Source organism: Equus caballus, chromosome 19 (genome assembly GCF_041296265.1).
Source record: "Equus caballus isolate H_3958 breed thoroughbred chromosome 19, TB-T2T, whole genome shotgun sequence".
Taxonomy (NCBI): domain Eukaryota; kingdom Metazoa; phylum Chordata; class Mammalia; order Perissodactyla; family Equidae; genus Equus; species Equus caballus.
Genome location: NC_091702.1, coordinates 17,510,324 through 17,798,681, shown reverse-complemented (window position 1 = coordinate 17,798,681; position 288,358 = coordinate 17,510,324). Strand labels below are relative to the sequence as shown.

At 37.4% G+C, this 288,358-nt stretch overlaps 3 protein-coding genes and 1 non-coding gene across 18 annotated transcripts in view; all 4 read left to right on the top strand.

Annotated features, from left to right (window-relative positions):
* Window positions 1-409, top strand: part of LOC102147684 (ral guanine nucleotide dissociation stimulator) — a 3,985-nt gene extending 3,576 nt beyond the window's left edge. Inside the window, exon 6 of the mRNA XM_023623261.2 lies at window positions 106-409. Coding sequence (XP_023479029.2) covers window positions 106-269 — 164 coding nt within the window. The 3' untranslated portion in view covers window positions 270-409. The remainder of the gene's footprint in view (window positions 1-105) is intronic.
* Window positions 410-17,070: 16,661 nt separating this feature from the next.
* Window positions 17,071-68,880, top strand: LOC100629757 (uncharacterized). Its single transcript, XR_011428743.1, has 9 exons — window positions 17,071-17,235; window positions 28,973-29,103; window positions 31,254-31,352; window positions 33,224-33,369; window positions 35,624-35,811; window positions 36,575-36,772; window positions 40,352-40,502; window positions 50,729-50,875; window positions 68,065-68,880. It is a non-coding gene; the product is annotated as an uncharacterized protein (transcript).
* Window positions 68,881-73,858: 4,978 nt separating this feature from the next.
* On the top strand, window positions 73,859-105,812 carry SERPINI2 (serpin family I member 2). Of its 2 annotated transcripts, XM_070242543.1 has the most exons (10): window positions 73,996-74,013; window positions 74,209-74,281; window positions 76,079-76,333; window positions 81,012-81,242; window positions 82,664-82,858; window positions 82,938-83,130; window positions 93,776-93,873; window positions 97,755-97,841; window positions 100,902-100,991; window positions 105,552-105,812. In XM_070242543.1, exons 3-10 carry the CDS (start codon window positions 76,087-76,089, stop codon window positions 105,626-105,628), a joined length of 1,218 nt encoding a protein of 405 aa, XP_070098644.1. In that variant the 5' UTR covers window positions 73,996-74,013; window positions 74,209-74,281; window positions 76,079-76,086; the 3' UTR covers window positions 105,629-105,812. The 2 variants fall into 2 exon arrangements, with proteins under 2 accessions (XP_023478941.2, XP_070098644.1); XM_023623173.2 differs by lacking the exon at window positions 74,209-74,281 and having other exon boundaries at window positions 73,859-74,013.
* Window positions 105,813-119,480: 13,668 nt separating this feature from the next.
* On the top strand, window positions 119,481-259,509 carry ZBBX (zinc finger B-box domain containing). 14 transcript variants are annotated; one of them, XM_070242533.1, is made up of 24 exons: window positions 119,481-119,591; window positions 127,578-127,762; window positions 149,277-149,430; window positions 150,829-150,943; window positions 151,274-151,354; window positions 156,337-156,453; window positions 159,885-159,998; window positions 162,376-162,466; window positions 168,755-168,803; window positions 169,601-169,710; window positions 176,714-176,809; window positions 199,861-200,016; window positions 204,884-205,058; window positions 212,467-212,587; window positions 219,062-219,171; window positions 219,556-219,656; window positions 220,832-220,911; window positions 222,561-222,700; window positions 227,872-228,179; window positions 231,603-231,756; window positions 232,521-232,637; window positions 245,920-246,177; window positions 255,929-256,067; window positions 257,828-259,509. In XM_070242533.1, exons 6-24 carry the CDS (start codon window positions 156,386-156,388, stop codon window positions 257,952-257,954), a joined length of 2,514 nt encoding a protein of 837 aa, XP_070098634.1. In that variant the 5' UTR covers window positions 119,481-119,591; window positions 127,578-127,762; window positions 149,277-149,430; window positions 150,829-150,943; window positions 151,274-151,354; window positions 156,337-156,385; the 3' UTR covers window positions 257,955-259,509. The 14 variants fall into 14 exon arrangements, with proteins under 14 accessions (XP_070098634.1, XP_023479021.2, XP_070098635.1 ...); XM_023623251.2 differs by lacking the exons at window positions 119,481-119,591; window positions 127,578-127,762; window positions 150,829-150,943 and having other exon boundaries at window positions 149,342-149,430; XM_070242535.1 differs by lacking the exons at window positions 119,481-119,591; window positions 127,578-127,762; window positions 150,829-150,943 and having other exon boundaries at window positions 149,354-149,430; window positions 227,875-228,179.
* Window positions 259,510-288,358: the final 28,849 nt, after the last annotated feature.

Sequence of the window (288,358 nt, the reverse complement as noted above, 5' to 3'; positions counted from 1 at the left end):
GGTGCTTGGACTGAGACTGCTGGATTGGCGGCAGAGGGTCCCTTTCTTTGGAATGACTTGGGCGGGCAGTCATGTTGGTGGCGTTTTCTCTTCTTCCATCTCCAGCTGCAGCTCCACCGAAAGACGCGGAAGACCCTGAAGATCCGGCACCGTCTCTCCCTCTCGGGCCCAGCCCAGCTCAGAGCCGCACAGGCATCTTGCGAGCCACAGCCGGCTCAAGACCTTCAGCAAGCACTGGCAGCATCCCAGCCACTACCCTCAGCTCCTGAGCTGCAGCCCCAGAGAATCCTCGCCTTCCCCTAGCCATGGCGTGGGTTTTAAAGTTTTGCTCTTGGCTTTTCTTTACTTAACCTTTCCCTGTATTTTATCTCGTCAGTTCAATAAAGTTTAGTTCTTGGGTTCTTTTCAATTGTTCGCTGAAGTGGCGTGAAGCAGACTCACAATGTCACACGAACGTCATCCGCATCTAGTACCCGCCCATTTTTGTCCAAGAGAAACCCTGTCCCTGGGAAGCAGTCAGTCTCCCTTCCTCCCACCGCAAGTCCCTGGTAGCCACTGAGTTTCCTTCTGTCGGACTCCGTGCGTTTCCCTCCTCCGGAGTTTGCATGGAAGTGCCAGCCTTCCAGAGGTGGCCTCCTGTGCCTGGCTGGGTCTGGTCTGAGGTGAGTGACTCCGGATGTTTGAAATTGAGATAGCGGTTTTCATTAAGAAGAAAATTCCCCGGGAGTTCAAAGATTCTGTGTCAAAAGGATGCCCAGCTTTTCCTAGAATGATGTAGATTTCTCTAATCTTATGGCTTTATCATTCAAAATAACAGTTTATCAATTCTATTTTTATTTATAACTCATTGAAATACATTTGAAAGTCTTACTTCTTGTAGAATTATATTTTTGAGGATAAGCATATTCTGGAATGTTTCCTGAATGTTTTCAAGAAAAATAATTTAGTAATGATTAAGAACCAGAATGAGTTGCTTAGTAAGATAATCTTTCCAAGGAAACCCAATTTATTTTATTAATATATATTCTTGGTGTTAGAAGGATTAGTAATGCTGTGTATCTGGTAAGGACTGATTAGGTTATTTTAAATTTGTCAAAGTGTTTGTAGATGAAGAGGTTACCCTATACTATGCATGAAGCATAAGTATTTCTGCAAGATGTTTGAAAAAGTCTCAGAAAATTTATTTGTCGATTATATGAGATCTGCAATTGCGTGAATAATCATGAACAAGTGAGGCAACTTTTTCCTGGGAGTGCTGACTTCTTACACTTGTTCTAGCTAACCTCTTCATCAATGACTGGATAAAGACATAGTTATTAAGTGAGCCACAACCTCTGAGAAATTCAAAAACTGTTTATTCAACATCTACTATGTCCCACGTGATGCGTGGACAAATGAGGGAGGAATTGTTAATATAATTGAATTAGGATTCAAAAGGATATTGTCATCCTGAAACTTTGGCTCAAAATAGGAAAAATCCTAGTCTTAGCTTAAGGCATCAGATTTTTGAAGGTAGGACAGTAGATATCTGGCTTGATTATTCATGGGAATAAGATTCAGAGTTTTGCTTGATAGGACCTCAGGATAAGTGAAATGCATGATGGAGTGGCTTAATCAGCTGATGCAAAAATAGCCTGCTTAAAGAAGTCACAGCAATGGTAACAGTGGTTTGAACACACATGGAATATTGACTCAATTCTGAGAACCTTGCTTAAATCAAGTCCTTGAGGATCCTAAGGTGTTCATCTTATATCTTGATAAGTTGAGAGATACTGGCTTAAGTTGAACTTGCAGTAATTGATGTGTAAATATATTGTCTTAAATTATCATAACCAGTAGGACTGAAAAAATAAAATGTTTATGTTGAGAGGAGTGAAAAGAGAAAGGGAGAAAAGGAGTGTAAGTGATTGCTTTTCTTTCAGAGGAGAGTGTCATTGGTTAATATGTGCTATGTATGCACACACACAGCTATTATTTGGTGTTATGGAGAAAACCATAACCTAGGAAGAGTTAAAGGAAGCTGTCTCTGAGGAATGGGACTTAGGGTTGAGAGGAATGGGTTGGGAACAAAGCCCTTCAATGCTATTGGATTTTATACCATGGACAGATCCTGCTATGGGTTTTAAAAGTAAACAAGGTCTGGATGACCATTCTCCTCTGGAGAGAAAGTAGAAACAAAGGCAGAGTGAGAGAATCAAGAGGCTGCCCTGGAGTGGGATCTGAAAACTGATATTACGGTGAGTGAGGGAACTGGGATTATTACTCTGGAGAAAAGTGTAAGAAGAGGCTTATGCAGATGTAGGAGAAGAGGGTGGAATGGAATCAACGGGTAGGAGAGCATGTCTTTGCCTGCACATAATAATTACTGTGGGAATTCCTGTTCTGTGGATTCCCGGGATCTGGACATATGTATGGGAGGTGTGTGTGTCCATGTGCCCAACAAAATTATGTGGAAAATTTTGTACTTATATGGGTATTGCATGGAGGGGGAGGGGATAGACCATCATTTTCAATAGTATTTTTTTTTTTGAAATAGCATATCATTTAAAATGAGTTAAGAATGAAAGGTTTGCCTGCCTTATGGAGTAATAAATGCTCATTGAAATTAAACAGATACCATTTTTTAATAGATAATTTAGAAATAGTTCTTGAATTGGATAAGATAGACTAGTTTATTTGAAATAAACTTTTCTGCTCTTAGGTTCTAATATTTACACGATGTAAAAATTATAAGATAAATTTAATAATAAAAGGGTGATTCTTGAACAAATTACATGTTGGTCATCATGTTAAATGCTTGACGTGGGCTCTCATTCAATCCTCACAACATCGGACGAGGAAGGTACTACATCAAAAACTCAGAGAGACAAAGAAACTTGCTAGAGGTCACCCTCCAGTAAGAGACAGGGCCAAGATGAGAACCCAAGATGTCTGGCCCTAGAGTTTGCCTGGTAGACCCTTTCAGAGGGGTTTTTCACTGTCTTCGTTTTGCCTCTTTCCCTTTCACTGGTCTTTGTTAAGTGTCTACTATGGCTGATAGTAGCAATACTTGGACCTGCAAAGCTGCTCTTTCTGTTTTCTTCTGTGTTTGTCTCATTCCCTCTGCATGTTATTTTTGTGTCTTGATTGTCTGTGCTTTCATAAGATTCTAATATCTGTGATTTATTTGAACTTGATTTCATTTACCATCAAATCTTTTATTTCACATACATATATATCTATATAATGCATATATACATACATATAATACATCTATATATAGAAAGAGAGAGAGAGAGAGAGATTGAAAGAGAAATGCTGTTAGTTTTCTATTGCTACTGTGACAGAAATCCGCAAACTTAGTAGCTTGAAACAGCACAAATATGTTTTGTTTGCTGTAGGTTAGAATTCCGGCACACGGCTTCATGGGCTAAAATCAAGGTGCTGGCAGGTCTGTCTTACTTTCTGGAAGCTCTGGAGGAGAATCTGGTTCCTTACCTTTCCAGTTTCCTTGGCTTGGGGGCCCCTTCCTCCACCTTCAAAGCCAGCAACGCTGGGCAGAGTTCTTACATCCTGTCACTCTGATCTCCCTCGTGATGACACTGGACTCACTCAAGTCATCCAGGATAATCTCTCCCTCTCAAAGTCTTTAATTTATCACGTTTGCAAAATTCCTGTTGCCATGCAAGGTAACATATTCACACACTCCAGGGATAGGACATGGATGTCTTTGGGGACCGTTATTCTGCCTACCACAAGCACCTACTAAATGCCAAGCACTTTGCCTGGAATTGAGACAAATCATGATCCCTTCCCTAGAAGCCATTACAGTGAGGAGATATTTGAATGGATAAGGGAAGTTAAAAAAGAGAAATCTGTGTTTTGATAGAAGTGTGAACAGTTATAGTAGCACTATGGAGGAAACAACTGCCTGGGGTCAAGGATGAGCTAGAAAGAAATTTGGCTAAAAAATTAGAGTTATTCTTGACGTATTCATGTGACTTTTTCCCTTTTCACCCAGGTTTTGAGACTTTGGGATATCCAGCACCAGCTGTCCATCCAGAGGATAGCTTGTTCTTTCCCCAAAAGTCAGGACGTGAGATGCCTCTTCCACTTTGATGAAGCCCGCGGACGACTTTTCATCTCATTTAATAACCAGCTGGCATTGTTAGCAATGAAAAGTGAAGCAAGCAAGAGGGTGAAAAGCCACCAGAAAGAAGTCACTTGTGTTCTTTACAATTCAGTCTTGAAGCAGGTAATGATGCTTTTCTGTCACTCTCCTAACGCGTCCCCACGTCCAGAGGCTCATTTCCTTAATTCACTCTAAAGTAACTGAGGACAAATATGGAAAAAGAAATGTGGAAAAGCAATGACTTAATATCCATGTGCTTTTTTGCAATAATGTGTGTTCAGGTGGATTTGAAGAGTGATTTTATTTGCAGCCAGCGACCACAGCAGTGCCGACAGCATTAGAAGGAATTACAATATCCCAGCTAAAACAAACACAACATGTAATGTAATTGAACTTATCTTTGTTGCCCACTCGTTTGGGTCTAGATGCCAAATGCAAGTGAACCTGGTTGTAAAATTCCCTTTTATGAACACCATCCTCCTGGATCCCTCTGGAAAGCTCTGAAATATGCATGAAATGTAATTAGCAGAGATCCATTTTGCCAGCATATTTTACACCAGTGGCTCACAGTGGCAGCCTGGAATGTATTCATAATAAAATGATTCAGCTAAATGTGGTGCCACTTGGTATGCAGCGCCAGTGTTGTTTGTCTCCCCGCCACTCTAATGATGCTCTGCAGCCTTTGCTTATGGGAGCGCTACCTGCATGGCAATGAAGAAGCATGACTCCTCTGGAGCTGAGACGCCACACAGACCACAGGCCATCTGAGAGGACAGGGTGGGTCAGCCTGTGGGTATCATGGAGGGAGTGGGCATCGGGGGGGGGGGGGTTAGTCTGCTGCAATGATCACCTCCAGCTTGATGGTAACAGCACAGTGGGAGCTGAGCAGACAGCCAGTATCCAGCTTGTGGCCAATTAAACAGTAACTCCAACCCATTCTTTCTTTCCCTTCTGCAGAAGCTTCTGCATTCACGCAGAAATGAGTGGTTCAGATTTTATGCAAGGGGTGGAAACCCTTTGTTAGTAATGAGCAGTGTGTCATGTCACTACTTCAAATACTCTGTTTTCTGGTTATTCTAGGAGATAAAAATCCTTTACAAAACAGTCCATTTTGAATTCCATATGTGGGAAACACTCCCTCATAAATGTTTTACTGAACTTTATGGAGGCAGCCAGTTAATTCGGCTCCCTTGTGGCTACTGAGAGATGTATTTGTTTCCGGGAGAACATTTTGCTAATTGAGATCTGCAAGTTAAAAAGCTGGGTTTGTGCGTGTATGTTAAGATCCTATGTTGCCTGGCCATAAGATGAGCAATATTCCATGAGGAATTCAAGAAATGGGACACAAAGAAGATCTGGTATTTTCCACTTGGGACATGAAGATAAAGCCAAGATAACACAAATATATGCAAATTATAGGCAACAATAGAGTATGTACATATGGTACATGATATAGGGAGAATCACCATACAACCGAGTTGAGTATTCACAGCTCTACTTATTTTTGCTGTTAATAGCATAAATAATTAAAAGCATTAATATGTATATAAAGCACATGGAGATTGTATCGCATACATGTTTCCTAACAATTGGCTGCTAAGCTACAGAGAAGCGCTTTAACATTGTGTTACATTTATAATTACAAAAATGCATTGCAGTCAAGTACAAAGAAAACAATATCACCCATAGTCCCATCAGCTGGTGATAATTTGTCATTTCAGAGTAATTAGAAAAAGCAAATGGAACAGTTTTGAACAAGTACCAGGTGCCAGGAATGAGGAATCAAAGATTCATACACTGTACTTTCTTCATCCCAGTAGCTCAGGAAGACTCGCGTCTCTAAGGTCAGGTCCAGGGTGTCTTCCTGACGCTCATTGCTAGGCAGGTGCTCAGTGCAGGACTGCGGGATGAAAGAAGGGGAGGCAGACACATCACAACTCAGAAGGAAACAATGGAATACAGTAGAATGAAGTAGAGGTGAGAGCAAAGGGCTGTCTATGGAAAGTGATCAATTGCGTCGGGGTTGGGGTGGGGGACATTTCAGCAAGGCCCTGAAAGCTAGAGTGAGTCTCTAAAAGGAGAAGGGAGTGGTTCTAGACAGAAGAGACAGCGAAGAGGCTGGAGCACTCACAGGGCATTTACGCGGAGTGTGTTTATGCTGGGGGGCTAGTTCGGGAGTTCTTCACAAAGGATGTGGGAATTGAGCGCGTACAGGGAGCTTAGAGCCAGACTGTGAAGGTCATTCACTGAATGCAACAGTCTGGTCTTGGAAAAACAGAACACAGACTTGAGGTTAAAGCAGTAATTCCCACAGCATGGTCTCAGACCCCTGGGGGACTCAGATCCTTTCAGGGAATCTGTGAGATCAAAACTATTTTCATCATAATATTAATTTGTTGTTTGCTTTTTTCTCTCTCATTGTCTCATGAGTGTACAATGGAGTTTTCCAGAGGCTACATGATGAGCCATGATGACGTTGCTCTGATGGCTAAAGAAATGTGTGCTTTTGTATTTTAACAATTTCTCAGTTTCATTTCTAATATGGCAAATACCTATGTGTGTCTGTCTATCCATCTTTCTATCTCTACATTTTTCTCCCACATAAAATGAAAGCTTTTCGAATTCTTCAATAATTTTTAAGAGTGCAAAGGGATGCCTAGATGCTGGGTTATAGACCAGAATTCAAATGTTGGGCAGATTACCTAATGTGTCTAAGCTTCAGTTTTTTGCCTTTCAAAATGTGTGTGTCTGTGGGCGAGACATAATCATGGTAACAGCACATACCTCTCCAGCGTTACCTGGCCACGGCCTGCCTCTTGGAAGCAGTCCGTCCTCCCCAGTTGCCAGCCCTCGCGAGGGTCCCCCAGCCTCCCCAGCTCTCAAGTCAAATGGTGATGCTTTATGACACCTCTTTCTTGCTAACTTCTTGGTATTCCTTAATCTTTATTTTAACCAGGGGTTATGTGAATGCAGATGTTAGGAAGAGTTAGACAGGAGGGCATCCTGAACCGGACTTTGTCCCTAGCCCCGCTCTTCCTCAGGAACGCCCCTTGAGAAGAGGAAGCTGTTTATTCTGCCCCTTCTCTTCTCAGACATTGCAGTTCCTGCTCACAAACGTGCAGGCCTCCTCTTTGGTCTTCTCAGCTCCCTGAAGTCCACAGGCACATCTCCAGGCACACTTACCTCTCTTCTCTCTGACTATGGGTCACATTTCTAGCTTTTTTTCAGTTAAACGCCTAACTAAACTCTCGTTTTTTCTCTCCTCCTATGTTTTTGGTGTAAGAGAAAGATCCTTGTCTTCCACTTCTGTATTTTCCCACAACTCCTAACACTTTTCTGAACGCCAAATGGGTGTTCATTGCTAAATGTGGTCAATTATTGCCATTTCTTACTCCAAGTTCGAAAGGAACCCAGGCTTTCCCGGTCCACTGGCACTTGCTCTTTGGTTACCTGGTTTGGTGTCTTTTTTTAAGACTTTCTCTTTGTTTGAATTTAATGAAAGTGTTCCCATCTATTGTTGTCATTTCAACATGTTGCCAACACTTTATTATTATTTCACTCTATTTGGACACCAGTGGGGACCTAACATAATTCCTATATGACAACAACTTGGCACATTTCTCTGACTTTTCTTTGTCTTCCTGTCTTTTGGTACCTTGCATCCTAATCTAAGAAAGTGATAGTAAGCCATGTAAAGCCTTTTAAAAGGAACCATATGCTTTATTTCTCCCAGCAGAGCTTGCCTCACAGCTAGCTAGCGACAGAACAAGTTGGAACAGGATGAAGGAGTCCCTGGAATGCGTAATTTTGAACGAATCAAAGTAGCTCGATATCTTGGAGGCAGTTCTAATGAACTGTCTTTGCATTGAGTTCTTAAATGAAACTTTTCCTAAAAACCCATGAATGTTACGAGATTTTTAAAACAGTATTTGTAGGTATCATATAAACTGGAATAGAGAAAATTTCTGAGTTATCACTATGGCTCTCATCCTAATGATGTGAGTTTATGCGTTTGTGTAAAATAGTTAATGTTTCAGTTTGTTTTGACTCTAGGACACATTTATAGTCAGGCTAGATATTTAAGCATCATCAAATTTTGACAGAGAATGATATTGACTATTTCTGTTATTGAAGTAACAATTTTTTGTAAAATATTGCATGATTATAAGAAGTTAATGCAGTAAAGATCAAATAAGGAGCTCAATATTGCTGAAATATCCACATGTTCTAAATATCTCTCTGTGTATAGACTATTTTATATAAATACGGTTCTGTGAACTACTTTTTTACTCTATAATGTATTGGAATATATTTCCTTGTACCTAAATGTAGGCCTACTTCATCATTTTTAAAAGGGAGCACGGTATCCCATTGTATGTATGCATCATGATTTACTGACCCATTTGCCTTGATGAGAATTTTGCCATTATGAATTTTTTGTGCATAAACATATTCACGCTCGTGACTTTTATTTCTCTAGAGTAAAATCTTAGGAATGAATTTCTACAATTTCTAAAATAGATGCATATTAGATAATTTAATACACAAATTGCCTCCCAGAATTGTACCATTTCCCTGATCTCTGGGAGTAAACATATGAATCCCATACATGGTTACGTGTAGAGACGTGCCAGACAGTAGTAGCTACCTGGCTGCCTCCTGCAGGACTCCTGAGATCCTTGGTGGGGACCCCATAAACCAGCATGAGATGTTGGCTTTGAAAATTTGAAGGCTATACCTTCTTCAGTTTATTCAGAGTGATACTGCTCCTTGAGGAACAATTCTCCCACTATCACAGGAAATACAATGCCAAATCATTCATTAAAAATGAGGCTTGGGTATAATTTTATAGTGACAGTGCATCTCTTATCATTTTCTCTGAACACCATTTTTTGGGAATTGAGATATTTGAGAATCTAACCAATTCAATTAGAAGTTTCCTTGGTGATTGTAAAGTCTGAGCAAAGGGGAGTGGACAAGCTTGAGAGAAATGTTATCTCCACCTTACAAGACATTCGACCTCTTTAGTGCTTGTATTTAGGGCAAAATCAATGAGTTTCTCTTTTGAACAGAACTGGATAAGCACTAATGAAACCTTTCTCTTTGCCTGACTTATTGCTGTGCTCCAAGTGACCTCCGTCTGTTAACATAGCTTTTCTTCACTGGCCGGCTTAAGGTTTTACTTGTTTACATGTCAGTCCTGAGTCTGTGAGCTGTGGTCACTTGATGGAGACATGGGAAACACCCTAATCTTAAGGTTACACCAAAACATGTACACACACACGCACATACATGCATGCACACGCACAAACATACACACGTGTTTGTTTAAATGTGATTAGCTTGAAAGGAATAACACATTTACAAGTTATAAAGCTCAAAAGGACAAAAGTGCATACAGTGAAAATTTCCTCCTATCCCTGTCTCTGTCTATTCAATTTCCTTGCCTGGAGGCAACTGGTTTCCTGAGTTCCACGAACACCCTTTAAGGGCTTTTCTATTCATACATAAGTAAATACGTATACTCATTTTTAAATAGATACATAATAATTCTTAATATTTAAGAATATGTATCATTTTAAACGCTTTTTACACAAATGGTAGCACATTGTATGCATGGAGACGCTGCTCTTTTTTACAGGCCCGGCCCCAAGAGATTATTGTTTTTTTAAGAGCACTTTCAGGCTCACAACAAAATTGAAAAGAAGATACAGAAATATTTCATATCCCCCATCCCCCTGCATACATAACCTTCCTCGTTAGCCACATCCCCCACCAGAGTGGTACATTTGTTACAATTGATGAACCTATATTGACACGTTCTTATCACCCAAAGTCCACATTAGGGTTCACTTTTAGTTTTGTATGTTCTGTGAATTTGGACAAACCTATAACGACATGTATCCACCATTATAGCATCATATAGAGTAATCTCACTGCCCTAAAAATCCTCTGTGTTTCACTTTTTCATCCTACTCTCCTCCCCTAACCCTTGGCAACCATGAATATTTTTACCATCTACGTAGTTTTGCCTTTTCAAGACTGTTATATACCACAATTAAATATACACAACTATGTGCTGGGGGAAATAAAAAGAAAAACGAATGTTATAAAGTTGGAATCATTTCAGATTGCCTTCTATTGCTCTGTAATATGCATTTACATTTCCTCTGTGTATTTTAGCGGCTTGATAGCCTTTTTTTCAGCACTGAATAATATTTCGTTGTATAGATGCACTACAATTTATTTATCCATCACCTACTGAAGGACATCTTGGTTGCTTCCAAGTTTTGACAATTATGAATAAAGCTGCTATAAACGTGTGTGTGCAAGCTTTTGTGTGGACATCAGTTTTCAGATCCTTTGGTAAATATCAAGCAGTGTGGTTGCTGGATTGTATGGTAAAAGTATGTTTAGTTTTGTAAGGAATTGTCAGTTGCCTTCTAAAGTGGCTGTACCATTTTGTTTTCCCACCAGCAATAAATGAGTGTTCCTGCTGCTCCACATCCTTCTCAGCATTCGGTATGTTAGTGTTCCAGAATTAGGCTGTTCTCATAGATGTGTAGTGATATCTCATTATTGTTTTACTTTGCATTTCCTTGATGATATTATGTGGAGCATCTTTTCAGATGCTTATTTGCCATTTATTTATCTTCTTTGTTGAGATGTCTGTTAAGATCTTTGGCTAATTTTTCAGTTGGATTGTTTGTCTCAAAGGCATGCTTCATTTCTCTTGCATTTCTGTTTTTGATCTCTAGCATTTCTTTTTGGTTCTTTGTAAGGATTTCCATCTCTCTGCTTATGCTACCTATCTGTTCTCACATGCTGTCTACTTTACCCATTAAACACTTTAACGTATTAATCATAGCTGTTTTAAATTCCCTATCTGATAATTCCAACATCCCTGCTGTGTCTGAGTCTGATGCTTGCTCTATTTCTTCAAACTGTGTTTTTTGCCTTTTAGTATGTCTTGTTATTTTGTCTTGATAGCCGGACATGCTGTACTGGGTTAAAGGAACCGCTGTAGATGGCCTTTAGTAATCTGGTTGTGAGGTTTGGGAGGAGGGAAAGCATTGTAGAGTTCCAGATTAGGTCTCAGTCTTTAGTGAATCTGTGCCTCTGGACTGTGAACTTCACATATGCTTTTCAGTTGTCCCTCACCCTTAGGTGGAACAGGAAGGCTAGATCCAACTAGAATTTGGTATTTCCCTTCCCCAGGTCAGTTAGGCTCTGATAAAACCCCAGGAGGTTAGGTTCTGGTTAAATAGTTTCTTGTGAGGGCAGACCTTTTTAAAAACAGAGTACTCTGATGAATTTCAAAATAGTTTCTTTTTCTCTGCCTCTGCCAGAAGAATGAGGGGATTTTTCTCCAATGTCTACAGTGAGGACTGGGTTGATATCCTCAAAATAAAACTCATAAAGTTATGGGAGGCCCCCATGACTGATTCCCTTGGGGTTTTTAACTCTCAGACTTAGCCACTTTGAACCTCCAGCAACGTGTCAATTACAGTTCTGGTTTTCCTATCTTGGCTCTGTTTCCTGTGGAGTGTTCAGATCATGAGTTTCTGTTCTGGTAACTGTGATTTCTTCTATTTGCCTGTTCATCTCTCCAATTTTGGGGGCAGCAATTTGCCCTGTGACCTCCTTTCTCTTACTGAAGTGCTGTTGAATTTTCAGTTTGTTCAGCTTTTTACTTATTCTTAGGATGGGGTGCCAATTTCTAAGCATGCAGAACCAGGAACTGGAAGTCCAATGCAGTCTCAAATATTTTTTGAAGTAGTTTTTTCTTGGCTATTTTTTTAGAATGAGGGAGGTGGTGAGGTTATAGAGTCAGAGTTCCCAACGTTTTGCATTGAGAAAGTGATTTAATTTTTATAAGCAATAGTTTTCTTATCTGTACAATAGAATTTATAATACCTCCCTTGTATATTTTCTGTAAAGCACAAAGGATATTGTATATGAAGACACACACAACAAAGCAAGAGTAAAAGCTAAATAAATATTAGCCAAAAAAGAGGAAGTGATATTTTTGTGACTTTGTCTCTTAGTTTTTGTGAGTGCCTGATGATTTTTGGAATGTTTTACATCCCTGTACCATGACCACAGGTGGTCAGAGCTTGGAGCCCCTTGCCTCTCTCACACTGCCTAAGCCTTGCTGGCCTCCTTGTTTTTGTTCTTGAACATGCTAAGGACACTCTGCCTCAGGACTTTTGCATTGCTGTTTCCTTTGCTTGGAAATCTCTCCACCCGCGTATCTGCATGGCTCCCTCCTTCATTTCAGTCATGTTTTTCCTCAAGTCAGTCCTCAGGGAGGACCCACTCTCAATGATCCCTACCTTCTTCTCAGTTACCATTTTTCTCGGTAATGCTTATCACCACTAAACATTTTTGTGTGTGTGTGTATATATAACTCATAAAATTGTGGAGAGAGATATATACGCTTTTTTCTCATCTGGTTGCATCTCTTCCCCAACTAAATATAAGGGCAGGAAGTTTTCACTGCTGTATCCCCACTGCCAAGATCCTGTACCTTGCATATTGTAGGTGTTCAATAAATTCAAGGCATGAATTTGAAAGAGTGAATCACAAATTAATCTAAGAAGAGGTAATATCCTATAAACAAGTTTTATAAATGGAGATGGCTGCTTCAACATATTTGAATCCTTTGTCCGGACTAGTGCTCTGAGATATTGTCATTCTCCTCACCTCCCTACTTGCTGAGATGTAACTTCTAGAGATTTGATACAAAATGGAACAAAAAGAAGTAATCTGCTTTATATTATGGGACCATAAACAGCACAGACTAAAAATATAAAATATAAACAGCAATTAAATCAAATGTCCCAATCCTTTGATAGCCAGTGACATCCGCTGCTATAATTTTTGATTCCTCTTCTTGCCTGGACCAAAGACTTGGGATGCATACAAAAGACAAGTAAAATGTCTACTGTTGTTAGAACAGCAAGAACACAATTAGAGGACATAGATACAGCCTCCCATCTCTTAGAACTGTCTGATTGGCTGTGACAGCTTCAGATGAGAGAGACAAAAAGACCCATATACTCCTAAACAGCTATTAACTTAGGTACATAAGGTGGAGTGTGCTCCTGTCTGAACAACGATCTGCGCGTGAGGCCCATTTGCACCGGAGTGTAGTCATGAGGAGAGTGTCATTTCTGCTCTGCAGACTGTTGGGACCCTGTCCTCAGCTAAAGTCTCATCTGCTAAGAGGCAGCTAGGAATGAACTTAAAATTTAAAGGGATCTGTTATCAAAATGTGACACATAAATATGATGCCAATATGTGTTCCTGCGCTTTGTTATCAATAAAAACAACTTGCTAAAAATAAAGTCCCACCGTCAGGTAGTCAACTCACTTCCTCTGCCAATTGATGTTAAATGCACCCCTCCCTCACTAAATGCTGCAGTCTTCTCGCCTGCCTTGTTATCCTTGTATTCTCATATTGTCATAGTGACAGCAGATTCTGGTTAATACTTCCTGTATGTTTGTGACATAGTCAGTCCTTGTTTCTCAACACATTGTTTTCCCGAAGACTGTGCCTTAAGGCAGATTGGCATAAAATGAAATCCGACTGGCTATACACTGTTGTCATTATTGATTCAGATTTCATGAGAAATTGTTAAATGATCAGAGAAAGGTGCTGAAAACTGATGAATAGTATGTTGGCGCTCAGCCAGGCAGGCAGAGGAGGGAGAGTGCAGAGCAGCAAAGAGTGAAGGTTACCGATTCCTGGTTGAATGTCTACATCAGACGCAAGTGGCAGGTGATTAGATGCTGTATCCTGTGGGTTATGCCAGTCTTGAACAAGTAAGCAAACCTTGCCTGTGAACATGGCCTTATTTTATTTTTTGGTTTCTATCAGGAAATGCCCATCTTTCACTACTGAAATGCCTGGCATATAATAGGCACTTGATAAATGTTTTTTGAATAGAAATCATTAAAATCTTTCACAACCTTTAACCTTTTCTTAAAAGACCATTATCAAAATTTTCACCCTTGCTTGGAAAATTATATGTTTTCATGGCTTTGACATTAATGAATACAATCCAAATTCCTCAGCAATTATGTAACAAATTCATGAGTATGATATAATTTGAAATTTCAATGTGCATCTAAAAATCTGGTTTCTAAAACTGTAATTGTCTACATTCACTGTCATAGTTGGGAGAGAGCAAGATGTTGAATATTTTTCTTTAATTGATTTGGATATAAGTGATGTGAGCCCAAATAAGATGTCAGATAAATAAAGCTTAAATAGACTAGTAATACTGGCTGTTTCGGCTTATTTATTGTATTCCATGCACCGAACTAAGCACTTTACAAATACTAGCTTAATTAAACCTCTTAAGAATGGTGTGAGGTAGTTACTATGATTCTCTCTGGTTTAGGAAATTGAAGCTTAGAGAGTTTAAGCAATGAGCTCAAGGTAGGATGACTGACATTCAAACTCAGGCGTCCTGGCTCCGACCCAGTGCTCTTCACCACCATGCATAGCGCACAAACCACAGCAAATAGAAACACAGGCTGTTACATGGAATGATAATTAAAGTCTTAGGTCACACTATGGCAAAGATTCAGGTCATTTGTCCTAGAGATTACACTATCACTTAACAACAATAAAATGTTTAAGCTACTTTTTATTTCACTGAGAGAAAATGTGTAGCATAAATATAGTTTTACATCATTTAGGAAATCGTCTGATTCAGAGTGGGAGTATCAGCGAAAAAAGACCTATAGAGCTCACACGCTCATGATCCAGTCTTCGCTGAGAAAAAAAATGTTGCTAAATGGTGGCCCCTTTTGCCAATCCCTCCTCTCTTTTTTCCCTCCAGAACTGCTGTCTTAGGTGAGCGTCTCTTACCTGGACTATTACAGCAGCCTCCAAATGGTCTTTCTACAACCCGTTTGTTCTCCACACTGCTGTCAGAGATCTCTTCACAAACCAACCAACACAAAGCACTACATCACTCTCCTCCTTATCAAGAACAGTGAGATTGCTCTTAATTTTACTTTGAGTCATACACTCCACTGACAATCCACTGAAAGCTATGGACACTTTCCCAGTAAAAAGAACTTTATACACATTACTCCTTATTCTCTGACATTGCTCACTAGGGATTTCAAATATCTGTTGTCAGCTTGCTTCCTCACCTGATGGCCCAGCATTTTCCCCATCATCTGCACTCTGGCTCGATCAAACTTCTTATTGCTCCTCATAAGGAACGTTGGCATATTCTTCCATTCTCTCTTTAGGCACACTCTTAATTATCTGGGATGCTATGCTGGAATAGAGGAAGACATCTTGAGGTATCTGTAATAGACAGCCCAGCATTCAAACCTTGTCATATAAGCTTGGGAATGGTATTTAGCTGATTAGAATCTCAGTTTCATCCCTGGTAAAATGAGGGTGGTAACATCACTTATTTTACAGCGTTTTTATAAAGGTCAAATGAGGTAGAGAGTGCAGAGGGCTTGGCACTCAATAAATACACGTTCGTATCGTCAATTCAGATTGACCCTCCTCACCTGCTATCCCCATCCCCCACCCCAGGGAGTGGATTTGGGGTTTCCCTCTCTGCGCCCCACAGCACCCAGGAGCCATATGTCTACACTTGTAGCATTTATCTCTTTCTTGTCTGTTTCTCCATCTAGACCAGTAGTTCTTAACCCAGGCTGCACACAAATAACCTGGGGAGCTCTTTAAAAAATGTCCTTGCTTGGTCCATTTAAGTCAAAGTCTCTGGCGTGGTATGCAGTCATGATTTTTAAAGTCCCCCCAGGTGATTTTAATGTACAAGCCTAGACTATAGACTTCTTGAGGGCAGGGACTGACCAGTAAAGTCCCACTGCCATCAGGGAGCTGGGCACAGAGTGGGTGTTCAGTGAATGCCTGTAGAGTGAATGAATGCATGCATGCATGCTGGCCAGCTCTGACTGCCTTCTGAATATATCTTTGATAAACTTCAACCCGTTTAGTTATGAAAATGTGATACTCGAATTTAACATATTCCTAATAAATTTACATTTATACAATGCTAATCAATACCTAAGCAGATAAATATATGCTTTAAGTTTTTTAAAAATTTAGATGTTGCTTCAGGCAACTATCTACACATTTGTATGTTTAGTCTTTTTTTCTTTCATTTTTTGGGTCCCAAAGTCATATTGGCAAGTTTGTTTTAATCTATAAATCTCTTAAAGGGTGCCTAAATACCTAGAGCTGAAATTAGCTGAAATGTTTACCTGCCACTGTAAAATTTCTCTCTGTCAGACTGCTGTATGTAACGCTATCCCTTCCAGCATTGTTCAGTTGCCTTCCTCTTGGAATGGCTGTGCAGATTTATATTTAACCTTCCTGTGCTCTTTGTTTTTAGTGACCCAGCAATAATTGTATTTAGTTGTAAGAATACACACAATACCTTGAGAAAGGAGGAAGAAAGGGACTAATGGCATTAAAAGCAGTGGCTTTAGCAATTTGTTGAAATTAACTTTTTCCCGTAATGGCTGCTAGGGCTCTCTTTTCTGAATGCTAAATGGAAGCTGATATACAATAAAATGTTTCTTTTCATACAGAAAATAGTGTCAGAGCACCATGACTAATAAAATCAGCTTTCTCATCTAAATGTGAAAGATTTATGAGTTTATTTTCAGTAGGATTCGGTTTTAGGATGGTCTCTGGACACTAAGCTCAATGGTGGGTAAAGGGATAAGATTCCTATCTTTTCTGATAAAAAGAATCATGACTTCATTACTTCAGCTCTGGCCTAGAAATTGAAATGTTATCAGCTTAACAAAAAGAATGAACATACATTACAAAAAAGTCTCAAGCTGTTGGGGGATCTCAAGAGTGGAAATGCATAGTTAGATATTTTTATTGAAATAAAAATGGTGGATTCTGGGACTACATTGAATTTCTTTGCAATGTTATTTTCTCTTAGGTAATCAGCTCTGATGTGGGGTTGACTGTTTCCTTCTGGATGATAGACACTGGGCAGAAAATCAAACAATTTGCTGGTTGCCATGGCAACGCAGAAATCAGCACCATGGCCCTGGATGCAAATGAGACATGGCTTTTGACTGGCAGCACAGATGGGACCGTAAAGGTGCGAACACAGTGATGGTTTTCCATCCACAGATGCGGGGGCTGAAATATCGTGCAAAGAGACACAGCCATAGCTAATTCGTTTTTGCCTTTTTGGCCTTGGACGAAGAGAGATGAGACCAGAAAAGAAGAGCCAAATAACCCAAACAATCTAATAACAAAGCCGTTAGGAAAATAAACTTATGTGGAAAAATGAATAAATGATATTTCTGAATAAATTATTCAGAATAGAAACACAGTTTGGCTTGCTTATTTCAGCAAGCCTTTTCCAGTGTTCTGGAGAGAGGACTACTTTGGGGAATAAGAGGCCTGAATAATTTTCATGTGCTTCAGCTAATGTTTCTAGTTTGCTTTTTTGTCAGTTTATAAAATGAGAAATCAGGGCAAAAAAGTAAACTTTTAAAAATGGCATTGATGCAAATTTTTCATAAAATGAATATTTTAAAACTAACCCATTTTGTAACTTGCACTTTTGTATGAGGGAAATTGACACAGTGAGAAAGGATAGTAGGAAGAACAGTCATAATCTTATTTATTATCCATCCTAAACTAACACTATTTTATGCCCCTAGTTTTCTTACTTTGTAACTATTATTAATTTCTTCTGGAAGGAAGGTGCTATTTCACTTTGCAAAAATGATCAAATTTCCATGCAAAGCTGGATACTTGCAATCTGAAATCATGCCCACCAGTAAATCTTTTCTGCTCCTCTCAGCTCCAAGAATACTGACAGCCTTTGACTGGAGATGGCTTGTAACACTCTGAGGCAACAGAAGGCAGTTTCCTGAATAAGCTTTGAATGGTTCTCAGACTTCTGTCATAACTGGAGTCAGAAGGGTATTAATTAGATGTACCTTCCTTGGTGGGATGTATGATGCGTTTAGGTAGGCTGCAGGGGAAGGTAATGGAAAATTATCTGGCTATGTGGGCAGCACATCTTGCAAGTTGGGGGCAAGTTTCAGGGGGATGCCAGGTTGGCAACAGTCAGTGTGAAGGAGGTGCTACGGCAGGTTGCAGTGCGAATCTCTGGAAATCAGCAAAACTTGGCTTCTGGGAAGGTTGATGGCATGAGTTATGGCCTAGGAGCTTGGGTTTAAGTAAAGTAATCAAGTTCAAGGGAGAACTGGAAAGATGCATGAAGGTTATGGGATAATCCCCATCCCGATAGTCAAGGTGGAATAAAACAGGAATAACTGGAACTGGAGTACAAATTAGACAGTGGCTGAGGCATAAGGAACAAGTCAGTGTCCCACTTACCTGTCCTGGGGTATGAGACTAAAATGGAAAATTAAGCCAGTGGGTTATGTTCCCTTCACTTCTATCTTGGAAAGTAACTGTTATAGAGTCAGGGTAGGGCAGAATTTGTAGATGGTTGCTAAAACGAGCCCAACTAAGGGACTTAGTAAGATCTGGGGACAGTCAGATCTTTAAAATACCCATTTGTGGGTATTATCTTAGGTGGGTTTGGTAAGAGCCATGTTTAGAGGAAAAGAAAGTGGCATGGATAAAGAAATGTGTACCCCTCAAAGTCTCAGCTCAAGCTTTGTCATCTTAGAAGTTAATGCGAATTTAGTAGTATAATCACAGCTTTTGAAGGTACATTTATCTTTATCATAATAGCACAACAGAATTCTGAAATTTGGCAACCTCTATGTAGGATGCATAATCAGAGTTGAGCTACTCTGGCCATATTCTTTGAAGAAACAAGAATGAACGACATCTTCCAATCTCATTTATAATTTAGAATCCAAAACCAGTACCTATCTAATCAAAGATTTAAAAGTATCATCTTATTTGTCACGGTTTTGAAGTGTCTGTTTTCAAATGAACTAATGTTTTGAATAATTAATGTTTTCACACAATAAAACTTAAAATATAGAAGATATACAGTGAAAAGAAGGTCTCCTTCTCACCCCTGTTCCTGAATCCTCCCTTATGGCTACCACTGTTACCGGTTTCTTGTGCATCCTTCTGGCCTGTGAGCACCATTTGTTTCTCAATGGCAGCCCACTATCCATGCTTTTCTGCATTTTGTATTTTTCTGTCTTGGACATTGATTCATATAAATGCATATAATAATAATAATGTTAGCTAACTTTTATTGCATGCTTATTGTGAACCAGTCACTGTCCTAAGCACTTTATATACAAACACACACACACACACACACACATACATCTATATCGTTGTCACTATTATTATCCCAGTTTTACAGATGCGGAAACTGAAGTCCAGGGAGCTAAAGCAACTTGCTTAAGTTTCCATAGCTGGTTGAGTTGTAACAGAAGTTAGGAACATGGAGATTATTCATTCTTCTTAATGGCTACATGTATGCTACTATATAGATATTTCATGTTCCGATTGTTCAGTTTTGTTAATGAGCAATTTGGTTGATTCAGATCTTTAGCTTTCATAAACAATGTTTTAAGGCTAGCCTTCAAAATACGTCATTTCATACATGAGTGTCTCTGTGAGAAGATTTTCTAGAGGTTGAATTTTTGAGTCAAAGGGTATATTCATTTTAATTTTGAATGCCAACTTGCCCTCTGGGCATGATGTCCCAACAATGTTTCGAAGCAGGGCTTAGTTTTAACTGCTTGTGACCTAATGATGTTCTCTCCTAAAGTGCATCCATCAGATCTGTGTCCTCCCCCACTGCCCGAGGTTAACTAGAACTGCCTGTGCCTTTGTAGGATTCAGTCTGGCACCCACAATCAACAAGAGGTTTTATTGGCTGACAATGGGAAACCTAGTACATGATGACTGTTTCAGGCTCTGTAGTAAATGTTTAAAATTTCAAGCATCCCTGAGGAGTAAGGTATCTGTCATAAACAAGGAAACTGAAATTCAGAGACACACTTAGAGAAAGAACCAGGATTTTGACAGACTCCAAATATGGCTCTTCATGATTTTACATTGCCTCCTTCTTAAAAATATGCACTAGTTTACAGCCTTTGATTCAACTATTATTAGAACAGACTGATAGGATTACAAGTATATTAATAAATATAATGGCTAAATTTAAATGGTGAGAGGATTTTCTTTAACTATTACATATCCCAAGTGAATCAACCCTAGTCTAGAATATAAACACAAAATTTTAATCCTATTACATCATGTTGTTTTACTCCTTGAAGAAGACACTTTCTTTTCTTGTCTCAAAAATGAGTTTGATTTTTTCTTCAAGGTATGAGACTTCAATGGATGCTGTCACCACACACTCAGTGTTGGGCAGGAGGGAGCTGTGGATATTTCACAGATCCTGGTTCTTAAGAAGACAATACTGGTTATAGGGTGGGAGAGGTATGATATCCTTCATGCAAAACTGTAGCAAGGTAAAAGGAGAAGGTTTTTATTTGGATCAAAATCTAAAAGAAAAGAGAACATAGAGATCTAGACTGATTCTGAGTCAATTTGCTGGTGACCTAGGTGGGTGAAACTCTAGTTGGAACTGACTGAATGCTTAGTGAATAAAATATTATAAGATCATATAGCTTGAGTGGCTTTGGGAAGCGTTCTAAGGCTTTCTCTGGCTTTGGGAATCTGTCTTTTTATTTAACCATTCCAGACAGGAGCATAATACCACTTTTTGAGTGTTAACTCCAAAAGTTTCCCAAATTTTATAGTCAATAAATTCTTAACGTGAAAATTACATTCCTTCAACTGTAAAGGAAGCTCATTCCTTCTTCTCTTGTTACTTATATTAAATTGCAGCACAAAAGGGAAATAGCCTACTGAATTCTGTGTTGGCACTTCCTTCATATCAGTGCAGAAGAGGGCCTTTCACAGCCCACTTACGGCTCTTGAGGAGCAATTCTTCCATTTCATTACAAGGAAAATTACTTTTCTTTCCTTTTTTCCTGAGAGAACTAAGGGATCATAAACAGGGCCTTTTCCACAGTATTGTATATGCACTAAGAAAATTAACTTGTGGTATGTTTTGAAAATATATTGTCCATAAATTCAACAATTCACAAAATATTGCTCTAATAGGTAATTTGCCAAACATCATTCACTATAGAATTATGATCTTAGTGGTTTGAAGCTAGGATTATACCTAGAAAACTAGCAGTATATATTTGGGGACTTTTATGAATTATAGGAAAGGCTTTTCTTCTAATGCAAATGTGCATATAGAGACTAGAAAACACAGTGCCACACACAGCTTAGTTTTCAGGGGTGCTTTGACTCTAAGGAAAGAAAGTATAGACCAGATTACTCTACTTGATATTAAGAACGAATTCAATCATCCTCACCTTTGAAAGACAAGGCTTCTTCACATCCCTGGGAGTGATCGTGACCTGTTAACAACTCCTAACCACTCCAGTAGACAAGGCCTAATGATCTCCATACTTAGGCCATGGCAACAAATAGGTTTAATTCTCTAATATCATGGCACGGTAGATGTGTGGTATATAGCTGATCTAATTTAAATTTTAAACATAACAAAAAAGAATTGTAAAAATTAATCAGTGTAGGTCAAAACTTTGGAGATATCATTTTCTTAATTACATGTTTTAGATATCCATAGTTATCCATAGTTTCTACTAGCATCACATACATGGTTTTTTAAAATTACTTATGGTGGAAAATTGTTAAAGATTAGATATCTAGAGTCATCTAAAAGTAGTTTAAAGGAATACTAGGTGTTCTGATCTATATTGGTGGGCGGTCACTTTCTATAAACTTGTTGGGGGAAGCTTTGGGAAGACTAAAATGAGAGGAGGAAGAGATATCATTCTTCCCATCTTCCTCCATGTTTTCCATCTTCCACAAGGTTGTCAGGACTTGGATCCCTTAGTTGGAAGTGAAAGTTGAATGAATACATTCTCAATTATGTTATTTCAGTTTTATTTTGGTGGATTTAAAGGTTATCATTCCTAAGTTAGAGGCCTTATGTAAGGATGGATGTGGCAGGATTGTTCCAGGGCCTTTTTTACCAGGAGGCATTTAACGAGAGGCAACAGGACAGGGCAACTGTTAAGTTATAGCTGGGGAAAGATGCCCTGTTCAGCCAACTCCTTAATAGATCAGTGATTAGAGAAGAAATAACTGGAAGATTGACAGTCAGCTCATTAAGCTTTCTTTAAAACCCAGAGTGAGGCTGTTTAAGTCACCCTGTATCTCTAAAGAGATTAGCTTGATAATTTTGCCTTGGATGGAATAGAAATTACATTTATTGAGTGAGGTACCTAAATATGCCATCCGATTTATTTTATTTATGGTGCTTTGTAGCATTAGGCACTTTACATACGTTATCTAACTTAATTCTTAGCTGCATCTTGGAAGGTAAGCATTATTTTGTAGATATTGCAAATCTTCAGCTGTTATCTCTCTAAGCTCACTTATCCATTTGTTTGCTGGACGCTTCTGACTGCAATCTCAAATTCAACATATTCTAAACTGAATTTATTATTTATTCCCCTCACAAAAAACTCCTTCTTCTCGTAGAATTGAGGCTTCAGTTAACAGCTAGAGACCCAGACATCCACCTCGGTTTTTCTTTCTCACTCAAGTTCACAACCAAGTAGTCACTACGTCTTGTCTGTTTTATATTCTAAATATTTCTCAAACCTCTCCCCCTTCCTACTATAACTGTGTAATTCAGAGCATCATTTCTATCTGGCGTAATACCACAGCCTTTTAATTTGTCCTTTCCTCTAGTAATGCCCCTCCTTTGCCTCTTACATAGATTCCGCACATTTTAGTTACATGATTTCTTTCTACAATGCATTCTATCATGTTACTTCCTTGTTTAACACCTTTCGGAGTGTCTACAAAATAAATCTAAGCTCCTTCTGGCCTGGGCCTATTCTTAGTTTCTCCATTCTCACCCATTCTTGTGTACATTCTAAACTCAAGTAGCAACCTGCTGTCGGGGTGTTCTCATGCAAACATGCTGTTTCACACTCCCATTCCTTTATTTCCTCCCCTTGTCTAGAAATCGCTCTGCAAACATTTTTCATGTGGCTAATGTTTATTCCTATTTCAAGTCTCATTCATACATCTTCTCCACCAGGACATCTCTCTATACTCTTTACTCTCTTTACTCCTCAGATGGAATATGTGTGTGTATACACACACACACACACACACACACACACATATATATTTACACTAAACAAATATCGCTGAGCACCTGATAAGAATATGTATATATAGTACATATATACATATAGAGTCTGGTGCTTTTTAGATGCTCAATGATATTTCTTGAATGACTTCAGTAATGTTTATTGAATACACAGGAAATCTAAGGATTAGAGAGATTTATTACCCATGGTCGCACTGCAAATAAGAGGCAAACAGTACAGATATTCAAATTTATTCTAGCTTCACAATAAACCAGGCAGCTAAGCATTATCAATCCTTTTTTACAAGGGAGGAAACAAAGCTTGAAGAGGTTGGGTAGCTTGGCGAAGGTTACAAAGCTAGTAGGCAGCTGAGCTAGAATTCTATGCCAAAGTCCATGCTCTTTCCACCGTTCCTGAGTCATTAAATTATGGCAGAACAACTATATCCTTTTAAACAAATAATTTGACTGAGGAGGTTGATTATGTCACTCAAAGCCAGTGAATCATTTTTGTGCATTTGAAGAAACACATAAAAAATGTGTTATCAACCTAACAATACCTCAAAGTTTTAGCTTACCCTTATTTTTTCCGTTTCCTTCCCACAAATATTTTTAAACTGCACCTAGATGGAAAGCACCAAGTTAGGAACTATGACAGACTGAGTGTGAAGAAGGCTGATGGCTGCTCTCAAGGGCGTCACATTCTAACTGGGGAGTCCATACATTCCAGGCAGGATATGGTCAATGCCACCATGAAGTGGGCCTCGGCCAAACCTGAATTAGAAAGCCCATGATGGATATTTAGAAATACGATCATTCATATCTACAGAATATTTCTGTCAGAAAAAAGAAGAACTTCTAGCAACATGTTTCTTAATTGGAGCAAAATATACTTAGAGACAAAGTGGTGAACTGACATAGGGTCAGTTAAACAACACTTGGTTAAATGCCTTGTTTACACTGGTAAAATTAAATGAATAAATGATCATTATCTTTGCGTTTGTTTAAAGTAGTCATGTAATATGTATAGTTCTAGTAAAACCAAATAAATGATCATAACAGTTTAAGATTTTATCCTGCCCTAAAATTCTATGATTCTATACTTACAACTCTCTGTAAAAATAGACTCAAACTCTTAGTTTCCCTCACTTTATTTCTCTCCTTTCCATTAAAGGAGAAACCTCTGTTTGTGAAAGTTTTATCTCTGTAAATTATCTAGACTTATACAAATACTAAAAAAGAGAATCACATAATTTCACATAATTCTGAAACTATTATTGATAGTAGCATCCTTCACAGAGCTCTGTAAAAAGTACGTGCTCAAAATAGCTGCTGATTTAATTTGATTTCTCAAAGTATTTTTAAGTGAAATGAGATTAGGGATTTGAAGTTCCTCAACAATAAAACTTCCCTATCACAAGATATTAAATTCTTAATAATTGCCTTCTAAGGAACTGTAATCCTATATGACTCAGTTGGTTTCTATTATTAGGATAAGAATCAAAGTGAAAATTTCTAAAGTTGTAACTTATTCTAAATAACCATCTTGGAGGTCAGGAGCGGGTGGGTATGATTGAAATTCACAAATTACCCTCAAACCTAATTTTGTGATGGTTTCAGTGTCCAAATTTGACTCCAAAGTTTTAGGATAAAGAATAAAATGATTTATATTGAGCTCATTCTCTGCCTTTGAGGTACCCCTTTAAGCCTAAAAGGCAATGAATCAAACAAGGATAGGTTCTTATGATAATTGGACTAACCACACATGAACATTTAACCTCTGAGGGAACAAATAGTTGTGTTCTTTTGTTCTCTCCATGGTGTTTTCTACATGATAAGTTTTGGTGAATGTTATTTTCCTATCTCATTCATCCTAAAAGAGGTTCTCTAAAAAAAAATTTTTTTTGTATTTTTTGGCACTTGACAGGTAAACTAATTTTATTCTTACAGAATTGGTCATCATATCTAAATTCTGAATTAGAGACAGGATCATCTTCACAAGATGACGCGATGACTCAGTAGCAGCTCTTTTAGGATTTCAAATGTGAGATGTGGAATGGAACTAGTAAACTCCTTCAATATCAGAAAGAAAAATCTCTCAGATTACTAAAAGGGCCTTAAAATTGGCTCATTCTGCACTTTAATTTTACTCTTGGCAAAAGTGCAAACTTAGAAAAAGTTGTCTTTGAAATGGACAAAATAAGAAATACAGTGTGGATTCTGAAGGCATTTTAAGGATAACTGTCATCTCAAATGAAAATTTCAGGTTAGGTTTTAAGGGAAAGCTGTCAGCTAATTAGTTTCTCAACATTTTGACACACAAGGTCAAATATCAGAAGGGCTATTTTTCACACCACCTTATGAAAGGCATTTTGCGCCTTTGGGTGGTACTCTCTACATATGTCTAGTTAATATGGGCATCTTGGTGAAAAGACATTTAACATTGAATTTTGGCTGAGAGATAATAGAAAAGATATAGGATTAATCTCTTACTTCTCACTCCCACCCAACAGTCTCCCTTCCCAAAGGGCAGTCTCGTCAAGCAAACTTACCATTAGGTAAAGAGAAAATTTAAAATATACACATGTAAAGCTATTATGAGATTAACTACAATTTCAGAATTGCAAATTACTTTATATTATCTTTCTAAGCCTGATATTAATATTATTAAAAGAACACTAATATTAAAATTATTGATATTTTAAAAAACAGAATAATTCACACTTTGATTCAGCAAATATTTATTTAATGGCTATTATGTGCTAGATACTATTCTAGACACTACTGATGAAGAAGAGATAAAACAAAGTCCTTGCTCTCCTAGAGTTTATTATGATAGAAGAGATAGGAAATAGACAAACAAATATAGATCACAATATCACATGATGAAAATGTAATAAAGAAAAACTATGTAGAGTGAGAGATGAGAGACTCAAGGGAGAGTCTTCAGCTAAGGTGACAGGAAGGCTTACTTGAGGAGGTGACATTTGAGTGGAGAACTTTTTACTCATTCATTTGACAAATATTTATTGAATATTTGATATGTGAAGGTCACTATGCTTGCTACTGTGGGGTTGCAGAATAAGACAAGATATCTGTTTTCTGAGAATTTACAATCTAACAGAAGAGCAGAGACTAAATAATGTTTACTAAGCATTATAAGTAAAATTTGAATGATGTAAGAGGTCAGAAGAGGAAATATTTCTTTCAACTCTAGTTGAAGGAAACCTACCAGACTAGGACGGGCCTTAGAGAATAGGTGCGTGGGTAGCTAGATGTGAATATGTCTGTGAAAGAAACTGCACAGAGGGATGGAAGAGCATGCCATGAATGAAGACAAAGCAGCTGGAAACGTGAAGGGTGCTCAGACACCAGTAAGACTATTGTTTGTGTTGAACAAGAAGGTGTGCTTTAAAAACGTAGCCCCTGAATACCCCTAACAGTTGCAAACAGCTCCTGCAACAAAGAAATTTGTTCGAAACCTCATATCCTATCTTTAAAATCAGATGAATTTTGCATTCTATTGCATTAATTCATCTATCCTTATGTTAATATAAAATATTTTTGCTCAAACTCTTTGAGTAAAATTAACACTCAGGAAGGTGCACCATATTTACCCTGTGGCTTCCCATAGTCCTGTCAAATATTTAGTTGAACATTCACATTTTACTTTGAAAAGCAAGGATAGAAGAATAGAGAGCAATAATTCTAAAAAAGTAGATTGGCCTCAAGTATTGTTAAGCCTTGAAGAATAGGCCCACACATTTGAATTTTGTCATGTGGATATGGAAAATTAGGAAATGCTTTTGAATAGGGCATTAGCTTCTCTCTGATCATGTTGTTTTCTCTTCCTAGAGTACCTTCTTCTTCCAAATCCTGCACATCTCGTATGGTCCAGCTTAAATCTGACCCCTGAACTCAGCCTTCTGTGATTTCTACACTTGGACTTCCACAGCAGTTGATCAGTACTTCCTTGGCACTTACCGCATTTCATTGTGCATTTTAGTCATTTTGTGCTCATGGTTTTACCCCCTGCAGCACCAAGAATGGGGACGTCCATGTAGAAAACAGAAATGCTCATCTAATGAATGCATATTAAGAGACCCAGAATGGAATGATTAATCTAATAGCAGGATGAAGACTGTACCAGAAGTGGGTGGACTAGAAACAGTGAAATTGGTTAAGAGATTGTTACAATTGTTCAACTGTGAGATAATGAGCGCGGAACTAGGAAGATGTCATTGGCCGTCAAAAATATAAAGGACGGAATGAATATGTAACATATCATAGAAGTAGAATCTAAGTATTGGATTTGACTAGGGGAGAGAAAGACATGTAGGAGGCTGGAATGCTGGTCTATCAACCAAATTAGGGAATTTAAGGAGGTCTGGTGTGGAGGGAAGGTGGCAAATTTGGATTTTTGATATGTTGCTGATGGGAGCCTTAAATGGAACTGTTAACTGTCAAGAGAGAACTATTCAGCACTGGAAAAAGTTATGAATGAAGATAAATTTAAGATCCCTTTGTGTAGGAGTGAGATTGGAACCTCCAGGGGTATACCAAATCCTTGAACAAGCCCTTTTGAGGAGAGAGGATGGAGTGGAAGAATGACAGTAAGAAATATCCATATTCATATGCGGGAGAGAAGGAAGGGAAGAGAAAAAGGAGGACAGAGAATGAAACAGCAGGGAGGCAGGAAAGAAGTAGGACCTACTGGAAACAAAAGTTTCCAGGAGGAGAAAGCCACATTCATCAGAGTGAGGAGTTACGTTGATGGGGCAATTTAGAGACGTTCAGAGTGGTGGGAATAGAAGAAAAACTTCAGTGAGGTGAAGAGAGAATGAGGGTGAAGACACCACACCTGTGGTTACAAATGCTCGTTGAGATGTGTGTGGCCCTAGAAAGAGGGACAGGCTTAGCATAGGCTGGTAGCCAGAGCTCAGGTCACAATTTAATTTTTACACTCCTCCCTTCCCCACCAGGCCCCAGGCATTTCATTCTCTGCCCATCCTGGCCTACCCTCAATTCGCCAGAGCAGTGCCTTAAGATTCTGACATTTTAAAATTATTATTTCTGTTCAAAATGTATCTGTCCTGTGTACCATTTCTATGGAGCAACATTTTCCAAGTGTGTTCCACAAATGGTAGTCTTCAAGACGCTGACTGAGAAGGGACTCTGTGGTCAAGTAAGTCTGAGAAATGCCACAGGGAATGGAAACATTTTAAATGTCCTGGATGCTTTGATGATAAGAAGCCTTATTACTTTTGTTCAAACTACCAAATATTTTGTGTTCACAGACCCATCCTCTTTTTTATTGCTACTGTCACAAAGCAATTAGTGGTTCCATGTTATCCATATGGGGAAACTTTGCTTTAGGGTCTTGGTGATGGATAATTAATCTGATAAATGCATACATGTTTGGTGTTAATGATTGTGAAAGGATAATTAACCTTCTAATACTTCATAATTTGCCAGCGAATTCAATGAGAGAATCCAAAACAAAGTTCAATGTGGGAAGTTCAGTATTATGGATGACAAGTGGGCATAAAATTTGGGGTAGTGCAGTCTTTTAGACCTCTCAAATTACATCCCCAAGTGGATGATGGCTACTCGATATCTATATCACTTTTAGATTCACAGCTAAATTCTATGTCTTTTTTACCAGGGCTATTACTGTATTTCGACTTCAGAGCTTCAATCAGTTTTTGATCCAGCCTGAAGAATGGAAAGGAGGAATACAACCCCGAGATGATATTTCGTGTCCTGCATTTCTACCTCCACAAACTCTTGCTACAGGTTAATTGAATATTCATTTGACAATCAGTGCTGAGAGTTTGGTTTCTTTTGCCTCACTCACTTTTAAGAAGCCTTTTCTCTACTGCAAAGTGAACATATTTCTTGAAGGAATCCTTGCACTGAAAGCTACTCTTGGTTCTTCTTTCTAGGCCAATACACTAGTGGTTATGCCCATCGGCTCCCGAGCCTGGCTACCTGGCTTGAGATCCTGGTTCCACCACTTGCCACTGCATGATACTGATCAAGTTATTTAACATCTAAATCATAATTTTTTTCTGACTAATAATAGTATAAGAATATCTTGGTTTACAGCTAAGATTGAATAAGATAATCTGTGTAAGGGCTTAACACAGTGCTCGGCACACAGTAAGCTCATTGGTTAAATGTTAGCTTTTATTTTTAGTGTCCTTTTTCCAGGAGTAGCTTCAGAACTGTTGGGTACAAATCAACTTCTGTGGCACTCAGATGTGTCATCATGGGAACATATTAACTCTTTGGCACAATTTAGTCTAACTAATGTTGGTTAAAGACTGGCTTCACAAAATGTCTACAAATCCAAGCTCTTAAAAGAGGCCATGGGTATGCTTTGATGTGACATATTAAAGAGGATCAGAAATTGTTGTCTCATTTCCAGCCAAAGAAAACAATTTATAAAGACAGATTGCACCATGAAATTATCAAGTCCATGTTTTGACAGCCTACATTTTTTTATAGAACCAAAAATGTCATCAATTAAGAGGAATGAAAACTCAGAGGAAAAGAACCGAGACATCTATGAAGTGTTACAATGTGAGGTTTACTGCTCTGTCTACACTTAAAGTTCCATTGTTTTTAGAACTGACATGATTACTTTCCGGTAGGGCAACTCTGCAATTGAATTTGCTATAAGCTGCTGGAAGTCTATCCCTGCAGGGGGTATCTGCACACATACTGAAGTGTGATGGAGACAAGTAAACTATCAGGCTGTATAGTTGTTATTGTGCGTGTCATAAAATACCATTGTAATTGGTGAATAGATCATCTCTTCATTCATTCTCATCCCATCGGTCCTATGGGAAAATGTTTGATCAAGTACTTTGCAAGGAAAGCATTTCAAAATCGTAGGAAAAGATGAATACGCCCATGGACAGCTAATCCATGGAAATCCATCATCCTTGGCCAATGTGTGAGTTACATGGGTTCCTCTCTCCAGGACGATACAGAGTTTAGCATGTGTTATTCTCTTCTTTCTTTAAATCCCAAGAAAGACACCATGTGTACATCCCACTCAGACTCAGCTCTTCTCTTTTGCTCTCCACTTCACACTGACGCTCTGCTCAGCAGGAAGCTGTTCTCACTGAGCTGCTGAGGGCAGAGGTCTGGGCACGCATTGCTCCTCCCCAGGACAGGCTTGGCCAGACTTAGCCTCCCTATTTTGGCTTTTCTATGTTCTCTGAGAGCAATTAGGAAGAACTTTCTCTAGGGAGAATTTTAGGATTGGAGAAAGCAGCATTCAGTAAAGAATACAGGAGGGAGGAAATGAAAAGGACACACACACACACACGTAAAAGAAGAGATGTGGGAAACAGAAACCTAGAATTTGATCGACTTGCCCTCTCTCAACAATAAAAAAGTATGATAATTATTATTAACACTTTTTCGTGCTTATAATATGCTAGGTACTATTCTAAGTACTTTTCATTCTTCATAACAATCCTCTGAAACAAACACAATTCTTAATTCAGGTTTATAGGTGCAGAAATGGTGGCGTCCTGTACAGTTAAATAACTTGCCAAAGGTCACATAGCTAGGAGGTGGCGGGACCAAGATTCAGACTCAAGTTGTTTAATTGCAAAGCCCTTATTCTGAGTGCTTTATTACTATAAAAGGAAAAGATATGACAGCAAATTTCTATCACACTATGCACAGGTATGTTGCGAGGATTGTAAGTTCTAAAGCTTAATAAAAATACTAGTTATTATTATTCATTCATGTCTCCAAAAATGTATACAGTGCCTACTATGTGCCAGAGTCCATGTAAGATATCATGATAATGCTATTTTCTCATATTTTTGCTTGCATTGCTCATATTTTGTAACTTTTTGCTCTTTGCTCTTGCTCACATTTTCTAACTTTTTGGCAATTTGTGTTCTCCATCTTGGCTCATATAGGCAGTTATGGTGGAGAAATTGTTCTGTGGAACAATAGCACAGAAAGTGCTTCCTAGGTCCTTCATCCTGATTACCAGAGGCTGCTAGACTCAAAATCGGGTGAGTGCAAGTTTGAAAGTAAAATAATGTGGCTGAGTCGAAGCACAGTAGGCTGGTTGTGGCTGCATATAGCTGATGCTGCTTGCTCCTAAATTATAGATCATTGGCTATAAGCGCAAGGGACTAGTGATAACAGTGTCTTATCAAAGTGACTAAAAAGAACCCTGAGATTCACTTGGCTTAGCAGATTTTCCGTGGCCTACCATTTCTTCTCTTTGTGCTACATTGGCGTTTCTGAATTACTGACAAGAGGGAGCAGCCCTTTCATCTTTATCCTGTTTAGTTTTTGCCAATAAAACTCGCCAAATTGCCTTTGAGTGAACCTTGGGTACCCCCAGGTAGGAAAATGGGAACACGTGTTCACTTGATAGGCTGTTCAGGCTCAATCTAGGACTTGTATTAAATATTACACCACCCGGAAATCTCAAATTATTTCTTGCCTTAGAAACCTGTGAGGAGCATTAGATGGGAGTGGATTGTATTTTATGAGAGTTTAGCAGAGCATATGAATATTTTATACTTAAGCAAAATGTCCTGACACTTGCCTGTCACATTTTTATGTTAGTTCCCTTAGATGCTAAAGGTTTTTCCTTAGACTAATTTATTTGGGTAATGAATATGTCATTCCTCATGGCCCAGCGAGATTCTGTTGTCTCAATTGGATAAACTCACAGAGTCTGACTTGGATCTTAGGAGAGGACTGGTCATCAGATAAAGCTTTCTTGTGAAAAGCTGAAGGAGTAATTTGTGAAGAGTAAGAAAGCCAACTTAAGAGATTTTGGGCTTACTTGGTTGTAGGCACAAAGCTCTGACCTGCTGTATGTATAAAGAGCTCACCATCATGCTTCATCGGAACCCTCCAGGGAGAGGGTGGAATTCTGCCTCCTCTTCTACACTGGCCTTCGGGACAGCGCCATCTTGTTCTTATAGCAAACCTAACAGTGGCAACAATTAAATACACAGAGGGTTAGATAAGAAGGAAAAGCAGACACTGGCAAATTTCTGAAGATGTAAGAGGCATTGCTATAAATTTCTTGCTCTGAAATTTTGAAGGTACCTGTGTATAGATTTTTCATAACTATGTGCAGACTATTCATAAATTTTGAGGTGAACATCTCCAGTTTTTATTAGTGTGATCTGGAGATGGTATCATTAGATAATCGAAGTGTCGTTAGGAATATCCTTTCCAGGGTAGCTCACTGACAAATAATATTGCTAAAAAATGATCGTTAGGGGCTGGCGCAGTGGCGTAGTGGCCTGAAGCATGTCGCCATCCTGGGTGCAGAACTACACACCTCTTGTCAAGCCACGCTGCAGCAGCGTTCCACATACAAAATAGAGGAAGATTGGTACAGATATTAGTTCAGGGATAATCTTCCTCAAGCAAAAAGAAGAAGATTGGCAACAGATGTTGGCTCAGGGCCAATCTTCCTCACCAAAATTAAAAAAAAGACCATTAAATATATTTAAATAGTCATTATATCTAGTGTTCATTAAATTATTTGCAAGATTAATATTAATGATTAATAAGCTGAAAATGCTGTGATATTAGAATCACATTTGTCTTGAACATAACAGGATCTGTAAGATGTTAGCAGTGACTAGGAAATGAAGTCCCTGTTAATACATATCAAGGGAAAACACAGTGAGCGTGTACGGAATATGCCAAAACAAACATGGAATCAAACAATCCTTCAAGTTGGGGTTGAGGAAGTGAATAGCAGAAAGCTCAATGGATGTTAACTGTAAACCTATTGTGAGACTTGATGGAGTCATCCAAGACCATGATGGAGGCAGGCCTGTTGTTTTTTGTAAGCATTCGTTTGAAAAGCAGATGTTTCTTTTCATTAAGACGCCTGTTTCCATCACAGAATCAGAGGCTCCAAAGCTTTTGGGGGCCGGGAGAAGCCACCCCACCCACCCCACAGCAGACCAGGCTTTGAGACTGACACCAACCGCAATAATGCCGTCATGAGGCTTTGCTTCCTTGAAGCAAGAAAAAACATTGCAGAGACAGGTAAAATACTTATTTATATTTTGACTCTAGATTGCTTTGATACATTGTAAAATGTTGCAAAAGGGAGCAATGAAGAGAGTTCAGTCTAATCCTATCTAGGTCTTGTAGAGTTTGACTGCATCTAGCTAGCAGTCAGGACTGGATCATGGGACGCCATGGGCCAGGGCAAATGAGCTTAGGGCTTAGGAGGGTGGGTCTAGAAGCAGGAGCCAGGCTAGATCAACAATTTATATAGTGCTGCCTATGTCCAGACCAGAGTGAGAAAAACTTGGGCAAACTCTTGGCCATGGGCAACAATTGGAGTTGGTGTTCCAGCCATGGCAGAAAGAGGTTTGATAGGGCAGAGGGCACAGCAAGAAATATGCTCCAAATACATGAGCCAAAGCTTAGGTCTACATGTGGCAGAAGGGGACACTCTGAGACTGACTGCACCGGCTGCTGTATCAAATGAAGTAGGAAAAAATAGCGAGAAACTTGGAGATGGGGCGCAATGGCAAAATTTGAAATAACTGCTGATCCCAGGTCAAGAGAGCTGCCTACTCTTTGTCTTAATTGTTTTTTGGGGATGGGGGGAGTGTGGGAAGTAATGCTTTGGGTTCCTTACCAGATGTGCATACTTTCCAGAGTAAGCCAAAGTCCTGGTTAGAGCTTCTGCTGAGATGTATGTTAACACTGGTGCTACCATATGAATTACTGTAGATGTTTGATATTATATATGACATAACCATTTAATTAATTTTCCCTCTGTTTTTAATGACTACGTTAACATGGCATCAATGAAGCCTGAGTCTTCTCAAAATAAAAATCTGCTTTTGAGAATAATGCATATTTTTGAAATTTCATCTAAAAAAAGAATTGTAGTTTAGAAGTGATTTTTCTTAATATTGGGAATCTAGACATACATGTGTTAAATGTTTGAAAAAAGAAACAGACATATCTAATCCATGCTTTCCATATTCACTTTCCCATATTCAATTTGCAGGTGGAAAATCTGCCTGATTTTCATATAAAAATATTCAACATTAAAAATCGATAAAGGTATACTCTTATAGAGTTATAGAAACATTGTGGAATATTTAGAGTAGACTTTGGAAGGGTTAGTTTCTAAAACTTTCTATTTTCTAGAACTTACTTATCCTCACAATATGAACTATTATCCTGAAATTACTCTTATTTCCTCAACACTAATTCTTCTTAATGTTATCAGGATTCCCAAATTGCTCCCACTGAAGCGGCTCCATGCCATTATTTCTGCCTTAAACAGATATGATTGTTAATCAGCAGTCCATTTGTGAAGCAAATTGGAAGTCATCTACAGATTTATCAAATAATAATAGGAACTTTACCACAGAAGAATAATTTAGGGAAAGTGCTTCCACAAAGCTGGTAAAAATGCAAAATGAAAAGGTTAGTTCTAGGCCTATGAACCAAAAAAGTGTTCCATAAGGGATAAAATGAATTCCTGATGAAAATTTTTAAAGTGAGCTCATAAATAGAATTGGAAGCATGCTGTTGGATAGAGAAATCAATAGTTATGCTGTGCTAACTATATATGTGCATCCACATCTGTGCGTAAGGAGTCTTACTTCTTGGGTATATATATATATATGTTCAATGAATCATTAAGAAAAATGGGTTTTATGTGTAATAAGAATATCATCATAATGTTGCAATTAATAGTTTATAATTTCATTTAAAGGAACAAATTAATTCTATCTAACTTTAAAAACCCAAATAATAACAAAATAGTGAATGAAGGAAAGAGAACTAAATTTAATAGAACATTTTACGTATCCTATTTAATAATCCACATAAACCAGTGAGGTTATCATAGGGTTACCGCCATTTTTCTTTTCTTTTTTTTTGAGGAAGACCAGCTCTGAGTTAACATCTGCTGCCAATCCTCCTCTTTTTGTTGAGGAAGACTGGCCCTGAGCTAACATCCATGCCCATCTTCCTCTACTTTATACGTGGGACTCCTACCACAGCATGGCTTGCCAAGTGGTACCATGTCCGCACCTGGGATCCAAACCAGTGAACCCCAGGCCGCCCAAGCAGAACATGCGCACTTAACCGCTGAGCCACCAGGCCGGCCCCTGTCTCCATTTTATATTTGAGAGAATTAAAGTGCTGGAATTGATCTCAAGGCTACCCATCTTTCCACCATCCAGATGCTTTCCACCGGGAAGACCACTGAGCTTGTTTCTCACGTTTTTGTCACCGTTTCCTAATTAAGTGTTCCTTTACATGTTAGGAGGAGTTAACTTGGTATCATGTGGAGGATCTGGGTATGTCAGATTCTGGGATACATTTAAGAAGCAACTTCTGGCTGAATTTTTAGCTCATAGTGGAGTTGGACCCATTATCATGTCTATTGATAAGTTGAATCAATACCTCGCCACAGGAGATCTTGATGGATGGTTGAAAATCTGGAATATAGAGGTAAATTGAAGAAATCCTCACATGACCTTTATTACTTATGATGACCTTTTGTTGCAGATAACTATGAATCCAGTCTTGTCTGTTTCCTAGATAAAGGAAGAAATATTTAGTCTGAATATTTTAAAGGAAACATTTACATGTGCAGTGACACTTCTTTTAAATAATTTATGGGAAACAGATTTTCTCAACATTAAAAATCTTCTGTTAACATATAGTCAAATCAATCACCCAATTTAGGAATGCAATGTTGTCAGTAAGTTACTGCAACGTTGTTTGAGCATAGATAATTAGGATATACCTTATTTGAAATGCTACCGTAAACGTAATTTAAATAGAGTACTAGCCTTTCATCTAACATTACTGTCATCATGAGTTACTTTGTGATTTTTGTGTCACTGGTTACCTGCTCAATTTTCTACTAGTGTTGTAAAATTGTATAATGCATGACTGCCCATACATGATAAAGTTCATCTCTATCAAATAACTGACTTTATTGTTCGTCCTTCTGCTTTCCATCCCTCTCTCTCTCCTTCCTTTCCACTTCTCAAGTTAGTCACATCTGTTAGAAACCCTTTTTTGAACATTAATACCATTCTTCTAACCTCTGTTCTCATGAACTATTCTTTTGCATTTGGATCACAGATTATTGCTCCCAAATTTACCCTTTTTCATTTCCGTATCTGACTTTTTAAAAAAAGTGTTATATTACTGCAATAATTTAATATCTGCACTTTTTAGAATTCTTGCATTTCTTTTCATTCAGGAGTACTGTCTTAATTCCAGTAAGCACAAAATCACACAGGCCCCAGCTCTGATAAGATCGTTCCAACCTCATGAAGACCAGATCAGCTCCTTGGAGCTGTGTGAGCTGGGCGGCCGGTCACTGATTATCTGCTCCTCTGCAGACTGCAGCGTCTGCGTGACCGATGTCTGTGGTGCTCCCGTCTGGATCTTTGGTCAGGTAGAAATATTGCTTCTTTATTATTCTAGTATTTACTTGACATTTAGTATGAACTTGGACTGATTTCCATTTGAATCTCATCAGCTGTTAATGCTCATTAGTCATGAAAGAACTGACTTCCATTTCTGGAACTGTCGCTCCAGGCATCTTTTGTCCTGTTTACCATGAAGCATGGCAGTTCCATCAAGTGGAGGACACCAGCGACATGGAAAGACAGTGGCTCTGTGCAGCTCAACATAGCCCAGGATTTCTGAGAACAATTTCTCCTCTAAAATAAGTGTATTCCTTCAATTTAAAAATTTAGTAAAAATACAATGTGGATAAGATAGCCATGTTATTATTAAACAGGTAGATGACCATGGCTGTCAAGTAATAATCGAAGAGAAAATTTTAGAAAAAACAAACTTCCTTGTTCATCGTCTGGTTTCCTCCTGCCAAAACAGTAATAGCTGACATTCGCTGAGGGTTTTTTGTGTGCTTGGGGCACTGTTCTGAGGTGTCTCCATCAATTATCACCTGTAATCTTCATGATTGCCCATTCCATGAGGGAGGAACTCTCATTATTTCCATTTTACAGAGATGAGGAAACAGAGGCACAGAGAGTTTAAATAAATTGCTTGAGCTCACAGAAACTAAGAAATAGTAGTTTGGCTTTTAACTCAACCTAGCTCATTTCAGAGCTCATGCTTTTAACCCCTTCCTGCCATGAAACTTAGCTCTGATTTATTTCTGCCTATGAAAAAAAGATGGGAGCGGGGATATGGAAGAAAGAAACTGTTTATTATCTCACATTTCTGTTGTTTCATCTGTTTGTTTTCATGGGAACTCTGCTTCCAGTCCCTTTGTGCTTTTGGGTACAAAATATTGGTTTGATCTGTTACGAACAGCATTGTTCAGACATGGTGGTGTGAAGTTCCATGGACACCTCAATTTCTATCAGTCCACTTGATTCTATGCAGCAACCGCAAGTGTCTCTCTAGTGCCGTGAGAACACGGTACCTCTCTTCATGTTGCAAGACAAAGTCTGCTGTTGCTCTCTTTGTGAAATCTGTTTGATGATGTCAGCCTGTGCTGAAAGAATTTTGTACAACCCTTTGGGATGTGAAGGGTGATGGTAAATCAGGAAATAATCTGAGGAGGTGGACGCACGTTTGGCCGGGTGATGTGGGAGTCTCAGTGTAACACTCAGATCTGTGTACTCTCTTCTGCTCTGTAAATAAGGCAAGCGCTAGACTTTTCTCAGGAAAAACAACCTCTCAGTGGGAACTCTAACGAGTGTGTGGGTAGGTGTGTGGTGAGTGAGACAGAGTGGGGCACAGCTGGCATTCTGAGTACAAAAGGATTTGGAAAGCTTTTTCTGGCAGTTGGAGAAGTGAATGCAATGTCGACATTGCTACATGGCCACATCTCCTGTGCTCTACTGAGATGAAGCGGAGGTGAGAGTGACAAGTAAAGAAATAAGGTGTCATCAAGCAGATGATGCCTGGAGTATAAAAAGTCCCGTAGCCAAATAAGGAGAGTTGAAGCAAAAATAAGACTGTTCTAGGTGTGGGTACCGTATAAACTGTGCCCACCAAACACAATCCGTATTTAAATTTTATTTGAATTAAGTACATGCTAGTAAAACTATTCATTTTTATGCCTTTGATATTTTTCTTTAGTTGTTTTGTAAAATCCTTTGTATTTTGAAGGACTTCTGCCCCAAAAAGCCTGCATGAAAACGGTTTGGTTTTTTTCCTTCCGTCCAAGACAGAGAAAGAGCCACCAGAGCTAGAGCAGTGATAGAGAAGCAAGGCTCCAAAGCTGGGGCAGCTGGGTTTTCTAGTCCCTTCTGCTTGAGATTTTCAATTTTTTTAAGGACTCACTGTTATCAAGCTGTCTTGAATATGGATGTGATAGTCCCAAGGGGTACAGGCGACTAAGGTAGAGGAGGAAAGGGGGAAGTGGAGGAGGAAGGGTGGGAAGAGAAAAATGAGCAGACACTAGAAAATAGCAACAGTGAATGTCCTCAGAATGTGTATGAAGAGACAGCCTTTCAAAGCACAATAGGGAGGCAGATGGAAATACTTAGATAAGAAGGAGAAGAGACCCAATTAGCAAATTTAACTAGGATCAGAGCAATCTTTACTGAACAAGCTTGATTTGTACAGCATAGTGACTTTTGCCCTGCATTTGAATGAGACATTTGTCTTTTAGTTGAATTAATTCTGGTCTACCAGTTATAAAAAAAGGAGGAAAGCAATAATGTATTTTAATTTCTTATGTTAAGACAATTTTCTAATCACATGCTGTCTGATTAAAGTATTTAAAATTTAATTCAATGTGATTCGATATATTTTATGAAATAGTTTTTTTTAAATAACTGTGAATCATTTTTCAACATAGCTATTGTTGTGAGGTTGGTTTTCAAGTTAGACTTTTAAAAATGTGGTGTTGTATGTCTGTTTCTAGAGTTGGAGAAATAGGGGTGGAGATGATTTATCCCAGGAAACTGTCAGATGATTGTGGTATGAAAAGAAATTAGATGACACACGCACTTCTTCAGTGCCCCTGTCAAGCCACTGACTACAGTTGTACGGGGCAGAGTTTGTGTATTCGCACCTCCCCTCCTCCTCATCTGGGGGCCAGTGACTTGGTGCCTACTCACCTAGTGTCAGACATTAAGAGATTCCGTAGAAGATCCTGATTTCTTGCTTGTCTTGAAAAAGAACATATGTCATCCGTGAGAGTAACTGTAACATGAGTCCTCTCTAACTCATTGTGGGCCCCACTTTCCTTATTGCCCCTGACCACTGAGGCTGAATTCCATTTGCTGTTTATCATCTTATACAAGGTTCCGTTCACTCATTGACAGTATCTTCCTGGCCCCTGCAGCCATTGCCATTTTACTTTACAAACCCTTCTGAAGAGGCTATCAGTTTGTAGGCCAGTCAGCTATCCTGGGGATACCTAATGTCCCCCCATATCACATGACACATCCCCTCATATCCACTGTGTTCCCTGGTGCATTCCTGTGTACACCATGTGACTTCATATAACATCAGGAAATTGGTTGTATATTTGAAATATAAAATACATTGTCAATAGGAGCTTTTGATAGATGGATACGTATTAAGAATTGTAGCCAGGATCTGTGAAAACTGTTATATAACATATATTATATGGGAAAAAGTGCTCAATAATTTGTCTGGCTTTTGAGAGTTTTTTGGGGAAATAAGATGCAAAGAAAGTAGTATGAAAAATTAACTCTGATAATTCTTCAACAAAAGATTTGTTTTTCTTTTTGGTAAATAAACATATTGTTATTCAGGATTTTGAATTGGGAGTGTCAATTTTTTTGTAGTTCATTATCATCTTTTCAAAGAATTTTCATTTGTTTCTTATGACACATCACTGTCTACCTTTATTAAAGTTATGGGTATATGTCTCATGTCCTTTATGAGACTGTAAGTTCCTCGAGGACAGGAGCTGTATCTTATTCATTTTTTTGTGTCCCCAGGACTTCAGTTAGTAATATAGCATATAAATATTCAAGGAAAATAAATTTCATAAAAATAAAACAAATCTCTGTTTTTTCAGGCAAAGCATTGGCAAACTGAAAACTGTTTTTCCCTTCCTAAAAGAGATCCTAATTCAATGGAGAGTGAGACTCAAGAAGAAAGCATAAGGGAAACTCCTTTCCTTTCTAAGGAGGAATCATGTGTAGACCCAACAGAACATTCTCCACTTGGTAAGAAAAATGAAGATGACTCAGCATACAAGTAAGCAATTTTAAGCGTTACCCACATGTCAACTGGAGTCTAGACAAGACCTAGGTAAGATTGTCCCAAACTTTCTTTTGTGCACTGTGGAATGTCCAATGACTACCTTGAGATTTCTCTAAAATTTTGGAAATTGGTAGGCGTGTGTGTGGCAGAGGGAGAATTTGTGTCCTCAGCATTATACCTGGTTCTTATTTCTTGCCTCCACTGAATTCTTGATTTCTATTCAGTGTCTTCTAGTCTTTTATTTCTGCTCTATCATCAACCCAATTATGGAAATTAGCTCCTTTCCTCAAAAACAATGTCAGCGTGTATGCCTGTATGTATGTATCTAGCTGTCTCAGAATGTATGTCAGATTTTACTCCTGGTTTTGGTAAGGTGCACAGGGGTTTATATGATAGAGGTGCAATGAGCTTAACTTTGACTATTAGACACGACTCTCCTTTTAACACTTCTAGCTTTCCCTTCACGTTGTTCATACGTTTCTTCTCTTCCCACCACTCAGCTAGATTCCATTCTTACATTCCTCTTATTCTCTAATGCCAGGAAGTTTTAGTTATTTCTTTTGTTTCCTATACTCTTGCTAACCCTTGCTTTCATAATTTCATCTTCTATATTAAACAACTTTTTTTTGAGAGGATGATTTTATTCGTTGTATTTTCTTCAATACAAATGGATTTCTTTTTACCATGTGTATGTATTACTTTTTTAGTTTATAGAAAAATTGTAGAGAAAGTAGAGAGATCATACATGCCCCCCCCCCACCACCACACACAGTGTCTTTCTTTAGTGGGGCACATTCGTTACATCTCATGAAACAATACCGATAATTTATTATTAACTAAAGTCGATAGTTTGCATTAAGGGGGTCCAGTTGAGGGTTCTTTGATGACCCCAGTCAGGGACCGCTGCATTGCATGTTTCCAAATTAATGCACTCTTTGGCCAATCTCTTGTGGCTCAACCCAAGCAGCTGGTGACTTTGGTAATACACATCACAATGTTTTCCTGTTATAGTCCCCTCACACTGGCAGCCTCCCCTCTTGCACAATTCCTCTTGGGTTAACTTCTGTTTGGCCAATAGGAAGCTCACACACCCTAGCCACACCAACTCCTCCCTGGTGACCTCCTCTGCCCCTGCTCACTCGGGGAGCTCCAGCCACACCTTTCTGCCTGTAGGCTTTCTCAGGTACTGAGTCACTGGTCTACTGCATTCCTTTAATGGTTACCCCAGAGAGGATGCGTTGAACTCTTTGACCGGTGTTTGTGAATGGAGGCTAGACCTGCAGAGGAAGTGTCCCTCCTCTCCCGTGGGAGTGGGACTCTAGGCATACCTACAGCTCTCTCCTCTGCTATCTTGTCGTGTCTTAGGTCTGTTCATATTCATATCCTAGAGTGGTGGTTGGCCTGGACGCTCCCAGGCAGGTTTGGGAGCTACCTCCCTGGCTTGCAGAAGGAATCTGGCACCTCACTTTGGAGTGTGGGGATACTTTTTACCTCCTAATGAATTAATTGTTTTGCTTTCAGACGTTTTGGACCTCTGACAGGGAGACAGAAGAAAATCTTCTCCACTAAACCTCCTGTTAGACTAAGTTATACTTTGGTATTTGCTCTTCCATGCCCTCGAATTATGGCTTGCTGAAATGTCAGGTGATGTTTTACTTTCAGGCAGAAGGATCTTTTCAGTTGGGAAACGCAGCGTGACCAATCCTGTGCAATAATAGAATGCTGGGAATGGAAAGACTTTAGACACGACAAAATGCCCCCACCCCACCACCCAACTCAATTTTACAAATCAGCAAATAAGGGTACCCTAGGGTAACACAGATAGATCATTGTTTCTCTTCCTGTTACATCTAGAAGAGTGAAGGCAAGTGTTACAGATTCCTGTTTAAGAGTATTTCAGCCAATATACTAATTTGCCATTCCTTATGACAAACTCACTTATTTTTTTTTTATCAGCCCTTCCTTAGATTTAAAAATTGGCAATTTGAACTGCTTACTTCTTTCCTGACTTCTCTCTCACCTTATTTCATGGCCTGTTGTTCCTTGACTCTTTATTTGTATTATGAAAATTAGTGCTGATATGTAGGTTCTTAAATTCACAGGTTTCTCTTAAAGTGAGAGCTTTGTATTCTGCCTGATTAACAAGAGCGCAGCAGAGTGATCTTCTCGCCTTGACTATAAGTTTCTGTAGGTCTTGGGAGAAATTTCCAGCAGTAAGAAGCAAAGTTGTCTCTATCGTACTGCACCTTCTCACATGACACTACATCAAAAGTACCCATGATCTTTAAAATTTCTGCCTTTATCTAGTTCAGACACTGAATTGAAATAATTTTAAGACTTTACAGTAATGAGATAGTACAGAATAATGTCATTTTGGAATTACTGAACTAATTGAAAGAAAAAGGTTAAAACCACATCGTCAGATTTGAGTTGGCGGGTAGGTACATCCCACACTTCTCCCAGGATCATGGCCAGGAATCCTGCATGGAAAACATCCAAGGGCACTATCATTGTCAGCTGTAAAATGTCCGTCGTGGCCTCCATCCAGTACTGAAGAGATTACAGATCATTTTCTCCCTGGAAGAATATTCCTCTGAAGAACGTGCCCTATTCCTGATCAGATTAGATAATCCAAGGAGGGAATCGTGCCAGTTCTTGTCCATATGCAAAAATATAAAAGAAAATTAAATATCTGAAAGAATTTAGAGAGACAACAGAGGAGAAGCACTTTTGGTGAGTGTGTATGCAGGTGGGTATATGTTTAGATGGAGGAGGAAAAACGATGAGAAAGATGGAGAAGAGAAAAGAAAAAATCAATAGAAAAGGGAAGAAGCAGGAAAAAGGAAGGAAAATCTTAAATGATTTAAAGCTATGTTCTCATTCTCTTTCCAGGATAAAAACCTTGGCATATGTTATCTTCTGGCTTATACATAAATACCAGGTTTCCATAATACTTAAGGTCTTTTATAATATTATGTGTGAGAAGTCGGTAGGTGGTAAAATGTCATCTTTATTTCAGTCCTGGGGAGATAAAGATGAATATAGAATTTAAAAGAGTAACAGGAAGTCCTACTACTAAGTTAACCATTCATACAGAGAAATAGATTTTTCCCTTCCTTAGGTTCTAGAAAACTCAAATTACCATTAGAAAATGAAAAAAACAAGAGGTAAATGAACGGATAAAATAGGGAGCAAAAACCACAGCAGACTTGCGTTTTCTTAATTTATAGCAATATCTGGTTTCTGGACTCAACCAAATATTCTAATCTAAAAAAACTATATATATGAATAATTTAGACAACATAACCTTATAATATTTCTTTATTTCAAGAATAATGCATGTTTATTAGGGGAAAATTTGGAAGTTACAAATAAGCAAGGAGAAAACGATGAAAAATCACCTGTAGCAAAACTATTAACAACATGTAGGCATTTCATTTCCAGGCTTGTTCCAGGTGTACTTAGACAAATAAACAAATGTCGACTCTATAAAATTAAGGACTTGGTATACATAGTTTAGAACCTATTTTATGACTCCTAGGAATCTATTATGTAGCTTTTTAACCATTCTCTTCTTTTTTTTTTGCTGAGGAAGATTTGCCCTGAGCTAATATCCACTGCCAATCTTCCTCTTTTTGTATGTGAGCTGCCACCAGACCATGGCCTCTGACAGATGAGTGGTGTAGGTCTGAGCCTGAGAATCAAACCTGGTCTGCCGAAGAGGAGCATGCAAACTTAACCACTAGACCACCAGAGCTGGCCCAACTATTCTCTTCTTTTCAAGCATTTAGACTGTTTACAGATTTTAACTGGGCAAATATTTCTTTAAATACTTCCATGCACATGTGTTAGAGTACCCAGCTGAATTCTTTGTTAGAATAAATTCTTTGAAATGGAGTTGCTGAGTCAAAAAGTTTAAAGGTCTTTGGGTCTGCTTTCTAAATTGCTATCCCAACACGTGGGTCGCCCCACCGGCAGTGTATGGAAATGGCTGCCTCTGAACCAACAGAGGATGTTGTCATTGTCTTAAAACTGTTGCCATGTTACCTCATCATTGTTTGAAATTTGATTCTTTTATTTGTGAGAGTGAACATTTTTTCCCCGTGTTTATTAACCCTTAATAATTCAATAATGAACTTGAAAGAGGCATTGGAAGTCTACTAGGCTAATTCCTAATTCATCCTTAAGAGAAGCACATCCCAGCCTCTTCTTGAATAATTCCTGTGGGATGCACTCGCCATCTTACACATAGCCTTCTCTCTTATTGAACCACTGTTCATTACAGAATGACTCTAATGTTAAGTCAAATATATCCATTTGTAGAACTCTCATCGATCTTCATTCTTATTCTGGGGCAACAAAGGGCAAGTCTACTCCACTTTCTATTATCTGACACATTTCCCTTTGGCTATCTTTTAAAAAATTGCTTACGGGGAAATTGTTGATTATTAGAAACCAGGATAAAAGAATCAGATGGGAAATGAAACAGAAATTTCCATTAGTTTCTCAGTAAGTTTATACAAGGCAGAAGGCACACTTAAAATTAATGTTTCCTTCTCTAGACCTGAGAAATTATTATGATGTTCTAAATTCTATATTATTGTTGGGAGAGAACTGATATTTAGTATTATTTATATGCTGTTGATTACCTAATTATTCTGCCAGGAGATCTTATGTGAGAAACTCAATTAGAAAATTTAAAGACAGCCATAAGGAAAAATATACAAAACATTAAAATCTCATTTTAGATCAGGTCTTATCTGACATAAAATGCTTGAAGGATTGACACTCTACTTTTGCCACCAATCTGTGGCAATAGCTATCCTATGCCTGTGTACGACAAATGAAAACAAATGAAAGTCTACCCAATTGTTGAAATTTAAGTCTTAAAAATACTAGTACAGCAAATTATTATTTTTGGAAGTGCCACATCTCCTTACGTTCTGTCTGATCATTCTGATAGTTCCCAGGGTGTTAGAGCTGACTGTAGAGGGTTTGGAGCTCCCTACTTTGAGAGGAAAATATGATATCATTCTTGCTTCAAGGGATAGTAGCCAGTTCTTATTGAGCTCTCACCATTTCCCAGGCACTATTCTAAGGACTTCATGTGTTTGACTCATTTAATTGTCACCATAATCCTTGGAGAGAGCTACAGTTATGATCCCCATTTCATGACTAGGAAAGCAAGGTAGAAAAGAGTTAGGTGATTTGCCTGATGTCAGCTCTCCAGCAGGAGGTGAACCAGGAATACCAGCGCATGCGCTCTGGCTCCAGAGTTAGTGCACTCTGCGCTCCTCTATACTGTCTGCCCAACAAGCACCAGGTGACGATATTGAAAAGTTATCGGTCTCTGAGGCAAGCGACCAGATATTTTGTTAAGTACCTACTATGTGTAAGCCACTACTCTAGGCACTTTCACTTTCCTTTAGTGCCTACTAGGGTCTTTGGGGATGTGTCATACATCGTTCCTCCCTTCTACATCCAGAACCAAGAGAGGGGAGATCAGTTAGAGCCTGTCCTCATAGAACTGAGGGCAGGGCTGCCAGAGCCCATAGTAGGGCCCCCTCCTGTTCGACCATATAAGACATTTTTGTAAAAAGTTTTAAACTCTGTCTATGCCCTGTATTACATTCTTCTTCTTCATCTCCATCATTAGGAATATTGGAATTTTGGGAATTTTCACCTCTTTCCAGTTCCCTGTACATTTTCACAGTAACCACTTCCCCAGATACCAAATGTCTATGAAAAGGAAGCAATAGGCCAGCCTCTGAAGATGAAGATGATTCCACAGGCTAGTTGATCATAGAACTGCCCTTTGTCTTGGAGCTTTATCAGTATAGCGCTACTTGTCGTCGTCCAAGGAGCGCAATTTGTGGGGATTCCCAGGAGATTCTCTCCTACCCTCTGCCTACCTTTTTCCCTCTATGGATTACACTCTTGAGTGGAGATAGGCAAAGTCTTTTGTTTTATACAGAAGATATTCAATTTAAATACCACTGGATGAGAGAGCCAGAAAGCAAATGGTCTACAAGCAAGAAAGAGTTCAGGGTGTTTGGGGAAATATCAAGGTCTGGTGTTAACTAGTCCAAAGACAGACTTCCTTTCTTACAGGCCTGCCTCAGCCTTTTGCACTTCAGTTTATATCAATAATGCTTTCCTGGGAAAAAAATGTACTCTACCCTACTAACTATAAGGCCTAACTGTACCATGCTCTACCTTTCCTGTATCTGGCACCAACTTCTTGTTACCGATTCTGTTACTGTCTTAAAATGACTCCCTAAGGATACCATCATTCTTGTCTTCAAAGCCCAGATGGTGGCTAAATACTATGTTTTTATTCATAGGAAATGACATATTGTGAGGGAGGCCATTCCAGTGTGATTTGGGGAAAAGCTGCCATGTGCCCTCAGTCTTTTCAATGGCAAAGACTTTCTAGAACAAGAAAAATCTATAATTCCAAATAATTTATATAGATTCTCCCTCCAATCAAGGAAGTAGAGCTTAACTGCAAGGAAGTAGAGGAGTTAAGTGTGGGCTGTGCTTGGAAACTTGCTTCCAGAGAGCAGTGCATAGAAAGGAAGGAGAAAGTAACTTTTCAGTGCAGAAACTTGGCAGCACAACCTCGGCCAGATGATAAGGTGAACATCAGCAGCGACAAGTCAGGTCGATAGCACGTACCCTTGATAAGCTGTAATGAGAACAGCACTTCGTCTCAGTTGTCTTCCTCCCAACGATCCATAACCCCCGTCTAACCAGAAGAAAATGTCAGACAAACCCACATTGAGGGACATTCTGCAAAAAATCTGACAAGTGTTCCTCAAAGCTGTCAAGGTCATGAAAAACAAAGAAAGGCTGAGAAACTGTCATAGACCAGAGGAAACTAAGGAGTCAAAAAACTAAATGTAATGTAGTATCGTGGGACAGAAAAAGGACAATAGGTAAAAACTAGGAAAATCCTAATAAAATACTGAGTTTAATTAATAGTAATATTGATTACCAATATTGATTTCTTAATTGTGACAAATGGTAATATAAGATGATAACAATAGGGAAAATAGGGTCAGGGATATACCGGAACTCTGTACTACCTTCGCAACTTTTCTGTAGATCCGAAACTATTCTAAAATGAAAAGTTTATGTATAAAAAAGCAATCAATAAATTTCTACTTAAAGCTATATAAATAGAATCCAATATTAACTTTGAGCTACATAGACAATTTTACTTGCATTGATATCTTAAGCTTTTTTGAGTTTGGGAGATACAGTCAAAATAGATCAGAGGAAAAGGAAGCAGAGAAATTAACATGTATTGAATGCTATTATTTATTAGATGCATCACTGAAAGTTCGTCCGTCTTATTTCCTTTAAAACCACAGTAAGAATCTCACTATGTAGAGGGAGCAGGAAATTGAGGCTGAATGTATAGGAAACCCCTCAAGGTTCTACAGCTACTCAGTATGTAGCAGACTTGGGAATAAAAATTAGACCCTGGAGAGCTGTAATCGTAAGGGCAAAGAAAAGAGGCAGAAGGGAGGAGAGGGCAGGCCCCACGGCTCTCAGTGATTTCGTGAAAATGGCCTGATGCTCCCAAGAGAATAGTAACATTCTTTTGGCAACACAACATGTAGGTGGGTATTAAAGTTGAAGTCTATGACAGTGAATGTTAAGTATATTTGAGACCATTTCCTGACTGGAATTATATACAGCTATATAATGGTTTCATTCCCTATGTCATATTGATAAAGACTTTTTCCGTGGATTCAAGCTACTCTACTGTTTCCTTACACATTCATCTGACAAGTGTCAGAAATACTGAACTTTTTTGCCTTTTGGATCCAGGCCTAACATTGGATAACAGAGTTTTTGATACATGCCACTGATTAGCCCATTTAATTTACAGACTGGGCAAGGATAGTGTTTGTTTTTGTGACGTTTTCTTTGGCTTTGTTTTTTCTCTGAACTTCCGATTATTGTGGGGATAGGATCTTTGCTTAATTAGGCTCCTGATCTCTCTGGCTTCATTCTTTTTTACCATCACCTGGCCAGCAGGCATTATATTCAAAGAGATGGCTTGATTCTGTAAACAGTCGCTACTTAGGTCCATAGGTTGCAGACTTCCTTGTCAAAATAAGATATGTATTTATAGCCAGAAAGTGTCTGTTCATCCTTTGTGGTTAATATTTTATTTCATCATGAATTATTTTCTTCTAGTGTCCAACCATCTGAGGTCATAAATTTAGGTAGAAATATAAGAAAAGAAATATCTACAAGAAAAAAACATATAATTTTTACAATGGTGAAGTTATGCAAAAATCCTCCAGTAAGTGATCACTGTTAATATGTTTTTTTAGTGTTATTATTTTGGTATTATTTTGGATTGGTATGAATAGGACAAATAGCTACTCTGTGTGCCAGGAACATTGGTATTCCGTAATAAACGTGAGGGTAAGATCCTGTGCTCTCCATTTAACAAAGGAGGAAACTGAGGCTCAGAGACTTTATGTGACTTGTCCAAGGCTGCACAGCATACGACTGGCGGAACTGTAAGGTCTAAGCCAGAAAACACATGTAAGGTGCTCCCTGTAGTTCCCAAAATACAGTTGGCCCGGGATGTTAATTCTTTCCCCTAAGTGTTTAAGAGACGAAATCAAATAAAATCTATTTTTACTCTCAGGAAACCTGAAGCCACACAGAACAATGTATTAATTTAGTTTTTGACCAACCAGAAAAGGAACTATTAAAAAAGTAATTGAAACGAAAGAATCGTTATCATACTGAAGTGTGTTATTTAGAAGTGAGGTGAGAATCATTTCCGAAGCTCTATCATATAATGACCATATTTCACTCACTACAAATCTTTTTTCCACTTATGTCCAAGGGGAAGCTGAAGTTTTGTAAAGTAGATATGTTAATTTTAGAGTTTCTATTGAAATTTTGATGTCAAAAGGTATATTATTATTTATTAACATTCAAAGCACATTTACAAACTAATTGACTCCATTAAGGTTTTTGTCTGGATTACATGAGATATTATATGCAAAGCACTTAGAATAGTGTCTGGCATATTATAGAAACTCAATATAATTTTATTAGTAATGTTATTATTATTATATGTTGGAGCATGACCTTGGGAGTGACACAAACTTGAACTTAAATCCAAGGTCTGCCACTTACCAGCTATGTAAACTAAGGCAAGTTATTAAAGCATCCTGGGCTTCACTTTCCATTTGTCAAAAGGGCACTTTACAAATCATGAAGATTTCTCCTTTGATTTGACGTAACACATTGGTTCTCAAAGTGTGTTCCCTGGCCCAGCAGCATCAGCATCACCTGGAACTTATTAGAAATGTAAATTCTGGGGCCCCATCCTGACCCTACTAAACCAGTAACAGGGGTGGTGCATAGCCCTTTATGCTTTAACAAGACTTCCAGGCGATTCTGAGGCCTGCTGAAGTTTGAGAACCACTGACAGAGCAGGTGACTTCTGCCACAGAAGCTACTGAATATGTTTTAGTTTATTTTTCCTGGATACTGAGCCATCATGAAGACAAAAGCACAGTTCCTACCTTCACAGAGCTAACAATCAAACAAACATAAAATCACATCTTAATTAAGCTTTTGTAGATTTCTAGTCCATTTTCCACTTGCCCCATGAAGCAAAAGAAAACTTTTTTATTTTGCCCAAGGATTTGTTTTTAAGGGCATGATTACAAGAGCTTTCCTTTCCCTCATCTCCTGTGTGCCTAATAAATACAACAACACAGCTCTGGTTTACATTGTAGCAAAATGAAAAAGTACCTACAAATTCAAAATTTTAGAGATATGGTTAAATCCTAAAAAAATAGATTCCATCTCACAAAGGAGACAATTTTCTTGCAGATAAAAGAGAAAGTGGAGCTTTTCCAAAACTGCAGAATACTCATTTTCAAGGGAAAATAGCAAAAGAATGCAAAATAAAAAATAAATGAACGGGGAGTCTTGAGTTCCTTTTGGTCCCTTTGATAAAAGGACCACGGATTTATCTTGAGCAGCTGTGTTTATAGGGTTTGCTGATCACGGCAGCTGTACCAGCCGAGTAACAGGAAGGTTACATTTTAAAAAGTTAACTTGGAAATGTGCTAGCTCCTTCTGAGGAATTAATGATATTGTACTTTTTTCCCCTCCTCCCTTAAAACCTGCTGTTGGGAAGGCACATTTAGGTCATTAAGCATCGGAGCCCTGAAAGAGCTGCCAGAAGCGAATAAACCACCTTTTCTTCTAGACCCTGAGACATACTTTAGGGGAGAGCCAGAGGAGGGGTGTCCGCCCATGCCAGAGCCTCCATCACTTTCTGGAAGTAAGTCCTTGGCCATCATACACTTCCATCATCTCTCCCCATGAAACTCAACCAATTAATAACGAAGTAGAAAAGCATGAAAGGAACACACGTTTCCTTGTAGGTTGCAGTGAAATGAAGTGTGGTTTGACTGTTAAGATTTATAGCTCAGCTGCTGATCTCTGCTCTCAGAGAGGAGAGCCAACAGGCTGGAACACATAAAAAGGGTATTTTTATTGTCACTTTTCTGAGATCAGAATGCCATGAATATGTATTATGAGTCTGCCATGGATGAGACCCCCACCCCCCAAATAATCGTAATTTTCAAAACTGATGCCAAAGAAAGAGACATCATAAGACTGCCTTAGAACAGAGTCTCTGACAATCTGGTTTTGTTCTTTTCATGTGAAACACTATAAATAGAGGCTACTTAAAGGGTATTGTCTTAGAGACTTCCAGCTGCAGCGCTGGGAGAATATGATGAGAGGACGAGAGAACTTAACTTAGAGAATATACGTGAACGATCTCTGAAGGTTTGGAAATAAGATGTGCAAAAGAATGCCCTATTTTTCAGACTTTTATAGGCTTCTGAGTTTTTAAGAATTTGAAGAATAATTTCTGTACAAAATTCCCGCAAAGTCGGGCCCTGTGGGAGCTCGGCGGCACAGCCCGGTTGTCAGTGAGGCACTCAGAGAGCATATGGGCCCTGCAGGGAACTCATTTAAAATAATTAATGAAAAGTGCAAGTGCTCGGCTTGTAGCAATCAAAAGATCAGAACTGCACCCGAACTGTTCGAGGTCTGTGGTTCCTCAGCTTTTCAAATCCGCTGAGACAGGAGTTCAAGATCCTCCTTGAGAAACAGTAGCCCTTGTAGTAGGGAGGCCTTTCTTCCTGTCCACTCTTGAGGATGTTTAAGTCTCTCGTCTTTGCTGGGTTCTTTATGGAATGGGAGAACAGCTGGTCAACCTTTCTTTTTGAAATTTCACTTGTGAGCAAGGTACAGCTGTCATTTCCCATCACAATAGTTTTCAGTCTAATTATTATCAGCTTCCTTTGCCATTTCTCAGAATTTCTCTTTTCTAACTTTATATTCATTTTATTTGCTTTCATAAGGGTCATCTATGGGTTCTGCTCATTTCTTTTAAAAACACAAATCCATAAACTTTAGCACCGTAAACAACCATTAGTGCACCTGAGAAGGCTTTCGGTCTATCATCCTATTGTTTCTTCCCCAGGACGATTCATCTTTAAGAATAAATATGGGGAGTAATTATCTTGTCCTCTAGAGTCACAGACGGAAGAGAATCTGGCAAACAGACAGCAAGAAAAGATCCAGAGAGCCAGGACAAAGTGTAAAGACAGTCCAGACTCAGAACATGCCCACAGGAAGAAACCGAGATGGAGCAAGGAGTCAGAATGGAGGCAGGAGGAATAGGTGGCAGGGAGTATGCAGCAAGCAGAAGAGTCAACACTGAGGGCAGCAGACACCTCTCCTCAGCTGTGTGAGCCCCTGCTTGTACATTCTGCAGCAGGAGAATTCTCCTTCATCCACAGATGAATTCTCCTTATGGACAGAGAGGATGTGTGTGGGGAGGTGGGGGTGGATGGCTGGATGGAAAAACCTAAAATACCTAAAAGACTCATACATTTTCAAAGAGAATTTTTTCTCCTAAAGTTCTTCACATAAAATCTTCCTGTAATTTCCATACAGTTCTTAAAAGATCTTCTCTCTTTTGCTTTTTTATTTTCTTCTTCAGCTTTTCTTCTTTTGCTCCCTTTTAAATATTTCCACTCACTTGCCTTCTCTGCAAATGAAAATAGTTCTTTCTTTTAAAAGTTTCACCAACTTATGAGAGAGACAGATGTAAACTATTGAAGACAACAGAATGCATGACACATGACACCCCAGATGAGGTTCTATGGAAGCACCAAAGAAGAAGTCAGATTAATTCTGCCTGGAGCATAGGAAGGAATGCCGAGTGGAGGTCACTTCTGAACTGAAATTTAGGATGAGGAGGAATTCAAAGGGTGAGGGAGAAGAAAAGTAAGTCAAGATCAAGGAAATAATGTGAGGAAAGATACATCAGGGATGAAGTAGGGCAGAAGTCCAAGTGATTCCAGTTGGCTGCCATGGGTGACTTCAGATGGTGAGGTGTTCATTGAGTTTGACCCACGCGAGTAGAGGTGAACCAGAGTGAATTGAGTTTGGAGTGTGGTGAGTTTGCTATTTAGAAATAAAGATCTGGGGGATGGGAGAGGATTGTAACCTGCTCTGCATAATATCCTAGAATCTTCAGCTAGCAGATACTGAAATAATGTTTGCTCATTGAAGTATTTAAATGCTTACCCTGTGCTAGCCCCTGTGCAGGATGCTGGAGACACAGAGTTAACATGTAGGAGCCCAGCCATCAAGGATCTTGAAGTCTAGTTGGGGAGAGAGACAGATAAGCAAGCAAATAATTATGTTTTAAAACAAGGGGTATGATAGAGATAAGCACTGGGTACTGTGGGACCACAAGGCTATTCATAGGTGTTTTTTCAGGAAAACCGGATTATGCCTGAGTTGGATATTAAAAGTTGAGTTTATATTATCAGGTAAGAAAAAAAAGAGGATGCTGTTTCTGGCAAAGGAGTAGGATATGCAAATATAAGGTGGTAGGAGTAACATAGTATGCTAAGGGAGCTATGTGTAGTTCCAAATGGCTGGGCTCTAGAACGGGCAAGATGAGAATTAAGGCTGAATACATAAATGGGGGCCAGATCATGGAGCACCCAGTATACTACGCAAATGATCTTGGCATTTATTGTACCACATGGGGAGCCAGTGGAATGTTTTAATCAAGTATTCTGAATTATCCCACTTTATCTCCTCCATTAATTCTTCCATCTCTTTGTATTATTCTTTTAGTGATTACTCTAGAGGTTACAGTACTCTTTCCTGTGCTCTTTATTCCTTCTTATAATATTGGGCTTCCTTCTGCTATCATTTTCCTTCAGTCTGAAGAACTTCCTGCAGTATTTCTTATTATGTAGGTCTGTTGGTGAATAATTTTTCCCACTTTTATGTGTCTGGAAAATGCATTTTGACCTTGGAAGAATATTTTCGCTGGGTTTAAAACTCTAGATGGTAGATTTTTTTTCGTTTCTTTCAACTCTTTAAAGATAACTTCCCATTGTTTCTTTGCTTCCATAGTTTCTGTTTAAAATTCAGCTCTTAATATTATTGTTGCTTTGGCTACTTTAGAGATTGTTCTCTCTATCCTTGGTATTTAGCAGTTTTATCATCAGGAGTATAAATATGCTTTTCTCTGTATTTATCCTGCTTGGGGCTGAATTCTTGAATCTATCGTCTTTCTTCAGTTTTTGACAATTCTCAGCCATTATCGTTTCAAATTTTGTTTCTTTCCAATTGCCACTCTCCTGTCCTCCTGGGACTGCGTTACACATATGTTAGACTTTCATCATACAGCAAATGTTTCTTATGTTCTTCTCTTTTTTCCATTTTATTTTCCTCTCTGGGCTTCATTTTGGATGTTTTATGTTGACTTGTCTTCACATTCATGAATCCTGCCTTTTGCCAGTCTGCATTTAAACCCATGTAATCAGTTCCCAACATCAGATTTGATATATATTTCTCAGTTCTGTAATGCCATTTGCATCTCTTTTATGTAGATTCTAATTCTCAGTTGAAATTACTCATGTTTTCATCCATTTTGTCCAAATATTCTCTCTGTTCTCTTTAACATATTTATAACGGTAATGTTAAAGTCCTGGTCTGCTAACATCACTATCCAGATGATCCTTGGGTCTGCTTCTAGTGCTTATTTTTTCCTCTTGGTTATTGATCACACTTTTCTTCTTCTTTGCAAATCCTGTAATTTTTGTACAATTTTTTGTCATGTGACAGAAATTATGTATAAAAGATCTATAGATAGTGAAATAATGTTATTTTCTCCCAGAGATAATTTTCCCTTTTCTTAGTTCAGCAGACAGCATGAGAGGCTGATCATGTTAATTCGATTAGGAATCGAGCTTGGTCAGTGCTGGGTTACAGCTTTAGTTAGACTTCGTCTACTTCTGATTTCAAACGTCTGTTTGTTTCAGGTCTCTCTCTCTAGTGGGATATTGTCCCCTAGGTACTGAAAGACTGCAGGAAACATTACTCTGACTCTTCAGTCCAATCCCGTCTCCACGGCAGCCAGCACACAGAATATGTCCTGTGAGGAACACTGGTCATATTTATGGGATGTCTCTAGGTTCCAATACATCATACTAACCCACCCAGTCATCAAAAACTCTTCTGTTTTTATTTTCCCTTAGAAGAGTCTCTCTCTTTCTATGGCAAGCCCATTTCTTGGCAATGTCTAGACATGATAAATCCCCAGAGAGAAGAAAATCTTTGGCAGTCTCAGTTCATCTAAGAAGGGCTCTACCATCCCTGGAATTTTAATTTGATGATTGTCGCTTCCACAGCCCTCTGATGGCTTTATTATTTCTGTAATTTACCTGTTTTTCCTTCCCCAATCTGGTGCAGTGGGAAGGCTGACCAGCCATTACCTATTAAATCTTACCCAGAAACAAAATTCCTGTTGAAATGTTTAAAACAGGAAAGTGACATGACCGTATTTACATTTTAGAAAGCTTTCTAGACGCTGTGTGTGGATGCATTATAATGGGGCTGGACTGCAGGTGGCGTGTCACAGTAGTGGGGAGATGTTTGCAGCCAGCTACCTGCTTTTGAGTCCTCACTTTGCCTTCTACTAGTTGTTTATATCTGGATAATCTACATAAGCTACAAGTTTCAGTTTTCTCATCTTTAAAATGGGGCTAATGATTCCTGTTTCATGGAGATCGGTGGGTTAATTTTAGCACAATGACTAGCACATGCTAAGCATTCATTAAATGGTGTCTATTATTATTTTGAAGATAAGGAGATCCTAAAAAGGAAGTAACTCATTTGAGAAATGTTAAGGAGATAGAATTTAAAGGATTATCTACCCTGATAAGAGGTAAAGACATGTGTGACTATCAGGTTTCAAGCCTGGATAACTATGTCAAAGAAAGAGATTATCATTGAGAGAGGAAAAACGGGAGAAGATGTTCAGAATTAGTTTTCAGGATGTGTTGAGATGGAGGTGCCTGTGCATCTACTAAGAAAAGCTAACACTTTTCCAAGATTGTAGTAGGAAGAAAGACAAGAGTGGTAACTGTAGAGTAACTATAGTCAAGACAGGCATGCTTAGGATTAATCTTATTTTTAAACCCACTTTTTTTCTTCTGACTGTAGATGTAATATATGGGAATTATAGAAAATTTACTAGTAAGAAGAGAACTCCAAAGATTATAGAAATAGCAGATCTAAAGTGCAGCCACTACTCCCAGGCCTGAGATGGAGAGACAAAGGAAGATGCCCACCCTAGTTAGGGCTGAGACATGACCGTGTTGGAGAGGGCTTCCCCATGTCTCACTGGATGGCAAGGTGGCAGAGCTGCTGCGGGTGGAATTTGCTGGAAATCTGCCTTCAGGTGTACCAGGAGAAGTCATCTACAGGGAGGCGCTGTGTCTCAGAACTCACTGGAAAGCCATCAGGGGAGTACAAGGGAGTCTGTTCACAGGGAGGAGTCACGCTGGTGGTCCTCTGCTTGCCTCTTGGGCTGTTATAGAAAGCCATTGACGGGATGATGCTGGACTGGTGGCATTCTGCTGCAAAGCTGCCTGAGAGGGTGACAAGGGAACTGCTGGCTCTGGGCTCTGAAGAAGCCATACCTGCACCGCAGGAGCCTGGAGCTGGAGAAGCCACTGTAGGAGCTTGGTACTGGAGAGGTCAAGCTGTAGGAGCCTCCTGCTGGAGAATCTGAGCTGCGGCAGACCTTGAGAGGAGCACCGCCAACCTGGAAGAGAAATCCTTCCTTCTCCAGTGTCCCTCTAGTGCCCTCTAGTGACAGAGCTGAACATCACACCAGCTGGCAAAGGAGACATACTTGCAGGGCTCCAGTCCATTACCACAGAGCAGGGAGTGAGGAGTGGATTTGGAGCTGAGGGGTAATTATTGATAACAGGCATATTATCATCTTGCCTGGCTCTTCATGCTTATTTCTCCACTCCTGGTCCTTTACACTATTTCATAACCTTTGAAATCACAGTCATTATTCCTACTAAGTTTTAAGGTATTAATGGTTATGCTTGTCTTTTGAGAGAATTGCCATTTATTGAGGGAATAAAACTTGGAAGACTCAAAGCAATAATGGTATAAAAGTGACATTTTAAGCATAAACCTGGCTTCAAACCAAGGCTCTACCACTTTCTAGCTGTATGACCTTGAGCAGGTCAATTACACTCTCTGTGTTTAAAATGGGGCTTCACCCACGAAAACTGGGCTTCCTATTAGTTACCATGCTCATAATGTCGCTGTGAACATCGAATGAAATAACCCATGGGAAGCCTTTAGCACAGGCCCTGACACATGCTAAGAGTTGGATATATTTTCTTTATTGATAATATTTTGTTTTTATTCCACTAAGCAGCTCTATGATAGGGGAATAATTATTACCCCTATTTTTTTGTACAAAGAATCTGTGGCATAGACCCTGCGGCATAGACAAAAAGAGTTTGAACAATTTGTCTAGTCTCACATAGTAAAAGGTGGACCCTAGATGAGAAGTGTCCATGTCATTAATATTTCTCGGCACAGCCTTCCTTGTTCAAAGAGCGTTCAAATCATATTCCCTAGGCAGCCTATTCTTACGCTGATTTCTAAAACCAGCCATTTTACTATAATATTACCTATTTTTATCACTTTCATTTAATATTGTTCATCTCCTTTTCAGGAGGATGCCGCTGAATTTAAAAATTGTTATTATAAAAGACCACTTTAAAAAATCTCAATTACCAATATATCCCCCCTCCACGCTATCATTACAGAGTCTGCCTTTAGTTTGCCTTGCATTTTACACCTCTCCCTGCAATCTCCATAATTACAATGTGTGGAAGCTTATTTGGCAATTGTGTGATGAGAGGCAGTTTGCCAACTTGCTCTCAATGTTCTAAACTATAACTTTGGACCTTGGGACAGTTTTCAAACACTTCATAATCCCCAGTGACTTTTTAGTCTTGCCTACTGGGTTTTTAATGTCCTTTTGTATTTTCTTTCTTTCCCTTTCAAGTTGAAACATCTTTCACACTCTCTCTTTAGCTCCCAGGTTTTTCCCCAAGGGTTCACAAACAGCTTGAAACCCCTCTTTGATATGTCTTATTCAAAAACCTGGGAACCACTTGGAAGTGTCTCTGGGTCCGGTTTTGCCAATCAATTCCCTAGAAGCCATTCACATTATAGCTGTAAAATCTTTAAAACTCCCAGTGTAGAGAAAATCCTGCATGAGGGTTACCTCACGTGAATTGTTTCGTTGTTGTTCTGTCAAAGACAAAATGCACGGGACAATTAAAGAGAGGATTTTATTTAGGCGATTGCAATAGGCAGAATATTCATTAAAGAGGAACATCTCAAAGAAAAGGAGGGAGGCCTGACCTGTTATGGAGGCAGGTCAATCAATTTCTAAGTCGTCTTAGACTCCTGAGGAAGGGTAGAGAGGGTCTTACCTCAGAACAGGAGAGAGCAGAGTGGCCTCTTGCTGTTACCTGTTTCTGGAACACGAAAGGGTGGGGGAATTTCTTCCCTGTCTCTGCTTTCCTGGAGCACAGGGCTCAGGTAAAGTTCAACACTGTAAGTGCCCCCACTTTTCTTCAAAACAAATGACTATTGCTCATCACTGAGCAACACAGAGGTGATCAGAAACCTCCGAGTGGGACAAAGCAGGGTCTGAGAAGCAGTCTCTCAGGGATTCTTGTTGGCATTGCTCTTGCAAAACCAGTTGAGCCATATGTTGTGAAGTGGTGGCAAAGGTTAGTCATTTTGGAATCCTGAAGATCCTGAGAGAAAAAGACGGCAGCGAGCCAGCAGCGTCTGGAGTGTGATCGGGGCTGTCAGGTTTTAGTCAATGTGAGAAGAACTGGAAAAGTCATCTTGGAGGATTATAGTCAGATATTGAAGGAAACCAAAAGAATTGAAAATTTGATGAGTTGACAATTTGTGCAAAGTAACATCTCCATTTTAGTTTGCAGGTAGGTACCAAAAAACTGGTGTTTCCAAAGAAGGGGAGGAAGTCAGTTAAAAGTTAAAACTCTACCAGATGAGACAGGGTTTGCATATCCATTGGTAACCTGCAATTTACAAAGAGGGGCAAAAGAGTTCAAAAATGGTGAACTCAGCCAGAATCTGATTGCCAGGAAGGGTACACTAGAGACAATGCCTGGTTTTCCATTGAAACAGAAAGTTTCTCACTATAATTCTTAAACTGCAGGTGAAAAATATACACCTAATTTTTAGTAAAATCTAGTTTAGATTAAATCTTTGCTTTAGAATATATTCTTTTTTTTTTCATAAAGATTGGCACCTGAGCTAACAATTGTTGCCAATCTTCTTTTTTTTTTTCCTTCTTCTTCTCCCCAAAGCCCCCGAGTACATAGTTGCATATTCTAGTTGTGAGTGCCTCTGGTTGTGCTGTGTGGGATGCCACCTCAGCATGGCCTGATGAGCGGTGCCGTGTCCGCACCCAGGATCTGAACTGGTGAAACCCTGGGCCGCCGAAGCAGAGTGCACGAACTTAACCACTCAGCCATGGGGACGGCCCCTAGAGTATATTCTTAAATCTGGTACCAGTAAAGAAAAAGAGTCACTGATGTTATGGAAATCTTCTTACTTGAACAAATAATTAAAACACAAAAATAAAGCATTTATAGATATATTCATTTCAAGTAAGAAATGAGAGATTGCTATACATAATTCACTTCAGGAAACTTTAGATAACTACAGATCCAGAATGAGCACAAAACTTAGAGACTTCTTAAAGTCGAAATCCTTCCTATTATTTTGTGTCTTTGATTACATGATACCACCAAATCATCTTAGTGAAAGTCACACACACATCCACCAAAATTTAAGTTCTATAAAACAGAAGTCATTAATAGGAAAAAGCCCCAATTTTTAAAAGGTCTGACTGATGTTCCACATCATATGTCATCAGGGAAATGCAGGGTAAAACAATGAGATGTCACTACACATTTATTAGAATGACCAAAATCCAGACCACTGACAACACCAAGCGCTGGTGAGGATGTGGAGCAACAGGCACGCTCTCATTCATTGCTGGTGGGAATGCAAAACATACAGCCACTTTGGAAGCCAGGTGGGCGATTTCTTACAAAACTAAAGGTACTCTTGCTATACAGTCCAGCAATCACACTCCTTGGTAGTTACCCAAAGGAATTGAAAACTTATGTCCCCACAAATGCTTGCACACACAAGTTGATAGCAGCTTGATTCATAATTACCAAAACTTGGAAGCAACCACAACGTCCTTCAGTAGGTGAATGGATAAACTCTCGTGCATCCAGAGAATAAAATATTATTCACTACTAAAATGAAATGAGCTATCAAGCCATGAAAAGATGTGGAGGAAGCTTAAATACATATTGCTAAGTGAAAGAAGACAATTTGAAAAGGTACACATTGTATGATTCCAACCATATGACATTCTAGAAAAGGCAAAACTATGGAGAGAGTAAAAAGATCAGTGGTTGCCAGGAAAGAGGGTGAAGAGATGACTAGGAGGAGCACAGAGGCTTTTTTAGGGCAGTGAAAATTCTGTATCATATTATAATGAGGGATATACGACATTATCCTTTTGTCCAAACCCATGAAATGTACAACACCAAGACTGTACAGTTTAGGTAAAATATGAATGGAATGAAATGATACATGACTTTGGATGATTATGATGTATTGATGTAGGTTCATCCTTGGTAAAAAAAAATGTACCATTCTAGTGAGTGATGTTAATAATGGGATAGGATATGCATCTGTGGGGTCAGGAGATATATGAAATCTCTGTATCTTTCTTTCAATTTTGTCATAAACTTAAAACTGCTTTAAAAAAAGTCTATATAAAAAAGGATCAATGGTTCCCGAACCACGATCATTTGGAGTCATTTGAAGACTATTAAAGCATTTCAATCAATCCTTGCCACTCTGCCAATGACCTATTGCTTTCTTACCTGATTGTTACTTGATGATGGCTGAAACTGAATGACAGCTTGGCAATATTGATCTAGAGTCTAGATTTAGGAGTTAGAACTTTGATGTCAAAACTTTGGCAGTGGATAATAGCATGGGCATCACTTGGGAGTATGTTAGAAATGCAGCATCACCCAACCCAACTCAGATCTATTGAATTAGAATCTGCATTTTAACAAGATTTCTCCGTGACTCTTAGGCACATTAAAGTTTGAGAAGCACTCATCTAGAGGACTTAGAATAAGATGGAGGATGTGAATTTGAGAGAAGTTTTCAGAATACTGTGGTCTCTGACACACTGGTGTCAGACTGACAGCAGCTGGTCCTTGTAGTGCTGTATTTAAATAGTCACCGATTCCAATCTTTCCAGGATGGCTATGTGAGGTTTGCCACTGTAGTTCAGCTGATAGACAGTTAGTCACCTATCGGGGGTAAGGGAAGGATCAGAGCAACGTTATTAAAATCACTGAATCATTTTATCATAGGTTCATGACCATCGCATCTTTCATTTTCATCACTTTAAAACACCTTTTGATTATCATTATAACAAACCTTGTCAGGCAGCCAACCATAAAATGAGATAATGAATGTATAAATGTCATATTTTCCCAGGTAGAAAGTAGTGAATGTAAATAGTTACCATTAACACTAAAGGTTGATTTTTAAGAGGATGGGTTGTGTTAGGTTGATGGATATACAGATATATGACATAGAGAACCATGCTTCTAGCACCGCTCCAGAGCCATCAGTTCTCTGGAATGAGGAATTCAAGTGTGATGAATGAGGCCACCCCTTTGCATGCCCGGAGGTATATTCATTCATTTGTTCATTTACTCAACAAATATATTTTTAGGCATCTTCCATGTACTAGATATAATCCTGGGTGTTAGGAATATATGGGATATAGAGGCAGATGGAGGCAGTCTTTGCTCTCATTGAACTTATCACCTAGGGGAGAGAGAGATAATCAACAAGTAACTAAATATTGGAAGATAAGTTTGGATAGTGATATTAATAAGAAGTATGAAGAAAATTACCAGCCCCAGTGGTCTAGTGGATAAGATCCAGTGGTCTAGTGGATAAGACTCAGTGCTCTCACCTCCACTCCCCAGGTTTTTTTCCCAGTCAGGGAACCATACCACCCATCAGTTATCACACTGTGCAACTGCCTGTTGCTATGATAGTGAAAGCTATGCCACTGGTATTTCAAATACCAGCAGGGTCACCCATGGAGGACAGGTTTCAGTAGAGCTTCCAGACTAAGACAGACTGGGAAGAAGAACCTGGCCAGCCACTTCCAAAAAGACTGGCCCTATGAATAACAGTGGAGCATTGTCTGATATAGCGCCTGAAGGTGAGAAGATGGCAGGGTCACCAGGAGTCAGAATTGACTGGATGGCACTGACAACAAATGAAGAAAATAAAGCAAGATAATTGGATAGGGTGTGACTAGGGGGAGCATCAGTGAAAGTCTTTCTGATTCTTCAGCTGAATCCTGAAAGAAGAGAGGAAACAGTTCCACAAAGAATTGGGGGCAGAATATTCCAAGGACAGAGGACAGAAGGGTAAAGCTACTGAGGTGGGAGCAAGGTTGACATGTTCCAAGGACAGAAAGGTCAGTGTTACTGGAGTGAGAGAGATGGACACTGGTACCAGATGAGGTTGGAAGGAGGTTGGGAATCAGGTCATGTGGGGACATGTAGCCTGGGCAAGGAATGTGGGTTTATTTTAAGTGTGAAGGGAAGCCTTTAGAGGATTTAAAGAAGGGATGTGACCTGATGAATCCATATACATTGGCTGTTACTAACCCTTCTAAGTGAACTAGTCTCCATGATTCTATGTAAATTGTTGGGCCCGGAAGGCAAGAAGTTTGAGGCTTGAGGTCCCACATAACACCTATGCGGGAACTTGAGGGTGCCTTAAGATAAGCTGTTCATTTGAATAACAATAAATTTTCTTACAAGGAGCATCCAACAGATTCCAGTAACAAACCACAGGAACCTTCACAAACGAGCCTGTTTATCTCAATAAGAACACTTCACCCTTCACGATTGTTCTGTGGTAAGCAATGTCTTTATGGCCAGTGTATCAGTCAGGGTTCAGGGAAGCAGAACCAACAGGATCATATATAGAAATTTATGACAAGGAATTGGCTTATGGGATTGAGGGAGCCAGCTGAGCAAGTCCAAAAATGAGTAGGGCTGAGTCAGGAAGGAAACATCAGGGCAGGCTGGGCACAGGATAGAGCTGTTGTCCACAGGCAGTCAGCAGAGGAAGAGAATGGAACTCCATGGGCACAGGCAGAAACTCATCCAGTGATGGAACCTAGTTCCTCTCTTAGGGAAGCCTCAGCCTTGCCTTGAAGGCCTTCTAACTGATGAAGTCTGCTTCACGCAGATTATCCAGAATAATCTCCCTTAAAGTTTATTGATTAGGGACTTTAATTGCATCTGCAAAATTCCATCAAAGCAACACAAATTAGTGTTTGATTGAATAACTGGGGACTTTAGCCTCGCCAAGTTAATATGTCAAGAAAACAAGTCATCACAGCAAGGTTAAAGACATTCTTTTATAATCTTAAACAAGTTAAATAAATGGTTAATGGTTTCTTATACACATCAAAACCTATTACAGACTCACTCACATCATCATATGAAAACATTATGCCATTAACCTAGCAGATGCAGTTACTCTGAATAGTGAGAGGAATTGATTACCATCATCCATTTAGAAGGTATTAGGTTAATGACATCGTTTTTGCCATATAAAAGAGATTGCCAATAAAGCCAATGAAGGTTAAGTTTTATGGGGCTCAACTGCAAAGACCCTTGTGAGTATGAGGAGTTGCTGGGAGTTTTAGAGTGTTCTAGATGAAGAGCGGAAGCCAGCTTGTAAGGACGAGTCATTTCTGGGTAGATATTTCAGGTACTTTTCCTGAAAGGATCTCAGAAGAAAAGAACCCAACTCTACAAAGCTCCAGTAATCTGTTGAGATTTATTTTCTTATTCTAAATAAATAGCCATTTTTATGAATAATTTTGTATTTGTAATTTTATATTCTTTTTCTTAAAGATAGCTCCCCAAACGGAAAGTTTCAGGCCCAGGAAACAGGGATCTACTCCTGCCTATGAATTTTTTATCATCTGATTTTTAACTCAAAAAAAAAAATTATCCCAGTAAGATTGTCTCTCTCAAGATCTACAAGGGTCTATCAGTTAGTTACTGGTTTAATTGTCCTGAAACCCAGCCAATTGTGATGAAAATGCCTCGTTTAGTTGAGAGACAAATCTCAGTAAATCAGCAAGAGTTCATTTCAGAGGCTTTCACAACGGACTCAGGAGAGCTCTAAGGCATTCCGAATGCCTTGTGATTCTGAAGTGATAATCTGCAGGCATATGGGACAGGATCAACTGCTGATGGACAGAAATCCACATTTTCTTGTACTTAGGGTGTTAGGCAAATGGAAGGTGGTTTCATTTGTAGCTTTGCTTACGAGATAGTTCCAGGTTTATTCATTTTTGTCTTCTTGCTAAAAAAATAGAGTGTATTCACACTGGTCAAATATTAGAACATATAAAAAATTATTCAGTGAGAAGTCTCTTTCCCTTCCATGACACTGATCTGTCCAGTTCCCACTATCTTATAGGTCTAGGAAACACTATTAGGAGTTTCTGTCTATCCTTTGAGGGGTTTGGTGGGCATTTATGATTTTAGATTTCAACCTCTCCTTTCTTTTGGTTTCGGTTTGTATGGTACACTTTTCCAATCCATCTATTTCAAATTTTCAGAATCATTTCAGTTCAGATGTGTGTTGGATTTTGCTTTTGATCCAACTAAAAAATCCTTTTTTTGAATCATGAAATTGGACGCTTCTAAATTTATTGATATGTTAGATATTTTGGTTTTGTATTTCTCACACTCTTATGCTATCTATTGTTTATATACTTTTTAAAGTTTTCACTGGATCTATATTATTTGTTTTTATTTGAGGGGTGTAATATATTTGTTCTAGTGGTATATTTATAGTTATAGTTTCATATACTTCTTGTAGTCCTTTATTTTTCCAGGACGGTGACTATTAGATCTATGTTGAATGATGGTAAAATGACCATTTCTTCATTCCCCTCCCCCTCTTCCACCACACAGTTTTGTTCAATAATATAGTCTTTGTGTTTACTTTTATTTTCTTAAATTTACTTATACTACTGTTACTTGACTTGTCGGTTTAAGTCCCTTTTCTCTTCACCGTTACTGATTTGTTGTGAGATGAAGATTCTTCTCCCAGTATACTCTCCCAATTTTTCGGAATGTCTCATTTCTACGTGGTCAGGCATGTGGCATTTACCTCCTATTTTATCATCCTAAACTTCACATTGTTTTAATCTCACTTCTACATTTAAATATATTCAGTGCTCACCCCCAAATCTTTTCCAAATTTTCCTCAGTCATTTCTCAGTTTATTTTGTAGTCATGTCCTCCAAAAGGACTCTTGGGAACAATAGTCCTTAAAGTTCCCTGCATGATGAAACTGTCTGTAATTTTTAGATTTGAGGCACAGTGTGAATGTTCTTTCCTTGATTATTTTGTTGGTATTGCTCTGCTGTCTTCTGGCATGGATCATTGCTATGAAGATATCTAATGCCAGATCTATGATTGTCTCCTTCTAAGTGACTTGATTGATTTGTCCGGCTGCCAAAAGTTTCTCTTTATCTTTAAAGTCTAATAACTTTGCCAGGATATGCTTTGGTTTTGGCTATCCTGAGTCTGTTATTCCTGGCACATAGTATGTCTGTCTGTATATATCAGACTGTCTCTTATTTGAGGAAAGCTTTTACATGGTACCTTTAAGTATTTGTTCTGCTTTTGTTTTCTTTCTTAAGGACTCGCCATTTATATGTTTGTTGGATCTACTTTTTTCGATATCTATCATTTTCCCAGCTAATTCGTTCTTTTTTAAATTTTCACCTTATTCTATTTAGTTTTCTCACTTGTATACTCTGCTTTTTGTTATGTTACCACACAGTCTGTTCTCACTTGTGATATTTTTCCTGAGTTCTGCCAGTTCAGTTTCATTGCTTCCTGTTGTGTCTTCATCTCTTTCCTAAATTCTTTTACTTCTGCCCTGTGACCTTCCTTTATAGGGGCAAATGCTCTTTCAAGTTTTAAAATTTAATTTGTGGCAAAATGCTTGGTAACAATATTTATCTGGCCAATGGCAAAATTTCTCAGATGACAGTCTACATATTGATTAGTTTTGAAGCTCTCTTTAAAATTTTTGTCTTTAATTTTGTTTGTAATACCTTTGTGTCCATGCTATGCCAGTTTTTAAAATTTCCTCTTTTAATTACCTAGTTTTAATAAGTTGGGTTTTCTTAGATTAGAAACTTGTAGCAGCTTCCTGGGTGAGAGCTTGTGATGTGGATTCGGGATGGCCTTCAATTTTTATAACCAACAGGCACAGTCTGCTTTTAGCGAAAAATGGCTCAGGTGTGTGATTTTGCCTCATCTGTTTCTCAGAACCAAAGGAGGCTGGGGAGAGCTTCTGCTTCCAGCCTTGTTCACCTCTGTTGACGTCCATAGATATAAATGAAAGATAAAACGTTTGTACTCTAGGGTGAGCCCTACACCTTCAGTGTCTTTTTTTCGAGCACTTTCTGAGATGCTGCTGCCGGCCTCCTCCCACTCTCCAACTCATCACTTTATCTTGTGTAACTTCAGCCCAGTCTCAGCTGTTTGGCTGCCCTTCATATTTTGTAGGCTGCAGGTTACATCTGTCTTTGGGTTTTGGTGGAAGTAGAATTTGTTTACGAAATTATTTCCCCTCATTTTCCTGGTTCTTCTTGTATAGCACCCAAGAGAAAAGGGGAGAGATATTGATTTATATAGTCATGTTTGTATGGGACGTGGAGAGTTTTTGTTTTTGTTTTCAAATCCAGATATATAAAGAGGCCACTATACTGTGTGGTTGTTCAATGTTGACTTAGTTTCTTTATTTCATCTACCTGGGCTTGGCATTTGAAGTGCTCCTCAGTCCAGCTCCAACCTCATTCTACTTTCCTCTCCTTCATATATTTTACACTTCTGTTAAATTCTACTGAATTATTCAGAGTATCTGAATGGTAGCTGTTGTTTCTCCATATTTTTATTCACTTTGTTGTCTCAAGTTGATGTTTCCTTTCTCCCTTGCCAACTCTCTCTCACCTCCATCATCCTTATTATCAGCTAAAATCCTATCTGGACTTCAAGATCCACCTCAAATAGCATCTAATTCTTAAAGTTTTTCCTCTGATCTCTTCCTATTGTTATAATCTTTTATACATTTAACCACAGTTTACATTATTCATATTCTCTTAGAACTGTCTCTTATTGTATACAATATTTTTACTTGAACACTGCTCCTACTTGCTACCAGCTGGAAGAAAGCCCGTGACTTAGTCATATTTATGCCCCATTTTTGCCTGAGCACAGACCATCGTGCATAATATACATTCAATAAACATTTGTTGAAATGATAAAATTAAGCAAAAGGCCAAAATTATTTTCTTGAATTCATGGTGCAGTTTCATCCCACTTCTCACTGATGCACAACATAACCACTCATGGTGATAATTTGGCTCTTTTTTTCTGAAGCCACAGGTCCCTGCAGATCAAAGCGTCTTATGAGGCTGTGATGGCAGGAGCACTTGTTTAGTTGTGCAGACAGTCAGGCTGTGTTTTGATTATTTTAATGGTCTTATTTCAATACAGAATAATTTGTTCTTGGCTTTTTATGAGTCCTTGATAGCTGTAAGTAGATTAAAAAACAAAAATGGAAAACACCAGCTTCTTTCATCTTCTACTGTTAAATGGTGGATCTCTGTTATTATATAAATACATTAATAGAACAAACTGTCAAAATTTAACTTCTGCATTTAAATTGAAGTAAAAGGAATAGCAGAAGCTTAATCTCCAAATATATTATTTTTAGAAACATATAAAGTTTTAGATGAAGTGAAACTTGAGAATTTTCTCCCCATTATTTCATTTAATTGGGTCTCTCACCAAGTATAATTTACATGTCATTTTCTTTATAATTTTGTAGCTTTGAAAGCTGTATTTGATGAGAAAAACCTGTTCCCAAAAGAAGTTTTGGATCTTGAATGAAGAGCCAAGCAATTATGTCAAAAAAGAAGCAGTGAAGTAAAGATAAAAAGAAATAAGAAGCAATTATAATTGAAAGAAAAATAAATATTCCATTGTCACATAAAGTATGTATATAAAATGCAGAGAAGGAATCAAGAATTCTTCCCCTTTCTTTTACTTTATATTTGAACTTCAGGAAGTTTTGTTTGTAGATAATATTTTAATGCTGCTTTTATCCATCACCATTCACTTTCTCCACATTCTTCTTTTATTTATTTTTTCTTTGAGGAAGATTAGCCCTGAGCTAACATCTGCTGCCAATCCTCCTCTTTTTGCTGAGGAAGATTGGCCCTGAGCTAACATCCATGCCTGCCTTCCTCTACTTTATATGTGGGACGACTACCACAGCATGGCTTGCCAAGTGGTGCCATGTCCACACCTGGGATCCGAATCGGCGAACCCTGGGCTGCCGAAATGGAACGTGTGAACTTAACCGCTGGGCCACCGGGCAGGCCCCTCTCCGTATTCTTAATAAAAGGAAGATTGGACTAAAAAAGGAGCAATATCAATTGGTATTATCTATTCTCAAGCATTTTTATATAAAAAAAATATACAAATCCACAACAAAATATTCTAATCAGTTACACTTCTTGTTGCTTCCATAGATAAATATTTTGGTTAATTTTTATTGTAAAACTTGTATTGAGATTAAACATGAAAAGTACTGACAGTGAATATCTACAAACTTCACTAATAAAACTGTTGCTACTTATTTAAACTTTCTAGTTTTTTCTGAAAAATGATTTTGATAATGCAATTAGACCATGTCAATTGTAGCTGTTGCTATGACTGCTTATTGACTTCTAGCCATTCTTCTATGCACTTATTGAGATATTAGTGCATATATTCTACTTCTACACTTTGCCGTCCTGTACCCTAAAATCAAGTGGCATAGCACAACCGAAGAGGTAATAGCTTTGAAAAAAATCAAAGGGCCTGGGATTGTATAAGACACTCACTCAATGTGGAAGGTCAAGTGGGAAACGTCTGGTTCTGAAACACACTGCCTTGCTTTTTTGATCCACTTTTCTTTACAAAATATCATGATCCACCAGGCAACCAGTATTCTCATGTTGCTTTAGCTATTGTGTTCTGCAGGAATAATTAATAAATTCATTCATGTAACTTTAGTTATTTACTATACATTTGTATTTTAAAGAATCCTTTCAAAAATATTTGTATTTTACAAAGAATTTTGCACTAAAACATGCAAGTAAAGGAAATAATTAACAATATATAGGGGCCTACTCTGTCCAGTAACTGCAAATGTCTATTGTGTTTAAATCTCACAATAATTGTACGTCTATTTTAAGGTTAAAATCTGAGATTTGGCTTCACTAGAAGAGGGCTCAATTATTGATGGCAGTGATGGGATTGGAGCCTGCGTCTGTTTTACTCCAAAGACTATGGTTTTTGCCTTTCATCATTCTGTTCAGTCAGTTCTTATTAGTATAAAGTCAATGGAATGAATTCTAACATTCAAATTTCCAGCATCAGTGGAGCAAATGTCTTAGTTTGGTGGAGAGCATGGCAGAGGAAAGGTTTTTAGAAGACACTTGCCTATTCCATCCACGTTTAAGTGCATCCTGAGTCAGGCATTTTGGCTTCTACATATATGCTTTTCCTTCTCATTGAATGACAATCACATATAAGAAAGATGTGGGAGAAAAATATATTTGAAAAAATCAATCAACATATGTTGGAGAACATTGTCAGAGTGGTAAAGGCCCTGGGAACCACGTTCAAGAGGAACAAGTAGAGAAATGGGGAGGTTTGGATTAAGAAAGAGAGTTCATGGGAGATACAAGATATTCTCAAATATTTCAAACCTGCAATGAAGAAAAAGAGAAGAAGTAGAGTTGATGAGCACAGTTTTAAGAAGACAGTTTTAGAATTGCTCCCTAATACCTGGTATGACATGACAAGGTTTCCCATGTTCCTTTTCCTTCCCATCTTCACTTATCCTGGTGCAGAGATGTTGGCAGCAGTCCTGCTGCACAGCTATGAAGAGAAGAAGGAGGAGCTGAGAGAAGACCCACCAGAGAGATGCTTACTGGACCCAAACTTATGGGAGGGGTTAGTGGGAGGAGGAATTAGAGGGGGATTCTGGGAAGGCAGAGGGGCTGAGGTGGGAAGATGACCAGCATGGGTGGGAGATTGGTTATGTTAAGAAAATAAGTATTGAATAAACAAATGACTAAATCAGTAAATATATTGAGGATAATGAGAGCCAGGTATCTCACTGGTGAAGAAGTTACTTATAAAATTTGCAAAGGGGAAAACTAGAAAGAACCCTGAGATTTTAGATTGCAGTTAGGGATATCAGTGTGAACTCATGGTTTTGAATAGATAGATGGATAGATAGATAGACAGATAGATATAATGGAATGTTTAGAGTAATAGAAAATTATGTTTGCAGCTTTCTCTCAAATGATTTAGAAAATACTAATTATATTGTATGTGTATATATATATGCACACACACAAATATACCATATATATATCTACACACACATATATAATATACATTATATGTTTGTGTGTGTATATACATATGCATATAGATAGAGAGAAAGGAGAAGAGAAGGAGGGAAAGAGAGATTAGGTAAATAGAGCACACATATGTGGTGAAATGTTAACAATTGGGGAAAATGAGAGAGAAGGAGAGAGGGACATGGTAGTTCTTTGTATTATATCAGCAACTTTTCTGTAAATTTTGAAGTATTTCAAAGTAAATTATTTTTAAAAATTGAAAAAGATTGCCTTGGGACAAAGGATTCCTTGAGACGTTCAAGCAGAGGCTGAGTAACTCTCTCACAGGATTACTGCCGAGAATTCTTGTACTGGTTGGGAGGTTTGATTGGACAATCCATCTTTCAAACTTACAGCATATGATTTATGAATCATAGATTGGTGACAGTACAATGGAGTGAAACTTGAACCACATTTCCAGAAGTTTAAAGAAATATTAAGATGTTAAAGGATGTAATATGAGTACCAAATATTTTGTGAAGGCTCTTTCTCCCATCCATCCATCCATCCATCCATCCATCCAATTATTGAAAGCATATGCAAGAGACTATTTCAGACACCAGGTAGACACATATAAATGGAATATACTTCCTCTGCTATCTGCTTTCTGGAGTGAAGGCACACAAAATGCAGTGGTTTATTAAGCAAAGACTGAATGAGCCCACTAGTTTTTCTGGTATAATTTGGAAATTGGTTTACTAGACATATTTTACTTTTTTTCCCCCTGGAGATGACTTCATTTGAAGTGTTTAGTCTGAAATAGTCTGGTTCATATAGACAGACTTTCTCTCTATAGTGTACTAAGTGTATGTGTGACCCTAATCCCATCCTTAATCAACTTCAGGGCCTCTTCTGTGAAAGGAATTAAGAGGGGCTGCCTCACAAGTATTTTTAATGAGAATAAAGTTTTTAAAGGTTTGAAAGTCTCTTTTAATGTTACTGTTTCTAATAATTTGGAACAGGAACACACATAAAAGGAAAAAAATAAAAAGATGTTTAGTTGTCATGTCTTACTCTTATATTTTACAGCATCCAATTGTGCTAGGCAGGTGGCAGGGTCTCACCTATCAAATGTTAATAGAACTGAAGACTTTATAAGCTGGTTCTGAAATTAACATTTAAGTTCAATTATTTAAAGCTCATTTTTCTACAGTGAAAGGAAATTGTCACATTAAAATAAGATGTGCCATACTTTTCAATAGGCTATTTTATTTGCAACATGTGGATTTACACTAAATATAATTTAACCAGTTCTCTTTTCAGGACATTTTCCTTTTATCACTCTAAATATATGGAGCAAACTGACAGAGGAAAAAATGCCTGAAGTTAATCTATGCTCAAATGGAAGAATTAACTTTTAAGTCCTTTATTAATAAGAGCATTTGCTTGTATGTTTTTAAAGTTTGGAATTGAATACATTTTTACTCTAAAAAAACTGTAAAATGCTAAGAAAGATAATGAGATTGAACCTGTAACCCCTTGCTATTATTTTTGTATGTATTCCCAGGTTTATTTTTTACAGTGAGGGTAGTGATGGTGCTCAAGTTTATACAAAGACACTTTGGCTCTTGCTAATGAATAATTTTTTTCCTGATGCTCTAGGGGCAAAATAGAGGTTTAGAAGGAACAGATTTGTGAAAATATTTAAGAAGTTTGCAGTAATATTTCATGGACAATTGTGGTATCTTTATTGTCTACTAAAAGAGCTTAAATCAGGGAGGAGAAATTCATGGCCATTGCTTTTTACTCCCCAAGAGACTGGAAAATGTACATTCTGCTTGACCTGCTCTAACATAAGGTCCTTACAGAACAACTTCATTAAATGATCTTACTAAGACAGAGTGTCTGTCTGTCACTGGAAAGAAAAGTAATGGCTTCTTCCTGGGTAAATCACATTATGATCTGAGTAATGTACAGACATAATAATTTGGTAGCCAAGGGCACTTGTGATGGATGTTTGCTGGTCTCACTACATGGGTAGGAAAACATTGATTGAGTGATAGTCTTGGATGTTCAGATTTATTATTTATGAATTGCAGAGTACAACAAGAATGATAGTGTTCTTGTGTTACGGAACTTTATTTTTGGAAAATTATCTCTCACAATGTTAAGTTAAAAGCTGGAATACAGATTGCTTATGCTAGAGTAAGTAACGTTAGAATATAATCCAAGATTTAGAAAACATTTAGAAATGATTACTTAGATGGGCAATTAAGAATTTTAGTAAATAAAATTATGACCTATACAGTCATTAGGCTTCTCCGGTCTGTCATTAAGCTATAGTCCTATTAGGACACTGAAAGAGGTCCTTGAAAAAGTTTTTTGTAAATGAATTCCTTTTAAAGGTATCTACATTCACTTTATTTCTTTTTCATGAATTTAGCAGAAATAATATTACACTTAGTGATCAATAGCGAATATTTGTTTAATTGTAACTGGACTAAATTTTCCATTTATCTTCTGAGAGACCACTGATGAAAATACAAAGTGTTTAATATCTGATTGACATTGAGGTGATTGATTTGAACTAGAAGAATGATATCAAAACCCATTCAGTTGTGCATCCATCTTTTTATTAATGAGCTGTTTGTAGAGCAAACTCACGTAGAATTTTAAAAGCACTTAAAAGTAACACCGTTTATTATTAAATTACCTATGTTTAATAGTAGTATGTTGATATAATTTGGTAATAATCTTAATCTCATCTTTTTGTTCAACATAAAGAATATATTTCTTCTATACCACTCTTTTTCCTAAGCATTCAAATGGGCCTTGTAACCACAGGAAACTCCTCTGACGATTGTATAATTTGATGAATTGTTGAGAACTCTGTAAACTCATCAGTAATTTGTCTCCACGTTCTTGAATTGATTTAGCTTTATTCTCTTTCTCACAGGCATTCTGAAATACTTGTCATGGAGGACACTAGTAATCTGTGGGAGTCCTGTGAGGAAAAAAAAGATAATTATTAGCAAATTTACATGTGCTGGCACATTCTTCCAAATTCTGTTTCTACTTGTTATGAAAGAAGTGGAGTAATGGATGAAATAATAGTATAAACTTAATGATTTTTAAAAATGCTATTATTGTTTTCTCTCTCAATTCTTGCATATTTCATCACTGATCATTAGCCTGCTCATGTCAGTCCTTTTATACAAACACAGTGAACACCTGCTTTGGTTTTAGAGGAATTAACTGAGCAATGTTCAAGATAAATAGTGTTGGCCTTGACTGATCAGGTGTTCCATGGACAAGTGTTTCCCAGCAGGCACATTTTAGTTATAACATTACAGTGAATAGTCAGAAGTCAATTTTGGGTAAGTACCTTAAAATTAAATAGCTTACGAATGAAGTATGTATGCAATAACATTGACTGCGAATGTGTAATAGAGTAGAGGAATGGCATTTCAATTCACTTTGGTACAGATATTACTTAAATTTATCAAATTAGCACATTGCTTTTATTCTCCTTAAAAGATTTCACTATAAATTTGAAGGTCAAATTCTTATAGGACTATTCATCAGGTTGTTTAGTTCACCAGTACTTTGTGCTTTTTGATGAGAGACGATCCAAAACTCGATGAGGTAAGTGAACTTTTAAAACCAACTTTTTGTGTGACCGTGTAATTTATTAAATGCCTAGAAATTTTCTTGGAGAAATGAACGCTCAAAGAATGTAAATTTTAATTGTTAAGATTGTCAGTAATAATGAGAGGATAACTCCAGGATTCTATTATAAGGGAAAAATTACATCTTTCGTAATATTGTTTATTATTCTAGTATAAACTAAGTACATAAAGATATGCCTAATGAATTGCCACTGGCTGACTTAAAAGGTACTAATAACATTTTGACTATTTCTATATCTACAAACTGATATTTTGGCCAGAAATCTTCTGAGATATTGACAATATTGGAAAAATGATACACAGAAATTTATTTTGCATGTAAAACTTCTCTTACTCACTGCCTTTTCCTGTTGTTGCCCTGCCACTCACAACTTCAAGTACTAATTTATTCCTTGACAAAACACTTGCTTGACAGCATACATCTATATTTGCAGTTTACCAAAACATTATTTTCTAAAATTGTTTTTGGATTGCATTTTAAGGTCTTTTTCCTTTGTAAATTGTATGTCTAAACAAAGAGAGTTTAACTATATATGTTAGAAAGCAACTGGAAATATCTAAATAATGACTCCGCAGCTTAGTTTTGGAGAAAACTTGACTATTAGTAATCTTTGTAGATAATAGTGATTCTCAGTGACTCTTAAGCCGTTATGGGTCATGGTGACCCTCCTAATGGTCTGCAAAACACTCTAGAAATAGACTTCATTTCTTTAAGGCTAACACCACATTATTCTGGTTCTTTCATCTTTACCCCCAATAAAGGGTTACTTCCTTGTAACCTATTAAACTAGGAATTATTAAGGGTTACTAAAATGTATTATTTGTAAGGTAAAATTAGTGTTACTAAAATTTATGAGGCTTCAGAGTCAGTGTTCCATCAAATCTGTGGTAATGTTGCAAAACTCATTCTGCTCAAGATGTAATCACATGGTCAAATTGTCTGCAATTTTAGTGGAGAGCACTTTAACAAGGTGTCATTAGTGTTGTGTGAATTGGTTGTAGTTTTCAGCTGCAGCTTTCTTGTATTTGTTAATTTATTTGCCAAATTATTCTTCGATTTTTAAAAAAATTGCTTTCTTCTTTTGTTATTATTGTACCATTTATGTTTGATTGCAATTTTGTTTCTTTACTATTTTTCCTGAGTTTTTTTTTCTCTCCTCTCTTTGGAAAAGTACAAGGTATGTTTTGGGTCTTTTCACCCTACAGACGTGGGATTCCATTAAGTGTGAGGGTCCCAGCTGTAAAAGTTAGCCAAATAACTCAATTGATACAATATGTTAACTTCCTAATATTATAGGTCCAGAATCACACTGGAGTGTGTCCATTTTTTATCCCATTTCTCCTTTTGATCTATAAACCATTCTCAAGTAGTTCGGACAGAGGATTCCCTTGATATCAAAGTTACAAGTATCCAATTTAAAATGGTGGGAAAAGATAGGAAAAACTATCCTAAAGCTATTTAGAGATAATATTCTGATTGATAATGTTCTAGACTTATAATCTCTCTTTTGATTTTAAGAAACTGCCATATATTTTGGACTGATTCTTGAAGGAATATAAAAAATACCATTAGCACATGGCCTATTTCTCCTAAGAGGTGATGCTTAATCTGAAAACTGGCATTAGAATCTTCTTGCAGTAGTTTGTTCTAATAAGGCAGAAGGTTCTAGTAGGTAGAAAGTTTTCTGTTGAGCTTAATATGGTAAACTGGTTATTTTGAAAACTAATAAATTTTGACTTAAACAATGCACAGAGGTCAAAATGGATAAGATCTTGTTGTGGAGTCTTCTCTTGACTTTTTCTGGAAGTGAAGCCTCAAGACCCTTGGCTCAAAGAAATGCCGAATTTGCCGTGGATCTTTATCAAGCTATTTGTTTCTCTCATAAGAACAACGTTATATTTTCCCCCCTTGGAGCAAATTTGGTTCTTGGAATGATACAACTGGGAGCAAAAGGAAAAGCACGACAACAGATAAGACAAACTTTAAAATTCCAGGAAACCTCAACTGGTGAGATTCTTACATGTGGCTTTTTATACTAGATAAGATCTGATCAAATTTATTTTTAAAATATTAGATTCTCAGGATCATAGAACATTAATAAATGAAAAATATGGAAAGTATACAATTATAATAAAATTGAGAATTATAAGTATAAATAATATTCATTCATATTTATAATTGTTTCCTAATGAAAATGTTACCAAAATAATTTATTAAGAAATTAATTATATACAGATATAAAATTTTGAGTATGTCTGTATATTTTCTTCTGGTCTATTTTAGCCAGTGTTAATTGTGATTATGTTCTGTGTGTATGCATATATATACATATTCATATATATATACACACACATAAATATTCTTCCACTGTCACTTACTATGTTGTGATCATTTTCTCATATCATGCAACCACGTCAGAATATAATTTTTAACTGTTTCATTTTATTGCCTGTTATAGAAATACCATTACTTACTTAATTAACCTTCTTCATTAGGTTGTTTCCGACACTTCTCATAAAAATACTTCAGTAAGCACCCTCACCCAGAAATCTTTGTGTGCATCTCTCATTATTTTGTTAGTCCTTTAAAATTAGTTTTCTAATTAAAATTTAAATTTTTCACTTAAATGAGACCAAGAAAAAGCATTAATTTATACATTTTAAAAGCTTATTTGGTTAATAGTTTTTAAAGAAAATTTGGGGGGAAAAAACAACATTTATAGAACCCATCAAGAAGGCTTTCTGTGTGTGAGTCATATTGTTGTTTTCGAGTCTTCCGAAGGCCTGAGACACCGTGCAGAAGCGTCAGTGCTGACACCCCATTTGAAGGACTGGTCGTTCATCTACCTGGCTATCCTGGTCTTCAATTTCCATAATGATTTTAATTTCAAACTTTTATAGTGCTGTCAGATAATGGGTCCTAAACATCAGAGGAGACATCCAGACTTTTGATTTAGGAATTTAGTCCCTATAACTGTAACTAATTTCGGTATGTTTACTTCAGCGTGGACTAGTTATATTTAGGAAAATCTTTTTCTGAAAAATTTTAAATAAAGGTAATTTTACATAGAAAAGAAGTTGGTGATAGTGAAGTTAATTGTAAGAGTTTTCCTTTGCGAATAATGTAAGATGAAGCCACTGTGTTCCAGATTTCGTCTTGTCTATATCAGTTTCAGCAAATCCCACTACACAATCCCCAAGTCATTTAAATCACATATTACTGCTTTGAAAATTAGTAGAACATTTGTGAATATATGTAAAGTTGATTCCATGATACACTAGCAAAATTAGAGCTGTCAAAATCTAAATTACTTTAAATGGATATATCTTATAGAGAAACACAGAAGTCTTAACAACTCTGGATATGAATCTAATCATAATAAGGATGACACTATCAAACGTATATATAGTGTGTCAGTCACTGTTTTATGTTGCTATACATTCTCTCGTTTAATTTCACAATGATTTTGTGAGGCAGATATAACCCTGCTGTACAGACGAGGACTCCACCACAAAGAAAGTAACTTGTCCAGAACTAATTCCAAAAATGATTTGGTGAGGATTATACATCATAAGAGCAAGGATGAAAATTTTTATATTTTCTTTGGAAGAGTATATATGGACAGTTAAAGATTAACATTTTAACAGATATAACAAGATCTGCTAACTTAATTTCTACTATACTTTGTTAAAGGAGAGAGAGAGGGCCCAAATGTTGGATAACACTCAAAAAAAAAATAGAAGGACCAGCCAGAAAGAGAGAAAATATGAAAAATGAACTCTGGAAAATAAAAAACAAGAGGAAAATTAGGGAACAAAGAAAAAGGAGACATAGAGTTTAGGAGGAGAATAGAGTGAAAGGGTGAGAGAAGATGGAGAAAAGGCCCAGTGGTCTGGAGAGGGCAGACCAACGTGGCAGTAAGCATCGAACAAAGGGTGTGATTGGTCAGGAGGGAGTGCCCGGCGGAGCTGTACTGGGACCCAAGACAAAAAAGAAAAGTCATTTCTAATGATCCTGTCTTTACTTAAAGTTTTTATATTTTGTTCATCATGAATTTCTTTGTGCTGATACTGATTTTTTAAAAAATATATTGCAGTAAAATATTATTTGATTACTGAATTTGTTGGCATCTCCTTAAATTTTATGCCCAAAGTGAGTGTCTCATTGACTCGTCTTAGTCCTGGTCCTGCCTTCAATTCCTACTGATTATCAAAAGGTACTATTTGTTGAATCAGTCTGTAGTTTACTTTTCCTGCTACCAATCTGTTTCACGTTGAAACCTGGCTTGTTCTACAGATGTGCACACAGTTCCTGGCATCTTACCCTCACTGGGACTCTCAGGGTCCTCAGTCTCCGTTTCCCCGTTGTCAAGACATCTACTCAAAATTTACCTTCTCCAGTTTACTGAGCATCTGATAACGCTCCATTTATTTTGCCTCTAATAATGCTGCTTACTAATCAAAGACTAACTTGACAGTGCTCCTTTTTCCAGGTGGATTATGGAAAGAGAATCAAGTATGAATTCCTGTCTCAGTTCTGCAACCAAATGACCTTGTAATTAGTACCTCTCAAGTTCCTGCATCTCTCTGGATTTCAGATTTCTCACTTTGAAAAAATGACTTTGGGTTAGATGATTCATATGGACCTTTTAGCCAAAATAATCTATAACCCCATGACTGCCTTTGTTTTCTTCTTTGGATCTCTCACATTGCACACACAGTTGGCCTATGTACTCTTAATAGCAGGAGAAGTAAACAAGTACTGAATTCTAGAACATTTTCTGGAGGTCTGATACGATCAAACTGAAAGTTGGATTCACCCCATGACCTGTAGTTTTCTACGGCTCTGTTTTAGGACATGAAATAAACATTCTCATTGTGCTTATTGGAAGCCATGTATTTCTGCTCTTTTTGATGTGTGCTAAAAGAGGTTATTAATCTGTAAATTCAATCAAATTTATAGAGCAGATAACTATATTCTCCTCCAAAATTTTGCTCCTTGGTGACATTTCCTCACTGACTTCTGAGTCCAGTGATTTATCAAAGGGCAGCTGACTGTTTGTCACCCAGGCTTAAACCTTAAGTACGTGACATAAATCTATTTGCTCTTGAAAATGAGTTGGAATTTTTTTTCTCCCTGTCTCTTTTGTTCCCCCATGTCTTTAAAGATGTTCATAAATTACAAACTTCTGAAAATTGGTTCCAAATTCTGCCACTTCGTTTCCGACCTTACCTAATTCTTTTGGAGAAGTTCTCATGCCTTCACTCAGAAAGTCTTCTCTGTAGCCTCCCAGCTAATGAAATATTTCTCTCAGCTTCAAATAGCAAGAAAGTATTGCATCTGAAATCATTGCATAAACAAGTAGATTAACTTTCTTCCCTTCCTCATGTAAGGAATTCCAGGACTATAAAGAATTACTGAAATTCTTCAGATCCAATCACATCTTCCATATGTTTTTGCACCTAGAGTTTACGTGTATGTTTAAATCTCATGAATGAAGAATCATGGAGTTTGAAATAGAATGCAATCTATTTTCCAGAGTATCTCTATGGTTGTGTGGGTTGCACCTGCACAAGAACACTAGGATAAGGAGACTGAAATGTAGCCTCCACTCAGCTGGACAAGACATGAGGCCATGAGACTGCAGCCTTTCCAGTGAGGGCAACTGTTCTTATTTTCACAGAGATGCCCTATGGACCACTAGCTCTCTGATAAAGTGTTTACACACACACACGTCCACACACACATACCCCTTATTTCCAATAGATACCTCCTAGCAAATTCCTCTCAGTAATCTTTTTTTCTCTTGATTCAGTGGACATTTCCCAATAACGAACCACTTAGTGATTGAGTTCCAGGGTTAAGCCAAGAGGAAATGACAAATACTGATACCCTTTGGTAACGAGTAGGTTGCCACTCAGCAAAGATCAGAGCTGAATTCTCTCATAGGCACGTACACTTTCCTGACAACTCTGTGGTCAGAATGATCCAATGATAAATAAATAATAGGCCAATGGAGATTCTTAGCTGACTCTCACAGACTCATTTGGTTGGTGGTTATAGTAGGAATGGTTAAAGGTTTTTATTGTCCATGTAGACAGCCAAAGTAGATAGCTTTATGAACCTGAAGAAATGGGCAATTCTGAATCTTACACATCTCTAAAGATGATTATAAGGGTTACCTCGTAAATTTCAAATTTGGACAGCTGCAGTTGCTCAAAAGAGAGCAATTCTTTCTTAAGCTGAAATAAAAGTAATATTGAAAAGGATTGCTCATCGCTGTCTTACCCTCCGTCCACATTCATTAGCATGCCCTTTTCATAAATAGCTCAGGTTATGCAAACAATGAGATTCTAAAGATAAATTTCCAACAACTAAGAGTGAACTAAATTTGATTACAAAGAGGGAGTTTCCTTCAGCCTGTTTAATTGCATAGCCTTGTTTTTGACAAATTTCAAATTTACGTGTACATTCTTTTTACCTATTTAAGAGCAGATTTCTCTACAAAATGCATATTCTACAAGAGATAAATGCTTAAAATATTTATACTAACTTAGAAAGGATCGTTAGTTATACGTAAGGGTACAAAAAATGGTGATATGAATCAGAGCGCTTAGAAGCAAAGCTGAAAAGCTGTCGTTTTTATGTTGTTCAATATGTCAGTATATATTATAATTTTTTTTAGGAGAAGAATTTTCTGAGCTGAAGTCACTTTTCTCTGCCATCTCAGAGAAAAAGCAAGAATTTACATTTAATCTTGCCAATGCCCTCTACCTTCAAGAAGGATTCACTGTGAAAGAACAGTATCTCCATGGCAACGAGGAATTTTTTCAGAGTGCCATAAAACTGGTGGATTTTCAGGATGCAAAGGCTTGTGCAGAGACAATAAGTACCTGGGTAGAAAGCAAAACAGATGGTAAAGTTTCCCATTTTCATAAAATCATTATTTGCCATTGTATTCATGGTTTTTAATATCCTAGAGTAAAGAATGGTTGAATATTTTCCTATTAAACTGCGTCTCAGAGGGATAAAATCTCCTATTTTGCTTCCTTGTTATTCAAATTCACACTAAATTGTAAAACTGAGAGGAATTGTAAGCTGCTTTGAAAAGTACACAGATTCATTTTATTTTTGAGAGATACCTATTCGTAGAATTCTTAATGGAAGAATTTTAATAACAATTTTTATTTAAGCATAGGCTTTTTAAGTATGGCAGCAGGAATCATATTTTTGGCCAGGTAAAAATTAGATCTGTCAGTCCCAAATGCCTTCTTTCCCACATTTCCTGTGAATTATTAACACATCTTAGTTGGATGTATTAATGTTTAATAACTAATGTTGATAGTCCTATCATAGACATGGTAATCTGAGCTTTAATTTAAAAGCAGTCTAGCAAAAGTTCCAAAGGGACTAGAGAGTGACAGTAAAAAGAACACAAGCTTAAAAAGTCATCCAGATCTGAGTTCAACTTCTAACAAGTTCTAAGCTATATCCCCATTTAAAATGAAGGTACTATTGAAACGTTTCTGGAGTACTGAAGATTTCGTAATAATGTACGTAAATGACAAGCATATATTGGGTCTTCAATTAACAGTAGTTTGTTTCTTTGTTCATTCAGCCTTGTACAAAAAATTGTGATGACGTAAGACACGACTATATTCTTTATGGGAAGCCTCATATTGGGAAGCATAAGTTGAAAATGTGAGATGGGTGCTATGAGCAGCGTTCACAGCACAGTCCTGTAAACAAAAGGAGAACATCCCTAGGCAGATCCAGGGCATTCAATTATGCTTTTATCTCATAACTTTGAAATACCCATTGGACATAGAAATAGGAGTCTGGTTGTTTAGAAGAGGAACATCATACCAGAAATTTCATTCTTGTCCCTTCCCAATGGTCAGTGGCTGCAGCCTCAAGAGTAGCAAGTTTAAATGTACCATTCACTTAATTCTGATTGAGCTGCTAGAGAACATTGAAATAAAATTTGAAAAATACCAATAGATATACGAGAGGAGATAGTTAGTTTTTGTTCTTTCTGTCTTAAAAACGATTTACACAAAAAAATCTCACTAAAGAGAGTTCATTACTAGTTCTGTCCAGATTTGCCTAAGACAATCCTGTATCTCCTGTTTTCTAGTGAAATCCTGTTTGTACCCATTTCTAAGTGAAATATTTAATAGGGCTCCCCTTTACTCTCAAAACTGCCGTGTCTGATGATAAAGCACCCTGTTTATAACTGATCTGCAGAAGAAATTTTTGTTTTAATTCTATTTAAAGCAGTTCCACTGAACCATTATTGTATAATTTTTTCTGCCTCCTCCTCCGCCACCTTCGCAGGAAAAATTAAAGACATGTTTTCAGGAGAAGAATTTGGCCCTCTGACTCGGCTTGTCTTGGTGAATGCTGTTTATTTCAAGGGGGATTGGAAACAGAAATTCAGAAAAGAGGACACACAACTGATGAATTTCACTAAGAAAGATGGAACAGCCATCAAAATTCCAATGATGAAGGCTCTTCTGAGAACAAAATATGGTAATATGAGAAATCACACTCTAAAGCATGACTTTGGGAATTGCCAAGTATATTTAATATTTTATTTTCTCTGTCGCAGGTTATTTTTCTGAATCCTCCATAAACTACCAGGTTTTGGAGTTACCTTATAAAGGCGACGAGTTTAGTTTAATCATCATACTTCCTGCAGAAGACGTGAACATAGAAGAAATGGAAAAGCTAATTACTGCCCGTCATATCCTGAAATTGTTCTCTGAGATGCAAGAAGAGGAAGTGGAAATAAGCCTTCCTAGGTTGGTAATGTCATTTTATTATTCTGGTTCTTATGTTTTCACTTATGGAGGACTTTGAATAGCTGGCTGGAAGATAACAAATGCTTGAACGGGCTATTGACAAAAATGGAGAGAAAAATGCATTTGGAAGCATTACTCCACTTGATAGATACGTAAGACAGGTCTGAACTGTGCTGCAATGGTTTGCTATGAGGAGGACTGAATTTAAATACTCAATATTCTCTAAAAGAGATGAAGAAATGTAAGTCTTCACACTAAAATTCTGGGACTGAAAGGAATTATCATTGTTTATATTACACAAACTTATCTTTCTCTAATTTTTTTCTCATTGACATTTAAGACATTTATATGTTTAAAGAAAATAAAACCCCCAAACAACTTATAATTCTGTACAATTAAAAATATGTTAAATAACCTTTGAAAGATGGTGCTTTAACAGTCATGGAATCATAAACAGAATCCTATGGTCAGTTTTAGATAGTTAATACAAAATGAAATTGCAAAGGCTTTTCTCGGGAAACATAATTATGAAGACTAATTCCTTAATATCGTGCTTCCGGGAGGCGAGAAACTTCAGAGCGTAAGGCATGCCCAACAACTCAATGCATACTCTAGTTGAACTTTTAAAAAGAGACAGATGTCTAATAGATTATCTTCTGTCCTTTCATTTCTAAATTTCTGTTCAAACTCGTCAAGGCCTGAATGGTCTGTGCCCCCATCTTCTGGGCCCTTGGTCTCTTGAAGCTCTTGACTTTTCCTCTCTTTTCCACTTAGCCCAGATCCAGGCAGTCATTTCAATCATACTCTCACCAAACATTTCTGATGTTTTTGTCACCTTGTCTAAATTCTCTCCCCAACTGTCTTCAATCCTGAGTCTACTCAAAAAGCTACTCCTGCTCCTCAGCTGCTGGCTTTCTTAAGCAAAAACTCATACAGCAGTCACTTCTGGCCTCACGGAGGCTGGAGCTTGAGACTCTTCGTTTATCTTCAAGAAATTTCTTTTCTAATACCCACATCACACCAAAACTTTACCTCTATTCTTCAGACACTACTTTATGTTGATCTCTCTTACTCTCAACATATGCCTCAACTTCCTCTTCCTTGAAAACATGTCATCAAGCAAACTCACCTCTCTACCCTTCACCTCAAAATTTGCATAAATCCTTTGCTAATATTCTCTTCCTCTTCCTTCCTTGACATCCTGGAGAAAGAAGTATTCTATGCTTTTCTCACCCTAACGCTGGCTCTTGATCTGAATATAATTAACCATCCTTTCTTCTCAAAAATCCTTCTTTCTTTAATCGCTGTGGCACTACTCACTTCTATTTCTTTTTCTCTCTCTCTGTAAAATTTTCCTGCTCCCTGACTTACGCTTTTTTTCTTTCTGTTCCCAAATAATGGTTACCAGAATTTCCTCTTCAGAATTTTCCTTTTCTTACTCTCCTTTGTTTGTCCCTTATTATTCATGTCTCTAAAATCTGAATCTCTCCCCTAACTTCTTTTCCAATTCCCTACTATCTGTATAGCTCTACTTGTATGTTACTCAGTCTTTCAATCAGTATTTTTTTTTAGCTCCTACCGTGTGCCAAACATTGGGGATATAGTAGTGTATGTGACAGATAGTTTACTTTCTAATAAGAGAAATAATAATTTTTGGAATTAACTTGTTTATTTTCAGATTTACTTCTCTCTCTTTCTCTTTTTTTGCTTTGAAAAGATCACTGTTTGGGACCAAAGAAGCCTGAGTTTGAAAACTATCTGTGCCATGTACTAGCAGTGGGGTCTTAGGACAGTCACTTGACTGTCCTGCGTTGTGGTTTTATTAGTGTAAAGTGGGGATAGTGATACCTGTAACCATGGTGGCCCCAGCTTCATTAGCCTCAATAACAAATGCCCAGGTAACAATGCATAAGTCCCCAAACTCAACTACAACAGGAAATACAGTCTTTTGCTAGAATTCCCTTCTCCAACATTTTAGGAATCCCTGCAGGAATGTTTCACAGTCCACAAATCCATTCAGGCTCCTGCAGTCTGGACGGCTTTTCGAAACTGTTTGGCCTTATCATTAGCTTCTTCAAACTGTGGCCACACTCTCATACAACTTCTCCCCTAGTGTGGACACAGAATTCTCTTCGAATTCTTCTGAGAACAACTGTTATGAGTTGAATTATGTCTCCCTCAAATTCATATGTTGAAGTCCTAACCCTCACTACTTCAACATGTGCCTTATTTGGAGATAGTCTTTACAGAGGTAACCAAGTTAAAGACAAGTCATTAGGGTAGGCCTTAATCCAATATGGCTGCAGTCTTTACAAAAAGGAGAAATTTGGATACAGCGATACACATAGAGGGAAGACTATGTGAAGAGACATAGGGAGAAGATGGCCGTCAACAAGGCAAGGAGAGAGGCCTGGAGCAGATCTTTCCCTCACAGCCCTCAGAAGGAACCAATGCTACTCATACCTTGATTTTGGACTTCTAGCCTCTACAACTGCAAAATAATAAATTTCTGTTATTTAGGCCACCCAGTTTATGGTAATTTGTTAAGGTAGCCCTTGGCAAACTAATATAAGCAAAAACAACTTCAGGGGTTAACCAAATCTTTCTGAAAGCTTGGTGTTAATAAAAGGGGCCTATAAGGTGGAAAGTAACTTAAAACCAGGTGCCAGGGATGAGCATTCCTGGGGTATGAGCCATTTCTTATGCCAGAGAGTCTTCTGTCCATTGCTATCCTTAGCCTGCCACTGTCATGGTGCCTGGCCCACTCTCACCCCAAAAGGGTATCTTTCCGTCTCCCTCCTACCCAGCATCCAGAGTTCTCCAACTTTTCTCAGCATAGAAAGAAGGTGACACAGGTATCCCCCAGCCCTTCTAAGGCCAGATTCCCAGTTATGATAAGAATCTATAGCAGTAGATTTTAACCTTCAGTGAAAACATTTTCATATCATGTAGAATAGATTATACTCTCATCATCTCAAACTTCTCCATTTCCATCCCACAGGTTCTATTTGCATAACCAAAAGTTCATTACACTGCTTTCCCCAAACAAATGAACAATTTGCCTTAAAAGGTGAATTTGAATCTTCAGTTATATGGAAACAGAAACATCAGTTGGCAGTTGTACCCCCCTTTTCCAAGCAAATTCCAACCACCAAAGATTTTTTTAAAATTTGGTGGCGGTTTCAATTACAATACATTATTACATCCTTCTCTTCATAGCACAAAGTCTGGCAAATAGAAGATGTTAAATAAGTGATGATTATTTTTCTTTCTTTGTTAAGAAGATGATTGCCCAGCTGGTACCAAACTACAAAGCCTTCTCTGACTTCTCAATCTCCCCCACTCCTACCCCTCTCTCTTGCAGACTCTTCTCCATGGTATCTAACCAGTCCCTTCAAAATTAGCTCTTCGATGTAGATTTCCCCAACATGCTCAGTTAAAATCAAGCGTTCCTTATTTCTAGAACACTTTAGGTGAGTTTACATTATAGCACTTATTATATCGCATTCTCATTTCTTGCTTACATTCTTGTCTATCCTAGTAAGATGTGAGCTCTGGGACAGGCAGCTATGTCTCCTTCATTTTGGTTTCCACAGTCCCTAGCACATTTCATGGTACATAGTATGTGCTAAATAAATATTGTTGAGTTAAATTACATAAATATTTCAAAGAAAGAGATAGTGTATTCTCTTTTTCTAGTTTTAAGTATCTCAAAAAGCAGGATTCAACTTTCCAGTCAGTCTATAATTCATTCTCTGTAAGGATTGTGATGAAGCCATCTCTCCTTCCCAGACATGCAGCATAATAAAAGATAGGACATCAGCTATTTTTTGGAAACTTCTCTCTAGAGAATTAAAAATGAGACTTTTTTCAATTCACATGACTAAAAATTTTTTATCAATTGTTCAATTACATTTAAAATTTATTCACTTTTCACTAAAGGGATGAGTCTTTTGATTTCTTAAAGGAATGATTTGCTTAATGTGTTAAGTTCAGGAACAATTTCAGTCCATCAGGACATTTATTGAATTAAGCTTCCTGGAGTACTAAGATCATGGGTCAAAAGTTCTGAAATACATTTTCCCCAAAATGAACAATTTCCTTACAACAGAAAAATACCCATTTAAAATCTGTGTTCAGTACAGAAGAAGAAAAGCAATATAGGTTCAATAAAAATTTTTTGTGGACCGACAATTTTATATTTTATTACTCAGCACTGTGGTTCTTTTAATCTGAATGAATGCGTTTTGGTTTCAAACTGATAACTGAAGATTTTGGCAAAACTGGAGCCATTTAATCAGCTGTATTAGTTTCATATGACTGTTGTAACACATCACCACAAACTAAGAAGCTTAAAACAACAAAAATTCATTCTCTCACAGTTCTGAAGGCTGGAAGTCCAAAGTCAAGGGGTCTTCAGGGTTACACTCTCTCTGAGACTCTGTGTAGACTCCTTCCTTACCTCTCCCTAGTTTCTGGTGGTGTGGTCCATAATCCCTGGTGTTCCTTTGCTAGTGGACACATCACTGCAATCTTTGCCTCTGTTGTCATGTGGCCAGCTCTCTTCACATGGCATTCTTCTTTCTTATAAAAACACCAGTCGTATTGGATTAAGGGCCCACTCTATTCTTGTGTGACCTCAACATAAATAATTATAGTTGCAATTACCCTATTTCTAAATAATGTCATATTATAAGATGCTGGGGGTGTTAGGGCTTCAACATACGAATTTTGAGGGGACGTAATTCAACCCATAACACCAACTATACTAAATTCTGTTATTGTGAAAAAGACAAAAAAGCTTCTTTGGTAGCAAAATTTAGTAAATGCCAAAGAGAGAAAAATTAATCGTAAGAATGCTTGTATATAAGCAACAGTAGGAAGGAGCATGTGAGCGACTGTTTACGTTATAGTTGCTATTTAAGAAGCACTCCTCTTTTCCCTCTTTGATGTATGACTAGTTTATAATCAAGGCCAATAAGATAGAGTCTAAAAGTACTAGGATGCTTTCTACTGTTTATTGTCAGTAACATACCGGATATCTCATTTTGGACATTATCCTGCAGTTGGATATCAGCTAAAATAATCATGTTACTTTGTGTAAATGTAATATGGGATCCTATAAACATCTTAGTGGTCAAACATCCTCAGGTTGAAGAATCTAACACACACTTGCTATATATCAGACTCTTCTCTGTATAAGAAATGTTCTGAGAATATGTTTCTATGATTATGTGTATGGGCAAAATGACCGTTTAATACATGAAAATAAGGTAAATAAATAACTTTTATCATATAGCACTTTAACTTTGCAAAGCATTTAGCATTTACATGTTAATACTGAATGTTGTGGGTCCTTAGTCTGACGTTTGTATATTGCATTTCACAGATAAGAAAACTGAGTCACTCAAAAAGTAAATTGATTGACATTCAACTAAGTGCTGGGAGCCTGGATTAGCTCTTATGTATTGGCTCACAGCCTTACAGTCTTATTAGTTGGCTACTTATTAGAAACTTTATCTCCTGTTCAAAAGCACAGATTGACTGGGACCCTGCTGTGGACAAGGGACTGAGATGGATACAAAGAGATATTGATGAGATGGTTATCACTTAGATGAAGTGGTGCAAGATTTGCACAAGAAACTTACTAACAATATACAGCAGTGTACAGTAAATACTAAAAGGATGGTACAACCAGAAAGCACTAGGACGTTCATGAAAAAAGAGAGGGAAGAAGGGAGAGGGAGCACCAGAAACCAGAATTGTTAACAAAAGCATCATGGAAGAGGAGGGACTTAAACGGGGCTTTAAAAGAATCAAGAGCATGAGCCCCATATGCAGTGGGGAACTACTAAAAATTCCTAAGTAGGAGTGTGGCATGAGGAAGGCAACGTTTCAGAGACATCTATTTGGTAGCGGCAACACCTTTGTTCATGCTTGATAACTTGTCTGAATTCTTGACGTACACTCCCCTCCATCCCTGTTTTTCTGGATAACTTCTGTTGGTCCTTAAAAGCAAATTTGGATTTTAGAAAGCTTCTCTGATCTCTCCACGCAAATTCACACAGCAGCTTCCCTTCTCCCTGCTGGGAAGTTTTTCTTTTGTGTTTATTTCTGAATAGCAGTTATATTCACATTATTTTTTTGTCTTCTCCACTGGACTGTAAACTTCCTGAGCTCAGGAGCTATGCATACACTTGTCCCTTGGTATCTGCTGGGAATTGATTCCAGGGCCCCCCTCGGATACCCAAATCCATGGATGCTCAAGTCCCTTTTATAAAATAGCATAGTATCTGCATATAACCTATGCACATCCTTCCGTATACTTTAAATCATCTCTAGATTACTTCTAATACCTAATACAATGTACATGCTATGTAAATAGTTGTATTGTTTGGGGGATAATAACAAGAAAAATAAGTCTGTACATGTTCAGCACAGACATAGCCATCATAGGCCTTTCAATTTGCGGTTGGTTGAATCCAGGTATGTAGAACCCGCAGATACAGAAGACTGACTGTAATTCCTTTCCGTGACCCCAGCAAAAGCATGCATCTGAAAACTAGTAGCTGTTCAATGAAGATTTGTTGCTTTAATCTGAATAATAGTGATGTTCAGGATGTGTTAAAGAGAGAAAGACTGAAGCTCAAAAGATCAGTGAAGAAATCATTGCAATGATTTGGGCACTAGGTAATGAGTATTTAAAGGGAGCAACCTCATCGGGAATAGTAAGGAAGTGGTGAAAGAGAAAGACATTTATTGAAGTGTGTGGCTAACTAGATATGGGTTAAGAAGGAATAGATTGTTTTGAGGTTCTAAGCTTGATTTACTAGGAAAATGAGAGGACTGTGCTTTCTTGTTCTTTTATAGCAGTCCTTAACTAGGCACCATGGACTTCTGGAGAGTTTTGGGGAGATTTCAGAGAGTCCTTGAAGCCCTTGAAGTTATGAGCAAGTTTATGCAAGTAGGGTCATATATGTGTTTTTCTTGGGAGAGGCTTCATAGTTGTCATTGAATTTCAGTGGTCCATGTCCTTAAGCTTGTTAAATACTACAGTCCTTGTCAACAGTACAGTAAAAAGTAAACAATAACCAAAGTCTTTCTGCCAGATATCGTTCTTTAAAGATATTGACTTATGTGGCATCACACAGTATCTTTTATCAACTGTTGAAACCAGATAATGGAAAATAGAACATAATGTTGAAGACCAAGGGCTTTGCCACTATCTCACTGTATAACTTTCATTACCTTACCTAAGAATCTTTTATTGTTAAACAGAATAATGATAATCCATGCCCCTTAGGATTGTTGTGAGGATTATATGAGATAATGTGTATAAGATTTTTAGTCTTCAATATTATCTCTTATTATGATTTTTATTATTATTCTTATTCAATTTTAGCATTTATTGAGCATCCATTATAGTGCCAACATGGTCCTAGAAACTTCCCCTGTTTACTGATCTCATTTAATCCCCACAATAAATTTGACAGAGATCTATTTTCATATTCAAGTTACAGATGAAGTGCAGACAGATAAATACCCTTCCTGTGGTCATACAACTAAGATGTGTCAGAGCCAAAATTGCAGGAGTCAGAAAACAGGTGTAATGTGGGGCAAGCATGAGGGAGAGCACAGAACAGAGCAAATGGTCAGTGATAGAATGAGCAGGAAGATAAGAGGTGTGGAACAGCAGTGCCAAGGAGACTCTTGAAAAGAGATAACACCTTCCATAGGACGTGAAGTATCATATCCTTGCTTGGCTAGAAATCAACTCCAGGCTTGGCCAGCTTTGGATCTCTAAGTGGGTGGGTGTGAACTGTATATGGGCAAGAGAAAGTGAACTCAGGCAAAATGCAGCTAGATATGAGAACAGATATGTCATGACCAGCTGCAGAAGGGATTACAAGGTGTTCCTTTACCTTAACCTTTTGGACACTGATACAAATTGGAATCCCAAGTTTTCATTAAACATTATCGAGACACGTTTCATAAGTGACAGAAAGCATTTTTAATTCAGCCCTTGAGGCTAATAGAGTATTTCACACACACACACACACACACACACACACACACATGTTCTATGAGGTAATTGGTTAGAAAGTGACCAGAAACTACCATGGATTCACATAATAGTCTAGGTGCACCACTGTCAAGGATTGTGTTATATTTTTATTCTTGTGGGCAGTCCTAAGATTTGGTTTGGTTGGTTCTAAGCTTGAACATTCCATGGACACTTAAGCCCACTGATCAAAAGTGGGATTACAAATAATAAGGATAGGGACTCTAAAGGGAGACCCATCTAAGACTTTTTGTCATTAACCAAGAATCCTGGGTGTAAAGGAGAAGGAAGGAACACTACCAATCCACAGGAGGACCTGCAGACCAGGAGTAGATCCATCTCAAAACAAAAATTCTGAACTTTTCTTTCATTTTCTGCAGCATTTCCCCGTGTAAGACCCCTTTAAGCACAATGGTTGCATATGGCAGTAAATTGCTGTTGTTTAAGCAAATAGATAATGTTTACATGTGCTAAAACATTCATTTCGTGATTATTTAGTTGTTAATTGTCTATGTAGTCTTTTCGCTGCTCTTTCTTTCACCTTTAGCTGTATTCTTTTGACAATTTTAGAGGAGGGTCAAGGAAAAGGGGAAATGAACCACATCTAGAATAAATATTAAAACATAAACTTTGGAAGAGGTGCATAGTTAACACTATACGTATGTAATGACCAAGCTTATGATTTTGAATTATGTTTTGATTAGAAGGCAATGTGAGTTTAGCAGATTAGCTTTAACTTGGAATGGACCTGAGTTTGAATCCCAGCTGTGTCCTTTCTTGACCTTAAGCCTGGAAATCAACCTCCTCAAGCTTCCACTTTCTTATATGTTAGCAGAAATAATAGTGCTAACTTCCTAGGGTAACACATGGAAGTGCTGCTTCACATGTGGCTATTCATGGCTCCAATAATTATGGATAATTAGAAACTGGCTGTAGATTACACTTTCATTAAAAGGTTGAATGGGTTTCTATTGCCGTAGTTTTCACCGGACTATATTATGCGCAGGACTGTTATTTAAATGACTCTCCGGTGATAATTAGGCATTATTAGAAGTTGTAAAAAGTCTTGCAGTATTCTTGTCATTATCCGAAAATCATTGGACTATTATACTAAAAATAGCCAATTTATAGGTGGACTAGAACATTCATCCTCCACCTTTTAGAAGCCCTCACTCCATTCAGTTTAAAAAAAAGTGTGGTAATGAAACAGAAAAAAAAAGGAAGAAAACCTCTAAATCATCTTTCTTAGCAGGAAGTTCAAAGGAAGAAGTTTAAAACAGTTGGCATAAAATAAGCTCTTTTCATTTTCAGTAGATTTTAATGTGCATGTTGTGCCCATTCCCAAATAGCTAGGGTTCTGAATGAGTTAGCATCTTACAAAAGTGCATAATATTTTACCAAGAAATAATTTAGGCCCAGTAAATTTCTGTCATGGCATGTTCATTGTTTTGAAGAATTATAATTAAGAAGCTTGTACAGTATTTGGCAATTAAAACAATGATCTAATTAGACTCATTGCCCAAGGTAATTTCTAGCTCCAGATGTGGCCCTACCTGTTAGCTAAGTGGGATCCTGTGCTTGAGCAGTTGTGTCTGTCTCCAAACCAGAGAGCACGCAGGCAATGCCCATCAGGACAGACAGAGCTCCTTGAGCAGGAGTCGCCCAGGAATTAGGCTGATGTAGAAAATATACATGGCTCCTTGTCTAAGGATTTACACTCTTTTTTCCCTTCATAAACAAAGTTTCCAACCTGGTTTTAAAATGCAAATTGTGCTTTAAGCATCTGTGAAGCCAGTAAATAGTAGCTGCTGCTTCTTCTTATTGAAATGGAAAAGTGAGGTTCAGTGATTGCTGTTGACTTGGAATCACAGAAGATCGGTGTCACCGGATAAGCTCTCTCTTCCCCTCCGGCAAATTGAGGCCTGGAGGGGTGAGGCGAATCTGGAGTCCTAACTTAGGGCCCTGCATTGGAAGTACTGGCCTCTTTTTTTTTTTTCTCCTGTAATTTTTACCTTTTTTTCATTTGAAAGAAATCTAGCTCCCTTCCAATCTTTTACTTCTTTACAGAGTCTATTGGGAAGATATTAGGTGTGTTCAAAAACTGAAGGAAGTCACATCAACCGTGAAAAGAGGTGGGAAGGATAAGAGGTTATTAATGCCTCTCTGTACCTCAGTAGTTGGCTCCTGTCCTCTCTCATAGCATCTTAGACGTCTGCCAGGAAATGTCTTTGATGGCGTGAAAAAACTGAGTGTGCAGAGTTGATGGAGGGAAACTTTCACGTCTAGGGAAGGAATGAAGCAATTGAAAACTTAGAACTCTTATCCTGTTTTGTTGGGTAATTGTTACCCAAAAATAGAGTATTCTTTTCCCGTACCAAGCAACCATTTATCTGGGAAGCAAGTTATTAGCAACCCACAACTGCTCACGGGAGTTGGGGGAAAATGGTGTGAAATGTAATTGGGATAATGAAAACAAAAGATTTCCCGATATAATGTCTTCCAAGTCAGCCACTTTATAAAAAGCATTTTGGTAGCAAATGTGTACAGTGTTTCAAGATTTTTCTTCATCTGTTTTTAAAACAGATTTAAGGTAGAAGAAAAATCAAACTTCAAGGAAGCTTTGTATTCTTTGAACATCACTGAGATATTTAATGGTGGCTGTGACCTTTCTGGAATAACAGGTAGTATGATACATAATTCTTATATTATCATGTTGATACGTTTTCTTAGTAACATATATCTTGTTGATATGTTTTCCTAGTAACTATGTTAATGGACTGATATTAAAACTGAAAGACATTTGGTCCCAGAAAATATGTACGCAGGGCATAGATGTCATAGCCATGTTGAGCTATCTGTAAACAAGCAATCTACTTTGCATTTAAGTAGTTTTCCTTAATGAAAGTCAGAAAACCTTTTAGACTGTTAGATAAGCCTTGTAAGCATGCTTGTAATGAAACTATGTAGATAAAGTATTATATGGGCTTTTATTTCAGTTCTGTTTGGATTTCTTTATCTGAATAGTGGGAATTACAACTTTGAGTCTCTCACCTAAGCAGAGCTAATAAAACTCTTATAAACCAATCTGCAAATGTTAATTCGGTAATATTAGAGCCCCTGAAACAGAAATCCACAAGCTGCTGGATGATGAACACTATCTAAAAATTGTAATGCTACGGCTTGTAGATTTAGCTTGGGACCGATAACAAATCTGAGAAGACGGAGTTTTGTGTTAACGTGCACCTGGGAAGTTTTCCCTGGCTAAGACGCTCGTTTGCACATTCAAGCCCAAGACAGTCTTTTAATTTCTCTCATCCTAGAAGTACCCATTAGTTCAAAAATAACTAATTAAAGAGAAAAAGTGGATGAAGAAACCTAATTTACCCTCTTTTAAATTCAGTCTTCTGTTTTATAAAAAGGAGCAAAAGGATACAAGCTTGTCTGTCTGATGGATTTTTGTATCATAACATGGAAATATCGTGTATTCCTATATAAATACCTGGGCTTTGGAGAAGTACTCATTAATTTATTCACTCATCAATTATGTGGGTGAATGGGTAGAATGGATGAGCTTTCCTGGTGGAGGAGGTGGGTGGGGTACACAGGTGACAGAGATGTTCATTACCACCTTCACACATGATTTAGCTACTTGTTCTCACTCTGACAGATAGATCTGACTTTAACAATTTCATTGGCATCAGGAATGAGACAGTCAGCATTAAATACTGCAACAGGATGCTATCTGAGTGTGCCCTGGAACACAGCCACCTTGCCAGCCTGAAATAAACCAAGCCGTTTTTCAAGCACCTCTTTCTCTTAAAGTTCTTTCTGGCTTTCAGAAGCTTAACTCACTATACTTTAGACTGTAAATTCCCAGCAATTTGTGACATTTATAAAATCTCCTTTAATAGGTAGATTTATCAAGAAAATACTTCCAAAATGCTTCATAAAAGAATTTGTGCAAGAGAATAACCCTGAGCAGGGAAGAATAAATGTCCAACATTTTCTGTTCTTTCTCTCCTGAGTTCCTATTTGTGTTGTTTTCACTGCTTTGGTTCTCACTGCCTGAAACAGAACAAGCGCAGCCAATGCTGGCACTGCATCTGGTCATTAGGAGAACAGTGAATTCCCCGCTGTCCCTGTGCATCATTTGTGCAATAACATTCACTAAAGGCTGCTGTGAACCAGTCCAATGCCAATGCTATGGGATATTTACACAAAAGAGACACCACCTCATACTCATTAGTTCACAAGTTTTGAATGAAATGTTTTTAAAGAATTACTTTGAAAAACTTGGGATGAATATTTGGCTTCTAACTGTTAGAACTTCTTGTGTTACCTTTAGTAAAATATTCAACCTTTCTGATCCTCAACTTTCTAATCTGTTAAATGAGGTCATATATCCTAGTGGCAGAAGTAAATAAAAGAATGTATGTAGACCACCTTGTTCAACATCTGGCACATAGTAGATACTCAGTAAATGTTAAATACAAAAAAAAAAAAAATCCAAGTGGGGCGAATGGCACTTGTACATCTTCTAGCAAAGCTGTAGAAGGTTTCTTGTCCTCTGAATTTGACAAAGACATACTTAGAATTTTCATAGAGAACTAAGGGGAAGAATTATTACCAAGGTGTAGAAACCAGTGAGTCTATGGAGTCCAGATTCCTTGCTCTAGTCTAGTACCTCTCAGGTCCCGCTCTCTTCCCAACACTGAGTCCTCTCTGTGGTAAGATGGAGCACAGCAGACCAAGTGCTCTGTATGACAGTCAGGGAGTCATTTGGTCTGGTGCTATTGCTAAACTGCGTGAAATTCTCCACTCCTCCCCAACCTGCTGTTTTGTCTTTGCTCTTGGCATGGGCCCCTAGGTCATCTACTCTGGGCTCTATATGGGAATCCTGTCTTATTCCAGGCAATCCTGGAGAAAAAGGGTTCTTTTTTACTTGACTTTGAAAGACCATTCTGCATTTCAGTTAATCCGCAGATGCCCACTTTTCTCCATCTTACGTCTTTCTATCACTAGACATATTCATATCCATTGACTTATTAGTTTAAGTATTTGTTGTAAGCCAACTACATGCCAGGCAGTTTTCTAGGGATATAGCCATGAATAAAGGGGACAAAGTTCCTCTTCTAGTGAAGTTTCTATCTGTTAGGGAAGATGGATAATTAATTAATTAATTAAATGATAAAGCGATAGATACTGTGAATTTAAACAAACTATGGTCATTCGATAAATGGTAATTAGGTCAGACAAGAGCAGAATTAGACAGGGCGGTGAGGGAAGACTGCTATTAGGAAGCGAAATTTTTGCTGAGACCTAAATAACAAGGGAGCCAATCAGAGGAAGTTCTGGGGAAGGAGTTCCAGGCAGAGGAAGTGCTGGGGCTGAGGCCTTGATGCTTCTCTTTGTAGCTGGAGCTATGGGTGAGGAGAGGAGGACGGGAGACGAGGCTAAGTATTCGGGGCCCAGAAAGAATCATCACAAGCAATTTGGAGTTTATTTTGATTGGGATGGAAGCCTTTTTTAATGCAAATATCGTTTTGATGACTTCTCTCTATCTTTCCTGAGGGCATTTGCTTTACTGTAAGCTGTCAGAGCTGGTTCCCTTTTACTAAAGTATTTCTTCAAGAATCCTTTCAAATCCAGTGGTTTTGGTGGAGTCCGCCTACATCACAGCAGCTTTCTCTCTCAAGAGAAACAAAGCTCCTTTTCCTTCTTTCTCTTGGACTTTCAAGGCCCGTCTTTCTCTTCTCCACCCTCTTGCCACCATTGAACACATGACCACATTTCTGTTGACTCTCTGAGGAACATTGTCAGATCCATCTGGTCTTGACACAGCAGGGATGGCTGATGGTTTCTGAACTCGTGGTTTTACTTCCCCTTCTCAAGGAGACTGTCCTCACAGGTCACTGTGTCAGAAACACTTCACACAGATGGCAGTTCCACCAGGGGAGAAGGGGGGCCTTCCCTCTCAGCTTGGATCCACACCAGAGCAAAACGTTGTGGGACACTATCCTACACTGAGAAATTTGACAGGTTTTAAAGCATAGCTCTGAAGTGATTTTGTAACAGATGCCACAAAAGCTCTTCAGACTTTTATAGCCTCACCATTCTTGAAGGAAAGTAAATTTTGTTTTAAACTCGGATCAAAACTGAGTACAGAATTGAAAAGGCAAGCCAGCTTTGAGGTTGAATACATAGGGTGGGATTAATTCAGATCTGTAAAGCCTCTTTCATGCTGTCTGTAGACCATGGCTAAGGGGGGCAAAACCCTCTGTCCATTCAAATATTTCACTGAGTGGGAGACCTGGTCTGAGGCTTCCCCTCTTCTGTCTTTATCTTTTATATCTGGGCTGACCTTGGTCTCTCTGTATCGGTCTCTATATCATCTCTGCAAGAGCTGAACCTAAACCACCTTTATCTCTAGCAAATTAACTAACTTGGAAAGAGTTTGTATTTTTCTTTTTCTTTGTTCATTTGAGAATGTAATTAACTTTGGACCTAATAAGTAATGGCTCTGAATTTTAACCCTTAAAGACACTTTCATATTTTCCGACAGATTCGTCTGAGGTATACGTTTCCCAAGTCATCCAACAAGTTTCCTTTGAGATAAATGAAGACGGTGGTGAGGCTGCAACATCAACTGGTAGGACAATTGATTTCCCAACAAGCTAGGAGGAAAGACTTGGGGAGAAATGAGCATATGAGCACTAGGGTACCAGTGCTTTTGTATTACTCTGGTCTCTTTTTCCTTCCTGCTGTCCAGTACCCTATAGGAAGAAAGAAGAAATTGGTTGTATAAGTTGATTATGCATCTCTGCAGCCACAGTTTAATGCAAAAGGGAAGTGAAGGGATTTGATTAGGAGTTGAAGCCCATCTACTGATAAGTGTTTATTTGCAAATTGGATTACCCGCCAATTAACAGATTGGACCTGTGGAGAAAAGTTTAGGCTCAAACATGAAATCATCATTGCTCAGGAGTGCTCACTCTTAAGTAATTGTGTTAATTTCCTTCTTCCATTACACCAGGTTACTCTCTACTGTTCTAATTTGATTCTTGTAGTATCTCTGTGACAATGGCTCTCAAACTTTGCTGCAATTTTAGAATCACCTGGAAAGCTTTTAAAAATCCTGCACCCAGTCCACAGCCCCAAATAATTAAATCGACATGCCCGGAGATGAGATCCAGGCTCCTGCATTTTCTTGTTTCCCTGAATGATTCCATAGTGCATCCAGGGTTGAGAATCAGTGCTCCATGTTGGCTTGCAGCCTGTCCTCGCCACTGCAAGTGCAGTGCAAGGAACAGCAGCATCAGCCTTACTCAGGAGCTTGTTAGAAATGCAGAACCTCAGGTCCAACTCCAGACCTATGGAATCGGATTCTGCATTTTCCAAGGTCTCTAGGTGATTTGTGTGCACATGATGGTTTGAGAACCACTCCTTTAGGATATATTTCCTTGAATGAATGGTGTTATAGTATCTATGCTGTATATAAGTGATACTTGAGAAATAATTGGGGAAAACCCTTAAATTCAATTAGAAATGGAAAAGCAACTTTAATGAAATCCTTGTAAGTCTATTTTAATTTTTTAATGAAAAAATTAAATTTTAATTGAATTTTAAACAATATGTAAAAGAAATGTATCATTTAAACTGTCTTATTAAGTTTCTATAAGTTTATATCAATGTTATTAATTTCTTGATTAATTTGAAATGTTACATAGTGCCAATGGATTTTGACATCTGAGTGAGACACACTGGGCTCTCACTACCATTTGTCATCTCCTGAAGGACCTTGCAATACTGTGTTCAAGGAACTTAGATTGGTGGGATGTGATATTTCAGTCCTTAGAGAATCAAGATGTTGCATTGGGATTAGGTTACTGACCCATGTAGACAAATTTTCCAGGTGCTTTTACTTAGAACTGGAAGAGTCCTTATAGATCATTATCTTATCCTCTCATTTTGGTGAAAAAACAGATCCTGCAATGTGAAGTACTTGTCTGAGGTCAGACTATTAATTGACAGCAGAGTTTGAATTAAAATCGAGTTTCCTAACTTGAAGTCCACAGCTCTTTCTCCTATTGCCCACTGCCTCTCATTTTAAGTCTAGAGTTCTCCAAGAGGATGTAACAATCGTTAAGGGAAGGCAGGATAAGTTAGCAGTGACCCTGATGGATTACACCTCTGAATAGTCAGCATGAGTATTTTGACTTTCAGGCATGTGCTCAGTGGTTGCTAAAGAACAAAAATAGTCAAGTATTCACCAAAATAAGAGTGGGAGTGATAGTGATTGCTTTTCTGACTTCTTAATTCAGACATAAGTCTGTATTCATCGGTAATTTGGAAAGTGCATCTTGATATTCCAGACAGGAGGGCGCCATGTATTTTATGCTACTAAGGTTCTGTTTGATTGTGGATGGGATCAGAATATGTCACCTCGAAATATGCCACTTTGGTAGAAGGGGTAATTTGAGCTAAAGGCAGTTGAGAAACAGCAGATATAAAAAGAGCTCTCTACTCTCCCCCTATCTGCCTAAAAGCAGAGCATAAATTTCCTTGTGTGAAGTGTCTCCTCTCCTCTCTCCCGGACCTGGAACAGGAGAAGGAAGTTCACACTGAAATGAGTGTGCGTAACACACCTTATTGAATAATCCTTATTTATCATAATTTTCCCCCTATATTTATCTTCCCACACTGCTTCTAGCCCAAACTCCTTTTTGTTTGTCTGCTCACTGCTCCACATTTTACCACCCTTTTTGAATATGGTATATGAGCTCTCAAGCCTACCAATTTTACGTATTCATTTTTTTCTGTGAAGCTCCTATGTGGATACAAAATAAACCATTTATTCTGTTAATCTGTCTTTTGTCAGTTTAATTTGAACACCCTAGGCATCAACAAAGAGTGCAGAGGAAAAGATTTTTCCTTGTCTACAATTATTTTTTAATTCCGATTACGTTACATTTTTAGAAATCATTTTTTCATGGGTTTGAAAAAATTGTACAAAATCATGGCATTATTGGTAAAGAAAATGTGAATTGATTGTAGAAATATTCAGTCTATAATGAAAAAATCTAACCATTTAAATTTACCCACTATAAATATTGACAGATGCCACAATGGAGCAGCATGATGTAAATTATCATAGCAAATAATTGTTAAGGCAGTAAGTCTCTCCATCTAATCTCATAATAAAAATCCCACACACATTCACAGTGTAAATCCTAAAAGCTCTGAGCTCACAGAATAATTTTGCAAAGGTAAGTTAAAAAAATAAATTTGAACTCAGACATGATTATGAGCCTGAAGAATAGAAATAAAATGCAAACATATCTGGATAAGAATTAGGAGTTGAAACATTATAAATCATATAATGTAAATAAAAAGTGAGCAGAAAATTACTGTTTAAAAGATGAAATTTTTCAACTGCTTTCACTAAATTGAATCTAGTATCTGGCTTTCTTCTTCACTGAGCATAAATGTGAAGTTAGAATTATTCCATGAATGATCCAATATTTATTCTTCTGTTCTCTGGTTTTGAAATTTATTCCAAACTTCTCTGTATTTAGAAAATGGTTATTTTTCCCCATGTTAACCCCTCAAACAAAATGACCTTTCCTGTCTATGAAAAGTATTAGGGATATACTTTCTTTACTGATGTGTTAAAGTGAACATCTAAATAGCTGTTGTCTCTATTTCACAGGCATAAACATCCCTGCGATCATGAGTCTGGCTCAAAATCAATTTATAGCAAATCATCCATTTCTGTTTATCATGAAGAATAACCCAACAGGTACTTTTTTGAGAATTCTCTGGGGGAACTGCTTAAGTTAAACAGACCTAGTCCTTGCTTCTAATTGCAATCTACATATATGAATCATTTGTTCTTTCAATGGATACGTGTTGAGTGTCTGTTTTGTACCAAGCATTGTATTTTAAGAACTGATGGGGCCTAAAATAGGGCAGTATAGTAATAGCTGCCAACACTGCTATTATATATGTTATCTGTTTCCAATACCTATCTCTAAAGCCAAAACCATCCCAGTAGGTTAGATATTGACTAATAAAGACACAGATGCTCAGAGAGAGGTTACGTCGTTTGTCGAAGTGGCCGAGTGGGGATAGCACCTGTTTGTCTCTGAAGACAACTCTCTTTCTGTGATGCCACAATGGGAGTTAGAAATTGGGAGTTGCAGCGTTGTGAAAGATTTCAGAGGTACATTCCAAAAGAATAAGTGACTAGGTATAGGTTCTGAGAGGGAGGGAGGGGTCAAATATAATTCACAATTTCCAATTTGGACAGTTGCTTGAAAGATGAAGCGGTTAAGTACAAAACGAAGTCATAGTGGATTGGATTAGCATTTGACTCGATGTCAACATGTGGGAATGCAGGTTGTCTGGTGAGATGTTTCTGTACTTTATCTTATGGAAAAGAGAGGTCAGGAATGTGGATGCAGTGGGGGAACTTTCTTTTAAGTTTATAGTTAGGACTCTTCAGGAGTCATAATGCCGGTGTGAGGGTTGTAAACCACAGGAAGGCAGAAATCGTGTCTTACTAATCTTGGTATCCAGCCCAGTGTTTGGCAAGTGACTTGCACACGCTGTGAGTATCCCCCTAGAGATTGGGAGTATCGACTTGGGTGTCAGACTTGGGCTCAAGTTCCAGCTCAATTAACTAATAGTTGTAAGGCAATCATTTATACTTTCTAAGGTATATTTTCCCCATCTTTTATTTGAACATAATATTAGTAGTCATCTCATAGAGTTAAATAAAAGAATATATGAAGCCTATAAAACTGTGCCTGCACATAGCGTTCATTACAAATAAATCAATAAATATAAAAGAATAAATGACAATAAGTGAAAGGAGGAAAATGAAAAATTTCTTTGTATAAATTGGCTTACATGGAAAAGAAACACAGTTAATTTCAGAATCTGAATCTTTTAGATTTACTAGAGATACTGATGTTATTGGCCCCCTGAGGGATATACCAGTCTCTTTTTTAGGCTCCAGGAAGCTAATGCTGGGTGGCCCTTATGAAAGTTATATCTTGGAAAAATGAGACAGCTTTAGATTTGCTGAAATTACATTAACACAACTTTAATTCCAGTAGTAGATGTGTCAGTGTTAAAAGATATTCTGACTATATCATTTGATCGACACATCTTTAACTTTTGAATAACTCTAATTTCTTACAATTAGTATGTAATTATTGAGTATGGAGAGTAGAAAGAAATGAAGCTCCATTGAGCATCAGTGCACAAGGAAATAATGGCATTTATGTTAAAGCTGTTTGACTCTACTCTCCAAGTTGATGACTAAGGCAATCTACTAGTGATAAGTTAATCAGCAGTGAAATTCAAAACCCAAAATAATCCATTTATTTACTTATTTGTGATAATACTTAACTACCAGGCCTTAATGACAATCTCCACTGTTTTATGATCTTTATTGCAATGAGACTTTCTAAACCAGGGTTACTCCCTTAAAGTATTGTTTAAAGTGAATGGCCACTCATTTATCAAGGCCTGTAAATTGTTGCCATATAAAGTGTAGAATGGGCTATTATCTTACGACAATACACATTCAGTGATTTATTTCTTTTTCTCTCACAAATGAACTCAAGAAATCATTGAGATTAATGAACACGGTGACTTCGCATAGCATAGTAGGCTACAAAGTGGTTTAATGCTTTACATAAAATATATTCATTTGACAATTTCTGAAGTATGATGATGAATGATTTTAGATTTAGTCAATCAAGTTTTATCTAGGTTTAAAATTTTCTTCTGGTCAGTGCTCTTTGCAAAATCCATACGTTATTTGTGTTTTCCTATCCAGTTGCTTCTATATTTTAGTGTACTCATCCAAAGTTCTTAGTAAGCCAAACTTCTAGGGAAATGAAGAACGTTTTTTCTTCTTTTAGGCTGATGGTGTAGGCCAGTTTTACAGGCTTGTGGAAAAAAATTGTGAAAGATGCTATATGAAACGTGCTGTTTCTGAGAAAGTAGTGAATCATGGTTTTGAAACTGACAACACTCCACACATATTATGTTTAGAACTCTTTCAGAGTCTTGGGTTGAAGGGAGAAGCAGACTGCAGGTATTCATTAAGAAATCTTTTTCTCTCCTAGGCTATTAGCTTTGTCTTTTTGTTGTTAGTGCCATCCATGGATTTCGACTCCTAGTGACCCTGTGTACAGCAGAGCAGAACCCTGCCCGGTCTTTTTTTTTGCACTATTCTTCAAGCTATATCAGACAATGCTCCACTGCTATTCATAGGGTTTAATCGCCAGTTCTTTGGAAGTGGGTGGCCAGGTCCTTCTTCCTAGTCTGTCTTAGTCTGGAAGCTCCACTGAAACCTGTCCATCATGGGTGACCCTGCTGGTACTGGAAATATCAGTGGCATAGCTTTCAGCATCACAGCAATGCAGCAATGTGCAGCTGCCACAGTAGGACAACCAACAGACAGGTGGCATGGTTCCCTAATGGGGAAACAAACGTGGGCTGCAGTGGTGGGAGCTCAGAATCTTAACCACTGGACCACCAGGGCTGGTTAGCTCTGGTTATGCTACTGTATTTTAATATTAGGAAATAAAAGTTGCTTCCATTTGATGGAGACGTTGTATAAATACATTGACTAAATATGAGGGACACCTATTTAAGAAGGAGGCATGAAGAGAAAAATGGAACCAATAATGACTTCTGCTTCAGCCTGCCTCTAAATTCATTGCTATTATTTCAAGGGAGATTTCACTATCTGCCCAATTTAGTAGTGAGTAGATTGGTGACTGCATGAAGACTCAATTCGAAATGTGATTCTCCTTTGGCAAAGAAGTAGATTAAAAAGGCTGAGACAAATGGCTTTTATGTAATGTTCTACACTTCTGAGTGTTCAAAATTTTGAAATATTGTCTTCAATTATGAGTTTCTTTATGTTACATTAAAAACTTCCTCAACAAATAATTCTGATAAACATTTTGTTGCCATCAAATTATAAGATACAAACGTCACTAATGATTCCTATTATGAATAAATGTAATATTCTTCCTAGGAATGTTATTTATGCATCCCTATCTATCTGAAAAATGCGAGTATTTGTTTTCCTTCGGTCTTTCCTTTTTTTTTTGTTGAGGAAGATTAGCTTTGAGCTAACATCTGCCGCCAACCCTCCTCTTTTTGCTCAGGAAAACTGGCCCTGAGCTAACATCCGTGCCCATAGTCCTCTACTTTACATGTGGGACGCCTACCGCAGCATGGCTTGCCAAGCAGTGCCATGTCCAAACCGGGTATCTGAACCAGCGAACCCGGACCGCTGAAGTGGAACGTCCGCACTTAACCATTGCGCCACCTGACCAGCCTGTTTTCTTTCTTTTGCTTAGAATTATTTTGAGATTTTTGAGGCAAGGCATTATTGATGATAGTTATTCATAAAAAGAAGAAAAAATCTGCTAAATATTATGACTATTTCCGCGTTATTGGCTCTTCTAAGAGTGTGTCTGTCTTTGGACTCAATAGTAAAGAGTTAATAAAAAAGGGCTTCCTTATTGTTATCTCAAGTACATTTAAATATAATTTTCATCAGCTTTAAAATTACATAAAATTTGTTTTATCACTTTTGAAATTAACCTTTCTTACATATGACCGTAAGGAATTCAAGTCAAAACAACAATTCACATGGATCCATTCAAGCCACTCTCTTTACCCTGGTTGAAAAGAAAGGTGAATGGATTTTGACACATCATTTGTTTATGTTTTGTCCTCTAGTTCTTAGTTCCTTTTCACCTGCAAACACAGAATGTCTGGAAACAGGTGTTTGTGTTTATGCCGTATACGATCTCACTTCCGTGAGGATTTCAAAGTACCCGCGATATGAAAATATCGTCTGAGTTGTGAGCTTTGCTCCAGGGCTGAAGGAGGAGATCTGAGAAGCTGCAGTTTTAACCCTCAGGGCTTATGTTACGTGCATAAAAAGATGACTGCTAATGCCTTAAATTTAAAACTCTACCAAGCTCATCACCATTTTATTATGCGATGTTTGCCTGACTGAGTCTCTATATTTAGAACACCTCTCTGTCACTTTATTTTTACTTTCCTATATGAAAAACAGGACTAATGTATTTTCCATGACAAGCTGTTATGGATGTTAATTTACTTCATAAATTACCAGAAAATGATTAATAATGATGCAATTATGTATTTTAGACAAAGGAGAGGGTTTTGCTATTAGACATTGCCTATTTATCTAATAGAGAACAAAAACTAAGTGATTTATCAAAATATTAAGAAAGACTAATTACCATCATCTTTTTTCTCCAGAAATTCCTAACGTATGTTTTTTTTTTTTTCCTAGAATCAATTTTATTTATGGGAAGGGTGACAAACCCTGACACCCAAAAGATGAAGGGAAGAGATTTAGATTCACTGTGAATGAAAAGCACAGCTTCAGAATATAAGATGATTCCTGGAAAATAGTTGATTGTCAAAATATCATCATCCTGCAAATATTTTCTATATAGCTTTTCCTGTTTTAAACTGTGCCTGTATTAATCTATGTTCATATAGACCTGTATTAATGAATAAATGAAATTAATAAATGAAATTATTCATTCAATGTTTGTCCTTTCTGTATGTTTTATAAAGTCTATATGAATCATAAGCAGTGAACTAACATAAAATATTACTATCAATACATTAGAAAAATCCTGTCCAAGATATTTGAGATATCAAGTTCCTGTGTTAGATGTCAAAGTCTCTATACTCCTAAAAGACTGGACTAGCTGATTCCCAGGCACAGCAGCATTAACCAAACCATGGGAAAGTAAGGTCAAGAGAGAGTGGCTGTGGCGTTTGCCTCTGGGATGCTGCTTAAAATGCAGAGATCCAGTGTCTGTGACAGTAGACAAGCTGTGAGTTTTTCACTAATCTTAACTTGGTATTCCATGTGTTTCATTTAATATTTACCCTGTTTCAATAGTTTTGGGGACATATCAATTTTTTCTTCTGATTTATGCTTTAATCATGTGTAGAAAGTAGAAATGATGAGAACATTTATAAAGCTTTCCTATATGTGAAAGTAGCAGCTAAATTAGCTTGATTCAGGAAGATGACCTTTCATGATATTACAACACTGAGCTAAGAAAGTGTTCGAGCCAAGATTGTAATCAGTAAAGATTAAATGCAGAACCCTTCCTCTGAATACTCTGAAATATCAGAATGAAATATCCAAAATAATACTACATTCCAATGACTTGATATAACATGTTTCACAGTTTCTCTGTTTTCACTTTAATGATGTAAAATGTCCTTTTGTTTGTTTGTCTCCACAATTCTTGGCAGAGAGCTTAATGATAATGGCTACCCATTGTTGAGCCTTAATTAAGTGTCAGGCACCGAAATAAGCACTTTATCTACATTATGTTAAACGTACTAAAAATCCTATGAGATACCATTACCCTCTTCCTGATGAAGAAACTGAGACTCAAAGATGTTATATAAAACAGTCAAGGACATATAGCAAATAAACACGGTGGTCTTTACTGTATTTCAAAGTGTGAGCCCTAGACTATCTGAGTTAGAAGCCTGTGACCATAATCACTGAGTTATAATTCCTTCTATGTAAGTCCTTCAAAGTAATACACATCTTCCCCTGAAACAATGCGCTGTCTAGTCTCCAAAGTCTATGTGTCCAGCAAGTCTAGCAAAACCTAGAGCAATACTCAAGATATTAAGAAGACAACGTTAGAATTAATTGAGTGCTTAAAACCATAACATAATTGAAAGCAATGTTCATTTTCCTAGACTGCCAATTTGAGCTTACTTCTATAGAACACCATAAATGCTAATCTATGTGTTAATGATATACCACAAGTTTGCTGCTCACTGTGGAACTGGTCTAAAAATGTGCTTTTTCTATTCAGGAAGAAGAAGATAGTAAGCTCAGTTAAAAGGACAGTAGTTTTATTCAGATGTGGTCCAGATTCCTGTTTTCTTTGGATTGCCTGAGTTCTTGGGATCTTTTCCCATGTGTTACAAGTTAGTCCACTCTGGGGATTCATTCATCCTTTCTATAAATATGAATTGAGCTTCCACCATGTTCCAGGCACTGTTCTAGGCACCAGGGACATACTAGTGAACAAAACTGAAGTGGTCTCTGCCCTCATGGGGCTGACATTTTACTGATGGCAGAGAGACGGTAAGCCGGTGAACAAATGTAAAAACAAGTTAATTTCAAATGGTGAAAAGTGAGGACGATTATAAGAAAACAGCATAAGGAAATAAGAGGGGTTTTATAAAATGAGATAGTGTGATAACGTGACTGCCCAAGTTTTACTTTAAGCGCATCTTTTGGTAATGTGTCCCTAATCTTCAACAAGATCTGTTCGATGTCTGCCTTGGGTTCCCTACTATGGAAGCTGACTTTGCACCGTAGGGAAGTTTTGGCTGTTCTTCTCTGAGTTCATGCTCTGTATTTGAAGGTGTTTCCTACCTTAAAAAAGGAGAAAGCTTAAGTTCCTTATAGAAGCAAAAGTCACCTTCTGGTGTGGGTTCAAGCTTAAAATCTCACCCTTTACCCTGTTATAGAAACATAGTTGCCAAAGCACTTCCAAAATTAAAACCTTTAATCTTCACCTTCTCCTGCAATTAACTCAGTAGTTATTCTAGTTCCATATTTAAAGAAGTGTCTAGAATATATTTATAAAACATATATCTATTGTGAAATAAAAGAAGTATAAAATATTTTTTTGCCAAGCTATGTGAAATTTTTAGGATTCACAACAGTATGTAATCTCTGTGGAATAAAAATGTTGCTGTATTAATACCACTTGTAAAAGTCTAATACATCACATATATATTTTTTTCCCTCCTTGAGGCAAAATGGCCATTAAAGTAGTAGTATTTTTCTTTGGAAAGCTTGGAATTGGGTTTTATTGACTTCATGTAGTTGCAATTGATGGCATATTTTAGAGAAGTCTGCTGCATCGGGAGGTGGGACCCGAGAGGTGAAAAGATTAAGACAATGAACAATTTCTTTTTTGGGGTGAGGTTTATTTAATTCTCCTGAATTGAATAATAAAGATTTGGAAACCTTGAAAGACGCAGAGAAAGTTTTACGCAGATTCCATCAGGAGTCAGTGCTTTGGGGCTCTAGAGAGAAGACATTTTCTCACAGTGTAGCCTCAGACCACTGAGACACCTCTGTGAGGGGCCGTCCACCTGAGCTGTGGATCCCAACACTGCCTCCATGCAGAGGGTGCAAGAGTGGGCTACTGTAATGTTTGCTTGAAAGAGCTCTTTTTCCTCTTCCCCTTATTTTCCTGGTTCCTTGTGAGATCATCTCTAAATTTGAAGCCTGAAATCCAAGAGGTCAAAAATCTAGTTTCTTTCTCGTTTTGATGCCTCAAGTGACCACTCTGATGATATTTTTCACTGTCTAACATTATATTTTTGTCTGGTCACCTCAGTTCTCTGGAGCTTCAGTGTCCTCACCTGTATAGCGAAGGGTTGGACAAATCCTATTTAAGGTCTTTATTCCAAATCCTATGTTTATAAACCTCAGACTTCTCAACAAAGACGTATCTTTGGAATAACGTCTTTTGAACCATTATTCTCTATAAGCAGAGTATTTTCACAAAACAAAAAAAATTCCAGAATGTACCTCTCACTAGGATCTTGGTGTATTACATTATCTTTAACTATTTGTAATTATCTCTTCACTAGTTTGAAGTTTTGCTTTTCAAAAGAGAACACCCATGAAACAATTTACTATTGTGGCAGAGACCTCTATCTAGTGAAGACTTTTGACCGTGGCTTCTACACTGCAGAGCTATTGCTAGGTGGTGGAGGCCTAGCCAGGGACTTCCTTTCACCCACAGTTGCATTTATTTAAATGGATCCTTGCAATTAGTTCTCATCAATGGAATGTGAGTAGAGGTGAGTGTGTCACTTGTGAGCCCAAATGATTCAGAGATGTGTCCCTCTCTAACTGCTCTCTTCTCCTGTACCAGCTAGGTGCCAATGCTCAAGGTAACCCTGAAAGCCCTCTTTAGAAGATAACAGAGTCTCTGTTAGCCTGGCTTCCTCTATCACTGTGTGTCTCAGAGCCTCTCTGCTTCCTGGGCCAAAACCAACCAGGAACAGGCATTGGACTGTGACATGAATAAAGTTATATTTTCATTGAAATTTGAAGGCTTGTTAGTGACAATCGTGAGTGTTAGTTTGGTACCTTTAATAGGATACTTCTATAACAAAGCCCAAAGTATGTGGCATAAAGTTGGACAGCAAAACAAAAGCAAGAGCAACAATGACACAGACATAGCAGGCTGGAAGACAGGAGAAAATGCCAAGCTGTGGAAATATTTGGTGAAATTGTTGCCTGTGATAACTTGGAAAGTAGACCATGTGCATACTGATCCAGTATCCAGCATCCAGCCAGAGACTACATTTCACATCTCTCTTGAACTTGGTAGACTACTTAACTTAACCAGACTAGTCACCTGTGGAAAATGAGCAGAAATGCTATGTGTTGCTTCTGGCCACAGTGTTTAAGAAGCAAGTTTGCCTACTTTTCTTTCTCTTTTGTCCACTCTGTTGGCTGTATATCAACATTAAAGGTGATCATGGAAGCCCTGTATGGAAGGTGGCAGAGGCTCCATCAGCCTGGGTCCCTGACTGATTGCATGGATCACATCCATCCACCACTGACCATGGATTCCCACACTGGACTCCACCAGGAGCAAGAAATACGTCTTAGGAAGTAGGCAACTAGTGTGCACCAATATAATACAACTAATTTCTTAATACATGTTTTCCATGTACTAACTTGTAGAGTACATTTTCTCATCCTGGTAGGACAAAGTTCTGGAATGCTATTTCGATTCACCTAATTCTTTGATAGAAGTTCAGGAATGATGTTCCAGTGCATTTTCCCATGCAAATTGCTCAGCTTCATTGTAAAAAGGTATCTTCACGAAAAGAGAGGAAAGGATGTAAGACACAAAAATCCCACTAAAGGGGTGCTTCCCTTGCTGCCACACAGCTCTCTTGATTGAGACTCGACTCTTTCCATAATAAAAAATCAGCTTTTACATCCTGGTTACTCTGTGTATGTGTGTGTGGTGGAGGTAAGGATGGGTTAAGGATATCCTCTTTAAAGATTTGTCCTGAACAGATTTTTGACTAATGTAAAAAATTATCCCTACTTGCGAGGAATGAAGACAAGGACTTACTAACGATATTTAAAAGGAGATGCTCAATGCTTCACAGAAAATGATAGAAGAAAAGCTGGTCTAAGTTCTGAACAGGCATTTATGGAGACTAAAACAGATTTTCTTTTGGATTATATATACAAATGAGATTTGAATTCTTTGGTTTGTTATGGCCTGTATCACATCATTCATATCCTTGTATCCATGAAAATATACAGAAAAAACTTTGTTTATTTAAGAATAAAGTTCTTATTTTGTAATTAACAATAGCTTATATTTGTAGAGATCTTACTATCTCTGAGTAATGTACATACAGTATCTTCTATAATTCTCACATCTCTGCCACACCCTTTATAAAATGAGAAAATTGGAATTAAAAGGTTAAGAAACTTTGCTCAAGGGCATACATGGAGTATAGCTGGTCAAATTGGTATTTGAACTCTGGTTCTCTGACTCCAGAGTTTCTGACTTGGTAGGTCTGGGTTGGGTCCTAAATATTTGCATTTCTAACAAGTTTCCAGGTGACGTTGCTGCCGCTGGTCTGGGAACTTTGAGAACCACTGAAATAAGGTATACTGCTTCTCTTCTACAGTTGTTACTTTGCTGTATTCAGAATGATCTGATAATCGATAAAATAGAAAAGAAGCTACTAGACTATAAGATTCAATGAAGAGGCCAATGATAAAAGATTACATTAAAAGTCTAGATGAAAGAAGGTAAATAAATTATAAAGATGGTGACTCCTCATTGCATGAAGAATAAAAGCAAGACTCTTCAGGCAATACTCAAAGTAATTTAATCCTGCATTTCTAGACTAATCTTCACTCATCTGCAATTGGTCATCCAGCACGTGTCCAATCTCCCTCCTTGGGTGACTGGTAAAGCTGCTTCCTCTGCCTGGAAATGCTTTTCTCTGCCCTCCTGCAAAATTGGTGTGTCAAAGCTCTAATTTTGCTTCAAGACTTAGTTCAAATATTTCTTCCCTATAAAAAAGACATGCAAGGTGCTCTCGATTTCTACTTCTTCTCACCAACACTCTCCCCCAATATAGTAATAGTTCTTTGTTTCAATTGCCCTAGAACAATGGCCCGAGAAAGAATTGTGTATTTTTTAATTGTACCATATTGAGGTCCCTTAAATCTTTGTTTCCCATAGCACCTAGGACTCTGCTGCAACGTGGCAGTTGCTCAATGAGGGGTCATATAATTGACGTAAATAAACATCTTTGTCAGAGTCACCAATTCAGGTATATGTTTGCATTATCAGTCTGTATGAGGGCCCAAAAGTTGTAGATAATTGTATAAGGCGGAGTGTGTTTCAATTCTACCAGTGACTCAAAAAAGAGTGGCTTAAAATGACAAAAGTTTACCTCCCTGTCAAGTACATGAAGTCTGGAGGTTGTCAATCTGTGGCTGGTGTAAGGGTTCTGCAGCTATGGAGACTCAATCTCCTTCAGTAACTCTATCCCTATGGTGTGGTGTCTTAGCTTAGGCTGCCACAGCAAAATATTATAGACTGAGTGGCTTAAACATCAGACATTTAATTCTCACACTTCTGGAGCCAGGGAAATCCACAGCCAAGGTGTCCTCTTTAGGTAATGTGGGCCTGTTCTCTACCTCATTTTCAGCAATGTGACTATAACGTGCTGTGGTGTTATTTTCATTGTGTTTATCTTGCTTTGGGTTGTTGTCCTTATTGGATCCATGGGCTAATAGTTAGTATCAGATTTGGAAATTTGGGGCCATTATTTTTCCAAATATTTTTCATTCCTCTCCCCGCTTCTTCTGGACTTCAGTTACGTGCATGGGAGACTGCATTGCATTACTCCACAGGACACTGTAGCTTTGTTCATGTTTTCCTCTATGCATTGGCTGGTATAATTTCCATCGTAATGTGTTCAGGTTCATTAATCTTTTCTTCTGTAGCATCTAATCTTCATTGAATTTCATCCAGTAAAATTTTCATTTTAAGTATTATGTTTTTTAGCTCTAGAAGTTTCATTTTAAAACATATTTTCCATTTTTCTCCAAATTTTATTTAGTTGTTTTTAATCCTTGAATATATTTGCAATAGCTATTTTAAGTCCTTGATAGCTAAATTCATAATCACTGTTATTTTGGGGTCCGTTTTTCTCTTGATTAATTTTCCTTTTATTTATGGATCACATTTTCTGCTTCTTTGCATATGTAGCATTTTATTGTTGTTATTATTGTTATTATTATGTTGCTATGATTGTGGATTTTGTCGTCTGCCTTTAAGGAGAGTTGAGTTTTATTTTAGCAGAAATAAAATTACTTGCAGATCAGCTTGATGTTTTCAAGGCCAAAGACAGAAAATTCAGCTATATACAGAAAATGATAACATATAAGGGAGGAATTTGATTTGGTTTTGGGGGTTTTTTGGCTGCAGAGGGTTCACCCTGAGATAACATCCGTGTCAACTTTCTTCTATTTTTTAGCATGTGGGCTGCCAGCACAGCATGGCTGATAACAGAGTGGTATAGGTCCGTGCCTGGGAACTGAACCCAGGCAGCCATAGTGGAGCATGCTGAGCTTAACCACTAGGCCACCAGAGCTGGCCCTGGACAAATTTGATTTGTATATAAAAGGGTTAAGTCTTGAGATAACTTCTGGAAACTACTGACCAATTGCTTCCCCTGCTGATAGTTAAGTCAATATAAATTACTTATTTAGTTTTATATCCACATTTTCTCACCTTGTCTCTGTCTTGCTATCACTCTGTAGAAGAAAGCAACAAAAATCTAGAACTGAATAGGGAAAACGTAGATACATATTCCGCCCCCCCCCCCCCACCCCCAGTGCCTTGTGCCAGGACTCACTGCACTACAGGCAGCCTCCTTCTTAAGTTGATTTCCCTACCCTTAACATCACCTTGAAGAGCTGTGCATGTCCATCATGGAGAAAATAACAAGGAGATAACCTTAGATATTTTTGTAAATATTGAATTTGTCATGGAACTAATCTTCTGAGAACAGATAGAATATGATTAAGTGAGTTCTATTCTGATGCATTTTTAAAAGATTGTAAGAGAGGAAATTTTATTTGGTCAAATTATCTAGAGACTATTGAAGAAAGATAATTTGAAAGTTGGGATTTTAAGCTTTTTCAAATCTACCAAATCACAGCATACAGCATACATTCTCCTTCTTTTAGAGATTTATACAATTCTGTAATTTGATTTTGACTGAAATGTTTATTTACTTAAACACTTATTATACCAGTAGGCTAGGATAAAAAATATAACAAAACTGAAAAATGCTAGAATAGTCCATTTCTATATGTGGGTGTTCAAAGGAAAAAGTAATGTTAGTCATCTAAGACATTTAAGTAAAGTCAGTTCCTAATTTATTGATTCTATCTACAAGATGATGAAAAGTTAACAAACTGGTCCACTATATCGACTGACATATAAGCTTTTTCAGATTCAACTTACATTTTCCCAAAGTATTATATGTTAGCAAATTTAAAATAGGAATGTGATCTCCCCTTCAGAAGTTATTGGTATAGAATGCCCAAAATATGTGAATTTGGTCAGTTCAGTTAAAGACCATAAGAAAAGAGATATTTTTGTTAAAATACTTAATTTTTTGCTTTTTGATCTTCAGGTTAGTGTTGTGATTGTATTGTGTATAGTAGTACTTCTCAAAGTGCCTGAGACTCTATGAAAGTCAAACTATTTTCATAATAATAATTGGTAAGTTATTTGCCCATTTCTCCCTCAGTCTCTCGTGAATGAACAGTGGAGTTTCCATAGATTACAAGACGTGTGCTATTGCAACTGATTGAATGCAGAGATGGATATGAGATGATTGCTGTCTTCTATTAAACAAGATACAAATGACATATGAAAAATATAAAGACATGCTACTCTCCTTTGATTTTTTAAATTTGGAAAACATAGGTTTTTAGAATAAAAATACATTATATTAACTTGTAATAAGTTTATTATTGCCATTTTAAATCAAATAAATATAAATACTTTTTAAATTACTCAGTTTTTTTCCTAATATGACAAATATCTATCTAGATCCTTGGTGTGCTCAATGATTTTTAAGTGTGGAAAGATATCTTGAGATCAAAAGGTTTGCAAACCCTAGAATACATTTATATAGGCCACCTTGACAAGAGACAGTTAAACATTACCAAAAGAAAATACATACATATTTATATAGCTAGATAGATCGCTAATGAGAAGGAGAAGTGGAAACACGAGTCTGGGAGGCTGGGAGTGTATGACACTGTGACACAGGCACATCACAGTCAGAGATATCTGTACTATGTGGATAACTATTTCAAGTACTACAGAGCCTCTCCCCTCCATTTTTTTCTCACATCAGAAAAGGAAGAGAATAGCTATAAAATCCTTTACATGACTGTAGGACAGATAGACTAGAGAGCAGAATATAGCCATAGGGTGGGCCACAGGGAATCAATGCAACTGAAAAATACAATGTGTGCATGTGCATATGTGTGTGTGTGTGTATATATATATATATATAACATGTATATACGTATGTATGTATGTGTAGGTGTGTGTGTGTATTTTCCCCCAGAGGGAATATAAAATCACAGAAACTGTTTTGTAGAGAACATGCACTAAGAGAAAAGCAAGACTCATTTTTATTTTCCCACTGTTTGCAGAGATCTTTACATGGTAAATGAGAAATTCAAGTAATATTTAGTGAAGGCTCTTTGGCTACAGAAACATGCATGCTGAAACAAGAAAGAGGATTTATTTGAGGATATAGGGATGTTTTCATTACTGAGGGAGAATCTGCAACCAAGTTTCAGGAGGGACCAGAACCTGGAAGTAACCAACAACAGTCTTCAGGAGGTTATTATATTATCTTCTGTTTTGGAACACTATGGTTTCTCATCTTTGCTTCTCTCTGGGATCCTGATAGATTTGTCAGTCTCTGTAGATTGGTGGTTTTGCTGCTTCATTGAGGTCGTTAAATGTGACTCACGTTAAGTTCCCATGTTTACAAGCCAAGCCACCATCAGAGGATGGCTAGCATCATTGAATTCAAATTCCAAATGCTTAGAATAGTCTGATTGGCCCAATTTGTATTATATGTCCAGCCCTGATCAAGACAGTTAGTGCCTAGAAGTATTTAGGAGCTGATGCTCAAGATGGAATATAAGTTATTTCTCAGAGAAGTCCTTTGGGGGCGGGACAAACACTGCCTTTCACTAGACATAGGATATGTAAGTATATCCAACAGATTTCTACTTATCTCTGGGTAACTTAGTGACCCTACCCAGTATCTCAGCCAATCGTGATTTCAGCACGTAATCACTACAGCTCTGGTAATTTGTATAAGCACTCTCTTTACATATCATTGTAGATAACTGTTCTGGTAGAAATCCCTCAGACAATTCTCTTTATGAAGCTTGAGGCTCCCCAAGCAATTGCTACATTGTGATGAAATTTCTCTCTTTGGGCACCAGACTCTCACCTAAGTTAATCAAAAGCTGTATAAAAATGGGGGCTGATGCAACCCGAGAAAATAACTGTGGATATATGTGCATCTGTAATGGAACCAAGCAGCTGACTTTTTCACTGCGATCAATTGTTAAAGTATTTTGTCCACAAGGCTTTTTGTTGGAATGCCTCATCACTGTTGTGAAGTTAGAATTATACCCAATTGCACTCATAAAATGGGAGGTCTAAATACCATCCCTCCCTTACAGCCTGAGTCGATGGGATATGCACTATTTCCTCTGACATGCAACAATGGCCCTTTCCTGGAAGACCCAAAAAATGGACTTGTTTTTTTAAGAATGTGATCCACTCCCCTTCAATCCTGCCTAAAGAATGCTAAGACGATATGACATCTGACTTTCTTCTTTGGCCATGCACCATGTCTTTTATTCCTCTAGTTAATGGGAGAAATTGGAAGTGGCATTTAAGCTTCCCTGTGTCTTACATGTGTCCCTATGTAAGTACCTACTTAATTAAATGGGAAAAAATAATTTCTATAGCTCCACAGTTGGGACTAGAAAGTTATATCTTAATTAGACTAATTTAGTAACTAGGGCAATATGACATATGCTCAAGTGATAGTTCTTTTTATTTTCAATGTTTATCATGGCTGTGCCCAGAAATCATTTCTTCCTTGTCTTTAACAGATCCTAGGGAACTGGTCTGATGTTAACAGTCTCCATGCCATCACATAACATAATGAACAGTTGATGTACCCAATAGGATACTTTCCCAGATGTTGAAATCAGGTGGCGACATTAGGAAAGAGGACTAGAACCCGACTCCCAAATCTCCTGGCTGCTTATTGCTGCCCTAGATTCAGTATCATCCTTATATCCAGGCAAGAGAATTTGGGTCTCATGTTATAAGTCTCCTCTGACCATGCCTTCTCTCCACGGAGTTAAAAGTCTGCAAAACCAAGGGGTGTATCCATCCAGAGCTGGGGGCTCTGTCTTCTAGACTATACTTTGGATACCTGAAATCCTAGAAGTTACTTCCCAAACAGTCCCAGGCCTGCTTTCATGGTTTAGGTAGGGCATTCCTAGAGTCTGTTCTCTCTAGGAAATATTGCACAGCTAGAGGGCCCACGCGGAGACCCAAGAAAGGGCCAAAGGTTTAGTGTTTGCAAGGATGTAAATGGAGCTTGGATTTACCAGTTGGGATGGGCATGCAACCAGGCTCCTCCAAGAGTGGGAGAGATGCAGAGTTGGAAGAGAAAGGAGTGGGTTACTTCCTTCTGGGGACTAGGAACTGGCTGTCCTTTTGCTGCCGTGTTTTGTTAAAGAAATCCAATGAATTCAAGAATTCTAAATTCAAACCTGTCCTTTCAGATTATTATGAAGGTTTATTTATTGAAGTAGGAGAATAGACTGTTTTCTTTAAATTTTTTGTTGATTTATAACTTTTAAATACTTAGACATATGGTGTGTAGGCCTCCATTTGTACTCTTCCCAGGGACTCACAAATGTTAGTGGTCAGCATGCCCAAATTATTAGAAGTTTCCAGAAAGATGAAAAGGCTTTATTAATATATGATTTTTGCCCTAATTCTAAAATATTTGTTTCATAGGCTGAGCAGGAGAGAAGAGACAGAAATGAAATCCTCTGGCTTATGATAGCACAACTTAAACTGGAATCAGATCAGGCAGAGCAGCTTGTTCACGTCTCTGTCAAGCCCAAAGCTACATTTCATCCCTTCATGTTCAATCTCCAAAAGAAGGGAAGGTGAATCTGAGGAAATGCCTGACCAAAGAGAGGAGGGGAGAGAGGGTTCACTTTAAGACTCAGAGAAGAGCCGACTAAAACGTCTATTCCAGGTTCCCGTATCTGAGATCTGTCCTGGGTCCTGATAGACATTTTCTAGGTCTACGCTTGGCTATGATTTCTTAGTGAAGAGGCATTAGAAATTACCATCAAGATACTATTTGTATTTCTTGGCGTATATTAGGTTAAAAAGATATAGGTTGAGTACTTTCTTCCATGAATAATTTTGCTGTTATTATCAAGTCCAGAACAAAAATCACTTTCAAGGGTTGTTACAGACGGGTCTCTAGACTTGGCAGACCAAATATACAATTGATGCTAAGATTACTGTATGTAGGGCAGACCAAGAAATGCTCCCAAGCAGTGCCCTTTAAAAAATAGTGCTTAAATGAAGTCAGTGCCTGCTCAGGTGTGCCCTAACTTGCACAAACACAGCCTTCAATGATGCACCAGGGAGAGCCAGGATTGATTTACACAGCGTCCAAGTAGAGCATGAATGCTAAAGATTCAAATTTCTTATTACCCTTCATCTGGTAAATTAATTCTGAAGTATTTTTTTTTATTATGGCTGTAGGTCTCTCACCATTCATGCAATTTTATGACACCTAATATCTAAGCACAGTTCAGATGTCAATAAAGTTAGCAATGTTAATATTACTGCTGATCTTCTGACGAACTGCTCCACTTTCTGGCAGGTCAAAATGCGGCAGCGTTAGCCATATGGTTTGTTTTCAAGGTTGATATTATATCCAGCTATGCAGCAACATTAGTGCCCATAAAGCCTAACCTTTTCAGGGCTCACCCTGTGTGTAAGCAGGTAAGGTGGCTGCCTCTGCGGCTTGATTTTAGAGGCTGCAAATCCTCCCTATTTCCAGTAGTTTTAAACATCTACTCTGCACCTACCATCATACTAAAACCTGTGCTAAGTGCTAGAGCTAGAAATACATAGTCTTTGCCTTCCCAGGCATTAATGCTGTGAGAGTAGCAGACATGGTTGACTTGCCAAGGTGTGGAGAATTCTTGTGATAGAGGTGCTCCTTGTCATTAGGAACTAGTTCTCTATGTTGCCTGTGTTAAAAATGCAAACATGGGAGATAAAAGGCACTATTGTATTAACATCTGTATTAGGTAACAGCTAAGCTGCTTTAAAAAAAAGAATCGGTCCCAAATACAGTGGCTTTAAAAGATCTGTCAGTTCCTGGAAAATGTTTTCATCCACATGATCAAAGCTAAATTGTAGACATGTCCGAGTCCTGGCTTAAGGCAAGGGAAACGAACAGATGTTGAGGGCAAGCAATTTTTTTTTAAACCAAAGAGGTAGAAACTACACTTATCACTTCCACTCATATTCTCTTGGTGATAACTAGGTAATATCCCAGAGATAGCTGCAAAGGAGTCTGGAAAGCATGGTCTCTAGTTGGTTGGTCACATACCCAGTTTGAACTCTATCACTATGGAAGAATAGAAGTATGGATTTTGATAGACAACTAGCAGTACCCACCACAGAATCATTCAAAACTTCAGCATTTTCTGCATAGTCCATTCAATAAAGTAGCTATTTCTTTAGCAAAATCTTGAAGCTATGGGACATAGAACAGGGATTTTTTCTTTCTTTTTTGGTGAGGAAGATTGGCCCTGAGCTACCACCTGTTGCCAATCTTCTAGTTTTTGCTTGAGGAAGATTGTCTCTGACCTAACATCTGGGCCAATCTTCCTCTATTTTGTATGTGGGATGTCGCCACAGTGTGGCTTTATGAGGTGTGCTAGGTCTGCGCTGGGATCCGGGCCTGTGAACCCTGGGCCACTGAAGTGCAGCAACTGAACTTAACCACTACGCCACTGGGCTAACCCCCAAAGCAGGAATATTTTTAATGGGAAAGAGTGAATAAGCACTCTGCAGGCTAGTTGGGCCTGATGGTGAGTTGGGTACGGAGATGAGACTGTAGTTGCCTAAGATAAGCTTGGAGGACAATGTGGTAGCCAAAGATGAACTTGGGGGTACTATGTAGGATCACCTTGGGGCACAGGGGAGATGTCACACTGAGCTGGTATTAGGTCAAGGTCAAGATCTTCCCAGAGCTGTCTGCGAGCACATCAGTAATTATAGTACACAAATATTCAATTTTTGCAATCCATATTGCACCGTTATTGGTTCTCTTATTAGAAAAATCATAGAAGTATGGACATTACCTTTGGGTATTTCTATATATACAAATGCTTTAGCATTAATATCGGAAAAGATCTCTTTAAATTAATGTATTTACACTTGAGAGATTCCATACTTTTTTTTTCTTTCTGGTATCTTTTGAATTTTGTTAGAGAAACTTAAAATATACAGTGGGGGTCATAGGCATATATTTATACTTATTCATTTAAGGTTTTCAAAATGCTCCATGCTTTTGGGATTCTGCAGTTATGTGATGATCTGGCGCCACCCAGCAGACCAAGCAAACATTGACTTTGTGGCCACTTGTAAAACACAGGGCTGAGAGGGGAGCAAGGAGGCAGGAAGGCAATCTTAGTGGTAGACGGCGTGAAGCATCCCAAAAAACAACCTGACCTCCCCACTCTTGTGTCGGTAGGCAGTCAGGCCATTCAAGAACTACTAGGAGAAAACAGATATTTTGAGTTAGAGTCTTAATTTCAAATGCTCAGTCCTAAGTACAAAATCAAAATTTTTCCACCTTGCACAATTTCTGTTCCTTTCCTTCTTTTCATGAGTAAAGTTAGGATTTGGCTCTTTGCTGCCACTCCTCATAGGCCTTCCTACTCTCTTCACCTTCACTCCTAGAGATCCTTGTAGAGAACTGAGACAGCTCAGTAATCAGCAGTGAAATCTGAACTGCAAGACATTTTCCTAGATGTACCCGTGGTGCTCAAACCGAGGATTATCCTAAGGAGAAACTTCTTATTTATGGGACTATACTGTAGATTTCCCTAACATTTACATCTTTTCCACACGCCTCTTCAATCTCATTTGTTCCCTGGAGAGTGTCTCCATTGTATAAATTACTAAGAAAGCTGTGTTAAACCTTTCCACTGTTTGCAGTGAAAAATATAAGTAGGCTTTTGCCCAAATTGCATTTAAGTGTTTATTGCATATTTCTTTATAAATGTACGCCTTTCCTAGACCCTTCATACAGAGAGTGCTGCTGATAAAAACATGTTATTAAGGGCTAATTATCTCTGAAGGTGTCCCTTTGGTTGAAAATCGACATAATGTAAAAGAAGCTATGATAATCTCTCCAGTGGGAAGAGTCTATTGGTTGCTTAAGTTGAAGAAAGTGCCTACTACATCTTTCTTATGGTTCATAGTAGGCTTTTTAATTATTGGTGACACCAACTCATTAGGAATGCCTTCTCCGATTGCTAATTTCAGGTCAGGAGTTTCTATACAGTTTAAAAGTCAAGATCCCTGAAAGAATAGCCTATATTAGCTTTTCTTCACCTTCATCTCTCGTTCAGTCTTCAATTCAATCCAATGCCACCTCTGCTTGAAAGCTATTCTGTTAGTTGGGAGAAATTTTCTCTTCTCCAAATGCAATGAATGTGCTTTAGTCTTTACTCTCTTGCAGCATTTAGGTATCTTGGACACTATCCTTTTCTTAAATTCGTCTCTCTCCTTGATTTTTGTGACATACTTTTTCTGGTTATCATCCCATTGTTTCCTTCTTTGTCCCCATCATAGGTTCCTCTTCCTGTATCTACCCTTTGTATGACAGAGATCAAGGGTGCTGTATTTGGCTTCTACCTGTCTCACTGGGTAAATTCAACCATTCTGATGACTTCAGTCATTGCAACTGTCTCTAATCTGTCTTTCCTATCCTGCAGACCCACATATTCACTTGCCTACGGGATATTTTCAACAATGTCTCATAGACATCTCAAAAGCGAACTCATTGCCTTTCTTCTTAGAAGTAATTCTCCTTCTTCACTTCTCTAGATGAAAAGCATTCATCCAGTCTTCTAGCAAAAACCCTTGAAGATTCTAGATGTCTCCCTATTGACGCCTCCCTATCGCACCAAACATCCAATAAGGGACCAGTTTCTATTAATTTTAGAAATCAAGTAGTATTTCTCCAGTTTATTACCTTGTGGCCCCCACATACAATTTCTTCATTGATTCAGGCCATCACCATCTCTCACTCAATTACTGTAATAACTGCTAATTAATAGTCATTCTCCCTGTCTCTCTTTTTCTCTTTTATTCTCTCTCTTCTTCATTACTTCCTTGACAATTCCACCAGAGCAAAAAATGCAAATTGAGCCATATTATTTTCATATTAAAAACTTGTTCTATTAATCATTGACAAAAGGATGTGGAAATCTCCTACCGCAATTGTAAATTTGTTCATTTTTCCTTGCAAGAGTGTTGAAGTCTTCTATGGATATATCTATATTTTGTTTCTGTAGAGTTTTGCTTCACTTACTTTTAAGCTCCATTATTGGAAGCATGCACATTTAGAAAAATGAGATCTCTTTGATAAATTTGCCTATTTATCTTTATGAAAATCCCTCTTTATCTCTGGTTATACTCCATACTTTGGAGTCTACATTGTTGGGTATTAATATAGCCACACTAAGTCTCTTCAGTTTGGGGTTTGCATGGTATATCATTTTCCATCATTTTACTTTCAATCTATCCATGTTGCATTTGAAATACAGTTCTTACACAGAGCATATTATAGTATTAGCAATTGTTTTTTTAACTATTAGTAATTGCTATCAGTAATTGTTTTTAATCTTCTCTGGCAATATCACTTTTTCTTTGGCATGTGTATTCCATTTGTATTTAATGTAACTATTGAAAAGGTTTGATTGAAGCTTAGCATCTTATTTTTATTTTCCATTTGTTTCCTCTGTTTTTCCTTTCATCTTACTTTCCTGTTTTGTTTTAAATTAATCTACTACCTTGTAGTATTCTATTTTACCTAACCCGTTAGATTTTGATTTTATCTTTTTTATTTTACTTTTTAAGTAGTTGCTATAGGGACTCAAGTATGCACCTTGAACCTATCATATTCTATCTTGAATTACTTTTATTCTTCTTCACATATAATGTAGGAAGTTCATCAAATTATAGTTCCATTTATCTTCATTTCACCATTTTTGCTATTCTTATGTCTATTACTATTACATGTTATAAACTCTATAATATAAATGTTGCTTTTGCTTTAAATAGTCAAATGTCTTTCAAAGAAATTAGAGGGGGAAAATAATTAAAGGCATATTTACCTCCTTATTTACCATTTTCAACATTCTTCAATTCTTCCTGCAAATCTAAATTTCCAAAAAATATCATTTTTCTTCAGACTGAAGAACTTCTTTTAGCATTTCTTGTAGTGCAGCTCAGATGGCAGCAAACTCTCTAAGCTTTCATTTATTATTTATTCATTTATCTAAAAATGTATATAATTCACCTTCATTTTTGAAGGCTACTTTTGCTGGGTATAGGATTCTCAGTTGACATTATTTTTTGGTTGTTTTCCTTTTGCACCTTAAAGGTGTCAATCCATTGTGCTCTGGCTTGCATTTCTTTTAAACAGAGTGTTAGTTTTCCACATGTCATGTACTTTCTACTTTGGCTCCTTTTAAGATTTTTCTCTTTACCTTTGGATTTCAGTAGTTTGACAATGATATGCTCGGTGCATTTTCTATGAATTATTCCACTTGAGATTCTCTGAGCTTCTTGAGTTTGTAGCTTTATATATTTTTAAGTATAGAAGAAAGTTTTTTTTTTTTCTGCACCAGTCTCTCTTTCCTATCCTTCTGGGATTCCGATTACATGATATTTGACTGCTTGATATTGTTCCCCAGGTCAACTAATGCTCTGTTTGTTGTATTTTTTGTCTTTTCTCTCGATGCTTTAATTTGGATAAATTCTCTTGACCTGTCTTCAAGGTCATAAATTTAATTATTTTGTTGATTTCTCTGTAAAACCCAACTATTTTTTTCATATCTTCTGTTTTAGATATGTAATTTCCCTCTGTTTTTTCTTATATTTTTCATTTCTCCACTGAAATTACCCATCTGTTCATCTATTCTTCCCTTTCTTCCTTATTTGAGATGTTTTAAATTATTTTCTAATTCTTTTTTTTTAAAGATGGGAACCTGAGCTAATATCTGTTGCCAATCTTCTTTTTTATCCTTCTTCTTCTCCCCAAAGCTCCCCAGTAGCTAGTTGTATACTCTAGTTGTAGGTCTTTCTGGCTCTGCTATGTGGGATGCCGCCTCAGCATGGCCTGATGAGCAGTGCCATGTCCATGCCCAAGACCCAAACTGGGCTGCCAAGGCGGAGTGCACAAACTGAACCACTTGGGCACAGGGCCTGGCCCCTTTTCTGTTAATTCTTGTATCTGGATCATCAGTGGTCTGCTTCAGCTGATGTTTTTCCTTGTTATGAGTCCTTCTCTTGCCTCTTAACAGGTTTTGTAATTTATTATTGCATCCTGGAAATTACACATAGAAGAAAAGTGAGAATTGAAGAATAATACTGTTTTTTTCCATGAAAAGTTTCAAGTTCTTCTCTCATCTATTGGCTCAAGTGAGGAGGTGATTATTCAGATTTCAGCAAGGGTTCATTTGACCGGGCCTGAGCTGCAGCTCCCTTCTGGTCAACCCAACTCCCAACGTCCAACTTCCTAAAGAAGGGCTAGTCCCTTTGTTCTACTTCAGATTTGATTTGGGATTCCATACAACCCTTTGGCTTTCTCAATTTCAGGCATAGGGAGAGTGTGGGGGATGGGACACACAGGATGATTTCTTTCTGCTTATCAGTCCTGGCTTCACTTCCATGTTTTTCAGAAAATTTGGAGTGGGGTGGACAGAATTGCTGTGTTGAGTAAGTTGTTATGGTACTGGATGGTCTTTCAGACTCCAATACTTCCCATCTATTTCCACCACTGCCAGTAGCTCCATTGACTTTGTCTCCACTCAGTTAAGCAGCCTTGAGCAGCTTTCTGGCTATTGAGAAGTCTTCTGCTCTCCCTGTGTCCAGACCATTCAGGACTCACTGTCTCTTATGCAGGGCTTCTCTCTCTGGAAATCGGTTCATCAAAAGTTTCTTGTCTCTCTTGTTCTTTGACAGTCCCACATACAAGTATGATTTTTATATCATCTATACTTTTTTTGGTGTTCTCATGAGAGCAAAGGTATTCCATGTCCTACTTGGAAATGGAAGTGCCTGGAGAACTTCTAAGCATTTTTTGAGATTCTGTTCAAATGTTACTTCTTAAAAGTCTTTTTATTTGACTTTTATTTGACAGAACTTCTTCTTTGAAACTAATTCTTCTGTTGCAGCTCCTGGATACAATCCTATGACATCATCTGTGATACTTTAGAGTACCTGATTGTTTGTAGGAATTATCCTTCTATAATAATAAAATGTTTGAGTCTGGGGACCACCTTTTGTTTATTAATTTAATGCCAACAAATAGCATAGATTTGGTCTCACAAGAGATACATAATTTGTTTGTTGAATATAACATATTTTCTATTGCCTCCACGACCTTGAACATGTTGGGGTTTTTTTCCCCATCGCATGAAATTCCCTTCCTTTCCTTTCTCTGGAAAACTCCAGCTTGTACTTCAACATCTAGCTCAGTTATCTCTTCTCAGTTGGACTTTCCTGATCCTCTTTCAGAGCACTTACCACATTTTATGGTAGTTTGAATTATTTCCCCACCTCCAGCACCAGAGTGAAAGCTATGGAAGATAGTAGAAGAGAAGCAGCTGAGTGTGGTTGAAAGAACATTGGCTTCAGTTCTTTTTTTTTTTAAAGTATGCTTTTTTTCTGTTGATGAAGATTGGCCTTGAGCTAACATGTGCTGCCTATATTCCTCTTTTTTCCTCTCTCCCCAAAGCCCCAGTACATAGTTGTATACCCTAGTTGTAGGTCATTCTTGTTCTTCTCTCTGAGCCACTGCCACAGCATGGCTTAATGAGTGGTGTGCAGGTTAGTGCCAGGGTCCAAACTGGCAAACCCTAGGCTGCTGAAATAGAGCACATGAACTTAACCACTTGGCCACAGGGCTGGCCCCTACTTCAGTTTCTGATGGACAGGGGTTTAAATGGACTGGGTTTGTACTTAGTAGTTCTGAAATCTTTAGTAAGTTTCCTAATTTTTCTGAAACTTCTTATGTTAAATGCCTGACACATAATTGGCACTCTATAAACAGCAATTATTATTGTGGTATTAACAAACTATTTGTTGCTGTGAAGTAGTCACAAAATATTTATCAAATGAGAGAGTGAATGAGTAAGTGAATGAATGAACAATAGCTGTGGTGATTCAATAAAACTTTCAAGCAGCTTTAGCTTTTGCTTGGATTATAGCTATAAACTACTTTTTCTTATACCTGAGATTCGCTCATTCTCATCAGTTTCATAACTGCTCTTAGTTAGCTACTCTTGTACAAAGTCTTGAATGAAGCCACATTGGCCTGTGGTAATACCTTGCCTATTTACATTTATTTCTGGTGTCTCACATGTCCAAAAATTTTGCTTAAAGCTTGCAAATACCAGATATTCAAAATTAATCATTCTTTAATGTGCTATTACTATTCTTTAGACAAAAGAAGAGAAGAGTTAGTGGTAAATACCAACCAGTAGTGACAATGAACACTCATTAAATCTTTATATACTTGATTTACACAGATTACATAGTAAATTAATTAGGTATAGAAAATATTTTCTAGCTAATACAACACACATGTCACAATTTATGGCTCGCAATTTTAAAGTTCATAATAAGCCAGACTGAATATTTTTCTGAAGGATCAGAGATTTTGTAATTTCCATGGTAAAAGCATATTATTGACTATGTTATCCAATCCTGCAGAGGATCTTACTCCTTTTATGTTTGTTGTAGACTGACAATAGTATATCTGACATTTCAAGATAATAAATTTGCATCTCACACTTATAGTCAAGTCATACCTTTTTGTGTGATAAAACATTGAAAAGGAAAAAAAGCAGTAAGACATCCCGTCATAGACACACATTTCTGAAACATAAACAAAATGAAGAATTTTAGAGCCCATAAATCAGTTTTTCATTACAGAGACTGATTAGCCATTATCTTGCTTGACTGAACAGCTCTACTACTAAACAAGAGTTAGAACTCATTCATTTTTTTCCCCTTCTTGTAGCACATTCATGAAACAAAGTACCAGGATGAAATGAGTACGCTACCAACTAGATGGATTTTTCTCTTGTACATCGGGATGCTACCAACCTAAACATGATTTGTTTCTTTTCTCTCCAACACCTCTGCTTTATTTTCCTCGTCTGCAATTTGCTGAGCTTAAACTCGTTCTAATTTTACATACAAACATAACTTTTTTTTTTTTTTGCCAGTGAGTTTGAGTTTAGTATTTTGAAAACCACATAAGATATTTTTCCCCCAAATACTGCTGATTCAGTAGAGCATTTTTCCTTTTGAAAGGCAAAGCCATTTGGAGTGAAAGTTCTCTTAAAAATGATTTGTTTTTTCTTAGCCTTATAAGTTTTGTCATCGTCTGCATTTCTCTGAGCGTAAAAGCCTCCCTCCTGCCTTTCCCTTTTATTTATTGTCTGCTGTACTAACAATAGTTTTCCTGGAAGCAGGGAAATTTCTTACCCTCTGACTGCTCGCTGGTCAACACAACTCTCCACTTTGACATGTTACATTTGGGAATGAAATATTAATATGTGAGACTAGGCAGCATTTCAGGGAAGATAAAGTAAGGAAATAACACATATCTTATCATTTTTCTCATAACATGGAAAAGAAAAATTGTGCGTGTGTGTGTGTGTGTGTGCGTGTTGGAATGGGACGGGGAGTAATTTATTTATTTTCAAAAGAGCATCATGGACCATCTATACAGTATTTATGAGGCGACTTGTATCTCTTTGCAAACCTAGGGTGGTGCTCTTCCTTATTCAAATGAAACTTAGCAATTCAATTGGTGGCTGAAAAAAACCTGAAAAATGCAGGAGTTGGAACCAGGGAAGACAAGTGAGATGGAGGAGAAGACGTTTGTGGAAAACAGCCAGATATTTACCACCAAGACTCTCTGTGCTTAACTAATTTCTCATTAGTTCTGCAGGTGAGTAGCTGAGCTGAATTCTTCGTGTTTATAAATGAGATTCTGAGAGATTTAGTGTTTAGGAAAGGAAAAGAAAAAGGTAAGCAGTGCCATGCTCACCATGTGAGACCAGAGCACAGTGCCTTTCTCCCTGGCTTTTCCTCTCCAATAACAACAACTAGATCTGACATTGTAGTGAGATTTTATTTAAGTCCTGTGAAAAGCAGAGACAAATGGTGATAGATCTAAATTCCCTCATGTGATTTTGCTATATCTCAGTCTTCGTCACCTTTTGCTCTTAAGGAAGAAAAAGACAAGAAAAATTGCTAATGTAATTTTTTCCAATTAAAATATTTGTTGACAAATCTTTAAAACATCAGTGTATCATCATCATTGTGTTTATTTTGAAAAGACTTTGTCATTTATATACTCTCATTGATAACCAGAAATATTTATAACGTGCACAGGTATTCATGACTAGTTTCAGCAAAACAAGAGGGGCTGCTACTTCTTAAAAATAGGTCAAATCTAGATATAAAAATAAAACAAAAATCTCTAGGTTTGTGAACCCCAATTTTATCCACTTATTTGAAATTGTGTACAAGTCCATTTGGATGTCACTTTGACACAAAAATAAATAATTTTATATATAAATAACATTTCTTTGCTATTCAAATAAAATACATTTCAAATATGACCGAATTAAGATTCTCGTGTAAAGTCTCAACAGCGTATTTCTTCAAAATTTCGTTCATGGACTATTTGCATCAGAATTATCTAGATCAGGGCTTCTTAAAGGGTGTGCTGTGTGTGATGAAGGTCTTTTTTTCCCTCTTTCTCTGTGGAGGACTGAAATTTTCCTCTATGCTCTGTACAATGAGACAGGTCCACTAATCACGGGGCTTGGATGTTGCAGCAATGTCAGATTGTTCAGAAAATTTCTAGTCCCTTACTCTCATCTGTACTTCTTTCTTCCAGGTCTGGTAACAGTTTGCAAAATTGTACTGGTCCTCAAAGCACACTTTGACTGGCACTGAATGAGTAGACTGGCGGAAGTCCTAAATAATCAGGATCTCATGAGATGGGTCATAGGGATTGGCATTTTTTGTGTGTGTGTGAGGAAGATTGGCCCTAAGCTAACACCTGTTGCCAATCTTCTTCTATTTTATGTGAGATGCCAACACAGCATGGTTTGATGGGCAGTGCTGGGTCTGTGCCCTGGATCTGAACCTGTGAACCGTGGGCCACAGAAGCAGAGCATCTGAACTTAACCTCTACACCACTGGGCTGGCCCCAGGAATTTTAACAAGTCCCCAGGTGATATTTATGCACCCTAAAGTTTAAGACCCATTGTTTTGGGTAAATCTAAATATTGTCGTTGCTCTCAATCACAAATCCATGGAACTTAATAGCAATTATACTTTATAGAGCAAAAGGATTTGTAACAGGGAATTTGCTCCACAGCCAAGCAGCTGGTCTCTCCCGAACAGTCACTTTACCTCTCTCTCTAACAGTCACTGTCCAGGTACTGCATTCATCTTTCATTGTCTGAACATTCCTATTCTCTCTGCCCGTTAGAACAAATCTGGTCTTTTTTCCCTTCCTTGGCTTTCAAAGCATTGCATCAGATGATTCATCTCTCCCACTTCTGCATTTCTTTCACTTATCTTCTCCTGCCAATTCTGGCCAGTAAGCCTTGCTCTAAGTTCAACTTTATCTCTGTTATATTTTGATACATACTTCCTCCCTCTGTGATTTTGTTTATTGTGATGACCTCCCTCTATCACCTCTATATTAACGATTCCAGTTTTTCCAATTTTAATGCAGTGTTCTTTCCACTACTTCACTCTGCCTATAAGATTATCAACTTTAAAACTCTTTTCTTCCTCTCATTTCTGTCTCTGCCAGTGCTAACAGCCTTCCACCTCATTCATTGAAAATGACCACAAAAGCTACATTCTGCACAATTCCATTACACGCTGTTCAGGTACACCTCAGAGTGAGTGTCATCCCCTGGAGATGTGCACCATGGTAGTCCTGGTTCTTTCAATCACCGTGGATTACAAACATGCAGACAGACTTCGTTTCCGTCATCAGTCATTTATACATTCAACAACAGAACCTAGTTGGGAGCAGCTGACATAGAGCCAGAGAAATGCATCCTGCAGTGTCAGTTTCACTGCAAGACAGTGGAGAGTAGAAAGTGAAGAGGATCCGAGGGCGGACAGGCCCAGAATACGCACATTGGCTTGAATATATTTAGGAACTGTATTTTTGCATGGATTACTTTGGGCTCTATTAAGAAGGAATTTTGCCAGGAAAACAAGGAATTCAGAAATCCTGCCATGGTAGCTATCTTCCTTCTCAAGGGATCCCTGAGAGTAAGATATGAAAAAGGAAAAGCAAAACAAAGGAACTCCTTATTTTAACTGAGGTTTGGACTCAAGGCTTATAGTAGGACTCCAGAAGGGAGGGTGAACCACGCAGAAGGCTCCTTATATACCAAATAAGCCAAACCCTCAAACCAAAGGAGGCCACATGGCTTTCTCTCTTAATTTTGTACTCTTGCGTTAGCTCTTTCAACTTTGTAACTTATGATATGTATAGACAAAAAGGCAAAATGGGCCAAAATCAAAGAGAAAGATAAAGAAAAGAAAGTATGTGCCTTCATAAGGTAAAGCTGGCTTAAGCTGCATCCTGGGTGAGCCTCAGGCCAGGCCAATATATCTCAACTTTCTAACCATGTGGGAAAGGAAAGATGAGAAGGATGACAGGGTCCTGGTAAGGGAGCAGGCCCTGGCGCTCTCCTCAGCCCAGCCTGTACTGAGTGGAAGAGAAGGGAGAAGGCAGGATCACACAAAGCAAGGTGTTGACCTTTTAGCCCTTTCAAAACCTCTTTAACATGACCCCAATCGGTGTTTTACACTCTAGAGTTGGGAAAGGAGGTGTGGATCTTTCTCTGTGCCAGAGCAGAGGGGCACAAAGGAAAAAGAGTCACGGTGTCTGCTCCAAGGAAGTTCAAGGACACAGGCAAATGGACGAAACCAGCGTGTAATCGTTATCATGTCTTTCCATGGTGTCTCCATCAGTGTGGTGTGTCCTTTAAAAATGCCACGTGTAGGTTAATTGATACTGTCATAAAAATAAGAAAGTAAAAACTTACTATCTCTCAATATTTATTATGAAAGCACATTGATATGTTATGCTATCCAGACTAAATATTAACCTGGAATTGGGTAATTTTATGTATCTCTTTGTCAATGTTACTTTGAACAAAGGTATTCAGTGCGTAATATCAGGGCATATCATTACAAAGCTCACCAATTATAGTGCTTGCTGCTATTTCGTGTACACAACTTTGTCTTCCCAACTCTTTATTGACTGAAATACCAATAACAGAATATATTACCCTTTGAAAATATGAGCTTAACTAATGTTAAAGGATATTGTCTGAGTGATACTTACATTGTGTAGGAGTTTGGAAAAAGGTGGCTTAGAGACAGTTTCCCAGGTTATTTTGGATCATAACAATATCCTTGCCTATATTATAGAATACAGATTCTCAGGCTTCTTGGAGCTTCTGATTCAGTAAATATGATGTGGGGCCAGGAAATTCAGTGTACAACAAGTACCCTAAGTGAGTCTTATGATGAAGAAACACACTCGTAAGGTATCTTTCAACTCCAATATTCTATAATTCTATTGTAATCACCCAGACTACAAGAAACACATCTTTAATGACTCTTTCTGAATTAGCATTGCACTGAGAGCAGAGAAGGTGTTCAGTATTAATTTAATTGATCATTGATGACTATTTTGACAGATTCTCAGCCCTCAATTCATATGCACAGTTTATACAGCAAGTGATGTTTTGGATAGTGACTTGGAAGTGAGAATGTGTCATTAGAAACAAGGTTACCGTAATTTTCAAAACACTTCACAGTTTATATGGTATTTTTATTACGTGCTCTTTTGCAAATCTCATCACAACCTGGTAAAGTTTGCACTTTTATTGATATTTTACAAATGTGAAACTCATGGATGTTAAGAACCTGCCACTTTTGTACTCACCTACTACATATGGAATTAAGATTCAAATTCATATCTCAGGATTCCTTACTCAATGATCTTTCCATGGTATCAGGCTACTTTTCTAATACTGGCATTCCTGCCTGTTCTTATTGTACACAGAGCAAAAGCAAATTTACTACATCATTCCCCCATAAAAAGACCAGTATTGCAGGTGAAATCAGCTAGTACCAAAATTCGTAACTATTATATACAAAACGTGAGACAAGAAGTGGAATATTCAAGAACATTATCTCCACCTAAGAAAGAATTTTAGTAATTCCTAATGAGCCAAAGAAAATACCCATCTAGTCCAATCTGTAAATCCCTGTATCTCATCATTTTTCTACCACAAAGTTGGCCTTCATTCTTCTAAATGGTGCAAGTAACTGGTGCCTTTTTGAGAGGGTTGGGGAATGAGCCTGAGGGAGCAAGAAAAAAAAATTTTAGGACCCCCTTCAAAGGATGAATTAATTGGAATTAGAGGAATAATTGAACCAGAGGCTAGTTTTAAGGTGCCTCTCTTTCCTTCTGTGGCCCAAGACTGAGAACCAGCTGATGGCAGAGTCCCCACCTTCTTTGTCCTTCTCTCAGGGTGGTGCTGCCACATATGATCCTTGGACCATTGCAAGTGCTTGTAAAATGTACAGATTCTTGAGGTCCACTCAAATTCACTAGATCAGAACTTTGAGGATTAAGTCCTTGATATTTATGTTTACTGAAGTCAGAAAATCTGCCAGAGAGAGAGTAACCTAATTGTATATGAAGGTAAAAACTAGTTTTGAGGAGCTAGTTCCCCAAGTATATGTCAAATCTTTGGCAGCTTTCTGTAATGCCTATTAGAATGGATCGACGTTAATGAAGAATTGCTTATTTGGGGCACACAGCATTTTGGTTTAGAGGAGTTGGATTATCAGATCTTTATCTTTCTTTTTCCTTTTTTTTTTATGAGGATGATTGGCCCTAAGCTAACATCTGTGCCAATCTTTCCTCTAGTGTGTATGTGTGTTGTCACAACAGCATGGCTTGATGAGTTATATAGGTTCACACCCGGGATCCAAACCTGCAAACCCAAGCCGCCGAAGCAGAGCTTGCCAAACTTAACCAGTATGGCAGCAGGCCAACCTCTACCTTCCTTCTTGCTGACAGAAAAAACAGGAGTTTGAGAGACAGAAGGACAGAGCAGCATTTTTTTACCAAGTCAATAGCTATTTTCTATTTAATCTTGTTAACTGGCATATTTTGGGGAAAATAAGCAACTATATTCTTTGTCAGTTTTATTAAATCCTAATAATGTCCATGTGCATGTGGCTTGTATTTGATGCAATCAGAAAAGCAAATAATGCCTAAGCCAACAATCTCCAAACAATTTGCAGGGGAAATAAAATTTTTTAAAGTCTTCAAATAGCAAATGTTGCTTAGCCATAAGCTATATAAAGGCTGAGGACAAAGGTAAAAAGAGAAAGTTGAGAAACACTCTAAAATATTAAGTTATAGTATAACTCCACCCGATGGATTTCTGTTGAATTTCTCTTGTGTTGAGAAACAATATGAATACTAGGTGTCATCTGAATTTATATTTGATCACAAATATTTGATCAAAAGTTTGTGAAAAATAAACAATTAATGATATGGATAGAGAAAGGATTGGAAGAAAATACATCCAGATATAAACAGCTTTCGATATGTGTGGAAAATTTGCAGTGAATACATTTCCTACTTTTAAAATACTTTCCACATTTTCATTTATCTATCTGTCAATCTCTCTATATCTCTATATATGTAAACTTAATAGCAAAAATGACTGATAATATATTTTTAAAAATAAACATCATTTTTGAAAAATAAGAAACACTTGATGAAGTGCCAACGGGTACTTTTCTGGGGCCATCTACGTGATGAAAAGGTTATGCTGTTTAGCTCTTGTATCATGTTTTTAATTGGTTGTGACTTGTAATCCAATAGTTCAATAAAAACAGAAGTGAGATAATTGCGTTTTACTTCCACCTTTTTCCATTAACTTAGTTTGCTATTATGAGCAAATAATTTAATATCTCTACTTCAGTTTCTTCTTCAGAGAAATAAGGACAATCACATTAGGTTTTTTTTAAACTTTAGCATCAAGAATTAATTGAAGCAATGACTGGAAAGAATTACAAGCACACGAAGAAAATATTCATTAATATTCTGCAAGATAATGTAATTCTTTCTTGGAGCAGTTTAGAAATACTGGCAACCTAACACTTCTTGAAAACTAAAACCAAATGAGTAATGCAAAAAAAAATGATTGTGATAAAATCAATATAAATGAATAAAATAATTGGAGATTATTGGCAATGGATATTTGTTTAGTTGAGCATAAGAAGTAATTGGATATGCTTTATAAATCAGTTAAATTTAGGCTTAAGCTGCTTAAAAAATTCAAATATAGTGGCTTAAATAAGATGGAAGTTAATTTTTCCTCTTATGTAAGAGTCTGTCTGAAGATGGGCAACCAGACTGGCAGGGGGACTGTGTCACTCACATTCCATTGGTAAAAATTTAGCCATATAGTCACATCTAGCTTTAAAAGAGGCTGGAAAATGTAATTCTTAAGTGGTACTTAATTACTAAGAAAGAAGGGTAAAAATGTTTTTTGTTTTGTTTTGTTTTAGGCTAACTAACATTCTGCTAGCTATATGTATACTTAGCTTGGTTTCTGAAAACCGTTTGTGAAATCATTTCATCATCCGATGGAAACCATAGCTTACATTTACTCCTTAGTTTGTCTCATCCCATCCCATTGCTTTAAATTCCATCCATATGCTGATGATTCTCAAATTTGTATTTCCAGCTTTGATCCCTGCTGGAAATATACCAGCATGGGTATAGAGAACAGTTTATTCATCCATCCACTTGGATCTCTAACATCGCAAATTTAACATGTCAAAGCAGTTAGTGGCACCAACGTCCACTCAAAATCCAGAAGCCAGCTTTGATTTTTCCCCTTCTCATGAAGTTAGTCCTCAACATTTTCACTTTGTCTTTATTTCTGTAATGAAAATTCTGAGTTTTAGATGGGCACCTGGCATCCCAGCTATACACTATACTTCCAGCCCTCCATGTAGTCAGGGGTGGTCACGTGACTCAGTCCTGTTTAATGGGATATGGACTGAAGCCATATTTGCAGCTTTCAGGTCACGCTCATGAAAGAAGTGGAGTGGCAACTGGGACTTTCATACATTTGCTGGTGGGAATATTTTGGAAAACAGTCTGGCAATTCCTTATGAAGTTAAATATAAGCTTACCATGTGACCTAGCAATTCAACTCTAGATATTTACTTAAGATAAAGGAAAATATTTGACTGAAGGGAAATGAAAACACATGTCTGTACAAAGACTTGCACACAAATATTTATAGCAACTTTATTCATAAGAATGAAAATTAGACACAATCAAATGTCCATTAAAAGATGAATGTAAAAACAAATTATGGTGTACCTACCCAAATGGAATGGTTCTCAGCAACAAAAGGGAACAAACTACTGATACACACGTCAGGATAGAAAAATTTCAGAAACATTATGCCGAGTGAAAGAAGCCTTGCACAAAAGTGTACAAACTGCATGCTTACATTTATAACGAATCCTAGAACAGGAAAAAGTATTCCACAGTGCAGAAAGCAGACCAGTGGTGTCTGGGGGTATTGACTGAAAATAGGCAAACGGGAAATGCTGGGGATGACATGTATTTTCTATATCTTTATTTTAGTGATAGTTGCAAGGTTTATACATATGTCAAAACCTACTGACTGTAAGCTTAAATTGTGAGTAGTTTATTGTATGTACATTGTATATACCTCAATAAAGTTGGGTAGAAGAAAAGATAGCCTGACTTACAGTAGAGACTAAATGATAATAATTAAAAATCAATCATGTTGAAAAGAAGCAATTCTCAGAAATACAAAAGGCCATTAGAAAATGTTCAAACTCACTATGAAGTAAATGCAAATCTAAGATATGATTTTCGTATATGAATTATTTAAAAAACAGAGGATTCTGGCTTCTAGTCTGGCGTGTAAGAAGCTTGGAAGTCACCATTCAGTCCTAACAACAAGTAAAAAGCTGAACGAATTGAAAAATCAACAATCTATGAGAAAAGCGAGGTCACAGGGCAAACTACTGCCCCAAAGTATAGGCAAATACAGAAAATCACTACTTACTGGAACAGAAACCTCCCTGGGAACCAGGGCCAGGATAGAGAAACCTGAACTGTATTTGAAGAATTGCTGGAAGTGCAGTGTGGACAATTTAGAGAGGTAAAAACTCTAGGGAGACATAGTCTTTGGACGGACTCCACACTTAGTGAGTTTTGCCTCCTGAAGTTCCACCAGGTTCTCACAGTGAATACTGGAGGAAAATCCCCTCATGCTTCCAGCAGTCAGAAGAGAAAGGAACCATCTTGAAATATACCAGAGCATTCTATTCTTCTCAACGAGGTCTAGCCTTAGTAGAAATTATTTAACCAGAGCCTAACCTGCTGGGGTTTTATCAGAGCCTAACTGATCTGGGGAGGGGAAATACCCAACTCCGGCTGGCTCCAGCTTTCCACAGGGTGAAAGGGAAATACTCAGCTCCAGCTGGCTCTAGCCGTCTTATCCCGCCTAAAGAGGAAAGGAAACAACTGAGAAGCAGGTGGGAAGTTCACAGACCAGGGACACAGGCTCACTAAAGGACCGAGACCTAATCATAATACTTCAATATTTCCCCTCCTCCCATATCTCACAACCACCTTACTAAAGGCCTATTTATAGCAGTTCCTTTTATACAGTATACGACGTCTAGCTATCAAGAAAAAAATGACAAGACATACTAAAAAGCAAAATTATAGTTTGAAGAGACAAAGCAAGCATCAGAGCCAGACTCAGAAATGGCAGGCATGCAGGAATTATCAGATTGGGAATTTATGACAACTATGGTTAATTTGCTAAGGGCTTTAATGGATAAAGCAAACATCATGTGAGAACAGATGGCCAATACAAGCACAGAGATGGGCATTCTAGGAAAGGACAAAAAAGAAATTCGAGAAATAAAAACACTGTAACAGAAATGAATAATGTCTTTGATGAGCTTATTAGTAGATTGCACTTGGCTGAGGAAAGAATCTCTGAGCATGAAGCTATCTCAATACAAACCTCCAAAACCAAAACGCAAATGGAAAAAAGACTAGAGAATACAGAAAAGACTATCTAAGAGCTTTGGGACACCTATAGAAGGTGTAAAATACGTGTAATGAGAATTCCAGAAAGAGAAAAAAAGGAACAAAAGAAATATTTGAACAATAATGTCTAAGAATTTCCCCCAAATTAATGTCAGACACAAAACTACAGACCTAGGAATCTCAGACAACACCAAGAAGAATACATGCTAAAACTATACCTAGGTTTATCATTTTAAAATTATAGAAAATCAAGATAAAGAAAAAAATCTTTAAAAAATCCGGAGAGAGAAACACCCTACTTATAGAGGAGCAAAGATAAGAATTATATTGATTTCTCCTTAGAAACCATGAAAGCTAGAAGAGAGTAGGGTGAAACATTTAAAGTATTGAGAAAAAACTCCACCAACCCAGAATTCTGTACCTTCAAGAGTTAACCTAGAATTATCCTTCAAGAGGAAAGGAGAAATAAAGACTTTCTCAAACAAAAATTGAGAAATTTGTTTCTAGTAGACTTGCCATGAAAGAAATGTTAAAAGAAGTTCCTTAGAGAGAAGGAAAATGATATAGGTCAGAAACAGATTTACATAAGGAAGAAGAGCATCAGAGTAAAATAAGTGAAGGTAAAAGAAAAACTTTCATTTTTCTTATTCCTAATTGATTGAACAGATAACAGTTTGTTCAAAATGAAAATGGCAACAATGTATTCAATTATGTAAACATATGTATATTAAATAAGCAATATATGTTTATATAATAATATATATATTTACTTATGTATGCTTACGTATAAACGAAATGATGGCAGCAATGATACAATGAAAGTAAGGGAGAAATTTGGATTATTTTGTTGTTATAAGGTACTCACAGTGCCCGTGAAGCAGCATGTGTTGTTTGAAAGTAGACTTGGGTTAGTTGTAAAAGCATATTTCGATCTCTACGACAATTACTAAACAACATAAAACAAGGTATAACTGATATACTAAGAGAGGAGAGAAAATGGATCATATAAAATGTTCAATTAAAACCACAAAAAGCAGAAAGAGTGAAAGACAAAAGTAAGAACAAAGAGCAAGAGCAACAGATAGAAAAAAACAACATGGATTAGTTTAAAAAGTAATTCACAAGACATCGTCCCCCAAAGAAGTGAGCATACCAGTTTTACTGCAATCTCACCAGTATTTACTACTACTTTTTTCCACAGTAAAATAAAACAGCTTATTATTTTAATTTTCATCAATAGATGCATAAAAAGAATTTGACCAAATCCAATAGTCATTCATGATAAAAACTCTCAGTAATCTAGGAATAGAGGGGAACTTCCTCAACTTAATAAAGATATCTATAAAAAACCTACAGTTAACATTATACGTGATGATGAGAAATTTGAAGCTTTCCCACTAAAAGCAGGAAAAGCAAGGATGTTCTCTCTCACTATGGCTTTTCAACATTGTACTGGAAATCTTAGCTAATCAAGAAAAGGAAATAAAAGGTTTACAGATTGGTAAGGGAGAAATGAAACTGTCTTTGTTCGCATATGACTTGATTGTCTACGCAGAAAATCTAAAAGAATCAACAAAAAAAGAAAAGATCTCTTGTAACAAAAAAGTAATTATAGCAAATTTGCAGGATACAAGGTTAATATACAAAACTCAATCACTTTCCTATATAGCAGCAGTGAACAAGTAGAATTTGAAATTAAAAACACAATACCATTTACATTAGCACTCCAAAAGTGAAATACTTAGGTGTGAATCGAAGAAAATATGTAAAAGATCTACATGAGGACAAGTACAAAACTCTGATTAATGAAGTCAAAGAAGATCTAAATAAATGGAGTGATATTCCATGTTCACGAATAGAAAGACTTATTCTCAACATCTCAGGTCTTCTCAACATAATCTATAGATTCAAGGCAATCCCAATCAAACTTCCAGCAAGTTTTTTTTTTTTTTTTTTACAGATATCAACAACTGATTCTGAAGTTTTTTAGAGAGGTAAAAGACCCATAATGGTCAACTCTATATTGAAGAAGAATAAAGTTGGAGGACTGACACCCAACTTCAAGACTTTGCTATAAAACTATAGCAATCAAGACACTGTAGTCTTGGTGAAAGAATAAACAAATAGATCAGTGAACCAGAATAGAACCCAGAAATAGCCCCACATAAATATAATCAACTAATCTTTGACAAAGCAGCAAAGACAATATAATGGAGAAAAGATTCCTCATACGGTGCTGGAACAACTAGACATCCACATGCAAGAAAAATGACGCTAGACAAAGACCTTATACCTTTCATAAAAATTAACTCAAGAAAGATCACAGACCTAACTGTAAAATGCAAAACTATAAAACCTCTAGAAGATAGCATAGGAGAAAATCTAGATGACCTTGTGTTTAGTGATGACTTTTTAGATACAGCACCAAAGGCACTATCCACGAAAGGAAGACTGATAAGCTCAAGTTCATTAAAATTAAAAACTTCTGCTCTGTAGAACATGTTGTAAAGAGAATGAGATGACAAGCCACAAACTGGGAGGAAATATTTGCAAAACACGCATCTAATAAAGAATTGTTATCTAAAACATGCAAAGAACTCTTAAAACTCAACAATTAGAAAACAAACAATCCAACTAAAAAGTGGGCCGAAGACCTTAACAGACACCTCACCAAAAAAGATGTCAGATGGCAAATAAGTGTATAAAAAGATGCTCCACATCATACGTCATCAGGGAAACGCAAATCAAAACAACAATAAGATATCACTTCACTCCTATTAGAGTGGCCAAAATCCAGAACACTGACAACATCAAATACTGGCAAGGACGTAAAGCAACAGGAATTCTCATTATTGCTCATGGGAATGCAAAATGGTACGGCTACTTTGGAAGACAGTTTGGCAGCTTCTTACAAAACAAAACATACTTTTACCATACATCCAGTAATCACGCTTCCTGGTATTTATCGAAAGGAGTTGAAAACTTACAATCACACAAAAACCTGCACACAGTTGTTTCTAGCAGTTTTACTCATTGTTGCTAAAACTTAGAAGTAACTGAGATGTGGGGTGACTGGATAGATAAACTGTCGTACATCCAGCCAATGAAATATTATTCAGAACTCAAAAGAAATTATGCCATGAAAAGATGTGGAGTTATTTTAAATGCATATTACTAAGTGAAAGAAGCCAATCTGAAAAGGCTACATACTGTATGATTCCAACTATATGGCATTCTGGAAAAGGCAAAACTATGGAGACAATAAAATTATCAGTGGTTGCCAGGGGTTAAGGAAGAGGGAAGGATGCAAGGGAGAGCATAGGAGATTTTTGGAGAAGTGAAACTACTCTGTATAATATTGTAATGGTGGATACATGCCATTATACGTTTATTCAAACTTATACAACATACAACACCAAGAGTGAACCCTCCTGAAAACTATGGACTTTGGATGATAATGACGTGTCAATGTAGGTTCATCAGTTGTAACAAATGTACCATTCTGCTATGAGATGTAGATAATGAGGGAGTGTGTGCATGCCTGGGGGCAGAGAGTATATAAAAATCTTTGTACCTTATGCTCAACTTTCTTGTGAACCTCAAACTGATCTAAAAATAAAATTTGTTAAAAACAAAACAAAACAAAACAAAAAGCAGCCAAACAAACGGTGTACCTTCACTTTCCCATTTCTCCTTTCTTGTATGAATCTCAGTGGCTTGAATGCTAACATGATGGCAGAAGCTGGGTCAATCATCTTAGACCATTAAGTGAAAGTCAAGAATGAGGAAGGCAGAACAACATAATAGAAGGATCCTAGATCCCTTTTACTATGGAGACCCCATCACATTCTGGATTGCCTGCACTTAATTGCTGAGTGAGAGAGCAGTCAATGTTTATCTCATTTAATCTCCTGTTGTGTTGGATCTTGTCAAAGCAGCCATCCTATATCTTAATACAATGATTACATCCTTAATACAATCACTTAGTGATTGTCTTCCTTGGACTATTGCATTAGCCTTCTCACTTGTCTCTCTGTTTATATTTTAGATTCATATGTCCAATCTTCTCTGGTCACTAATGTCATCTCTTAAAAATATAAATCATTTATCACTTCTCTGCTTAAAAACTCAATCATCACTTTTTGTATTAATTGGAATAGGATCCAAATCCCTTATTTTGGCCTTCATCTCCTGTCTTCCTGTCTACCTTTCCCTGTAGTCTTATCTCTTCTTTCCCCTTATTTACCACACCCTCATTCTCTCCACTGCAGAACATTGATATTCTTCTTGCAGACACATTTCAGATCTGCCCATGGCTCCTTATCCAGATGGGCTCATTGCAAATGTCACTTCCTCAGAAAGGTTTTCTGTGATTATTCTACCTACAACGGAGTCTCAACCTAGGAAAATATCCTTTCTGTTGGTTTGTTTTACTCCCATCATGGAGTAAACCAAAACTGGTTTATGTGCATATCATTTTTTTTCCAGTAAAATACAAAGTCAATTAAGACAAAGAGCTTGTCTGTGTTGTTCAATTTTCTGCTCCCAAAACAATACCCGGTATAAGGTAGGTACTTAATAATATGTGTTAAATGAATAAATGAATGTTCCCTAATTCAGTGTAGTTTGCATCATTTTTTATTCTATCTATCTTCAGTCCCATAAATATTGAAGATCATCCTTCAGTCCTCAGCCTCTCATCTAATCAATTCCAAGTCCACAGATGAATTTCTCAATGTAAATACTGGATTCTCTCACTTTCCTTTAATCTTACTTCCTCTGTCTTGGCCTAGGCCACTAGTATCTATCAGACTGTAGCAATGGCCTCTTAATTAGTTTCTCCTTTGCCAGAGTCCTATGACTCTCCCTTCTTTTCTTCCCTCTTCTCCTAAGGCCCTTTCATGTTTCAGTAATGCTGGAAACTTACAGATTCTCTAAACTTACCATATTCTAACTCGCAGAGGGGGAGTTGGCACATGCTTTTTTTTGACCCAGAAAACTCCCTAATTTCACTCATCCCCCTAAACCAGTCTGGAGCTCCTACTCACCCTAGATAGGGCATCAATTATGCTGAGAAGCGTTTCTTCAGCCCCAACTGTTGGGTTAGTATCCTTCCTCTCTGCTCTCACAGTATCATGTTCTCACACAGTTTTAGCAGTTATTATTCTGAATTTCTGTCTATATCTCCCATATAGATGAGTTTTCCACAAGAATAGAACACAAATCTGTCTTGTTCATGGTTGCAGCCATTATCTACCAAAGTACCTGGGACATAGTAGGTCATCAATAAGTATTTGGTAAATTTCTGAATGAGCATCACAAAAGCTAGTTACATTAGACGCACATGGTTTTCTGGGTTAGCGTGAAGATGGGTACATAGGTCATGTTCATTCACAGTGGGCATAAGAATGTTAAATCTAGTTTGTTCTATGGTGGAGAGAGTTGTGACAGCTCCTTTGGAATGTTTTGGGAGCAACTTCTGCAAAAGTAAGGCTGCTATTATAAAATGTTTCACAAAATCTGATGAAAAATCTGCCCTTGGGGATCACAACTATAGAAGAATAAAGTTGATGAAAGAAAATTGTTGTTACATCTCATGTCAAACAAACCTGTAACTCTTGTTTTGTGCCTCCCAGCTTGAGTGCAGAAGAGAAAAATGCAAATTTTCCAAATGAAGTACAGCTAACAGTGCATAAATCTCAAGAAGACAGTAGGATATACTTATTAAAACTTGGCAAGGATCAGAAATGAATGACTTTTTCTCTGAAATGCCAGCTTTTTTCTTTTTAAGATTAGCTTTTCCCTAAAGCTACATCAATTATAAATAATTGTCTGCTAACAAAATTGGCACAGCTAAAGTTAAAGCCAATAAACTAAGAAATTAAACTGATCAAAAAATAAACAAGAGGTTTTAGCTCATTTTGAGAGAGTGGCTTCAAAAGAATGCCAGATGACTCTCCTATCTTTGTCTATGTAGGAATATTAATTCAAGATGATGAGAGACATAGATTCATGTTTTACTGTTGGTTAAAAGAATTCTTTAGGAATATACACTTTGGACTTACCTTATCAAAAAAGTTACTCTATATTTCAATTCTTCTGGCAGTCATCTTAGTCAAGATCCTTCTGCCCAACTGAAACCAAGCCATGTTAGTTTGAGAAACAAAGGGAAATTTATTTTAAGGATATAGGGGTGTATCATGGAACTCAAGAACTAGGATGTAGCTAGTCCTCAGGAAAGGGAAAGCTTCCAGAAAATTCCCCCGCTCCCTCCTTCTTTTTTTCCCTTCCTTTCACCCTTTTTCTCTTCCTGTGGTCCAAATGGCAAACTATCGCTACCCAAAAATCTCTCCGTCAGTCTCAACTCCACATTCTCACAAGAAAGAACCTGACTGGTCCAATTTGGACTCCTGTCCAAGAAATAATTACAAGATGGGCTGGATCCTGCAAGAAAACATGACTGCCATGGCTCACAGATTGTTGCTAGGCAAACATAGGGGGAGGAAGGGCAGATTACTGACGTCCACTATAGCTGTTTATCAATCCTTGGATGGAACCAAGAATACTAACCTCGTGTTAAATTACAGGATATAGTAAAAAACGAAAGAAAATTACGTTATGTTTGAACAAAGTATTCTCTTTTCCCAATGTCTTTCCAAAGATCTCATCAGGTGAGGTCTATCTTCACCTTCTCTGGACCTATTTACATGAATTGTACGTAGGTGTAATGATACTGGCAACATAAGTTTCAGGGACCAATGCCAGTTCATTTTTTTTTTCTTACCACTGGGTATAGTATATGCTTGTCTGCAGTAAATGTATGAATAACACTGAGAATAATTGAGGATCACATTAACAAATTCATTCAGGTCATTGGGCTCATTTGTGAGGACCCTGGATAAAAAAGGCTAAGTATGGATTTCACCCGCACTCTCTTTTAGGAATGCTGGATGAATGTTTCTCTCAACATCACCTCTTCCACAGTTTTTTGAAGGTTCTCAGGACAATTTCTGCTCTTCCTTTACCTTTGGTTACTATCTATATGCTGATGACACCCTGATATATAAGGCCAGCCTCCATTGCTTTCCCAGTAACTAGACCTATATTTTAATTTTTATTACTTCTTATTGCTTTCTCAAAAGTAAAAACTTCAAAACTGAACTCATTTCTGTAGCACCTCCTCTGTCCCCATTCTTTGTGAACAGCTCCTTGTTCCTAACCAATCACATTTCTTGTCTTGAATTCTGTTGGAGTTTATAAAATCCATTTGAATTCATTTCACTTGGCCTGTGTCCTCTGTATTGATTTGCCCAGATTTATCTCTTAATCTTGGACTAATATAACCATATTTTAAACTTGTCTCTTTGTCTCCATCTTCTCCTCTTGCTCTATCTTCACATTGCCCCCAGAATTACCTTTGAAAGATGTTGCTATAAGCGTATTGAGATGATTATTTTTGTTTTAAGAACTGTTTTGGAGCTTCTATTGTGGACAGGGTAATGTCTGAGGGGCTTTTAAATTTGACCACAGCACAGTTTTTCATCTTCATTTCCCTTCCACATAGAATATGCTTGAACCACCCAGAAAGTCTGACCGTGCCACAAAGATGTCATGCTCCGGTACTTGGTGTACACAGCACTGGATCCATTACATATCAATTATTTGCAAACTCTCACTCCCCTCAATAGAGAGTGCATTCCACAGGGGCAGACGTGTGGTCTTTGTTCCCTTTTGTATCCATCTTAGGGCAGTGCCTGTGATAGAGCAGGTGGTGAACAAATGCTGGTTAAATGAAGTGTTGCCCATCCAGCAAGCCTATACATTTATTTTTCAACTGAGAAAGAACCACACATTGCAAGGAGCAGAAATTTATCATAAGCCCTGATGATTTTCCTCCACTTGTGAAACATCAGTAATAATTGCCTTGTGTTATGGAAATTTATTTGCTGAAGAATTCTGTGTCATGGGTGACAGCCAGAAATTACAATGCTGAGAAAAATCATAAAGGACAATGTCACCTTCTAATTATAATTTTCTTCTTTTTCCTTCATTAGGTTTAACCCTGAAGATGCATTTAAATATATTTATATCATACTAATTTAGGTTTTTGAGAAATCTTTTTGTAATTTTCTGTTGCCTCTAAAGCTCAGCTATCCTTGAAAATTTGAAAAATCCCATACATGTATAATAGATGTTATATTCAGTGTCTGCCAAGGCATGAAGAAAGTAGGTGCCCCATTTCAAACTGGGGCTACATTGCAGGATTTGTAAAAAGAAAATGGTAGAAAATTCATTTTGCCATCCCGAACTGACCACCAACCTCTGCCTATAAAACAGTTTGAGGGGCCAATAGTAGTGACTGAAAGAGAACTTTTAGAAAGCTACTGGTATACTACGTGTCCCATCTTCCCTCCAAAGAGGAAGGCTTGGTACTATCAAAATATAATTTCAATAGTTAAATATATGATGTCTTATAAATACAGAATGTACATGTTCCACAGTTTACTAATTAAGGAAGGAACCACAAGAATGGTAGAGCCGGTTCAAAAAAATGGGATAGCTGGGGCTGGCCCAGTGGCATGGTGGTTAAGTTTGCACACTCCACTTCAGCGGCCTGGGGTTTGCTGGTTCAGATCCCGGATGTGGACCTATGCGCTGCTTATCAAGCTGTGCTGTGGCAGGCATCCCACATATAAAATAGAGGAAGATGGGTATGGATGTTAGCTCAGGACCAATCGTCCTCAGCAAAAAGAGGAGGATTGGCAGCAGATGTTAACTCAGGGCTAATCTTTATTAAAAAAAAAAAACAATTGGATAGGCTGACTATATACAGATGTTGACAAAAAACACTGGTACAAGATTTCTAGGTTAGATGTAAAACTGGTTAATGTACTACAGGGTAATAAAACTATAACTTTTGGAATTATTTTATGTGAAGGACAGAAATTATTTACATACCTCGATGCAAATGAAAAAGATGTAGATGAAAAAACCCCATACATTAACATGTAACTTTACAAAATCAGAGTCTTACGAATAGTAAATGATAATCACACAAAGGTACATTTTCCTTGAGAATAAAATGAGCTTCGAGTGGGATCTTACACAGTGTTCTAGTACGCCTTTGAAAAGACATGGAGTTATTCCTTTGCCTTATTTCCAAGTTTTAGATCATGTTTGTCAACAGTCCCTGGCTGCCATTTCAAGCCTGGTAAGATGTACATCAAAGGGTCCCTGCAGTTGTGGGTACAGTGGGCTGGTTTTTGACTCCCATCTGAGGAGTAAGAAAACGCAACTGTTAGGTTGGCGGTTGCTGGTGCATGAGCCAAAGAGAGGTGAGCGTGTTGACTGTCTTGCACACCCACAGCATGGTAGGGCAAAGAGTGCAAGAGATTTTCTGTAGGTCAGACATGGAACATGAAAAATGTAAGAGAAAGTGAGTCATTGAAAATTATGTCCAGGAGGACCACTGAGACCTTGCAGACTGAAATGAGAGTAATCACTTGATGCCTAGGGACTCAGGCAGCAGAGGTCTGAAGAGAACGCATCACCGGCATCTAGACGAATGCAGGGAAGAGCTCCCCAGTACATGGGGGCAGGGTGGCCTCTGGAAAATGGCCTGCTCTAAACGCCTGGCAGACTCAGCACCAATAAAGTTAGGACTTTTCTGCTTTAGTCCTTATCCTTTCTTGTCATTCCAATGTAGGCAATTAATAAGACCGAAGTAAGAATGGATGATGAAGAATAGAAACACAAGCCTGTTCTTGATGGGTCTTTGACTTCAGGCTTCTCTGCATCCAGCAGGCCCAACCACTGCGAAATGGGAAAACTTTAAGGCCAAATCACATGCAAGGTTTTGACAATTATGTGGGACTGAGCATTTTTATTACTCATCCAGAACTTTTATTATCTGTGAGTGACCAGAAAGTCCTGAGGCCTGCCACAATTTCCCTCCAGGCAGACTACCAAGTTCAAGATAACGTTACTTAATGAGTAGGGCTTGCTTAATGGAAGTGTGTGTATGTCTGTGTGTGTGTGTGAGAGAGAGAGAGAAAGAGTGAGAGAGAGAATGTGTCTTTGTAAGCATGACCTTGCACTATCCTTTGAATTCAGTAAGTCTGTGCTCTCAATTTTTTCGTTGTGGGTAATTTTTACCTCTTTAAAATGAATATCCCTAGCGCAGAAAACTTGCGTTCAAATCTTGTCTTCACTCTGGCACAATGAAGCATGAATTTGCAAAAACCCTCAGGAATACTGTGCTTCTGACGCAGACGTGGTGAACTATTCACAGAATTGCTAGTATGTCAGTTCAATGCGCGCTGCTTCAGCGGAGAGGATGTTGTACTCTAGAGGTGTCATTGTTTTTACGTTTCATTTCATTTTGGCACTAATCATGGTTCTGAAAGACAAGCTCTTCATATTTTTCATTTTACTATGGAACTTGGCTCTACTTTGTTTTGGATAATTTCACATAAGCTAAGATATTTTCCTAAATATAAGTAAGACAATGTCCTTTCAATGCTTTTGAAAAGTGCCAGAATATTTCGTACATTCTTTTTAATGAGCTCTATTTTACTATTGCATGAGTAAACGCATTGTAAGAACCCTTTTTTGAAGTCAAACAGTACTGTTCAGAAGTGATGAGAGGTTTTATACAAATACTGCTCTTGATTGGGTCAGAATTGAAATTTGTTTACTGTTCTCTCCGTCTGGAATGTTCCTTGCCCCAACTGCCCCATATCTCCTCTCTCCCTGCATTCAGAGGCTTCCCTGAAAATCCAACCTAAATTTGAACTCTTATTTTTTATTTCTTTATTCTGCTTTATTTTCTTCAAAGCACCTGACATATTTATATGTTTATTACCTTTCTGCCTCCATTAAAACATAAGTTTGACAATAGGAGGGGCTATGTTTTCTTCATTCCAGTAATTTTGGGACCTAGAACAGTGAACTTTCAATAAATATTTGTTGAATAAATGGATGCATGCTGAAAATATCTTTCCTGGTAATTCCAAGAGCATACCTGTCTGGGAAACACAGTTCTGCACGAGAAAATTCTAGTAGTATTACATGTCTATTTGAAACTTGTCATTGTGTTAAATTTAAAGGAAGGATTTTGTGAATTTGTACCACAAGCACTAAGATAACAACCAACAGGGGGCTGGCCCCGTGGCCGAGTGGTTAAGTTCATGCGCTCCGCTGCAAGCAGCCCAGTGTTTCGTTGGTTCGAATCCTGGGTGCGGACACAGCACTGCTCATCAAACCACGCTGAGGTGCTATCCCACATGCCACAACTAGAAGGACCCACAACTAAGAATATACAACTATGTACAGGGGGGCTTTGGGGAGAAAAAGGAAAAAAATAAAATCTTTAAAAAAAAAAGATAACCAACATAGCTGCACCACCACCACATGTTTTACCGTTTATTAAGTGCCTACTATGGGTCTGACTTATTGCTAAAGACTTAACATACATTGCTATTTACTTTTCCATACTATACTATGTATGGACTAAGTGTACTGTTATCTCATTTAACCAATCAAACTAGGTTTTATAACTCGCTCAAGATCACACAGCAGGTGAGTTGTGGCAGAACCAGGACTCAGACTAGATCTGCCTCAATTTGAAAGCTCAGAGTCATGGCCACGAGACTATCCTTATTGTTTCTTATCTATGCTAGTTAAAATCTTATATAACTGAATCTGCCAAGGGACAACATTAATTATGTTCTTAGATGAGTATTGTCAGGCACATTAATATGGAAAGCATTGGTGCATAGGTTAGTATCTTAACTGTAATCGTTGAGATTATTAGTCCAGTAACAAGATAGATACAATGCGGACAACCATAGAAGGTTTTTAGACCACCAGCCACAGAACCAACCACACATCCTAGTTGCAGCATATAAAAACAGAAATTAAAAAACGACAGCATATTTAGGAAACCAAAAATAAGTTCACCACAAGTGACTCCCTTTGGAACAGAAAAGTCTGGGAAGTGTGGGTTGCTTACATATCTGTCTTTCTCTGCCTCTTTTTCTGTATATTACACTCACACACCCCTGTGGGTCATACATCTGGAATAAAGAAAAGAGAGTTCTGGGTTGTCAAGAGACCCAGATTCTAGTCTTGGCTTTGCCTCCTGTAACCTTTGACAGGCGACTGAACGGAGCACATATGTGGAAGTTCTGAACTCCCTTTCCTTCCTGAGAAGGCCCTTTTCCCTCCCTCCTATCTGTCTCTTTCTCTGTCTCTGTCGGGCTCCCAGGCTCTCTGGCTCCCTCTGCTGGCCGGCAGACGCAGGACCAAGCATTCTGGTTGCTATGGGTACCCAGATAACGCGGTAACCATGGAGACCAAGGCGGAAGCTCTGGGCAGCTGCTGAGGCCGGCGGCGGTGGCACCCGTGGCTGGGGTCTGCAGGTGGGTCGACCGGTGGCCGAGGGCGGCGACGGGCGGCGGTGCCCGGAGGCGGCGGAGCGGGCGGGGAGCGGCACGGCGGGCGGGAAGGGAGACTGGGCTCAGGGTGGAGCTGGGGGGCCGCCCCAGCAAGTGTTTGCCCAGCCGCTGCCCTGTGCCCGACACAGTGCCAGGCTTGCGCGGGCTGCAGGCTGCGGCCTTGACCTGATGAGTTGAAAGTCTTCTTTTGTATAAACAAAAGACTTCCCAGCCCGTAGCTGCTAATTGAGATATGAAGAGGTTGAACCCCAGACAGGAAACGGGGGCTTCCGTCAGTTGTACCCCTCCTACAACCCGCCCTTTTCAGATGCTAGCTTCTTGTATCTTTCGAAGTCGTTTGCGCCTTATGAAAAATTTGGTGCCCTGACAAACCCTCATCACATCCCCTTTTGTAACCTTCCTTCTGTCTGGGCGGCCACATGCACCCACTTCATTCCAAAAGTCCACGCTGCCCAGGTAAAGGTCATGGTGAGGGATGCCACTTTCCTGAAAAATCTGAAGCTGTGGAAGTTTTTTCTTCTTCCCCAAATCAGAATTAGAGGTGCTCAGATATATAGGTTCAGTTATATATATTTTTTATAGCCTGGCTTTTTAAATCCAGAGTTAGCAAGACTCATTAAAAAAACAAATCGCATACAGTTGAAGCTACCCAGGATTGAAACTATGCAAACTGTATGCTTATGGAAAACAAAAACAAAAACCCCTCCACCTTCCTCTAGCATCCTATAGACTACAGAAAGTCTTGCCCTGACCTCTTATATTATTGCCAGCTGTATTACTGTTACCACTTACAAACATAGGTTCTTTACCAGCCACACAAGAGGGGCCAAATAAAAACCGGAATGCCAGGCTTGTGGCAAGGAAAGGGTTTTTATTTTGGGTGATATCTGCTGGGAGATGAGAGTGAGCCCTCAAATTTGCCTTGTTTCATCTTGCCTTCCGGAAAGATGGGAGGCCAGGGGTTTTAAACGTTTGTGAGGAATGTAGCTGCTTGTAGAGAGGCGCAGGGGTGGGCAGTCAGTGCCCTTGCTGGTTGGAGCTTTCCCACCAGCCTGCATTGGGCCTTGGGAGGCTGCTTACAGGAAGGAGGGTGATAAGGGAATTTGCAGGTGGGCACCCTTGGCTGTTTGTGTCTGTGGTGTACAGCGGATTCTGGAGCCGGGGAGTAAGCAGGGAATGAGTGCTTTGGTTTTAATCCCGTGTATGCTGGGTTTGATGTAGAGCAACTGATATCAGAGCCAGCCTCATTACAAATTAGTTATTTGAAAGTACATTGGTCCTTTGTTTGTTTCCTTCAAAACACTTAATACGTCCTCCAATTATTTTATTTGCTTTTGACTTTTTTCCTACTTCTTTCACCAGAGTATAAGTTGAGTGAAGATTGGTACCATACCTGTCTGGTTCACCTTGTTCCTCAGTGCTTAGCCTCATACCTGGCATAGAAAATGTACATTTGTTGAATGCTCATTAAACTTTGGTAAGATGGATGGAAAAAGGAAAACAAAAAAATCTGTTGAAGTGGGAAAGAGGTGTGTTTGTTTAGAGAGATTTTTTTTCATAAGGTTGATTGTGCAATAAATTCAAAGCAGTAGAAAAGTTAAATGCTTGAAACTTAGTACATTATCATTGGCAGTACCTTATGTGTAGACACTCTACTAATTGCTGGGGGTTCAAAGACCAGTGGTAGGACGGTCCTCAAATATTTGGGGTGCTATGGGAAACATCACCTATATAAGCAAAGCAGCAAAAAATAACAAAAGGCAGCATATAATAGCAAGTGAGTGTAATGCACATGGTGTTCTTACAGATGGAGAAGCTCACTTTTGTTGGAAGCTTTCTTCATGATAGAAGTGGCCTGACAACTGGGCATCGAAGAGGGTAAAGCTTGGTGAGCAGAGAAGCGGAAAGTAAAGCATAAGGCTTGGGAAGATTAGGATGCATAATGGAAGATCCTAAGTACCAAACAGAACAGCTGGGTTTTTTGTTTTTTTGTTTTTTATTTCCCTATAGGTCTGGGGAACTATTTAGAGACAAAAATTTGTGAGCTCCTATTACATGGGAGCAATTTGACACCCAAAAGGTTTTCAATGGTGTTTAAATATATTGCTGCAAAATTTAAAAAATATTTGATGTCAAACAGTTCTTTCTCTAAATTTCCTTTTTATGACAAGTTAAGAGTAAGAAAGGAAGAAAATCTGAATGATATGAATTAATCATTTTAAGTGTGCAGAACAATACTTATATTTCAAGGCTTAAGAGGAGCTAACAGGACTGGGAATGAAACTGTAATTTCTGGTTGTGTCATCAATCTTGGACGGATGCCTTAATTTTCCATCCCTAAGATATTCACAAGGGAGCACCTAAGGTAATAGTGGATTGTATGGTAATGGGTGGGATAGATCAACTATAAAAATATAAAAGGGCTTAGGTTTCTGAAAGGTATAATTTATAAATTTAATACTTTCATTGCTATTTGTAATCATATAAAGTTTTTAGTTGATACAGAACTAATAATAATTGTATATTGCTTTACTGTGCCTTTCAAGCTGGTTTTTTTTTTTTAAGCTGAAGAAGAGTTTCTTTATCTTAAGTCTGACCCAGAGGCTAACTGTGTAAAGTAGATGAAATCAGAGAGGCTGTAGGTCATGATGCTCCCCTCATTGCCTTCTCGAGGCTATCTTTAAGGCTGCCCACTTCCCTGAACCCCAGCTCGCTCCAGGCCCTTTCGAACCCACTGCTTTAGAGGCCACAAATCAGAGACCTTTTGTGTGATATCCTGCAAATTAGGGGGGGATCCTCACCGTTTTATACGTGGATAAACTGAAGCTCAGAGATCAACTGACGCAAAGGTCTTCTGAACTTAAGCCCAGTGTCTTTTAGTATTATTTATCATTTTTAGTTGGAAGATATTTTGAAAGGAAAACTTACCCCTTAATGTCTAAAGGCAAACTTTCTCAGTTATTCTCAAGGGAATCTGCACCATAGAGGGTAAAAAGTGATGACTTGGGTACCATTTAGCATCCTGAAGCAGTGTTTAATTATCAGATAAGTTGGTTGGCTGAAAGACTGAGTGCAGCTTGGAAGTCAATACCTGATTTACTTTTAGGGCTTGTGCTAGGAGAAAATGGCATATATTTATTTAGTTGCCCACAAGCCCAAAATATTATGTTAGGGATCATGAATTATCTGTCTTTTCCTTGGTTTTTCTTTTAAGATTTTAAAATATATTTATTTAGAATATTATATTTAGAATAAGGATAATGTCAGAGAAAATATTAAAAGTATAATTCTTTTAAGAGTTTAAAACTACTATTTTTATTTAAATTCATTTTCATTTAATGTTTCTCACTTGGGTCTCTGATTTCTAAGTACTGTGGTAAACATGTTAATACATCCAAAAGAGCTTGCTTATTAAACCCTTTGATAATATGTGCAAAAGTAAGGAAAAATCCTTATTTATTGGTTTTTAAGTTTTCAGGTCTAAGATGATCTGAGTTATTAGAAGAATCAACTAACCTTAGATAAGTTTTAAGTTACAAAATGTGGCTCATCTTGAAAACATTGGTTTCCAAACCTCCCATTCTGCCAATGGTGTGATGATAAATTTTCTGGGAGACTAGGGCAGCTCTTGATGAATGCTCTGACTTTCTAGATTAATTTCTAGATTAATAGATCATCGTAATTTCCTTGTTTCCATTCTGTAGTAGCAGGCCTTGATGCTTGGGTCGCATTCCCAGAATGAGAACTTGTGTAGAAGGATCATCAAACAATTATGGCCAATTTTGGGTCATTTTGTGTATATATTGTGGGGAGGAATAAGGTTGGGGAGAGAAAAAGGATGCAGTCTAATAAATTAGGTAACTATAAAATTTTCCAAATAACTACTAAACTTTCGATATTTAATTATAAGAAGAAAACTGAGTGGCCAAGGACAGATGGAATGATGAGGTTTTCATAACAGGGAGTTATCTGTATCCCCTGGTTCCTTTAGGCAGCTAAAGTTTTGTGCTTTGCTATTCTTCCTGCTGACATTGTTATATCCTGGCTGTCCCAAGAGAGGTGAGTAATTCTCTCTTGGTTTTACCCAAGGAAACAGGCAGAACAGCATGACTCACAATTATAGTCTTCCTTTTTTCTTCATACAAGAAAATTGGCTTATGGGTGACTTTATAAAACCTTTGAGAAGAAGCCTTACTAATTGCATTTAGTGAAGTGAAATGCCCCCTGAATAAGACTATTTATTGGTTAAATCACATTATCAGGAGAGCTATAAATCTGAATCATCCATCCTAATGAAATTTATAGACTTTTCTTTCATTCATTTCAGTTTTTGTGTATCAGTTCAGCTTTGTGCAAATGCACATACACATATAAAGTTGTATATTTCAGTGCATAAATGAAATTATGGCAATTAAATTATTTTAATTAATCACATTAACTTTGGGGATTCTGTTTTTTTTTTAATGATAATGGTAATGATAACATCATGGAACTTTTCATGAAAAACTTATTGGCAGTAGAGTAGGGTCCAGCAGTTGGATTTTCTGATTATGATCAAAAAGGGATATAGACTCTGTGTTATATGAGCAAGATCATTCCTGGAGGTTTTTTAAAGGTAGCTTTTGTAGGCTCTGTTTGATAAAAGTGAGACAAAGATTTTACTTAATAAGAAGGAGCAGAAGATTCATCCTCTCTCCTCAAAAGCAAACCGAATCTTAGTTTTCCGTTCCTGTGGCACCTTTAGTTCTCTTTGACACTGATTTTAGCTTTGAGAGACAGGACTTGGTGGTTGAGAAATGAGTCTGAGTTTGATGTCCCTCCTAAGTACTTCCTCTGTCAAAATGTCCCATGATATTGTCATTGTTTGTGTGGCTTTCCCTTTGTGTGTTCTTTGAGAAAGGTGCCTTGCCTTATTTGCTGTTGTGACTTCAGTACCCTTCATAGGAGTCACAAGTGAGCAGCTAAATAAATGTTAGTTGATCGAAGGCACACATATACTTAGTCCTATGATGCAACCACTAAATTGCTTAAATTTATTTTGTATAACTCCATTTTAGAATTATCCTCAGAAAATAAATTCCTTCAGAATTTCCTCCAAGGTAGTGAAAATCTACCACTTCAGGCTAGATTTGATTTTGGGAGGTAACGTAGTTTGAAACTAGACTTAAGTGAATAAAATACTTTCTCCTGCTGGACAATATCATTTTTAGCTTTAAATGAGCCACAGCAAAGTAGATTTGTGTGTTTGTTGGGTGTATGATGGACTCTGCAGGCAATTTCAAAAGAGGCATTCCAAAAATGCTCAAATCAGTGGTTGCATGATTGAAATTATGAGATAGTCTCCCAAAAGGAGTCATACTGAAGAACTACTCATTCAGTTGTGTAGACTTTGGTGTCACAATAGCCTTCCACTTGTTTACTGGTATACTGATGCCTTCTCTCTTTAAGTCTTTGAGCAAAGCTTCTAGACTTATTTTCTGTTCTTCTTTTTAAAACTTTCAGTGACTCAGTAACTGCAGAATAAATTCAGAATGCTTTAACTTGACATTTAAAGCCACACATTATTGGGCCACAGCCTACATTTCCAAACTTACCCATATTTTACACCCTCAATGTAACCTGAGCATCAACCAAATGGCATCATTCATGAGTCTTCATTCAAGAGCTGTTCTTTCTCACAGTGTCTTCATCCAATCCATCTCTTCACATATCATCCCCCCTTCTCCTTAAAGCCCCACTTTATGGGCTAGCCAGTTGGAATTCTGTCCTTTCTCTCATTTCTTATATTATTACATCTATAAGTCTTATGGCATTTATAATTTCTACCTTGTTTTACGGCCTTTATATACATGTCTTACATGCCCTATTTGACTCTATGCCATTTGAGCCCAGAAAACAAATCTCCTTGGGCCTTGAGTCCTTCATGCCTCTCAGTGCAGTACTTTGCATATAGCAGGACCTTAATAAATAGTTATGGGGGTTATGAGCACGTAGGAACACACATATAAATCTACAGGATCAAATGGTTTGGGCATTTAAGACTATGGACTCTGTGATATTGCCTCTTATATTTCTTTAAGAGCATTTGGAATTTGGAAATTTTGTTCATACAAAAGTCTGATAGTTGTGTGTGTGATTCAGTAATTCAACATTACAGAGTAAATTATTACAGAACCATGAATAATGGTGATACTTAGGAAATAGGGTGTTCTGAATAACTTAATTTTCTGGTTAACTTGGAGTTAGGCAGAAAATCTTTTTTGTTTCATTTCTTGTTGAAAAATTCTTTCTAAATATGCTAATTTTCCATCTTAGGCAAAGAGCATCATTAAAATTTTCTTTGATAAATTAGGATATTACAATGCCTTTGGATAATTATTACGTACCTCACTTCTCATTTTACATTACCGTATATGTAAAAAAAAGTTTTTGAGTTGGATTGTATCTCTAAGGTTCTTCTCTTTTCACTATATTTAGCCTTGAATATTATTTCTGGATGGGAACAAATACCTGATATTTATTTTTATGACCTTAACTGGAAGAAAGAACCAGAACATGTTCTCTATTTGCCTTAATGAATGCATTCTTCACTTTCAGTTGAATATTTCTCCAGTCTTTTGCTATATAATTATCGGTAAAATTTTAGTTCCATCAGATATGTTATATTTATAACTTTACTGATATATAAATATTTATGTAATTTATAATACATTTAGTATATATAATGATTTTTGTTGTTTAGCCTTTCATTCAACCTCTTCCCTCACGATGATTTCTGTTTGTAAAATTTTCCTGAATTATATGTATTTTCAAATTTGTAACTTAATTGCTTTACCTCTGGCATAATTCTTTTGTCTGTTACTTTTTCAGAAGTTTTCACGAATCACAATAATTTTTAGATGATATTAAGAAGGTAATCATGAACACCAAAGATTTTGTAGTTCTTCCATGGGGAAAACCTGGAAATTCTGTAAAGCTAAAATATAAGTAAGTGCATTTATATTTATTACTTAAATAGAAATAATTGCTAAAGTTTCTGTATATTGTAATTTAAAATATTCTTTTTACATGAGGCTGTTTAGAGTTGAACTCAAATTTTGCGAATTCTTATCTCCATTTTCTTCACATTGCTGTATTTTTGTCTATAAGAGAATATCTTATATTCTCTATAAGAGAATAGGTTTGCAACATTATAAATCTGTAACAGTTTAAAAAATGAGGACTAAAAATATTTATGCTCCAAGAATTGAAGTGAAAAGTTGTAAATGAAGGCTGGACTCATTAACTTTTGAAGCAATATAACAGAAAGTTACAAGTATTTTTATAATACTTATTCAAAATTAGAAAAGAATCACCCTGAAGAAACTGAAATTTAGGGAGTGTTTTAGGATAAGAGAACTTTAAACAGGAAATAGAAAGCACTAACTACCTTAGCACTTTGCATAATTAAAGGACATTAAGTTGAATTTACCTTTCTTAGGAAGGGTCCCTTCTGTCCTAGATTGCCTGGTAGATGCAGTCAGCCAGAGCCAAGCACTTCTGGGCATCGTGGGAATTTCGTCACATGGCAGGGGTACTGAAGCTTCAATATACTGTTTCCCTTTGAGATCATCTAGAGTCACTGGAAATTCCCAAGGCCTTCCTCTCGGATATCTCTAAGAGCCAGCCAGCCTGGGATGGGGACAGACTGTCGATTTTTAATTTTAGTTTCTGAATTCCCTGATCCAGATCAATAATCCTGTGGTTATTCAATGACTTCAGAGCTTTCTTAATTCTCTCTTCACTTTTGAGATACTGTGTGTAAAAGCATTGTGTTAAACTGGAAAATGTTGTACAAATATATGGCATTATCATTGTTAGGTTTACCATTTTTGGTGGAGAGGGCAGCTATCCAGTTCCTAGTATTACCAATTTTCCCTTTTTTATGCCCAAAGAGAAGAGGACATGCATTATATGATTTGGTTGATGTTTCCAGTCTCTGTGCATATACCTATAAACATTAGCGTTCATCCAACAAACATTTATTAAGTCCACATATTCTACACACTGTGCTGGGAAATTGTGGGTTACAGAAGTGGGAAGTCACCATCGTTGCCGTCAGGTAGCTTGTAGAGGGTGTGAATAAGAAACATTACATTTACAATATGGTATGAAACACGGTGTGATGTGAAAGCACCGCGGCTATAAGAACATGGCCCAAACTGCTGGGGCAGGGGTGAGGAGGTCTCCAAGCCTTGCCTGAAAGATGTAGTTAGCTGGGTAGTTACCGGGTGAAGCTTGTGCAAAGGCATAGGGGCCACACAGTTTGGGGACTTTCAGACATATCCAGTTGGCCAAGATTTATACAGCAAAGTTGGAGAGAAGGGCAGGGTTGCATAGATAGTAAATTAACTTGTATGTCACACTAGAAAGTTTGGAATTTATCTTGGAGATGAGGGGGTATCACCATTCCCTGACCTCTATGTCTCCCTGATCCACCCATGATCCACAACCCATAAAAACTAGAATGGGAACACCCCTTTACAGTAATTATCCTGGAATTCCCTTTCTTACCCTTTCCTTGATCTAACCTATTTTCATTTGACATTGTCTTAACAATTGTCTGACGTTTTGGTGTTCTCCAGCTCCTCTCTACTCTTTCCCAGCCCCCAACCCATTTCAATAGGTCGTTCCTAACCCTTGGATTTGTTGTGCTGATAAGGCCTCTACAAGATCAGCCTTAGTTTTCCTCAGGGCCTTGCTGGTCTGTCCGGCTCTCTGTCCAAGGCTGTCTCCAGGAAAATCCTTTGTCCTCTTCCGGACCCAAAGCATCCCACCATAACTTGACCACTTGGTCATGCATCTTCTTGGACTTCTCCACTGAGAGCACCATCAGACTGTGTTTCAATTACCTTTGTGCTTGTCTGTGTTCCTCTCTTTACTGGAAGTTCCACTGGGTCTCATATCCTATCACCTACTACAGTGCTTTTGTGTAGCATGGGTTGAATTACTTCTTGTGGAGCAGATATAATGAGAATAATTCCTCTGCCTCAGTATCTTTGCCAGCTTCTCTGAACCTTCTGGACAGACTTTGCCTCCTATCACTTTCTATGCATCACCCTGGATTATGTCCACTTAGGGACATATCTTTGGCCCACTTGCTCTCTGGTGTCTCCTCATCACCTCTATAAATGAGTTTTCCCTTTTCTGATTTTCACTTTTCTTCTTTTGGTCCCTTGCCGTGGCATTCATGGTGCCACACTACTTGATTATTGTAAAACACTAATGTGAAAGTGAAGGGAGACATTTAAACTCATGATAGATAATAAAAGCCAGAGAACTAGGTTGGCTTAGACCTGTGAAAGAGAGAGTCATTGACTAATGCTGACAAGACAGCAGACTTATAAAGAGAAGAAAATGGCTTGTGTCAAATGCTTGATGAGCTTCAGATATTATTATCAAAATCTCTTGCACAAGAATCTATTAGGGGGTTCTGCTCTGTCCTCAGAAAGTTCTCTTATTGCTTTCCTTCAGAGGAAACAATAGGTGGTGCTTGGCTCAGGTCCCATTTAATTCGTTTGATGGCCCTATACCAAAACTTTAATAGATGCATTGTTCCTAATAGGCCCCAAAAAGGCTCTTAATTCTTTTTTTTATTATACATACATTACATAAATGTAGACATTTATTGAAGCTTTTCAAGCTGGTTAGTTCAGCAGAATACGTATTCTGCCTATACATAAAAAATTGTTATTTTAAATACTATGCTTCAAACTACTTGAATTCTTTAGAGGAAAGACAGTACGAAAATTATAAAATAATTTTTCTTTTGTTTTCTATTTGTGTCACAGATATTTGTGCATATATAAAAACATAGCTCATATAGAAAGTGAACTGTGATTTGAAACCTCTAGCAAGGTAATAGGAAATCCAAGTGTCTGAGATTTGAAGAGATACCTTACTTAAGGAGAATATTAATAAAAGGCAAATCTAACTTTAAAAACCATATTTCAAACAAGTACAAAGGAAGTAGTTAAAATACTTCATCACTTATTTATTATTCATAATTGTTTTTATTTATTTATTTGTTTGTTTGTTTTTGAGGAAGATTAGCCCTGAACTCACATCTGCCACCAAGCCTCCTCTTTGCTGAGGAAGACCGGCCCTGAGCTAACATCCATGCCCATCTTCCTCTACTTTATATATGGTACACCTACCACAGCATGGCCTGACAAGCCATGCTTAGGTCTGCGCCCGGGCACCGAACTGGTGAACCCTGGGCTGCCGAAGCAGAACATGAGAACTTAACCACTGCACCACCAGCCTGACCCCTATTCATAATTTTAATTAAGGTTGAAAAACGATGTAAAATTATTTTGTCTTGTTTTTTGTTTGTTTGTTTACTCCAAATGAACCTTCTGTATTTAAATCTTATTCAGAGATGCTCAAGAACTGAGGATGGAGAAAGTACGGTTAGAGTTGGAGAACCAAGAGATGGAAAAGAAACTACAGGAGTTCCAATCAACAAGGAGCAAAGAAAAGGAAGAAAGAGAGTGGGTGACATTTTTAGAGACTTTTAGAGAAATAAACTGAATTACATAAAAAACTATTTCAAATATTCTTTTCATTTCAGTAAAGATCTGTCCTGAAAGAATAATTTTTGGCTTTTCTGGATGAACAGGCAATATTAAATTTTCCCTACTTTTTCTACTCATGTCCCTTATATAATGCATGTTGCTTTTAAAAATTACCATTACTTTGGTTTCCTCTAAACCTTATTTAGCCTCACGCTTTCTTATTTCTCTTCTTATATTACTCCTCTGAACCATTTATAATCTGGAATGCTTAGGGCAGCAATGCAGAATTTGCATGTTGCTCTCGTAAAACTGCCATCAACAGGAGATTGCCAGTTTATGGTTAGGGTCATTTTTATTTATTAGAAGATGTTTGGTGGCAGGAGTTTACATGTCCATACGTAAGAATCATTTGAACCCTCAAGTATGTTTGAAATATTTTTAGCAAATGAACTTTAGCTGAAATTTTATTAACAAGAACTCTCTAATGTTATGCTTGCATATCTGTGCTAATTTTGGTGAGAATTTTGCTTTTTTATAAAAATAATAAATATGATAAAAGTCAAATAGACCTGATAATTATAAAATGGAAATTAGTTCTTCTTAGCTCTAGGCTGACTCCCAGCCCATTTTCCAGCACCACTTTTAACAATTAAAATTTTTTTCCCTACAAATGTCTTATCTTTCTACACTCCTCTGTATGTATATATATATGTGTATGAATATGTGTGTATCTGATGTGCCTTTTACGTTTTTACAAATGAGGTCATCTGTAAAAATAAGTGAATTGATTCTCTCTCTCCTTTTCTTAATCTGTCTTAGTGCTCTTGCCACATCAGCACACATTGATCTCATTCTTTTAATGTCTACATAGTATTTCTTTGTGTGGATGTAATAGCATTCTTTACAGAGCTTTATTAACTTTTCAGTATTTTGTGATTATACGTGGTGTATGAATTTGCTTCTACATGTATTTTTGCTTACATATGCAAGAGTGTCTATGGGATAAATTCTTACTTGTGTAATTTCAGGTCAAAGTATTTGCGCAGTTTACATTTTGGGAGACATTGGAGAAATTGTCTTCCAAATAGGCTTCAAAAGTGTATAACTTTCTGCTACAGAGAATGAGATTGCATCTTTCATGTGCTTTTACTGGTAGTAAATATTACCAGACTCTTTGTATATTAAATTTGCTTTTTTATTTGGTGCTCAAAGTGATGACCATCAAATTTCTCTGAAGCACCTTCTGAGCCATTAAAGAAAATTCAAGTGTTTATTATAGTTTCAGTAGTATTTATCTTTAGAGTCTAACTCTTTGAAAACTATGCATGACACATACACACACCCTCTCTAATAACCAGAGCATTGGTTTAATCATTGCATCTCAATGTTGTAAGTCATCCCAGGTGACAAAGTTTGTTGTGTGTCTTGCTGCTCTTCTCTTAATGATACAACTGCCAGTTTTTTTTTATTTTTAACCTCCACTGCTTTGGACTTAGTTTGTATTTTTTGGTAGATGATGAATACATCTGGGAATCAGAGTTTTTGAAATCAGCTCCCAAGAGTGAGTTTTCCTCAACTGATGAATTTATAGATGTTTTTAAAAAACGTTCTAAAGCTTGACTGAGTTTTCAGAATAGTTAAATGCTTTTCTAAGGTCATATAGATAGTAAATGTCATAGCCAGAATGAGAACCTGCCACTCACTGGTCAGAAGATGGAAGTCCAGTGTTCTAATCTTGGCTTTATTATTTATTCTCTGTGTGACCTTGGGCAAGTTTTTGTCACATTATTTTTTAAATGGGAATTGGAGTCGCTGCCCTGTTGACTTCAAAAAATTTTGTGAGGCTCTACTAAAAATGCTTTGAAAACTGTAAAACTAAACAGTCTACCTTCTTTGAAATCTCTCTTACCTTTCAATGTGGGAACTAATTTGAAGTCTTGATAATGAATTCGTCACTTAATAGATATGCTGAGCATTTTTGCATATTGGTTTGCTTCCTTATCCTCTTTACATTTGTGGATCCTAAAACTGCATGACAATTTGTAAAGTTTTCTGTAAATCAGCAAAGCTATCTTTGGTCATCGTAAATGTCTAAAGAATGGAATGCTCCCTCTGTTTGAACATTTCATTGTTATTCGTTCCTCCTCGAAAGTTCCAAATATGGTAGAGCTATATTTTAGGATTACTGAGGATATTGTGGCATTATTGATATTTCATTTTCATTTTGTGGTGGTCTGTTACATGTTAACAACTGAATTTCCATTTTCTGAAATAGGGAAAACATATTTGTTTTCATTAAAAGGAGAAATATGTTTAGTAATCACATTTTGTCTTCTGTTTATATATATTGAAGGTCAAGTGGATATCACTGGAAATCTGGACAAGTGAGCAAATTGGGTAATCAATCACACATGATGTCGCAAATTAAAGGAAATATTATTAAGGTAAGAAAATACCATTTGATTCTCAGGCAATTTGCTAAGTAAGAAGATACAAATTATTTTTTCAGATCTTGCATTTCCTTTCATACTTAAGAAACTGCTGTTCTTGTTTTAACAGCTTCGTGTATTATCAGATCTTGATTAATTTTTATGAGTTAATATGCAGCTTTCACTATTTAGATATGTTTTTGTTTTTCATCTGCAAGTTGATTTTTAAAAATTCACCTTGAGTTGAATTTTCTAAACCGAATTTTTCCGTTCAGTTCAGTTCTGGTTGAAAGTATGTGAAACAGAACAATGTAGACCTGTATTGAGGTGAAAGCCAAGTTATTTGATATAACAAAGGACAGACTATTTTCTGTTTTTTCTATTATATCATATTTGTTTAATGTTTTTATGTTCTGCTTGAATAATAATTGTTATTCATAAATTGTTGATTCCATATGTGAAGATACCCAAGGAAAACATGGTTTCAGATTTCTGAGCTACGGAATTGCTTTGTCTTTATTGTGTATTGTAAAATATAACATTACGTTATATTTAAGATTAAAACCAGATGAGTGGCTTTATGTAAAGAAAATGGTTTTGCTTCTGGACTCTTTAGTACAAGATCCATGACTTTGTAAGTTTTAACTTATATAGCTTTTTCTTTTTTATATACCTATCATTAAACTTTCATTGGGCCAGTTGGCACCTACAAACATCTTACTTGGCACTTTTAACCTTTTTGGCTCCAAAAAAGCATTTTATTCTTTAGTGTCATTCTGTTAGTGAGATATGTTTCCTTAATTTTTGGATTAAAAATTTTATAATCCACTTTCCATTTTTCATTCTGAGATAGTGTTACGTGTTTCAGATGTTATCGTAAATATAATGTATTAGCAATGCAGACTCTTTGTGATTATTGACTTATTTATTCAATAGCATTTATTAAGTGCCTGTGTCTTATTACAGTGAGTTATCCTTGTTCTCAAGGAGAGACTCATCTAATGCGAAAGACAATGCACATATGAAAATATTTATGGGAAAAATCAGTGTGGAATTTTTGCCATAGCCATTTAGTGTATGAGCCATCTGTACTTGGGAAATAATAGTTTAGTTCTACAAATATTTGAGAGTCTGTTAAATGTATTTGTAGGGAAAAAGTGATGAGTGAATCAGAATTCCAGCCCCCACAAACCTCATAATTGAGGAGGGGGGTGAAGGCATGGGGCTGGGGAGCTGTAGCAGGTGGGTGTAGAAAGTGAGATTGGGCAGGAGCAGAGAGGGCCTTGAATACTAGACTTGGAGACTTGGCTTTTTCCCTGGGGGAAGGGAATCCCTGATAGCTTTTGAGCAGGAGGGAGGCAAGATTAAGGTAATGATTTATGATGGCTGATCTTGTTCAAATTCTCAGTGCATTTGGAGTTTATAAGCAGCGTGTAGAGCACATGCTATCCAAACTCTTTTGATCACGCATCACATCAATTAAGAATATATTTTAGGCATGGACTATCTATTCATGAACTTTTTGTTTTATTCATAAATAGAATTTATTTATATACATACTAGTTTATTAATATGTGCATTGTGAAACAAAATATGGAAATTAGTCAAGGATGATATAAACATAAATAGATGCTTCTTTTCTACTCTTTGGTCTTTTCCTGAGCTCCCTCAGGCATGCATGCTTCTTTGGAGGCTACTGGCATAGAGGCAGAGAGACTATTTAGAAGACTGTTGAAAGAATCCAGAAGTCAGATGAGAAGAGTCTGAATTAGAACATAGCAGAAAAAGTATAAAGGAAAATACGGAACCAAAAAACAGTGAGAAAAGAGAAGAGGAAGTCAAATATATAACTGATATTCCAGACTAGATTGCCTAGGAGATAGAATAAAGAAGGGAGTTGGGAAAAAATTCTAGGGTATAGATTTAGAGCTAGCTAGCTTCCTTTCTTTCTTTCTCCCTTTCTTACTCTCTCCCTCCTTCCCTCTCTCTCTCTCTCTTTCTTTTCCCTGCTTTATTTAGGTATAAATGATAAACAACATTGTAACGTATTTAAAGAGTCCAACATGATGACTTGATAAATGTATACATTGTGAAAAGACTCCCCCCATCGAGTTAACACAGTCATCACCTCACATATTTACCCTTTTTATTGACTTTTTTTTTAGTGAGAACATTTAAGTTCTAGTCTCTTAGCAAATTTCAAAGATTTAGAGGTCGTTTTGAATTTTCATGTGTTAATTGAAGCTGAGAGAGTAGATGTGCTCCGTAAGAATTTATAAAAAGGAGGAGAAAGATGTCAAGGATAAAGCTCACGGAGGGCAGGTGTGGAGGATAAGGAACAAAGAGGCAAAGAAAACTTTAATATTACTCACGGTCTGTTTGATGCCAGCCAACAGTTCAGCTGCTTTTCCTGTTTTATCTCATTAAGTGCTCATATCACTCTTAAGAGCCAGTTGTTATTTTTCCAGTTCCACGGATGAAGTAATTTAACGTCAATGTAGTTTAATAACTTGCTCAAGGTCAAGTGTCGGGGCCAAGATTTGGAATGCAGGCATTCAGGCTGTTTCTAAGGTGATTTGCCAGCTCACCAGCAAAGGGGGGCTGAGAAGGGAAAGGATGGTAGAAGTAGAATCAAAGAAATATAGTTTCATAGACGACGAAAGTAAAGGAGAGTGGTTTTAGAAAATACAGAGAAGTCGACATTGTCTGACACATTGGGTAGTGAAAAAGTGAAAGTACAGTTTTAGACCAGTGTTCCTCAACAGGGGGCAATTTTGCCTCCAGGAGACATGTGGTAACGTCTGCAGACATTTTTAGTTCTCTTTACTAAGAGAGGTTTTTGATAATGATATGTAGTGGCTATGGGCCAGGGGTGTTGTTAGACATCCTACAATGCATTGGACAGCCCCCACAACAGAGAATTATTTGGCCTAAAATGTCAGTGGTACCAAGATCAAGAAACTCTGTGTTAGACCATATAGATTAAAATCCTGACTTATTTCATTAGCTCTGTGATTTTAGGCAAGTCACTTAAACTTTATGAGCTTTTGTTACCATATTTGTACACATGCTAACAATTCTTGCTAACTACTTCAGTTTTAAGCATTGTGTGAGATAATATGTGTGAAACCAATTGTAACATTAACTGAAAATCACATTAAAATGTTTATTTATGGAGAATGAGAATTTTTATAAACACTGAATTTGAGTTGATGATTGGGTCATTGTTAGATGTAAAAATATATTTCAAGTGGTTGAGAAAGAAAGGTAGTGGCAATGAGTAGACTAATGTTGCAGTGAACATGAGAGCAGTGTGACCTCTCAAGGGTTTAACAGGATCCAGGACAGACTTTATTATGTTGTTTTTTAGAATCAGGAAGAAGATGTGGGCCAGTTTGCAGCTGAGTGGTGGATTCACTAGTGGAGGAAAGATTGAAGATGCAAATGAGAGAGGTGCCAGTTGCTAGGGGTGTAGCCTTGAAGAGATGGCTCATTAAGGAGACCTTAACCAAGGGGAGGATGGCACCTTTTCTCTGAGACAAGAAAGATGGCAGAGAAAACAGGTGGCAGTAAAGGTAAATTTTTCGAGGTTGCATTTGACAGGTCATGAGGCAGCAAGCTGTGGAAAAATCTTAGCCTCAACATTCTTGGTAAATTTGAAAGCAAGATCATCTGCTCAGATTAAGGAAGGGAAGTGGGGTTGAATTTGAGTTTTTGGAATGGAGAAGGTTTGGAGTAGCCGCTGTGGGAATCATGATTAAGGTTTAGCAGCAAATGAATAAATGGATGGCTGAAGAGCCCTAAGAGCCCACTGGGGTTATTCAGCCTGGATTTGTAGGGGCTCCAGTCAGTATTATTTCATCACAATGGGAGGCAGATGTCGGAGGTCTGAGAGGAAGGAGGTACGTGACCATGGTAAGCACTGAGAAACTCTGAGTTTGGGATTTTGAAGGTGTGGCCATTCAGAGTGCTGCTTAGGTTCAAGATTTGGTCATAATGGTCAGGTGGCTGAAGAGGCTCTTAGATGTTCACAGTAATCAGCATGTTGGAGGGTTTTCAGCATCAGCATGTCAGGTGAACAGGGTCATTGAAATCCCCACGGTCATCACCCGGAATTGTGATGGAGAGAAATACTGAGCAGATTGGCGAAGGTCAGGTGGAAGAGGATCCTGGATATTGATAAAGGCAATAAGTGGATGGTGAGGACCTTCAGCAGAGACAACTTTGCTGAAGGATGAGAGTGAAGCAATATTCTGGAAGCAGTATTGAGGAGCAAACAGGGAGAAAAATTTCCTTCTCTCCTGGTGAGTGAAAGGGAGTAGAAATGGAGCTAGTTTCTCTGGAGAGTTCTGTAGAGAAGGTTTTGTCTTAGGAGAGGTGGGTCCAGTTAATGTGAACGTTTGGAAGAGAGAGTTTTAGGAAAGGTTTAAGGCATAAGACAATTAAATGACTATTTAATAAGGGTTCCGTGGATGACAGGGAGCCTGGATGGAAGGAAAAGTAGAAGAGAATGGCAAAGGTTTAAGTAGCTAATCGAATTAAGAATGAGAATATATGAAAATGTGTCTTCTGGGAGGAATGTGGGCCTAGCATGGCAGATTAGGGCATTGGTGGGAGTTTGGAGGTGTTTGTGAATGCCAGAGAGGCTGATAATGACGGCATAGTCTGACCCCAATGGTCCAGATGTGTCTGCATGGTAGAGCCACTAAGCTGCCCTGGATCCTGGCACCTCTTCAATGTCTATTGGTGGAGGCGTAAGTGGGTTAATAAGGCATAAGCTTCAGTATATTGAATTCCTGATGTTTTGGATATACATACATATGCATATACATACAGTCATATATATGTATATATGTGTGTGTGTGTATATGGATATGTGTGTGTGTGTATCCCTGGTCCGCTTCTACTCTACTCTCAACTCTTCCCCAAACAGATAAAAATCAGACTTAGGAGGAAATTCTGTTTGCCTAAAAATATCAGCTGGCAGCTTGTTCATTGAAATATTTTTATGCAGTTTGAATCACCTGAAGTAAATATGGCTATATTTATAGGCAGAAAGATATTATTCACAATAATAAAAACAAATTATAAAATTTCCCTAATAATGGGTTTAGTTTGCTTTGGCACATCCATTCTGCCCAGGTAACCTACAACCGCATTGATCATATTGCAATTCAGATGTATCATTAAGGTAATAATATTGGATAATTTGGTTATGAAAAATGAGATTAAATTTTCTGTAACTTGTATAACATTGCCAGTTTAAAAATAAAAGTGTGATTCACATAAAAATTGATTATCTCAATCTTATTTTCTTTTCTGCTGTGTTTGGTACATAGCATCTGAGCAGCTGCTTAAAAAATGTGAACAACAAATGTCCTTTTGAAGCAAAACCACCAGATTCACTGAGAATAATTAGGCCTGAATTTTCAGAGATGACTGCAGTTGGTACAGCCACAGACATAGAGGCAACCATTGTTCTCATATTCTCATGTACAAATTGGGCAATTGAGCATGCAAATTGCAAATTGAAAACTAGACATCAATTGACAGTGTCTGTGTAAATGGGCACCATCCTCCGTGCTCGTTTCTGTACTTTGTTGATTTTATTAAGACCACGGCAAGTATGTTGGCAAGCCATTGGCATCTGTTTTATTTCTTAAAATCTTAAGATCCAAGGATTTTAAGTGATTATTTATTTGAAATATCTAGCAGTGAATCTTACTTACTCAATTTTTTTGGCTACAATTGGGGAAAGTCAGGGATCACAAATAATATATTTGAAGGTTAAGTCTATGATGCTTAAACATGTAGTTCTGTAAATTGGGCAAATAAGATAATAATATCGGCTTCCACAGTTATGTAAGCAGGGTAGCTCAGTAAGGATCCAGTTTAGATTCAGTCTGCAGAAATATTAGATTGTGCGTGTTTCAGCAAGATCAGAGATAGAAAAGGCTTGCTGAGCCCTTATAATATTTGAATACTAGTGCTTTCCCCAAATCATGTCATGATGGTATATAAAGAGTTTTTGTTTAAAAAATAACTTATGACATACTTTAAAAATGGGCTTATATATATTTCCACAATTTATTTTCTTTTTATGAATTTTCTCTTAATTTAATTAAAAGGTCTATACATGTTTTCATGATAATCTCCTATTAATTTTATATTATTCTTTAAAAAAATGTTTTGTTCAAGATGCACCGAAACGTTATGGCTTTCTAATATTTTTGTTAGTAACTTCAAATTTCTTTGAATAAGAGAATGCATACCTGACAAATAATATCTATTTCATTAATACAGTTTTCTGCTGGAAAAGTGAAATTAAAATTACTGAAGGAGCAGCTTCAAGGTAAACAGTTTACTACTATATTATTAGACTCTAAAGATGTAATCTTTCTTTTACATAGGAAATTTAAGTGCTAGAATTGTTCAGGCAGCATAAAGATTCTAAATCGCCAAATGATGACACTTTATGTTTGATATTCAAAACACATTTGATTTATGTTTTTTTGTGGGGGAGGGGCCTTATTTTATGTTAGAAAATGTCAACTTAGAATATGATTATAATAATAGAGTTTTTCCAAAGTGAGGACTTTCATAGCACTGTTTCTTAAAGTTTATCAACGCAGTCTTTTAACCAGGAAGAGAATTTATCAGTATAAATGTATAAAGTGAAATTTCACTCTAGGAGATTAAAAGGATATTGAAAAATTACTTTACATTTTAATAAATTTTTTGACAATAGCAAAAACAAAAAATCAATTTTGAATTTATAATAATTTAAGATTTTTTAAGAGGATGAACATTTAATTTGAATGGTTGAGATAATTTGGCAGAACAAGTTCTAGAAATATATATATAACATTTATTATGGAAGCTGTTCTGTGTGGGCTTCAGTTTGATCCAGAGACGGGACAGAATGCCCTGTGGGTGGATGTGTGTGGTCCTGTGGTGATGGGGCAGGAGGGGGACCACGGCTCCCCAGTCTACTGTGAACATTAGATTTGAGTACATGCCTTCTTATTGGACAACTGATATTTAAATGTTGTTTGAGAGTTTCGAAATGTGCATAATTTCATTGTTATCAATCAGAAAGCTGAACATCGTATTTTAATGTGATTGGTTTGACTTTTTTTGTTGTTTCAGAGCCGGTGAAACAACCACTTAATTGTAAAATGGCAAATTCTCCTGAAAGTGAAAAACCCAAGATAAAAGGGAAGTTTTGTGGACAGTGCGAGAACAAAGCTGCTCTGCTAGTACGTATACTGTAATAAGATACTGGAATAGAACTTGCGCGTGGTCTCACACTCCTCCCCAGCTTGACCTGCTGTGGTAGCCGTATACTTTCCCTTCCTTACTGTTAGGAAAGGTGCAGTGTGCATGCTGCCAGGTAAGGCCAACACCTACATGATGCCCTGAAGTCATCCTCTCATTCCTGTGTAAGGGCATCACATGACTCTTATTCTCTCTCCCTTGGATCATGCACATCAGCACACAAACCTGCTGCAGCATTTCCCAAACCAAAACTACAACAAAAATTCTTCTTTGACCCCCGCATCTCCCTCTGTAGCCCTTTTAGTAAAATTTCTGGAGTTTTTTACATTTGCCGTCATCATATTCTCTCCTCCCGTTCTCTCTCTTCTTTTATTAAGCTATAATTTATGTACTGTGAAATGGACAGATCTTAGTTGTACAATTAGATGCCTTTTGACAAATGTATACCCCTCCATCAAGATAACAGAATACCCCTGGCAGTTCCTTGTGCCTTTTCCAATTAATCCCCACTACAAAGCCCACCGCTGCTCTGAGTTTTAGCACCATACATTTAGTGGTGCCTATTCTTGAACTTTATGTAGATGAAATGGTATGGTATACATTTTCCTGTGTAATATATATATCTTCCTTTGCTCCACATGGAGATTCATCCATGTTGTTACATTTATCAGGAGTTTGTTCATGAGTATTGCTGAGTCGTATTCCATTGTACAGATATGCCAACATCGGTTTATTTATTGACATGGTGAATGACGCTTGAATTGTTTCAGGGTTTTTCTACTATTATGTTTAAGGGTTCTGTGGACATTTATCAACAAGGTCTTTTTGTTTTTCCCTCAAGTGGTATTTATTTATTTTCCTTCAAAAGTTATGAAGTGAAATTGAAAAAAAGTGCAAAAAATAGTACTTTTTGACAGCTCTCTAACTTTTCGTTGCTGTTAATTTCATGAACTTTCTAAACAGTTATGGTAAAATATACCATAATTTAAAAGCTACCATCTTAGCGATTTTAAGAGTACAGTTCTGTGGCATTAAGTACATTCCATTGTTGTGCTACCATCACCACTGTCCAACCTCAGAACTCTTTTCACCTTGCAGAAATGAAACTCTGTACTTGTTAAAAAAAGAACTCCCCATTCCCCTCTCCCCTCGGCCCTTGACAATCACCATTCTATTTTCTTTCTTTTATTCTGAGGAAAATTACCCCTGAGCTAACATCTGCCACCAAGCCTCCTTTTTTTTTTTTTTTTTTTTTGCTGAGGAAGACTGGCCCTGAGCGAACATCCGTGCCCATCTTCTTCTACTTTATATGTGGGATGCCTACCACAGCATGGCTTGACAAGCAGTGCCATGTCTGCACCTGGGATTCAAACTGGCAAACCCCGGGCCACCAAAGTGGAATGTGTGCACTTAACCGCTGAGCCACCAGGCTGGCCCCCACCATTCTATTTTCTGTCTCTATGTATGAATTTGACCCTCCTGGGTACATCGCCTAAGTGGAACCATACAGTATTTCTCCTTCTGTCCCCAGCTTATTTCACCTATCATAATGTCTTCAGTGTTCATCCATCTTGTAGCATATGTCAGAATTCCCTTCCTTTTTAAGACTGAATAATATTCTATTGTATGTATTTTCCACATTTTCTTTATCCATTCATCCACCAAGGGACACCTGGTTTGTTTTCACCCTTTAGCTTTTGTGAATAATGGCACTCTGAACATGAGTGTACAAATCCCTGTCCAGGTTCCTGCTTTCGGTTCTTTTGAGTATGTATCCAGAAAGGGAATTCCTAAATTCTCATTCTCTCTTGAACCCTCACCATTGAGTATTAGGTCTCCACTACTGTCCAGCAACAGTTCCTATCAAGGTCTCTAGTGACTCCCACTAGAGTACGTAGTGTAAGAGACATAGAGTAAGTATGGTGGCCAATTCTCCATTCTTATCTTAATCTATCCATAATGTTTGATACAGTATCTCTCCCCTCTGCGATGACTCTTCCCTTGACTTCCTCTGGCACACCATTCCCTCTTGGTTTCATTTTCCTTTGCTAGCTGTCTCTTCTCAGTCTTTTTTTTAATTGATTTTCTGTTTTCTTGACCCCTTAACATTGGAGTGCCACAGGCTCGGGCCTTAGGCTTCTTCTCTAGTCTATCCGTGCTTACTCTTTAGGTAATTTCATCCACTTTTTGGTTTTAAAGACCATCTCTACATTGATGGTTCCCAAATTTGCATCTCTAACTCATACCTCTCCCCTGAACTTTCGACTCAAACTACTTCATCCTTACCTCTACTTGGGTGTCTAACAGAAATCAAAATTGAACCCTTAATATCTCTCCAGCAAATTTTCTCCTCCCACAGTCTCCTTATCGTATCAATAAAAGTCAACTCAAATGTTACCTACCCTGATAGTCCTTTATAAAATAACAATAGCTGAATTGCACTCTGTAGTTTGGTGAAGCTGCTAAATTCATCTGCATAGCATTTATCATCCTTTGTTATATATTTGACTCTTTTCCACCCACCGACAATATAAACTTCATGAGAGTAAGGATTTAGTTTTGTTCACTGCTGTGTGCCCACCACCTAGAATTATGCCTGCAATTTAGTAGCCACTCAAAAATATTTGTCGAATGAATCATTTCTTTAAAACTTTTCTGTAATATAGACATTAGATATATCTTCCTTTCACTTAGTATTGAAGGTACTCCAATATCATTTGCAATTTAAAATATTACACACATGTAGGAAGCAGTTTTCCCCCAAAGAATTGAATGATTATAACTAATATTTGTAGATTACTATAACTAAAATTTGTTATAGTTTCAGAGAATTTGGCCATAATCACTTTTGACTTAAAACTGTGTTACTAGCCTTATTTCATGGCAGTTTTAACTGGGCTCAAAGGGGTAGAATGCTGTCAATTTAATAAAGAGCTAATAACAATATTAAATGTAAAACCCTGGTTCTTGGTATAATGTTCTATTACATCATACTATTTTCTTATATGATTTGATTTAGTGGTGGACAATAATTTAAGGACTCAAATTGTATTTATTCAGAAATGTTTAAAAAATATAGAGAAATGCTAATATTCATGGAGTTGGAAGTATGAAAACTAAAAGGTGCTTACTGGCTGAATTGAGTTGTTGGGGTCCACTGTGGATGATCATGTAGGATCTATGAGTCAGTATTTCTTGTGAATCCTAGCCTATGTTGAGCACTGTTTAAAGGCCGTGGAATTTGAACATTATGGTATATGGAGATAAGATCTGACCGAGAAATAAAGGATCTGTTTTTTCAGAGAGAAGGAAAAGCAAGAAAAGAACATCCCAGACCAGACAAATGTCATGTGCCTTGGCTGGAAAGCAGATGAGAGTGACGATGTGTGCAGGAATTATAAAACTGATTTACCTGAAAACTATCATATATAGAAGCCAAGATTTAGGCCCTACACGTTCTTAAAGAATTTTGCTAAGTTTTAAGAAAGGATGTTCTTTGAATTGAAATGGAAATAATGTCTCATGATACTTGTTAAAGCACAACAATAAGTTATTTAAAAGTCCAGGCGCGGCAGATCTAATGAAGTAGACAGTGGTAGTGTTAAACTCTGAGCTTTCTTGTGCTCTTAGCTTCCCTCATCCTCAATGGTAATGCTGACTCGATAATTAGAGTCAACCTTTCTATATCTTATGATGGGGAAAACTGTGTATGGGGAGTAGGGGTTAAGAGCTTGTGTTTGAGGGATTTGAATCTCAACTTTCCTTGTTATTAGCTATGTGACCTTTAGCAAATGACTTAATTCCTTTGTATTTCTATTTTCTCATTTGTAAAATGAGATAATACAAATAACAGTAGTCTATACCTCAAAGTTATTGAGGAGAATGGTTAGTGTGTGTGAAGTATTTAACATTGTGCCCGGCACATTAAGAGGAGACAAAAAATTATATGTATTGTATTGTTGGCACATTTTCTTATGTCCTAATGCACTCACATGTATTGATGGTAAAAATAAAACCCCAAACTTCCAAATTTCTTATTTTTAAAAAAGAAATTCCAGTAGCTTTAGGCTAGTCCTACATGGTAAAAGTGAAATGGATAGTTTAAAATTATATATTAATTTGGCAAATGTGGAAATTTAATTAAACTCAGGTGGATTCTGAAAGCTTAGTGTAACTGATCTAGCCTTGATCAAATTAAAAATGTATTTGCTAAAACTGCGCTTGGGTATTCCACCATCAAAGAAGCACGTGTGGTGGAATGGAGTCCTTATCTAGTAGTTTTTAGTATGTTCCTGCCAGTTTTACAAACTGCCTAAAAAGATTTTCCAGTTGGTGGTTATTTCAACCCCATTTAAATCCATATATGCTTGTCTAACAAAATATATAAGCTTATTCTGCATCTCCACCTTTGATCTTCCAGTCAACAACATGCATTTGGCTATTTTCATTAAAAGTCTGTTGTTAACAAATACTTGGCTTAGAATTCTACGCTGAAACAGTTTTTTTTTTTTTTTTTTTTTTTACTTTTTCCTTTTTCTCCCCAAAGCCCCCCCCCGGTACATAGTTGTATATTCTTCGTTGTGGGTCCTTCTAGTTGTGGTATGTGGGACGCCGCCTCAGCATGGTCCGATGAGCAGTGTCATGTCCACGCCCAGGATTCGAACCAACGAAACACTGGGCCGCCTGCAGTGGAGCGCGCGAACTTAACCACTCGGCCACAGGGCCAGCCCCTGAAACTGGTTTTTAGCCCTCTATATTACATTGTAAAAACAATGCCAAATATTTATGAGAAATTCATTAAAATGTTAGCAGATATGTAAAATAAAAATTGAGCAGAATACATTTTGAAATCTACAGCAATACAATAATACTACGATATATGTATGTGACATTATAGCTTTTTAATTGATTTTGCACTTGAAAAATTATGGATTTAGATGATGTTATCACCATCATTTCTCTAAGAGACTACAGCTCTTGAAACAAGAGTTGGTAGGTAGGACTAGTTCCCATAGTAGGGATGGTGTTTATTTTTTTTCTGCTTAAGTAAAAAATCCGGTGCCTTTTAGCTAATCATATTTGAAAAAACACATTCATATTTTGACAAATACCAGACCATGTAGTCATCTGAAATGTTGGATTTTTAAATTGCAGATTTTATCAAGGTTTTTCAATAAATGATCACGACTGCAATTAATGGTCAATGATTGATTTAATGATTTGTAATGTGGGTCATGGGTAAGAGCTTGAGCTTTCAGCCAGACTGTGGGGATGCAATCCTGGCTCTATTACCTGTCCAACTGGACAAATTTCCAATCATCATGTTCTTTTGTTACCTCATCTTCGCGATGGAGATGCTGTTGCAAGGATTAAATAAGATGGAACACGTAAAGCCCTTAGAACAGTGAGAGTAAGTGCTCACTACAAGTTGTGAATGTTGTTATTATTTGATTCTAGCCTTCCTTTTTAGTTTCATTTTAGTTATATAAAATTTCGCACTCTTTTAACCTTTTTTTAGTGTTGTACTAATCATTTTATATTTAATAAACCTGGCTAAATTATTGTCATCATGGGGGCTTGTAACAATTTTTAAAAAATTATTGGGCTTCAAAGTCTCCTATTGAGTTTTGAATAAGAGTTTAGTTTCCTTTTCTACATCCTATGCATCCTAGTGTCTTGTTACTCAATGTGTGGTCTGCACACCAGCAGCTGCATGGGCGTCACCTGGGACCTTGTTAGAATGCAGGATCTCAGGTGGCAGTCCAGACTTCCTGAACCAGAGTCTGCACTGTAACAAAGTTCCAGGTGATTCATATGCACAGTGCAGTTTGAGAAGCATCACTGTATTGCACATTTCAGTCACCATTGACCAGTACAAGCAGAAGAGCTTGGTCGACCCTTCGCCAGTCTGTGGCAACTGCTTTATGCTTATTATTCCCTGACATGAGGAGAGAGGAAGGAGGGGGAGAATGGTCGTGGGCTCCCCTAAGGGAAGAGGAAATGGAAGAGGTGTCAAGGGAAAGTGAGCTCCTTGACTCAGACTTTCTGACAGCATCTCTCCAAGCCCTCACACTTTCTTATTTATGCTACTGGTCGTTCTCAATCTAGGCCAAACTCAAGAAAATGAGGGATCTTAGCCGTTTCCACTACTATTGTCATATTGTAAAGAGTGCTGAAGTGACTGTACGACTGCACGATAGTAATTTCAGTTACAGTGAAAATTCCATTTTCTCTTTGCTTTCAGTGTTGCTTGGTACCATCATAGATAAAGGTATATCACATTATTCAATTTGTCCCTAAATTTTAAAAAATTTACTTTTTAACACCATAGAGGATTTGGAAGATAAATATAAACTTGCCCATAATCATTTCGCCAGTCATAAACATTGCTGACATTTTGATGCATTTCCGTCATGATGTTGTTTTTTTTTTTTTTTTTTTTTTTACTTTCTTTTCTTAGGAATCTTCTAAGAACAATTTTAAAACCATATTTTTAAGAATCATCATTGAAGAAGTCCCATTCAAGGAATTGTATAGGTACTTTTAGAGGCAAATAGTATACGTATAATTTTTATAGTTGTACCATGTAAATCCATAAAGAATGGTAAAAGAATTCGTAAAAATATGGTTGTGACCCAGAGATAATGCTGTTGAGTTTTTACTAGGTCAAGAAGTTTGACCTGAGGCTGCTGATTCTTATATGACTTATTCAGAAATTATACACACATACATACGTCTAACACATATATCTGAAACCTACATTGTTGCTATTATATGTATTTTGATACAAGAGTAATTAGTTTACAAGTTTTTCTCAGTTAAATCTTAACTGGGACAAGTTTCCTCGGGCTTCTCAATTCTGATGACATCTAGGTATGTAATTAAAGAAATAAAGATGAGAACAATGACATATTTACACAAATATGTTCTCAAAGCCATATTCTAAGATTGTATGATTTTTATTATCTTTTATTATCTTTCAAGGTATGCCTTGAATGTGGGGAAGATTATTGTTCAGGATGCTTCGCTAAAATTCACCAGAAGGGGGCACTGAAGCTCCACAGAACAACTCTTTTGCAGGTAATGTCTTCAAAACGCTTTACTTGCAGTGTATTTATAAAATGTTTCAACACAAAGACATTTAAAACATATTTAATTATCTAGAATTTAGGATGATTTATGTTAATTTCTAAAATTATATTATGTATAGACAGTCTTTACATATATCTTAAAATTATTTTACTGAACACTAATTTGGATTCTATTTTGCTATTTAAACTGTTTTAATATAGTTCCTGAAACACTTAGCTTGATTAGAATTTTTAGATTATGCATCCTGTCTGTGAACTTTACATTTAAAAATTAGACAACAGTTTTTTCTATTGTTTTTTCAAATAAACACATGGCTTATTTTTATTTCTATCAAGTTTATAAATAGAAATCTCTTACATTTTCTTTTCATGTTTATTTTAAAAAATTTGTCTTTTATTTGTCTTCTCCTGTTATTATTCAAATAAGCTTATCTCTCAGCTTTCTACTTTTCCTCCTACGTATCAGAAGATTTTATTTATCCTCATATAGTCATTGTTTTTCAAAATACCTAAACTCAAACTTGTCAGATGGCTTTGTTGTTCTAACGCTTAAGCAATAAATATGGCTAAATATGCATAAGACATTATACCAATAACATTTAATAATGCATTGATTTATCATAGATTTCATTCATTTTACAGTAATTTATTCAACAAATATTTATTGAATACTTTTCAGAAAGCCAGGTCTGTGCTAGGCAGTGACCTTACACAGATGAATGTCACTAAAGTCCTGCTTTTAAGGACCTGAAGGTAAAAGTGAGAACCAAGGACCTGGTGTGATGGGTTAAAGACTTTAATATTATCTTGTAGGTAAAGAGAGGGAGAAGATCAGACCTGTATGTACAAAGATCACTGGTAGCTTTTAATCTTAACATGTTGCTTCAAGATAAATATTGGTAGCTCTCAAGGATGCTGGTGACCAAAGTCATGATAACCACAAAACATAAAATAGACCTTCCTCATGTCAGTGTTTACCACTCAGTTACTTTCCACTGGCTACTTAATGTTTGGAGGGTCCGGGCAGAAATGATGGAGAGAAAACAAAAAACCACCACCTCTTACACCTCTCCCTCAGGATTGCACAATGGGACAGTCGTAGAAATGAAAATGAATTTATAAAAAAGTGAGTGTGATTGTTAATATAGGAATAATATAAAATTTAAATAAAAGCAGTCCATTTTAAGGGTAAAATGTGTAATTACCCCACTGTGAGTTCATATTAGGAATTTTCCATTCCATGATTTATTCAGCACATTTTCTGATTATCACTGAATTTAGGCGCTGTGCTGGTTGGTGTGAGATACAAAGGAGAATGAGACGTGGCTCCTTCCCTCACCTCAGTATTTGACCTTCCAGATTTATCCAAGTCTGATTCTCTTCTCTCTCGCCTTCCCTTTGTTTGTTACTCTTTTTATATAATGTCATTTCATCTACCCACATTGCTAAGTAAGGATATACTTTGAAGGATATCATTTTTTCTAGATAATTCAAGGAAATTTGTCTACTTATTCACTCAGCAAAAAATTTAAAAGTTTTTTTAAAGGAAACTATTTCAAAATGTATGACATACGCCCTCCCATCTTTGTAGAGTACGGTGAACATGGTCTCACTGTGTACTGATGACTCCTGCCCATTATTTTGACTCTTAGCTATTATAACAGTAAGACAAATGTCTCAACCAGCTAATGTACTATGCTTAGCTACACGTTCCTCCTAAGAGATTTGCTCTTCTGCTTGGTATTTCATTTTTCTCCTATACCATGGCTTTACCTATTCTCTGTCATCACTTCTTGACTTTAATCAATTGTCCCTTTGGCCATCTGCCATTTTTGTCCTATTTCTGTCCTCTGTTTAACCCTTTAATTTTTTCCCCTTTGCTTTTGTTCTCCTTATTTTCTTCATTCTCCCTCCTCTCACCCTGTGCCCTAAAGTTCTGGTTGCTGCTGTGTCTTGGTCTGGTGACCGTTTGCCGGCTCTGTGTGGATCTCTCTTTCCGTTTCGCCATTATCACCCAGTCATTCAGTGTTTTCACAAGTATTTTGTAGCTGTTACAGTCATGAAACATTTTTGTTGACTGTTGAGCTCATACCTAATCTGAGAAGTTAGGGTAGACATTTGGTATTTGAATATTAAGCATTACTACATGAAAAGCTAGCATTCTAGGCTAATGGTTGCCATACTTTATATTCTTTAACCTATGCTGGCATTTCTGGTTATTATAAAGTATAGCCAAATTTGATGTTTGTAAACCATTTCAGCCTCATCTTATTGCCCATGTGTTCTTGCAAATTTCGCAGTCAAGAGGTACCATTTATTATTAGCATATCTTGTTTTACTTAAGAGAGAAATCCCTGAAAAATTGAAGGCAAACTACTACCATTTCCATATTGACTAAGAGTATAATTTCAGAGGACCTTTCTTTTGATTTATGAATGATTTATACTTGGCAATGATTCTAACACAAGTCTTTTTGCCTTCTCCAACCTCTGTTAAGCAGTTAATTATGTGCAAAAGAAAGTGTAAATGCATGAGGGGAGTTACTAAGAATGGAAATTCTACTACATTTAGAATAATTTTCGACACTGAGAGTTGCAACAAAAGTTTTTTTCAACGGAGGAGCCTCACATTGATGAAAAATAACGTCTTAATATACTGGACATTCCTATTTCCTTTTAACAACATATGATCAAGCAGAAAAGATGAGGTTAATCAGAGAGAATAAACAATGGGAGGGGGGAAACAAGCAAAAGGTATTCTATTGTGAAGTCTGACACGCACAAAGGGAGGCCGGATTAAGTAAATCATTAACAGATTTTGATAAATATATTTTCTTAATTGGAAGGAGATTTTCTTAACTGGAAAGGAGAGACCTTGGGAAGGGGGGAGGTTAGTAAAGAAAGAAGAGATAATTGAGGTAGGATTTCCCTGTTTTCTGGTATGAGGCATTTATCTGCAGCCTCTTTACTTTCTTATCTCCAGAGAAAGATGTGCCTATATAAATATGGATGCCAGTGGGAATATATATTTACTTGAACATACCTACAGGAAAATAATTGCCAGGCAGAACTCAGTTATCATCAGAATACGATTCATGCTTACTGACTTTATGGTAGACTTTTTCTTTTAGTTGACAATGACCAATATCAGCTTTGAGGCTCACACTATCATCATTCTGTTACTGGTCAGAATAAGACAGTATTTTTAGGTCATAGCTAGCCATTTTTGATAATATCATGGTTACTCACTTGGGTGATCTTAATGTGCTCCATTTTAAATGTTGTGCATACACATATGGTAGATCCTGTGCCACCCAGATCCTCCTCTTTAGGACAGAGACACTCACTGCCTCAGCTACCTGGAGTGTCACCTGCAGATGGATCATAGTTGAGTCTCTCCCCAGGAATTGCGTTTGCTCAAAGGGACCTGTCACTTCCTAGATTATACTCCATCCCTGGAGGCAGCCCACTTTCTGGTCCAATTTCTGGCCTATGTGAGAGTACAAATTCCTAGCAGATCCCTTGCCTCATTTGGGGATGACTCTGATGGCCATCACAACTTCTCCCTTGGGACTGACAATTGCATTGAATCCAGCTTTCCTCTTTGCCCAATTCTCCTGCTTTCACTTGCCCACAGGGGTTCTTCTCAGGACACTCCCCAGTAAAAGTCATGCAGGCAAATTCAGAATTTGTTTCCTGAGGAACCTGACCCATGACAATATGTAATTCAGAGTGAAATTACAGACAATTGTTGGCCTAATTTTAGAGTCTGCTGCTATTTTTGAAGGGCAGTGTAGAACACCTCTTTCTTCATTTTCCAAATTCTGAATCAAGTGAGAAATAGATATTAGAGTCAAAAAGTAGAAATCAAAATGTCAGTTTTATTATTGATAAATCAGAATTGGTGGTTGTGGCATGGGTGTTCAGACAAATTCAGCTTCCTGATTCTTTCTTGAGTTGAACTTTATTTGCTGTTCCCCCGGTCTCACAACCCCAAAAAAGTATAGACATTTCCCTTTGTCAGGGCAAGGCTGACCCAGTAAAATTCCTTAATGGATGTCTAGGCCGGAATCCATCCTTCTCTGGGCCGGCAGCTCTTAGAGTACCCAGAAGGGGAGGAGGTGCACATTCTCACTTTCTTCTCCCAAAGTCTCACCAATAAGATGGAAATACAAGGATGGGGAGTAAATGTTCCCTCAAAAAGGAATTATCACAATTCACATGATTTTAGAGTCCAGGTGATGTAAATATTCTTAAAAAAAAGTATAAATTTGCTACTTATTAGTATTAGTTAATATTGCAGTTAAGGAAATAAAATATTTAAAATATTTATAGACAACTGAGTGTTGGCATGTTTTTCTCCTATTTCTTTAAGGGGAATACTGTTAATTTCCTGTGTTACAAGTCTGTGTTCATTGCCCTTCAATATGATTGTCATTTTGCACTTCTTCTGTCAAGGGGTTTTTAAAACCTTATTGTTATTGACTATTCTCTCTCTTATATTTTCTGATAAGTTTCAAATCCTGTGAGGAGAGGGGCTGTTTCTATCGTGTTCATTATTGCAGTTTCAGTACTTGACGTTGTGCCTGGCACATACAAATCAATTTTTGAATGAATGAAAATGTGAATGAATCCCTAATGATATGATCAAGCTGCTGAAATAATTTAAAACTATTTTAAGTAGCAAAGTTAATTTTTTTCTGAATTTTAAAACCAGAGATTGGGTAATAAGAAGAGCTTATGGTATGCTAATGTGTTATGTTGGTGAAATGTTAACAAAAGCTTTTCCTCTTCTGTATGAGAATTCAAACTTTAGTTAACTTTCTAGTTCTTTCCCTGGGAAACAGATAAAGGTAGGGATGTCAATTGTGTTCCTAGACAGCATACTTATGGAAGCATGACTCCTGATTGGCAATTGCATCTAAACAAGAGAACCGTATATCCTTGGAGAAAGCCAGAGCTCCCTGAGTGTGGTAAGCTTTGTAGCTGGCACGTCTGCTGTGGGGCTCTGGAAGCCATGCAGGTGGGGACTGACTCTGGTGGAAAATAGGGCTTCTAAGCCAGGTATGTGCCTCATCTGTGTGAGCTGTTCTTCTGTGTGAACTGCTGCAAGACTCCCACCCAAGAAGAACAGTTCATGCTGTGCTGTTGACAAACTGTTGTTCCAATTCTTCTTCTGAGTAGACCAGTGCCAAGAGCGGTTTGATGACGGCCTCGAGAGTCTGCAAGTTTAGTTAGCCCAGACAGACTCTGGTGGGCATTCCAGTAAAATGTCTGATTAACCAGAATTTCAAAAAATAGAATAGTGGGATACCCAAAAGATAAATGAAGAACACTTGTACAGACATCATTGACAAGAGTTTTTAAAAAACAGATTTTTTGAGATATAATTCACATGCCATACAATTTATCCATTTAAAGTGTACAAGTCAATGAATTTTAGAATATCCACAGATATGTGTAACTGTCAGTACAATTCATTGTAGAACATTTCCATCACTTCAAAAAGAAACACCAGACCCTTTTGCTACGACATCCATCCCTCTATACCCTCCTCCGCCAATCCCCTGGCAACCACTGATCTGCTTTCCATCCTTATAGATTAGCCTATTCTAGACACTTAATATAAATTGAATCATATAACATGTGGTCTTTTATGTCTGGCTTTTACTTAGTATAATATTTTCAAGGTTCATCCATGTTGTGGCACATATTAGTACTTCAGTTATTTTTATGGCTGAAGAACATTCCATTGTATGGATATACCACATTTTTTATCCATTCATCATTTGATGGACATTTGGTTGTTTCTACCTTTTGACTATTTATAAACAATGCTGCTATGAACATTTTTGAACAGGTTTTTTGTGAACATATGTTTTTATGTCTCTTAGATATATCTCTAATAGTGGAATTGCTGGGTCATGTGATAATGCTCTCTTTAATTGTCTGAGGAACTGCCAGATTGTTTTCCAAAGTGGCTACTCCATTTTATACTGCCATCAGCAGAGTATGAGAATTCTGATATTTCTGTGTCCTGCCCAACTTTTCTAGCATTCTAGTGGGCATGTGTTATCTCATTGTGGTTTTGATTTGCATTTCCCTGATTACTCATGATATTGAACATCTTTTCATGTACTTATTGGCCATTTGTATGTCTTCCTTGGAGAAATATTGACAAGAATTTTTGAGAAGACCTAGATACGGGACAGTTTAATAGCCTGTACTTCAGTGAAACCACATCTGTGAGGATGACTTTTTAGATGCCAGTACCAAAAAATGCTAGGGCAATGGAAAAGATGACGTTTGAAAGGGGTACGGAAAAGGGAGAGTAGGGCTTTTGTTACCATCAGTGAAGAGTTGGAGAACATAAGTGTTTTGGGGAGTATATTATACAGGCAAGAGACAGATAAATGGACACAGTGGAGAGGGTAGATGCAGTGCAAGGGTTTATTGCAGAGATGGCCCGAATCCCTCTCAAAGGGAAAGGAGGGTGTTTCTGTAATATATTTATGTTAAAGGGATCTTTAAGATAAAACTCATTTATGCAAGTTTGGAAACTTGCAGGATTGTTGTGAGGATCAGATTAAATGACAACAGATATAAAAGTATTCTGCTCATTATAGGTGCTCCATTCATTAGGTTTTACTAGTCAGGATATAGCATTTGTAGAAATTCAACACAATTCCTACACATCTAAATTTAGAACCTAGAAAACAAAATATACTAATGATAACAAGTCTAAAGAATTGATGAAATTGTTACTTTAGTTTTAGGGCTGTTTTCAGAAGTATTATAGTAATATACACTTTGGAAGGCTTTTGTGACAAAAACAGTAAATTTTTAGGGAAATACAGACTTCCTCTTTGTCCAGATGGGGAATGATAGAGTCTCAGTATTGGAAGGGACCATAAAGATCTCAGTTTAGCCACTTGTCTCAACCTTTGATCAATCACATTGATGCTGGATGTTTGAAGAGCCTTTATCATTTGCAGGGACTACTTCTGTTACCTTACAGTTTTTCATGGAGTCTGACAAATTTTATGGTAGTTTATTATATTTCGTGTTCATTGGTCTTCATGGGATAAAAATCATCCAATTGTGTGGACAGCCCGGTGGTGTAGTGGTTAAGTTCATGCGCTCTGCTTTGGGGGCCCGGAGTTCAGGTGTTCGGATCCCAGCAGGGACCTAGCACCTCTTGTCAAGCCACTCTGTGGTGGCATCCCACATAAAGCGGAGGAAGACTGGAGTAGATGTTAGCTCAGCAACAATATTCCTCAAGCATAAAGAGGTATATTGGCTGCAGATGTTAGTTCAAGGCCAATCTTCCTCACAAAGAGGAGAAAAAAAATCACGCAATTATGATGTAACAGCATTATTATATATAAATGCCAAATATGACAAATTACTGACTATTTGTTACTGAATTTTTTCTTCTATGCCTAAAAATCTGTTATTCAAAGCATTGCATATAAAATCATTTGTTCCTCGTGTAGCTCAAATATGAGTAATTGGTGAAAGCAGTGAACTCGTCTGGATTCATTATACATGTAATATTAGTTGGAAACAACAGTAAAGACTTGCTAAGATAATTAGTATAGTTCCTAGTTATATGGTGTCCAAACTGCAGATAGAAAGCGGATTCAGGTGTGAATTTCCCGCGTTATGTTCTTGTTGCTATTCTGGCTCACTTTTAAGATTGCTCTCTAAATAGAATTTTGTAACACCGTAATAAAATTTGAAAGGTGCAATTATTTAGACTGAGATGACTTTTTGTTGTTTTTCTTAAAACCAAGGATTTAAAAATTTTTGATAATGTTACCTTTTGAACCAGTACATTTATATTCTATATTGTCTTATTTTAAAATACTTTAACTGTATTAAGGGCATTTGATTTCATTACTTCATGTTACTTTATCTATTTATTTATTTATTTATTCCGAGGAAGATTAGCCCTGAGCTAACTACTGTCAATCCTCCTCAATTTGCTGAGGAAGACTGGCCCTGAGCTAACATCCATGCCCATCTTCCTCTACTTTATACGTGGGATGCCTACCACAGCATGGCTTGCCAAGTGGTGCCATGTCTGCACCCGGGATCCAAACCAGTGAACCCCGGGCCACCGAAGTGGAAAGTGTGCACTTAACCGCTGCGCCACTGGGCCGGCCCCTCGTGTTACTTTATGATAGTACTAAATATTGAGTCCAGATGAGTTTAATTCAAAATTTACTATCTACTGAATAGTAAACTGCATTTATAATCAGGGGCATGTGTCCAGCGCCTTGCTTATTTTTATTATCTCTTTATGTGTCAAGAGGGAATAATAATACATAAATATTTCATTAAAACCTGTGGTTTTCTTTAGACCTTTCAAGGAAAGATAAATCTAAGGGTCCTTTAAGTTCCACTTAAAGTTACACTTAAATGCTGCTGAGATAAGCAATAAACTTCAGCCATATGAATTTCACACTTCCAGGATTTGATTCCTATCTAGCTTGAATAAGTAGTTTTTTATACCAAATTCCGTATCTGTTTTTAGACCATGATGAGCAGAACACTCTGTTGTGAGTTCCCCTGTTGCATTTTCTTTTATGCTGTAAATATTTAGTTTTCTCCTGTTTCGTCATGTATCTATATGGGGACTTTTACTCAAACTGTATTTTTCTTTTCCAGTTGTCCATTATATGGAAATTCCTGACTTTTGCTTCTCTACCTTTCCAGCTGGACTGAAGTTAACTTTTTTCTCTCTTTCTTTTGATACTAAGAGTAGATGAAACCTTTGGCCAAATCATTTATGGATATCTTTTTCTTCAACTTGCATGAAAATTCAGAGTTAATTCTAGGGTAAAGCTCATTTTTAGAGAACAAATTTGTACTAAGATTATCTGTAAAGATGGATTCATCAGAAAAGCAAGATAACAATTTTCTCTAACAATAAAAGACGTATTTTAATAGTGTGGAAAAATTGGGGGGTAAAGCTCATCTTTTTCATTCTTGTTTAATGGATTAAGATGCCCAAATTATATATTTTTATAAGTAAATTTCCTTTCCTTTGCAAAGGTATTTTTACTAAGCAGAAATTTAATGGTTTATTGCATCTTGTCATAGATCCATGATAATCTGAGGAATTTTTATATCTGGTGTAGTTAGGGAGGATGGAACACTTCCTAACACATTCTATGAGGCCAACATCATGCTGATACCAAAGCCTGAGAAGGACACCATGAAAAAAGAGAACTACAGGACAATATCGCTGATGAACGTAGATGCAAAAATTCTAAACAAAATTTTGGCAACCAGAATTCAGCAATTCATCAAAAGGATCATACATCATGATCAAGTGGGATTCATACCAGGCACACAGGGATGGTTCAACATCTGCAAATCAATCAACGTGATACACCACATCAACAAACTGAGGAATAAAAACCACATGATCATCTCAATAGATGCAGAGAAAGCATTTGACAAGATTCAACAGCCATTTATGATAAAAACTCTGAACAAAACGGGCATTGAAGGGAACTACCTCAACATAATAATAACCAGTCAGACTAAATCTCTCTGAGTTGGGAGTTACGTAGAAAAGGAATAATAACTACCTAATTTTTTGGAATAGCTTGAAAAGGATAGGTATTAAGTCCTCTCTGAAAGTTTGGTAGAATTCCCCAGGAAAGCCTCTGGTCCTGGGGTTTTATTCTTTGGGATGTTTTTGATTGCTGTTTCAATCTCTTTCCTTGTGATTGGTCTGTTCAAATTGTCTGCTTCTTCTTGAGTGAGCTTTGGGAGATTGTAGGAGTCCAAGAATTTATCCATTTCCTCTAGGTTATCCATTTTGTTGGCATATAATTTTTCATAGTATTCTCTTATGATCCGTTGTATTTCTGCAGAGTCTGTTGTTATTTCTCCTCTTTCATTTCTGATTTTGTTTATTTGAGCTTTCTCACTTTTTTTCTTTGTAAGTCTGGCTAGGGGTTTGTCAATTTTATTTATCTTCTCAAAGAACCAGCTCTTCGTTTCATTGATCCTTTCTACTGCCTTTTTCGTTTCAATAGAATTTATTTCTGCTCTGATTTTTATTATTTCTCTCCTTCTGCTGACTTTGGGCTTTGTTTGTTCTTCTTTCTCTAATTCGGTTAGGTGTAGTTTAAGATTGCTTATTTTGAGATTTTTCTTGTTTGTTACGATGTGTCTGTATTGTGATGAATTTTCCTCTTAATACAGTTTTTGCTGTATCCCATATGAATTGGTATGGCATGTTATCATTTTCATTTGTCTCCAGGTATTTTTTGATTTCTTCTTTAATTTCTTCAATGATCCATTGCTTGTTCAGTAGTGTATTGTTTAGTCTCCACATCCTTGTGCCTTTCTCTGCTTTTTTCTTGTAATTAATTTCTAGCCTTATAGCATTATGATTGGAGAAGGTGCTTGTTATTATTTCAATTTTTTTTTTTTAAATTTGTAGAGTCTTGCCTTGTTTCCCAACATATGGTCTATCCTTGAGGATGTTCCATGTGCACTTGAGAGGAATGTGTATTCTGCTGTTTTTGGATGAAGTGTTCTATATACGTCTATTAAGTCCAATTGTTTTAGTTTTTCGTTTAGCTCCACTATTTCCTTGTTGATTTTCTGTCTGGATGATCTGTCCATTGATGGGAGTGGGGTGCTGAGGTCCCCTACTATTATTGTGTTGTTTTTAACATCTTCCTTTAGGTCTGTTAATAGTTGCTTTATGAACTTTGGTGCTCTTGTGTTGGGTGCATAGATATTTATAAGCATTATTTCTTCTTGATGAAGTGTCCCTTTGATCATTATATATTGTCCCTCTGTGTCTCTCTTTACCTGCCTTATTTTGAAATCCGTTTTGTCTGATGTAAGTACCACAACACCTGCTTTCTTTTTCTTGCTATTAGCTTGAAGTATTGTCTTCCACCCCTTCACTCTGAGCCTGTGTTTGTCCTTGGGGCTGAGGTGTGTTTCCTGGAGGCAACAAATTGTTGGATCTTGTTCTTTAATCCATTTTGCAACTCTCTGTCTTTTTATTGGAGAGTTCAATCCGTTTACATTGAGGGTGATTATTGATGCCTGTGGGCTTAATGCTGTCATTCTGTCACTCATTATCTGGTTTTCCTGTGTTACCTTTGTTTCTCGTCCTGTGTGTTTTAGCCTACCCATTGACTTCTGCAGTTTCTTATGCTGGGTTTCTTTGATTTTTCCTTATTTATGTTTTGTAGGTCTGTTCTGTCTTTTAGTTGAGTGGCTACCCTGAAGTTTTTATAATATAGTCTATTCTCTGGTGGTCTCTTACTTACTTGGCCTAGACTGATTTAGTCCCTTTGCTTTTCCCCTCCTAAATTATTATTTTCATCTCTTATTCCAACTAGTGTTATGAGTTTGTAGTTAGAGTGATAAGATAGTTTTTACTTTGCTGGTTTTTTTACCTTTATCCTAATGCTATAGTTGAATATTTGCTATTCTATTCTGGTTCTATCTGTCTCCCTACTCTGTGGTTTGTGACCTCTTTCTCCCTTTTTTTCTTTTTTCAGGTATGAGAGCCTTCTTGAGGATTTCTTGTAGTGGAGGACTTTTGGTTACAAATTCCCTTAACTTTTGTTTGTCTGGAAAAGATCTAATTTCTCCCTCATATCTGAAGGATATTTTTGCTGGATACAGTATTCTTGGCTGCAGATTTTTGTCTTTTAAAGTTTTGAATATGTCACTCCATTCTCTCCTGGCTTGTAAGGTTTCTGTAGAGAAATCTGCTGAAAGTCTGATAGGAGTTCCTTTATAGGTTATTTTCTTCTGTCTTGCTGCCCTGAGTATTCTTTCTTTGTCTTTCATTTTTGCCATTTTTACTACTATGTGCCTTGCAGTAGGTCTTTTCACATTGACAAATCTAGGAGATCTGAAAACTTCCTCCACACACATTTCTCCCTCAATCCCTAGATTTGGGAAGTTCTCTTCTATAATTTCATTAAGGACACTTTCTGCTCCATTTTCCTCTTCCACGTTCTCAGGAATTCCAATGATTCTTAAATTCATTCTCCTCATTTAATCTGATATTTCTCTGATATTTTCCTCATGCTTTTTAATCCTTAGTTCTCTTTCTTCCTCTGTCTGGAGCCATTCAGCCTGTCTATCTTCGATTATGCTCATTTGCTCCTCTATGGTGTCTACACAGGCATTCAGGGAATCCATATTCTGTTTTATCTGGTCTATTGTATTTTTCATCTCTAGTATTTCTGATTGATTCTTCTTTATAGTTTCAATCTCTTTTGCGAAGTAACTCCAGAACTTGTTGACTTGTTTCTTTATCTTTCCCTCTACCTCATTGAGTTTTTTGATGATAGCTACTCTGAACTCATTTTCACTTAGTTTACCTATTTCCAAGTCCTCAGGACTTAATTCTGTGCTTTTATTGTTCTCCTTCTGGTCTGGAGCTTTCATAAGTTTCTGGATGGTAGAGGAGTGTTTTTGGCGCATGATGGCAGCATTCGGTTGCAGTTACAGCCTGTCGCCACTAGATGGGAGTTGAGGGTTGCGCATTCTGAGCTCTCCGCCTTCAGGCAAGATGGTGGTGCCCAGCAGGGTTTGGGGGAGGAGGGGCATTTTCTCTGCGTGCCAATCTGGATTCCGATCAGCTCTCATTCTCTGGTCTCCCGGGGCCCTGGCTTGATGGGGTCCTGGCACATGGAAGCTTTCCCCTGTCAGCGGGTTTCCACTGCACTGGTGGTGGGAGTCCTGGATGATCCCACGGTCACGTGGCCCCTCCCCCACTCCTTCCCTCACCTGCGTCAGTGATCCCAGTCTCTAGGGGAGGGAGCGAGGTTCTCTCTTACCCTGTTCCAGCTCCTCTGATGTTGGCTGCAGCCTCTCTGTCCTCGTTCGTCTTGTTTCTGTAGTTTTCTGACCGTCTGGCCTTAGGGTCACTGGCTGAAATTCAGTTTTTCCAATCCTTTGTTGTAGTTTGGAGGGGAGAGAGTTCCCAAAAGGAGATTTTATGTGGATATAACTTAAAAATTCCATTAGTGCATACTTTGATCTTCTTGAAATGATTTTAAAGTTAAAGGCTATCCAAGTCCCAACTATATTCAACAATCACAGCAACCAATGAATTCAGAATGTTTCTTGAGTTTTGCTGTAACATGCTTCTTCCTCTGTGTGTGTGTGTGTGTCTCTCTATCTATTAACAAAGTAACACAACTCATCTGCAGAAATTAGAATTTTTAGTTTTTAATGTAAGGCTGTGGTTACAATAAATACCTTCTAAAATTTTGCACCCGGAAAATCAACAAAAGTTAACACCATGAAAAGAGAGATGCCAGTGTTCTTTCTTTTTTTTTCAAATTTAGGAAGTAACGTAGGTCTGAACTATGTGCGAACTTCTTCCAGCTAGAACTTCTGGATCACATAAGGGAGGGCTGGCTATGTCACCGTGATCATTAATATTTATTGATGGATAGCCAGGATTGGGGATGATGATGGTAGTTAGAGTTTTGAAGCACTGACACTACCACAAAGTATATCATTTTTCTAACTAAACTAAAACTTTTACTCTTGGACCTTAACTTGTACAAGGTGCCATCCATTCCAAAATGCTATAAAATATCAACCCTCTTTACTTTGATTAATGATACATTGTCAGAGTGATGAATTCTTCTAGAGTGTAATTTGAAAGATAATATCATTCTAGGGAGAAAAAAAAGTTCAGGTGAGAATTTAGAACAGTTACCAGATGAAATCCTACCATCACACAGTGCAGTGAAGGATGTGGGGGAATCTGGAAATGCCGGCAGTAAATCACATTCTTTGGCTTTAGTTGAAGCTTCTATCCTACAGTGAGATATATGATGTACTATGTGCCCTGAAGGTTGTTTTGGTTTGATTTTTAAACATTTTTAGCAGGTAGAGCAGTTCCACAGGTAATTTTATTTATTTCTACTCTCCTCCTCCTCCTGTTGCTACCTATTAGTATTGCTATGTTTAAATTTTCATATTTAGAAGATGGAAAGTGAATGATCTTTAGGTTGAGCTTTAAAATTTGAAAATATCATTTATACATGGTATAGTGTTATGATACTTGATATGAATAGTTATCTGTTTTAAATATTTTATAACAATAACCTTCACAGTCTTGTTGATTGATTATTTATTACTTGAAACAATAGTTTTTATATTATTAAGTGAAATATAATGTGTTTTGTGTTGCAAATCTATATGTATCCTTTTAAGCAGACACAAAAGGCTGCAGGAAATATACCAAACTGTTAATAGTGGTTACCCCTGGGAATTACCATTCATGGATGAGAAGGAAACTCTATTCCTTACTTTTTAATATGGTAGGATTATGATTTATTTTTACTGGTGTTAAAAAACAAAATTTGGGGCCAGCCCAGTGGCATAGTGGTTAAGTTTGCACGCTCTGCTTCAGTGGCCCAGGGTTTGCAGGTTTGGATCCCTGGCATGGACATGGCACTGCTCATCAGGCCATGTTGTGGTGGCATCCCACATACAAACTAGAAGAAGATCGGGGCCAGCCCAGAGGCACAGCAGTTAAGTTTGCACATTCTGCTTCAGCAGCTCCTGGTTTGAAGGTTCGGATCGCCATGAGGACCTATGCACTGCTTGTCAAGACAGGCTGTGGTGGGTGTCCCATATATAAAGTAGAAGAAGATGGGCATGGATGTTAGCTCAGGGCCAGTCTTTCTCAGCAAAAAAGAGGAGGATTGGCAGCAGATTTTAAGTCAGGGTTAATCTTCCTCTAAAACAAAAAAAAAAAAAACCCAAAACACCAAAAAACCCCACAAAACAAAACACAAAATAAAGGAAGATTAGCACACATGTTGCTCAAGGACAATCTTCCTCAAGCAAAAACAGGAAGACTGGCAACAGATGTTAGCTCAGGGCCAATCTTTCTCACCAAAAAACAAAATTCAACCGAATAATTTTGAAGATCTAATTGGCTTTATTAATCAGTTCATGAATAGGACAGCATCCCCTCTAGCAACTAGAAGGGTGCTATGAGAGATTGGATCATTGGAAGGTTTTTTCTAGGCAGGAGGGTGGGACAGAGGAGTTATTGGCAAAAGAAAAGAAAGGACTATTTTTAGGCCAGGCCATCTTCTTCTGGGGGAAGGGAATGGCAAAGGTTTTGTCGTGCAGATTACCTGGTCTCCCTCTGAAGGATGGAGAGGCCTATGAGACAGATTACCTCATTGGTCCTGACCGGAAAGTTTCAGACTGGCTGCTTAAAGTTAGTTTTCTGGGAGAGGTTGAAATGCAGTTAGATCAGGTATTAAATGTAGGTTTGGTATCATGGGCTTTAGCACAAGTGACACTATTTTGGGTCTGTGGTTTTATTTTTAACACTGGATTTCTGTAATTTTAAAAAATACTGCTAATTTAAGGTTAGGTCTTTGTTACGATTTCTCAGTGGGAATGCTCTTGAGTATTTTGGGCAGTAACTTTTCTTCTCGAGGTGTATCTTTCCTCACATTTCGGAATATTCATAAGCCTAGTTATCACCCATTCAATGTCAGTAGTGCTCTCCGACAAATGGGAAAACCCAAAACACCTCCCCACATTTTCAAACTTGCACCAGTTGGGAAGCACCAATCTTTGTATTAGTTAGGTCTCTTTATACTAGCTTGAACAAAAAAGAATTTTTCCTTGTTGCTAAAGGCCTCACAGCTGTCTCATTGTATGGGAGTGGGGATGACATGGCTGAGTCACAGTAAGAACCAGGACCGGAAACTGGAAAGCTGCTGAGAGTCCAGGCCGACTTCTTTTTCCGCTTTCACCTTTATTTTTCTGCCTCTCTGTATAACTACTTAATTCTTTCTTTTTATAATTAACAAATTATGAAGTTGCATACTTAGAGGATCACTGAGAGAGAGACCAAATGTCACTTTCTTGATTCCAAATCTAAATTCTCATAAACTCAGCCTGGTGCTCACTTCTTGTCCAATGAACATAACTCAGAGGGCAGAGATATGTGGAGTAATTATGTCGTCCATGGTGGGGCTAGTGAAGATGAGCACTGCTGTGGGTCAGGGAGGAATTACCATAGACGGGGACATTCCTGGGAACTGAGCCTTCACCCTAGGACAAGCCTCTGCTGCAGTCAGCCATAGTGACGCAGGATGCGACTTGTTTATTAATTTATTTTTCAGTTCAAACTCCTTTTATCAAGGTTTAATTTACATACTATGAAATTCACATTGTAACTGTACAATTCAATGATTTTTAAAGTACATTTACAAACCTGTGTGTCACTGTTACCAAAACCAAAGTGGGTTCTCCTCCTGGCAAGTTAAATCAGACTCTCCACCAGAAGTAGTTGTCACACAAAGTAAAGTATATTTGAGGCAAATAGGAGGCCATGTGGAATCATTTCCAAAGTCATAGCTTCCGGAACAAAAGGAAGCAGGGACCTTTTATTTCGGATGGGGAGTGAATATTTAAAAGGGAGAGGTGGGTATTTGCTTGTGCAGGCTCAGTTGGAAAACATGCTTCCCCATACACTGCAGATTATGGTAATAAGGCCTAAGTTCCTCCTGGAGAGATCTTAGCATTAAAAATAAGGCAAAGATCATAGGGTAGCTCTTGTGCTGAGGCTTGGTCTGGCTCAGGGAGTTTGGTGATTGCATCTCCTTTACATAACAAAAGGAAAAAAAACAATTTGGAGAAACAGTTAAATGCTTCCAAACCCACCCTTGAATTTCTCAGGGCAATTAGTCAGTGACATCACCGCAATTGAGTTTTAGAAGATTTCCATCACACCACAAAGTTTTCTGGTGCTTTTTTGTGGTCAACCATTGCTCCCACTTTCAGCCCAGGGCAACCACTGATCTACTTTCTGTCTCTATAGATTTGTCTTTTCTAGAAATTGCCTATAAATGAAATCATTCCTATGTAATCTTTTGTGTCTGACTTCTTTCACTCAGCAAAAGGTTTCTGAGGCACTTCAGTATTGTTTCATGTTCATCACAGTAGTTCATTCCTTTTTAATGTCGAATAATATTCTGTTCTACGGCTATATCATATTTTGTCTATTCAGTCATCAATTGATGGACATATGGATTGTTTAGACTTTTTGGCTATTAGAATAATGCTGCTATGAATATTCGTGTACAAATCTTTGTGTAGACTCATATTTTCATTGTTTTGGGGTGGGTACCTAGGAATGGAATTGTTGAGTCTGTTAACTTTTTAAGAAACTACCGAACTATTTTCCAAAGTCTCTCTGCCATTTTACATTCCCACCAGCAACATGTGAGTGTTTCCTTTTCTCTACATCTTTGCCAAAACTCGATTGTCAGTCTTTTGCATTGTAGCTATTCTAGTATGTGTGTAATGATATCTTATTGTGGTTTTAATTTGCATTTCTCTAATGACTAATTGAACATTTTTTCATGTGCTTATTAGCCCTCTGTATATCTTTGGAGAAATGTTTGGCCACTTTAAAATTAGGTTATTTGTCTTTGTGTTATGGAGATTTAAGATTTCTTTATACATTCTGGATGTATGTCTCTATCAGATATATGACTTTCAAATATTTTCTCATAGTCTATGACTTTATTTTATCTTATTTATTTATTTTGAGGAAGATTAGCCGTGAGCTAACATTTGCCACCAATCCTCCTCTTCTAGCTGAGGAAGATTGATCCTGAGCTAACATCTGCACCCATCTTCCTCTACTTTATATGTGGGATGCCTGCCACAGCAGGGCTTGATAAGCAGTGCATAGGTCTGCCCCCAGGATCAGAACCAGTGAATCCTGGGGTGCCGAAGCAGAGTGTGCGAACATAACCCTATGCCATGTGGCCAGCCCTTGACTTTATTTTTTTAATGAAAATTTTAAATTGCAAATTCCAGGTCCACTAAATTTATGATAGTATACTTGGTGCTGTCCGTAGGTCTCTGAGGCTGTGTTCATTGTCTTCAATCTTTTACCTTTTACTTGTCAAACTGGATAATTTATCTTGATCTATCTTCAAGTTCACTGAATCTTCCTTCTTCCATTTCAAATCTCTTGTTAGCCTATTTAGGTCATACTCAAGAATTGTCATTTTGTTTTTTTTTTTATGATTTCCATTTCTTAATCAGCTCTTCTATAGCTCTCTCATTTTCAGGATGATTCCATTATGTGTTTGGTTGGTCCACTGCTTACCCCTACTGAGGTCAAAATCTCAGGCTATCAGAGCTGTAGGTTTTCCCCATTCATTTATAACCAAATTTGCTAGTTTATTGATAATGCAACTGCAGCTGCAAGATTCTTCCCTCTGCTTGGAATCAGGCACACTCCTTGTGCAGTAAGGACAGTCTTGCCCTTGTGATATTGACAAACTTGGGAAGGGAGATGGAAGACAGGAGCAGCCCCACGCAAGGAAACTATAGACTCTTGCTGTTCTTCACTAATGTCCTAGCAGTTTCTCTTGAGTAAACACTTCTCAATTTGTTTGCTTTCGGTTGGTTTCCAGAACCCCGAAATAGTTTTTAACAAATTTATTCAGTTTAACATTTGTTTCATGGGGACAGAATTATTTACTGACCTCTTCATTATATGCATAGTCAGAAGTCTCACCTCTGTCTATTGAATTTGGTAAGAATTCTATTTACTGCATATTTGAACTATTTCTCTTAGAGAGAAGTAGTATATTGCTATCCAGATAAAATGGTAGCAATCATTTAAATTCACTACTTCATGTCATTACTCTGCTAGGTGTTTTTCATACAGGATGTATATTCTTCAGAATAGCTCTGAAAGGTAGATAGTGGCTTCATTTTACAGGTGCAAACACTCAGGTTTAGAGAGGTAAATTATTTGGCTTTTCGTTCTATTATTAATAGTGCCATTGGTTTGCCTGTGTTGACACTGACTTAGATAGCTTGGGTATAAAGAAGGAATGTTCAAATAGAATTGTTAGTCATTTTTTATCTCAGTAAGCCAGTTAAATTTGACTCAGCCAACATTTCTCAAGTATTTAACCAGAATCAAGTAATATTCTAGCTGCAAAGTATGAAGGACAGTGCTGCAGGGAGAAGAATTGAAAGAGGGTGACATAGAATGTGGGATATAAGACAGAACAAGACATGGTCCCCTCTCTCAAGGAATTTGTAATCACACAAGAGAAGACATATTCAACCAGTTGTAATATGACTGACTAAGTGTTCTGACACACTGATACTCAAACCTTAACGTGCTTTCAGGTTACATTTTAGACTGCAGGTTCTGATTCAGTGAGTCTGAATGGGACCTGAGATTTCATATTTTTAGCAAGTTTCCAGGTGATAGAGATGCTGCTGATTTATGGATCACACACTGAGGAGCAAAGCTCTGGTATTGGTGTAAGCAAGGAGTTATAAGAGCATACAGAAGACGTTAATTTTGCTGTGGTTAGTTGAGGAAGAAAACTTCGTCTCAGAGAGATTAAACAATTTGCTGTTTTGAATTTGTGTTTATAATGCCATTGGACATACATTGGAATTGGATAACATTTGATCTGAGCCCAAAATGATAAGAATTGTAGTAGAAAAGCTAGCCTTTCCAAGTAGAGAGGAAAACTTTGGCAAGACATGGAAATAATATATTTATGTATGTTATTAATGGGAAACACCTTTTTAAGACTTTTTTTTTTTTTTTTTTTTGCTAGCTGAAACAGAATACCCAATTAGGGGAAGTTTCCAAAACTGAGCCAATATGTTAGGGTAATGATCGCTGCTGTAAAGAAGAACTCCAAATCTCAGTGGCTTAAAACAGTAAACGTTCATTTCTTACTCACCTAGGAATTCAATATGGGTGTTCCTAAGATATCTCCCTCTTAAGCAACGATTTTGGGACTGTTATCTGTAACACCACCATCTTTGATATGTTACTTTCAAGGTCGCTGTACATCTTTTTATCCAGATTGCTCAACAGTAAAAAGCGTAGAGAAGGCACACCTGTTTCTTACTACCTTGCCAATGAAAGTGAAACTCATTATTACTCTCACATTCTATTAAACTATCACAGAGCTCCCTCCGGGTTCAAGGGGCAACCTGCCTAGGTGGAGAGACGTGAGTGTCTTGCAATTAGTTGTTCACTCTTCTCTGGAGTGAGTGTGTGAGATGGGTCTGGAGAACAGGAAGTTGCAAACCATTAACATATTGGTAATATATTATTCACTTATCAAGGAACATTTAAGTACTTATTGTAAAATAGCATGTTATAGTACTGTGGTAAATTTCTAATGTTAATGATTCTGTTAAATTTTCTAATGTAAATGATTCTATTAAATTTTATACCTCTTAATTAAGAGAGAGATGGTTTAAGTTTGTTCTATAATTCTACTCTTATAGAATATGTTTAACTTTGTTGTTCAAAAGTTCTGTTTTTTCAACATTCATCTTGCCTTCCAACCACCCCACTCCCCAGTAGGAGGTGACAGAGGAGATGAGTGAAAGGAGAATCTCTGTTCCTCCCTTCAATTTGGTAGTTTTTGGTCAAAGATGAAAATAAAGAAGCAAAATAAATTGAAACCAAAACTAAACAACCTAATCCCTGCATAAACATTTGTATAGAATTAGAGTTTTGTTTTTCTTTAAAGGAAGGAACAATGTTTATATCTATTAGAGATCAATGTAATATATTTTAAGTTTCAGGAAATCAAAAGTAAAACACATTTTATGAATTAACATAATCCAGCAGGGAAAAGAGGTTAGGCTAGAAGAAGACAGAGCCTGTTTCTAATTCAAGCCCCAACATTTTGTATCCATTTGGCTTTGACCTAAGCTTTATGAACTTGCGTTTCCCCGTCTGTGCAATGGGGTCATAATATCTGTTCCCTCTCCTTGCATGATTATTTTAAGAACAAGAAAAGTAAAATAAGCATATACACTCTTACAACTGAGGAAAGTAATATTTAAATTTAAGATGTTGTAGGAAAGAAAATTTCCACTTATTGGCAGTTTATTTACACTTAATTAACAGAGCTTTAAGATATTTAGATATAGCTTTCCATTTTATCAATTATCCATGATGTTTATCTTATTTTTTAACAGTAAGTTTAACTTAAGGATAAAATCAACTTCTTTTGGCCATTTCAGAATCTCTTAATATGCTACCTAAAAATGTCATAAAAGTTAGTGGAACATTGATAGCAAGATTCATTCTAGGACAGAAATAACCTTTGCTTTGTGTTATTTAAATAAACATATATCTTTCAATGATATTTCTATCTTTATCATTTCATATAAAATCAATACTATTGTTTTTGAGATTTTTAAAAATGTAAAATGAAAACTAGACATTTTAACCACCTTTGAAATCAACAGATCTTTATTCTGGGGAATTTAAGATCAGACCTAGATTAAATTATTCTGTTTAAAAGACATTTTTTAAAATACAAGTATTTCTGGAAGGATGAAGCATTACCGTTAGCTTGAATTTCTTTTAAAAATAAGGATTACGTAGGTCTATATAGGCTGTTTGATGATCATTGGGAAAAGTTGGAGCAGATACCATAGGTTTGTATACAGACAGCAATATATGTGCATAGGTCATGTTAGTCATTTTTCATAGATAATTTGTTAATTCAGTGTGATGTATTAGTTAATTTGATGTTCACTGATTTATTTCTAGAATCAGATTGTGGTGAATCTTAACAGATTTACAAAAGGTCAGAACTGCAAAATTTCAATGTAATCTTAGCTATTTAATTAGGTAGCTAGATGACAGCTTGAAAATAGGAATATTTTCATGGGAGAGTACAAAATAATTATTTCTGATTCCTGCTGAAGTGTTTCTCTATCTTGAGGTCATTTGGTAAGCAGTGAGACCTATTGCTGTGTTCCCAGTGCCAGGTCCTCAGAGAGCCTCTGAAGGGTCTGCATCTTCCCCCTGGAGTTTGGTGCAAGCTCCAGTGGGATCCAGAATTCTGCAGGGGCCTTGGCGGACCAGGGTAGTTGCTGATAGACACCCCTCAGAGAATAGGGCCTCCCTGAGAGTTGCCTCTTCCTTTGCAGCCACTCTGAAGGCACACGAAAATGTTTTTGAATTCTTTTTCTCAATTATTTATTCTAATTCTGCAGTTCTTCCTCTTCCTCCCCCAACACCTCATTTTCACCATATGTTATCAGCCAGGCACTGTGGTAGCCACACAAAGATTTAAGAAGATGTGATTTTTCCTTCCGTGAGATTTTATAGTATGATGGGATAGATAGACGCCAAAAGGTGGTGTAAAATCAATATTATATGAGCTGGTAGAGGTTACAGAGGATGGGCACCTCGCAGCTGAGGGAAGAGGGAGGGGATAGTTTCCTGGACCTGCGGGAGTAACTCAGGATGAGTCCAGAAGGAGAAGTAGAAGTCTACAGGCAACGAAAGGAGTAGGGGAGGGAGGGCCTTCCTGCTACGTGAAAGTTATGAGCAAAGACACAACACAAGAGACCAGGGATGCCTTGGAGTTTACTAGGGAGCCATGTGCGGAGACACTTCCTGATGTGCACTTTTGAATAGCTAATACTTTCTAAAGACATTTCATCACCAAGGAATATTCATTACCGCTCATTCAAGCTCCTACTAGATTAGCTATATTCAGTTCTTTAGCCATGATGTGCACAAAATAACACATATATCTTTTGGGGGTTGACCTTGTGGAAAGGCTATGAGTCATCAGAATTATACACACCTGGGTCACTTCTCAGCTCTGCCACCCATTCACCAGGTGACCAGGGGCAAGTTATTTAAACTCTCAAAGCTTTAGTTTCTTTATCCCTAAAACAGAGATAAAAATGGTTATGCCTTAGAGTTGCTTTGAGAATTAAATATGGTTTGTTTTTAAGATACTTAGGATAGTATGAACCCAAACTAGCCCCTCAATAGATGGCAGCTGTCACTGTTATATTGGTTGATATAAACGTCAATTTGTCTTTTTAAATATTAAATAAAATTTATTGGATTTTAGGAGGCATAGAATAATGAAGATATGATCTGATGTATCTAATTTACTTAGGTTGACATATTAGGCTTTTTAATCATATTTTATTTATTTGTTAATAGGCAAAATCTCAAATGTTATCTAATGTATTGGATGTTGCCCATCGGTTTATAAAGGAAGTTAATCCAGATGAACCCAAGGGAGAGAATCATTCAACAAAAAAGATTAGTAAAAGTCAGCATAAACCCAAATCTCTTTTGCAGGGGAGCAGCTCTGAGGTAAGCTGAGGAAACTATTGTAGACATTTTCTCTCATATATAATCATGGAGACCATCATTCATATACTTCACTGGAGCTGTAGAGTTTTAAAGGTTTTTTATCACATTATTGTTTAATATGAATTTGTTCTTTAATGAATCAAACATATCTTGGCTGTAAAAATCTTTTTAAGCAGATTACTTTGATTCCACTGAATGCTGATTTTTTTGATGAATGATTCTTTGATGAATGAATGTGGCTTTCTGGGCATTTCCAACACATCAGGAAATGAATGAGTGTTGAGAAGAAACATAAAAAATATAGCACAATGCAATATAACAAATTCGTATTAATCAGGACCCTGAGGAAGCTAAATCTACCAAACCTTGCCAAGTGTTTTAGGTGACAGGCAATTTCACAGTTGTTTAAAATTGGATTTATAACACATTCTGGTAGTTATTCGGATTGACTACTGATGTTGTGGTGTGCTAGATAAGCTTTTGTCAGCTCATGTCTATATTTTTATTATAGACTTGTATTGATTCTTTAGCAAGAAACACACTTTCTCAAATTTTGATCTATGTAAGAGTCTTCCTGTCTTTAGTTGCCACTCACCTTTTCACTACAGTTCAGAAATAGTGGATAAGTTGGCCAAAGTCACACAGCTTGTTACTTGGTGACAGAGTCGGGCTTAAATTCCAGTCTGTTGAGTTCCAAACCTATGGTCATAGAACTTTTATAAAAGAACAGGTGCTCTATGCTTGCAGGACCTCTTTCCAGCAGAGAAATTATGCTTGAATTGTCCAGGAACGTCAACATAGTTGCATGGATTTTGCTTTCTAGAAGCCCTGCCAAGGGTGTTTGTGAAGAATCACTGAATGGGTTACATCCTTATCATTATAATAACAATGTTGAGGACTGACTATGTGCCAGAGACTCTTCTAAATACTTTACATGTATTATGTCTTTTTTTCTTTCTTAATTATTCCTTTTATTTTAAGATGAGAAAATAGTGGTGAAGAACAGTTTTTTTTGAATTGCCCAAGGTATCATTGACAGTGGAACTTAGATTTGAACCTGGAACTTATGACTCCAAAGTACCTGCTTTTAATCACTACACACAGGCTGTGGTTTCAAGGCTTACTCCTTCACGCCTGCCATTTTATCTAATTTAGCCTATCAATAAAAATAGTGATAATTCAACAGTTAACATTTATTAAACACCTTATGCTAGGAATTGTGCTTAATCCTTTATTCACCTTATCCAATAATCACATAAGTTTTGCATCATTATTACCCCATTTAACAGATGAGAAAGGCAGAAAGGAGTTAAGTAACTAGCCCCACCAGACAGCTATAGGGCTTACTCCTTTGCCTGTGCTAATTTTAATCCCTACAATAAATGCTGCCTCTTGTCCCCAAAGGTAACTGTGTATGCTATATGGGCCTGCCATCTCTTGTCTTAACTTAAAAACCATTAATTCAGTGGTTTCTTCCAGGAGTATATGTTGGAATCAAGTTGAAGAAATGTTAAAGAAACATAACTGAGTTCAGTGTCTCTGTGGTTGGGTCCAGGTGTGTGTGGTTTTAACAGCTGCTCAGTGATTCTGGTGAACACTCCTGGTTGGGCTCACTGCTATCGACCCCCAGGGGTGCACCCATACACAGTACGCATACTGAAGAGATGCCCTCCTCGGATGCTTGGTCCTCCTCTGTGCTGAAGAGCAGTGGTTTAAGTATCACAAGCACTGAGTGAGTTTGTTAAAAATGTTCATTCCTGGTCTGCCACTCAAATTTTGATTTTTGTACAGCTGGGTTAGGGTCCAGGAATCTGGTATCAAGGAATTCGAATGCCTGGAAGAGTTAAAATAGTGTTAAAGTGTCTTCGAGCTTTTCCTATGAATTCAAGCCAATGGATATCCTTGGAAAAGGATGCAGTTCATGAAAGAGTTTCCATTTTAGACATGGAAACCTGGGTTTGACCCTGGTTTTCTTACAGTCCTGAAATATAGGGCCATTTACTTAGCCTTTTTGATCCTCCATTTCCTCTTCTGGAAAGTGAGGATATGAAAACATATCTTGCAAGGATATCATGAGGCCTGGAGGGGTAATGAATGTACTACACTGGATCCCATGTGCTCCTTCAAATTTCCTAGTCCCTTTGGAATTGGGCAGGCTCTGAGTGGAAGTGACATATAACAGTTGTGGGCTGAAACATTTAAAAGCCAGTGTACAATCCTCTGACTTTTCCCTCTCCTACCACCGCTATGTAGAAGGCAAGTATTCCAAAGGCATAGCTATAAAACACAAATGTCTTATATCTCTGATTCATTGCTTGGAAGGGAGAGTCCCTGGAGAGCTTCTGGAATCACTGCACACTTTAAACATTTTGTATGAAGCACTGGGTTTTCAGTACTCCTTCATGAGTGTAGCATACATACATAAACATAGTCATGTATCACTTACTAGATACCTGCAAATACCTTCACACATAATTCTAAAACTCAGTATTTTCAAGCTAAATTCATCACCTCTCCCCCAAAACCTACAGATGCTATTGGTGGCAGCCAATCTCCTAGCAGGAGCAGTTACTTTCTATAGTCCTTTCTCCTCCTCCGCACATCCGTTCAGTTACCGTGTCCCATTCAGTCTACAATCTAAAAGCTATCTTGAATATTTGGTCTCTTCTATCCTTATTGCTATTCCAAGTACTGAAACTAACTTTTTCTTAAAGTGCAAAAGGTTTATAAAGAGGAAAGTGCATTTCATTCCCTCCCCTTCTAGAAGTTAATAATAATTCCAGTTTTGTATGTATGTATTTCTTTACACAAATATTAATATGTTACATACTGCCATGCAAACATGCTTTTTCCACTTAATAATATGGTTTTAATATCTATATAAGCACATTCTACAGTCTTCTCATTCTATATAGTGGTTGTAAAATACTCCATTTATTAGATATGAAATGACTTCTTAAAATCTACTTTTCAGTGATCCACATTCACACTGTTTCAATCTTTTGCTAGTACAAACTATGGTATAAATAATGAATAATTTTGAAAAGTGTTGTTTTGCCTTTATGTAGGTGTATCCATATGATAAAATCCTGAAATTCCTAGGTAAAGAGAGTTTTGCATTTGTAATGTTGATAGATATTGCCAAATGGTTATTCTGTTTTACTTAGTTTCTTTGCATCCAAACTCACTATTCCCCGATTTCTCTCTCTCCCACACTACGCTGTGGGACTCTTCAATGGCTTTGTGTTTCCAACATGTTTCAACCTAAGTTCCTCTATATGGCAGGCAAGATCCTTATGATCTGCCCCTGCTTGTCTTTCCACCCTTTTTATTTTCTCATAACTCACTTTTTGCTGGAGCAACACAAATACTTACAGTTCCATGCCACTGTGCTGTTTGACTCCATGTCTTAGCATATGTACCATTCCCTGTCTCTGAAATACTGCCCCTGCCACTTTCTGCCCGTAGAATTCTTGTTTATCTGAGTTAAATAGCTGCTCCTTGCTTCTGTCTCTGCTGTGGACTTATTAACCTGTGTTTCTGTGGCCAACAGTTAGCACTGTCTCTGGCCACCTTCCCAGATGCTTTTCATTTTATTATTTAAATTTTTTTGTACACATGTTTAGCAATCTTCTCTCAACTGTACTTTAACAATCTGCCTGTTTATTTTGCAATTAAGGGCTTAACACAGAGGATTCCACTCTTATATCTAGAAGAGACAATGGAGATTTAGTAATTTGATCAGTGTAGGTAATCCACATTTGATAATTCAGCATTGGTGTGGAATTTATTTTGCTTTGGTTTCCTAACTTGGCTGTTTTCTCCGATTCACTGGATAATTGCCAAATCCTACCTTTATTTTCTTCTCTGTTTCCACAGTGGATCTCTATTTTGTACTGAGTTCATCCTTTCCCCCATCATTAAGCTGAGAAGCATGCAGTGTTTCATATGTGCTAATTAATTTGTTCATTCATTCAACTAACTTTGAATGACCACCTCCTTTATGCCAGGCTCTGCTCTTGGCACTGAGGAAAAAGACAAAATCCCTGACCTCATTAAATTCTAGTGGAGAGAGACAGGCAATAAACAAATGAACATTAGTAAATTTGCGTGGAGATACATTACAGGGAGAAAAATAAAGCAGATAAGGGATTAGAAAGTGGGAGACAAAGGGGTTAATTTTTTTTAGAGTCATCAGCAAAGACCTCTTTGATTGACATTTAAGCAGAGACCAAATGAAATGAGTGGAATGGGTATGTGAGGATATGGAGAAGGACCATTCCAGGCATTGTGTATAGCTAGTGCAAGGACCTCAGTGGGAATGTGCTTGATGGGTTCCCAGAACTGCAGGAATATGTTTGGCTGGAGCAGGGTGAGTGAAGGAGAGAGCTGAAGGAGGTGAAGTAGAAGGCAGAGGAGTACGCAGTTGTGTAAGGCCTCGTAGGTCCTAGTAGGAACTGGGGGTTTCGTAGAGTATCCTTGGAGGGTTTTGAGCAGGGGAGTGACATGATCATATTACGTGTTCAGAAACTGCTCTTTCTGCTGTGGGATGTTGCAGGGAGCAGGCGATTGGAGAAGCAGGATTAGATACAAGGCTGTTGCAGCTTTCCAGGGAGAACACTGATGAATAACTAATGGTAAATCTTCAGTCCTGTAGGCTCTAGTTTTAATAATTTCTGAAGAGACCGTTTATAATTGTCAATGGAGTTTTAAAGAAGTCAATAAAGCAAACAAATAAGTACAACTTAAAAACACTCAAGTTACAGAATAATGTGTGATTCATAATACCTGATAATTAACGCTACCTGTCTCTTAAGATACAGAAAATTTAGTAAAGCATACTTAGATAGATTTTTAATTAATTTAGGTAGAAATTTCAACAACAAGAAGAGCAGAATGTACAAATCCAAGAGATAGGCTCTTGTGTGGAGGATCATTTGATGAAGATGCATCTGCCCAGTCCTTTCAGGAAGTTTTAAATCAACATGGAACTGGACATCATGATGACAATGAGAAACAGAACTTACAAGCAGCAAAAGCAGGTACACCTATCTTTATAAAATGAATGTTGTAAGGTAAAGCTGAGTTTATTTTATTTATCTCCATTCTCTGTGAATATAGATGGAATGTTCAAAAACTAGTAACATCGGGATAGCAGTTTGATAAAACTCCCCAAGGGAGTACTCGCTGTGTGACTATTGGTTAGTGGTTTAATATGTATGAATACTGGCCACTGGGGGTCTTTGTGTTTGTTTCTGACAAATACAGGCTGTTGAACGAATGGCAAACTAGATTCTTTCAGCTCCCCCTCTCCTAACAGGAAATTTTTATGAGGACAACTATTCCTTTTTGAGATGTAATTACAAAACATAAAATGGGACCATCTGTGAGATAGAGAGGCAAAGTATGAATGTCTTAAAATATATTTCAAGGGCTACTGTGGACTTTAGAGGGAGAATTGATTTGTGTTTTGTTTTTCTTTCTTTTGGAAGAAATATTTCTTCTTTTTATTTCTGTGTGATGATTTCGCACCCATGTTCTAGACATTAAAGATCTGGATGACTGGAGTGTACCGTATCTTTGCTTTAAGTTTCCTGGTATCTCTTGAGAATTTTCATGTGCTTTTAAAGTATGTGATTTATTAATTTTATTACTCAGAATCTTTTAGAGACTTCCAGTTGCTTTTCATTGAAAATATAATGATAGATGATAAATTTTAATCGTGTATCTTGGTTGACAGCATCCAATTTTATTATTTCATTTCATTCTTTTCCAGTGAAGGAACTCTCCTGATTATTCCTCCTTTATAACGTAGAGTAATTCTTAATATCAAGGTATCACACACCATCTTCCCAACTAGAATTGGAGTTTTTACTAAATAATGTTCTCTCTTTCAAATATTTTTTTCTATATTTGCTCACGATGCGTCAATTTCATTAACATTTCCAAGACTTCATTTGTTTACTCTCTTTTTAGTATGTACCTAAATATACCTCCCTTTGGCAGTGTTATTTTATGTGCTTTTTATTTGTATTTTCATATTTTGATTTTTTTTTCTTTTTTACTCTGAAATGAATTGACTTCCATGGAAATACCTTTTTAATTGTCCTTTTTGAAATACGTAGTATTTAAAATAATACTGGGACTGATTTGATAAATTAAATCAGATTAGATTAGAGAAATCCAAAACCATTTAAAATTTTTGTTTTTCATAGTGGAAATGACTATATTATGAAAGTAATATGATTATTTTAACAGATTTTGTTATATAAAAAGTTACCGAGAAGAACATGAAAATATCCTAATCCTCCCATCTAGAGATAATAAATGTTAACATTTTGGTCCAAATTTTTAATACACATCATTACACACACACACACACACACACACAAGCATAAATGGGGTAATACTGTATATGCTATTTGTTAACTTGCATTTTCCCTTAGATTCTGTCATGGACAACTTTTCATATAAATATAGATACATGTCATCATTTGTAACTTGAATAGTGTTCTCTATGCCATAATTTACTTAATTAGACCTTTATTGATGGCTATTTCATTTCTAATTCTCACTATTGTAAAGAAGTTATGATGATCATCTTAGCTATTGGTGCACTTGTATGATTGCCTTAAAATGAATTTCTAAATCTAGAAATGTTGTGTTAGAGGTGACTTATTTTATAAAATTTTGATGAATATTGTCAAATTGTCCACTAAAATGATGACTGTGTCAGTCATGCTCCCACTGACAATGCGTGAGATGGCTATTTACCCATATATATAGTTCTTTAACTTTAGACAATTTGATAGACAGTAAATGACTTTCATCTTTAACTGGCTTTTCACTAACACTTGTGAAATGTTGTTGGCTATTTTTATTTTTTGCCAATAAATTTTGTTCTTCATTATTTGCCAATATTTAGGTATAAGTAATGTTTTAAATGTTAAGGGAAGAAAACATTCCTCTGTTATTATCATTCCATCAACAAATAATGAGTACATATTATGTGCTGTGGGGGAAAGTGATGTGCAAAAGCAATGACAATCTCTTCTGGCACTCACAGTCCAAGTGGAGGTCAGAGATTCAATCGAATGATCAGCATACCCTGGATGGAGAAGTGCAATACCTACACCCATGAAAATTACCACGCACTGAGGAACTTGCAGTATTTTGTCAACTTGTATCACATGAATCTGGGAAGCAATTAGAGGAAGAGATTTGAAGAATGTTGGATTAAGGAAGCTAAATATCAGATTAGATGAGGTTGAATTTATCAGTATAGATGTACTCGCATAGGATTTGAGTCTTAATCTGTTGGCTCAAGCTCTTCGGCAATGGCATTAACAATCCACCTACTAAACTGGTTAATTGAAGCCTGGACTTGATTTTTCAGTTTATGAGATTGAGATACTGGAACTTCCCTGACGTTTTGTAGGGGAAGAAATTTGAAGGCTCTGGAAGATAGAAATGTTGGAATTGATAATGTACAGCCTGCTCATGCAGGTTTAACTCTACCATCTATGAGGGCCCAGAGGACTCTCTCATTGCTGAGATATTAAGCACCAGTATCCTGAAAAAGGTTTGTTGTGGGCTTTCCTCTATAGGCTGAAGATAGTTGTGGAAGGAGATGCTTTAAGTGAATTGAGCTGCCTATTTTCAAAAGAATAATGAAAACCTGGATTGGTAGAGTCCAGGTGTTGGCACATAATCATCAAAGTTGTGGTGGAAAAATTACCAAACTAAGGGGCAGGGAAGAGTAGTAATCAGAATATTTCAATTCACAGAGATCTGTGATGCTAATTGGGATACCTAGGAATGAAAAAGTTGTACAGTTTCTTGTTTTACTTTTATGAGTAGAACATTTCTGTCTCTGGGCAGAGACTCAACTTGAGCCACCATTTTGGGGATTCAGAGTTTTTATAAAGTTCCTAGACCTAAGCCGGTCCACAGATCTCGAGCCTCTTAATTGAGATAGAGGCTGAATCTTTTTACGGATTTTGTAGTATGGCCACAGGGGCACACTATGTATCTTCCTCCAAGCCTTTACCACAGAACTTATGGCTATTTACCAGAATAAACATGCAGTGAGGAAAGGCAATGTCCAGACCTTCAAAGGAGTTATTAGATTCTAGCTCTGAGCTGACACTTATCCCTGGAGACTCTAAATACCACCATAGTCCACCAGTCAGTCTTAGGGGTTTGTGGAAGTGAAGTGATCGATGAAGTCTTGTCTTGATTCTGTCTAATGGTAATGCATTGGGACTATGGGACCATTATGTGGTTATTTGTCCAGTCTTAAATGTATAGTAGGAATGGATATACTTACTAACAGACAAAATCTCTATATGGGTAGTCTGATCTGTGGCATAAAGATTGCTGTGGTAACACATAAGTAGAAGACCCTAGAATTGTCCCCTGCCACCAACTACTATGCTAAAATTGCATGCCAGAAGGCAATACTACATTTCTGGGGATAGCAGAGATTAATGCCACCATCAAAGACTGAAAGATGCAGGAATACTGCTTTTTATTATATTTCCATTTAACTTGCCTTTTTGGTGCAAAAGCCAGTGGTCTCGCAGAATGACTACTGGTTATAGTGAACTTGATCAGATGATGATGATGCCAATCGCATTTGCTTTTCTGGATATAGTGTCTTTACTGGAGAAAACCAACACATTCTGTGTGACTGCATGGGCAGCTATGGACCTAGTACAGGGCTTGGTAAAGTTTTCTGTAAAGGGCCAGATAAATAGTTTAGGTTTTGAGAGTCATTCAGAACTACTCAACTACTCAACTCTGCAATTATAGTGTGAAAGCAGTCATAGACGATACATAAACAAATGAACGTGGCTATATTCCAAAAAGACTTTATTTATGGACACTGAAATTTGAATTTCCTGTTGTTACTACATGTCATAGTATATTATTCTTCTTTTGACTTTTTCAATCACTTAAAATCACTCTTAGCTCGAAAGCCGTGCAAAAACAGTTAGTGGGCCAGATTTGGCCTGTGGGCTGTAGCTTCTGATCCCTCACCTATCAAATATATCCTCTTCTATTTCTATTAGTAACATTAATCAGAAATAGTTTGATTTCATATGGCAGGGATAACAGTCTACCTTCACAACCTTCCTCCAGACCTACATTAACTCTCCTGCTTTCCAACATTATATAGTCTGAAAAGACGTTGATTCTCTTGATATTGCCCACTGATTTTGCAGTCTGTGTTCTCTACCTATGTTATTAACGCCACTCAGATGATCTCTCGCACAGCCACTGCTTTCAATGACTTTATAACAGTTCTCTTATTTTTTCCTTTCAAACCTAGGGTTGGTAACAGCTTTCCACTGTTTTCAGTCTCTGGATACTTCAACATCACTTGTTTCCTTAACCCTATCAAATGGTGATTAGTCCCTTCATTTGACCTTCTTTGAATTACCCCCTTGAGTATTCTTTTTCCTGTCAGGATCTCGACTGATACAGGTGGTCAGAAAAAGGATTTATAAGAAACAAAGATTTAAATTGAGGTCTAGAAAATGAGTTGAAGAATATGGACAGAAAATAGTATGTGCAAAGGGTCTGTGGTGGAGGGAACATATTGTGTTAACGGAACTAAAGATAATTGTGGATGACTGAACCTTAGAGAGCAAGAAAGGAGTGTTATAGCCCAACAGACTAGAGAGGAATTACATTTAGTGGCCTGGAAAGATAAGCCTGTAAAGAAGACAGAATGTCATAGATATAGGAGGAAAGTTGGTAAAGCATATTATTGTAAAAGCCAATGGAAGATAGTGTTTTTAAATAAAGAAGTGAGGTTAACAGCGTGGCTGCTGTGGAGGATCATTAAGACGAGGATGTTTGTTGATATAATATGTGAGTTTTTTGTCCCAGAGTATTATATAAATGATGTTTTTGTGTATGTATTATGTGTATATGTTTGTAAATGTTTTCCTTTTCCTAAGATATTAAGTAGATATAAAATAACATTTGTAAAATTTATATAGCTTATGGAGAAAAATGAAACAGTAAGCACCTGTTCTCTCCCCTCTAAGAGATTATCACTAACCTGAGTTTTGTGTTTTTTCATTCTCTTGATTTCTTTGCAGTTTACTGCATGTGTGTATCTCTAAACAATCTATTGTTAATTTTGCATGTATTAGATGTTATGTAAATAGAAAGATAGTATATGTATTATTTTGCAACTTGTTTATTTCACTCAATATTATTTTACTGAGACTTACCCAAGAAGATGTGCATAGTTGTATTTCATTCATTTTCACTGCTTAATAGTCTTCTGTTATATGAATATACCACTATTTACCTGTTTAAATGTTGATAGTTGTTTGGGTTGTTTCCCACTTTTGCCGTTACGAACAATGCTGTTATGAATATTCTTGTATGGGTCTCTGGTACACACACACATGCATTTCTAGGATGTCTATTCCTGGGAGTGGAATAGCTGGGTCACAGGGTGTGCGTGTCTTCAATGATACTAGATAAAGCTGAATTATTTACCATAGTATTTGTATCAGTTTGCATTCCTACCTGCATAAGAGGTTTGGTTGCTCTCCATAATCGCCAGCACTTACATTGTCAGATCAAAAAATTTTTGCTGGCCTGATGGAGATGAAATGGTATATTTAATTTGTGTACCTCATTAAAAATAACAATGAGCATCTTTGATATGTTTCTTGGCCTTTTAGCTTTGTAATGTTCTTTCAGTTTCCAAGTGTTCTAGTTATTTCTGTTACTGATTTCTAACTTGATTTTATTTTACTGTCCTCTAAAGGTTGTTTTCCTTCTATGTGAAAGGCAAGTAAGTACTTACAATGGCCTAGAAGTTTCCATGTGATCGGAAGTCCATTATCTCTGTAATCTCATCTCCTGTTATTCTCCTCCTGGCTTGCTCTGTTTCAGCCACACTGGCCTCCTGTCTGTTCTTCAAACATGTCAGGCATATTTTCCCGTTAACACTTTTGCACTATCTATTAAGGAAAATACCCACCATCCCATCAATATGAACAAAGGGACATCTCACACAAATTCTCACAAAAAGTAGCCAGTGACCCATGAGACAGGGGAGCAAATGAAAACCCCAGTTACATAGCTTCTGTGGCATTTTTCAGGGAGAAGTACCTTACAAGTCCGTGTGTTCTAGCTTTGTTTTCTATAAGCAATCCTGCACAAGGGCTGTCCTGCTAAATGCATTGCGTAGCTAAAGATTCTCCTTCTAGCAAATAGCATTAATCTATTTGCCAGAAGGTCAACAGTTATTAACATATTTACAGGCAAATTAACTCAGGTCATCTGCTATCCTGCTTTCCTGGGACTCTGTCATTGGTAATGGGAGAAGAGTGAATCACAGGCCAGCTGCTTTTCTTCCTTCCTCCTCATCATCCTAGATTTGGGGGTTATCTCTCAAGCCCAGTGGCTCTTCTCTATGACATACGCAGTAAAAAACAGTGAGTATTCATTTTTTCTTTCAGCTTCACTGTCAAGAAATATTTTGTTTTGCAGTGGAAATGGGGACTCATAGTGGAGGGATCTCCTTTTCCCCATGACTTACTTGCTCACGTCCTTGACTCCTGCTCTTTCACTTTAATGCATTCTGGTGGTTTTTCTCAGGACTTTCTCCAATTGCTTTCTTCAGTGCTGCTCTAGTCTTTGGGAAGAAGAAGAGTTACATTCTTTTAGTTTATTTCTGTTGCTGACATTTGGCTGTTTCTGGAAGCTAATCATTAAAGTCTGTAGTGAGATTGTGACTGTTCTGTAGTTTTGAAGTCTATAAAAATAATGTTTTCTATCTTTATCACTCTCCTTTCTTCTCCTCCAACATTTCTCCCCCTATGATGGTCAGTTTTGAGAGAGGGGTGATATCTGGGAGAGTGGAGAGACTAGTAATCCCTGATTTACACTACTTTCTTTCCCAGAAATCTCCATCAGTTTTAGAACTCTCTCAATAGTCGTTTTAATTTAGTAGTACTTCAGAAACATCTGGAAGTAAACTGCCGTGTAGATATAAATTCTTGAGGACAGTTGTCTCCTGCAGGTGCTGTTCTGAGTTATTTATTTTCTGTTTCCCATAATGTGTAAATATTATTGTCAGTGGCTATAATCCATACCTTTATGTGTGTGTGCATTTATAGAATATATAATGAATCTATTTGTATTTGTTTTTATTATTTAAAAGAATTAGTTGCTTTAAAAAACTTTGTGAATCATAACATCCTTTCATTTCAAGGGATTATTGAAGAAAACTATACGGTCATTTAATAAATCACCAAGTTCAATATTTTTCATTATTTTAACCTAGAATTATTGATTATATAGATGAATATCAAAGCATATTTGCCTCAAAAATGGTAAGTTTTGTATCTTGAGAGAAGATGTAGTAATTTATAGATGAGGTTACATTACTTATGCACATTATGTTTATTTTTATAGACTCATTGGAAGAATGTGAAGTACAAACTAATCTAAAAATTTGGAGAGAGCCACTTAAGATTGAATTTAAAGAAGACAGTTTATCCTATATGGAAAAATTATGGCTTAAAAAACACAGGAGGTATTTTCTGAATTTTTGCATTATTAACAAGAAGTATAAAAGCTATTTATGCTCCTTGCTGTGTGACATGCTTTCTGTAACAATTTTGTATGTGTGCTTCATATTTGCATAAATAATTTTAAAGCAATATTAAATCCCTAGGACGTTTCCACTGTTCTAATAAGAATTTTAATTCTATTTATGTATATGCTAAGTCATTAATTTAGAGTTTGCCTTGAGAAATGGAAATGTATGTGTGGGGAAAAGGCACAAATATGGCATAGCATTTAAGAATAGCAAAAATAATGTGATAAATGAAAGATTACTTTGAAGGAATATTGCTGTCAGTTCTTTTACATTAGCATAAACTTTCAAGGCTCTACTATTCTGAATCTACTTTTAAGTTAATTAGACCTTTAATTTTGTAGTTTTAATAATAATATTCAAATATATTTTATTCAAAGACTACAGCATTAGATGCATCATTTCACACATTGTTTAAAAACTAAACTGTTAAAATAGTAAAACACAATGATGACTGAGTACATTAGAGTCATTCATCGTTTTACCATCATATGAACTAATTGAGAGGTGCTTTTAAAGGCCATCAGCTCAGTTGTCCAGCAACAGTGCTGTCCCCACTTTGTTGTGCCTATGAATCACCTAGAGACTCTGGTAAAATACAGATTCTCCTTCACTAGGTCTGGGCGGGGCCTGAGATTCTGCACTTCTGAATTTCTAACAGCTCCCAGGTGATACTGGTGTGGATGACGCTGGTCTCTGAACCACATTTTGAGGAGTGAGGTGTTGGAGGACCTGTCTAGAATGTACCTGAGGAATGGTCATCAAGCCCTTGCTTCACCTTCAGTCATACAAAACCACCCAGGAGGTGGCCCATTCCATCTTTGGAACATTCTGCCTGCTATAATATCTCCTAATGAGCTATGATCTGTCTCTGGCTCGTTTCTAAACTTGGTCATAATTCTACCAATTAAGCCAATATAGAGCAAACTGAATTTATCCTCTCCGTGGCATTCACTTCAGATTTTTGAAATCAGCCCTCATGTCTCCCTTGAAGCTTGTGTGTGACAGGTTAATATCTACCCCATGCCTCTTCAACTGTTTTTCATATGGCAGATTTTTGCCTTTTAAATTTTTCATTTTGCAGTAAGACATACAGAAGAACTGCAAAATAGTATAAGGGATTCCCATATATCATTCATTCAGCTTTCCCTAATGGTAACATCTTGCATAACCACAGAAACCAAGAAATCAAAACCAATAATGTTATTAACTGAACTACAGACTTTGTTTGAATTTCATCAGTTTTTTCACTAACATCCTTATTCTGCTGTAGGATCCAATCCAGGATGCCACGTTGCATTTTTGTCATATCTCCTTATTTATTACAATTCCTCTGTCTTTCCTTTTATTTCATGCACTTGACATTTTTGAAGAGTACCTGCCAGGTGTTTCATAGAAGGTACTCAATTTGGGTCTATTTGATATTTTTTCATAATTAGGTTAAGGTTGTACATTTTGAGGAAGAATACCACAGAGAGGATATGCCCTTCTCAGGGCATGATATCACAGGATCATGTTGTCAGTATATCTCATTACCAGCATGTTAACCTTGAACACATAGTTAACGTGGTGCTTGCTAAGTTTCTCCTCTGTAAAATCACTCTTTTCCCTTTATAATTAATGTCTTGGTCCATTTGGGCTACTGTAACAGAATACCATAGACTGGGTGACTTATAAACAACAAATATTTATTTCTCAGAGTTCTGGAGGTTGGGGGGTCCAGATTAAGGTACCAGCAGATTCAAAATCTGGTGACAACCTGTGTCCTGACTCACAGATGGCCCTCTTTTCTCTGTGTCCTCACATGACTCTTTCAGGCCTCTTTTATAAGAGTGCTAATCCCATCTGGGAATCTGTCTTCCTGATCTAATCGACCCTATAGGCCCTCCCTATTAATACCATCACATTGGGTGATAGGATTTCAACATATGAGTTTGAGGGAGAGCACAAACATTCACATCATAGTAATTAACAAATATTTTTGGGGAGATATTTTGAGATGATGTAAAATCTCATTTTCTCCTAAACTTTCACCCACTAATTTTAGTATTTATCAGTGGATTTTGCCTGCAACAATTATTACTCTCCTGTTCTATTGGTGATTTTCTATTTCCCTATTTCTATTTCCTGCTCCAATTAGTCATCTAATTTACTAGATTGATAAATTAATATAGTTTATTAATTATTAATTCTTCCAGGAAGAATACCCCTTTTCCTACTTTCATTCATTTCTTCAATTGTTTATTTATGTGGACTCATGACTTTTTTTATTTTTAAGATTAGTATGCAATACTATTTTTGTTTATTTTCTGGCTCAAATACTTCCTCCTTTGATCATTTAGTGCTCTTTCAGGTTGACTTCTCTGTCCTTTCAACCTTTCCTTATCCTTTTTTTGTTGGTTGGTTGGTTTGCGTTGAACATCATTTTATTTTTCTGGCACTCAAGATGCATTTCCCTGCCCCGGGAATCATTTCTCCAAAGAATCCTGATTCCTTTTATTGGAGAATGGTGTTCAGAAACCAAGATCTGCAGTCTAGGTGTGCTCATTGCTACTCAGGTGTCAGAGTCTAGGCCTTCTCAGAGAACAGGCAGATATGTATGTACACTAACCCAGTATGCACATGCATCTAAATTTATTTCTGTGCCTATCTAACAGAACATCCATTAAAGTGAACACTTTACGTGAGTGTTCATCTATGAGTTGAGCTCACATTATCTATGAGTTCACACTCATACCTCTGACTCCAAACCAGCATCGCATGGTTCATTTACATTCTCTCTTTGCTTATTTGTAGTTTTGTTCACCTACAGTGAGAATCCTGGCCCTCATCATCTATGATATATTTATTAATTTATCAACCCTAGTGTATATGTATATCCAGTAGTTTCAAAACTGCTAACTAACTTCACTGTGAGAAGCAAATTTGCCAATGATAGAGTAACTTGTTTGTGTACAGTGCTTTATATCGTTAGTCTACAGTATCCGGCCTTTTGTGTCCTTCATTTAGCAAAATGCGTTTAAGATTCATCCATGTTCTTGAGTTAATCAAAATATATTCGTTTGTACTGTGGAGTAGTATTTCATCATGGTGATATACAGTTTATTCACTCATATGTTGAAGGAAACCTTGCTGATTTATAGTTTTTGGCAGTTGTGACTGAATCTGTTATAAACATCTGTATATAGGTTTTTGTTTGAATAGAAATTTTTAATTCCCTGGGTAAATGCCCGGGAGTGGGACGACTGGGTTGTGTGGTAAGTGCATGTGTATCTTTATGGGAAACTGCCAAACTATTCTCCAAAGCAACTGCACAATTTTGCATTCCTTCCAGCAACGTGGGAGAGTTCGAGTTGCTCTCCGTCTTTCCCAGTGCCTGTTTACTTTTGAATATTTTTCTGTTGGTGTTCATTTTAATAGGTACATATTCATATCCCATTGTGGTTTATGTGGCAGGGTTTTGAGTTCATTCATATACTGTTCTGGTTCTTCCTGTGTAACTACCTTCGAAGTTGTCTCTATCTCTTTTAAAGTATGGCACCCGGAGCAGTCCTTCAGGTGTGAAACTCAGTAGTGGATACTTGTCAGTTGCCACTTTCTAGCTTAGGAATTAGTACATAAAAGTAATCCCAAGGTCACATCGTTTTTGGTGGCTGCCTTTCACATTGAGTTTTTTATACAGTAAAAGAAGCACAATTTTGGTATTAAATGACCACCATCATTTGTACTTGGACAATATAAGAAGCTTTAATCACAGGCACATGAAGTCCGGAGCTATGCTGAATACTGACCATTGGCAAATTTCTTTAGCAGAAAAGAAGAGTTAGTGAACACAATTACTAGGGTCTTATTTACTCAGTTTTTCTTTTTTAATTTTCTTTTTTTTTTTTTTGAGGAAGATTAGCTAACATCCTTTGCCAATCCTCCTCTTTTTGCTGAGGAAGACTGGCCCTGAGCTAACATCTGGGCCCATCTTCCCCCACTTTATATGTGGGAAGCCTGCCGCAGCATGGCTTGCCAAGCGGTGCCATGTCCGCACCCGGGATCCCCAACCGGCAAACCCCAGGCCACCGAAGCAGAACATATGTACTTAACTGCTGCACCACTGGGCTGGCCCTACACAGTTATTTTTTAACAGTAATCATTTTTTGAGTTAATTCTTTATGTCTTAATTACAGATGCTGGTGTAGGGCTATCCATTTACAATTCGCAAATTTCTGATGCTCTGCTTTGGAAAAGTTTCCCATGTTGATAACCATGAACACAGTATACACTTTATTTTTGCCTCTCATTATGATGTTTTATAATAGGCTTATAAATATATGATCTATTGTACGTTGTTTTTGAATTTCTTTTCTGATTTGGACAGTAGCATTTTTGTATTTTACCTGCAACCAATACATGAGTGTTGATAGATCTTAATAACGGTCTTAATATATCCAGTGGATCTTTTAAATGCTTGGAAAGTTTCTTGAAAGAGAGCATAAGATGTGGATTTAGAGTATTTTAAGAATGGATATTAGCAATGAACTGGTACCCCTGCTCTAATTCCCCTACTCTTCATTACATGTACGCCTCAATTCTAGCTGGTCATCAGAAGGGCCAGGGGCAAGTTTTTAGAATACCAATTCCTCAACCCAACCCCAGACAGACCTAAAAATCAGTGTTTTTAAGGCTCTGTATGATGCTCTGCATTTAAAGAAGATCTTTTATAGTGATTCTCATGCAAACAGCCTAACACTGATTCACAGAATAAATTTAGAACCACTCATCAAAAGTTTTCTGAAATGAACTGGTCAATGCTTGATAAATTTGTTTAAATTTTAAAAGCAAAAAATCTGGTGAGATAATCCTATTCTAAAAGATATTTCATCCTTTATTAATGTGGCATGATCTTTTAATAAAGCATTGGTGCGAGGATCCCAGTATCCAGAAGGCAAATTTAATTCATTGACTGACTAGTTGTTCATGGAAGAATCACTTAAGGTCTCTTGGTTCATGTTTTCTTGTCTGCAAAGTACTGAGTTTAGAATAAACAATCTGTAGGGCCCCTTCAGCTCTAACATTTTGTTATTTGGACTCTATAAGTCTTTGATTCAGGGCTTTACTTATGAAAAATTAGATAAGTTTTCATTTCATGAAGAAGGAGCATCTGGATAATAGTACATTTACGTGTATATATGATTGAATTTTTAGTGCAGTGTATCCAGGTGCCAGTTTGTCTTTGAGCTTCACTCTAATATTTTCTATCATTTAATTAAATTGTGTATGTACGATGGCATGCTCATCAAATTTGTTGAGACACAAAGCTGAATGATATATAAATAGTTTGGAGTTTTCTCATATATACATTACATATATCGGGAGAATGCACATAACCATAGATTGCAGGAGATTATTAAATATTTAGTGCCTTTGCAAATTGTAAAAGAGGCAATCTAGAGTAATTATTAAGAACATGGGCTCGGGGAGGCAGACTACTTGGGTTCAAATTTCTTGTCTGCATTTACTACCTGAATGACTTTGAACAAATTGGTTTACTTCTTTGTGCCTCAGTTTCCTCTTCTGTAAAATTAAGATAATACTAGTGCCTATTTAATATTTATTATATAGTGCCTATTTAATTATTTATTAAGATTTAATAACCCACATTGTTTAGAACAGAGCCTGGTGAATTTTAAATTTTGTATGGATGTTACCTACTAATATCGTTAAGAAGGTCCTGCTTTTATGTGGGGACTCTGAGTTTGCATGGTCTAGGAGGGCTGTGCACTACTTATATTCTTGATTTAAAAGTGAGCCCCTCCCTAATAATTTGGGAATATCCCCTGGAACCAAATGCACACTCTTGATCTCCGAGAATTCCTGTGCTTCGTTGCCCCCAGCATGAGACATCATATCAAACCTCATGGTAAATTGGTTGATACATGCCACAGCCAGGACACCTCAGATTCATCTCATGGGAGCCTATTTTATCATCCTATTTTGCATGGTGGAAATTTAGAAAAGTGTCTTTAGATTCTCTTAGAGCTTATCAATATAATGCCAAGGCTGTGAGACACAACACACATGCATAAATTAGCTTTTTAAATAGCGTGGTATGTTTCATGGACTTCATGTGGCTTTTGCAAGAACGCTGACTTCTCTCATAACTTTGATTTTCATCCTAAATGAAAAACAATAGTATACGCAATTAAAAAATCTTTGATGTTAATTTGATTTACTAAATTATTTTAGTGGATTAAGATACTGTTATATAAATATACTTTTCTTCCCTGAATTAGAGGTACAGCTACGGTTTCATCATTAATTTTGTAGACTCACTTGTTTGTGAAATAAATCAAGATCTTGTCTGGGCAAGTTTCAGATAATGTATGTTAGTCTTTTAATTGCTTTTTTCTTGTTTTGTAGAACTCCACAGGAGCAACTTCGAAACATGTTGCTGGAGACATTCATACCTCAGTGTAAAACTGCCAGTGAGGCACAGTGTTCTCAGAATGAAAATGATGAAGATAGTGATGGTTAGTTCAGCCCTGATTAGATATTTTCAAATTTATTATTTCAAATTATATACAGTAAGCATTGATCAGCATCTGCTTTTGGTTTTCTTTGCTGTATCATTCTCAATTGGACAATGTAGCCTTTGTCTCCAGATCAAAATCACCCACACTCTTCTTCCCATTCTCTAGATTTACTTTGCCTTAATTTAAATAGTTTCACTTAAAAGTTGAATGTTAAGAAGATGTATATTTTACTTGAGCTAGGGAAATTGATGGCATTTAAATTTTTGTGTGGATGTACAGGAGAACACTAATTTTTTATTGTTGGCTATATTATTTGAAGATAGGAAATTATGAGGTAAGGTATGTTCTTTGATGATATTATTTTCTAATCTTATTTCCTAGTTGAGGAGACCAAAGTACAACAGCCAGCTCTTTTTCTGCCAGTAGAAGAAATAAACGTAGAGAGACCTGAACCATCTTTAAAAATAGTCGAACTAGATGATGTAAGTGCGTAATGACCATTCATATTACTTAACAAACAGGAAACTCATATAGTTACAACTATATGTTATTTTCAACAAAATTTCTTTCATAATTCAACATAGCTTAATAGGAAATTTACAACTGTTTAAACTGAAACACTCTAATAGGAAAAAATAGAGTATTATTTTTAATGTAGACAGTAAATTTGTGAGCTGAATTGATACTGTGTCATCTTTTAGGAAGCATGTGGTATGGGAGATGAAAAGACATTTCACTCTTTTATAGAAAAGTAGTTTAGTGTTTGTTTTATTTAGTTCTTTATGTTATCAGGCTTTTAAACGAAGATTAGTCTCATTATATGGCATCTGTTTAACAAAATTTGTATACATTTAGTTTCTTGAATGTCAATTAATATTATTTTCTATTTAAAGCAAAAACAGTATTAAGATTTAAGGGATTTAGTCTAGCAATGACTTGAATACAAATTTCTAGTAGATGCTAGGTAGAACCAGCTAGAGCTGGAGCTGGTAGGTGCTAGAGCTCCAGGTAAAAGGTTTAAATTGTGACAAACTCAGTGCATCTCTAACTGTCTAGTTATCCAGTAGCTGAATGGCCCACTTCTCTTCGATATTGCTGTTACTGTTATTGTCACAGAAAAAGACCAGCATGGAGGAAGTGCCTTTTTAATACTACTTTCTTCATGTTAGTAGCTTCCGCTTTGTGTGTGTTTGTGTGTGTGTGTCTGTGTGTGTACCTAGCAAAATTTTTATTTCGCCTCTGGATAAATTCAAGATATTGAACAAATAAATACACATGCACATGCATATATATGTGTGTGTGCTTGTCATTAAATTTTTGATGCCGAGAGTAAACTTACAACATGCTGGCCAGAGAAGTAGAAACATCCTAGTCACTAATCTCCTTGGTTCTTAGTAGTTACATAATGAGACATAAGTTGTTATTGTTGGTTCTAGATATGACAGTAATGATAAAGTGACTGACTGCAAATGCCCTCAACAAATATCTGATGAATATATTTAGTTCTCTTAGAACTCGTGTTCTATGGCATATGGTCAGAGAGCTCATGACAATATTTATAGCAGGAAAATTCTCTAAATGTTACCCACAAGTTAGCTGGTTAATGTATAGTAAATTTATTGAACATACTAACATTATATAACATGCATTTAATAAGACTTGCGAAGAGGACATTGAAGATCCAGGGAACTTCGTGCCTTACAAAGTTGAGTTAGCTGATGCAGACAGCCAGCAAAGGTAAGACATTTCTAATTCGCTTTGATGTGTATTAAAAACCAACAAAAAAATCAGCTGTCTCTTTAAATGAGAAATTCATACATACAAAACATGTGACTTTAAAGTATGTTTAGAATATGTTTTACTTAAGCCATGTTTCAATTTGTGTACAATAGTGCCAATATTTGTTGACATTCAATAGTTGGAATATTTTCTATAATATATTTATACTCAATATCTGGATTATTTAATTGATGCTTCTGAATTTAGGGATTATTATTTGAAATGGCTGAGCATGTCTTATTTCATAGGAGCTTTCTTCTTTTCTCCAAAGATACTCTGTGGATTTTCCTTACTTCGCTTTGTTATGAACCCTAAATAAAAACAGGTATAATTAGGTTGAGAGACAAAAAGAGCTACGAAACTATAGATTACTTCCTATTATGTTCACTGTGTGATAAAGCAAATACATGAAGAATAATGGTTCACTTTGTAGCTTTTTTGTAGAATTTTGTCATTTCCAAATAAAAAATAGTATCTGGTTGTGTCTGTTAGTAAGGTTAAAAATTATTCCAAGTCCCCTTTGATGTTGAAACTTTAGCTAGGATTTCAAGTGTTTTGACTACAGAGCATTAAATTGGGTAAACACCAAAATGAGGTTCCTGTTAAGCAGCCCCTAGACCGATTCTTTACTTATACATTCACATCAACCTAGGCCCCTGTCAGCATTTTGTAAGAGCAACGGGCGTAAGTGATGCCCTTGGACTTGAAAAGCCCAATTTTTGGACAAATGCACCCAGACATCTAGCACCCAATTGCTTTTGGCAGGAGACAACATTCTGGTCAGTAGATTAGAGGTTTATATCTATTACTGTATCCCAAAGGAAATGAACGGCATTCCTGCTCTCTAATTTCATACTTGTATATATCTTATCTGAAGTCTTTGCTTTGACCGCCTAACCATGTATGGTGTTAGAGAAGGCAGAAAAAGCTACTGATCATGGTGTGGCAATAGTTTTGCAGCTCAGGTTTGGAGGTGCCCATAGAGCTTCTTCTTTTCTAAGAAGAGTCTTAAAGGATCATAAGTGACACAAGGAGATCTTCTGGTTAAGCAAAATCCATGAGTTTTTGTGATAGTACTATATAGAGCTTACATAAATATTAGGTATTATTAAATATATTACTCAATTCATAGAAAATATTATTTAAATTATAACTATACTTGTATATAGTAATTATCATGAAAAATTGAAACATAAATACCACATATGGCTTTTTAGCTCTTTTAGTTCATTCATGAACGAATAAAAAGTTTATGTAAGTAACACAACCTGGATTTTAATAAGCTTGAAAGATAACTCCATTTTTAGAAGAAAGAATATAAGGAGCAAAAAGTATTTCAGAATGATTTAAAAAAGAAACTTTCAATTGAAATTTTGCAGTTAATCAGATTTGGCCCAGTTGCTTATTTCTTTTACATCCATCACACTGTTTAGTTACTTGTAGTTTAGAATGTGTCCACAGTAAGGTTAAAATAAATATTGTTAATATGAATAACTCTATTCCATGAAGGTTTTACTATATTTGCTTTAATAAGCTTATACTTTTTCTTTCTTTTTTAATATGATTTCTTTAAATTCTGTTATTTTGCTTGTCCCTAAACATGAAAGTTGCTCATTTCATGATTATCAGAATACTTTTCTGTATGAAAACGACATCCAGCAACAACATGTTTTCACCAAGGGAAAAACAGACCGCTTACGTCTTCATTTGAGCAATAGCTCTTCTTATGGTAAAGATAACTCAAAAGGTAACTTTTTTTCTTTTGCTTAATATTGTTAACAATGAACGTTGGTAATTTAATAAAACCAATGAGTATTGCAGTATACAAAAGATTTGCCTATAATGCTGTACATTGTAAACCCAGAAAATTTACTACTCAGAAGAAAATTTGTTGAAAATATATAGTTTTCTAGAAAATACTCTTTTCAGTCAGTAGGCAACAGTGTTTGTATTTGGAAGAAAAAGCAGCCAATATAGGTCTCTCTAAAAGTTATTATGGATGGAGCTAGCATTTAAAAGATTATATGGATGAACTATTAGTGACAAAAGTCTGATTGGCCCCCTGTTGTCCTCCCTTGTGTTAAATCTTTTCCCAAGATATTCAAATTTGATGTAGAGTTTCACATAAGTGATAAAACCAAAATAAAACAAATCATCTTGTTTGTTTACCTACATTGCTATTACTGGTCATTCTCTTGGGATCTATAGATTAGAATGCTGTGTGCGACTGTCTGTTTTCAATCTCCAGATGGTAAGATCATCGTTTAAAGACAGTCACAGCAAAGTATCCTGGGAGTCAGATGTTGTTTCCATTTCTGTCTTAAATCACTGTGTGACCTTGGATATGTCACTTCCTTTCTTAGACCTCATTTTCCTAAATTAAAATATAGGAACTAGATTACTTTCAATTTGCCTTTCAAATATTATGCTTGATCTACTTAGGATTTTCAGAAAAAACAATAAATATATCTTATGTGAAGGATGTGAGAGATACTAAGACTGTTGTTTAAAATACTTGTAAAATTGGTGATTACCTTCTGATTGGGTAGCAGATGGTAGAGAACAGTGATTTGTGGTAATCCTGCTGGTTTTGACATCTTCAAATACTAAGCCTGTAAATCATTATGACTGACTATGAATGATACCCACATGGGAACTTCGGACTTTACAGGGCTCTGTATTTCTAATCCAGAAGGTATTTTTTTTGCCCACCTGGTGTATGGTGTCCCAGTTGCCTTTGAGAAAATGGCGAACATAAATACCTATATGTGTTACTTTAAAAATACTTAATTTTTTCGAATAGACTTTATTTTTTAGAGAAGTTTTAGGTTTACAGCAAAATTGAGCAGGAAGTACAGAGTTCCCATATGCCTTCTGCCCCAACAAAGCCATAGTTTCTCCTCCTCAATCAACATCCCAAACCAGAGTAGTATATTTGTTGCAATCAACAAATGTACATGACACATCATTATCACCCAAAGTCCATAGTTTACATTAGGGTTCACTTTTGGTGTTATACATTCTATGGGTTTGGACAATGTATAATGACGTGTATCCACCATTACAGTACAAAACAAAATTGTTTCACTGCCCTAAAAACCCTAGATTACCTTCACAGAGCACAGGCTCTGCTTTTTATAGTTCTGTCCCCTCTCACCCCTAGCAACTACTGATCTTTTTACTGTCTCTATAGTTTTCCCTTTTCCAGAATGTTATATAGTTGGACGCATATAGTATGGAGCCGTCTCAGATTTTCCTTTTTCACTTAGTAATATGCATTTAAAGTGACTCCATGTCTTTTCATGCCTTGATAGCTCATTTTCTTTTAGTGCTGAATAATATTCTATTGTCTGGATGTACCCTAACTTATACATTCACTTACGTAAGGACATCTAGTTGCTTCCAAGTTTTGGAAATTATGAATAAAGCTGCTATACACATCTGCGTGTAGGTTTTTGTTTGGACATAAGTTTTCAATTTGTGTAAATACTAAGGAGCATGATTACTGGATCGTGTGGTAATAGTATGTTTAGTTTTATAAGAAACCACCAAACTGTCTTCCAAAGTAGCTGTATGATTTTGCATTCCCACCAGCAATTAATGAGAGTTTCTGTTCTCCACATCCTCTCCAGCATTTGGTGTTGTCAATATTTTGGACTTTTGCTGTTCTAATTATTGTGTAGTGATATCTCTTTGTTGTTTTCATTTGCAATTCCCTAATGACATATGAGTTTAAGTATATTTTCATGTGCTTGTTTACTGTGTAATATCTTCTTTGATAAGGTATCTGTTAAGATCTGTGGCCCATTTTTTAATTGGGTTGTGTTTTTTACTATTGATATTTAAGAATTCTTTTGTATATTTTGGGTAACAGTACTTTATCAGATGTGTGTTTTGCAAATATTTTCTCCCAGTCTGTGGCTTGTCTTCTCATTCTCTTGGCAGTGTCTTTCATAGAACAGAAGTTTTTAATTTTAATAAAATCCAACTTACCAGTTATTTCTTTCATGGATAGTGCCTTTTGGGCTGTAACTGAAAAAGTCATCACCGTACCTGAGATCATCTAGATTTTCTCCTGTGTTCTAGGGATTTTAGTTTTGCATTTTACATTTAGATCTATGATCAATTTTAGGTTAATTTTTGTGAAGGATAAAGGGTCTATGTCCAGATTCATTTTTTTGCATGTGGACGTCTGGTTGTTCCAGCACTGCTTGTTGAAAAGACTATCTTTTCTCCATTGTATTGCCTTTGCTCTTCTGTCAAAGATTAGTTGACTACATTTATGTGGGTCTATTTATGGATTCTCCATTTTGTTCCATTGATCTATTTTTCTGTACTTTTGCTAATACCACACTGTCTTGATTACAATAGTTGTATGGTAATTCTTGAAGTAGTATAGTGTCAGTCCTCTGACTTCAGTTTACTCCTTCAATATTTCGTTGGCTACTCTGAGTCTTTTGCCTCTCCATATAAACTTTCCATATGACTTGCTGGGATTTTGATTGAGATTGCATTGAATCTTCTGATCAAGTTGGGAAGAACTGACATCTTGACAATATTGAGTCTTCCTATCCAGGAACATGGACTATCTCTCCAGTTATTTGGTTCTTGTTTGATTTATTTCATCACAGTTTTGTAGTTTTCCTCGTATAGGTCTTGTATGTATTTTGTTAGATTTATACCTAAGTATCTCATTTTTCAATGCTAATGTAAGGGTATTGCGTATTTAATTTCAAATTCCACTTGTTCATTGTTGGCATATAGGAAAGTGATTGATTTTTGTATGTTGACCTTGTATCCTGAAAACTTGCTAAAATTGTTTATTAGTTCCAGGAGTTTTGTTTTGCTTTTTTAGATTCTTCGGATTTTCTACATAGAAAATCATGTCATCAAAATCAGATTTATTTCTCCCTTCCCAATCTGTATACTTTTCATTTCCTCTTATTGTCTTATTGCATTAGCTAAGACTCCCAGTAGGATGTTGAAAAAGAGTGGTAAGAGGGGACATCCTTACCTCATTCCTTATCTTAGGGGTGAAGCGTCTAGCTTCTCACCATTAAGTATGATGTTACTATAGGTTCTTTGTAGGTAGTCTTTATTGAGTTGAGGAAGTTCTCCTCTATTGCTAGTTTTCTGAGAGATTTTTTTTTTATCATGAGTAAGTGTTAGATTTTGTCAAATTCTTTTTCTGCATCTATTGATACAATCTTGTAATTTCTCTTCTTTAGCCTGTTGATGTGACGTTAGATTAATTGATTTTTGATGTTGAGCCAAGATATCTAATTTTTATGACTTAACAGGGCTTCCAATGACTAGACTAAATTAAATCATACCTATATTTTCTGCATTGCATTTTAAACATTATTAACAGGCTGTTTCGTCACTTTCAGCAGCAATAGATCCTAATAGTGGAAGTTTGCAATCTTGCAAAAATATTATGGTGGTTAGTTTTAGACATTTAAATATAGGAAACAGCATCCATTTCTACCAAAAAATCAGATAATTTCTATTCAAGTTTAGAAGGGAAGTACATCATTATTATGGAAGTTTCATTAAGTACCCTTTATAAAGTTTTTATAAGTTATTACATTTCTCACAGTATGTATGAATTTAAGAGGTGATAGTTGTTAGAAGTGAAAGTTCTAGATACTATGTATAATTGCAGAATTTTATAAACCTTTGATTGCAACAGGTCTTTTAGGCTGCAAGGCAGAATTTACATCACTAGAGACTATTTTAGTCATAGCCTCTACTATTTTAGATGGTCTATTTATAGAGATGAGATATTTATATTGGAAAGAGAATAGTTATAATCAGATGAAGCAGTATTCAATCTTGATAATGGTATACACATTTTTATTTTGATTGAAAGCAATATGGTGCAAGCTTTTTAAAGACTTTTCCTTCTTCAGAAAATTTAGCCCAATGTTTCACAACCCTGGCTGCATATTATCATCACCTGGAGAATTTGCTGGAGGGGGGAGAACACCAAAACAATGCTTGAGTCCCACTGCCAGAGTCTGATTTAATTGGTTTGGGGTCAGGCTCATACCCTGACACTTTTAAACAGTACCTTCAGATGATTCCATTGTGCCGCCAGGTTGAAAACCAGTGATCTAAACTGAGTGATTTATTTAAAGCAGACTTAATGAGGTAGGTGACTAATAGAATCGTGCTCATTTTGTGGCTTTCCAGAGGCAGGTGTCCCAGCTTAATCATTTTCTGTGCCCCTAACTGCTGCTGCTCTTTCATCTGGCAGATTTCCCTCTGCCCTCTGCTCAGCACTAGGCATGCTAAGGAAAAGAAGTAAAACGTGGAAATAAGGTTCCCTCTGCATTTTGTCTCATAAATTGCTATTGTAAAACTTGAGTGGGTGAGAGGCTAGGAAAGTGGGAATTGAACTACAGGCTGAAATAAAAGTTTGCCTCAATTTCAAGATTTCATTACAAAACAAAATCTTAGCTCCCTTCATTGGTCTCACTCAGGTTCGAATGTATATATAAGTAAACTATGATTATCATTTATGAACATAAACAGAGTAAAAGTATTTTAACACTGAGAACTCAATAAAGAAATGTTGAGGGGCCGGCTCCGTGGCCGAGCGGTTAAGTTCCCGCGTTCCGCTGCGGCGGCCCAGGGTTCAGATCCTGGGCGCGGACATGGCACCGCTGGTCAGGCCACGTTGAGGCGGCATCCCACATCCCACAAGTAGAAGGACCTGCAACTAAGATATACAACTACGTACGGGGGGCGGGCGGGGGGGTGTTTGGGAAATAAAGCAGAAAAAAAAAAAAAAGAAATGTTGATAAAAGTGTTTACTGGTAAAAGTTTACACCACAGAACTTTTTGTTTATGAACAGTTTAATCAGTTTATTTGCTTAAATTTATTTAACTTCTGTAAATGTGTGTTTTCAATAGCAGGAACTTCAAATACAGATTGTGACATCGTTGTGGATCCTGATGTTTATTCTCCTGCGGTTGAAAAATTAGGAGAAAGCAGCTTTTTGGAAAGAACTTTCAGAGAGCAAAGTATAGATACAGAAAGTAATAAAAAATCTGTTGACTCCTGCATATCACTTAGGGGCAAGGATTCTTTGCCAAATATAGATTTAGAAAATCCTTCCAGTAAGGAGAAATTATCTCAAGACATCAAAGAATCCTTGGAATTTAGCAATCTGCATGAGAGGCCAAACTTTGAAGATTCTAAACCTACAGAGTCACCACTGGTAAATCCCTATTATGCTATTATATTGAAAATTTTATAGGAAACATCATAAGAAAATTTCATACTGACACAATGTATTCTTAAATGCTACTTCCTATTGAAATTAAAATGTGTTACCTTGTATTATCACAAGATAATAGAAGAGTGACTCATATGGGAAAGAATGTTAATGACTATGAAACAAATTCTAATAAAGTTAATGCCGTTATAACATATAGTTTTCTATGACAAATAATACTTTAAGACCCATCTCATGCACCATGCTGAGTGCTTTTACTTTCTAAATGAAATTCATTATTATGATTAACTTAGTATAAGAAATTCCATCTAGCTTTTTACTGTATATTCACTGGTTAAACTGAAATAAATACAGATATGTAGATAGAATCAGTTTTTGTGGCTTAACGTCAACTTAAGGTTTAAAAGATAATTCTTTCAAGAATATTGCTAATAAAGAAACGGGTGTAGTTTTTGTTTCTTCTTAGAGGAAAAAAAGGGTAAATTAACTCATTATTGCACTATTGCCAAATTTTAAAATTATATTTGAATCTCTGTTCTATATACTAAAAATCTTAGGTAATCATGATTATGAATAATAAATGATTTGGAAATTGGGTAATTCAAATGTTAAATTTTTTGGAAATTGGGCCAGTCAAATATTTTAACAATGCTTTAAAGTTATTTGAAATGAATCTCTCTGATGACTGAACTGAAAGTGGGACCAAAAAAGTAAGAGAATGAATACTTGAGCTGCTGCTGCTTCTGTCTGGGGCATTGGATTTCTGAGCCCACTTCATGACAGGTATTCTCCATTTTTGAAGTGGGAAATTGGAACTGAGATCTCTGCAAAAACCTTAGATCCCTAAAGTCTGCTCAGTCATTGGAGGAATACACTAGGAAACATTCTCACAGGTGCAGCAAGATGAAAGGAAAAGGATGTCTGCAGGGGATCTGGGCCAAGTCAATAAACATCTTACCCGAAAAATGGATATCTTGGGCCTTGCTTTAGCATAGGTATAGAATTTGAATGTACATTTCTTGCTCAGAATCTCCAAGCCAGGAAATTCACAATGTTCATCCATGCCTTTTGATATTCTGATGTGTCTGGCAAAAGTAAATCCCAATCCCTCCTAGAAAGACATTCCCACAATTTAGCCGATATTAGATCCCCCAAAATAAAGCCTCACTGCACATGGGCTTTTCTACCCCCTCCTCTAAAGGAGAAAACAATTGATCCTAGAAGGACTTTCTGCAAACAGAACAACAGGGACTCTAATTTCCCAGGTTCCACAGGGCGTCATGAAGAGGGTGAGGTGCCATCTGCACAAGCAGGGTGCTGGCTTATAGGAGGAAGAATCCTGAGCACGGTGAACCCACTTCTTCTATACTGGACGTCAGCCTTCCTGACCTTTGCCCCAGGGCGAGAATTTATCTTCTATAACCTAATAAAAGGCATTTAGAAAAAACTCACAGATACATAATCTATGGTAATTCATATAATGGAAAGCAATGTAGCAGTTAAAATGAATGAAATAGAGCTACTTTTATGAACATGGATAGATCTTAAAAACATGTTAAAATTTTAAATGTAAAAGAATACATGGAGTATGAGTCTGGTAGCATTTTTGGAAACATTTAAGACAATCGTAACTTTTTATGGATACACTCAGGTATAACAAAAGTCTAAAACCTGTACTGGAATAGAATATGTAGACTTCAATGCAATAATACAATTAGCTCATAAAGTCTAATATATAGATGTCTGAAGCAAGTCTTTTAAATTACTGACATTAAATTGTGTGGTCAAGTTATGTGTTGTACATATCTACATATTGCATAATTAACATTGAAATGTTAAAAAACTGCTAATCATATTTTGATCCCTTCTACCATTAATGTAAAAAGTAAGTGTAAATGATTACATCATGGAGCCCGGAACTTTATATATAGTGGTAGAATCTACTTTCTTTTCATCCCTAATGACTAGACGAGAACTGTTTTTATTCTCCTCCTTTCCTAGTCAAAGTCATTCCCTGAGCAGAAACTCCTTAGAAATCTGTTGTGCTCCAGTAAAAAATTCAAGAGTGAGCAGTAGGGGCAATTTTCAGCAGTGACGTTTCTTGACTTCCAAATGGAGTGTAAGAAAGTTCATTTTGCGCTTCACTTTTCAGAAATTGAGTCCTACATAAAGGTGGCACTGCCTGTGGAATTAAGTACTAACTTGTTGAGCAGCAGCAGTGAGGTAGGGTCGCGTGCCAGGAAGAACATGGACAAGTCAGGGGCACTTGGTTCTGGTTGTGAAACTACTAATAGTTAACTTTGTGAGTTTGGAAAAAAACAAACACACCCACTCTCGTTGTTCTTGTCTGTCAACCAAGGCTTTAAAACACCTTCTCAGATTTGCAATTGTCTAAACCAAATATGGGTTCCACTGGAGCTGAAAGGGTTCTGTGAATTGGTAATCAGTGTCTAGAAGAGGCAGTGAAGATGTCAAGAGTAGAGAGGACTTAGATTTGTCTTTGAAAGAAATGCTTTATTGATCACCAGCTTGGTTTTGTAATATTTTATCTATTATATGACTTATAAATTTGGATAGAGTTATAGTAATTTTCTTTGTTTTGGTTACCCCCTTGAAACACTGCATTTGGGCACTAATTAGACCCATTAGGGAACTGTTAAATGCTTATAGCCACTCTGGTTATATTTTAAGTCCATCTAAAGCTCTCATGACTGAGTCTCTAATCTGTTTCCTACTAGACTCATGTGCTTTTTAATCCCATTTAAATTCTTCCCTAAGATGAAAGCACATCACAACATGAATTCATAGGGTGGTGGAATCAGCCTAGACTCCAAATCAGACAGATCTATATTCAAAACCTAGGTCTGCTAGCTTCTAGCTATATAAACTTTACAAATTACTTAGCTCGCTCTTGTCTGTTTTCTACTTGCATATTTGCTTCACGATGAGTATTTTGTTAACTTGGATTTATGACCATGGTCAGATCAGATTTATTCCCATCAGTATTTTACTTTCATCTTTGAGATTATTTTATGTATAGACAAAGACACTAGTTCAAAAGCACAGCATATGAGAGAGACTCTATTTTTCAGAGTAATTTATATGCAAAGACACTGAGGGAAGAAAATAAAGGAAAGAAAGGAAAAAGAAAAACTTTGTTTCATGAACTTCTGTCCTCCTTAGATTGATGGCAGCTTTTAGATAATTACCGTAATAATTGAGTTTTACACATTTTTCAGAACCTACTCTATATAAATGTTGTGTTATTTATGTCTCCACTACTAGAACCTAAACCTGATGAGGGCAGAATCCATGTCAAGAACACAGTAGGTGTCAATGAACGAATGTGCTGCTTCGCCTTGATGAGATAAAAAACGTAATTCTGTTGAATATTTTGTTTCCTAGTTGTTACAAGAAATAGCCCTCAGAAGTAAGCCTATAAGTGAACAATATCAAGGACTTGAAAGATTCTTTGTTTTTGATAAAAGTGAAAGACTCAACTTACTTCCTTCTCCTAGCTTAGAACGCAGCTATTCCAGTGCTAGGATTACAATTGCAGGTAAATTCAGACATGAAATCAGATGGCCCATGGACCAACTTAATAGTTTTCCCACACATTTTTTTAAAACAGTTCGTCCTCATCTTAGGAAATACTGGGCAATTCTGTTCAACAAATAAAATCATGTTCTACTTCCCTAGCTGAAATTATTAGCCCTGTATGAGTTGCCACATATTTATGTCTAAGGCTACTATCAGAATGTGAGAGAACATAACTATAATGAGACTGGGGAGAAATTACTTTTAGAAATGTAGCCCTTACTAAATTGTGTAATAGAAATTCTTTGAATGACTTTATTAAATTTTAAGTAGTGTATGATATCTCCTAAATGCCATCTTAAAAGCAAATCTCAAAATTTCAGGGTCTGTGAGCTTTCTGAGACATACCTATAAATTCCTTTTGAAAGCTAGGTCTTGGTGTCACCTATATTCTTAGATTTCCTGTGTATTCAAATGTGTCTATTCATGTACTAACTAGTATACTTTATGTTATACTGTTATATACTTTTAAAATGATTTGTTTCCATCTAAATGTGTGTGTGTAATATCTTTGCAGAGTTTATTTTTTCTTTTTATTAAGCTAGGTGAATCTAATGGTTTTTATTGGATAATTATGAGATTTTGTATTTTATAATATATACCTCACTGTTGTAAATGTTGCTTTTAGCTGAATATTATCCAGTAAGACAATAAACATAATAAAGCAACAGCAGGGAGTTTTCTCCTTTTTCAAATGTATATTATTTTGCCATTTTTCTGTCTTAGGGGACAGAGAATGGGTCCCAGAGTGTAGCATAAGCGCGTATGCTGATGACAGAGTTGCCCTGGGTGTTCTGCAGAGAGCCCAGACCCCGTCATCAATCGGAACTCAGCAGAAGACGGGTAAGAGTCGCCAGAGGCCGCAGTGCTCATTGATGGCTTACTTTGTTTATTAGTTTGTAGCTTAGCAGTTTATTAGGCACCTGAAAATGAGCTTTCACACTTTCATAATTTAAACTTACTCATGTTAACTAACTGTCCTGGACTTTTCTTCCTAAACCAAAAAAACAACAGCGCTCATTACTGTGTTCTTCTCAAAAACATGAGTTACAGTCTTAGTTATTTTCTCTAACAATGTTATAGGAAATAATATTTTTAAAATGTAGCTCAAGATAATGGTGTATATTTTGAACAACCTTTATAAAATACATACTCGGTTTCATTACACTTTCAAGAAACAGTGTATTTATCCTAGAGTTTGCATACTCTTCCACTTGGTTCATATTACGATCAGACGTAGCCATTTGTGAAATGAATGGCTTAGGTTAAAATTGGGACTTGTAGCTGTGGTTAAGACACCTCTGTTCTAAAACTAATGCTGAGTGTGTTAACCCTGGAATCTTGATTTCAGTTGACTCCATTCTCTAACCAAAATAATTGCAAGATTGTCTATAGGATAACTATTTGACATGTTGAATGCTCGTTGTTATATTTTTCTAGTGAGTGTATGCAGACAATTTTGACATCATTAAAATCAGCAGTATTATTAGGTCATTATTGTTATCTGATAATATCTACTAAAGTAGATTTACTTTTTGCTGAATTTTGTATGAAGTTGCCGTAGATGACTAATGAATTGAGGCAATTCAACACACATGTGTTGAGTATGTTGCCACTGTGCTGGGCCCTGGGGGAAAAGGGAAGCATAAGTCATGTTCCCTGATCTTAGGAGCTCGCGGTTTAGCAGGAACACTTGATAAAGGAAGCTATTTGTCTGCATTTGAAGGCCATCTTCAAGCCAGAAATTTAACTACATACGATTTTTCCAAATATGTAAGATTTATATTTCTCTCTTGCCCTGAACCCTATGATTAAAACTCCTTGGCTAGCTTAGATCCTTTCCGTATGCATTTATGTTGAGACACTGTCAGATTTAAAAGGCTGCTTTTTAGTAAAAAAACCATCCATTTATGATGAATGTTTTTTGGCGCTATAATTAGGTACCTATTCTCACATCAGTGTTTAGAGCAGCTTCAGAAATTCTGGATGCTTCTTCTGAGGCAGTCAAAGGAACTGTTTTAAGTCACTGTATATTGATGAAAACAAGTTCACATTTATGCTATGAGAAATTTGTTACTACGGCAGATCTTTATAAATAAGTAGCCAAATGCCTTTAAGTATCAGTTGAAATCAACAGTTTACTATAAAAGACATTTGCAGGGGCACCTATCTTAGGCCAGGCATGGCCAGACACTGATGATACAAAATGAGGCCCCATCCCCGTAGCCCAGGAGCTTAGAGTCCAGTGCAGGGGTTCTCAAAGGCCAGTGTGAGCATCATCACCGGGGAAGGCTGTTGTAATGTGGATCTCTCCCCCTCGCTATTAGAGATTCTGATTCATTCAGGCTGAGATAAGGTCCAGGAATTTGCATTCATTTTATCAACAACTTCATGTTGTGCTGATGTAGACAGTCCAAAGATCATATTTGAGATAACCGTTATATATATAAACACTTAAATTACGCTTATATAAGTTGTATAAAAGGACTAGGAGTAATATAGATTACTTATCAATTTTGGAGATTGATAGGTAATTAATGATAGTACATGAGATAGTTACTTCTTCAGTCTTTTAGGAATGGAGATGGTAAAATAATTGCTTTGCCATTGAAAAGTGTAGATATGCAAATATTAGAGACTATGTGACATTTCGGCTGTATCTTAAGAATTAATAAGATTTACCAGTTAGGAGCAGAGGAAATGACTTTCTGGACAGAGATAGTGGCCTGAAATGAAAATAAAACTTTCCTGGTTATGCCACAAGTTATAGAAATCTTATATTCTGAACTGATGCCAATTTATAAAGGAATTCCTATCTCTGTAAGATTTTTAAGTTTGTGAATGTAAAAACATGACAGCTCTGAAGTCGTGTATTTAGCAGCATCCATTGATTCTCCCTGCCCCCTGCCAAAACCTACTCCTCCCCTGCTCCATCTTCCTGTCTCTGTATAACAGTCATGCAAACGTTGATGAGTCTGAAACCTGGAGTCATCTTGACTCTTTCTTACCCACCACATCCTATTCACTCCTAAATCCTGCTGATTTCAGTTCTGAAACTGATCCCAAATCTAACCACTTCTATCTTTATTGCTCAAGATGAGCCCAAGCCAGTTGTCCATCATCTCTCATTAGTCTCTCAGTTTCTCTTATGCCTCTCTCCAAAATATGTTGCTATGATTAATTTCCATCTTATTCTACTGCTTTTAGTTAGTGAGTGAATTGTTTATATTTATAGTCATAAATTTGTTTATAGTTTATAGGGAGTGAATCTCATTTTCTGCAAACTTAAACCATAAATTGTGTCTTGTCAATCTCCTGCTTAAAAGCATTCCATAGCTTCTTATATAAGATAGAAAAAAATTATGTTCCTTATCATGCATCACACAGCAGTACCTGAGTTGGGCCTGCCCTCTCTCCTAACTGCATCTTCTCGCACATTACAGCCACACTGGCTTTCTTTCTGTTCTTAGGCTTTACCCTTACTCACTTCGTAGCTTTAGAATTTGCTCTTCCCTCTGGTCCAGAATGCTCTGCAGCCTCTCTCTCCATCTTCACAGCCTTTTTCATATGATTGATTCTTTTTCATTATTCCACCTCAGCTTGAATGCTGCCTCCTTAGAGAGGCCTTCTGAAACCACGGTATCCAATGCTCACCTCATTGGTGTATTCTCAGTGATGGAAAACAGCCTGGTACATTGTCAGCGCTTAGGAAGTGTTTGTGAATGAGTGAAGCAGGATGGCAGGGCTGTGTGGTGTTTGGAGTGCAACTTGAAGGGAGGAGCAAAGTCTCATTCACTTTTGTTTTTGTTTTTGTTTTTTTTTGTTTTAATTTTAATTTTTGTTTTTATATCAGTGACATTGGATTATAACATTATATAATTGTCAGATGTATATCGTAATATATTTTGAATTCTGTGTAGCTTACATCATATTCACCACCCAAAGACCAATTATAATCCATCACCACACACGTGTGCCTAATTAACCCTTTCCCCCTCCTCCCTCCCCTCTTCTCCTCTGGTAACCATCAATCCAATCTCTGTTTCTATGTGTTTGTTTGTTGTTGCTTTTACGTTCTACTTATGAGTGAGATCATATGGTATTTGACATTCTCCCTCTGACTTATTTCACTCAGCATAATTCCCTCAAGATCTATTCATGTTGTCACAAATGGCTGGATTTCATCCTTTCTTATGGCTGAGTAGTAGTCCATTGTGTACATATACCACGTCTTCCTTATCCATTCATCCCTTGATGGGTACCCAGGTTGCTTCCAAGTCTTGGCTATTGTGTATAATGCCGCAATGAACATAGGGGTGCAAGTATCTTTATGCCTTTGTGTTTTCAAGTTCTTTGGATAAATACCCAGCAGTGGAATAGCTGGATCATATGGTAGATCTAGTCTTAATTTTCTGTGGAAACTCCACACTGTTTTCCATAGTGGCTGCACCAGTTTGCACTCCCACCAGCAGAGTACAAGGGTTCGCTTCCCCTCCAAAACTTGTTGTTTCCTGTCTTGTTAATTATAGCCATTCTGACCAGAATGAGGTGGTATCTCATTGTAGTTTTGATTTGCATTTCCCTGATAGTTAATGATGTTGAACATATTTTCATGTACCTGTTGGCCATCTGTATATCTTCTTTGGAGAAATCTCTGTTCAGATCTTTTGCCCATTTTTTAATTGGGTTGTTGGCTTTTTTGTTGTTGAGACATATGACTTCTTTGTATATTTTGGATATTAACCCCTTATCTGATATGTGGTTTGCAAATATCTTTTTCCAATTGTTAGGTTATCTTTTCGTTTTGTTGATGGTTTCCTTTGCCATGCAGAAACTTTTTAGTTTGATGTAGTCCCATTTGTTTATTTTTTCTTTTGTTTCACTTTCCCAGTCAGACATGGTACTTGAAAATGTGCTGCTAAGACCGATGTCAAAGAGCGAGCTGACTATAATTTCTTCCAGAAGTTTCATGGTTTCAGGTGTTACATTCAAGTCTTTAATCCATTTTGAGTTGATTTTTGTGCATGGTGTAAGGGAATGGTCTACTTTCATTCTTTTGCATGTGGCTGTCCAGTTTTCCCAACACTATTTATTGAAGAGATTCTCCTTTCTCCATTGTATGCTCTTGGCTCCCTTGTCTAAAATTAGCTGTCCATTGATGTGGGCTTATTTCTGGGCTCTCGGTTCTGTTTCATTGATCTATGTGTCTATTTTTGTGCCAGCACCATGCTGTTTTGGTTACTAGAGGTTGGTAGTATATTTTGAAATCAGGGAGTGTGATACCTCCAGCTTTGTTTTTTTTCCTCAGGATTCCTTTGGCTATTCGGGGTCTTTTGTTGTTCCAGATAAATTTTAGGATTCTTTGTTCTGTTTCTGTGAAAAATGTTGTTGGAACTTTGATAGGGATTGTGTTGAATCTATAGGTTGCTTTAAGAAGTATAGGCATTTTAAGGATGTTAATTCTTCCAATCCAAGAGCACAGAATATCTTTCCATTTCTGTGTCTTCTTCAATTTCTTTCAGCATTGGTTTACAGTTTTTGGTGTACAGATCTTTCAGCTCTTTGGTTAAGTTTATTCCTAGGTATTCTATCCTTTATGTTGTAATTGTAGTTGAGATTGTATTCTTAATTTCTCTTTCTGCTACTTCATTGTTAGTGTATAGAAAGGCAACTGAGTTTTGTATGTTGATTTTGTATCCTGTGACTTGACTGTATTCATTTATTATTTCTAAATTTTTTTCATGGATTCTTTAGGGTTTTCTATATATAAAATCATGTCATCCACAAATAGTGACAGTTTCACTTCTTCCTGTCTAATGTGGATCCCTTTTATTTCTTTTTGTTGCCTGATTGCTCTGGCTAGGATTTCCAGTACTACATTAGATAAGAGTGGTGACAATGGGCATCCTTGTCTGGTTCCTGTTCCTAGAGGGATAGTGTTCAGTTTTTCTCCATTGAGAATATTAGCTGTGGGTTTGTCATATATGGCCTTTATTATATTGAGGTATTTTCCTTCTATATCCAGTTTATTTAGAGTTTTTTTTGTAAATGGATGCTGTATCTTGTCAAATGCTTTATCTGCATCTATTGAGATGATCACGTGATTTTTACTCTTCATTTTGTTAATGTGGTGTATCACATTGTTTGATTTGCAGATTTTGAACCATCCCTGCATCCCTGGAATAAAACCCACTTGATCATGATGTATGATCTTTTTAATGTATTGTTGTATTCGATTTGCTAGTATTTTGTTGAGGATTTTTGCATCGATGTTCGTCAGCGATATTGGCCTGTAATTTTCTTTTTTTGTGTTGTCCTTGTCTGGTTTTGGTATCAGGATAATGTTGGCTTTGCAGAATAAGTTAGGAAACCTCCTCTCCTCATCAGTTTTTTGGAGGAGTTTGAGAAGGATAGGCATTAAGTTCTCTTTGAAAGTTTGGTAGAATTCACCAGGGAAGCCATCTGGTCCTGGACTTTTATTTTTTGGGAGGTTTTTGATTACTGTTTCAATCTCCTTACTGGTGATTGGTTTATTCAAATTCTCTACTTCTTCGTGATCTAGTTTTGGAAGTCTGTATGATTCTAAGAATTTATCCATTTCTTTATGATTATCCAATTTGTTGGAGTATAGCTTTTCATAGTATTCTCTTGTAATCTTTTGTATTTCTGCAGTGTCCATTGTAATTTCTCCTCTTTCATTTCTGATTTTATTTATTTGAGCCTTCTCTCTCTTTTTCTTGATGAGTCTAGCTAAAGGTTTGTCAATTTTTTTTATCTTTTCAAGTAGCCAGATCTTGGTTTCATTAATTTTTGTTATTGTTTTTTTATTCTCTATTTCATTTATTTCTGCTTTGATTTTTATTATTTCCTTCCTTCTGCTATTTTTGGGCTTTGTTTGTACTTCTGTTTCCAGTTCCTTTAGGTGCACTGTTAGATCGTTTATTTGGAATTTTTCTTGTTTGTTGAGATAGGCCTGAATTGCTATAAAGTTTCCTCTTAGAACCACTATTGTTGTATCCCATAGATTTTGGCATGTCATATTTTCATTTTCATTTGTCTCTAGGTATTTTTTTGATTTCTCCTTTAATTTCTTCATTGACCCAATCGTCGTTCAGTAGCATTTTGTTTAATCTCTACATTTTTGTGGCTTTTCTGGTTTTCTTCCTGTAGTTGATTTCTAGTTTCATACCTTGGTGGTCAGAAAGATGGTTGGTATTATTTCACTCTTCTTAAATTTTCTTAAATTCAAGAAAATTTCTTAAATCTTCTTAAATTGAGACTTGTTTTGTGGTCTAATATATGATCAATCCTGGAGAATGTTCCATGTACATTTGAAAAGAATGTGTATTTTGTGGTTTTTGGATGGAGTGTTCTATATGTATCTACTAAGTCTATCTGGTCTGAGGTGTTGTTTACGGCCGGTGTTTCCTTATTGATCTTCTATTTGGATGATCTATCCATCAGTGTAAATGGAGTGTTAAAGTCCCCTACTATTACTGTGTTACTGTCTATTTCTCCTTTTATGTCTGTTAATAGTTGCTTTATATATTTAGGTGCTCCTATGTTGGGTGCATGCATATTTACAAGTGTTATATCGCCTTGTTTGATTATTCCCTTTATCATTATGTAGTGTCCTTCTTTGTCTCTTGTTATGGTTTTGTTTTAAAGTCTATTTTGTCTGATATACGTATTGCTGCCCACGCATTCTTTTCTGTGCCATTTGCATGGAGTATCTTTTTCCTCCTTTCGCCTTCAGTTTGTGAGTGTTTTTAGTGCTGAAGTGTGTCTCTTGTATGCCGCATATATATGGATCTTGTTTTTATATCCAGTCGGTCACCCTATATCTTTTGATTCAGTATTTAGTCTGTTGACATTTAAAGTAGCTATTGATAAATATGTATTTATTGCCATTTTGTTACTTTCTTTTTTCTGGGTGTTTTAGTAGTTCTTCTCTCTTCCTTTCTTCTCTTGCTCTCTTCCCTTGTGGTTTGATGGCTTTCTTTAGTAATATGCTTGATTTATTTCCTCTTACTTATTTGTTTACTTATTATAGGTTTCTGGTTTGTGATGACCATGAGGTTTCTGTATAATATTCTATGTATATAGCAATCTACATTGAGTTGATATTCTTTTTAGCTTGAGCTCTTTCTAAAAGCTCTACTCTTTTAATCCCCACCTCCCACATTTTATGTTTTTGAAATCAAATCTAATCTCTTGTTTTGTGTGTGTCTATCCATTACCTTCTTAACATTGAAATAGGTAACTTTAGTACTTTTGTCTTTTAACCTATATATCATCTTCACAGGTGGTTGATCTGCTACCTTTACTGTATTTTTGCCTTTACCAGTGATAGTGATTTTATTGCCTGTTTTTTTTTTTTTTTTTTAATTTTCTTATCTCTATTTGTGGTCTTCTCTTTCCCACTTAAATAAGTCCCTTCAGCATTTCTTGTAGAACTGGTGTCTTGGTGATAAACTCTTAATTTTTGCTCATCTAGGAAGCTCTTTATCTCTCCTTCCATTCTGACAGATAACTTTGATGGATAGAGTATTCTTGGCTGTAGGTTTTTTCCTTTCACACTTTAAATATGTCATGCCACTCCCTTCTACCCTGTAGGGTTTTGGCTGAGAAGTCCACCGATAGCCTTATGTACTTTCTTTTGTCTGTCACTTGTTGTCTTTCTCTTGCCACTTTTATGTTTCTCTCTTTATCTTTACTTTTGTACATTTTAATTATAATGTGTCTTGGTGTGTGCCTCTGTGGGTTTATCTTGTTTGGTGCTCTTTGAGCTCCTGTACTTGGATGTCTGTTTCTTTCCTTAGGTTAGGAAAGTTTTCAGCTAGTATTTCTTCAAATAGCTTGTCTACCCCTTTGTCTCTCTCTTGTCCTTCTGGGACACCTATGATACAAGTGTTAGTGCACTTGATATTGTCCCAGAGTTCCACTAGGCTGTTCTCATTCTGTCTAATTCTTTTTTCTTTGATCTGTTCAGCTTAGGTGATTTCCTCTAGTCTGTGTCCAGCACGCTGATCCATTCTTCTGTATCATCTACTCTGCTATTGAGTCCCTCTAGTCAATTTTTCATTTTCAGTATTGTATTCTTCATTTCTGATTGTTTCTTTTTTGTATTTTCCAATTCTTTGTTGATGTTCTCACTGTGTTCATCCAGTCTTCTTCCCATATCAGCTAGCATCCTTAAGAGTTTTTGTTTGAATTCTTTGTCAGGTAAATTGCTTCTTTCTCTTTCATTTAGTTCTTTTTCTGGGTTTTTGTCCTGTTCCCTGGCTTGGAATGTATTCCTTTGCCTCCTCATTATGACTCTTTCTCTGTGCTTATGGCTATGTATTAGGTGAGTCAGATATATCTTCCGATCTTGGAGAAGTGTCCTTATGTAAGAGAAGCTTTTTGAGTCTCAGCAGTGTGCTTCCCTCTCATCACTGGTCCAAATGATCCAGGAGTGACTCTCCTGTTTGGGCTACTTGTGTCCTTCTGCTGTGGCAGGGTTGTGCTTACTCCAGGGACCCAGGGAGTCTCGTCTTTCCCTCCCTGACCAGCTATTTGTGACTTGGGCTTGGGGAGCCTCAGAACCGTTGGCTGAAAGGTCTAATAGCACACTCCTGTTTCAGTTTTCCTGTTAATTGAGTATTTACCCAGTCTACCTGGTTGCTAAGCTCAGGGGCTTACAGTTGCTGTAGGCCTCAGGCCTGCAAGGCTATTGTCAGCTCTCTTAGGATTGCAGCTGAGTGGGGCTGGCCCTAGGCATGCGAGCTCCCAATTGTTTCAGGCTTTTGAAGGTAGAGTCAATCCTTTTTGTGGCTGATTGTGAAGCACAGGTCTTCTGCTACTGATAAGCCCCACCCTGCCACAGGTCCACACACAGTGTCAATACAGCCCTGGTCTGTGCACACTTCCTGACCTCCTGGAGCATACCCAGTTGCCGAACTGCAGAGGCCCTCCACCTCACCACCAATGGCCCCCACAGTTCACCTAGTACTCACACAGGCCCTGCCCCACAGACGTGGACACACTCACCTGCCTGTAGAGGATCAAGGCTCCCAGTCTATGCAGGCCAACAAGCAGACTGAGGACTTGCTGTTGGGTGGGGCTGGTCTCTAGGCTGGGTTTCCTGCCCTGGCTAAATTGGATTAAATCTGCACTCTAGTGGGTGTGGCAGACCCCTGGGCTATCATGCCAGGGGAAGAACTTCAATGGCATCTGCCAGCCTCTGTGTCAGCACGCCTGTATTAGGTCTCAACAAATGGCTGCCACCAAAGTCTCAGTCTCTGGAGAGATATCTCTTCTCACCGAGATCCACCCAGAGCCTACCAGGTGAGTTTCTTTTCATCAATGGACTGTGCAGCTGCCTTTTTGGCAATTTTAGGTTGCTCTCTGAGATGAGTGAGTTTGTGCACGTGCCCTTTAAGAGCCAGGTTTTTTCTAGCTTTCCTCTGATAGCTTTTCTAGGGGTATCCCCAGTTGCAGTTAAGAGGCAGGAAGCCAGATAGTAGGACACTCGTCTCAGTTGTGCTGAGTCTGAAGGATGCTTATAGCGGTAATGTACCCCCACCTCTCCATACTTAGGGCAGCTCCCGCCAGCCAGCTGTGAGGGTCCACGGTTCACAAAGGTGGCTTTGTTCTCTCCAGAAGGAAGTTCTGCCTCTTCCACCGCAGTCATGACTGTACCTTGTTGTGGGGGTTCTTTTTATTCAATTTTCAGTTTTCTCTCCAGGGTAATTTTTCCAAGAATAGTTGTAACCTGGCTGTGTTTGTGTGACGAGGTCAGTTCAGAGTCTGCCTACGCCATCAGCTTGATGAGATCTCTCGTTAGTCACTTTTGAATACGCTGATCCCAACACAGTGCCTGGCAGTTTTAGGATTTCAAAATGATTTGAAAATTAAATTGGATTGGGTATTAATTCATAGGTTCTTAGAGTTGAGGGGATTTGAGACATCATTCTAACTCCTTAATTTTATAGGTGAAATATGAATTTTTATATCTCAGGTCACAGGCTGGTTTCTAATTCAGTAAGACTAGACAATAAGTTTCTACTAAACCATGCTGCTAAATAAAATTTCCATGTATGTTTCAAGAACTCTTAGAAAATGCATTTTTCTTTTTCATGTATAACTTCTCAGTAAATCACACAGTGGAGCAAGAATATCAAAAGAGAAAAATGTTTTGCAACTTTTATTCAGGAATAAAATATTGGGTCCTTTGATCAGAACATTGTTATTGAAACACTGTGTAAAAAGCGTGTTGCTCTGCTTATGTTTCATCCACTTCTAATGTTTATACTTAGAATTGCAATAACAATTATTGTTGTATTAAATACTGTTCAGTGAGTGATTCATATTTTTCATGTCCTTATCAGCATTCTTATGTTCATTGATATAACCCAAAGCACCCTTTTATTCTATCTTCCCAATATTTGGCTTGGTCTCATAATCATAGAGCACATATATTCTTTAGCTAATACCAAGGACAATTTCTTTTGTTATATTTAGAGTGTAACTGTGATCAATGTTAACCTATAATTTCCTAAGATTACGTTGCCAGTGATGGCACAAGTTACTCCAAAATGAATTTATGTTTTTAATCTACAAACTGGACTTTTAAAAAATTACAGAATGATCCCTTCAATCCTGGAATTTTTCATTAGTGCCAGCCTTCACTGTGTTTCAAATCTTAACCCTAGCAATGACATTAATAAGCTTATACAGGAAACATTAGAGGGAATGACATACTCTCATGAATGAACTAAATAAATAAATCAGATCAAGGACTAAATTGAAGGCTCTTCTGTCTCTTTCTATGTTTTAGGTACTTTCAATTACACTTTGAACTTCTTTCCAGTAAGAAAGATGGTCTGTCTCTTTGCTGTGTGCTAAGCATAAGTCCAACCCACCCCCAGTGTACATTTTTTTGTCAGTTGGGATCAATTAACCTCTAACACTGTGGCAACCAGATGTTGTTAGAAGAGTTCAGCAAGTGTTTGTACTCTCCTGAATTTTCCGAAGGGCATCTGCATTATGTCAAATTTTTCTCACCTCATATTTGCCTGTGTTGGCAGAAGTCCAGCTCTTTCATCTTCCATTTGTTTGTTTTATTTTAATAAGAGTTCTAAGTTTCTTTTATTTTTACTTGACTGAGACAAAGCACAATACAGATAGAAGGGTATGATTTTCTCCATAGATCTGAAAGTTTCAATTTATATAGTTGAACCACTGTTATACTCACTGACCTGTGTTTTGACTATTGCTGTTCTGACCACTGCTTCAGGATGCAGAAATGGAAAGTTGCTTTATTTGATGGCTGTGAATAAAATATTGATTATTTACATACTACAAGAGGGAAATCATTCCAAATTTTAGCATTAAAATAATTCCTAGGGGGGCCGGCCCCGTGGCCGAGTGTTTAAGTTCGTGTGCTCCACTGCAGGAGCCCAGGGTTTCACTGGTTCGGATCCTGGGTGTGGACATGGCACCACTTGTCAAGCTACATTGAGGTGGCGTCCCACATGCCACAACTAGAAGGACCCACAACTAAGATACACAACTATGTACTGGGGGGATTTGGGGAGATAAAGCATAAAAAAAAAAATATTGGCAACAGTTGTTAGCTCAGGTGCCAATCTTAAAAAAATAATAATTCTTAGGGATATTTACATTTATTTTTCTTAAAGCATAGGCACATTTTTATCAGTTATTTTTCTTCAGAATTGTCTCTGAATGCAAATAGACACAAAAAGGTCAGAGTCTTATTTTAATTTATTCATAATTTCGTTCCAACAAAAATTGTTTTCAAAATTGATTTCTGAAATGTTCATTAAAATTGGTGCCCTTTGGGACTTACCTTAGTCAGTTTTAATTGCTTAAATAATTACATACTGCATTAAGATTCTTCTTAGGGTACTGGCTACATTCAAAGGAGATCTTTTACATTAAAAAAAAAGACAAACTCAGTAGTTTTTAATATTGAGACATGACAGCTGTCTGTAGCTACTCTTCTGAGTTTTACATTTTCCTCTGAGTCAATAGAGTGGGCATAATATTATATGGCGTATGTTCAGTCAAATGATGATTTTTATGTTAATGACAATGCATTTCTTTAAAGAATCCAATATTTTACACAAAGTAAATTTGTGTTAAGGGAATGCAAGGTTATCTTATAAATTATTTATATTTAATATATATATACTTAGCTAAATCAGAACAATGATTCAGTACATTTAAAAATATATCTGCACTACGAATTTCTAAATTTGTACCTTAAATATTCCCTTGGCCTTTATTAAAGGATCTTGTGAGCAATACCAAATGATGTATATATACATATATATATAGTTATGTTGTGTTAGAGTAAGATTTGAAGGGGTTTCCTTTTCCTACTATGAAAGAAACATACATGCTGAAGAAACCAACTAAATCAACCTTTGAAATAGGTCAAGACAAAATGATGACTGCCTTAGTGAAACAAAGTAATAACCTGGCTTAGATGTGTGCTTCTGGAACTTTTCCAGTAAAGTACCCTATAAAGCAGCAGAGAGTCAACTCAGGAAAATGAGAGATGTGATCTCAGTTCCTTTAAAGCTTGTGTTTTTCTAAAAGATTTTGCATACTAGCCTATTTTTTCTCCATATTTGTTTTAATAGAAAAATATTACATATCATCAAGTAAATTGGTTCACTAAGAAGTGGTACCATGTTTATCCTAAAGGTTTTTTCTCTAACAAGGCACAGTGTGGTATCGTTCTAGAATTTAAGAAACTTGGCACAGTGGTTGGCTATGGGATAGATTATAAGATTGGGTGTTGAATTGTTCTGGAATTGACTTGGTTTACAGATGATTTTGCTCTAGTTAATATTAAAATTAGTTTGTCTTTTTCTGAATGTAGAGAAATTAGGGGAAAATAACCCAGAACCGTTCTTTATGACATAGCAAAAGTGACTTGAGATTAACAAATTGTGGTAAACCAGAATGGATGATAATGTAAAGTTCACTTTCTCATAAACTCTGTTGCATGAATTTTACTGCCCTAAGTTCACAGACTGGTATTTTGTATCTTTAAGCACTCGTTCAGAGTTTTAAAAACAGTTGATTTCAATTTTTTCATTTTTCATTTTAGGTCAGACATCACAGAGACCTTCAATGGCAAATTTACCACTTTCCAACTCTGTTAAAAGAAGCTCCAGCTGCTTTTCCTCCCCTCGTCCTCGATCAAGAAGTGCAGCTGCTCGATCATTATCTAGAGCTGCTTCTGAAATTTCGGAAATTGAATACATTGATATTACTGACCACAATGAGCCTTTCTTAGATGGCACTGCTGATCAACAAACCTTAGACAGTTTGGAAAAAGAATTAAATGTGATGAGAAATCTCGCAGGTAATACTATTTTTTTTCAGTGTACACAATGTTAACTCAGTCTTCTGCCTGATTCTTCATATTGTGCTCCAAAAAAACAAGCCTTTCTCTTTCTCTCTTCATACGATCAACTTTTTTTGTCTGTTTTCTTGGATATCCTGTGATATCACCCTGAAAATGTCATAAAATATGTGAATGCCCAGCCACACCAGAGGTAGTCCCCTTAGCCCACATGGTACGCAGTTAAATTGCGGCATAAGGACCTTCGTGTGGACAGATAAAATTGTTTTTCTCCTTTCTACAAACCGACTGAGTAGCTAATCCCTGTAGCTTTATGAAAGCTACTGCTCAAGACCCTTGTTGGGAGATTGAGCTGTCAGATCTTTTAAAGAAATATTTCTCAAGCTGCCGTGTGTACACAGATCCCCGGAGGATCTTGTTAAAATGGAGATTCTGATTCACTATGCATGGGTGGGGCCTGAGATTCTGCACATCTAACAAGTACCCAGTTGATGCCAGTGCTGCTGGCTGGCAGACCTGTTTGAAGAGCAATTATATTCATGCGTTCTATTTCCTAAACCTCAAAGGATGAAGTCTAGCAAATCACAGCCCTATTCTTGAACATGTAAAGATCTGGTTCAGTAACAGAACGTCAGGGGAAATAGTCCTCTTAATTTTCATCAGAAAGTTGTTCATGCAATTTGATAGAAGCCAGCTGCAGATCCAAGAGGCAGGCCAGAAACCTCTAGGCTTGTGTATTCCACACATGCTCCTCCCTTGTTTTTTTTTGCTTTTGTTCTTTTTTAGTAATATCCCCCCTTTTTCACCTTAGAATAGTGACTTTGCTATTTTCCTGAAAAGAATACATCTTGGTTTTGAAAAATTCAAGCAACACAAAAAAAACACAAAAAAGGAAGCCAAAATCCCCACAAAGTCTTACCACTCCGAAAACAACCATTAACATTTGATAAGCAGCATTTCAAACATCTGTTTATATCTTAAGTATACATATAAGACTATATAGTTAGGAGGATGAATAGATTGAAGGAAAAATAGTAATAATTTTATAAAAAATAGACATGCTCTCTATTTTTTTTTAATTATATATATATTTATCCAACTTAAAAGTTGAAATGAAACTACAGGAAATTGGACATTTTAGATAAGTATTTTTTCACTGCAAAATTGTTAAGTTAAACTATATGAAATTGCCCTTTTGTAGACAAAAGACAGTGGAATATTGTTAATTTTATATGGTCTAACCTGTAATTTTTGCAAATATCCCTTTAAAAACTAAGAAAAAAGATGAAAAGAAACAGTAAGCAATTGAGGCCATTTTTAACTACATGACTTAGTTTTAGACAGTAATGATTAAATCCCTATGGTAAAAGACGAGGACTTATTTCTTACTGTTTTTAACCACATGTGATTGTAGATAGTATTAAATACATTCCTGTTATAGTTATGTTATAATTTTTCATTTTTTCAAGGTTTCATTTTATTTTCTTTTTCCTAGTGAAAATTCATATGGATTAAGTAATCAGCACCAGCACTTTTACTATGACTTCGCAATTAGGGAAATTTTATTTAGATTGATCTCTAGAAGGTTTGATTGTGGCATTCTTGAGAACATCTGTCTTTTATCTTTGTGGTTGATTGACAAGTTAGCTAGATTAATTTAGTGGATCTCATTTTTTTTCCTCTGCACATAGTAGACTTTTCTCTATTGTCTTTGGTCCATGAATATTCTGCTATTAGTCCTTTAGTTTTTATTTTTATTTTTTTTGAGGAAGATCAGCCTTGAGCTAACTGCTGCCAATCCTCCTCTTTTCACTGAGGAAGACTAGCCCTGAGCTAACATCCGTGCCCATCTTCCTCTACTTTATATGTGGGACGCCTGCCACAGCATGGCTTGATGAGCAGTGCCATGTCTACACCCGGGATCTGAACTGGTGGACCCCAGGCCAAAGTTTTTCCATTTAACTTTTGTTTGGTTGAATTTAATTGTCAGTGTTTTCCCCCCAGTAGGGGTCATGGGTGCTCCATTCCTCGAGTGCTTTGCTGTTTGGGAAGGCAGGAATGGCAAAGGGGCTGAGGGTAATTTCTTTGTGTCACTTTTCTCTTCAACCTTGTATGTCCCGATTTGTTGTTTTCTCGATCCGCATTCTACTGTGAATAGTTTGAGATCGCCTTGATTTTTGACTCCTCCTCTCTCTTGTATGTGACAGGCTTCTTTCCTGATGGGATATTTGAAATTTTTTTCTGAATCTTTGAAATTTGATAAATGGACCCAGGATTGTGTTTCCACGTCAATAATTAAGCATTTCTTAAAACATAGGGTTCTCTTTCTGTCTGCAAAATAAGTTCTTTATTTTCAGAGAAATTTTCTATCACATATTTGAATTGCTTTTCTGTTCCATTTGTCTTTCTCCTGCTGAGAAACCTATTTTGTCTATGTTGGATCCTCTTTGTACAATGTATTTAGTTATATTTTCTGCAACTGTTTTAACCAGTTTTTATTTTCTTTTGCGTTTACTATGATTATCTCAAGCTTGACTATTATATCAGAATTTCAATTTTCAGCTGGTTATAGTTCATTCTTTATTGATTGACAATAAATTAGCTCTTTACAGGTATTGCTTTGACATGCTTTTTGGTAATTTTTTACTTTGATATAATTTCAAAGTTACAGAAAATTTGCAAGAACGGAAGAATAGTACAAAAAATGCCAATACACACTATACCAGTTCACTACCTGTTTGTCTTTTGGCCTATTTACATATATGCACGCACGCGCGTGGGCGTGCACATACACACACACACACACACACACTGCTCTTTTTTTCTGAACTATTGGAAAGGAAGTTATAAACATCATGACCCTTCCCCAAAATATATTTCAGTGTGTATTTCCCATGAGCAAGGACATTCTCCTACATAATCATAGTACGATGATCAAAATCAGGAAATTTAACATTGATACAATATAATCTATAGTGCATATCAAAATTTTTTAAATTGTCTCAGTGAAGTCCATTATAGCTTGTTTTTTTCTGGTACAGGAGCCAATCCAGGAACAGGTGACCATTTACTATTTTCCTTTGTGATGTCTGATGTATTGTTGGTTGATCTTTGAGATTAGTTTTACTGTTTTTAAAAATGTTGCTTTTGTTATTCCTTTTGTAGCCAAGAGACTTCTGGGAAATTTTCTTATGGTCTTGATCTGTTTTCTACCAGATTGGTCTTTTGTTTAATCATGTTTTGCGTGCTATGGATTCTTGGAGTCTAGTCCGTTTGTTTGCATGGCTAGTTACTGTCCTTTCTTTGTATCTTACGTGCTCAGCCTTACTGTGAGTGGCTCTGCTCGTATCCTCCGTCTTTTCTGGGATAGTGAGCCTGCATTCTCCCTGAAATGCTCTCCGCCTGTCCTGAGATCTGTCAGTCTTCTCTTTGGAGCCACCTTTGTGGGTTGGGTAATGTGCTCTTTTTTGTATCCTGCTGGCTCGAAGGCATGGGGAGGATAGACGAAGAACTGGGAGCTCAGCCTCCTTTGTTGGAGGATCTGGGCTCTCTTGTCTTTTTCTAGATTTATTAAATGCCAAACTTCACTGGACCTGGTTTCCAGTGTGTTCTGTCCCTGTAGGGACACCTACGAGTTTGCAATTTTCTTGCCTCCGCTAAGGTCTTATGGTGGGTATTTAGGGGCTTTAAAAAATATTTCAAATATTTTCTCCTTACTTCCCCTTCACCTGCTTTTCTCCAAATTAATGTGTTTCTGGTGAGACTTGTCAGAACTTTAGATGACTCGCCTTTTGCTGTTACAAGTTTGGTGTGTGTATTGGGGGGGGGGTGGGGGCGTTGGACAGCAGTGCACCTCAGTGAATCTGTTTATTTCTTTGGTTGCCCTTTGTCAAAGTTCATTATGTGAACTTGTATCCTTTTTTCGTTTGGTTCCTTTTATGATTTTATTTTATTTGACTTTTTATTTTTCTGCTTTTTCTATTTATTTCATTAGAGGTTGAAGGAGGAGAGTATATGACCATCTTTACCCATCCATCATTCCTTTGCTTTACTCTAAATTACTAAATGTAAATCTCCTTGGAGGTAATTCTCACATTAAAGATCAATTCTAAAATGAAGCCTGAACTGGATCTAAAAGTATAAGCATACAGTTTTTAATCAGAAAATGAGCACTTCTTATTCTGATAAATTGATGAGTTCCATTATTTACAAATGAAATACAGTACTTTACAAACAGTAGTCTTTTTTTTGTTTCCAACCACTCAGCTTTCCCATTTCCTTTATCACTTTTGATCTAACATGCTTCATTGTTTCCCTATGTCACCCATTTTCTCATACACCAACACCAGTATTTTCACTAGAATACATCACTTTTTGTTTCTGAAAGTGGGCACACACTGCGGATTCTGTGAATGGCTTTTCTGATGGTCCAGGAATAGAACGCAATCACTTCCACACACTTGACTGGGGATGGCTCTCTTTCTGTTTGGAAAGAGTGGCTTTGGATGAGGGCACAGCTTTGAGACACTCACCTGGAGCTGAGGAAGGAAGAGGACGGCACGTCAACTGAATCAACCCAACAGTCAGTGAGGCGACAGATGCTGTGGTGAAATCAGGCCCTATTCTAGAAAATTCACTGAATCTGCACAAGGCTTTTGTATTCTGTTTAGCATCAATGGACAGAAAAATTGCACCCACATTTCACTACTTAACGGTGCCGTTTGGAAAATCGCTTCATGAAGTTTGGTCTCACACAGGCACAGCTACGCAATTCGACTCTTATACAAATGTAAATGTGTTTATATCGCTGTGAAAGCTGCATTTTTGTTAGCAGCAACCTTTCTGACTTGTTTTCTGTTAGCTCTAGGATACGTCCACTTCCTCTAAGTTCTGTGGAAAACAGCCGTGCCAAGGAGCGGGGAGAAGACAAGACAGGAAATAACTACATGAAGTGTCTCTCCTTTGATTCAGATTGCTGTGGCTGATATTGCAGCCATGTCAGAAGCAGGCGGGGCGGGAAGGGCAGGGGACCTGTGTGTGCAGGTTGCAGACACAACTTCCTGCTGCGTCAGGAGATGGGTCAACAAAACAGGTGGTTGAGAGCCAGGCTCTGGGGCAGGAGTCCGGTTTTGGAACTTGAAACCAACCCTTACTAGCTTCGTGATGTTGGATGACTTACTTTCTTAACCTCACTTTGCATCAGTTTCTATATATGAAAGATGGGGATAATAATAGGCTGTATCATAAAATTGTTTGGTGACTGAACTCAGTTATGTACTAAATATTGTATTTATGAAAATTTATTTCTCTTTCTCTCCACACACATACACACACACACTCTTAACAGTGCCTAGCATAATAAGTCCTGAAAAATCTGTTAAATTATATAAGGAACCAGTGGGTGGAGCTTTCTACATACAGTAAGGTAATGTGCTCATGGTAATTCCAGTTTTTAGTCAGAAACATCTAAAAGCTGTTTCCATTCTAAAACTATGTCTTCTTCTAGACCACTTTGAGGATGACAGTTAGCTATAGTTCTTGCCTTATTCTTATTCCTTCCAGATATATCTTTGTAAATAACACTACAGTCACTTCTTTAAAAAGCTCAACATACCAGGTATAACTTAATTACTAAGGCACTTTGTCAGTTGTCAGATATTGTTCTAACCTGAAGAAATTTGGAAAATATCAGAAGATATGCATTATGAGAAAGTATCAGTAATGATGCACTTTAAAGCATTCAGCTTTTCAGTAGTTAAAAATGACTCATTTGTTTCCAACTTGTTCTGATTTGTGGTTTAAGAGTCTTTGTGGTCCTGAAATTCCCACAGCAATCCTGTGTTTGGGTGGGTCCATAGGTAGTTAACTGAGCCAGGTAATTAAAGAGAGGAAAGTACTTTTTCTTAAACAAAAAAGAATAAAAATCTCCCCAGTCCTAGCAGACGTAGCCATGCTGTCTGTGAAGTGAAATAGTGAGGCAGTGGCTTCCTGAGTGGTTAGAGCCTCTGTTCAGAGGTTGACCATCGAGTAAGATATTAAACTGTGAAAGGGCAATTCAGGATTTGTAGTTAGCAAATTAACTAAATAACTCTTGTAAAGACAGTCAGGTTAAAATGGGCTAGAATGGCAATCTTTTGTGCCTTTGAATTTCAGGAAAAAAGCTGAGTGCTGCATACAAGTGAAAGTCAACATATTAAAAAAAAATTCTGATATAAGGAATATGAAACCACTCAATGAGTAATAATAGTCACTGTTTGTTTTTAGATATGAGGTTGCTCCATTTGCTCTGCATAGCTACCCTGGGAGGTGGTAGGGGCAGGTGCTACTCTTAATCTCCCCTTTGCGGATACAGTAACTGAGGCTCTGGGCGGCGCAGAAACTGCCCCCATCTCCCCTGGGTGCAAAGAAGAGCCAGGCACAAGTCACAAGTCCAGGCAGGTTGGCCCCACTCCTTTGTCTCACTGCCAAATCCTTACTTCAAATCACTATTGTGACTACTTGAAAGGGCGAAGATGCGGGCAGAGTGAAGGTAAAAGGAAGATAGAGGGAAGGAAAGGAAAACAAGAGGCTGAGGGCTGGGGTGGGGCTCACAGGTTACAGGGTGAGTGTCCTGGTTGTCACACTTCCTAAATATCTGTACATCATTTGTCCGTTGCTACGCTAGATAGTCCTTTAGAAATTTTTGTCGTCATTGTTTTTCCTTTTGGTTCCTTATTGGGAAATCACCTATCTGCTTTGTTTCCATTCTTTGAAATCTTTAACCTGTTTCTTTGGTTCTTCCTTTCATCTTTCCTTCATTTTCTTTATTTATATGAGCGTTCTTTCCCTGTGGGATAAAGTTTTATGTATGTGTTTTAAATGACTTGAGTTTTAGAAATATACCTTAGAACTTTGCATTTTAGTCAACTTTCCCCCTTTGTCTAATTCATTATTATTGTATTTAAGAGATTCATCAATGATCCGAGAACATACAGTCTTACTCTAGGGATGGAAAACTGACTCGACAGTTATAAAGTAAAATTTCCAGTATAAATGTCAATCCAGTCTTCCCTAGTCCTGTGTGAAAAAAATCAGGAGACTTAAGTTTTTGGACAATTGGCCTTTTAGGTTTAACACTAACCTGCAATAAGGTTTTTGTAAGCAATTTTATTTTTCTGTGCCTTGAAAATCAAGTGATGTCACCTTTGCTCCTGTTAACTTCCCAAGGTATTCTGAAATATAACTTTGAGAATTAACAGTTATACAAAAATAGCCCCATTCTGTTTGTACAATCTGAATTAACTCTGTGCTCATTCAGTGAGGACTCAAAGGCTAACAGAGGTTGGATACCTCTCCTGGTGGTATTCTTTAGGTCTAAGCACCGCTATTGGGTTTCATTACTGTAGTTCTACTCTAGATTTTCCAAAGCCTGAACTGACTACTTTCCAACGGGTAACGTTCCCTGTCATTGGGGCATGTTAAGGTATTTGCATAACTATCTTCTTTTACCTTGTGGAAAAATAGCAGAGAAGATAGTAGCCTAAAGCTAAAGAATTAGATCCTGGAGCATAGTTATTGGTGATATCGGTGAACTAAAAGAGCTCTGGTCTAATTCCAGTTCTTCTACTATGTGGTTGTGTGAATTTCAACAAATTACCGATCTCCTGTGGGCCTTCAGTTTCCTAATCTCCCACAAGTGGGAACTGAACAAAAATGCTGGCTGAGGAATCTGGTTTTTCCCAAAATTAATCTTCTATAGAGCTCCCAAAGTTAAATGAGACCAAGTTAAGCTGTCTTGATTGCTTTGGGGTGGTGGGAGCAGGAGCCTCATCTCTGAGTACCGAATTTATCGGTGTATCGTAATTTGAAAGTCACTGGGATAAATAATTTAAAGGGCACTTCCGGTTGTAAATGTATCGAAGCCTTCTTGCAGCAGGAGTGATAATCTAAGTTACTTTGAGAAGAGAAATCTGCTTGCTCAAAGACTTCCAGTTAACACTAAGTACTAAAAAAAACCCAACTCTCCAGTAAAGTGTAGAATGCATGTAGTTTGGTGTTTGGTCCTTCTAATCAGGAGGCTATTTACTTGGCACTTTCATAAGAGTGAAGGAAAGAATAGCACCCAGTAATTTTAACAGTTGTAAAGTCATCATGGCATAATCTTATGTATAAGTTCGATGGCTGTTGCAACTTTGTCAATGACAAAAAGAAGGCATTAATACAGTAATCATATTTATTATTATACTTGACGTATTGGTAGTTTATATAAAGATATGTTTGCTTATACAGATCTTCATCAACTTATGATGGGATTACGTAGTAATAAATCCATCATAAGTTGAAAATATTGTAAGTTGAAAATGCATTTAATATACCTAGCCTACTAAAGATCATAGCTTAGCCTAGCCTCCCTTAAATGTGCTCAGAACAATTACGTTAGCCTACAGTTGGGCATAATCTTATAACGCAAAGCCTATTTTATAGTAAAGTGTTGAATATCTCATGTAGTTTATTAAACAATGTGCTGAACGTGAACAACAGAATGGTTGTCTGGGAACAGAATGGTTGGAAGCGTATGAGTTGTTTACCCTCGTAAACACATGGCTAACTGGGAGCTGCGGCTCACGGCTGCTTCCCGGCATCACAAGAGAGGATCCTTAGCCTGGGAAAAGATCAAAATTCAAAATTCAAAGTGTAGTTTCTACTGAGTATGTACTGCTTTCACACCATGGTAAAGTCAAACAATCATTAAGTCACCTGTGCATTTGCTTCCTTAACTTGCACTCTTTGTCCTGACCTAGGCAGACTCATAGGCCAGCTCCAGGAGAAGGGCAACGCTTCCCCCTTTCACATACAAATGGCTATTTTCTGCCCAAACAAAGCAAGGAGGCAGAAAAAGAAAGGGCAGCTTTGTCAAGACTAACCTTTGCCTCAGACTGTGTTGGGGTAAAGCTTTTATTTCTTAGAAGGCAAAAGAGATAATAAAGTGGTTAACACTCAGACAAGTTGAGTTGTGCACTATTCAAACTTTAAAGAAGATCACTTGATTTTCTTTGGAATTTTGTGAATTCTCAGGACATTTGACATTTTTCTTAAGTATAATGTATACCATGTAGTATCACTTATGTGTGGAATCTAAAAAAAGCTGAACTCACTCACAGAAACAGAGACTGGAATGGTGGTTGCTGGGGCCTGGGGGGTCGGGGAGAAGGGGAGATGTTCAAAGAGAACGAACATCCAGTTATAAGGTGAATGAGTCCTGGGAATCTAATATACAGCATAATGATTATAGTTAATAATATTCTATTGCATACTTGAAAGTTGCTAAGAGAGTAGATCTTAAATGTTCTCACCACAAAAAAGAAATGGTAATTGTGTGATGTGATAGAGATGTTAGCTAATGCTGTGGTGGTAATCATTTTGCCATATTTGAGTGTATCAAATCAACACATTTTACACCTTAAATTTACACAATGTTGCATGTCAATTATATCTCTATTAAACTGAAAAAAAAAAATTGGGGAATTTACCAAAAAAAAATCTACATGATTAAAGTGATTTGATATCCAGACTCTAATTTGGAATCTCAGATCAAATTTACCTCACACTCTGCCCACCCCACAGACATTAGAAAATTGAGTGATGATTAAAAATCTGTGCTCACTTTCCTCATGCTGCTTGTAGTTTCCTCTGGATAAACTTTCAGCACCATGTGCTGTGCATTTGTTTCTTGAATTTATGTGCTGACAATGCATGAAATAAAATGTTTCAGATCCTTCAGAAAAACTTCACTGCCTAACCTCAGAAGAGTTAGCAGCCTTCAACAACAATTCGCTGAATGTAAGTCAGACTACCCTGGATTTCCTTAAGACCTCACGTGCGAGGGGTGCCTGTGGAGATGAGGACCTGAGGTAGGTTAGGCCTGCAGCTTATATGTAAAGAGAGTAGACAGTAAAAATTTTGACAAGCGCCAACTAGTTATCTTTACTATATGAAGAAAAATTGTCCTCATGTGTGTACTTTATATGGCCATTCTTTGTAAAATGTTTGGGTCCTTTGCTGACCTATTATCAGGATTTAGTAAAAGGCTTATGAGGGTGTTACTTTAATGTGAAGAGATAATTCTCTGCTGCACAATGTGTGACAGAAAAATGAAAAGACATTTGGAATTTAATAATCCTTCAGCATTTCTTCTTATATTGAAAAACAATTGTCTTATTTGCATTAATTAAGCTAATAAGTTCCATAAATATGCATTAATGAAATCGTAAAGTAATAAAGTTTTCAGAATAGAATATTGAGAAGTTTCTTTCTTGAAATCGAGTCTAGATTGTTAATGATAGGGTATTTAATCTGTATCATTTCATTCTTTCCTCACAAAAGATGAGAACATTTAGGGATGCTGATCGGTTTATAAGGAACATAGGTTATACTAATAAATGCTTCAGAAAAGTAGTCTACCATGTCAGACTACTATTGACATACTTGCATTTCTTGAAAAAGGAGGAGAAGGGTCCCTTCTAGAAGGACTAACATAAATGTAAAATAAAAATCCATTGGATTGTAAATTCCTTTCGTTTCTAGTCTAATATTGCAGTAAAAGGGAATCAAGAGTCTCTTAGTCTGCCTTTCTGAAAGAGGAAACCGTTTAGCTGTGGTTCTTGGATTTTTGCATTTCTAACGCCACTTACATTTTTAAAAAAGAGGGATCAATGTAAAGTTGCTATCTTTTCCTTTAAAATGTCATTAAAAACAAAGTAACTAAACCTTCCACATCCTCTCACCATTGTTTCATTAAAGAAAGGACATTTAATATTAAAAGTATAAGGGGAACATTCTAACAGAGCTTTAAAATTAAAAATATCATGAAAAAGTCCTTATTTTCTCTTCTCTTCTTAGACCAGGGAAAATTTTCTATCACGGATATACACTGGTCCACAGACCAGAGTTTAAAGAACTGCTGGTTTAGCCTGTGTTGGGGATAAAAAAGGACTCAAAGAGCAGTTATATCCATCACGGGGTGAAGTATTTTATATTATTTAGTGGCGTACATGGGCTGAAAATCTAGATAACTTGTACCAAAGAATCTGAAATTATGCAGGCTCCTCTCTGTTCGCCCACGCTGCCTCTTCCCAAACTCCAGACACCTGTGTGCTAGAGGTTCCACCGCTCCCCTCCACAATGAAACACAACAAAATAAAACAAATAATTGCTGTCATTAATTTTGGTTTCGACCTATCTTCACTGGCTATCCACAACGTCCTAATTTACTGTACACAAAAGAGGTGATTTATCTGGCAGTCTGTTCATTGGGATTGTATTAAACAGTGAAGGTAATGATGAATGTTCTTAATGATGACCCTGAGGCTCTGCAAGTTTCTGAAGTGCCTTCTGAATCATTAATGAAAGACACAACCAGAGACCATAAAATCTTCTCTCCTTGGTTCCACTGTGGCTTCATTTCTTGGGAGAGGGAGAATGATGATAATTTTTCATTAAAAGGAGGCTTGGTATATTGGACACATTGAAAATGATGGCCCCGGTCTGAGATGGCCTGCTCATATCTGCCTGTCTCCAATGACTTCAATGTATGGAGTATTGATCAGAAGATAATTGAAGAGTTGAAACTTGGTTCTGTATATTGTGTATTGATCTTTCAATGTATTTCCAGCTCTTCTGAAAAAGATACCGAAATTCAGTCTTCGCTGACACTTTCTGAGAGCAGCACAGATGAGGAGGAAGAAGATTTCCTTGACAAGCAACATGTCATCACACTTCCATGGTCAAAGAGTACTTAAGGATATTTGCTCATTACTGTTTCCATTTTACACCCAGAGTAAAACAAACAACTGAAAATGCAACCAAGTGATTACCTGTCCAAGAGATCTTGATTATTAATGTCTCTGATATTTCCAGGTTTACAGACTAATAAAAGTTACTGAAATTATAAGTTTAAGGGATTTTTCTTCCAAATGATATATTATATGTCAAACACTAATCTATATTGCAGATCATATTAGTAAAATTTGGTGAATTTTAAAAAATAACAGTTATAGCTGTGTCTCTAGAATCTACCATAGGATAGAACATGATTACATTTGAAGTGATATTTAATTGTTAAATTATATTTTAAATAATTATGTCATCAATAAGAGGGTATGTTTGATGGCCAAGTCATATTTGGCAGTAGCATTAATTGTGCTTGGCATCCATTTTTTACTTTGGTAATTACAGTTTTCTTTTCTGTTAGTGTTTTTGACATTTATAGAAGTTCTGGTAGCTTCAAAAGTTGCTGCTAGAAGAGAAAAAGAGGAACCTAAATAAAGTGGTTGTAATACTTGTAATTCTCTGTTCTAGTAAAACATGGAAAAGGCCCCAAAAGAGTTTTATTTTGGGTGAGTCAGTACGATGGTTAATTTTGTGTGTCAACTTGACTAGGGTATGGTACCCAGATATTTGGCCAAACATTATTCTAGATGTTTCTGCAAAGATAGTTTTTAGATGAGATTAACATTTAAATCAATAGACTTTGAGTAAAGCAGATTGCCCTCCACAATGTGGGTAGGGTCTCATCCCATCAGTTTGAAGGCCTTAATAGAAAAAGACTGAAGGACTCCAAGGAAGAAGGAATTCTGCTTTCAGACTGCCTTGGGACTCAAACAGCAACATCAGCTCTTCCCTGGGCCTCCAGCCTCCTGGGCTGCCCATAGATTTTGGATTTGCTAGCCTCCACAATTGGCTCTGTTTCTCTGGAGAACCATGACTACTACAGTCAGTTTGAAGGACCATTGTGACAGCCAAAGAAAATAACACACTTGGAAGAGTTTTGCTAGTCCTGGGTAGTAATAGATCGTGGGGTCGGTGGTGGTCAAGGTTTTACATGATCTTGTAATTCAAGGGCTTAAAAAAGAGCAGAAGAAGACATGGGGGGGATACTTTTATAGATGTCACTTTGTGACATTTTAAGACAATTACCTCTTAAGGAATTTGTTGACTTAGAAAAACATCCCTGCGGGTTGGTTATGCCATCACCACAGCATAGTCATATCTTAGCGTTCAAACTCTTTTGTCGTCTCCATAATTCTGGGTAGTAATCCCTTTTACAAGACTGATGGTGGTTTAGTGTAAATTTATCTTTGATACTTTGTCCATTGCGTCAGTAAATTGTATTGGCATCATACCCACGTCCTCTACTGATGCTAGAAAATGATGAAGAGACCTATGGCCATTTCTATATCTTTTAATATAAAAATGCTCTTTGTTAAAAATGATTAACATAAGTGAACAATAAGCAATCAGAAAAGCCAATCATATTATCAGAATTTTCAAAAGAAATAAATACCTTAAAATTAAGAGTGTGACTCCTCAATTATTTTTACCATCCTCTTAGCACTTCCTCTGTCACAATCCCACAGAGAAGAGGGTGAGTCACCCTTGAAGCTTCATCATTTGTGTCAAAAGCCCTCTGGCATCCCGTCCTGAGGCTGCTAGCTTTCTGAATTTTAGTATCTGTAGTTAAAATGGGGCTTGCTGTTCACCTCTTAGGATAGGAAAAGATCTTATTTTCCTTTCCAGCATGTCTGCTCAAGTTTAAAGTTTCTTGACTCTCCCTACCCTCTTTTGCTCTAAGGCATCTTTCTTTTCCCTTCTGATGAAGAAGAAAATTGTTTCTCTGGGTACAATTTATAAAACTCCAGTGTGTTTCTTAAACAAAGTGGAAGGGAGTGTTGCCCTATTCTTGTTAGGGAAGTAGGACCACTATTATTTCTTCAGTGTATTCAGTCATAGCTTGAGTCTTTTATGAGCTAGCTCAGAAAGAGATTTCAGAAGATGCCATTACCTTTTACAATGTAAGAATTTTTAAACAAAAGTTAAGCTGATAATTAGTGTCATCAGTGCATTTCTGGCAAGACTTTGAGATAAGGAGTGTACTATTGACATTGTCATTTGACTTCCAATATGACTTCAGAATTAAATATGAGGGTCCCCTGTGGCAGAGCAAAGTAGACCCCCTTTTGCCTTTATTTGCTTCTCGTAACCACACATTTAGAAAATTTCCTTAATTCCTTTGCCATTAGTCTAACGAGGAGATAAGAACTAAATAGGATTAGAGCCTTTGCCTGAAGCAGCTTCAATGTGTTCTCTCATTTTGAAGCTCAAGCTTAAAATCTCAAAGGCATGCACCTAGTTCTGACTGTGGAGTTGAGAGAATTTCAGACAGTCCAGAGGAATCACCGCCATATTCCTAGTACTAGAGTTAGCAGTGTGTCTCTAGCAACTATCTGACAAAAGATCACATGACTTTCCATGCATGTTGAGATTTAGTAGTTTGGTGGTGTAACAGCCATATGAAATGCTATAATTTTATGGCTCTGGACATACGCATGATGAAAACAAATTGACATTATAGTTTATACTTTTAATATGTTGTTTGACGTTCATTGAAGTCATTGACATCTTGCACACTCTGAGTATGTCACACAACACAACAATGAATGTCACAAAATGGCTCTCTCTCTGTAATAGGGCACTGGGATATTTTAAATAATGCCTTGATGCAGAAGGTTCAGAAAAAACATTTCTCTTTGTCCCTATGATTCATTTGTTGGAAAGATCTTGAGTAAAGCTTATCTCATCTTGATTTTGGCCGCATGCTATTTCTCATTTCTAAGGTCTCAGACTGTACCTTCTCAATGAGATTCCTCTAAGTTTTATCTAAATTAACTCCCCTTGCCCCATTTCCTATCTTCTTTCTCATGTCATCCTACTTTTTACTTCATAGCACTTATAGTTATTAACATATTTGTGTATTTTTTGAAGGTGTGTCTCTCAACCATACTGTGAATTTCGGTATAGCATGGATTATGTCTATTTGTTCAGCACTGTACACTTGGCCCCTAGCATATGCTGAGCTCAGACTGGCTGGTCATTAGTAATGAATGAATAAATGAATGAATGAATGTTCAGGATGCAACTGATAAGCTGTCTCTTCCCAAGGGGAGACAGTATGACACATGTAGTGAGAGAAGCACAGAATATCAGTTTACACTATTTACTAACTGGCAGATCACTTATTTGAATGTGTTTCCTCATCATGAAATGACAAAAACAATATTGATTTTACTTAGCTCAAAGGGATGTTGGGAGAATCAAATGCAGTAATGAACGCAAAAGTACATTTGGAACTGGAATGTGCTGTGCCATGCTTATTATCATGACTTTTATAACTTTAATCTACAATCATTGAACATACAGACAAATTAATGGATGGATCCATTAATGAATTTAGGATCAAGTTGACATAAATGGTCCACAAAAATCACTCAATATTAAAAGTGGAGAATACTTTTAGTGAGTTGGACAATTAGATTGAAAGATGTATAAAGCTAGTATTTATGTTGCAACCTAAATACGTAAATTTATTTTATTAAAAATCTTTCTGAAACATTCTTCCCTATTTTTATATATTTCTTCTATCATGTGCAAATTCAGAGTTTTTAAATATTAAAATTGCTCTGGTACTTTATAAACACGCCGTGCTTCATACTTCCAGAGAGGAGACATTTTAAAAACATACTGTTTATACCTCCCCAAATCTGTTTTTATAGGATATTCTATTTCATCATAATTTTCATCCCTGGTTATTTATTACTAGCCACATTTGCATGAAAGCAATCTTTATTTCCTCAGAGTTCATCTGTGCCTGTAGTTTATCCCCCACCTAAAGTCATAATTCTTTGTTAGTGACACCCTGATTGTTTGCTGGGTAAATGATTATGATGTTGCAAACAGGATTATGACTTGAGCTGAGGAATAACCAGGAGGCATAGATTAACTCTAAGGAAATAAAAATTCTCCTCTTTTAATGCAAATGCCTTCCATAGTTAAGGGAAAGGAGAGGATATTCCTAATGTTCTCCATGAAGTGACAGTTATGTTTAAAATGAAAAGAATTAATTGATTGATGGAGTTATCTTCTGTATCTTTTTTCAAATACTTATAGACACTAACAGTTATGGAAAGATAGTTCTGAAAGGGCTGTCTATGTGCTCTTACTTCTAGAAGGAAACTATATGTACTGCTTTCTATCCAGAAAACAAGTATACATTATTCTAAATGCAAATGCTTAGAAAGATTTCCAAGAGGGGAAATGTACTTCCTCCCTATTTTACAATTAACCAAACCTTATATATTCAACATAAATATGAAAGTGATGTTTTAGGGTAAATTTTGATATAATTTCACATTTTTTTAGGTAATTGTCATATTTTTATAGGATAACAGTTTTGTTATTGTTTATTTAAACAATGTCACTGTTCTAAAACAGCTTCTGGACTTATTAAATGAGACCTGCAGGTGCAGGTGGGAGATGAACAGATGCCCATTTTGCTTTTCAAAAGTACTCATCACATTTACTTTCTCTTCTGATCACCTATGCCATAACCCTGGAAGAATACCTTGTAAGTGAGTCTACTGAATCAATTAACACCAAATAACCATGGAATAACATAGAAGTTTATTTCTCTTGTATGTAAAGTCTGGGAGTAGGCAGTCAAGAGTTAGTATGGTAACTACCTCTTACTATGTTGTTTCCATCCTCTGGGTCACCTCATCATCCAAGATGGTTGTAGATCTCCAGCCATCACAATCTGGGTTCAAGTCATCAAGAAGGGGAAAAGTGGGGAGAGCGAAATAGGTACCTCCCAGCTGAGGCAGCTTCCTGTAAACCAGTCTTCCTGGAAGTCTCACATATCACTTCCGCTTACATCTTATTGGCCAGAACTTAGCCAAGTCTAGATGCAAAGGAATTTGGAAATGTAGTTGCTTAAGGGGGCACATTGCTGCTCAGAATAAAATTGGGGTTGTGTTGCCGGGGAATATGGGGAGAGCGGATACTGAAGGCAACTGGTGTCTCTATCCTAGCCTGTCACGTTATCCTCAGTACTGATCCACAGCTGCTTGCTTTCAGAATATATGCATTTTGAAGTTAATGTGGTTGGAAATATGTGGTAGAAACCAACATTTTGAGATTTAAATAAGTCAAATTTAAGAGACACCTTTAGACTTAAATCACTCAATTTCTTACATGGACCATTCCTCTTTTTTAGTCTGAAAGACATACTTTAGTTACGCAAACATAGACCTCATCATTATTCAGCTTCAAGTTTTCACCTTAGGACTTCTCTTTAAAGTTCAGTCTCTGGGCTGATGTCCAAACTCAATCTGCTTTGGCAAAGACTTTCAATACACTCTGTTAAAAATACTACGGTATGAAATATTTACATCAAATGAATGTTCCAATGTTAGGGTATTTTGAAACCTGTGATGTTGCAAATTTTCACAAGAATACATAGAGAACAAATATAAAATAGTTTCTTCTTATAGGAAAATTGATTAGGACAGTAGAGCCAGAGATGACAGATGGTCTCAGAGATAAAACCCCATGGTTACAGTCTCACATAGCAGTGCTTAAATCCTTTACAGTCCATGTATAAGATGGGACATTAATTGCTTTCAAACTGAGTTCTGGGAACTCTTAGGGTTTCTTGATTTGGGGGAGGAATATGATCGGGGGCTGAATTGCTGAACAAAAGCTTTTATGCTTGAATTTTTTTATATCAGGTTATTTGTAAGGTTGAAGAAAATTCTGCCACAAAAGTTGGAGATCTATGGCCTAGAGTCCTAGAAGAACTCTGGGCCTCCTCTCAGGCCCATGTTCTTAGCTTTATGTTCTCACAGAATGTTATGTTGTTAAGATAAGTGACTAGATTTACATCTCTTTGCTGTAAGACCAGACTCCAGAGAACCATGGAAAGAGAAGATAGTTTCTCCTCTTCAATTCACTGAAAGTTATCCAAAAATTATCCAACATTAGGCAGCTGTCTATATTCCTGACTTCTAGTAAGATATTTTTTTCTTCAAGTACGGAAACCCACTCAAGATACTGAAAGTAAAGTGCGTTTATTTTAGTGATAAGTAGAGTTGTGTAAAAATCCAAGAACAGGAACTAGAGAAGAGTTGACTTCACAGGAATTGAGGCTTCCTGGACCTGAGGCAGCTCTCCTTCAGGGTGGCTGTGGATGCTCATAGGTTCTTGCTTTTTGGGGAGCATTAGCTCTATTTTTTCCCCTACTGACTGGTGTCTTGTGTTCACCCATAATTTCCACTTATGCCCAAGGATTTCATTTATTATGGTTCATTCAGGCCTCTCACTGCCTCATAGCCTTCCTCTCAGTTCTACTCAGACAACTACCTGTTTCAGTCCCTTGAATTGGTTTTTCAATTCTAAATCCAGAGAGAGAAGTTTTTGTCCAGTTTATATTTTTCAAGCCACACAACATGATAACCTAAGGAGGACCCAGGGCTGGGTTGGGACCCAAGCAATTGTTGCCAGCCCACGGTGAGGGAGGAAGTGGAGAGAGGGAAGAACAATTTCTTGTAAAACATGGCCTCTGTATCTCAGCAGGCCCAGGGCTATGATTTAAGGTAGTCTTTAAAAAGTGAAGTGGATCTGATATGCCACAGACTTCTCTGAAAGACGCTCAGGGAAGAAACTCAGTGTCAAGGGAGAAGGTTTGTAGGACAGAGTTCTAAATGTTGGGATGGGTGTGAGGAGGGGGACAGTACAGGAAAGGGTATTAAGGGCTGGTGGCACATCAGGACCAGCGTGACTGTATGGGAACAGTTCAGGTAGTACCTCCAGGCTCACACAGCATTAACCTGAAACGCAGGTCCTCTCACTAGACCTCCTCAAAGGCGGTTCTCTCACATGTGGCTCGAGTGTAAATATCACTTCATTCTCAAAGAGCCATTGCTGGAAATGAGTAACCTGGAGCTTCGTCCTAATTTTGTTCTCTAATGTCCTCATCATAGCCACTTTTTCATTTCCAGGACTGATCTACTTGACAGCTGTGAAGGGAAATTTCACACCGAATTACCCTCAGGGCAAGTTTCTCTGGAGGTCCCAGCAGACTTTCAAAAGTAGTATTACAAACGTGGCAGGTGACTTGCCTTGGCTTGTCCAGCATCCAGGGCGAGATGATTCTGATGGGAGCTCAAGCCTGTCTCACACAGATTCCCCTTGATTCGTTCTTGAAATGGCCACATTTTCTTCTTTATAGAAGAGAAACTAAACCTCAACCAGATGCTTGTGATTAAAATAGGGATAATGATAATGGAACTTTATAAGGATATCTCTCCTTCCGCTATCAGATAAATGCCAAGGTGAAAATGAGCCATTTATCTGCAAATAAACATTGTGCTGGGGGTACATGGTTTATTCTGCAAGTTTGAAACAATTATACTTTGACAGCATCACTCTCCTCTCAAGATTTTAGGTTTATTATAACATCATTAAAAACACATTTAGTTGGTATTAGTGAAACACATCATTGCACTATTATGTAAAAGACAATTTTGACATAAAGCTAGTCAAAAACAGTCTCGACTCAATTTTCCATATTTCTAAAAATTACTTTCTGTCTTTTCATGAATTAAAGTTTCTGATTCACTGAGACTTCTTTGAATAGATGAAATTTTATTTTTCTATAAACAAAAATGATAAACTATAACCATACCAAATGGCCAATTCTTTATTGCATGGTATTTCCTGTTCTAGAATGTAAAACTAGAAATGCTTCAGTTGTTCAATTAGATTTAGAGAAATTATTCTCCTTGATTCCACAATACCAGTCAACATAACCGTTACCTCAGAAGAGGAAATGTGTTTTTTCATTTTCTTTAAGGAATCTCAACTGTGCAAAGTTTACATCCAGGTTAACTATCTAATTTCTTGGAACAAATAACCACCCCAGATTTGGTGGGAGACTCGTTTATAAAGGAGATAGAATTCCCATCTCTTGTTCAATCCAAAAGTTCCTCTTAGAGTGGGGACAGCGTACTGTTATATCTTCCATTCAAAAATAGATATCTTTGAACCCATATCCTCTTTAGCCATTCCCCTCGCAATCATTTTTGTTCCTTCCATAGTAAATTCCTCAAAAGGGATGTCTATACACCACTTCCATTTCCTCACCTCCTGTGTTCTCTTTGCCTATGAAATTAGGCTCTTGTTCTCACCACTTGATTGTGATATTCTTCTCAGTAGCGACCTCCATATTTCTCAGAGCTCATCTTAGCCTCGCAGCATCGTTTGAGGTGGTTGACTACTCCATGGTCCTTAAAACTCTTCTTCACATATCCTTGGGTACACCACACTCTCCTGATATCCTTTTTATCTTGCTGAGTGCTCCTTCACAGTGTTGTCTGAAATTCCTTCTCCTTTTCCCAGCTTTTGAATGTCAATGTGCTCAGGGCACAATCTTGTGACCTCCTTTATATCTACACTCTGAGTGCTCGTCTCCAAGCTGAAATACATAATTTCACCTTTAAAATCACCCCTTACCTCCAAAGTAAGATACTGACATGCACAAAACACAACTGTGAATTTTTCTTCACAAACTGGCTCCTCTTTGGTGTTCCCCATTTTTTAGGTGACAGGGCTGTTTACTTAATTGCTTGGGCCAAAGACACTAGGAGTCACCTTTGAACCTTCCTTTCCCTTGCATGTCCATTCTGCAGTAAGTCCTGTTAACTTCATCTTAAAATATACCCTGAAAATTGCCCCATCTAACTGCCTCCACCACTCCCACCTAACCCACTTCACTCCTCTCAAACTTGACCCAAGATCTCTACTTCATGAAACAGCTGGAGTTGTCTTTTAAAAATGAAGATCAGGGGCGGACCCCGTGGCGTGGTGGTTAAGTTTGCTTGCTCCAATTTGGCGGCCTAGGCTACATGCCTCCACAGTGCAAACTCCCCCACTGGCCTCATGTTCCAGTTAGAACTAAAGCCAGAGTTTCCTAATGGCCACAAAGGCCTCGTGTGATCAGGCCCCTACCTAGCTCTAGGGCCTCAATGCCTGCCCGTCTTCCTTGAGCTCACCCTGCTCTGAGCCCACTGGCCTGCTTGCTGCCGTTTGGACTCAAGAAGATTCTAGCTTTAAGAGCTGTTTGAACTCAAGGAGGTTCTAGCTTTAGGACCTTCGCACTCACTCTCCCTCTGTAACACTTTCCCCCTAGATCCTTGCATGGCTCCCCCTCTTCAATTTCAGACATCACTTCAAATATCTCTCAGAGAAGTTCCATTGGCCACTATATCGAAAGAAGCCATACACCTCTTCACTCTATCCCCTTCTACATTAACTTTTCCCTCAATACTCTACAGAAAGCATTTGTTCACCTTTGTACTAGGATCCTCCATTAGAATGTAAGCTTTCTGAACGCAGGCTCTCTCACTCGTAACCATGGTACCAGTGTGTGTCTGGCACAGAGAACAGTCATTAGTGAATATCATTATTCATTAGTGAATATTGATTGAATGAAGGAATGTTTTCTTCGCAAAAGTCTGTAGACAGAGCAGTTGATAGGGAAAACTGTCAGCAGTAACTTCATAATATATATTGAGCACCTAGAATGTATTGTAAGCATCTTTCATCGCTTCACAACAACCCCCCACATGGTAAGTACTATTCGTAGCCCCCATTTTATGTGTGAGGAAACAGAGGCAAAATGACTAAATAATGTGCCCAAAGTTCCCAGGCTAGTAAGTGAGGATGCTGGATTACAAATATAGGCCTTCATGGGGCCGGCCCCGTGGTGCAGCTGTTAAGTTCGCATATTCAGCTTCTCAGCAGCCTGGGGTTTGCCGGTTGGGATCCTGGGTGCAGACATAGCACCGCTTGGCAAAAAGCCATGCTGTGGTAGGCGTCCCATATATAAAGTAGAGGAAGATGGTTACGGATGTTAGCTCAGGGCCAGTCTTCCTCAGCAAAAAGAGGAGGATTGGCAGTAGTTAGCTCAGGGCTAATCTTCCTCACAAAAAAAAAAAAAAAAGGCCTTCTAATTCCAGAGCCTGTTGGTCAACGTGTTATTATAACACACCCTTTCTACTTCTTCCCACTTCAGTGAACTTTTAAAAGGTAGTTTACCATTGATTTATGAGCCAGATCTTAACTTTAGGTGCTAGGGTTGGATCTAGGGGTTTTGAGGTAAAATATCTCATTAGAATATAGCATTATTATAGGTAAGTCATTGTTTAATTCTTAAAAACGTGTTTCCTGGAGGAAAATTTTTTTAGTCTCCTACATTGTCTTGAACCTATTAGATATTCAATAGTTTGTGGTTAAATAGAATATCAAAAGCAAAATCTAGATATGCGATAATATTTTTACTCCTAGCATTACAGGGCGATTTTTCTTCAAAAGATGGAATATATAGTTTTGTTAGTGCGTGGGAGGTGGCAGGTGGGGATGCTAAATCTAGCATGTGCCCTTTTTGTCCTTGGCTGTAGGCTTAGCTACCACTTGGATCATCAGGTGATCATCATCATCTGCCCACAAAACAATTCTGTGAGGCACCTCATTTATATCAATAGTATTATCCACCTAATACACACTTTTGACAATCCATTATACGCTATGCCCTGAGGTAGGCTTTGGGACATAAATGAATAAAGTATGAATCCTGCCTCAAGGAATTTATCGTCTGATAGAGAGGACTGACAGACAAATAATTGCACTATGAATGCAGATTGACCTCACCTCTGTGAGATTTGTGTTAAGGAAGTCTTCACAGAAGAAGTGATGTTCAATTTGGGTCTTGGGAGAGAGTTAGATTTTAGTCATTTAACTGAGAGAGTTGGGTGAAGGGTGAAAAGCATTCCTGGCAAAACTTATGTGGCAGAAATAACCCATAAACAGAGGGCAAAAATTGTCTTTGGGGGTTTCTTATTAATAAGTGCATTAATTATCATTCAGTTCTGTATTCAGGCAATTTACAGCCTGAAGATGGAAGAATCTAAATTTCCACGTGCTTAGGTTATCTCAAGATTTTTTTTTTAACTTTTATTTTTTTTGAGGAAGATTAGCCATGAGCTAACATCTGCTGCCAATCCTCCTCTTTTTGCTGAGGAAGACTGGCCATGACCTAACATCGTGCCCATCTCCCTCTGCTTTATATGAGGGATGCCTACCACAGCATGGCTTGCCAAGCAGTGCCATGTCCACACCAGGGATCTGAACTGGCGAAACCCCAGGGCCACCGAAGCGGAACATTCACACTTAACTGCTGCACCACCAGGCAGGCCTACGTCTTAAGGTTTGACATCAGGGATCAGTACATTTTTCTAGGCTCTAGGGACTTGACAGTGTATCCCAGAGGAACAGAAAGCTATAGAGTCTGTTTGTCAAGTTATACATTAAGTAGTGATGACAGGATGGAAAAAGAACAAGGAATATCCCTCTAGGATAGAAGAGCTGAAGCCAGCCATACATGGCCAGGGGTATGTCATTCAGCATAACAACAATGTGATTATTTAGCTTCTCAAATTGCTGGGAAAACAGTCATCACCAGAGACCTCTAGCAAAATGAGTGATAAGGTCATGGGTTGTCTTCTTTTTTGATTTTGTGGAAGATAGGAAGCATTATCTGCACTGTTTGTGGAGATATTTATCTCCTGTGTCACCGTATGCAGCTTAGATTCAACAGAGAGAAAAATATTTTACTTTAATTTGCTTCAAACTCTGCTCCATGAAGCACTGGTGGTTCCAAGAAGACCTGTCAGGGTGGAGGGCATCAGAGAGTAGGTTTGCAATCCCAACCCAAGTTTCGTTCACAGAAACTCTCCTTCTATCTTCCTTATACTCTTTTGTATATGATTTTTCTTACCAAAGTTTTCTCATCTAAAATGTTTAAATAGCACTATTCCAATTATGAGTGTGCTATAACGAGAAATGAGTCCTTATGACTATTATTTTAATTGAGTGGAATAGCACTGTGTACATGCTTAGTGCAGCATAATGCACAAGTGCACAAGATGGACTGCGGAGTACCTTGTTTTGGAAAAACTCAGCTCGACTCAGAAGCTGAGTCATTGTTCTGATAGTGCACTTTCATTTTATCAATATAAGAAGCACTTTAAGTCTGTAGCCTCTAGTTCTGCTGAAAAGAGTTTAAGAGGTAACCTCTTAATGTGTGAAGTGACTCTAAAACCTATTTTCATTCACTCATTGTAAGAAGCTGAACAAATAAGAGGTTTTAAAAGTCTTTTCATTTAAGAAGTACTCAGTATCAGATGATTTTTTCACTTTTAGAGAGTTTTAAGATGTTTTTGGGGTGGACTTACACAGGTCAGGAGAGTCCAGGACCTAGATTGAAGATTTATTCTCCTGGTACGACAGGCACAGGGCACAGGGAATGGGCCATCATCCAGCTATAGGCAAGGAGAGTGATCCAGCCTTACAGCAGACACACTGGAAATGAATGGGAGGAGCAGTTAGCTGAGCCCTTGCCTTCTGTCTGGTATTCAGTACAGTTAACAGAGTAACATCAAGGCAGGACCATGGCAAGACTGAACAAATCATCAAAACAGGATCGGGAAATGGGATACATTGAGGCTTGGTCAGAGAATTAGGTTGAATTCCATTTCTTAGCTTGAGGTCTTCAGAATATGCAGGAAATTTCTCCCTGAGAAACTTCAGGGAGTTTGTGAATCCTATGAAATTGTAAACTTGCATAATTTTGTACTGTGGAAAGAGTCCATGGCTCTCTTTAGAGTTTTAAAGGAGTCCACACATGAACAAGTTTCAAGGCTGCTGCATGGGACCCAAGGTTAGATTGGACTAAGGTCAAGGTGGACTTGATCCTGAGATATCTGAATAACAAACTGTGGCCAAAGGGAGGAAAGGAAGGGACTCAGAATGTGTGTAGGATTAGCCTACCAGAAGGGTTAGCTGGCCCCTGCTTTGGTTAGAAGTAGAAGAAATTACGCAAAATGTAGTTCTGTCATTCCTGTGGGCTTCTCTCTAGCCAGAGTTAAGGCAATGAACAAAAAGTACCACTCCTAGCCTCGTGAGTGGAGATCTGTATGCTTCCTTTCCAGTGAGCAGCATCTACAGTAATACAGGACCTGGATTCACTCCTATATTCATCAAATGCTTATTTAGCATGTACATCATATTCAATCTTGTGTAAGCACATAATAGGTTCTAGTTCTCATGAAACTTACATTCTGACAGGGTAGTATAACTCTAAGGAAGACAACGAGTAATTATAGATTGTGATTAGAGACATAAAAAACTAAGCAGGATTCCAAGGTGCATTTGTTAGGACAAACTGCGTTATGCTGCAACAGCAAACATGCCCTGAAAATTAGTGGATTAATACAACTCGGGCTATATATCCATTGCTGCTTTGCTAACGCTCTGCTCCACATCACTGTCATTTGATGATGTAGGCTGATAAAATCTCCCACATCTGGAACACTATCAGTTATTATGGCACAGGAAAGGAGGATGAGGCAATCAGATACTTCCTCTTTAGACTTCCGACCAGAAGTGACACATGTCACTTCTATTCATATTTCTTTGGCTAAACAAAGAAAAAGAAGAGTTAGGGAGCTAATTTAGATAATCAAGAAAGTACTTTATGAAGAGGTGATATTTTAGCTGAGATCTGAAGGATGAGAAAAAGCTAGCCATGTGAATAAGGGAATGAGATGAGAGGAAGAAGGTTCTAGTCAGAGAGAACAACACACATGGACAAGAGTGAGCTTGGAATTTTCTAGGAACATACAGAAGATTGGTGTCACCTGAAAATGATGGAGAGTCGAGGAGAGTGGTTGTAAATGAGGCCAAAATGTAGGCTGGTATTTACATTTCATTTTAAGGGCAATAGGACGCCATTGGAGGGTTTTAAGAAGTCAAGTGATATGACTGAATTTAGAGTTCAAAACCTCACTCTTGCTTCTCTGTGGAGAACTGATTATTGTGGAGCAAGATTGTAAGTGGGAGAGTGGTTTAGAGTCTATATATCTACACTAGTCCAGGGAAGAGGTTATGGTGGGCTTTGCTGGATCTAGAGCAAAATATAGTTGGGTTACTTTATTTAAGACTTTATGGCACTTGTTTAAATCCAAGAATGGTTGCAATAATTTCTCTATACAACCACTTCTAAAGCCTGGCAGGGCTGGATTCTCAGTTCTCACACACAGCTATCTTTAATTCCACTTTTTAGGACACTGAGTAGCTTCCAGAGAAGTTGTATGTGGGATGAACTCATGCTTTTTTTGAGTTAATTGCCAATAAAGAAAAAGTACTAGCAATAAGGGGGCTCTTCCCATGAAATCTGGAGTGGATGAGCTAAAATAATCCTATAGACTCTGTTCTTTCTTTTACTTCAAATAACATCATGGCCTTTATTAATTTATTTGTTCATTCATTTGCCCTCTATGTTCTAAAAGCCTAGGATGTCTGAGGCATTATTCTGGACACAGATAGCCCAAAGATAAAGAAAATACTTTCCTTTCCTTAATGATCTTACAGTCTAGTGTGTGTGAAAGAGAAAAACAAAGGAAAAGATAATGACAAATATTTCAAGATTAGATTTATCGTTCTCAACAGATTTTCTAATAAATTGGTAAGAGATTATGTTGCTAAATGCTAGCTCTTCCCCATTGCTCTTCACTTGTTAGGTGTAACAATGGCTCCAGCCTTCCTAGGATCACATGGGTCTCAGGAGTTGAGCCTTCTCAGAATACTACAGATTAGCTACCCTTTTCTTACTATTCTTGAGAGAAATATGGTGTCATCACTTGATTATTCCCAGGAGTCCAGAAAATTGCTGCGATTGCATTTTATTAGCCAATAACAAGAAAAAAATGGTATTTATGTGGAGATTAAAAAAGACCTGTAATTGTGTGTGGTATGTCCAGATCTGGGTCTGGTTGTATTGTTGTTGTAGAAAGCCATCTCATATTGAAAAATCAGGAAGTCTTTAAAGACCTGGCTCTAACTGTTTCATTATTACTATTATTTTATTGTTATTACTGCTAGTATATAGCAATGCTTGGCCCCTCTAATGGGTTTTTCACCAAGTTCACTGGCAGCATTGCTATGTATGGTTGTGCAATCTCTGCTGGATCAAGGGTAGGAACGGGGGTTAATATCCACCTTGTACTCTACTTTACAAGCTACAGGCCCTCATGAGGGCTCTACATCCACCTGGATATCTTTTTGTAATTGAAAGGTGTCCTTTAGGTAACTGGGATGCTGTTCACCTGAATTCAGGCAGCAAGAAGAACACCTGATCTGAGTAATAAAGCACCTGAAAAACTCTAGTGTCCCATGACATCCCCAATGTACTTTCTGGATCCTCAATCCTCAGAATAGGATCCCAGATGTTTAGGTATGTTAGTGACACAGAGTGACTCCATTTGGGTGGGTTTCAAGAGAGCACAGAGTGCCTGATGCCTTGATGAAATTGATCTTGACTAAGGTGATATTTCGAGTAGAAAGATGCATGGTGTAGAGAGAGATGAAAGACTTTCAGAGCCACTCTGATAGTCAAGTCAGTCTAGACGACCAGTGACATGATTATTGTCCAGGCCAGATTAATTGCTCGGTTATTCATCATAGTCAGAGCTCGGTCTCTGTGTTTTTCAGCAGTTGCAAAACAAGTGAGAGCCTATCAGCAAGGGCTTCTGGGTCTGTGTTAGGGCTGGAGGGGGGAATATGTTAGAGCCATCTTAGTCTTTCTTACCCTCTTTTATCCCATGTGTACTATAGGAGCAGTTACGCCTACCATTCGTGAGGATGGTGAAAACAAGAGAAACTATTTTCACAGTGTTTTGCAAAGTACTCAATATATGACAAGCATTAAAAAACTTACGAAATGATGTAGTAATAATGCAGGGGAAAATAAGCAGTAGTGGCAGTGGCAATAATCGTATCATGAAACTTGGTTTTCAGCTGGGGCCCTTTCCCTCTGATAGCTGGTTAAACTTGGTTTACATCCCAATCCCTCATCTTTATGAGAGCCTACAGTTTCTCTAGTCTCCTAGAGTTTACTGCCTCATCCTTCTCTTTGTGTTTATTCCATATCAACATATATCCTTTCAGTTCCACTTGCTCAGTTGCAACTGTGGAAGAACCACACTGCTTCCACACGAAGTCTTCTTGCATCTGGACTTACCTTGAAGGCTGCCATTTTGCTAAAGATTTCTTTCAGGGGAAAAGTGGATGTAAGTTTTGTGGAGGACATCATATCTCTGGCGGTGGAAAGAATGGAATGCTAGACTAGACTGGCTACAGCTTGGATGTGATGGACGAGCGAGGGAGCAGGGGAAGATGGCTCTCTTGTTTTAAGTCAGATTGGGAGATGGTACTGTCATTTACAGGAATGTTATAACAAGTGACAAACTTAAAAAAGAACATTTTATATAATTCTACATTTAATTTATGCCATAATATTTCCCAAGTATATTGTTTGCCAGGGTTAAAACTACCTACTCCCACTATTTCATGATGATTTTTCACTTTTACTAACTATAAAATTAGATTAATCTGAGATTTATATTGTTTTCTTTTGTGGTTTGATATCGTTCAGAAATGATATTATCATATCTATAGAACAACAAGAACTTAAAGTATGCCAGTTTATCAAAAATACATGGAATTAAGCAAACATAAATCAATTTATTTCTAAGAAGTCTGGAAATAATACAGTAAAATGTCCTTAGTTGATTTGCATTGGAATGTGATGGCTGGCTAATCAAGAGGCTTATTGGGAAACCAATCTAGCCCTGATATGGAGATAATGGACTGCTAATTGCCATGCATTTGAGCCTGTTAATATCTTGTTTCCCATGGCTATGTTCCCTCCTGTTGGCATGTCTGCCAAACAGATCGACCTAAGCTATTGGATAAGGTTAAAGTGCTTAAGGCATTAAAATCTCCAGCCATTTCACTCTTATCTACTGCTAAAGTTTTTTTTAGTATTTCAAAATGAATAATTGGAACAATTAGCTGTTGTAGAGAAATCATTATCTTTTAATGTTACATAGTTTATATGTGGAGCCATTAGTAATAAGGACATACATGTTGGATCATGGAGCTGGCTAGGAACACATTTAGCATGAGTAAAACAGAAGAGGAGTTATGAATTCTCAAAGACTGTGAATATTTGAACTTAAGAAAAATAAAATAATAATTTAAAGGTAGACACATTGCCTGAATTTCCAAGTTGGTCAATGGGTTATAAGGGATGTTTGTTCATCAATCATACTTCTGACAGAAGAGAAAGGGTGTTAGAAAGTTAAGAGCTAGAATTGACCTGAAAGATCAATTTAACCCAAACCAATAATTTTGTAAAGGAAACTTGAGAGCCAGAAAGGTTAAGTGACTGGCCCAAAGTCATTGAGTTATTCAGAGTCAGAGATAAAACTGAATTTCAACTCCAGATTTTCACACAAAAAAATCCCTTTCAGGATGTGTGACTTATGGTTTCCTAGCATGTCTCTCCCAAGAAAAATATATTTTGTTCTTTATTCAAAAAACCTTCTTATTGAGGACCTACTGTGTTCATAGCACATAGATGGGCATTTTGGACTTAGGAACCAATAAGCCTTTGGCTTCAAGGAGCTTACATACAAAGGTGGGGGGAGAGGATAGCATAGTTGTCAACTCTAGCAGAATGTCAGGGATGGCATGTGGTGAGGAGTCTGAGGGGAGGGCCAGGTGAGGGGTGGCGAGGGAGTCTCTAATCATGAGTAGATGATTGTCAGGTTAAGAAGGAGAGGTAGGAGGACCCACTGCTGGACTATAAGCACCTTTGTGTGAGACAAAAAGGTGTCCTCATTGAGTAGCTACAGCCCAATGGACACATGGCTTGGATAATGAACGTAGGGCTGAATTTCACACACAATCCCTCCCTGTGTCTCAATTCCTATGTCTGACATGATCTCCATAACACAAGCAGAAGGATGTTCCAAGCTGAGGGACCATGTTAGGGAAAACCACATGACCTTACACCTGGGAGGTCATTATTAATTCAAGAGAGGTGGAACAATTCCTATGTGCTTCTCCCACCCTTTCTCTTCCTAACTCTAACTGCCCAATCTGTCTAAAAATCAGAGAGTCATGTTTTACATTTCTTACAAGATACTTATTTATATAAATTTCTATTTTATTCTGGGTTACAGTAGTGTAGTTATTACAGGTTTTGAATCCTGGCTTCACCAATTACTTATTAGCTCTGCGAATGAGGGCAAGTTACTTCTGTTCTACAAAAACAGGCAAAACATACAGTAGGAACCTCGTGACATTCTTATGAGGGCTTAAAGAGTAAAAATATTTAGGGTGCTTCTAAAAGTGCTTGGCATATAGTAGGTCCTATATAAATGTTCACTCTTATTATTATCTCATTTGACTCACACAGTAATTCTATCAAGTCAGCAGTGGTACATAATTATCCCATTTAACATGACCCACATTTTACTTGAGATCTCAAAAACACTTAAGATCTGACAAGATCGATCATGGATTGTGGAGCCCAAAGCCCTTCTTAAACGTTTTCGCAAATTCCTCATGGCTTGCATACTCATGGTGGCTTTAGCTCCTTCACCCTGCTCCTGAGAAGGACTTGCCCTTTCTCGTTGAGTCATCCCTCCCCCTTCCACAACTCCCACTATTTACCATCAACCATCAAGAAAAAACTTTTCAGTGTAATAGAAGTTCTATTGAAATTTGAGGATTTTAATGAAGGATCAAATTTCACCTTATACAGCAAACAACTTAAAATTATATATTAAACCTTTCCCCCACCCTGCCACAGAGGTTTCTAATGCCTGCAACATCTTGTGTTTTGCCCCCATACGCTTGTCGTCTTGCTATCATCTCTCTCTCTCCTAATATTTCTTCTTTGATTCTTATTTCTCTTCTCACTCTCCCTTTAATAGTAAGGACCAAATTTATCTCATTTTCTTGTGCAAAGAAACTAAGCCTTCCTTTTTCTTTTTGGTCTTGGCTCCTGCTCTCAAGATCTTATCTTCTTTCCCAAGTGTCTTATCACAGACCTTTTCTAAACAAAGGCAATTCTCTCCCTGGACCTGGACCAGCTGTTAAGAAAATTGATTTTTCTCCTGCATTACAAACACATGAGGAAACCAAAGCACAGGGACATTACGTGGATTGCTAAAAATTACCCCTGCGATATTCAGCAGAACAAGGACTTGAACCAAATTGCTTTGATTCAAATCCAGTACACTTTCTGTCTTCTTAGTTAAGGAATAGCTATGAGATACTTGAGTGTCTTGTCTTTTGACATATTTATTGAGTATGTGTCCAGTTGAAGGCACTATGCTAGGGATTAAAAGTTTCAAAGATGAATAAGAGTCTATGCCCTCAAGGTACTTAAAAATTTACTGTGTGCAACAGAATTCTCTACAGGTTACAAAGAAAATGACCTTGTATCAACTAGAGTAGTTCTGCTTTTGCCAACGTTACATCTAGGGCTACTGTCTAAGACTTATGTTGAAGAAATAGTTTATAGTTTAAAAAAAGAAAATAAAAGAAAAAAGGGAAAAGATAATCATTGATATAAGCAGATTAGTGTGAAAGTTCTTTGGTTGACCGTTATGGTTTAAAATCAGATGCCCTGATATTTCATGACTAGTAGTTTGATTCATTCCTGTTTAAATGAACATCCATTGCTTTAAAATTCAGAAGAACATAAGGATGAAAATAAAATTAACTTTACTTACCTCACTCATTTATTTCTGTTAACTTCTGGTCATATTTCATTTTAATTTTTGTCATAACATATACACACAGATAGTCAGAGAAAAAGCATTCTGCATATAATTGGTGTTATGGACTAAATTGTGTCCCTCAAATTCATATGGTGAAGTCCTAACTCTTATTACCTCGGAATGTGACCTTATTTGGGGATAGTCTTTAAAGAGGTGATTAAGTTGAATGAGGCTGTTAATATAGGGTCCTTATCCACTATGACTGGTGTCCTTATAAGCAAAGAAAGAGACACTAGGGGTGAGCATGCACAGAGAAAAGGTCATGAGAGGACACAGAAAGAAGGCCACCATCTGCAGGCCTAAGAGAGAGGACTCAGGAGAAACCAAACCTGCCAACACCTTGATCTCGGATTTCTAGCCTCCAGAACTGTGAGAAAATTGATTTCTCTTGCTTAAACCACTCAGTCTGAGGTATTTTGTTAAGGCACACTTCTCAAACTAATTCTTTGGTATAATGTTTTTTCCACAATTAATATTAGATCAAAACACGTTGCCATGTCAATAAAAGTTCTTCATGAGACAATATGCCACTATAGGGACACATCATAATTTAATTAACTGTTCCCTATTGTTAGACGTTCAACTTTTACTCCTGTTTGCTAAAGAACTCTCAAAGTTGAGAATTAATGACACCATGGGTCCCTTAAGATGGTCTGACTATGAAACTATTGGGTTGATTATCTGAGGTACAATAACACTGACAGTTTATTCCAACTAAGAGTGGTAAACAGGCATCACCCCTCCCACAGTGAACAATGTTGCTTAAGTGCAGCGGGGCCTCATTATCTCGATGACAGTTAAAGGCCTGTCATATGGACCTCCAATTTCAGGATTTTAAAACACTGCTAGCAAGACTTGATTTGAAATGAAACTCAGCAGAATCAACGTTTATGCTTTCTTCTTTAAACCCTTCATTTCTGACTTGGTTTGAATTTCATTAAAACTATAGGGAGGATTACTAGCTGGAGTTTACTAGTCTTAGATTTTATCTTTGGATTCTTTAACAGGTTTGCTTTAAAATAGAATTTCATAGATCATTACTTGATTATCTTGATTAGCGCAGCTTACTAAGTTATTTTAAAACAAAACCACAGAGATATTAAATCCTCATAAAAGTTGCATTTCTCCAACAGCTTCTCCTCAGCTATTTAACCCACATCTCAATAATACTTCTCAGAAATCTGGGGCAAAGAGAACAATTGCCCATTCTCTGGTCTGGTACATTATTTGGTACATTATTTCATAAAGATAAGCTTTTCCAGAAACAATAGAACTTCATAGCGTGGTAGGAAGACCACTGGATTGTTAATCAGGAGAATCGGGTTTAAGCCCTGCTTCTCTTACTAAGAAGTCAAGTGACCTTGGATATCTCCAGTGACCTTCTTAATCCTCAGACTGATTACCTGTATGGTAAAGGTAATGCTAACAGTAGCCTCCATCTCTCCCCACCCACCACGTCTGTTAGGGATCAAATGTAACAGAGCAGGCACGTGTGCTTCATATTCTGCAAATGTCAGTTATCATTATCACTTGATGTGTAGATGAGAACTACATTGACGTTTTCAAACAGATAATACATTCTTGGTGTTCTGCTTACACGAACATCACACCTGGCATGAAAATGTTGTGAGATCTTCCTAAAATAAAGAGAACAAGACATTTCAGTTAAAGACCTTATTCATTTTCCATGCTGTCAGGGAACGTCTCTCTAAAAGTTCACTTTCCTATGTGTAGAGTTGCATATTTTTTCTGTTATGAGGAATAAGATTTTTTTCTCCTAAACATTATCTGAAATGATAAGATTTTTTTCTCCTAAACATTATTTGAAATGCAGAGACACAACAAACAACAGTCTACATTTCCCGGAGTTTGACTCACACTGTTATTTTTAGTTATTTAAACTGTTATTTTTAGACTTTTTCTTTTGGTGATTTACATGGAAAGTTAGCCAGTTCCTCTATTTTAGTGAAATTTACTTCATGTGTTCCTGACTCATCTATATCAGTACCCTAAAATAAATAACCAATTAGTATAGTTTTATTCATGTTTTAGACCTGTGAACATTAAATCTTCTTCATTTTATGTTACTAATTGGAAACCATCAGTCATGGGGCACTTACAAATTAGTTTTGAATGGGGATTATTCTTTGACTTTTTAACTGTTGAATGAAGAATACATAACAGGAAAAGTTTTTTAGTATTTGTGGAAGGAAGGAAAAAGGGTACTTGTATTAATGGAAAATTTCTTGACTATAAAATTCTCAGATCACTCAGTAGATCTAAAAATAACTTGTGTTATGGAAATACAAAATAGATTTCTCCTTTTAATTTACTCCTACCAAATCCAACCTAGCCTACCACATTGACCTTGGACTGTTATGTGAACCAAACATAAAAATTAGATTGTGTTTAAGCCACTGCTCATCTGGGTCTATATTGTACTTTGCAATTCCCAGGGTGCTTTTCTGAAAACTGCATCCTCTTGGACCACTGAATCAACACCTTTTGGGATGAACTACAAGAATTCAGAATACAGAGAATTCTCACAGACAGTGAAGTTTGGGAACCACTGTGTTAGGTGACTCATTCATCCTTAAACAGGCTAATGACTCCTACCTTTGGTCAAGTTTTTCTCCATACCTAGAATGTTCTCTCCCACCTACCTTCACATTTCCATCCTATTCATATTCTAAGGCCTAATTGCAAGGCTATGTCTCCGTAAAATTTGACCTAAAACTTCCAGAATGGGTGGGATAACAATTAGTTGAGGTTCCTTCCACTTGGCTTATACTTCTTTGGTGGCACATACTCTGTCTTGAAGCAGTTATTTAGGAGATGTCTTCCTCATCACTACAACTAACTTGTAGGTTCTCTGTAGGTGAGGCACCTTTAACTTTTCTTTCTCTACCATCTGACTGAGTGTCTATACTCATAATTAGCATATATTCTCATATATTTTGAATAACTCAATAAATATTTATTAAGTGAAATTCATTACAACTTCAGACTCCAAGAGAAAGTGAAGCAAAGGATGAAAAGGTTGAACCATATACTTATGCAATTATTTAGAGAAGGTGGATTAGAATTCAGGACCCGGGACAACCTGAGAATCTTTGACATGTTTCTTTAATTTCAGTTCCAGTTTCAGAAACTGAGCCTTTTCAAAAGACATGTAGAAATGAGGTGATGTTGAAGAATCTGAATGCCTTCTAGGAATAAGCTTTCCAGATAAAAATACAGGACATCCAGGGCTGGCCCAGTGGTGTAGTGGTTAAGTTCATGTGCTCCACTTCTGCGGCCTGGGGTTTGTGGGTTCGATCCTGGGCGAGACCTACACACTGCTTGCCAAGCCATGCTGTGGCAGTGTCCACATACAAAATAGAGGAATATTGGCACAGATGTTAGCTCAGAGACAATCTTCCTCAAGCACAAAGGGGAAGATTGGAAACAGATGTCAGCTCAGCACCAACTTTCCTCACCAAAATAAAACCAAAACAGGACATCCAATTAAATTTTAATTTCAAATGAGAACCAAATAATTTTAGTATAAGTGTGTCTCATGCAATATTTGAGGCAATATTCATTGTTTATTTGAAGTTCCAATTTAACTGAGTGTATTGGATTGAATTGTGATCCCCCCTGCTTCATGCGACGTGGAACCTGTGAATGTGACCTTATTTGGAAATAGAGTCTGCAGATATGATCAAGTTAAGATGAGATCATCCTGGATATTTGTGGCTCTTAAACCCAATCATTGCTATCCTTATAAGAAGAAATACAGACACTGAGGGGAGAAGGCCATGTGAAGACAGAGGCAGAGACTGGAGTCTTTACCTTGGCTCTATAAGCCAAGGAACACCAAGGATTGCCAGCAACCACTGGAAACTAGAAGAATCAAAAAAACATTCTTTCCAAGAACCTGTGGAGAGAGCGTGGCCCTGCTGATACCTTGATTTCAAACTTTTAGTTTCCAAAACTGTGAAAAAATAAATTTCTGCTGTTTTAAACCACTCAGCTTGTGGTACTTTGTTAGCCCAGGAGACTAACACACTGGGTGTCCCGTAATTTTTTTTTTGCCAAATCTGGCAACCGTGTGGAGGATCTCTTCAGTCTCCTAAGAATAGTCGTTTGGTCATATTATCAGGCATTTCATGACAGCAGAATGTGTTGTGACTATAGCTATATATTTGTAAAGCAAATTATTTAATTGACCATAATTCCAACAGAAATTTGAATTGATTGTGGGAAGAGATGGCTTTTGGATAGAATCTAACATTAAACAAAGATCAACTTGTTTCTTCCCTAACTGTGTGCATATAACAAAAGCTTTTAGGAATTCTACTGCTAGCGTTCCTCTACCCGCTGTGAGAGCATGATGGAAGGATAATCTTCTACATGCAAGTCCTGGGTTAAAGAACAGAGAAGATGGCTTCAATGCCTCACCTATATCCTCTTTGCCTACCAGGAGTTCAACTGTATACAATTCTTATACGGCCTGATGGTTTCCTGTATCTCTCTGCCTGATAGTATTCTCTGGATGCTGTAGCTAGACTATGTGGCATCACAGAGCCAGATGAACCAGAAAGTTCATGTCCTTGGAATGACCGTAAATCAACAAGACATGAGAGTTGGTGGATAAATCTGCCAGCTTCATCAGTTCTCAGTGGTACAATCATGAGGCATATCCCAGTCTCTCAGATGGTCCCCAACAGGATTGGGCCCTACTTGCCCACAGAGGTAACCTACTCATTAATTCACTGTTCGTCGGCTTCGCTTGCTTCCCTCACACACTTCCCCACTTTCTAACATGCTTCCGGAAATCACCTCCCAAACAAACTATTTGTGCCTCAAACTTTATCTCATAGTTTTTCTTTTCTTTCTCTCCCACTGCTTTTGGGAAAGTGGAAACAAAAATAAAGTGAATGCATATTTAAAAAGCTTTTCATTTTAAAATAAATGTCGTTAAATTGCTTTACAGAAAGGTTAGATCTGCCTGCACTCCTGCCAAATGACCTTCGCTTTCATTTATTTTTTACTGAATTAAAGACTTGCCCAAACTTTTGAATCCTGTATGACAAAGATAACTCCTGCCTGCCTGACAGGTAGAGATCACTTTTGAAGGTACATTATGTCATTAACAAACCCAGCAGCTGAAGTTTTAATGAATTGCTCAAAATGCCTAACTCAAGAACCAGTTATGCTTTTGCCCAGTGGTTTTTAAAGCTTTGTGTTTCCATTCAGATCTGATAAGTATTTTTATCTTTTTTATTTGCCTGGAAACCTGACATCATTTTAGATGGGACCATTTAGGCAGGACCTTTTCCATTTAATCTTCCAATTCCTAAAACATAACCTCTACTATTTTATGGCTTTCATTTTTTTTAACTTTCATCTCTCGAAATAGTCCTAGGATCTATGCCAACAAATTTTTAATTGACCTTTAAAAGAGGTACACCACCTTCAGATCTAATAAGTAAGTACTGTTGATTTTCTTGTCTCTGTTACCGGCTCTTCATTAATATCAGCCCTGACATTGGCTCCCCTACAGTGAACCCAGCATGTATGGGTTAAAACTAAAAGCACACATTCCCAGTTCCCTGGGTCTTTAGTTACACGCATATGTAAATGTTTGTTTCTTTAACCTGTGACTCTCTGAATTTTATAACCAAATAGAAATTAAAGTGGTTAAAGTCCAGATGGCCTCATGCTGGGCTCCCACTAAAGTTGTAACTAATCACAGGAACTTGAAGTTCTCTTACAGAGAAACTAATGTCCAGAGAATATCAAGAAGCCAAAGCTTTCCAGGCCCCACTCCTCAGCTTCCTGATGTCAGAGTCTACCTTTCACCATGGAGATAAATAGCCAAGGACACTCATCTGAGAAATCCCTTGTCTCTTCCACTGGAAGCAGCCCAAGATACAGACCAATGCGAAAACACTGACCAAGGAGTCCATGGCCCCTGTCCCCTACCTAAAATGCCAAATAAAAACCCCTACCCGTTTCTTAAGGGGGAGCTATAAATTTTCGAGGACTAGCCCTTGCTCTGCTCCCCCTCCCTGGCAAACTAAAGACTTTCCTTTTATGCTCAAAACTCTGTTATCATTATTTGGATCGGCATTGGGGTCAGAGACCAAAATTTTGGTAATATCTCCATTCCACTAAATATGTTTCAAGAATATTATAGAGATCTCATCAAGATGGCAGTGTAGGCAGACTCTGAACTCACCTCCTCCTGATGAGGATCAAGGCTGTCCCAGGGAGAAAAGCCCAAGGCATCCTGCCCTATATACTGATCTATATCATCCTTGGGAAGCATGTGACATCCTGACCTGATCAGATCTGATTCTTATCAAAAGTTATAGGACCACCCAATAACCAGACCTCACCTACACTGATACCATTTTAAAGACTTTTTCACATAATCCTCCCTTTGTCTTATAAAGAGATAACTCACACACCTATGCCTTAAATTTAGCTCTACCCTCAGCCCATGTTTGCAGCTCTTTGCTGCCCATGGGTCCCATGCCCATGCTTGCAACTCTTTATTGCCCATGAGTCCTGTCCCCATGCTACTCCATGCTATTCTCTGAAATAAAAGGAACACTACTGCCAGACCTTGAGAGTCCAAGAAATTTTTCTTTCAACTCCTCGGCTCATTGATCCTGCATCACTCCCATGAATACAACCAGATTACATCTATTTTTGGAAAAATTACCCTGGAGAGAAAACTGAAATCTGAATAAAAAGAGCCCCCACAACAAGAGACTGTCCTAACTGAGGCGGAAGAGGCAGAAATTCCTTCTGGAGAGAAAAAAAGCCACCTTTGTGAGCCACAGTTTCTCAGCTAGCCAAGTGGGAGCCATCCTAAGGTGTGCAGCTCTTCCTTGAGGAGTGGGGTCCTGAGCAGGGGCCTGTTAGTGCAATAAGCATCCTTCAGTCTCAGCACAACGGAGATGAGTGTCCTACTATCTGGATTCTCTGGCTATTAACTGCAGTGGAGAATATCCCCAGAAAAGCTATTGGAAGAAAGCTGAAAAAACCTGGCTCTTAAAGGGCCCATGCACAGATTCACCCATGTAAGAGAGCAACCTAAAATCACCAGAAAGAAGGCTGCACAGTCCTTTGGTGAAAACAGACTCACCCAGCAGGCTCCAGGTGCATCTCACTGAGAGGTGAGACCTCTCCAGAGACTGAGACATTGGTGGCTGCCATTATTGTGACCTAATGCAGGCATGCTGACACAGATGCTGGCAGACATCATTGAAGTTCTTCCCCTAGCCTGTTAGCCCAAGGGCCTGCCACACTCACTAGAGCCAGATTTAATCCAGTTCAACCAGGGCAGGAAGCCCACCCTAGGGACAGGCCCCATCCAACAGCAAGCCCCCAGGCTACTTGTTGGCCTGCATAGACTGGGTGCCTTGATCCTCTACAAGCAGGTGAGTGTTTCTGTCTCTGTGTGGAAAGGTCTGTATGAGGACCAGGTGAACTGTGGGGGGCATGGTGGAGAGGTGGGGGCCTCTGCAGTGGAGCAACTGGATATGCTCCAGGGGGCCAGGAAGTGTGCATGGGCCAGGACTGTGTTGACAGTGTGTGTGGACCTCTTGGGGGGGCATATTAGTGGCAGAAGACCTGTGCTTCACAAATAGCCACAAAGAGTATCAGCCCTACCTACCAAAGCCTGAAAAGAGTTGGATGTGCCCATGCCTGGGGCCAGCCCCACTCAGCTGCAATCCTGATGCTGCTGACAACAGCTTTGCAAGCCTCTGAGCCTAGCAACCAGCTACACTGAGTACCTACCCAATTAATAGGAAAACTGCAACAGGAGTGTGCTATTAGACGTTGTATCCAATGGGGCTGGGGCTCCCCAAAGCTGATTACAAACAGTCGGTCAGGGAGGGAAAGACTAGACTCTTTCCCTGCAGTAAGAGAAACCTGCAGTAGGAGTACCCTGCCACAGCAGAAGGACGCAAGTAGCCCACAAAGGGGTCAATCTGGATCATTTGGACTGGTGACAAGAGAGAAGCACATTGCTGGGCCTCAAAAGGCATCTCTTACATAAGGCCACTTCTCCAAGATCAGGAGACATAGCTGACTCATCTAATACATAGATATAAGCACAGAGCAAGAGACACAATGCGGAGGCAAAGGAATACATTCCAAGCAAAGGAACAGGACAAAACCCCAGAAAAAGAACTAAATGAAGCAGAAATAAGCAATCTATGTGACAAAGAGTTCAAACAAAATCTCATAAGGATGCTCACTGATATGGCGAGAAGACTGGAGGAACACAGCGAGAACATCAACAAAGAATTAGAAAATATAGCAAAGAACCAATCAGAAATGAAGAATACAATACTGGAAATGAAAAATTCACTACAAGGACTCAATAGTAGAGTAGATGATACAGAAGAACAGATCAGTGAGCTGGACACAAGCCTAGAGGAAATCACCCAACCTGAACAGATAAAAGAAAAAAGAATTAAAAAGAATGAGAACAGTCTAAGGGAACTCTGGGACAATATCAAGCATGCTAACATTTGCATTATAGATGTCCCAAAAGGACAAGAGAGAAACAAAGGGACAGAGAATCTTCTTGAAGAAATACTAGCTGAAAACTTTCCTCACCTAAGGAAGGAAACAGACATCCAAGTACAGGAAGTACAGAGAGCACCAAACAAAATAAACTCAAAGGGGCCCACACTAAGACACATTATAATTAAAATGTTCAAAATTAAAGATAAAGAGAGAATCCTAAAAAAAAAAAAAAAAGAGAGAGAAAGGTAACAAGTGACATATAAAGGAAAACCCATAAGGCTATTGACGGACTTCTTGGGCAAAACCCTATGGGCTGGAAGGGAAAGACATGACTTATTTAAAGTGCTGAAAGAAGAAAAACCTACAGCCAAGAATACTCTATCCATCAAAGTTATCTGTCAGAATGGAAGGAGAGATAAACAGCTTCCCAGATAAGCAAAAATTAAAGAGGTTTATCACCAAGAAGACAATTCTACAAGAAATGCTGAAGGGATTTATTTAAGTGGAAAAGAGAAGACCACAAATAGGGATAAGAAAACTATAAAAAAAAAAAAAAACCCAACCAGGCAATAAAATCACTGGTAAAGGCAAAAGTATAGTAAAGGTAGCAGATCAACCACCTATGAAGATAATATGAAGGTCAAAAGACAAAAGTGCTAAAATTACCTATTTCCACGATAAGACGGTAATGGATAGACAAACACACAATAAGAGGTTATATATGATATCAAAAACAAAATGTGGGAGGAGTAAAAGAGTAGAGCTTTTATTATTATTTTTTTTTTTTGAGAAAGATTAGCCCTGAGCTAACATCTGCTGCCAATCCTCCTCTTTTTGCTGAGGAAGACTGGCCCTGAGCTAACATCCGTGCCCATCGTCCTCTACTTTATATGTGGGATGCCTACCACAGCATGGCTTGCCAAGTGGTGCCGTGTCCACACCCAGGATCCAAACTGGCGAACCCCAGACCGCCGAAGCAGAACGTGTGCATGTAACCACTGCACCACCAGGCCAGCCCCAAGTGTAGAGCTTTTAGAAAGAGGTCAAGCTAAAGAGACTATCAACTCAATATAGATCGCTATATAGGTAGAATATTATATAGGAACTTCATGGTAATCACAAACCAGAAACCTATAATAAGTAAACAAAAAAGTAAGAGAAAAGGAATCAAACATATTACTAAAGAAAGCCATCAAACCACAAGGGGAGAGAGCAAGAGAAGAAGAAAGGAACAGAGAGGAACAACTAAAACACTCAGAAAAAAAGTACCAAAATGTCAATAAATACATATTTATCAATAGCTACTTAAATGTTAATGGACTAAATGCTCCAATCAAAGGCATAGGGTGGCTCATTGGATTAAAAAAAAAGAATATTATAATTTTTTTTAATTATTGTATTATGATAGCCATGTTTCTGTGACAATAAAACAGACAAAGGAAAGGAGACCTCTTTAGGGTTAATAATGCTCTTATACCAACTCTACCCACATTCACTTAAGCATGTAAAACAATACAGCAAACCCAAAGGAGAAAGCATAAGGATGATTCTGAGAAACTGCTTCTATAATGCTAGATATAACAGTACCAGGACGCTCTTTTTCAGGTAACCGAGATGTGTGGAGAAGGGTTGCAATGTTTTCTTTCCCTTTTGGGTCTTGGCTAATTCTCAAATAATATTATAGGAAAGTCAATGTCAATCTTCTAGAAGAGATCCTTCAAATGGCCCTGTTTTTATTAAGCAATGAATCTTAGGACTAATTCCCTCATGGTTGATTAACAAAATTATTCTAAAATAGCCCGTGAGTACAGTGGTACTTACAGGGGACTCACAGATCAGGGTGCAAGACTGGTACCATGGACACAGACATTTACCTTGGACCAGTTTGGTCAGAACTAGAAAACTAGAAAAGATGAATGCTTATTGCAAAAAGGATTATGACAAGGAGGTAAAGACAGAGAAATATCCAGATTATGTGTGTGTGTGCATGCACATGTGCATGGGTATTTACATATTTCTCTAAA

Coding starts and splice junctions, on each gene's coding strand:
- SERPINI2 (XM_023623173.2), top strand. CDS start 76,087: ATGGATAAGATCTTGTTGTGGAGTCTTCTCTTGACTTTTTCTGGAAGT. Junction 76,334..81,011: donor ATTCCAGGAAACCTCAACTG/GTGAGATTCTTA, acceptor AATTTTTTTTAG/GAGAAGAATTTTCTGAGCTG. Junction 82,859..82,937: donor TCTTCTGAGAACAAAATATG/GTAATATGAGAA, acceptor TCTCTGTCGCAG/GTTATTTTTCTGAATCCTCC.
- ZBBX (XM_070242533.1), top strand. CDS start 156,386: ATGAACACCAAAGATTTTGTAGTTCTTCCATGGGGAAAACCTGGAAAT. Junction 168,804..169,600: donor ACTGAAGGAGCAGCTTCAAG/GTAAACAGTTTA, acceptor TTGTTGTTTCAG/AGCCGGTGAAACAACCACTT. Junction 228,180..231,602: donor AACCTACAGAGTCACCACTG/GTAAATCCCTAT, acceptor TTTGTTTCCTAG/TTGTTACAAGAAATAGCCCT.